Here is a 242,713-nt window from a genome sequence, read left to right as displayed (position 1 = left end):
TAACATTAGCAGCAGATTTAAAAACTCAAAACGCTCAGAAAAACTCCTCTGGTGTGCACCAGGCCTCATTTAAAAAAAATACCCACAAATACATTTTAAATTAACATTTTACCTCCCACACTATCCCATAATCACCCAAATATATTTTTTGCATTTAAAAAAACAAAAAATACAAATAAAAAAAAAAACACAAATAGTTACCATAGCGACTGAACTTTTTTAATATGTCTTTGAAGAGATTATGTTATGTTAAACTATGGACTTGTAAATAGAGACGGACGGAAAACTGAAAAAATGCACTAGGGAAGTCTTTTTAAAAGTTGCAATAACCAGGACAAATGGGCAAATAAAATGTGTGGGTTTTAATTATGGTCGCATGTATTATTTTAAGGAGCACTGGCCCTTTAGTAGTCAGTGCCAAACAGTTGCTTGCTGGTTTTTTTTTTATCTATAATATATTCCTCCTTTTCCATTTATTTCCCTGCCAGCTGCTTATCTGAAACACGATCCCCTGCTCACTTGTGTTTACAAGCAAGGCTGAGGTGACTCAGCGATTGGAGGAGAAATTAAAAAAGTAAAGGGCAGAAATGACATCAGGATTTAGCCTAAACTGTGGGCAAAAGACATGGTTCCCACCAGGAACAGAATTCTCTTCATTTACTATATAACATTCACTGAAATCAAAACGTGGACAGTACAATACATGTGTTATGTAAGTAGATCAAGTATTTATCTACTTATATATGGTTTTTTTTCCCCCTGGCATAGTATGGGTAATCCTACTGCTTTAAAACTGAGAAATAATTATTTTTTTCCATTTTTCTCTTATTTTTCTTGTTAAAATGCAGTTAGAATAAAATAATTATTAGCAACAAGTACCACCCAAGGAAAGCCTAATTGGTGGTGAAGAAAAACAAGATATAGATTGTTTTGTTGTGATAAGTAGTAATAAAGTTATAGGCAAATGAATGGAAAGGTGAAAATTGCTCTTGTTTTTAAGCGGAAAAGCCCTTGGAGGGGAAGTGGTTAATATTGTAAAAAATAAGCAATGTTATTCATTGTTATTTTCACTACAGTTCCTCTTTATGGTTAGCCATCGGTAGAGAGAGAACTCTTGAGAACAAGGCTAGGTTAGGTGATAGTAAAATGTTGTAAAAATTACCCAGAAGAATTAGCCACTGACTATCATTTTACCGATATCCCACTAGCTGCTTTTCACCGGCGCATAAATTACAGCGGCACACTTTTTTTAAATGTACACCTGTGTGTTAGAGTATACTGTTGTGTGTGTGTGTGTACTGTAGGTGGGCGATGCAGGTTCAATCAAGACAAGTGTATAGGGGCCACAAGTGCATGTTCCACCTTGAGGCCCTTTGTTCTTTAGCTATATTACCACACAAATCTGCTCACATAATTAGTACAAAGCATGATGTAATAAGAGGACCCTGCCTAGGCAAACTTGCCATATGGGAAATTGGAGAGCAGAGTTTACAACCCCTTTAACCACTTGAGGACAGCAGTGTTAAACCCCCCTAAAGACCAGGCCATTTTTCTCAAAAAGTACACTGCAGCTTTTAGGCCTCGCTGCAGGGCTGCACAACACAGCACACAAGTGATTCCCCCCTCCCCCTTTTCTCCCCACCAACAGAGCTTTCTGTTGGTGGGGCTGATTGCTCCCCCAATGTTTTTTTTTTGTTTTTTTGTTTACAAATATTTGTTTTATTTTTAAATAAAAGTGTGTATTTTTTTTATTTTTATACTGGTCCCTCCTGCCAGCCTATCCCTGTGATCCGCTGTCATAGGCTTCAGCCTATGACAGCGGATCACCCCTGCGCCAATGCAGAGGACGGCCGTGTCTGGGAAACTGATGGCGGAGCTCCACTCCGTCATTCATGCGGAGATGTGCGCGCAATCTCCTGCAATACCCACCCCAAGGAGCTTACACCAATTGAGGTTGGGCGGTTCTGGGGCTGCCTCCGCGGCCAGACCCATTGCCGTGACGCAGTTGGCAAGTGGTTAAAGAGAACCCGAGGTGGGAATTACTTTTACTATTGGGGCACAGAGGCTGGTTGTGCGCACTAAGACCAGCCTCTGTTGCCCCATCGTGTGCCTCCATGTCCCCCCTGCTCGCCGCTATACCCCCCGCATTGCTGGCTGTGTCGCCAGCTCAATGTTTACCTTGCGCTGTCAGTCAGCGCCGCTCCCCCGCCTCCTCCGCATCGGCGCCACCCGCCGCGTCACTTCCCTCCTATCAGCGGGAGGGAAGGGACACGGGCGGGTGCGCCGATGCGGAGGAGGCGGGGGAGCGGCGCTGACTGACAGCGCAAGGTAAACATTGAGCTGGCGACACGCTGCGTGTCGCCAGCAATGCGGGGGGTATAGCGGCGAGCAGGGGGGACATGGAGACACACGATGGGGCAACAGAGGCTGGTCTTAGTGCGCACAACCAGCCTCTGTGCCCCAATAGTAAAAGTAATTCCCACCTCGGGTTCTCTTTAAAACGCATTGCCCCCCTTTAATCAGTTATCAACGCGGCTGCAACTCGTCCATTCTTCTCACCACTCTGCATCCCCATCTCCCCTCTGTAAATACCTGCACTGGCTCCCTATCCAATTCAGGATACGTTTCAAGATTCTATGCCTGGCGTATAAATCCATGCACAAAACCTGCCCTACCTACATCTCGGAGAATGTTCACAGGTATACACCAGGTCCTCCAACGACCTTCGCTAACTGAACCCAGCACTGGAGTCTATTTGTGCCTCCAGTGCTGGGCTCCAGGTGACATTTTCCTACCAATAAGGGCCCTGTCCACTATGAAGTGATGCAAGTGCGGCTTCCTATCACTTCGCAACACTTCAGCTGCCAATCGTGTCAAGTCGATGGATGGGACGGCGGGCGGATGCGGCTGTGCCAGAATCTGCAGCATGCTGCAGATTCTCAGATCGCTCCACATGCAATGGAAACTGCTGGGCATTGGTTTCAGTACACCCGCGGTGCGATGCGGCTATGCAGCCACATCACACCACATGTAATGAAAACAGGCCCTAAGCATGGGAGATTTGCAGCTGGGGGACAAGCAAGGAGTCACCTGCCAGGTGTTTTTTTTTTTTTATCTTTAGTTGCCACTACTGAGGTCAGGGATATTAGGCACTAACTGGGGGGAGGGAGAAAAAAGTACCCTGCCTAATATATTTTATAGGGGAAACGCTGCCCAACATGTTTTTTTAAGGGTAGAAATGTCCATCCAATTGGTTAATCAGGACTAGTGCTGTGCTTAATGGGAACCTGAGCATATATTACATGGGCCCTAACACACACACACACCTTTATTCCTGACCCCCATCGTGGGGACCAAGAGCCAGCTAGTAGAGCACTCAGGTCTTCCCTTGGTGTCTAGTGGTACACTGTAGAGAATTCTGCAGCAGAGCAACTCACCTGTCTAGCCGGAACGTTGGTGTATTGAAAATGGGCCAAACAAAGATGAAATTCCATATGTCCATTTCCAAACTGCATACATTTGCACACACAATTTGCATAATCATGTATGAACTCGGAATGATTTGCATCTCATTGACCATCCTTAACAGGAACCCGAGGTGTGAGACCTATTGAAACTGTCACTGATAAGAAATTCCAACTATAAAACACTTTCCTAGCAGAAAATGGCTTCTCAGAGCAAAAAAGAGCTAAAAGGGGGAATTTCTTATCAGTAAGGGTCACACTGTAGTCACTTCCTGTCTGAGTCAGCCACTTACATACCTGATATTTAACTCTTTCATGAACAACAGAGTACCCTCTATATGAGGGGACTGTTAATAAAACTTAACTTTTAATAATGATTTCTAAAATTCACTGACTAACTGCTTTCATAACAAATACATACTCTGTGTAAATAACTGAGCTAGGGGTACATTATAAGTACAACAATGTGATTGCAATCGCACCCCTTCAGCTCAGCGATATCATAAAGTATATTACACAATACCCCCCACCACAAATAAACCCAACATGTTTCACTTCTAAAATGAAGCTTTTTCAAGGGAAAACATAATGTGCTAAAAGTGCAATAGTGCTAGGGTGTAAAATACAAGATAATAAAATAACAAAGAGCTAGTGAGCGTGTCCGCTCATGATAGCAGTCAAACTAGTGTTGTCCGGATCATGAACGATTCGGATCTTTGATCCGAATCTATTTTATGAGTCGATCATCCGAATCATCAAAATGAACGATTCGGATCGCAAAAGGGGCGGGGCCAGGAGCGACACGCCCCCTCTCAGCGGGCAGCGGGGTCCTGGAAGCAGAGCAGTAGAGATGGATCGCTCTGTTGGATGGGAGCCAGCCTTGCAGGGAGACAGGTAGATGAGAGAGAGGGGACATGGGTGCCACTGCCAGATATGTGTAGAGCACACATACTGGCCATAATGTGCTGCTCATTATAGGCTGGCTGTTCCGTAGTGCTGCACAGTGATCACATTGGAAACTTTTGGCTCAGCACAGCTCAGTAACTTTGCAGACAGTGTGATTGAAAGGCAAAATAATCCTCCTGCACTCGGCACTAAACGGCTGCAATTCACTTCTGGGAATGGTTTCTTTCACTGTGCGACCTTTTCTTTCAAAGTGTACAGATGAGCATATAGGTGAAATATATGTAAAGCATATGACTTCAGCATGTGGGTATTGTGTGCAAACATTTCTGCTCTCTGCTCGTCCCTCCTCCCATCTCTGTCCACTCCCTGCCCTCTGTCCATCTTCTCCCCTTCTCTGTGTGTCCACCCCCCTCCCCTTCTCCTGTCCACAGACCTGTCCTGCTGTTCATTTCACCCCCGAATGCTTCCTGTAGTAAAATGATCCGAGATTCGGATCAAAGATCCGGATCTCTTCAATGATCCGATTCGAACCATCCGGATCATTGAAAAGATCCGAACTTCCCATCTCTAAGTCAAACCAGACTGATTTTCAACCAGCCTTTTTATAGTGATCACTGGTCACATGGGGAGGGGGATGTAATCAAACAGCCCCTCCCTATTAGAAAGAGGTCTCTTAATTGGTCTAAAGCCCCATCAATCACTTCACAGCCAATCATTTTTGGTTCCATACGGTCCCATGTAAACTGATTGAACACTTTACAGTGATTACAAATTGCCATAAAGCCCATGGATCATACCTTAATCGCTGTGCTATAAAGCACTGTTCACTACACATCCATCACAGTAGTATAAGCTGATAAAATCCTATTTCCTTAGTTTGCCGAGATTCAGCGTTTCTGATTGGTCCCTGCTGCCTCTGACATCACCCAGAGTCTTCCAGCCAGTCAGAGAGAAGCATCAGGTAACTCAGAAACGCCCCCTCCCTCCTATTGACCATTTAACTCTTTCAGGCAGAGAAAGAAAAAAAAAGGAACACAGCATAGTTATTTGTGTGCTAGGCACTGTATATACACATGTCTATCTCACCATGTCACATGTCACTTCGGGTATCCTTTAATCACACACCTGAAACAAACATGCAGCTAATCGTCAGATTTGTCACAGACATCTGATCTAAATGCTTGTTCAGGGTCTATACCCCCATCCAGTAGCGTCCCTACCATAGGGCGGCAGAGGGCGCCCCGCACCGGGTGTCGGGCGCCCCAGGGGGTGTCATCAAGGCCTCCCACAGAGGCCTGTGCAGGACAGGAGGGGGAAGCAGCACGGAAAGGAGGGGTGGCGGGGAAAGCGGCGGGGAGGGGGGCCGGACCCCCCACCTCCCTCACCTGGGTCCCCTCCTTCTGGCGCTTCCCCCTCCTAATTAGTAGCAGCGGGCAGCAGCAGGCAAGAGGACTTACTCACCTCCTTCCTGCGTTCCAGGCGATGGCAAATAGCGTCATCGTCCCGTGACGCTGGTCTCCGCCTTCTCCACCGCTCACTGTGCTTCCTGATTGGCGGAAGCACAGTGAGCAATAGAGAAGTCGGAGACCAGCGTCGCGTGAGGATGACGCTATGCGCCGCCGCCATCGCCAGGAGCAGGTGAGTGAGTCTTCTTCGCCGCTCCTGCTAATTAGGAGGGGGAAGCGCCAGAAGGAGGGGACCCAGGTGAGGGAGGTGGGGGGTCCGGCCCCCCTCCCTGCCACCCCTCCTTCCAGGCCTTCCTCACACTGGGGGCAACTAAACTAGCTATACTGGGGACAATTATACTAGCTATTCTGGGGGCAATTATACTAGCTATTCTGGGGGCAACTGTACTGGCTATACTGGGGGCAACTAAACTAGCTATACTGGGGGGCAGCTATACTGGGGGCAGCTATACTAGCTATACTGGGGGCAACTAAACTAGCTATACTGGGGGCAGCTATACTAGCTATACTGGGGGCAGCTATACTAGCTATACTGGGGGCAGATATACTAGCTATACTGGGGGCAACTATACTGGGGGCAATTATACTAGCTATTCTGGGGGCAATTATACTAGCTATTCTGGGGGCAATTATACTAGCTATTCTGGGGGCAACTGTAATGGCTATACTGGGGGCAACTAAACTAGCTATACTGGGGGCAGCTATACTGGGGGGCAGCTATACTAGCTATACTGGGGGCAGCTATACTAGCTATACTGGGGGCAGCTATGCTAGCTATACTGGGGGCAGCTATACTGGGGGCAGCTATACTAGCTATACTGGGGGGCAGCTATACTAGCTATACTGGGGGCAGCTATACTGGGGACAACTATACTAGCTATACTGGGGGCAGCTATACTAGCTATACTGGGGGCAGCTATACTAGCTATACTGGGGGCAGCTATACTAGCTATACTGGGGGCAGCTATACAGGGGGTAAATATACTAGCTATACAGGGGGAAATATACTAGCTATACAGGGGCCAGCTATACTAGCTATACTGGGGGCAGCTATACAGGGGGCAAATATACTAGCTATACAGGGGGCAAATATACTAGCTATACAGGGGGCAAATCTACTAGCTATACATGGGGGCAAATATACTAGCTATACTGGGGGGCAACTATACTAGCTATACTTGGGGCAGCTATACTGGGGGCAGCTATACTAGCTATACTGGGGGCAACTAAACTAGCTATACTGGGGGCAACTAAACTAGCTATACTGGGGGCAGCTATACTAGCTATACTGGGGGCAGCTATACTAGCTATACTGGGGGCAGCTATACTAGCTATACTGGGGGCAGCTATACTAGCTATACAGGGGGCAGCTATACTAGCTATACAGGGGGCAACTATACTAGCTATACTGGAGGGCAGCTGTACGGGGGCCACTATACTAGCTACACTGGGGGCAGCAACACTACCTACATTGGGGACAGCAGCTATGCTGCCTATCCTGGGGGCAACTATACTAGCTATATTGGGGCAACTATACTACCTTCACTGGGGGCAACTAGCTACCTATACAGGGGGCAACTGCTAGCTACCTATACTGGGGGCAGTGGCAGCACCGGGGGGGGGGGGGGGTGCTTTGGGTGCTGAAGCACCCCTTAAAATTCTCCAAGCATCCACCAGCGTGGGTCACCTGGGTCCCCTCCTTCTGGCGCTTCCCCCTCCTAATTAGTAGCAGCGGGCAGCAGCGGGCAAGAGGACTTACTCACCTCCTTCCTGCGTTCCAGGCGATGGCAAATAGCGTCATCGTCCCGTGACGCTGGTCTCCGCCTTCTCCACCGCTCACTGTGCTTCCTGATTGGCGGAAGCACAGTGAGCAATAGAGAAGTCGGAGACCAGCGTCGCGTGAGGATGACGCTATGCGCCGCCGCCATCGCCAGGAGCAGGTGAGTGAGTCTTCTTCGCCGCTCCTGCTAATTAGGAGGGGGAAGCGCCAGAAGGAGGGGACCCAGGTGAGGGAGGTGGGGGGTCCGGCCCCCCTTCCTGCCACCCCTCCTTCCAGGCCTTCCTCACACTGGGGGCAACTAAACTAGCTATACTGGGGACAATTATACTAGCTATTCTGGGGGCAATTATACTAGCTATTCTGGGGGCAACTGTACTGGCTATACTGGGGGCAACTAAACTAGCTATACTGGGGGGCAGCTATAATGGGGGCAGCTATACTAGCTATACTGGGGGCAACTAAACTAGCTATACTGGGGGCAGCTATACTAGCTATACTGGGGGCAGCTATACTAGCTATACTGGGGGCAGCTATACTAGCTATACTGGGGGCAGATATACTAGCTATACTGGGGGCAGATATACTAGCTATACTGGGGGCAACTATACTGGGGGCAATTATACTAGCTATTCTGGGGGCAATTATACTAGCTATTCTGGGGGCAATTATACTAGCTATTCTGGGGGCAACTGTAATGGCTATACTGGGGGCAACTAAACTAGCTATACTGGGGGCAGCTATACTGGGGGGCAGCTATACTAGCTATACTGGGGGCAGCTATACTAGCTATACTGGGGGCAGCTATGCTAGCTATACTGGGGGCAGCTATACTGGGGGCAGCTATACTAGCTATACTGGGGGGCAGCTATACTAGCTATACTGGGGGCAGCTATACTGGGGGCAACTATACTAGCTATACTGGGGGCAGCTATACTAGCTATACTGGGGGCAGCTATACTAGCTATACTGGGGGCAGCTATACAGGGGGTAAATATACTAGCTATACAGGGGGAAATATACTAGCTATACAGGGGGCAGCTATACTAGCTATACTGGGGGCAGCTATACAGGGGGCAAATATACTAGCTATACAGGGGGCAAATATACTAGCTATACAGGGGGCAAATTAGCTATACATGGGGGCAAATATACTAGCTATACTGGGGGGCAACTATACTAGCTATACTGGGGGCAGCTATACTGGGGGCAGCTATACTAGCTATACTGGGGGCAACTAAACTAGCTATACTGGGGGCAACTAAACTAGCTATACTGGGGGCAGCTATACTAGCTATACTGGGGGCAGCTATACTAGCTATACTGGGGGCAGCTATACTAGCTATACTGGGGGCAGCTATACTAGCTATACAGGGGGCAGCTATACTAGCTATACAGGGGGCAACTATACTAGCTATACTGGAGGGCAGCTGTACGGGGGCCACTATACTAGCTACACTGGGGGCAGCAACACTACCTACATTGGGGACAGCAGCTATGCTGCCTATCCTGGGGGCAACTATACTAGCTATATTGGGGCAACTATACTACCTTCACTGGGGGCAACTAGCTACCTATACAGGGGGCAACTGCTAGCTACCTATACTGGGGGCAGTGGCAGCACCGGGGGGGGGGGGGTGCTTTGGGTGCTGAAGCACCCCTTAAAATTCTCCAAGCATCCACCAGCGTGAACTGACTTTCGGCATCTAATAGATGCCGTATCAGTTCACCGCAGCGGCAGAGCAGGGCTATAGTAAAATGTCCGAAGCCCTGCTCTGGAGACTTTGGGAGTTGCTGGCTGCAGAGGATCGTGGGAGCTGCGCACTGGACGGAGGCCGGAACAGGAGCTCTGCTGCAGGTGAGTAAATGTTGTTTTTTTTAATTTATATTAGCAGCCAGGGGTAGCGTTTATGTTCTGGCCAGGTCTGCTACACGATTGAAGTGTTTTGTGGACAGGTCTGCCACATGATTGCATGTATTTTCTGGGCAAATCTGCCGACATGATTGCATGTATTTTCTGGGCAAATCTGCCGACATGATTGCATGTATTTTCTGGGCAAATCTGCCGACATGATTGCATGTATTTTCTGGGCAAATCTGCCGACATGATTGCATGTATTTTCTGGGCAAATCTGCCGACATGATTGAACGTATTCTCTGGGCAAATCTGCCGACATGATTGCATGTATTTTCTGGGCAAATCTGCCGACATGATTGCACGTATTCTCTGGGCAAATCTGCCGACATGATTGCATGTATTTTCTGGGCAAATCTGCCGACATGACTGAACGTATTCTCTGGGCAAATCTGCACACATTACGTGTATTTTCTTCAGAAAACCTGCACAATTATGTGAATTTTCTGGGGAAAGGGTCACCAAAACTTGGGTCCACTGTCTTTGCGTTGCACTTTTAAAGGGAACCCGAGGTGAGAATAATATTGAGGCTGCCATATTTATCTCCTTTTAAGCAATACCAGTTGCCTGGCTGCCGTGCTGGTCCTCTGCCTCTAATTCTTTCAACCACAGACCCTGAACAAGCATGCTTGTTTCTGGTGTGATTCAGTTCACTACTGCAGCCAAATAGATCAGCAGGGCAACTAGTATCGTTTAAAAGGAAATAAATATGGCAGCCTCCATATCACTCTCACCCGGGTTCACGTCAAATTACAGTTAGCTCCGCCCTAATCCGATCATGGCCACGCCCATTTTTTGCCGCGGCGCGCGAAGCGCGCCGCATGTTATAGCGCCGCCCCATTTTTTGCTCCTTAACTTTTTTTTGGGGGGGGGGGGGGGGGGGGGGGTGTCTTATAATACCCAGCACCGGGTGTCAAATGCCCTATGTACGCCACTGCCCCCATCTACACCATACCATTTTTTTTGTCCGATTCGATTGATTGATTCGATGCGATTCAATCCGATCGGGATTCAATTCAATTTGCCATTGCAAAACAATGGCAAATTGAATTGAATTGAATACTGATCGGACATGTCTGATTGAATCGAATCAATGAATGAATCGAATCGCACAAAAAATTGTATAGTGTAGATGGGGCTTTAGGTTTAAAAGGACAACTGAAGAGAGAGGTATATGGAGGCTGCCAGGTTTATTTCCTTTTAAGCAATACCAGTTGCCTGGCAGCCCTGCTGATCCTCTGCCTCTAATACTATTAGCCATAGCCCCTGAACAAGCATGCAGCAGATCAGGCGTTTCAGATTTTAAAGTCAGATCTGACAAGACTAGCTGCATGCTTGTTTCTGGTGTTATTCAGATACTACTGCAGAGAAATAGACCAGCAGGGCTGCCAGGCAACTGGTATTGATTAAAAGGAAATAAATATGCCAGCCCCCGTATACCTCTTACTTCAGTTCCCCTTTAAAGTAATAGAGGCAGAGGATCAGCAGGGCAGCCAGGCAATTTGCATTATTTAAAGGGAACCTAAACTGAGAAAGATATGAATTTTACCTTTTAAAATAATACCAGTTGCCTGACTCTCATGCTGATCCTGTGTCTCTAATGCTTTCAGCCACAGCCCCTGAACAAGCATGCAGATCAGGTGCTCTGACTGAAGTCAGACTGGATTAGCTGCATGCTTGTTTCAGGTCTGTGATTTAGTCACTACTGCAGCCAAAGAGATCAGCTGGACTGACAAGCAACTGGTGCTGTTTAAAAGGAATCATCCATATCCCTCTCAGTTAAGGTTCCCTTTAACAGGAAATAAACATGTCAGCCTCCATATCCCTCTCCCTCGGGTTCTCATTAATCATTACCAGCACAGCACCATTGAAGAGCTCCTTGTACTCTAGCAACCCCCATTGCTGTGTCACTGATCACAGCCATATGTAAGCCCACAAAGCACAGCCTCCACTGACCCCAACCTAAGGGTGCATACACATGCAATATTGACTGACCAATCACTGACCAATTTTCCACCTCCATGCAGTATCAGGGACAACAGATTTTGAATTCTATGAAGAGATTGCGTAGGTAAGCTCTCTTCCTCTGAAGTGGTAAAATTGGCCAATCAATATTGGATGTGTGTACCAGGCTTAAAGAGAGTCTGAAGCGAATTAAATTCTCTCCTTTTACTATCTAGTCCTCTTTAGCAGTATGAGTAAAGATGAATCGCTACATCTGCGCGGCTGAACGATGTATTAACCCTCAAAATACAGGGGCAAAAATCCACGACTTTCCAGGTCGTGGATTTTGCTGCCCGGGGGAGGCAGAGCTTTGGGCTGTAGCTCTGCCTCCAGTCCAATCAATCTGCGCTGATCGCTGCCTCTCTGCGCCCCTCTCCGTGAAAGAAGACAGAGGGGAGGGGAGAGGCGGCGATCAGCGCAGATTGATGCAAGAAGAGGCAGAGCTACTGCCCAAAGCTCTGCCTCTACCAGGAAGAAACGGAGGATTTTGGCCCGGGTATTTCGGGGGTTAAATACATCATTCAGCCGCGATTCTTCTTTGCTCATACTGCTAAAGAGGACTAGATAGTAAAAGAAGGTAATTATGTTTTCGCTTCAGACCCTCTTTAAGGCGACGTTTCCACTGTGCCGGTATGCATCTGCGAGAACACAATCAAATCCCTCCACAGCTATGGGGATTGGCGTGATCTGCGGTTATGCAGCAGACCATCCATTTGTTCCACACATACGAATTCAGATGCAGCCTGTTGATTTCAGTAGGCTTTAAAATCGCATCTGAATTTGTGTGCGGCAAACTCAGCCTTATAGTGTTTGTTCAGGTTTTGTGCACAGTGTGATCTGCAAGGACATGAGACGCTGCATAGAAGGTAATGCCTGATGTTCCCCGCAGCTCATAGGCCAAATGCGGTAGGGGTAGGGGGGATTACAGCTGCCCAGAATCCCCCTCAGACCAGGGCCGATGCAGTGTCTGGGGACAAGCACACATTTAGACACCAGAATGTCTAAATGTCTAGGCATCCTGCAGCTCACAGCATTGCCCCCTTTCTTTCCCTGCTACAGTTGACTTTGGATGTAGCAACAGTGTGTGTACAGAGCATGGAGCAGCAGCGTGTGTGCAGAGCATGGAGCAGCAGTGCGTATACAGAACATGGAGCAGCAGTGCATGTACAGAACATGGAGCAGCAGTGTGTGTACAGAGCATGGAGCGGCAGCATGTACAGAGCATGGAGCAGCAGCGTGTGTGCAGAGCATAGAGCAGCAGCGTGTACATAGCATGGAGCAGCAGTGTGTGTACTGAGCATGGATCAGCAGTGTGTGTAGAGCATGGAGCAGCAGCGTGTGTACAGAACATGGAGCAGCAGCGTGTGTACGTGTACAGAACATGGAGCAGCAGCGTGTGTACAGAACATGGAGCAGCAGCGTGTGTACAGAACATGGAGCAGCAGCGGTTGTACAGAGCATGGAGCAGCAGCATGTGTACAGAGCATGGAGCAGCAGCGTGTGTGCAAAGCATGGAGCAGCAGCGTGAGTACAGAGCATGGAGCAGCAGCGTGTGTGCAAAGCATGGAGCAGCAGCGTGTGTACAGAACATGGAGCAGCAGCGTGTGTACAGAACATGGAGCAGCAGCGTGTGTACAGAACATGGAGCAGCAGCGTGTGTACAGAACATGGAGCAGCAGCGTGTGTACAGAACATGGAGCAGCAGCGTGTGTACAGAACATGGAGCAGCAGCGTGTGTACAGTACATGGAGCAGCAGCGTGTGTACAGAGCATGGAGCAGCAGCGTGTGTACAGAGCATGGAGCAGCAGCGTGTGTACAGAGCATGGAGCAGCAGCGTGTGTACAGAGCATGGAGCAGCAGCGTGTGTGCAGAGCATGGAGCAGCAGCGTGTGTACAGAGCATGGAGCAGCAGCGTGTGTACAGAGCTTGGAGCAGCTGCGTGTGTACAGAGCATGGAGCAGCAGCGTGTGTGAAAAGCATGGAGCAGCAGCGTGTGTACAGAACATGGAGCAGCAGCGTGTGTACAGAACATGGAGCAGCAGCGTGTGTACAGAACATGGAGCAGCAGCGTGTGTACAGAACATGGAGCAGCAGCGTGTGTACAGTGCATGGAGCAGCAGCGTGTGTACAGTGCATGGAGCAGCAGCGTGTGTACAGAGCATGGAGCAGCAGCGTGTGTACAGAGCATGGAGCAGCAGCGTGTGTACAGAGCATGGAGCAGCAGCGTGTGTACAGAGCATGGAACAGAAGCGTGTGTACAGAGCATGGAGCAGCAGCGTGTGTACAGAGCATGGAGCAGCAGCGTGTGTACAGAGCATGGAGCAGCAGCGTGTGTACAGAGCATGGAGCAGCAGTGTGAGTACAGAACATGGAGCAGCAGCATGTGTACAGAGCATGGAGCAGCAGTGTGAGTACAGAGCATGGAGCAGCAGCGTGTGTACAGAGCATGGAGCAGCAGCATGTGTACAGAGCATGGAGCAGCAGTGTGAGTACAGAGCATGGAGCAGCAGCATGTGTGCAGAGCATGGAGCAGCAGCGTGTGTACAGAGCATGGAGCAGCAGCGTGTGTACAGAGCATGGAGCAGCAGCGTGTGTACAGAGCATGGAGCAGCAGCGTGTGTACAGAGCATGGAGCAGCAGCGTGTGTACAGAGCATGGAGCAGCAGCGTGTGTACAGAGCATGGAGCAGCAGCATGAGTACAGAGCATGGAGCAGCAGCGTGTGTACAGAGCATGGAGCAGCAGCGTGTGTACAGAGCATGGAGCAGCAGCGTGTGTACAGAGCATGGAGCAGCAGCGTGTGTACAGAGCATGGGGCAGCTCTGGGGAACTTAGTGTCAGGTACAAGCACAGCCCTGTGCCCTGCTGTGTGAATGCTTTACTTTCCCCTTCATTAGCAATGTCAGCTGTCCTCATTATTATTGGTATCCAAACTGTTCCTGATGGATCCCGTTGTCGGTCGGGAAATTGCATTATGTGTACCCAGCATGATGTCCAACCATATTATTATACTGTATTGTATGTGGCTGAGGGAGACCTTTCAGAATCCCCCTCTTGAAAATCCTGGGTTTGCCCCTGCAGCTGTATAGTGTTATGGCTCTACAGTACACGTACCTGTGTGCTATTCACTGACAATAACTCTGCAGGGTCCGTGCTGCACAAGACAACAATGTCCCCATTATCCGAAACTCAGGCAACCAGTAGTCTAAATTGCATGCCTGAGGTGGCAATGGGGACAGTGTTTCTGCCATTTGCAGAGTTGTGGGCGTGGCAGAAGCAAATTACCGATCCTCCGTTAATAGTCTTCTACACCTACATGTACAGGTCTCAGCATGTCATGTGACCCGCATGGTGGTAAAATACTAAATATCTCCACTTCCACACCTCCTACACGCCTCAAATTTTTTAGGGTAGGGAGGGGACCCCCGAACTATCTCTGTGCCAAATTGCAGCCCCTGAGTCCTGCTGGTTCCAGAGATAGCTTTCTGTAATCTACCTCTGGAACCAGCGGGGCTCAGGAGTTGCAATTTGGCACAGAGGTAGTTCTGGGGGTCCTTCCTACGCTGAACATTTTGGAGTGTAGGAGGTGTGGAAGCAAAGATATTTATGGTTTTACCAACGGCAGCATACCGTAATTAACTTCCTACTGAGCATGCGTGAAAGACAATGTGGAAGGGAGCTTCCGGGCAGCACGATCAGACATAACACCGGAGAGCCGCTGGGAGCTATAGGAAGTGTAGAAGATGGCGCCCGGAGGATCGGTAAGTAGTTTCTGCTGCACTAGGGGAAGGCAGTGTTCTTCCCAGGCTGTTTTACCCAGGTGCTCCACCCGGCTAGTTTTGATGAGCACCCGGCTGTCATCGGCTTACCTCCTTCTATAAGGAGAGTTGCGCACAGAAGCAACAGCCCTGCATTCTCTCATAATGCCCCACCCAGCTACTTTTTCATGCCACCCCGGCTGGAAAAAAATTCTGGGGCGAATACTGGGGAGGTTTGTGCTATTTTTGGCCAGTTGCTCAAGCAACCAGCAGGCAACACCTCCGGCATCAGACAATCTCTGCCTGAGCCAGATATTAGGGACTTTGCTGTAAGTCAAAGATATTTTTTTTTACCCCCAATCAGGAAATAGGAAGGAAAATTCTACTTTTAACATTTCACCTGTTGGTTTGACTGGCTTTGCAAGTATAGGAAAAACCCAGAAAATGAACACAAGTTACCGTAACTCCATACAGAAAACATCTGAGGACTCTGCTACTTATGTTAGAGACTTGGTACACACCTTCAATTTTCATTGGCCAATTCTACTACTTCCATGTAGTATGAAGGCCAACTAGTTTTCAATACTATAAATAGATTGTGTAGGTAAGCTCGCATACTACACGGAAGTGGTAAAATGGGTCAGTCATTGGCCAATCAAAATTGGATGTGTGTACGCACCCTTTGTTTTTACTGCAGCAGTAATAAACCGAGACATTTTTCTCATAACAAAGATTACCGAAATTGTGACACGAGACAGATCTAGAATTTGCTCTCCAGGAACTTCAGCCGGCTACAATTAAGGGTCAGAAGCACTTTAATAAAATAATACATAAGGTTACAGTCCATATACAGCACAATAAACCCCGCCCCCCCAGCGCAGCTATTTAACATGGGAGTCGTTAAGGAAAGATACTACAGAACAGAGGAGGTCAGCTCTGGTCATTGGGCCCCAATAAGTTAGTTATTAATCTCAGTTTAGATCTATGAATAGGGATGGTCAATGAGATGCAAATAATTTTTGACGCAGGATTATGCAAATTTTACATGCAAATGTATGCAGCTTGAACATGGACCAATCAAATTTTACCTCAGCAGGATTCGATTGGTTCATTTTCAAGCTGCATATATTTGCATACAAAATATGTATATTGCTGTGTCAACTAGAAATTATTTGCATCTCTTTAACCATCGCTATCTATGAATCCTAAACATAATGCTATGAGGTCATAGAAGATACAATCTGGTCATACAATCTTTGTCCAGTCTTGCTGACGGTTATGGAACAGGAGGACCAGCAGATTGGACATAATTGTGATACATTGTTTGTATTAAGGTGCCTGTTAATGATCCAATTTCCCAAAAAACGATCCAATTTCAGAATTGATCATACCGGTTCACCAACAAACAGGGAAATTATAAGCAATGCAATCAACGTAAAAAATTGCTCCCAAATTCAGATTGGCGGAATGATTGTTTATCAGCGATCGGCGCCATTAACGCAGAGCAGGATCATCCACCAGGCAACCTAGGCAGGTGCCTGGGGCCTAGTGGGTGTCAAGGGGCCCCTACAACCACCTTCTTTGATCTCTCTTCACTTCAGCTTACCAAAGGGACCACAAGGGGGGCTACAAATCTACTACCTTCCCTAAAGCCCCCATTACATCTTAATCCATCTCTGCATAAATGGCACCCGATTTCATCACTCATACGGTCGAGCGTTCAGGAGATTGTACTGTTAATGGGCACCTTTACATACATGTGGTACAATTGGCTAAAACTGATGGCACCCAGAGCAGCGAGTTGTTGTCTTCTTTGCTGCGTTTGTCACACAGCGGGATGTGAGAGCTGCCCGATTAGAGACAGCCTATGGGAAGGCAGCGTTCAACATGTCATCTTTCTACACACAAGCCAATCCGCAGAGGCTTTGTGGAAATTCATTTCCCAATCAGCTGGTGGACAAAGCAGAAACACCTTATCCAAGTGTATAAAGACTGTCGTAACCAAGATCCTGGATAAAACATTGGATCTACATGCACAGTACCTGCTGGTCTACAAAGGGAATCTGAACCATCAGTGGACAATCTGAACATATTGCTTAGCTCACTCTTCAATCGTGTGGAAGGCCTCGTTCAGATAAGAGGCTGAACTGCATGCTTTTCAGGCCGTTCAGTGTCCCGTCTGCTGCACGAGCGCAATTCAGATGTAGTCAAATGGCAGTGTTTGTAACACTAAAGGTGGCCACACACCATACAATTTTTTAAATATCTGTTCAATTTAAGAATTGCAATCAATTTTTCTGACTGATTGTAACATTTTAAAAATATGACCAATATACCACACACCTATGTTAAAATTTTTCCTCAATTATGATAAAAATGATTGGAAACTCAGAGAAAATTGCTAGGGTGTGCATACTAATAATAAACAATCCAACACACACCATACAATCTTTAGTAGAAATTAAAGAGAAATATCTGGCATTCCGGATCGATTTAAATCGAAAAAAACGGGAAATCCGATCGGATTTTTCAGTCGAATGAAAAAAAAGCTTTCGATTTTTTCGAGAGATATGATCGTTTTTATCGAATTACTGTAAAATCGGATCATTTTATTGTATCGTGTGTGGCCACCTTTAGAGTGTCAGCGCTTGACATGCGGCAGTGTTGCGCCACGGCAGATAACCGCAAAATGCCGCGTCTGAGCATGGCCAGCGCACAGATGTGACTTCATGGGGAGGGGTTGGGCCTGTCCACCGCCACGTGCAAACAAGCACCTGGCTGGTGAATGAGAGTAGCTGACAGGCGGGGAATTCACCACCTTTACCTTTGCCTTTCTGAAGGAGGCCTTCCTATTGGCTCGAGTGTGCAAGCTCTTACAGTCATTCATTTGTCCCTAAAAACAGGAAGAATGCACCCCCACAGGAAATATATGTAAAATGGGCATTTGATTATGGAAGGACCTGTAAATCTGTTACCTTTCATATACATCCTGGGTTTTTTTTTCCCATGACTATCCAGAGCCTTCTCTTTACGAAGGTCATTATCTATTTTTTAATTTTCTAGATCACTTAAAGTGTACTTTAAAGCCAACCCTAAATTCATGCCTTGCTTTTCTGAAACCAATGTTTATTGGATTAGAGGGGTCAGTTTCCTTTATTCACGTTAAGTCATAATGAGGTTTAAGGGATCACTAAGGCGAAAAAGGTAAGCAGTTAAAATCTGACAGAACTAACAGGTTTTGGACTAGTCCATCTCCTCATGGGGAATTCTCAGAGTTTGCAAAAGTATTTCCAGAACACCAGTTTCTAAGTCTAACTGCCAAAAAATAGTGTGCAAGCAAGCATGGAAGCTGGCTGGTATCTTACTATTTGGGCAGTTAGACTTCGCAACTGCATACAGGAAATGCTTTTGAAAACAAAGAAAACCCATAGAATCCCCCATGAGGAGATGGACTAGTCCAAAACTTGTCAGATTTTAACTGCATGCTGTTTTTCGCTATAGTAGGCCTTTAAGAACTAGAGCTGACCAACACTGCAGCAGAAGGGGTTACACCTGAGCTACATCCCTCTTGCAGAAATTATCCAGGCAAACTTCTGTGCAGAGACAGCATAGGAAGCTCCTAATAGTCCAGACATGGGAGGCTCTGTGGTTGGCGTTGTGTTTGATAGATGCAATAGTCCAGGCAGTGCCAAAATCAAAGAAAAATATGGCGGCAAATGTAATATGACAATTAGGAATGCTTAAATCCATGAAAGATCACTCTGATGGCTGCTGGATCACCACCAACATGTAGTCTTTATCTGAAAATAAAGAGCAGGTGTTATTAGGTTCAGACACATCTCAGTATACGCAAATACATTACAGCGTCCCTTGTGGCTATGGTTACTTCCAGTGTGCACCAATGACAGGTGCTGTTCTGCCACTTCAGTTTTCGTGTGCCATACAGCTAATCACCATGCAGCTTCCGTCCCTGTCACATGTCTAGCAAGGACAGAAGCCGCAAGGCACTTGTACACTGCAGAGGAGTCAAGAGCACCTGTCCTGTTGCTGGAAGAGGGTAATGTATAATGCTCAGTTGCAGCTCTGCATTACATTCAGGAGCGGACTGCACCTTGCCTTGGTTAGCTAAATACTGTGACATCACCCCATGGGACAAAAGCAGGTGTACATCACTAAACCTGATTGGTGCAGATAGACAGCGAATCTAGTGATGTGTAAATAAAAGAATAGAGTCTGAAAGCACCATTTCGGAAGTTTCAATTTTGTGGTCACGTGACCAGGAGTGCTTCCTGTCACAAGACCAGGATGACTTCCTGTTACAAGAGAGCTGTATCCGTCTCTCTGCAGTTACATGAAAGTCCACCTCAAAACCTTTGGAGACAGAGCCTTCTGTCATGCTGCCCCTACACTTTGGAACTCCCTGCCACACCCAATCAGGACATCTCCATCCCTGGAAGCATTTAAGGTCAAACTGAAAAGCCACCCGTTTAATCTGGCATTTATAAACACCTGACTATTTCCTCTGTAACACAGTCCAGCCTGCAACCCTGTATTGATCTGAGACATAACTATGCTCTTTTAGTCCTGTGGGAGAAAAGCGCTTTACAATTGTTATTGTATTTATTATGAAGTTATACATTATTACTGCTGGATATGATGTTACTGGTTTGCACACTACAACCAAGCTAGAGGTGAGAGAGTCACCTCCCAAAGGTGGCTGTATCATCCAATCAGAAAGTAGTGCAAGGCCACACATTGATTGAGGAAGTAGCTATCTATTTCTAAACGAGGAGTAATTTATTTTTTTTCCATAGTGGGCTGCTTCTGATCTGTGTATAGTAATGTCACACAGAGACCAATTGGTAGTATGCCACTAATATATGGGTCATGTCAACAGCGGGCAGCACCTCCAAACCAGCTATGACAAGTGAAATGAATGACCAACTTCAGGCTCAGATCTAATTAGAACAGCTAATAGCTTAACAGTCATAGTGATCAAATGTTATTTTTTGGTGAAAAAGGCTACTGCAGATACAAAAAAATAAAATAAATCATTATATGACCAAAATCAAGAATGTACAAGTATTGTGTTTCAGTGCCAGTGGGTAGAAGAGATGCAGCTACTAAGATTACATCATCCCCGCTGTTCAGAATGCAAAGGGAAGGTACAGACTGAATTTCTCTGAGACAACTGCAGCCTACAACACAGACAGTCTGTGGAGCAGGAAGTGTCTGTCTCTGCAACTGAATGCTACACAGATGTAGGAAACATTCACGCCTGGAAGTGGGGCTTAAAATGCACACAATGCATGTGGAGGAAGCTCAGTCTTCCTGTATCAGGAGACATTTCCATTAGTCGGATTTGGGAAAATACCTTACCTGGTGCTACCATGATCTCGTTTTTTTTAGATCGCACCCGGAGGAAGGTCAGATCGTTCTGAGGGTCGATGTCCCGCACTGAACTCCTGGCTCTCATTACTAGCTGATGCATGTGGCTCGCATACTGAGCAGTCGTAGCATTATCCATGGTGCTCTTTATGGGAATTCCTAAGAGACACAAGTAGGCAATATTGTAGTAGAATGCACATCATTATAACTTGTTACTGTACCTTGCCATAAATCCAGGTCAACTTCAATTGACTACACACAACAAGCAGGGCCGGATTTGGACATTTTACCGCCCAAAGCCCACTGTCACCAACCCGCCTCCCCCTCCCAACCGCCCCATCCTATGCATCACCTGTCCTATTTGTTCCCCTGGTCCTGTGCCCTCCTGGTCCTGTGCTTCCCCCATCTCTTCTGTGCTTGGGTGGGGGTTCCACTGCATGCACCTGTGGAAGCAAGGCAGCCTGGACAGGGTTTGTGACTACTTTATACGTTTGACAGTTCATCTACCTTAGTTTGCCAGCCCACTGTCTGCCCCTTGCTTCCTGGCGCTTCAGGCCATGGCCTTTGCAGCCTTCCCTCAAATCCAGCCATGACAACAAGGATGTATACCACCTAATTGATCAGCAGTAAGTGCCTTTCATTTGCTAGTACAGCTTCCATTTCCTGGGGCACAGCACATTTGCACATCAGAAGAATTTCCTGCTCATCCTTATTGCTGTTCACTGGTCAGCTGGGCAACTCACCTTCTGAATTAACAATGATGATTCCCTGTACGCCCTTCTGGCCCTGAATCCTTTTTAACGTTTCCTCGACCTCCGCCTGCAAAAATAGAAAAAAAAAGGGAAATGCTTTTGACCACGGGTGTCATCCATCACATGAGAGCCCCAAATCAAAGATAGTTTAAACAGGCACTACAGAGACTTCTAGTAGAGTTTAGTCAATTGCTCATGATACCCTGTAACACTTTTCGGCACCAGAAATACTTCCTATATCTATATATTGCTGTATATTGGTATGGAGCCCCCCAATCCCCCCTGTGATGTCATGGCCTAGGCTATTTATCTATGTGCAATTCTCTCCCCCGGAGCATTCTGGAAGGTAAGGTTTATTTTCTACTGGCTTCAGGACTCTCAGTAAACCAACATTCTGCACAGCTGCACCTAATGTCTCCCCATGTGATAAATGTCAGAAAGTAAATCAGGGAGAGGAAAGATTTTACAATGGGCAGACACTCACTAAATAATCTATAAATGAATATTGTAAAAAAGATGGAATTTTACTAATCACTTTATTTTCACTACAGTTGCGGGACAAATTGCTTATTTTTTTTTAATTATTGTTTATTAAAATGAAAAATGTTTAAAAATAAAAATCTTGTCACTTGTGTGCTGCTCTGGATGGGACAGCAGCACTTTGTCACCTGCAATAAAAGAAAGGAGGAACTGGAGAACAGCGGCCTGTGCTCTGTACTTTCTGCCATGATCATCTTCACAGGAAACTGTAAGTTACATTTATATTGCAGCATGTCCAGGCAGGTGGATGATAGGGGTGGCAGCTCCAAACTGCTGCTTCACGTAAAACAATCACTTGCTCACAGCTTTCAGTGGTATGGTCAGGAAACGCCACACATGTATGCCAAATGCAGGTCCACCCCCTACCCACATATGACTAATCACAACAGGAGATGGGGACAGTACACATGTGCATAGGAACATGCAGATCCATCCCCTACCTACATATGACCAATCACAACAGGATATGGGGAAAGTACACATGTGCATAGGAACATGCAGATCCATCCCCTACCTACATATGACCAATCACAACAGGATATGGGGAAAGTACACACGTGCATGGGAACATGCAGATCCATCCCCTACCCACATATGACCTATCACAACAGGAGATGGGGACAGTACACACGTGCATGGGAACATGCATGCCACATGCAGATCCACCCCCTACCCACATATGACCTATCACAACAGGAGATGGGGACAGTACACACGTGCATGGGAACATGCATGCCACATGCAGATCCATCCCCTACCCACATATGACCTATCACAACAGGAGATGGGGACAGTACACACGTGCATGGGAACATGCATGCCACATGCAGATCCACCCCCTACCCACATATGACCTATCACAACAGGAGATGGGGACAGTACACACCTGCATGGGAACATGGCAGAAGATTAGGCACAAGTCTAGTCTAAAAGTGGCCATACATTGTCTTGGCAGCCGATTGACCATCCAATTCGATAATTACTATTGAACCAGATGAAAATTGGTGCCGCCAATTGCCGCCTAATCAACAATGTGATCAATTTAGGGCGGAAATTGGTTGCATGTATCGATTGGACATGCGGCAAGATGTTGGCCCATCATGGTTGATCAGGTGCGCAGTGGTAAAGGCAAGCTATATTGGGACTAGCGCCGAATGCCACACAACCCACGGGGCTGTCCCCCCTAATGTCAAATGTGCCTCCCACATTTTACCTGTCCATGGTAGAGGATATTCCTGAGCTGACAGATCAAATTACACTTGTTTAAATCAGTATTTCTAGCTAATCAGTGGAGTGGCCTAGGAGCCTGCAGGACAAACACAGTCCATATTATATATACAGGAAATAAATGATAATACAGGAGAATGCTGCTATTCACAACACTGGACAGAAGCACATCAGGGCAGGGGACCAATCACAGCTGGAGCCGGTGACGTCACTAGCAAGCATTGCCTGAATCAATTGTACAAAGGACAGTCAGGGTCTACCCGGATGAATGTAACGGCAAGCCGGATGGGTCATGTCACCGGCCTCCCTGGCCCCTGCCCGGTGTACCGGTACATCACTCACCATGTCCGCCGCCTTCCCGTCAATAAATAGCACTGCGCATGCGTAGAAAGAAGCATCACCAAGCGGCCAAGCCCTCAGCTGTCCCACCCTGAAAACAAGCGGATGACAGCGGCCAATAGCAGCTCTGCGCTCTGTGAAGGGAAACGCAGGTGTCCCCGGCGCAGGCGCCATTTTCTTGAAGACTGGAGTAGAAGTGTATACAGAACTGTGCTCAGCCATAATTGTAAGGGCTATTTTATTTATTTTGTGTAGCTGCATATTCATAACCAAACCCTGTTTTACCTCCCAAATCATCAGCAGCCTGCCTGGGACCGCTGACACAAGACAGGGTGGCTTTCTGGGTTTATGCTGCTGTAACCCTATTCTGGCCTTGCCATCTGTGTGCCTAAGGGCCCATTCACACTAGCAATTGCAAAATCCTAGCGCTTATTGCTAGCATTTTGCGCTGGTGATTTTACCTCGGTTAAATCACTGTACACTTGTGATTCCTGAGTGATCGCGATCAGCCGCGCTTTCTAAGCACTGTATCACGATTGCTACAGAATTGCAGCAAAATGTAAATGCAACACATTTTGCGATTGCCGCTAAACATGAAATACCCGCGATCTGCAGTAGTGAGATCACTGCCATCAAGTTAGTACTGTGCTATTGCTTTAAACAGTGATTCAGCGTTTAGCGGGAATCCCCACTAATCGCCCAAGTGAGAACAGGTCCTAAGGGCCCATTCACACTTGACAAAGCGTAAAATGGTAGCGCTTAGCGGAATGCTGGACAAATACGGGTTCTTGGAGAGATCGTGATTAGCGCTTCTAATAGCATGCTAATCACGATCGCTCCTGAATTGCCAAAAAATGCTTCATGCAACACGTTTGCGATTGCCGCTAATCGCGAAACACCCACGATCGTCTGTAATCGCGGCAGTGAGATCACTGCCATATATTTACAATTGCACTAGCGCTTTAAAAAGCGATAGCGCTTCGGCAATAAGTCTGTATGTGATTCAAAACTTTTTATTGTACGGTTCTGATACAGTTCTGTATAATGCCGGAAAATGAAACTTAACATTTCCAAAGCTTGCAATAAACCATGTACAGTTAGTCATTAAAGGTATTACCCAAATCACCTTTTGTTGGTTTGATGTCTGCATTTCTGCTCCTCCACTAACACCGGACCACACTTCACTTCCTGTCTCTCTTTGGGCTGGTGCAGAGCGGTTCTGAAGCGTTTTTTAACCACTTGCCGACCGCACACTGCACATTGGCAGCGGCAAAGTGGCAGCCCCAGGACCACGTAACGCACATTGGCGTTGGGTCCTGGGACTCTTCCGGGCCGGGGATCGCGCGCATTGATGCACGCGCATCCGCCGGCATTAGGCTCCGCCCACCCGCGACGACATCCCGCCAGCCATACGGAAGCGCCGGCGGGATGTTAACCCCCGATCTGCCGCATACAAAGCGTATAATACGCTTTGTATTGTATACAAAGCGTATTATACAGGCTGCCTCCTGCCCTGGTGGTCCCAGTGTCCAGGGACCACCAGGGCAGGCTGCAGCCACCCTAGTCTGCATCCAAACACACTGATCTGCCCCCCCCCCTGCCCCCTGATCGACCACAGCACCCCTCAGACCCCCCCCCCCCCCCCTGCCCACCCCCCAGACCACTGTTTGCACCCAATCAACCCCCTAATCACCCATCAATCACTCCCTGTCACTATCTGTCAGCGCTATTTTTTTTTAGTCCCTAAACTGCCCCCTGGGGACTCCTGATCACCCCCCCACCCCTCAGATTCTCCCCAGACTCCCCCCCCCCGTGTACTGTATGCATCTATCCCCCCTGATCACCTGTCAATCACCCATCAATCACCCCCTGTCACTGCCGCCCTTCAATCAGCCCCTAACCTGCCCCTTGCGGGCAATCTGATCACCCACCCACACCATTAGATCGCCTGCAGACCCGACGTCAGAACACCTCCCAAGTGCACTGTTTACATCTGTTCTCTCCTCTAAACACCCACTAATTACCCATCAATCACCCCCTATCACCACCTGTCACTGTTACCCATCAGATTATTAGACCCTAATCTGCCCCTTGCGGGCACCCAATCACCCGCCCACACGCTCAGATTGCCCTCAGACCCCCCCCTTATCAATTCGCCAGTGCATGATTTACATCTGTTCTTCCCTGTAATAACCCACTGATCACCTGTCAATCACCTATCAATCACCCCCTGTCACTGCCACCCATCAATCACCTCCTGTCACTGCCACCCATCAATCAGCCCCTAACCTGCCCCTTGCAGGCAATCTGATCACCCACCCACACCATCAGATCGCCTGCAGACCCGCCGTCAGATCACCTCCCAAGTGCATTGTTTACATCTGTTCTCTCCTCTAAACACCCACTAATTACCCATCAATCACCCCCTGTCACTGCTACCCATCAGATTAGACCCCTATCTGCCCCTAGGGCACCCAATCACCCGCCCACACCCTCAGAACGCCCACAGACCCCAGTCCTGATCACTTCGCCAGTGCATTGCTTGCATCTATTACCCCCACTAATCACACCTTGAGACACACATCAATCACCTCCTGTCACCACCTGTCACCCCCTAGCACACCTACCCATCAAATCAGGCCCTAATTTGCCCCATGTGGGCTCCTGATCACTCGGTCAAACCCTCAGATCCTCCTCAGACCCCTTCCGATCACCTCCCCAGGGCATTGATTGCATCTATTTTCCCCTCTAACCACCCCCTAAGACACCCATCAATCACCTCCTGTCACCCCCCTAGCACTCCTATCCATCAGATCAGGCCCAATACAACCTGTCATGTAAGAGGCCACCCTGCTTATGACCGGTTCCACAAAATTCGCCCCCTCATAGACCACCTGCCATCAAAATTTGCAGATGCTTATACCCCTGAACAGTCATTTTGAGACATTTGGTTTCCAGACTACTCACAGTTTTGGGCCCGTAAAATGCCAGGGCAGTATAGGAACTCCACAAGTGACCCCTTTTTAGAAAAAAGACACCCGAGGTATTCTGTTAGGTGTATGAAGCGTTCATAGAAGATTTTATTTTTGTCAAAAGTTAGCGGAAATTGATTTTTATTGTTTTATCACAAAGTTTCATTTTTCACTAACTTGTGACAAAAAATAAGATCTTCTATGAACTCACCATACACCTAACGGAATACCTTGGGGTGTCTTCTTTCTAAAATGGGGTCACTTGTGGCGTTCCTATACTGCCCTGGCATTTTAGGGGCCCTAAACCGTGAGGAGTAGTCTAGAAAACAAATGCTTCAAAATGACCTGTGAATAGGACGTTGGGCCCCTTAGCGCACCTAGGCTGCAAAAAAGTGTCACACATGTGGTATCGCCGTACTCAGAAGAAGTAGTATAATGTGTTTTGGGGTGTAATTTTACACATACCCATGCTGAGTGGGAGAAATATCTCTGTAAATGGACAATTGTGTGTAAAAAAAAAAAATCAAAAAATTGTCATTTACAGAGATATTTCTACCACCCAGCATGGGTATGTGTAAAAATACACCACAAAACACATTATACTACTTCTCCTGAGTACAGCGGTACCACATGTGTGGCACTTTTTTGCACCCTAACTGCGCTAAGGGGCCCAAAGTCCAATGAGTACCTTTAGGATTTCACAGGTCATTTTGCAACATTTGGTTTCAAGACTACTCCTCACGGTTTTGGGCCCCTAAAATGCCAGGGCAGTATAGGAACCCCACAAATGACTGCATTTTAGAAAGAAGACACCCCAAGGTATTCCGTTAGGAGTATGGTGAGTTCATAGAAGATTTTATTTTTTGTCACAAGTTAGCGGAAAATGACACTTTGTGAAAAAAAAAACAATTAAAATCAATTTCCGCTAACTTGTGACAAAAAATAAAATCTTCTATGAACTCACCATACTCCTAACGGAATACCTTGGGGTGTCTTCTTTCTAAAATGGGGTCATTTGTGGGGTTCCTATACTGCCCTGGCATTTTAGGGGCCCTAAACCGTGAGGAGTAGTCTTGAAACCAAATGTCGCAAAATGACCTGTGAAATCCTAAAGGTACTCATTGGACTTTGGGACCCTTAGCGCAGTTAGGGTGCAAAAAAGTGCCACACATGTGGTATTGCCGTACTCAGGAGAAGTAGTATAATGTATTTTGGGGTGTATTTTTACACATACCCATGCTGAGTGGGAGAAATATCTCTGTAAATGGACAATTGTGTGTAAAAAAAAATAAAAAAATTGTCATTTACAGAGATATTTCTCCCACCCAGCATGGGTATGTGTAAAAATACACCCCAAAACACATTATACTACTTCTGAGTACGGCAATACCACATGTGTGGCACTTTTTTGCAGCCTAACTGCGCTAAGGGGCCCTAAGTCCAATGAGCACCTTTAGGCTTTACAGGGGTGCTTACAATTTAGCACCCCCCAAAATGCCAGGACAGTAAACACACCCCACAAATGACCCCATTTTGGAAAGTAGACACTTCAAGGTATTCAGAGAGGAGCATAGTGAGTCTGTGGCAGATTTCATTTTTTTTTTGTCGCAAGTTAGAAGAAATGGAAACTTTTTTTTTCTTTTTTTTGTCACAAAGTGTCATTTTCCGCTAACTTGTGACAAAAAATAAAATCTTCTATGAACTCACCATGCCTCTCAGTGAATACTTTGGGATGTCTTATTTCCAAAATGGGGTCATTTGGGGGGTATTTATAACATCCTGGAATTTTAGCACCTCATGAAACATGACAGGTGGTCAGAAAAGTCAGAGATGCTTCAAAATGGGAAAATTCACTTTTGGCACCATAGTTTGTAAACGCTATAACTTTTATCCAAACCAATAAATATAGGCTGAATGGGTTTTTTTTTAATCAAAAACATCTTTGTCCACATTTTTCGTGCTGCATGTATACAGAAATTTTACTTTATTTGAAAAATGTCAGCACAAAAAGTTAAAAAAAAATCATTTTTTTGACAAAATTCATGTCTTTTTTGATGAATATAATAAAAAGTAAAAATCGCAGCTGCAATCAAATAGCACCAAAAGAAAGCTGTATTACTGACAAGAAAAGGAGGTAAAATTCATTTAGATGGTAGGTTGTATGACCGAGCAATAGACCGTTAAAGCTGAAGTGGTCTGAATTAAAATAAAAGGCTCTGGTCCTTAAAGAGACTCCGTAACAAAAATTGCATCCTGTTTTTTATCATCCTACAAGTTCCAAAAGCTATTCTAATGTGTTCTGGCTTACTGCAGCACTTTCTACTATGACAGTTTCTGTAATAAATCAATGTATCTTTCCCCTGTCAGACTTGTCGGCCTGTGTCTGGAAGGCTGCCAAGTTCTTCAGTGTTGTGGTTCTGCTATGAACTCACCCTTCCTGGCCCCTCTATACACACTGCCTGTGTGTTATTTAGATAAGAGAGAAGAGAGAAGCTGCTCTAATCAGCTGGATAAATCGTCCTCTGAGCTGGCTGGGCTTTCACATACTGAGGAATTACAAACAAGGGCAAAGCTGTTTGCAGGAAGAAAAGAGCAGCCTGAAACTTCAGTGCATGGGGGAAAGAAACACACAAATGATCTCTTGAGATTCAAAAGGAATGCTGTATACAGCCTGCTTATGTATGGATGTATTTTCTATGTGTGGACATACTGTACATCAACCTACTTCCTGTTTTGGTGGCCATTTTGTTTGTTTACAAACAAACTTTTTAAAACTGTTTTTAACCACTTTTAATGCGGCGAGGAGCGGCGAAATTGTGACAGAGGGTAATAGGAGATGTCCCCTAACGCACTGGTATGTTTACTTTTGAGCAATTTTAACAATACAGATTCTCTTTAACCATCTTAGCGGTATGGACGAGCTCAGCTCGTCCATCACCGCCGATGGCTGCCGCTCAGGCCCTGCTGGGCCGATTTTGATGAAATAAAGAGCAGCACACGCAGCCGGCACTTTGCCAGCCGCGTGTGCTGCCCGATCGCCGCCGCTCTGCGGCGATCCGCCGCGAGCAGCGGCGAAAGAGGGTCCCCCCAGCCGCCTGAGCCCTGCGCAGCCGGAACAAATAGTTCCGGCCAGCGCTAAGGGCTGGATCGGAGGCGGCGGACGTCAGGACGTCGGCTGACGTCCATGACGTCACTCCGCTCGTCGCCATGGCGACAGGAGAAGCCAAACACGGAAGGCTGCTCATTGCGGCCTTCCGTGTTAATTTTGGCCGCCGGAGGCGATCAGAAGAACGCCTCCGGAGCGCCATCTAGTGGGCTTGGCTGCATGAAATAGTTTTTTTTTTATTTACAAAAAACCCTCATGCAGCCGCCCTGGCGATCTTAATAGAACGCCAGGGTGGTTAAAGAGAGTCTGAAGCGAGAATGAATCTCGCTTCAGACCTCATAGATAGCAGGGGCATGCGTGCCCCTGCTAAACCGCCGCTATCGCGCCACTAAACGGGGGTCCCTTCACCCCCAAATCCCCCTCCGTGCAGCGCATCCTCTCTTCCGCATAGAGGCAGGGCTAACCGCCGCAGCCCTGCCTCACACGCGTCTGTCAGCGTGTATCTCCACCTCTCCCCCACCCCTCTTAGTCTTCCTTCACTGAGAGGGGCGGGGGAGAGGCGCCGATGCGCCGCTGATTGACGGCACTGAGAGGCAGGGCTGCAGCCGTTAGCCCTGCCTGAAGAGCAGCAAAATATACGACCAAATTGGTCGTTGATTTTGCAGGGGTGGGTTTGGTGGTGAAGGGACCCCGTTTAGCCGTGGTATAGCGGCGTTTTAGCAGGGCCACACATGCCCCTGCTGAATATAAGCCCTGAAGCGAGATTTATTCTCGCTTCAGTGTCTCTTTAAGGGGTTTTATGACCGCAGTCCTTAAGTGGTTAAAATGCTTGCAGGGGGGAAACCGCTTGGCTAATGAAAGTGAATGGGATGGTGCACACCACAGCGGGTCGTTTTTTTCACAAATGCAAACTCGAGGCTGCAGCATTTTTTAGATTTCTGAGGCGTTTCTGCCTCAATGTTAAAGTATAGAAAAGTGGAAAACAGCTCTGAAAAAACGCTACATCAGAGCGGTTCTCTAGGTCTTTTTGTTACAGTAGCTGTTCAGTAACAACTTTACTGCAACAATATATGACATTTGCTATACAAAAACGCTCCAAAAAACGCTAGGCATATTTATAAAACCTCTGTAAGGCCCCGTTCACACCTGAGCATTGTGCCGGCGATTCCGGCAAAATGCTCAAGCGCTAGCGCTTTTGAAAGCACTAGTGCAATAGAAACCTATGAGCCCATTCTCACTTGGGCGATTTGCGTTAATCTCCTGCGATTAACGCAAATCGCTCCCAAAAAAATTTATATCCTGCACCATTTTCAGGCGATTTTCCGGCGATCACGTTTAGTGCTACAGAAACGCTAATCGCGATCGCGGAAAATTGCCCCAAGTGTGAATCGCTAGCGTTTTGCAAGTGTGAATGGGGCCTATACATGTCTAGAATCGCTCTGAAAATCTGCTTCAAAAACCTCTAGCGTTTTGTGGATCTGCTAGAGGTTTTTGGTGTGCACTGGGCCTTTCACAGATAAGTCCCTCTGATCCATTCTCCTGAAAAATGTGTTTGATTACACTACACTTTATTCCCATCCTATAAATTGATACATTTCTTAAATTCAAATGGGAATATGATGGAAAATGAACCAGGATAGAAAGGACAAGTCTGGTTTGAATTACAAAACAACATATTTTTCTTATAAAATCTTTACGGTATGCGTGATTAGGGGTGTGCCAGGGCCGTGATTTGAGTTGTGGCAAGGGTGTGGCCTATGGGCCTATTTCCACTACACGTGGATTCTGGATGCAGAAAACTGACTCCAAAGAATGTCTATGGGAAATCTGCATCAGAAAAAACGCGTTTAGTGGAAACAGGCCCATAGGCATTCATTGGAGTCAGTTTTTCTGCATCCAGAATCTGCGTGTAGTGGAAACAGGCCCTAAGTATCTCTCTTTCTTTTCTCAAAAAAATTGGGAGGTATGCCAGAGGCTTCCCCTGTCCTTATTGATACCATCGCTGCCCAGGACACACTGACAGTTTGCGGCCTTGTGCCTCTTTGTACTGAGCCTGCATAAGTTCTGTGCCTACTCACACAGGTGTTTGTATATGGCAGGAAGCCTGGCCACGAGAACATATCCGACAAAACTACTATTGCCATTTGCCAATCCCAGATGTCTCCCAGCCCCCCCCCCCCCTTCTCCCCATATTCCCCCATGCAGAGTAGTGTGGTGAAGCATGTGAGGGAGCATTCATATTTACTTGTCACAGCGGCTGTCATTTTACACTTGGCTGGTTTGCTGTTGCGTAGTCCATGTCACATTGGCTGCCGACACTTGTGTGATGTTACCCATAAGCACCAGTAAAAGAGGGTCAGGAGGACAGTCACCTGAAGAGCAATGGCTATACTGGAAAAGGATGAAAGGGAATGGGGAGGGGGGGGGGGGGGGGTGCAGACATACTTTAAGCTCACTGGGCAGTGCTCTCTCATTGTTGTGTCTTGTAGGCTGTTTTTGTTAATATACAACTGTCACTATAACCTATTATATATTGTCTTCCATTTCTAAATGTCATACCATTGTGTATAATTATAGGAACACCACTCTCTGTATATGTACTTATAGATACATCAGTAATAATGATGGCACATTGTAATACTGCGAGGTCTAATGGGGAGCATGGCTATAATTATGCTGGGTACACACTATTTTTGCACTTTAATAGGAAATCGATCGGAAAGCAAATCGGACAAGTTGGAAATAATCGATCTGACAGTAAATCAGCCAGAAAATCTCATAGTGTGTACCCAGCATAAGGAGGGTCTGTTGGGGAATGTGGGTATACTGGGGGAAGGTCTATTAAAAGAACATGCTAATTGTGTTATTTGGGGTAAAAGCTGCGTAGATTTGTCATCTGGTGGTGGTTGAGGGGGGGGGTATAATTTATTGTTTGTTATTTTGGGGACAAGCTACCCAATAATATTTTTAATGGGGGCCACAATTTAACAAACTCCTATTTTATATAAAACTGGCCCTATGGGGCAATGGCAAGATGGCAGTTTTTCTCTTGTGATCTTATGGGCTGGCGCTGCCAACTGGAAATATCACATCTCTGCCATGTCATCTCAAAGGTCAGAAAAAGTATTGGACATACATTGCCTATAACCTACTGATAACGTGTGTATTTATCTCACACAGCTGCTGATTCACGTCCACATTTTACCCATTTATAACACAGGCAAAAGAGAAGGATCAGGCAAAATTAATTCTTACTCTAGTAGGTTGTAGGGCCAAAGTATCTATAGTGAAATTCCATCTTTGTACAGGATTAAAAAATAAATAAATCAGACTCACCCAGCAGATTGCCAGACAGACAGGTATGATTTGTGACTAGAGAACGTCTGTGCTGCTCCAGAGTCCATTTCATTTGTTGCCTATTATATCCCAGCCCTGGACAGTTGTCTGTGTGACAAGATAACCTGCTATATTCGTTTCACATAGTATGCCACCATACTGAACCCCTGATGAAGTCTTACAGGAGAAACCAGTCAGGCAGGAGGTGTTAAACTCCAGTGTTTCCAGATACCAGGCATATGTGTACTTCCCACTTGGCTTGTTTGGATTCATTCTTTCCATTTCCATGGATCATGAGTGAGTCATCTTTATTCTTATTGTAATGAACAGGGCTGTGGAGTCAGATGATTTTTGTACCGACTCCACAGCCCTGTTCTTGAGTTTGATAATTTAACCGTTTATATATAAATAGAAGATTTTTGGCGCCCACACTGCAAACTGAATTCCTGAAGACACTTCAGTGACCTGACCAAGCGGGCAGAGACTTGAGAAACAAGTTTGTCTTTAAATGTGCTTGAATAAACCTTACCTGATCTAAAGCCTTGTTTTTCTGTTTTGGTTCAATTGGAAGTGTAAGATGTCTGATGTATTTATTTAGGTCTTTATAACATATACTCAGAGATATTTATTTTTTGGGAGCTTCCAGCCCTCTTCATCTTTTATATATAAAGCATTTATATAAAGTTCTGTTACACAATATACTTAACAAGATAAATGCATGTACAGATAGGAGTGATGGTAAGGACTTGCCAGCTTCAGTGTGGCCTACAGGATTTGTAATTCATGGTTAAATCTCCCTGGGGACAAGAAATCTAATTCTCGCATTTATCTTCCTCAGTGCGCTTGAAGATATAAACTACGGTGACCAGACGTCCCGCTTTAGCCGGGACGCGTCCCGGATTCGGGGTCCCCTGTCCCAGGCTGCGCTAAGTCCCGGGAAACGTCCCGCTTTTAGCCGCGGGACTTCCCGGCCTTGGGACTCTGGCCACCGTCCATTGCATTAACTGGCCGCGGTGTCTAATAGATGCCGCGCCAGTTCATAGCCCGCAGCCCCGCTCCAGCCTGCATAGTCTTCCGGCAGGCAGAGCAGGGCTACGGGAAAATGGAGTCCGAAGCCCTGTTCTGGAGACTATTTGTGTCTCCAGTACAGGGCTTCAGGCGCAATCTTCCCGTAGCCCTGCTATTCCATTCAGCGTGGGAGATTGCAGGAAAAATATCTCCGGGGGAGCTGCGCGCCAGAGGTCGGCCGGGAGAGACTTCTGTCAGGTGAGCAAGTTCTTTTTTTTGCAGGTGAAATGTTTCCCAAATTGCATGTATTTTCTGCTGAAATGTTGCCCAAATTGCGTGTATTTCTCTGCTGAAATGTTGCCCAAATTGTGTTTGTTTTCTGCTGAAATGTTGCCCAAATTGCATGTATTTTCTGCTGAAATGTTGCCCAAATTGCGTGTATTTTCTGCTGAAATGTTGCCCAAATTGCGTGTATTTTCTGCTGAATTGTTGCCCAAATTGTGTTTATTTTCTGGTGTCTGGGGTAACTGTTGCTGCATTTATTATTTAATGGTCATAGTTGGCTATATTTGCTGCTTTGGAGTTACGGTTACACTCCGCCCATACAATGTCATGGCCACACCCATTTTTGGCGCGGCGCGCTACACGAACACTCCACCCCGTCGGACCCAGAAAAATGTGGTCACTGTATATAAACAAAAATTTTCTGGGAAAAATGTGCTATCACTTCAAATCTCAGTTTATCTGCAGAACAAAGAATGCAGTGGTGCATCCTCCCTCCCACCCTAAGGGCCCTTTTCCAGATGCAGTTAGAAGACTGTCAAACTCTCATAACTGCTTGCTGCTGCTTGGTGACTGCTCACTGAGCACACAGTTCAGCTACCTGTGGAAAAAGCCCTTACTCCTTTGTAGTGCGGTTAAGTGTCAGTCATCGCTGGCCTCATGTAATGCAGAGTGTGACATGGAACATCTTCCTTACCTGTGTAGAGCAGAGTGTGCAGTGGGGTGTCCCACCCTCACTGGTCTTGCGTAATGCAGAGCGTGCAGTGGAGTGTCCCTTCCTCAGTAACATTACATGTAGTGGGCAGTGGAGCATCCTCCCTCCATTACTCCTGTGTAGAGCAATGTTTGCAGGGGAGTGTCCCTCCCTCACTGGTCTTGTGTAATGCAGAGTGTGCAGTGGAGCATCCTCCCTCCCTTACCCCTATAATGCAGTGTGTGCAGTGGAGCATCCTCCCTCCCTTACCCCTATAATGCAGTGTGTGCAGTGGAGCATCCTCCCTCCCTTACCCCTATAATGCAGTGTGTGCAGTGGAGCATCCTCCTTCCCTTACCCCTGTGTAGAGCAGAGTGTGCAGTGGAGCATCCTCCCTGCCTTACTCCTGTGTAGAGCAGAGTGTGCAGTGGAGCATCCTCCCTCCCTTACCCCTATAATGCAGTGTGTGCAGTGAAGCATCCTCCTTCCCTTACCCCTGTGTAGAGCAGAGTGTGCAGTGGAGCATCCTCCTTCCCTTACCCCTGTGTAGAGCAGAGTGTGCAGTGGAGCATCCTCCTTCCCTTACCCTGTGTAGAGCAGAGTGTGCAGTGGAGCATCCTCCTTCCCTTACCCCTGTGTAGAGCAGAGCAGCCTCCCTCCCTTACCCGTGTAGAGCAGAGTGTGCAAAGTAGCATCCTCCCTCCCTTACCCGTGTTGAGCAGTGCGTGCATTGGAGGTTCCTCCTTCCCTTACCCTTGTGTAGAGCAGAGTGTGCAGAGTTGCATCCTCCCTCCCTTACCCCTGTGTAGAGCAGAGCGTACAGTGGAGCTCCCTCCCTCCCCCCTGTGTTGAGCAGTGTGTGCAGTGGAGCTCCCTCCCTCCTTACCCCTGTGTAGAGCAGAGTGTGCAGTGGAGTATCGCGCCCTCACTGGCCTCTATTGCATCAGGGCCCATTGGGGTTGATTCACTTACAGAAATAGTGTGCATCACCTCCTATTACTTGCGCTATTTCAACATTCCTTAAATGTAAGTGGCTGCATGCTACGCACGCTTCTGGCTGTGTAGCGCACGCAATTACCCTCAGCCACAGGAGACACTTGACAGGCAGCCTATTGGGCCAATCAAAGTGCGGGGGTCACATTCTTTAAAGTGATTGAACCCGAAGGGGTCAGGGCAGGATGAGTGGAGTGCTCGTTATTTGCAGGGAGAGCTGGCGCAAATTACTAGCGCTCGCTATGCTGCACTACCCACAGCATAGTGTGCACTCCTGTGGCTGAGAGTAATTACGTTCGCTACGCGGCTAGTAGTGCACGTAGTGTTTAGCCCATTACATTTAAGGCACACTGTTGAAATAGCACGAGTAACAGGCGGTTACTCGCGCTATTTCTGTTAGTGAATAAACCCCACTGTGTCTTTTCTTTTGTATCAGAATGTGAGCGCAACATGCAAGTCAATCACAAACAAAACAAAAAAACTGAGCAAAAAAAGATTTATTTTTATTTTATTTTTGACATTTGTATTTTATCAACAATTTTTCAGCAGATTTTTTTTCGTCGTTTGATCATACATTATTTGAAACAAGAAAAGGGGCTGCAGGGAGAAGGATCAGCTACTTAAAAATTAATCTACGGAAAGAGATCAACACCTCACCTACAAGAAGAAATCCTGCAATTAAGGGGTTAAATAAAAGTCGTCCATCTCTCCCCGCCCCACCCCTTTTTTGGGGGGGCAGACAGAAAAAAAATCCAAATATATATTTATATATGTACAAGCAATTAACGTCTTCCTATGTCAATCATAAAAATAGTGTAGGAGCCTACCCTATAGAACTAGGGAGATGTCCATATTAATTATAGCTTTGTTAAAAATATAGGGCAGAGAGCCTCTGTATCTGATATCTGCAAATCATTTACACGTTAGGTGTTCAGTATAATAACCCCCCTTCTCTGTTCAGAAGATGCGCACCTTAAAACTAAAGGGGTTGAGACCTACGACAGAGAGGAAAGAACACGGAACACAAGCCCTATGAAGTATTTACAATTAATAATCACTTTTCACAGAGTTTGGTAGAACTGGTTAGCTGTAGCTTAATTGAGAAGAATTATGGGAGATAAAAAGGGTTGAGGTAATAAAACACACAACATACAAACATGAAGAACAGCTCCACAGGTTAACGGTGAGGTTACAGATATGGAATATGGTATCGGTGAGCGGGGAAATTGGAGTGCTCTGATTGGCTCAGACATGCAATGAGTGCTTGCTCAGGATCCTTCTGTTGTTCCCGACCTCCTCCTCATGTTTAGTGGCTGTGTAAAGAAGTGCTTCTGATACTGTGGTCTAGCTAGGGATGAGTGGTGGCTTATGGGCTTGTCTCAGGTGGTTCCAAACTATGACCTGTGGCGTATGCATTGGGACAAATTTGTGCTATAAGCTAATAGGCCCCCATGTAGGAGGCAGATGTTGGGATTAGTAAACCAAAGCTTCTAATAGCAGATCTATGTAACCAGCAGCTGTGTTCATTTCTCAAAGCACAACTTCCTCCTCCTGGGTGAAAATAAAGGTCATGCCACTACATTTTCTTTTTGCAGATGACCATTTGCAACAAAAGAACTTTACTCAGCACCATTCAGTAGAATGGGTGATGGATGAAGCTATGCTATGCATACCCACCTGACAAACAGGCATTGCTGGATTGGAGTGACAGAGTCCCAGCCATTGGGCACTTTACATACACACTTCTGGTTTGCAGCTTCCTCCTGAGTCAAATGGTTGATTGAATGTACACTTCAATAGGCAGTCTATAGTCAAGGGACTAAAACAAACTATGGAGAAGCAGAGTCTGGTGGAAGAGCGCCCAATGGCCAAGACAATGACCTCTCCAGATCCAGGATCCAGTAAAGGCTGCCTGTTGGGCGAGTATGGACTCCATAACTATAATAATCTTCATACACACTGACAAATAGCACTAAGGGAAGTTCTTTAACAAAACCACTGCTGAGAAAAAAATGTGCACTTTTCTTTGTAAAAACAGGAGTAATTTCCATAAACGTGTTTCAGTATTCATTAACAGGCCATGATTTTACAACATAAGAAGTAGATATAGGTGGGCTTTCATCTGTGGTTTTTATCTAAAGTAGGTCATGAACCAAAGCATTTGAAAATGACTTTATAGATGAACCCATGTGCCCGTGTCCCATATAACCTCAGTACCAGGCATGTGCTGAACTGAAGTGGTGAGGACATAGGAGGCGCATGCAACAATACAGGCAAGAGGTGCCGGCTTCTGAACTTGCATGATTTGGTGCAATAATATCCATGTTGGAACATCCTAGTATTGTATGTGTGGATAAATGCATATTATGCACAAAATACGGTAAAGTATTGTTGCTACAGGTGCAAAGACCAAAGGGTATGTTAAAGCAAACCTATGAGGTTTGCTAAAGCACATTTTTCTTGAGATTTCCCCCATCCTCCACAGCTAGGCTGATCCAGCGATAAGACATTTGAAGCATGGTAACACTGCAACTGTGCAGTAGTACCGACCCGCTTGGGCTTCGATGGAAAAAGTGGAGCCTGATCGGGTCTGTGCTCCTTCACAGGAACAGACGTCCTGCGCATGACGCAGGTGGCTTGGCTTTTTATGCCAGAGCCTAGGTCCGTGCTATTGCACATGAACTATCGACAGGTAGTTTTTCGGACGTCTCACCACTGGAATGCACCATGGAGGATGACGGGGAAGCCTCTGGAGGATCCAAAGGCTTCCCTGCACTGAGGTGAGGAGTACCCCATAAAAAGTAACACATACGGTACCCCACAGTGACCAATCAATAACCTTTTAAGAGATGAAACCAGATTGGTTATTCTGAGCAACCACCCTTGTTTTCTCCCATTCATTGCAGCTCTTTTAGTGAACCAGTCTTCCTGTTGCAAACGTCAGAGCTGCTGCTGGCCTGTCAATACTGAACACCACTTTATGGAAATGACCGGTTTCTTATTTCTGTATCAAGGATCTGCTGACCACTGGTGCACCCTCATACTTCACTAGCTCACAGATGTAATTTGGTGCATAGAACTTGCCATAAGAGAGGCACCAGAGCACAAGAGACATCCATATAGCTGACTACTCAAAGAGATTATTCCCCTTGTACCAAGAAAGCTGGGAACCCATTTCCTGGGTGGACTGACATGAAACCACCACCTACTGGTTCCCCTGCAAAGCACTGCGATTGCTTTCATTTCATAAGGTTGTGAAATTGGAGATGAACTGCATCATTAAATTTTTGCAGATCAAATCCTTTTAGAGCTCATCTCAAGTAGATTGTGGATAAACTCACTGGAGGCAATGTTCCATACATACAGCATGCGTCACCAAGCTAAATATCTGGCCAATGAAGAGGGACAACGTCACTTACAAAGCTACATAAAAAAAGTCTACAACAGGTCCCTCAGCCCGGAACATGCCACGGCAGAACCACTATGCGCCATAGGAACTGAAAGCAGCAGCCTGGGATTTAGCTTAATGCTTATATGTACTTCTGCATATACATTTTGCCCACCTAAAAGTGCATGAAAAAAAAATGAACTGGGCCCCCTATCTAGGAGGTGTGATTAGAGATCTGGTGGCAGTGTCCTACTCCCCCCATTTGTGAGTAATGGAAACATCTCCTGTCCAACTAAATAATGCAGGAGGTAAAGTGGGGTCAAACAATGCTGGAGCATGACAGTCAGTGATTCGAGAATCCCTGCACTGATTGGCATGTGCTCCACCCCTAATCTACATCCTAGCTTCTTAAGGTAAATAAGAGATAATGCCGTTATTGCTCACAACTGCCAACATGAAGTGGGGAGACGGGGCCCTCGGTTGAACATCATACCCTACACCAGTGATCTGAAAGCCTGGCTCTCAAGCTGTTAAGGAACTACAAGTCCCACAATGCATTTGCCTTTATGAATCATGACTGTGACTGTCAGACTCCTGCAATGCATTGTGGGATTTATAGTTTCTTATCAGCTGGAGAGCCAAGTTTGCGGATCACTGACCTACACCATGCCTGGATGTGCTTCTACCATGCCTGGATGTAGCTTGTGACCTTTTGCACCTGGCTGCACTCAGCACACAGGAACGCTACTTCAATCTAGAGCAGGGGTGTCCAACTCCAGTCCTTGAGGACCATAGCCATGCCAGTGTTTAGGATAGACTGAGAAATGCAGAAAAGTGTTCTATTTCATAAATCACACCTTTCCTGATTCAGTCCAATTAATGAATTTCAGCTGTTCCAAAAATGTGTGAGGACCTCACCCCTTGAGGATTGGAGTTGGATGGCACTGATCTGGAGTATGGGCTCTGCCTCCTCGTCCTATTTTAGCACCATCTAGTGGAGCACCTACAACTCAAGAAGACACCTCAATAGACATTGGAACAGCAAATCAGAAAGCTCTGAAGCATGACGAGAGTCAAAGCCCAGTTTTTGAAGGGTGGTTGGATTTATCTGATCCCAGGACACACAGAAAAAGATCTAGGAACGATTAAAAAGTGCTTTGATTGTATTACATGGTCCCTGGTATGCACTAGATTTTATCTCAGGAAAATCTGGCTTTAACTCCCTTACCAAAACTTTGTCAGTCTTGGTGAACATGGACATGCTCTAACGACCCTTTCACAGATGGTCAGTCAATCATACACTTAAAAATAAGGGTTGTTTCATTTCATGGCCACATTACAGATCCAGCCAGGTCAGGGTGCATCATGCATGCCAAAGAATGGCCTGGAGCAGTTATATTGCAAGAGGCCTCATGTAGTTATATTGCACACGGACACTGCACAAGTCGAGTGCATGCTTTGTTATCAAGACACAAAAATCGATTATTAACGTCAAGCAGGAGTACAGAGATGATGCATAGAGGTCTAGGGCATGATACTATAGTCTGAATAAACCATTCTCAAGCACCAGCCATTTACATATGGTCCGCTGACAATCAAAAAACATGCGCATAGTCACATGGTACATTGAGGATCTAAAGAAACAAACTGGATTTCCATCTAACATTTAAAGAATCATACTATTCCTTTCTGGACTACAAGAAGAAACGAAATTGGATAGATGATCCTTAAATGCTATTGTGCAAAGTTGATACTACTAAAGAGCAAACTGATGATGCGATTGTCATTACTCTTGGTGGCCAGAAACTGGCTGATTCACCAAATCTTGGAGTGAATTACATTATAATCAGAGTGAAGAGGAAAAGTTTAATCAGCAGTTGCATAGTTCTGTAGTGCATCAAGCAGTACAAAACTAACAAGGTAGCGGTGCAAGTAAACTTTGATCAGACTGCTTCCAAGACTGAATGCTGCAGTGCTGTCAGTCGATCACTACATGATTTTTGATTGGCTAGTAGCTGATGGATTATTTAATCAAGTCGCACATGATCTGTGCTTGGCTACCATGAAAGTTCTCAAGTTGTACTAATAACCACTGTTTAGACATAATTGGTTTACCTCCACTGCCTCATAAAAATTGTGAAAGGGCTCATATATCAAGCACAGCCTGAGTATGGCCAACAGCAGTAATGAAGTGTTCGGTGAAAACTGTAGAGACGTGAATATGGAGAGTGCCCTCTTGCCAGTTGTATGGTTGTCCACGGTTTTGGCTTCAGTGGCGTATAAGCTGGCTCACCTGATTTACATACTAGTTCTGGGTCAGTAAACTGGAAAGTATTGGAGGCACCTACTCTACGCAATAGCCCATAAAGAGAAACAAAGAATGGGAATAAAGATGGCACCCTCCAAATCCTTCCTCACAGGTTCACTTTAAGAGAGAAGAGATGGTTCGGTTACACTTTAAGCGATGAGTGGAGCACTACACTTCTGTGGACACGGACAACTGTGAACTCCTGATCACCCGTGGATCTGCAGTGCTGTTCTGGGTGCTGCGTGCGGTTTTGTATTACGCCACGAGACACCTCCCCGTAGTGCATAATAAATATGGCTATATACAGCTCATTGGGCTGCAGGTGTCTTGTGGCATAACACTGCTGTGTGAATAAAGCTTCCTTGTAGGATAAAATGGATATTGCTGGAAGACTGCTAAGCATTCACACCTCAGCCACACCTACAGATGAGTGGGCGTTTCTCTTGCTGTGTTACGGTATAAGAAGTGTATGGGGGGAGATTGTGCTGGAGGAGGAGATGGAATTGGGGGAGGATGAAGCAGAGAGGGGGGCGGTGGCTCGGAGAGCTGAGACGGGGGGGGGGGGGGGGGGGGTCTGGGACGGGGATCAGCAGTGTTCGCACTTGCAGCATAGTCCCTGGAGGATATGCCGAGGGCTTCTTACTCTTGTCCGAACCCCTCTGTCTCTTCTATTGCAAACAGCAGCTTTTCCTTCAGCTGCTCAAAGCTTTTGTAAGGCGGGAGGTCCAGGCGATTAAAGCTGAAAAGAAAGAGGACAGTTAGGTTGCCATCCTATACATTACTACAGTAGCTCATTTCTTCTCAATACAGAGGTTTCCTTTCCTGGAATTCTGCTTTAAAATGTACCAGAGGTGAACCTCATGTAAAAAAACAGATACTTACCTGGGAAGATGGAAGCCTTTGGATCCAGCAGAGTCTTTCCACGTCCTGCTTGCCCCCACTGTTGCCGATGCAGACCCCCGAAAACAATCAGTCAAGAGCCTGTCAGATTTGTGAACGAGACTGCGATCCTCTTCATGCATGAGCGCGGCCATGCTGTGCGAGTAAGGCCACGCCTGCCCAGTAAGCCAGAGCCTCTTGTGCGTGAGTGGCTCCGCCCTACTGCAGAGGCGTGGCTTTACTCACGCGGGTGTAGCACAAGCGCACTCATGCATGAAGAGGAGTGCAGTCAGGATCTCCAAGAGGCTCCCGGGCAGCAGCAGTGGTCTCTAGGAGGACAGAGGAAGCCTCGAGTATCCCTCCCTCTTCTTAGGCAAGGGTCTATTTCACATTAGGTTCGCCTCGGGTTTGCTTTTAAATTGTCCTTAAACTACAGAAAGTATACCAGCATGTAACAAAGTCTCGTACAATAATTTTTCCTGTACTAACATTTTTCTTATGCCCCTGTACAATTAAAATCATTTGGCACCTCCCTCCCCCGATGTATGGTTACAGTTAGGCAACAGATGCTGCTTCAGCCTAGGAGTTCCTGGAGGTATGATTTGGAACCCTGCTCTAAAGCACACCTGAAGCGAGAGGGATATGGAGGCCGACTTACTGATTTCCTTTTAAACAATGCAGACTAGTTGGCTGTTGCGCTGATCCTCTGCCTCCAATTCCTAAACCATAAACCCCCCACAAAGCGTGCAGATCAGGTGTTTCTGACTGGATTAGTTGCAGGCTTGTCAAGTGGTTAATTCAGACACTACTAAAGAAAGATCAGCTGGACTGCCAGGCAAATGGTATCGTCTAAAAGAAAATTAATGACAGCCTCCTTATCCCTTTCACTTCAGGTGTCCTTTGTGCAACCAGGCTGCTCTCTTCCCCGATATCAATTCTTGATGAGGGGGAAAGGGATATTGAGTAGATGATCCGCCACATCCCCTCCTAAGTCATCCTCAATAGGTGGGATGGTGAGTGTCAGCTTTTATCACAACCTCTCCTAAAGTTCTCTGAACATGGGGGACAGATGGTCAGTACCAGTGGGTAACGTCATCATGTTCTTCATCTAAGAAAACGGCAGTACTTATACTTTGTTAATGCATGCCACCAAGATTAGAAGATTCAATACTGAAGCAAGCTGCAACAAATGAGTTACCGCAATTTCCGTTGTATAAGAAGCTCTGGAATACAAGACACACCTAGATTTAGAGGGCAAAAACCAGGGGAAAAAATAGATACTAAACCTGGTGTGTCCATATTCCAGGAGCGTCTTACAATGTTCTCCCTGCTTTTCCTCAGGTGGTCATCCCATTGCAGTTTGTGCTTTGTCATCATGTGTCTTCGTAAGGAAGTTGTCCCTATGCGTGTCTTGGTCTTTCCACGGCTTAATTTTCTGTGGCAGTGAGTACAGATGGCATTGCTCTCATCTGAGGCAGACACACAAAAAAATTTCCACACCGCTGAGCCCTGGGATGATGGCACTTTGGTGACTGCCGACTGAGTGTTAAGTTGGGTGCCAGAATCAGAGCAGGAGGAGGAAGATATGTCACAGTTCTGTGCGGAAGCTGAGGTGGTCTGTGTTAAATAGTCAACTACGTCCTGACAATCTTGAGGGTTGATGGCACGTGCCTTCTGAACACTGTACTTTGGTCCAGGGCGCACGAAATCACGGCCTCGAACAGACCTGCCGGGTGGCTCTGCCTCTGCCTGTTTTGTCCATATTGGGGGGGATGAAGTGAAAGGTATGCATTGACTTGACTAATACAATGTACAGTCACACAGGTGCAGTGAAAGGTATACACTGACTGCTGGTATAACAATGTGCAGTCACACAGGTGCAGTAAAAGGTATACACTGACTGCTGGTATAACAATGTGCAGTCAAACAGGTGCAGTGAAAAGGTATGCAGTGACTGCTGGTATAACAATGTGCAGTCACACAGTTGCAGTGAAAGGAATGCAGTGACAGGTATTACAATACAATGTGCAGCTGTCACACAGGTACAGTGAACAGGTATGTAGTGACTGGTATATAAAAACTGCGTGCTGTCACACAGGTGCAGTGAAAGGTATGCACGGACTGGTATTACAATACAATGTGCAGCTGTCACACAGGTACAGTGAACAGGTATGCAGTGACTGGTATATACAACTGCGTGCTGTTACACAGGTGCAGTGAAAGGTATGCACGGACTGGTATTACAGATGTGCAGCTGTCACACACACAGGTGCAGTGAAAAGGTAGGCACTGAATGTGCTGAGCCTGGCACAGTATAGCAATTCGTAAGGGCCAGCTGTGACAGACAGCGCTGTATATGCAAGTGTCAGTGGGACTCTCTCTCTCTATCTCTCTCTCTCTCTAACAAGCCTAACAAGATACTAACTAAGCTTTCCCTATCTCTGCAGCAACCTTCTTCTCCCTTCTCTTACTAACAGCAGCACACAGAGTGAGAAAATGGCTGAAGCTGCTGCCTTTTATAAGGAAGGGGGGGGGGGGGGGCTCCAGGAGGGTGTGCAGCCTAATTTGGCTGCCATGTGTCTGCTGACTGCGATGTAGAGGGTCAAAGTTTAGCCCAATGATGTAGTATAGGGGGCAGGTCAAACTCGCATAAATTTCACGTTCGAACGTGAACCCGCGATGTTCGCATGTGAACCGTTCGGGCCATCACTAATGCCACTACACTAATTACACTGGGGGGCCGACAGAGAGAGTACAAAGAGAGTACTGGGAATGCTCTATGGGATGCAGAGCCTTCCCTCTCCGCAGGTGAGAATCTAACTCATATTTTGCAGGTCGCTTCAGTATTGCTTTAAAAGGTTATCCTATCCTAAAATTGTGAATTTTAAAGATTTGGGGCCTGATCCAATTCACTTTTTCATTTAAGAGAGAATTTTCCATCTTCTGTTTAAAATAACTTTTCAGCACTCCGCAATTGAAAAAGTACCAAAAAGTACTTTCAAAATTCTTCAGAGTATCGTCTTACTTGCTGGTGGCTTAAAAGTCATTTTATTGATGAGAGGAGAAAATATCTCCCAGGAGAATATGTGAATTGGATCGGGCCCTTTGTCCACAGAGGCAGGGAAGACAAGCGGGGCCACGGACAGAAAATGTATAGTGCACTGGCCCACAGCACATGGAGGGGGGGCAACGTCATCGCTCCTCCTGATACCGCTCGCCATTACCGGCATGCATCCGATTAAAGGGGTTCTGTGGGGTGTTACAAAAAGTGTCACTTACCTGGGGCTTCTACCGGCCCCCTGCAGCTAAGTCCCATGCCGTCACTGAAGCCTCCGCTGTTCACCGCCGCTGGGACTTAATAGCTGCAGGGGGCCGGTAGAAGCCCCAGGTAAGTGAGGCTTCTTGCTTTTTGGAACACCCCACAGAACCCCGTTAAGCAAGTCGGCCCTACATCCTGCAGCATGTTCGACCAATTAATGTGATCAATTTTGGCTCAAAATAGGTCGCATTGTCAATCAGGCATGCACCTGGCAGCACCAATTTTCTTTCGGATTATAATAATCGAATCAGATGGTCTATCGGCCGCCAAGTCACCTGATGTATGGCCACCTATACAGCCCATTATGGAGAGGGACATGTGTTAGCACAGGCATACTGAAAGTCAATGGCTAGAATGTGACTGACCGGCAGCAACTGACCACATCACAGAAATTCACAGGTCATTCAGCACTTCTACAAAGCATATCATTAGTGCTTACCATGTGTGGCTCCTGGGCAACCAGTTCTCTTTGCCAACCTTCTCAATGCAGAATTTCTGAGGACCATTGCTCCCTAAACAAAGAGAATGTATTAGTATGATGGGCTTTAAACAGGAACTTTAACCAAGGATTGAACTTCATCCCAATCAGTAGCTGATACCCATTTTCCCACGATAAAGCTTTACCTCTTCTCAAATAGATAATTATTACTTGGTATTTCTATAGCACTGACATCTTCTGCAGCGCTGCACAGAGTATATTGTCTTGTCACTAACTGTCCCGCAGAGGGCTCACAATCTAATCACTACCATAGTCCTATATCTATGTATGTATTGTGTGTTGTATGTATCGTAGCTGAGGGCCAATTTAGGGGGAAGCCAATTATCTGTATGTTTTTTGGATATGAGAGGAAACCGGAGTGCCCAGAGGAAACCCTCCGTGCAGATAGTGCCCTGGCTGGAGGATGGAATTCGAACCAGCATTGCAAGGCGAGAAAGATAACCACTACGCTACCATGCTACTGATCAGTCAGGGGGGGGGGGGGGTCTGTATAGCGGATATTGTGGTGAAACCCTTCCCACATTGTGATGTCATGACCATGGTCCTGACAGTTTCCTGTCAGTGAACCTCATTGCATTTTGGGAAATAACATCTTTTTCTAACTGCCAAGCAAGCAATATCCCCCTCTGTGCATAGGACTCTCTCAGTAATGAACATTCCGTGCAGATCACCTGACAGAACTGAAGATGTCACCACCAGTGATACATTTCAGAATGTAAATCAGGGAGAGGAAAGATTTTACAATGGGCTAACACTGACTCTATAAACGCAAACATGAAATGCTAACTGAACACTAATTTTTCAGAAAGCTTCCGTCTGGATGATTTAGGGCATCGCTTTGGAAGAACATCTTTGCCAGCTCCGAGGAGGTGAAGTCTATTCCTCTTACATGGTCATTGTGGATAAGGAACACTGAATAAGATCACTAATGTTCACCAGCTACAGGAACTAAGACCCTTACATGACACCTGAAGAAAGCAGGATGTGGAAGCTACCATAAACAATGCACATTGCCTGGCTCTCCTGCTGATCCTCTGCCACTAATACTTTTAGCCACAGACGCTGAACAAGCATGCAGCAGATCAGGTGTTTGACTGGATTACCAGCATGCTTGTTTCAGGAGATTGATTCAGATACTATTAATGCATGAAGATAAGCAGGACAGCCAGGCAACTTCCATTGCTTAAAGAGAATCCGAGATGGGTTTGAAGAATGTTATCTGCATACAGAGGCTAGATCTGCCTATACAGCCCAGCCTCTGTTGCTATCCCAAGCCCCCCTAAGGTCCCCCTGCACTCTGCAATCCCTCATAAGTCAAAGCCTTGCCCTCGGGCTGTGTTTATCTCTATAGTGTCAGTCTGCTGCTCTCCCCGCCTCCTGCAGAACTCCGGTCCCCGTCTGCCTCCCTTCCCTCCCCGCTGATCACAGCACTGCTGTGATTTATGTCTGATTGCAGAGTGCAGGGGGACCTTAGGGGGGTTTGGGATAGCAACAGAGTCTGGGCTGTATAGGCAGATCCAGCCTCTGTATGCAGATAACATTCTTCAAACACACCTCGGGTTCTCTTTAACAGGAAATACATATGGCAGCCTCCATATCCCTCTCACTCACAGGTTCCCTATAAAATGATTTGTACGAGTGCTGTCCTCCGCTTTCCATCACTCATGGCTGGTGCACACCAAGCGTTTTTTTGTAGAGTTTTCAAAACCGCTGCCGCCTGTGAAAACACTTGGCTAATGTATCTCAATGGGATGGTGCACACCAGCGAAAAAACATTCATTCAAGGTAACTTAACTTACATGTGTGTATGAACCTTACAAGGAACATGAAGTGCGAGGCATATGGAAGCTGCCTTATTTATAAACAATAACAGTTTCCTGTTATCCTGCTGATCTTTCATGTATTAGTAGTGTCTGAATCACACACCTGAAACAAGCATACAGGTAATCCAGTCACACTTCAGTCAGAAACCTGATCTGCTGCATGCTTGTTCTAGGTCTATAGCTAAACGTATTAGGCAGAGGATCAGCAGGACAACCAGGTAATGTGCATTGCTTAAATGGAAATATAGAAGCCTCCATCTCCCTCTTATTTCAGGTGTCAGGAGACCTCAAGCGAGAGGTATATGGAAGCTGCCATATTTACTTCCTTTTAAACAATACCAGTTGCCTGGCTGTTCTGCTGATCCTCTGCCTCTAATACTTTTAGCCAGAGACCCTGAACAAGCATGCAGCAGATCAGGTGTTTCTGACGTTATTGTCAGATCTGACAACATTAGCTGCATGCTTGTTTCTAGTGTGATTTAGACACTGCTGCAGCCAAAGAGATCAGCAGGACTGCCAGGCAACTGTTTAAAAGGTAATAAATATGGCAGCCTCCATATTTCTGTTGCTTAATGGTTGCCTTTAAGGCCGTAGTACAGTTTTATTTTTGTGATTGGAGATGGCCTTACAAAATGAGACTAGCGGGCTGTTTTATACTACATATGATTTTGCGGCATTTGTGCAATGGCATGCAAAACACAAAAGACATCAGCAAAATATTGAAAAATCACAGGAACTCTTTTAGACTAACGCAAGGAGATTGTGATGCGATTTTGCCTGATTAAAAAATACTGCGTGTTTTCTTCTCATATTCCTAGCATCCAGCAAAAACGACAGCAACGGTCAGAGCACAACAAAGTGTGAGCAGCTCAGTCCACTGTACAGGTGTGAGCAGCTCAGTCCACTGTACAGGTGTGAGCAGCTCAGTCCACTGTACAGGTGTGAGCAGCCCAGTCCACTGTACAGGTGTGAGCAGCTCAATCCACTGTACAGGTGTGAGCAGCCCAGTCCACTGTACAGGTGTGAGCAGCTCAGTCCACTGTACAGGTGTGAGCAGCCCAGTCCCCCTGTACAGGTGTGAGCAGCTCAGCCCACTGTACAGGTGCGAGCAGCTCAATCCACTGTACAGGTGCGAGAAGCTCAGTCCACTGTACAGGTGTGAGAAGCGCAGTCCACTGTACAGGTGTGAGCAGCTCAGTCCCCCTGTACAGGTGTGAGCAGCTCAGCCCACTGTACAGGTGTAAGCAGCTCAATCCACTGTACAGGTGCGAGAAGCTCAGTCCACTGTACAGGTGTGAGAAGCGCAGTCCACTGTACAGGTGTGAGCAGCTCAATCCACTGTACAGGTGCGAGAAGCTCAGTCCACTGTACAGGTGTGAGCAGCTCAGTCCACTGTACAGGTGTGAGCAGCTCGAACCACTGTACAGGTGCGAGCAGCTCAGTCCACTGTACAGGTGTGAGCAGCTCAATCCACTGTACAGGTGCGAGAAGCTCAGTCCACTGTACAGGTGTGAGCAGCTCAGTCCACTGTACAGGTGTGAGCAGCTCAGTCCCCCTGTACAGGTGTGAGCAGCTCAGCCCACTGTACAGGTGTGAGCAGCTCAATCCACTGTACAGGTGCGAGAAGCTCAGTCCACTGTACAGGTGTGAGAAGCGCAGTCCACTGTACAGGTGTGAGCAGCTCAATCCACTGTACAGGTGCGAGAAGCTCAGTCCACTGTACAGGTGTGAGCAGCTCAGTCCACTGTACAGGTGTGAGCAGCTCAGTCCACTGTACAGGTGTGAGCAGCCCAGTCCACTGTACAGGTGTGAGCAGCTCAATCCACTGTACAGGTGCGAGCAGCTCAGTCCACTGTACAGGTGTGAGCAGCTCAATCCACTGTACAGGTGCGAGAAGCTCAGTCCACTGTACAGGTGTGAGCAGCTCAATCCACTGTACAGGTGCGAGAAGCTCAGTCCACTGTACAGGTGTGAGAAGCGCAGTCCACTGTACAGGTGTGAGAAGCGCAGTCCACTGTACAGGTGTGAGAAGCGCAGTCCACTGTACAGGTGTGAGCAGCCCAGTCCACTGTACAGGTGTGAGCAGCCCAGTCCACTGTACAGGTGTGAGCAGCCCAGTCCACTGTACAGGTGTGAGCAGCTCAATCCACTGTACAGGTGCGAGAAGCCCAGTCCACTGTACAGGTGTGAGCAGCCCAGTCCACTGTACAGGTGCGAGAAGCTCAGTCCACTGTACAGGTGTGAGCAGCTCAGTCCCCCTGTACAGGTGTGAGCAGCTCAGCCCACTGTACAGGTGTGAGCAGCTCAATCCACTGTACAGGTGCGAGAAGCTCAGTCCACTGTACAGGTGTGAGCAGCTCAGTCCACTGTACAGGTGTGAGCAGCTCAATCCACTGTACAGGTGCGAGAAGCTCAGTCCACTGTACAGGTGTGAGCAGCTCAATCCACTGTACAGGTGCGAGAAGCTCAGTCCACTGTACAGGTGTGAGCAGCTCAGTCCACTGTACAGGTGTGAGCAGCTCAATCCACTGTACAGGTGCGAGAAGCTCAGTCCACTGTACAGGTGTGAGAAGCGCAGTCCACTGTACAGGTGTGAGAAGCGCAGTCCACTGTACAGGTGTGAGCAGCCCAGTCCACTGTACAGGTGTGAGCAGCCCAGTCCACTGTACAGGTGTGAGCAGCTCAATCCACTGTACAGGTGCGAGAAGCCCAGTCCACTGTACAGGTGTGAGCAGCCCAGTCCACTGTACAGGTGCGAGAAGCTCAGTCCACTGTACAGGTGTGAGCAGCTCAGTCCCCCTGTACAGGTGTGAGCAGCTCAGCCCACTGTACAGGTGTGAGCAGCTCAATCCACTGTACAGGTGCGAGAAGCTCAGTCCACTGTACAGGTGTGAGCAGCCCAGTCCACTGTACAGGTGTGAGCAGCTCAATCCACTGTACAGGTGCGAGAAGCTCAGTCCACTGTACAGGTGTGAGAAGCGCAGTCCACTGTACAGGTGTGAGAAGCGCAGTCCACTGTACAGGTGTGAGCAGCCCAGTCCACTGTACAGGTGTGAGCAGCTCAATCCACTGTACAGGTGCGAGAAGCCCAGTCCACTGTACAGGTGTGAGCAGCCCAGTCCACTGTACAGGTGCGAGAAGCTCAGTCCACTGTACAGGTGTGAGCAGCTCAGTCCCCCTGTACAGGTGTGAGCAGCTCAGCCCACTGTACAGGTGTGAGCAGCTCAATCCACTGTACAGGTGCGAGAAGCTCAGTCCACTGTACAGGTGTGAGCAGCCCAGTCCACTGTACAGGTGTGAGCAGCTCAATCCACTGTACAGGTGTGAGAAGCTCAGTCCACTGTACAGGTGTGAGCAGCCCAGTCCACTGTACAGGTGTGAGCAGCTCAATCCACTGTACAGGTGCGAGAAGCTCAGTCCACTGTACAGGTGCGAGAAGCTCAGCCCACTGTACAGGTGCGAGAAGCTCAGTCCACTGTACAGGTGTGAGCAGCTCAGTCCCCCTGTACAGGTGTAAGCAGCTCGGTCCACTGTACAGGTGTGAGCAGCTCAGTCCACTGTACAGGTGCAAGCAGCTCAGTCCACTGTACAGGTGTGAGCAGCTCAGTCCACTGTACAGGTGTGAGCAGCCCAGTCCACTGTACAGGTGTGAGCAGCCCAGTCCACTGTACAGGTGCGAGCAGCTCAGTCCACTGTACAGGTGTGAGCAGCTCAGTCCACTGTACAGGTGTGAGCAGCTCAGTCCACTGTACAGGTGCGAGCAGCTCAGTCCACTGTACAGGTGTGAGCAGCCCAGTCCACTGTACAGGTGCGAGCAGCTCAGTCCACTGTACAGGTGTGAGCAGCTCAGTCCACTGTACAGGTGCGAGCAGCCCAGTCCACTGTACAGGTGCGAGCAGCTCAGTCCACTGTACAGGTGTGAGCAGCTCAGTCCACTGTACAGGTGTGAGCAGCCCAGTCCACTGTACAGGTGTGAGCAGCTCAATCCACTGTACAGGTGCGAGAAGCTCAGTCCACTGTACAGGTGTGAGCAGCCCAGTCCACTGTACAGGTGTGAGCAGCTCAATCCACTGTGCAGGTGCGAGAAGCTCAGTCCACTGTACAGGTGCGAGAAGCTCAGCCCACTGTACAGGTGTGAGCAGCTCAGTCCACTGTACAGGTGTGAGCAGCTCAGTCCACTGTACAGGTGTGAGCAGCTCAGTCCACTGTACAGGTGTGAGCAGCTCAGTCCCCCTGTACAGGTGTGAGCAGCCCAGTCCACTGTACAGGTGTGAGCAGCCCAGTCCACTGTACAGGTGTGAGCAGCTCAGTCCACTGTACAGGTGTGAGCAGCTTAGTCCACTGTACAGGTGTGAGCAGCTCAGTCCACTGTACAGGTGTGAGCAGCTTAGTCCCCTGTACAGGTGTAAGCAGTTTAGTCCACTGTACAGGTGTGAGCAGCTTAGTCCACTGTACAGGAATGAGCAGCTTAGTCTCCTGTACAGGTGTGGGCAGAAGTTTTTATCAACCTCAGTAGTGAATGAGCAATAATACAGCACAGTAAGCAAAGCAGAGAGGCTGAATCAATGGCCTTATATAACCCAGTCCCACAGCTAAAATCATGAACAAATATACATTAAGGTATCCAGCTACATACCCATAAGGTCTGCAAATCCTCCAACTGGTAATCGACAGGTGCCGGTAACAAACTGCAGGAGCCGCATGCGCTTCTCATTGTCAATCTCCTTCACAAACTGTAAGGAAAACAAATTGTAAGCATGGTTTAATGCAGAAGTAAAGTAATCTCAATGTACATCTGCTATAATGCTCACCCACACCTAAAGGGTAAATACTAAGACATAGTAATTTGCTTCTGAATTTATGCTGCTCTCTATCGTGCACGAGCAGCTCCAAGTTACTGCACATGCACGGCCGCGCTGATGTCAGACAAAGTACGAGGCCCCCGATAAAATCACTCGACATCTATTGTCAGCAATCTTCTGGGGGTCCATGTTAGGAGAAGGGGGGGGGGGGGGGGCTGCAGAACGCTGAGGGAAGCCTCAATAGGAACCTGAGAATTCCCCCTCTTTAGGCAAGTATTTCCCTCACAGTGCATCTCTTAAACCTGTGTGTGAGAGAAAGCTCTCAGCAGCTGCAGCTGCCTGTGTACTGTGTCTCTCTGACTGAAGTGTCTGAGGAAAACAGAGGAAATGTAACTTGTTATAAACATTTGTAATTGTGTGTGAAACCTTGCACCACAGCTTTTCATACTTTTTTTTTTGCTTTCAGAGAAAAATACTCTGTAGTCCGATATGCAAAGAGACAACACTGGCTGTGCATTGAAGAAGACATCGCTTTTGAGAATGATTTGTTCCAATAGAGCTAATTCCTACACACAATGAATTAAAGCTTTTGCCTCTGATATTGAACATGAAAAGTAGCAAAATGGTTACACAGCTACTTAGACATTATTTGTACATTGTCATTTTAGAACGCTTGGTTTAATAGTGTTCCTTTAAGTCTAAGTCTGAGTTAAGTTGAAGTCTGAATATATCTACCAAACTCAATCTGAGACAGATCAGATCATAGTCAGGGATGTAGAAAGGTAAGTAAATACGGCACATGGTTGTGTGATTGCAGTCGTACTTCGTATTTATAGCAGCTGTTTTTGTGGGTTGTCCTGTAATAAATGCAAGCCAGTCAAACTTCAAAACAACAACAACAAAATTCTCAGTAGGGGTGTTTGTATGACACTGCAATTGCACAACTGCCAATTTACTAGCCTTTCAGTAGGCCCCATTAAGTTCCGATATGACCCAGGCAAGGCTGCAATCTTTTGACAGAATTTTCCTTCCTTGTGCAATCTCACCCACTGCTGAAATATATGTCATTGTCAACGGTATAATTATCCACCCGACTGCACAGGCCCACTGTCCGGGTGTCAACCAGGACTCAGCCCTCTCCCTCACCCCCCACATCCAAACCATTACCAGGGCCTGCAATTTCCAACCCCTTCCTGCCCTTGGACACTGCTAAACTCCTCGGCCACGCCCTCATCTCCTGCCTGGACTACTGCAACACCCTCCTGTCAGGCCTCCCTCTGAACCGCATCACTCTCCTCCCACCCCACAATCTATCATGAATACAGCAGCTAGACTCCTCCTAACCACCCCAGGCACGCCCATGAGTGACTACAGGACTTCCCTAGAGCCGCCCCATTCTGTGGGACTCTCTCTCACTGCCGATCAGGCTTGCTTCCTTCTTCAGCACCTTCAAACAAGCCCTCAAAACTCACCTCTTCAAGATGGCCTAATCCATCTCACCGACTCCCAATTCAGAGGCGTCCATCTTGCTTCGGTCAATGCCTCAAAACCGCAAGTGTCCTCGGCCACCGCAATGCATGCTGGAAGATTAGTCCACTAATGTGATTACATCTCCCGGCTGGGTGATGTAATCATATAGGCAGACATAGGCCCGTGCAGGCTGTGCAGCTGCACAGGGGCCCCATGCCCTCTAGGGCCCATACTGCTGTACCACAGTCAGGGCATGATTACTCTGTAGGCTCTTCTCTGTGTATTTCTCTCTAAAACCCAGGAGGAACAGTGATATCTGCTTGCGGCCCAGTCATACACAAGTATGAAATGTGTGTTACATTAACACAGTGCCTATAGAATGTAACCTGGATTCATGTACTTTTACCGTATGTTATCTGCATTATTTGGATCCAACCATAATCTGATATGATAATGGCCACTCACATGGGGCCCCTTCATGTATTCTGCACAGGGGCCCACTGTTAGCTTTGACCACCACTGCCCGAACTCTATCTACCAAGAACCTCTTGATGCAGCTTATTTCCTGTATTATGTTGTCCACCTCCGGGTTTTCAGGAATCACTTGCGAGTTCCCATAGGAGATGCTTTTAGTAAATCAGGCCCACGAGACTCTGCTGTACTATAAATACCTCTCCTGGTTTCTCAGCACAATTTCCTCACCTGCCAAAACCAGACGATTTGTTTGCTGGTCCTTGTGTAGTGCCGGTATATGGCATTCCTCTGCCAGTCATTTAGGTCTATTTCCTGCATACCGCACAGAAGAACCTGTGGATTAAAACACATGCAAAATGTATCAGTGATTGGACAGTCCGCTTACAGAACAGGTGTACATCCAATACAAGCAGAGGGAAATTTAGGCGCCCAGTAATGCCTTTAGTAAAATATCTGTATTTAATACCGATATTTTACTACGGCCAAACCTAACCCTACTCTCACACAGAACCCTCCCCCCAATGTCTACCCCTTAACCCCCCACCCCAACAAACTACCTACGTAACCCATAACCCCTCCCTCCCACAAATTACCTAACACCTCACCCTTAATTCCCCCCCCCCCCCCCCCGCACAAACCATGTACCCAACACCAAACCTTTAAAACCCCCCACTGCCTGCCTAATGCCTAAGTCCCCCTCACAGCTACCTAAGGGCCCGTTTCCACTAGCTGTGGTGTGACGCAATGATCACATCGTATCCACAGCAAATAACCCCCCTCAAATTCTAATGTACCCCCATGGGCGCCTAAAAATATCAGCATTTGGGCGTCGTCGTGCCCGATATATAGCGGGCGCTGGCAGCCAAGCTTCCGCTCCAGCGCCCAGTTACCAATATTTTGCACTGGCGCCTATGGGGGCGCCAAATAAGTCCACTTGCCGCATGTGCCCAAATTTGCTGCTTCAACGGAACAGAAACGAGACTTGTGCCACCACCCATCCATCACCAAACCTTACCTCTAATTCTTTGGCATCGAAATACTGCAGATACTGCTGAGGGAGAATTTCATTGAAGCCCTCAAAGAAAGCCTGTGTTTGTTCCTCCACTCCTCGGGACAATCTCCATTCAGCCACCAGCCTGAAGAAAACAGGAACACAACTGTGAGGCTATGGGCTCCCCGATACATCTACACGTTAGCATCACAACTGTCAGGTGATGGGCTTTCCAACACGTCTACACGTTGGCATCACAACTGTGAGGTTATGAGCTTCCCAACACGTCTACACGTTGGCATCACAACTGTCAGGTTATGAGCTTCCCAACACGTCTACACGTTAGCATCACAACTGTGAGGTTATGGGCTCCCCAACACAGCTACACGTTACTATCACAACTGTGAGGTTATGAGCTTCCCAACACGTCTACATGTTGGCATCACAACTGTGAGGTTATGAGCTTCCCAACACGTCTACACGTTGGCATCACAACTGTGAGGTTATGGGCTCCCCAACACAGCTACACGTTGGCATCACAACTGTGAGGTTATGAGCTTCCCAACACGTCTACACGTTGGCATCACAACTGTGAGGTGATGGGCTCCCCAACACATCTACACGTTACCATCAGAGCTGGTTGTGAACAAAAAATATTCAGCACTAGTTTTTTCGCATGATCGAAAATTTGCATCCAAGTACGCAATTATGATGCAAAATCGCTATGCACAATTTCTGGAAAATGTGAAATTTTGTGCATAACCGTAATTACAGCAAAGTCCCTGTTATCCAAAACTCAGGCAACCGGAAGTCCAGTCCGGCATCAAAGCATGGTTCCCGGCGTGTCACATGACCTGATGCGGGTCACTGCGGTACACTGAGGACAATAGAAAGCTGCTGGGAGCAGCAGGATGCATAGCAAATGGCACCTGGACGATCAATGAGTAGTTCCTGCTGCTCGGGAAAGGCACATGTATTCAGGCATCAGGTAATCCCCGGATACTGGGGACTTTTCTGAAGTACTGTAATTTTGCAATTACATGAAAATGCAAAATTCAAAACATTTTTTTCAAAAACACCTTGTTGTTTTTGAGAAAATCAAAGAAAAAAAAATGTATTTTTTTAAATGACATTTTGCTGTGGTACCTTATATAAGAGTTCTGCATACACATTATAGACATTTTACAGCAGATCTGTGATTAAGCGCTGGGACCCTGTATAAGCTCACAACCACGGCCGCACTGATGGCTCGCACCTGCGCAGTACCACGGAGCCGCTCGGACTCTGCTTTGTCAGCCGATTGGCTTTATGCTTCTATGCAGAGCGTCCCAGCGCTGGGTCGGTGCTCTTGAAAAGGAAGTGGGAAGCCTCTGGGGTAACTACCGAGGTAAGTATGTAACTTTATCCCTTTTTAAAGGCACAGGTTTACTTTACAATATATAAAAAGTGTATATATTAAAAAGTACGGCAAAATGTGATTTCACATAGTTTAAAACCGTTTAATTTTTGAAATTTAGGCATAAATAAAAAATTTTTTTACGATAGCGGCATTCATAATTTCGCAAAATGACAAATGGATTACGCAAAATCAATTCAAATTCAAAATCGTAATAGCAAAATTTTTACGTAAAATTAGCTCATGACCACCATCACTATCATCACTGTGTATGTGAAGTGCTGATGTAGCTTCGGGTAAAAAGCCATTAAACACTGGAAAACGTACCTGATGTATTCCTCCTTGTTCTCCTCGGTCACCTGAATGTTGCTGCCGTTCGGTTTGAGATCTTGACTTTTTACTTCCCCGAGGATCTCCTTGTCCACAGAGAAAAACATCTCCAGGGCGCACTCCTCGATGTTGTTCTCCCTGGGTTATGCCATAATGATCATTAGTAACAAACTCTACAAAAGCCTGTTCATCCACATATCGTCCGTAGTTGAGTCAGCACCATCAATAATATTAAAGCTCTTATTAGTTTTAAATCAGCATGATGTTCCTCTGTATCAGCGGCAGCCCCACGGTTTCAGTCTATCCAACCTTTTTCAAGCCTGCACGTTTCACATCTGCAGAGCTTTAATATTATTGATGGTGCTAAAAAATATACATACCTGGGGCTTCCTTCAGCCCCCTCTGGCCTGATTGCTCCCACGCCGTCCTTTTTAGACTGCCCGTTCACCTGCAATTGGCCTCAGAAAGTCATCCGGTCTGGGGCTAACTGCATGTGCGGCCAGGCCACACGCTCCCGCAGTACTACTGCACAGGCACAGAACATGCCTGGCCAGTCTGTGCCGATTGGCCCCGACTGGAGGATTTTCCGGGGCCTGTTGCGAGCGACCAGGGAGTCAGAAGAGGACGGCGTGGGAGCTATTAGGCCAGAGGGGGCACCAGGTATATATATATATTTTTTTTTTTTTTGCTTTTGCTGTGGCCCTGTCTCAAATACACTTTAAAAGAGGAACTGTAGTGAAAACAACAATAAAATGTTTTTTTTATTACAATATTCAATTATAAATTATTTAGGCAGTGTTTGCCAATTGTAAAATCTTTCCTCTCCCTGATTTACATTGTATCCCTGATTTAAATGGTATCATCCTGATTCAAAACTTCTTGATTTACATTGTGAAATGTATCACTGGTTGCGATATCGTTAGTTCTGCCAGGTGATCTGTACAGAATGTCCGTTCACAGAGAGTTTTATTCAGAAGGAGATGCGGATTACTTGGCAGTTGGAAAAAGCCGTAATTTCCCACAATGCAACAATATTCACAGACAGCAAACTGTCAGGACCCTGGTCATGACATCACACAGGGGGAGGAGTTTCATCACAATATCAGCCACACAGACCCCCCTGATGATCTATTCGGAAAAAGGTAAAGATTTTTTTGTGGGAAAGGGGTATCAGCTACTGATTGGAATGAAGTTCAATCCATATGCACCGTAAGTGGAGTCCTGTGTTAAACATGGTAAATGTGGATAAATGATTTACTTTTGGACTGTTTTTGGTTGTTTTTTGATTGTTTTTAGTGTGCTATTATACTACTTTTAACAGATTATCCAACACTGCAACATTTAGTAACAAAAATATGTAATAAAGAAACATGAATATTTTGTACATGAAGACAACTATGTTTATTTCTCTGAAACATTGTAATGAGTTGTTTGTAAGTAGGGGACTGTCTGCATATAGTCATGTTATACTGAAGGTTTTCACAAAGGGTGAAGTTCTCATAAGAGTCCCGACCCCCTGTTGGATTTCACTGGTTCCATCCACATTCCTCACATCATTTCTATCAGTATTCCCTGCACAGGACTTTTGACCAAATCACTTACTTTATCCAGATAAGGGAATTGTAAAACTCCGGGTCCACTGATTCCAAGTCCTTCAGTATCACTGGCTTGTTCAGGATGCGTTTGTAGAATGGTAATGAGAAGCCAGTGTCTATGAATTTGCCATGGAACAAAGCCTGCAGAAGAAGAAGGTAGTGAGCAAACGGTTCAGCAACGATCACCTGCAAGAGACTATGGGCCTTAATCTAGTCACCTTGTCTTCTAGGTGATATTTTCATGTTATCAAAAAGTGCTTTTTAAAGAGAACCCAAACCGGCATCATTTAAAAAAACCTCCATATTACCTATTACCTATCTATTACCACATAGAGCTCTTTACCACCCCTCCTGCGTCCTCTGATCCTTTAGTTTTGTAAAAAAATAAATCAATAATAATCACAATGCTGCACACAGAGCTCTGTGCTTTTCCTTAGAGCACAGAGCTCAGAGAGGAGGGGAAGGGGCAGGGAGAGACAACAAGGGGTTGGGGAGGGGCGGTTCTTACGCCAGAGTGGGCGTGTTAAGCAGGAGTACCTCTCCTGCAAAGGATGACCCTTCCCCAATTAGGTTGATGACAAGCTGTCAGTGAGGGGAGTTCAGAGCTGAGAGCGGCATGTCTTGTTTGGTAGCGATCAAGCCTCTGTGCCCCATTTTATACACAGACATCTGCCTCGGGTTCACTTTAATCCCCGGGCAAGCAAGAAAATACTCAGAACGATTTTGGCAGTACTTTTTTCTATTATTTGAATTGAATTATGGCTTATTACTGCAAAAATATTACCTTTCTTACAGAATGCTATACATAAGAACGCACAGCGAAAAAATACAAAGCAGTAGTCAAGATAAAAAGCTAGTGATGCTACAAATGCCAGAACAAGAGAGAAAAACAGAAATCAATAACAAAAAAATAAAACAAAACAAAAAAACCCTCAGAACTGTAAATTTGCCATCTCTTTGTACAGTCTACCACATCTCTAACTTTTTTTTTATGTCCAAATACTTTTGAACTGCAGCTGCTACATCATCATGCTCAATGTTTTACCCGACATTTGATCTTTCAAATTGGACAGTAGGTGAAAAAAAATGGTTCTTTTCCGTTAGCCGGGTGCATCCATTAGGTGGCGATAAAACCACCAGAGTTACATCTTTCCCTACTATCCATGGCGGCTTGGAGGGGGAATAGTAATTAACTCCACCTAGTGGTTGCGCCCGGCTAACGGAATAGTACCAAAAAATCATGTCAGGTCAGATGGACCGAAGCAGAAATATTAGGCTTGGTAAAGGAAAAATTTGTAATTTGCATCATTTAGAACTGCTGCTGCAACTGCAAACTAGTGACAGGAGCATTACCCTATGGAAAAGCATTTTGTGCCACCTTCTTGATAGGTTAGTGCAAATTTTAGATCAATACGGCATAGTAGTCCATCGACTGTAGAGTTGGTGCTCGAATTCGGCATAGCGGATTCGCCACACTCGGATACTACCGAATTCCGCTGTTCAGCAATGAACAAGCAGACAAGGTCAGAAAGAGTTCACTGAAGCGCGTCATGTGACTGATACTTCCTCCTCCTTGTATGGAATGAGGAAGTATCGGAGTCACGTAAAGTGCAATGTAATACACAAGTCAGTGACCTCCTGACCCTGTCCACTTGTTCAGTGCTGAACAGAGGAAGCCAGGAGTATCCGGGTGTGGCAAATTCACTGTCGCTTTCAACACCTACACTAACCGATTGTCCAACACTGCATCAAGTTCATCATAGGAATCCACTCAGGCTTGGAACACACTAGGCAGAAACACTTGTGTGGTGGAAAAAACTAGCATTTTTGCCGTAATGAAAGTCTATGGGCGGCATGTAAAACCACATATGTGCATTTTACATTGTGCGTTTTTTTTAAAAGCACAACTTGATGCATCATTTTCAAAAATACATGTAAAAAGCACATAATGACAAAATGGAGACGCAGAGGAATGCGTTTTCTGTAAGAAAAAAAAATGTTACTGCAATTAATTCCATTGATTAGGGAAATTAATAAAAAACCAAAACCGCAGAGTGCAGTAAACAGATGGTTTCTGCTCTGCCTAGTGTGCTCCCAGCCTCAAAATCCCAGCAGGTTGGAGTCATGATGTTCATCTGTGGATGACATGCTAATATTTCACGTAGATGCAAATTTTATGCACCCATATGGACCAATACTGCATTTGACTGGCTGATTCCAAGTTGTACACATTTACATTACAACTCAAAATGAATAGCATTCTCATCTCTATAGGTCAAAAGCTCTATTCTGTTTTCAGTGTCCCTTTAGCAGTACGGCCAGGCCCACAAGACCTACGATCACTGCTGTAGGCTATTATATTACAGTGTATGCAACATTTTACTATTAGACACCAGCCTGGCTACACAGACGCTCAAATAAAGTCCAAATGTAAAAGAAAAGCCTAGATGTACCATATACTCCCTATTTACCCTCACATATGGAATATTTAATCTATATACTTCTAATGTGAACAAAACCAGGAGAGTGTACTGGCAGCAGACTCACCATGGCGATAAACCTGCCGATAAAGCGGAAGTAGCGCAAGTGATCAGGGTTAATGTAGGAGGCGGGGTTTATCTGCAGACAGTAGTTATCTTTCCCGGCGTATTCAAACAGGCAATACATGGGATTGAGAACTTCGTGGGACAGCAGGAAGAACCACTCTCTGTGTAGGAAGAGAGGCAGCCGGAGTTAGAGACACAAAATGAGACAGAAAGACAAATAGGCACACATTACAGGGAGTCTGAAGTGAAAAAGTAAAAATAAAAACCAAAACAGATACTCATCTAAGGAGAGGGAAGGCTCTGGGTCTTATAGAGCCTTCCCGCTCCTCTCCTGGTCCCGTCACTCCTGCGCTGGCTCCCCCGTTAGCAGTCTCTGACCGATGGGTCAGAGACTGCTTTCTGCTGCCGGGGGGAACTTCGTATGTCTTTGGGAGCCCAAGTGCTCCCAAAGACAGGCCACCCCCTACTGCGCACGAGCGAGCATGGTCTCTTGCACACATTCACATGCGCAGTATGCAGCTGCCCAAGTGCTCCCAAAGACTTACGAAGCTCCCCCCAGCAGCAGAGAGCAGTATTCGACCCATTGGGGAGCCAGCGCAGGATTTGCAGAACCAGGAGAAGAACAGAAAGGCTCTATTGGACTCAGAGCCTTCCCTCTCCTTCGGTATCTGTTTTTTTGTTTTTCTCACTTCAGCCTCACTTTAACTCTGTACATTACCTTGCCACGCCTCCATAATCTAATCCCTCCTCTCCAGGGATAATGATCCACAACCTTCTCCTGAGGTCTTGCGGATTAAAGCTCATTATCTATGTGGGAAAAAAAGGGAAGAAGTATATTAAAACACTTACGTAAGCCATACACTAGTCGTTTTTCTTTCGATATCTTCGAATCTTCTTGAGGACAATACAGCAAATGATGCCCGATCAATTTTCGAGCAAAATCTATTGACATAATCGATCACACTGGACGGAAGATATTGCTTAATCGGCGATGGGCAAGGGGCGGTAGCAACATTTAATTTTGGGATGAGCAACGCGTACTGTAGGCAGCTGAGCTTACACTCGCCATTTCGCTGCTGCTCTTCCAGTGTCTTCGCTCTATAGCCGCCTGTTGCTCCTCCCTTTGTCTTCTCTCCCAGGGCGCCTGTGTCGCATAACAAACACTAGAGCCCGAACACTGAAGGCCTCTAGCAGTTGCATAAGGTGCCACGGTGCTTCTAGCGCTTGTCATGTACCACAGGCACCCATAGAGAGTAGGCACAGGGAGAAGCGCCCGGTGGTTTTGAAGAGAAACCACACAATGGTGGACATGTGAGTGTGAGCTCCACTGACTACACTCTGCATGACCTGGGAAAGGGGGGAGGGGGACTGACAGGCAGTGCGTGGCTCCAGATTTTCAAGAGATTTTATGCCGATATCTGTGTACAGTGTGTGGAGGGGATTTATCAGATTATGATCTGAGAGGGATCTATCTGTTGGCCACATTGACCAGTGTATGGCCATCTTTAGATTTGGATCATACAGTATATTGGAAAACTTGGAAGACCCAGTTTAAAGCCTGCTCAGTACCAGCATTGTGTAGCATTTAAAGTACTCCTGACCCCGACCTTAGCTACGATATTTTTAATATTTTGTTAATGGTGCTGTGCGACTAGCACACAGCACCATCCTCCCACCTCCAGCGCCCCCTGTGGCCCCCTTCTGAGATCAAATACTGTCAGGGAGGAAGTTGAAGCTCTTCCTCCCCATGCCTGTCTGGAACTCCACCCCTTCCACTCGCCGCTATAGTTCCGTATTTGTTTCACTGCACAAAGTGCGCAGGGTAGCTGCGCTGTGTGCGGGCGTGTTAATTGAGGTCGGAAGGATATCCGACCTCAGTTATCACAATCCCGCACACAGCCCAGCTCCCCTGCGCACAGCAGATCAGGGGCATAGCTAAGGGTGGGCAAGAGGGAACATATGTCCCCGGGCGCAGTGATTCAGGGACGCTCAGCAGCTGCCTGCTGACACTTCCTCGCCGCCCATATTCGACGTTCTGCTCAGTCGAAGATTACGACTGAGCAGAATCGGGGCTACAGGGAGTGCTGGAGAGGGGAGGATGGTGCTGTGTGCTAGTCGCACAGCACCAGTAACAAAAACCATACTGAAAATATCAGGGTCAAAGTCAGGTTCAGGAGTACTTTAAAGGGGCACTATGACAAAAATTATAACATTTCAAATACATATGAATCCATACATATGAAATGCACATTTGTTCCAGGGTAAAATACACTGTAAAGGACTTTACTTCTGTGTAGCTGTCGCTTGCCGCAGGTGTTTTTAATCTGATCGTTCTTACCGGTTACCGAATTTTGATAGCACTCCCTGCCAAAGATGTGGGACAGCCAGCCTACTTGCTCGCACCCAATTGTGGCAGTTGTAATCAGCATCTGTCATTCAAGTAAGTGCTTTTGAAAGTAAAGAAAACCCTAAGAATTCCCTCACGAGGAGATGGACTAGTTCAAAACCTGTCAGTCAAATAAAAAACATTTAGGCCAGGGGTCCACTGAGTGCAGCATTCGCTAAAGCACAAGGGCTTTGTGTACTGATTTTAGCCACCCTTTACAGCGCGATTTCAGCAATTGCAAGCGCTGTACAAGCTACTGCCTGTGATTGTACAGCACTTGTGATTTTTGTTTATTTAAATAAAGTTTAACCGGCTCGGGACTGTCAATAGGTACAACTACGCTGCACTTGTGGCTGCCTACGCTTGATCAAATGGTCAAAGCCTGTTCACACTTAAGCATTAGAAAATTCCAGGCATGTTAGGGTTGTTGACACATGGGCATTTCAGAACGCCTCCAGTTGCTTTACCAAGCAGATTTACTGCACACATTTACACCTAAGCACCTTTCTGCCTCTTTGAAATGCTTCAGAATACTGGCAATGCTTGGCATTTTATTCAGTGCCTATGTGGGATCCGGCCAGGAGGGCGCACTCACATTAACTCACACTACATTATATAAGAGTGAAGCTGTAGCGGCGGATTAAAGCATAAGTCGTGTTTGGGCTAATATGAGCCTGCTCCTTACACAATGGCTATCATTCATAAAGCATTCCCGCATGCGGAAATGCTGAAAACAGCCAACTTTACCGAAAACATAGCAAGATCTAGGCTCTTTCCGCATGAAAAGCTGACATTACCGAGCAGAGCGATAAATCACCACCTTGTGCGGTGATTATCATAACAAATGTAACAAAATGTTAATTTATAAAGATTTACGCAAGCGGTATAAGGACGGTAAATACCGATCCCTTGGATGTGGCGATAACAATGTTATATTAATGGAGACACAGACCACCCAGGCAGCTGCAGTAGAGCGGAACACGGAGAAATGTATCAACTCGGCTGCTTCCTGCATTTCCGCAAGCCTACCGCCTGCCTACCGCCAGCCTAGTTCGGGAAATCTCTGCACTGCTTTCGCAACTGGCAACATTTTTATGAATGAGCAGCCAGAAGTCTAAAACACCGACAGCGGTGTTTTCCCACATGGATTTACTTTACCAACCACACTTTTATGAATGATAGCCAATGTCTCCAATCTACATTAGCATCACTGCTATTAAAAAGATTTCATCACAGCTATATGAGTTACACAGTGCTCATTAATGACAAACAACCACATCTATTTCAATATTCTCATTAAAGCACACCTGAACTAAAAATAAAGTAGATAATTGTATGGTGGCAGTAATCTATACAACTCTCCTGGTGACTTATGATTCCTATTTTCATTACATTGTGGCTGTGAGGTATGCACAGCAGCCATATCAGTGTGGCACAAAACCTGCTACTTTCAGCTCCTAAAAAAATTACCTGTTCTGGCCGGGGGGTGGGCCGCAGCAACGAAGTCGGAGGTTTCTGAAGAGTTATAGTAAACTTTGGAAACATGGCTGCGGCTCTACAGCCCAGGAGGGGGGAAGAGAGTCACCTGTGACCTGAAGACGTTGGATTAGGGATTTAACCTTGTGACCCCCCCCCCCCCCCCCCCAATCTGTCTTCTTTAACCTCTTGCGGATGGCAGCGAATGGGAGCTGCTGTTCCTGCAGGGCATAGATTTCATTCACTCTCGCTGCCTGGTCTGATCACTCTCACCGTTCGTGCCACTTGCTCACACGCCAGTCTCTCGTCGCTGTAGCCCGATCACTCTGCTTTCATTGACTCCTGACCCGGTGATCACAGCTCAGCTTTTGGACAAAAAAAAAAAAAAAAAAGTCTGTGGGTCCATAAGGGCACAGACTAACCAGCAAGCTCATGGTGACCCAGAACTCATTGGGGTGTGTAAGGGACTACAATGGTCCTAAAAGCCCCCTTACTAAGATGTTAAGAAAAACAAAAGTTTGCTTTCCTAAAACAGAAAGAATTTGCGATAATTCAGGTTGGAGTGAGCTTGAGATTTCTCCCAGGCACCACTGCTGAATATATGCAAATTAACCATTGTACCCTTAGAAGCTAAACACACCTCCAGAACCGCTGGAATGCAATGATGTGTCAGCTTGTAAATATGTACAGAGCCATAATAATCCAACATGCATACAGACTGTTTCAGATTGTTTGATCCTCATCAGTGCATGGCATGGATTAATTTGGCTCTATGGAGTAGGGCTTGTAAATCCGAGAGGCACAGACTAACCAGCAAGCTCATGGTGACCCAGAACTCATTGGGGTGTGTAAGGGACTACAATGGTCCTAAAAGCCCCCTTACTAAGATGTTAAGAAAAACAAAAGAGACACTCAGTCTGAAAGTGGTTGTCATGACAGGCTCTGTCATTTTTAGCTTATATTTCTTTTCGTTGGGAGCTGAGTGAACAAGATTTATCACACTGACATGCCTACTGTGCAAAATTCAGAGATCATCTTTAAACCTTTAAAGTGAAAACAAGAATATGAGACAACAGGTGAACTTTCTGCAAAGTTATGTCTAGTATTGGTGTTCGAATTCAGCATAGTCAATTCATAACACCCGATGCTTCCTCCTTCCAAACCCCTTGACCCTGTCCGCTTCCTTGGTGCTGAACTGTGGCATTTGGGAGTGTTCATGTGTGTTAAATTGGCTGCGAATTTGAGCACCATCACTATACAAGGCAGTTACAGCACTGCAGAAAGTTTTGGTGTAGTGATGACACAAACCTGCTGAAAAGAGTCTTCAAACAAGGTTTTTCTGTTAACGGTGATCTTGATGTGCTGCGGCATAAATAGTTGCTGAAAAAAAGAAATGCATTTGAATGAAACAGGTTTTCTGTGAATAACATACAACATTTATAGTATGGTATGGCAAAAATATGGCCAAATTGTACACACACTAATAGGGACCGGCTCGGCCAAGTGTAAATGTGTGAGGTTGCAGAAAGATCTGGAACACAATTTATGGTAACAGCGATGCGCAAGCCAATGTTCTCCACCTCCCCCCCCCCCCCCTCCCCAATGGAAGCAGCTCCCTCATCTACTGTGCTGTAGTCCCTCCTCCCTTCTCCATAGAAACAGTCTCCCTCCATTGTCTGAAGTTGTGGGACACATCTGTACCAGGTAACTGATATTGCTTAAAAGTAAATAAATATGGCAGCCTTCATATACCTCTCATCCATGCAATGTAGCTTGGAATTGAGCCAATCAGGTGCACTACCCGCCATTTTGGATTCACATGGCACAATTATTAGCATATCATTGGCAATCTCTATTTGGGACTTTCTAATACATAAAAAAATCTTACAGATGTTGCATGTGTCATATTTTAACCCTTAGACTGCCGCCGCCTTTAGAGGTTTCAGAATTGCCGTCACTATCTGCCTCTGATGTCCAAAAAAAGTTTTCCTCCAAAACTACTTCTGCACAAAAATATCAGGCCCCATAGATATTCCAGGCTGATCATTGTTGAACTCACATTATTAGTCAAAATTCCAGAGTAAAATGAGCCATAAACGACAATTCTCCTATGTTGCTGTCACTTACATTAAGTAGTAGAAATCTGACATTACCGACAGATTTTGAGTTAGTCCATCTCTTCATGGGGGATTCTCAGCATGGCCTTTATTCTTTATAAAGACATTCCCAGAAAATGACTATTACAAAGATGCTGGTCAGCCTGCCTGCTCACTGCACACTATTTTGGCAGTTAAATGGAGCAACTGCGATTCACTAAAAGCTTTTAAAAATAAAGAAAACCCTAAGAATCCCCTATGAGAAGATGGGCTAGTCCAAAATCTGTCGGTAATGTCATTTTTCTACTACTTACTGTAAGTGACAGCAACATAGGAGAAAAGTAATTTATGGCTCATTTTACTCTGGGAGAAATGTACTTCTTATTTGTATGTGTTTTATATTTTAAGATTTTCGCGAAAGTTCCTCTTTAATAACAATCTTAATCTGGAAAACTTGTCAACAGGCACACTTGTAACATAATGTATACCATATGTTGTTGTAACTCAGCATTTCTTCTTTGCTCTAAAAGATTATTCACTGCATAAATTCTACTACCACAAGAAAAAAAAATTGTAGAAGAACAGCATTCAAACAGTTAAACACAGCATTTGTTCTTCAGTGGAAAGCTCCTTGCATTCTGGCCGCATCCGAAGAGGAGATAACATTATCTCGTTTACATTTCTTCGATAGATACAGTGGAGTAGGGGCCACGGTTGCAGGGCCCACTTGTCCTCTCCCAACGTGCTGCGTGGGGGGGAGAGGAGGCACAGCGGCGGGCGCACAAGCAGTGACTGAGGGGGGTCATCACATACTCACAATTGTTGTGATCCGGGGACGCATGTACTACCGACTTCTTCCTATCCTGCGTTCCATCCCGTAGTAACAGCGCTGTTACTGTGAGATGGAAAGTAGGAACAGGAAGGAGTAAGTTCATGCAGCGCATGGCTCCCTGCAATGTATTTGATAACTCCCTCAACAACTGCTTGTGCGCCTGCCGATGCATCCCTATACTGGGGCAGCTAGCTCTGGCTACCTAATACTGGGGACACGTATAGCTGGCTATCTATACTAGGCGCATATATAGCTGGCTACCTATAATGGGGCACCTATTCCTGGCTAACTATACCGGGCGCACCTATTCCTGGCTACCTAAACTGGGAGCACCTATTCCTGGCTACCTAAACTGGGGGCACCTATTCCTGGCTACCTAAACTGGGGGCACCTATTCCTGGCTACCTATACTGCGGGCACCGATTCCTGGCTACCTATACTGGAGGCATCTATTCCTGGGCAACTATTCCTGGGTACCTATACTGGAGGCACCTATTCCTGTGCACCTATTCCTGGGTACCTATACTGGAGGCACCTATTCCTGGCCACCTATATACTGGGGGCACCTATTCCTGGCTACCTATACTGGAGGCATCTATTCCTGGGCACCTATTCCTGGGTACCTATACTGGAGGCACCTATTCCTGGCCACCTATATACTGGGGGCACCTATTCCTGGCTACCTATACTGGAGGCACCTATTCCTGGCTACCTAAACTGGGGGCACCTATTCCTGGCTACCTATACTGGAGGCATCTATTCCTGGGCACCTATTCCTGGCTACCTATACTGGAGGCACCTATTCCTGGCCACCTATATACTGGGGGCACTTATTCCTGGCTACCTATACTGGAGGCACCTATTCCTGGCCACCTATATACTGGGGGCACCTATTCCTGGCTACCTGTACTTGAGGCACCTATTCCTGGCCACCTATATATTGGGGGCACCTTTTCCTGGATAGACTGAGAAGACATAGAAGACAGCGCCACCATCAGCACTGAATAGCTTTGCTCTGAGTGTTTGTACTTACTTGACACCAGAAGCGGAAGTACTGCACCTTTGCCTTAAAATCTCGCACATACGCGATCTGTGGACCATTGTCACTGCATAGAAACAAGGACAAAGTGATGAGTCATGGAAACTATAACTTCCTGCCAAGAAAATCATTCCAAATTAATTGCAATTTTGGCAGTGCAGGGAACTGTGCAGAAAAGACAGTAACTTAAAAGGCATTGGGGAACACGAACATGTTCCAAAGCCAACGAAAGACGTATGAAACATTCAGGCAACAATAGTCTAATGTGTGCTCATGGCTTAAAGTGAACCAAGCACCATTTTTAGCACCCAGGGCATCTCAATAGCACATTAAATATGCAATGTCAACAATGTGGCTCATTAATGAAAAAAACAATCAATTTTACATCCTTTTTACATTTAAAAGTATAGCAGTGTGTTTCACTCTACTTCCGAGGCCTGCCTGACCGCAGAAGTTTCAGGCAAATAAGGACTGATAATTATTAGAGCAAAGAAAAGCTTTTATCAGCAGGACGTGGGTAGATAGTACATCGTGCTTCAAAGAATTTCAAGAAGTCACAGATGCCATCTTCACACCTTCCCCTGGCCAAATAATGGGCAGCTAGAAAAGGAAGGGGGGGGGGGGTACATGGCAGCTCCTATAGCTATTAGAAGCCAGGAGAAAAAAAGTGGTGCTTGGTACCTTTTAAAGTGGCTGGATAGTGTATTGCTTAAGGGCACCACCTTTGTCATGGGAGACCAGGGTTCAGAATCCTGGCTAGGATCAGTACTTATTCAGTAAGAAGTTCAAGACAAGACTCCCTAACACTGCAGGATGGCCTCCTGAGTGTGTCCCAGCGGCTGCAGCTCTTGAGCTCTTTGAGTCCAACAGGAGAAAAGCGCTATACAAATGTTAAGATTCTTATTAATACATTTTTTTTCAGATTGGAGTCTTTGATTAACAATAATTTTTTCCTTTGCCACGGTCAATGTTTGGATTTTCTGAACAATTTTGTACAAAATCTATAGGAACTTTCAATGTGAGTGACGGTTATAGTTTATTGTGTACACAGCTTAACCTCCTCAGCGATAATCATGAGTTCAGCTCGGGGTGAACAAAAACATGCCAGAAACAGTATCCCCAAGCTGAACTCTTGGTAGTCGCTGGGAGGTCTATGCAGAGCAATGCGCGCAGCGGGCGTTTTAACCAGGGCTGTGAAGTCGGTCCAAAAATCCACCGACTCCGACTCCTCAGTTTAGAATTCCACCGACTCCGACTCCACGACTCCGACTCCTCTAATTTGCATATTACAATTTTGTTGATTAAAAGTATGTAACATGAAATTCGTCTCTTAACTGCCAACGCTTAGGAATTTTACAATACAACTGAAGTGAGAAGGATATGTAGACTACTATATTTATTCCCTTTAGACTAAAACTAGTCCTTGGTAAGAGTACTTGTAAAAGGTACAACCGGAACAAAGAACATCTATCAAGTGTGGGTGCATGTAAGAATGATGTACAGGTACTCTGCAGGGGAATGAGGAGATTGTAAACAGACAACACCTCTGTGTTCAATGTGCACAGCATTCTCAGTGGATTCCCTGCAGCTCTGTGGGGAGTGCATATGTAGAGTATAGTACTACTGTGTAACAAAGTAAACCTGAGACAGATGAAATTAAAGTTTTATACATACCTGGGGCTTCCTCCAGGCGCCTTCAGGATAATCAGTCCCTCGTTGTCCTCCTCCACCACCTGGATCTTCTGCTATGAGTCCAGGTACTTGAGTCAGTCAAGCGTAGTGCGCATGCACACACTCCGCCGCCAGGAGCATACTACACCTGTGCAGCACTATTGCGCAGGTGCAGAATGTTCCTGGCTGTGGGAGTGGCATGCGGCCGGACAGCGCTGACTGGCTGAATTACCAGGACTCATAGCAGCAGAAGATCCGGGTGGTGGAGGACAGTGAGGGACTGATTAGCCTGAAGGAGGGCTGGAGGAAGCCCCAGGTATGTATAAAACTTTACTTTTCATCCGTCTCAGTTACCCTTTAATTTGTAGTCACCAAACCAAATTTAAATAACATATCAAATTATTTTATTTCATCAGCAAAGGGAGTGCATACATTTGCATAAATCATCAACAATGCAGAATTATTTCCATCTCGTTGACCATCTCTATTAGTGACATAGCTACACATCAGGCTTTATTCTTACAGCATAGATGTTATTTAGTATATATAAGAGATTCCAGTGTATACATCATATATACAGTCACAATCAGATATGTATATCTGACCTTAAAAATACGGGGACTGCTTTATTGAAGCAGCACAAGTAACTAATTTTGATTGGTTTATTTCATTTTTGTGGACTAAACACAGCTATTACTGTATATATACTGTATATATACATTATTTTTAATGACTATTATCTGAGAAATAGAACATTTTATCATATTTTCTATTTTAATTACAGTTACAAATTCATTAGGAGTCGGAGTCGGTGCATTTTTTCCCGACTCCGGGCACCCAAAATTGCCCGACTCCACGACTCCGACTCCACGACTCCACAGCCCTGGTTTTAACTCACCTCCCGGGGGATCGCAACGTTGGCCGCTATTCTTTTTCCTCTCCTCCGAGGCTCTGCTTCCCCCTGGTGAGATCGCAGTCTGTCGTCATGACAACAGCCGGCAATCTCACTATAGGGTTACAGCGCCGCCCAGAGGACAAAGGGAAAACCACAGCGTTGGATCCCAGGGAGGTGAGTGAGTGCTGGGCTGCTCCAGAAGTCCCTAGCAACATGATTTTTTTCCAGATTTTAAGATCTAAAAGCATGCAATAAATTGCACAACGTTTAGACCCTAAAATTCGGAAAGAATCATAACTACTTTCCTAAGTAGTGGAAAGCCTCTGGATGCTCCAGAGCCTTCCTAGATCCATGTGGCCGTGCTCCCGTTCCTAAGCAAGTGCTATTGTAATAGTCTGAGTAGGGTCTGCACATATACAGAGCATGAAGCTGCCCATGCATGGATTTTCCTATGTGCACAAGTGGCTTTGTGCTACTGGGCGTGTGCAAACAGTACTTATGCATGTGCAGTATGGTCGTGTTCATACACAAACAGGAGTACGGCCATGGAAACATATTTGACAAGCCCTCGTCAAATATGCTTAAAGGGAGCCAACGCTGGAACGGTGGGCCACAGAACGATCAGGAGCTTTCTTCTACTGAGGTAAGCATCTTAATTTATTTTTAATTCCTGCTTCAGGTACAATATAACCGTAACCGATCCTTCTTTAGTTTAAAAACAAATGCTCATCACTGCCACCATCTACATTAAATATATAAATCCTGAGTAGTAACTGAGGTAAGTGCAGAAGATTATCATTGCTAAAGACCATTTGTGATCATCTTGTACAAAAGTCTAGTGGCATGTCCCACCCTGAGGTCATTCAGCAATCACGATAAATCACTTGACAAACAAACGCCTTTATCTTCCTGCACCATATGACAGCCAGCAGTAGTGATGTCACGTTGTACAGGCGCTTGCAGGGAAAATTCAAAAGGACGCCGGACACAGGAAGAGGCCAGAAGTCAAGTCTATTCATTCTTAGCGGGGGCCATCTCGGTGCAGGGTGAAGCCGAAAAACTGCTCACTGCTCCTGCACAAACTCCATGCCCACACCGATTACTATTCCCCCTCCGAGTTGTAGCAACCCGGGAGGACACGTAATCCAAGCATTGGCTGTTGCCGGCTGCTGAATTACTTTTTGTTTTTACTAATTTGTGTGGCGCCCGGCTGAAACTCTGGACGCCCAAATCAGGCCTGCAATGCTGGCACCGAAACGATCCACGCAGCGCTGCACCGAAATCAGCTGGTTCACAGGAGTCACGCTAGCGTGACAGGTGAGCTTGCAAAAAGCATGACAGGCCCGCGGGGTTGGTTAGTTCACATACACTCAGTCATCGAGACATTGAGCGCCAAGCCCTTGCGTTCGAGATCTTCTAGCCAGCCCGATCGATCCTTACGATTGAGTTTGGTTGGAAATGTATTATTTATTTACAGAGGCGCTGAGCTTTTCAACAGACCTATCTGAGTTTTATGCTTCGTTTCTATTGCCTGATGAAGCGAGAAATGCCCACGAAACGCGTTGCACTTTCTGTAGTATAAAAATACATTTTTGTTGTTTTGAATATACACAACACTCGTGTGTGTGTGTGTGTGTGTGTGTCTGCTTGGAGGAGGTAAGTCCACTTCTGCCTCCTCTCATTTTAAATGTTTTAGAATATGTTATCCTTTTGGTGCCTGTTTGCTTATAAAGGAAATTTATTGTTGCGGCATCGATATCTGACAGATTTGATCATCATGAAATGCTTTGTCAACACTATGGAGACCAGAAAGTAGTACATTCAGTAACAAGGTTGACCAAGAGAAAAGAGTGTTGGTAAGACAGCCGAGCATTGCACTCCTACTTACAGTGCTGACTTCCCAGTCCGGGGATCGATGTATGTGGTGGTTCTCCTATTGTGGTCCACAAAATATGGGCTACCATCCACTGTAAATCTCATTTCCCATCCCTCTGGCAATGGCTTTTCATTTAGTTGCCTGCAGGACAAAAGGAGAAACAGTAATCAGCATATTCCACTGTCTCACAATGCTGCAATGTTCTACGTGGGAATATATATGTGTTACATTTCCAAACCAGGCAGGATATATATGCTCTCAAGGGGAACCCGAGGTGAGAGGGATATGGAGGTTGACATATTTATTTCCTTTTAAACAAGACCAATTGCCTGGCAGTTGTCTTGATCCTGTGTCTCTAATACTTTTAGCCATAGACAGTGAATGTGCATGCAGCAGATCAGGCACTCTGACTCGGCTGACTCAGGTATTACCGGATTAGTCATATGCTTGTTCCAGAGTTTTGATTTAAACACTACTTATGGTAGAGATCAACAGGGCTGCCAGGAACTGGCATCGTTTACAAGGAAGTAAATATGGCAGCCTCCATATCCCTCTCTCACCTCAGGTTCCCTTTAACCACTTCGCTTCCCTGGGTTTTACCCCATTCCTGACAATTTTGACGCTTAAGCTGTGTCAATATATATATACTGTATATTCTGGTGTATAAGACTAGTTTTTAACCTTTGAACATCATCTGAAAAGTCAGGGGTCATCTTATCCGCCGGGTGTCATTGATGCCGGGTGATACGCCCTATCCTGTTACCGCCTCTCAGATCTCGCTGTAGTGAAGCGGCGCAGGCGCACATGTGCGAGATCTGAGAGGCAGAGGAGGTAAATAGGATACAAGAGTGGGCCAGACAGGTGAAAGAGGAGTGTTTTATGGGTACAGCGCAATCTATTCTTCCATATCGCTCTGATAAACAGGTAGACAGGGAGAGCTGACCAATCCACTTAGGGAGAGTTAACCAATCCAACCAGTCAATTGCCTATATACTGTTATATACTGGGTACCACATACAGTACAGCTCCAGTATCTGTTCATACATAGCACCAGTATATGTTTTTTTTTTTTATTTGGCGTGTGTTGGAAGAGGAGTGGTCTTGTACAGTGAGTATATCCCAAACACTCTATTTTAACTGGAAAAGATGGGGTGTCGTTTTATATGGCGGAATATACGGTATTTTGTTTTTTCAGGACAACGTAGGCTTTCTCTGGGTAGTATTCTTTCCTAAATGTATTCTATTTGTAACCATTTTACAGAGGACATAAGTGCATGATTGTGCACAGAACATGCCTCTTTGTCCTCTTAAGATTTAAAAAACCTGGTTCTCTTTAAAGAGACTCTGTAACATTAAAAAACGCCCCTGGGGGGTACTCACCTCGGGTGGGGGAAGCCTCAGGATCCTAATGAGGCTTCCCACGCCGTCCTCTGTCCCACGGGGGTCTCGCTGCAGCCCTCCGAATAGCCGGCGACAGACCCGACTGTGACTTTAATATTTACCTTTGCTGGCTCCAGCGGGGGCGCTGTGGCTGCTGTCGGCTCCGAAGTAAACGGAAATACCCGATCTCAGTCGGGTCCGCTCTACTGCGCAGGCGCCGGAGACTTGCGCCTGCGCAGTAGAGCGGACCCGACGGCGATCAGGTATTTCCGCCTACTTCGGAGCCGACAGCCGTCAGAGCGCCTGCGCTGGAGCCGGGAAGGTAAATAATGACGTCACCGCTGTACGGAGGGCTGCAGCGAGACCCCCGAGGGACGGAGGACGGCGTGGGAAGCCTCATTAGGATCCTGAGGCTTCCCCCACCCGAGGTGAGTACCCCCCCAGGGGACGTTTTCACGTTACAGTTCCTCTTTAATCCATTACTAGTTGGGCATGTAGCGGACCATTATCTCTAGACTGTTCATCTGTAGGGATTGGATCTGATCGCTAGGAAGATAATTCCGTGGCCCCAATACAGTACTACAGTACAGATGCATCGCTAGGCAATGGCAGAGCAATACATCTGTACAGCATTGGGGCAATGAACTGTCACTCTAGTGATAGCATCCAATCGTTACAGGGGCTGTCCTTAGAGATGTGCACACATCTTAAGGCCAAGTACAGGTAAAACTTAGGAAAGGTCGGCAACTACTAACAGGGCATCCAGCGTTGGAATGCAGAGACCGTGAGAACGGGAAGGCTCTATAGGACTCAGAGCCTTCCGTCTCCTTAGGTATCTGGTTTTTTTTTTTAAATACGCTTTAGACTCCCTTTAAATCTCATGAGATGCCTTATCTCACTGTTTTTAGCAGATATAGTCACGGTTTACTTTTCAGGAAACCTGACTGAATTCGCAAGCTTTCCACAAGCTCCTCCTCTTAAATAAAGACTCAGTTTTTAACTCTTGCTGCACTGGAAAAAAGGGACTCCAGAGAATTTCTTACAAGGGCTGGTATTATATTTTAGGTACACTTTTTTTTTTCTTTTAATCGTTCACTTACCCCTGATTTCTTGGATCTTCCCACTGCGTTGTCCGTGTGGTGTGATTGACAAAATACACCCTGCCATTCGCATCTGTTCTCTTTTCTAGGAAAATAAAAGAAAAAAAATTATCACAAAATGAGTTTGGCGCGGCTGTAGCTGCAATGCTATAGTCTGCGGCCTGCGCAATTTGGGGTTCTGGCGATCGCTGGACCCTAAATTACTTCTCCCTCTGAGTTGGTACGACTCAGAGGGGGAATAGTATTTAACACTGTGGGGGATTTCAGCGACAGAAGGGTGAGCCGTCATTCAGCTTGCCCGACAAAATTGACCGGTGCCGAAATTAAATAAACGCGCAGAATACAAATAAATTCAGCAGAACTTACCCCATCCAACAGGCAATGGACCCAGGGGGTCATACTCCTTGCTCTGGTTTGAATAATCCTGGTTCTACCCAAAAAAATAAAAAAAAGATGTTACTTTAAGCAGCAAGGAGAGAGATGACATTACAGCAGCATTGCAGACTCTACATAGTCTTTCCTATGACTGATCGGTGGTGCTCACCCCATAGATGAAGCGCTGGTTGAACTGTTGCATCGCTCCCTGCAGCTGGTTACGTTGTAGCTGCCATTGTTCATAGTTTCGGACAGATTCAAGGGTGGGCCGCTGCCACGTGGTGGTCCGTGTGATGTGGTCCACATAGTAGATCCGCCCCAGCTGATCCACACGACGCTCCCACCTGGAGGAGAAATGGTGTTGAATTTGTTACTCATTATAGAATGCATTTAGTCCTTTCCACTCCTGTGTTGGACCATGTGCAACATTGACCTTTTCCCATTCAGTTCCAATGTCGGACATAGGCATAAGGAAAAACATGGCTGCCACTAGAGGCATGGAGGGCTCCCTGCTGCCTGCACCATTACCGGATCTAGTCTGGCATGGAGGGCTCCCTGCACCATTACTGGATCTAGTCTGGCATAGAGGGCTCCCTGCACCATTACTGGATCTAGTCTGGCATGGAGGGCTCCCTGCTGCCTGCACCATTACCGGATCTAGTCTGGCACGGCGGGCTCCCTGCACCATTACCAGATCTAGTCTGGAACGGCCGCTCCCTGCTGCCTGCACCATTACCGGATCTAGTCTGGCATGGCAGGCTCCCTGCTGCCTGCACCATTACCGGATCTAGTCTGGCACGGCGGGCTCCCTGCTGCCTGCACCATTACCGGATCTAGTCTGGCACAGCGGGCTCCCTGCACCATTACCAGATCTAGTCTGGAACGGCCGCTCCCTGCACCATTACCGGATCTAGTCTGGCACGGCGGGCTCCCTGCACCATTACTAGATCTAGTCTGGAACGGCCGCTCCCTGCTGCCTGCACCATTACCGGATCTAGTCTGGCATGGCAGGCTCCCTGCTGCCTGCACCATTACCGGATCTAGTCTGGCACGGCGGGCTCCCTGCTGCCTGCACCATTACTGGATCTAGTCTGGCATGGCGGGCTCCCTTTACCATTACCAGATCTAGTCTGGAACGGCCGCTCCCTGCTGCCTGCACTATTACCGGATCTAGTCTGGCATGGCAGGCTCCCTGCTGGCTGCACCATTACCGGATCTAGTCTGGCACGGCGGGCTCCCTGCTGCCTGCACCATTACCGGATCTAGTCTGGCACGGCGGGCTCCCTGCTGCCTGCACCATTACTGGATCAAGTCTGGCATGGAGGGCTCCCTGCTGCCTGCACCATTACCGGATCTAGTCTGGAATGACCGGCTCCCTGATGTCTGCACCAATACCGATCTAGTCTGGCACAGCGGGCTCCCTGCTGCCTGCACCATTACCGGATCTGGTCTGGCATGGAGGGCTCCCTGCTGCCTGCACCATTACTGGATCTAGTCTGACATGGAGGGCTCCCTGCTGCCTGCACCATTACTGGATCTAGTCTGACATGGAGGGCTCCCTGCTGCCTGCACCATTACCGGATCTAGTCTGGCACAGCGGGCTCCCTGCTGCCTGCACCATTACTGGATCTAGTCTGACATGGAGGGCTCCCTGCTGCCTGTACCATTACTGGATCTAGTCTGGCATGGAGGGCTCCCTGCTGCCTGTACCATTACTGGATCTAGTTTGGCATGGAGGGCTCTATGCACCATTACTGGATCTAGTCTGGCATGGAGGGCTCCCTGCACCATTACCGGATCTAGTCTGGCACGTCGGGCTTCCTGCTGCCTGCACCATTACCGGATCTAGTCTGGCACGGCGGGCTCCCTGCACCATTACCGGATCTAGTCTGGCACAGCAGGCTCCCTACTCCCTGCACCATTACCGGATCTAGTCTGGCACAGCAGGCTCCCTGCTGCCTGCACCATTACTGGATCTAGTCTGGCATGGAGGGCTCCCTGCTGCCTGTACCATTACCGGATCTAGTCTGACATGGAGGGCTCCCTGCTGCCTGCACCATTACTGGATCTAGTCTGACATGGAGGGCTCCCTGCTGCCTGTACCATTACTGGATCTGTTCTGGCATGGAGGGCTCCCTGCTGCCTGCACCATTACCGGATCTAGTCTGACATGGAGGGCTCCCTGCTGCCTGCACCATTACTGGATCTGGTCTGACATGGAGGGCTCCTGCTGCCTGTACCATTACCGGATCTAGTCTGACATGGAGGGCTCCCTGCTGCCTGCACCATTACTGGATCTAGTCTGACATGGAGGGCTCCCTGCTGCCTGTACCATTACTGGATCTGTTCTGGCATGGAGGGCTCCCTGCTGCCTGCACCATTACCGGATCTAGTCTGACATGGAGGGCTCCCTGCTGCCTGTACCATTACTGGATCTAGTCTGGCATGGAGGGCTCCTTGCTGCCTGCACCATTACTGGATCTGGTCTGGCATGGAGGGCTCCCTGCTGCCTGTACCATTACTGGATCTGGCATGGAGGGCTCCCTGCTGCCTGTACCATTACTGGATCTGGTCTGGCATGGAGGGCTCCCTGCTGCCTGCACCATTACCGGATCTGGCATGGAGGGCTCCCTGCTGCCTGCACCATTACTGGATCTAGTCTGACATGGAGGGCTCCCTGCTGCCTGCACCATTACTGGATCTAGTCTGACATGGAGGGCTCCCTGCTGCCTGCACCATTACTGGATCTAGTCTGGCATGGAGGGCTCCCTGCTGCCTGCACCATTACTGGATCTAGTCTGACATGGAGGGCTCCCTGCTGCCTGTACCATTACTGGATCTAGTCTGGCATGGAGGGCTCCCTGCTGCCTGCACCATTACTGGATCTGGTCTGACATGGAGGGCTCCCTGCTGCCTGCACCATTACTGGATCTAGTCTGGCATGGAGGGCTCCCTGCTGCCTGCACCATTACTGGATCTGGTCTGACATGGAGGGCTCCCTGCTGCCTGTACCATTACCGGATCTAGTCTGGCATGGAGGGCTCCCTGCTGCCTGTACCATTACTGGATCTGGCATGGAGGGCTGCCTGCACCACTACCAGATCTAGTCTGGCACGGCAGGCTCCCTGCTGCCTGCCCCATTACTGGATCTAGTCTGGAACTGCGCCAGGCTACTGCGCCAGAGCCCCATGCTCTGCTGCTATGCCATACTAAAATGAACATTATTTGGCCACATTTGGGCTCCCCTCTGCCTGCACCATAACCAGATCTAGTCTGGCACAGAGTCAGGCTACTCAAATCAAAGTGTTGGCTGAAGAGTGGTTTATCTGAAGCCATGCCAACATACTAAAGACCGACATCAGTCATCAGCAATCACTCAGCAGGGACGCATGGCCTTAGCTGACAGAGGAATCACTGCCCTCTGTGCATGTTCATGTGACTAAAGGGGAGTGGTTCAGACTGACTGGGATGAGCACTGTAGGTCACGGAGGAGGAGTTCTATGAACTGGTGCAGCAGCCATCTGAATTCTCTGCAAAATCGACAAATGTATGTCTGTAATGCACATAAAAGACTTTTTGTATTGTGGCTTCTGGGGGAAGTCTTAGCTCCAAGCTGGTAAGATCAAAGCACTGCTGCATAAAAAGCACCAAGACTTTTCCCATCGCCCAGGAACAGAGAAAATGATCTCATGGGTACTGCATGTACTTTAAAATAAGACAAATTTCTGTTGTACTTTCAAATAATAGATTGCCCAGCAAGCCCCTCCTAGGAGTGTGTAAGGGGATAAAAAGGACCAAAAAGCCCTGTTACTAAAATGCTATGCAACACAGAAATTTGCCTTCTTAAAGTGTACCCGAGATGATGGAGTTTTATACATACCTGGGGCTTCCTTCAGCCCCCTCTGGCCTCCCTCACCGTCCTCCTCCATGGTCCCAGTAAATTTGGCCAGACGGCGCAGGTGTAGTGCGGCCACGGGAGGTCCCGTGTCTGGCGCAGGTGTAGTGCGGCCACGGGCGGTCCCCTGTGTCTGGCGCAGGTGTAGTGCGGCCACGGGCGGTCCCCTGTGTCTGGCGCAGGTGTAGTGCGGCCACGGGCGGTCCCCTGTGTCTGGCGCAGGTGTAGTGCGGCCACGGGCGGTCCCCTGTGTCTGGCGCAGGTGTAGTGCGGCCACGGGCGGTCCCCTGTGTCTGGCGCAGGTGTAGTGCGGCCACGGGCGGTCCCCTGTGTCTGGCGCAGGTGTAGTGTGGCCACGGGCAGTCCCGTCGCACTCCCACGGCTGGGAAAGTACTTTGCAGGCACAGAATGCTCCCGGCATCAGGAGCACAGTGGGAAATGCGCGGCCGGGCCATGCATGTGCAGTAAGCCCCGGATCCTGAAGTTATCGGGAGCCATAACATAGGAACGAGGCAACGGAGGACGACAGTGACTGATCAGCCTGAAGGAGGCTGGAGGAAGCCCTTGGTATGTATAAAACTTTTGCATTCCACCATCTCAGGTTTACTTTAAAACAGAAGGTATTTCCCATTATTCAGGTTGGATTGAGTATAGGATGTCTCCCACAATGCATCACTGATGAATTTTCATCTCTTTGTAGTCAGTAGTAGTACTTTCAAGTAAGATACTTATACTTTTTTTTGTGGGTGGGGCGGTGGGGGGGGGGGAGAAGCAGACAGATTCACTTCATGTTATCAAGGTGATAAAGTTAAGAGAGTGGATGAAGACTTTGTTCCATGGCATATGTTTGACATTGGTGAATGAATGAACAGGCCCCAGTTGTATAAGGGGTAATAAATGAGCACATGAGAATAACGTCACAAGGGCATGTGGATGTCCTTGCAGGTCAGAAGACTTGGCAGGCCACTCACCCGGGTGGAAGAGGGTCTGGTCGATCCCACGTGGTTCTTTTCGCTACATGATCTACAAAATAAACCCGTCCATGCTGATCAACACGCTGTTCCCATCTGTGAGAGACCACAAACAAAGCAATAAACAAGGAGCACTACGCATACATGCCATTTCTGAATATCATTTGTATGAGCAATACATATCGTAAACCATAACTCTGAGGCCTCATTCACACTGTATGCATAGACTGCACTGTAATGTTCAGACTACATGCGCTGCACAGCATGTGTGATGCACTATCGCACTGCTGTACGCATTTTTCGGGAATGGGATCAACTATAATAATAGCAGCCTTTTTTCAGCTGCATGATGACAAATATAAAATATTTTTACATTTATTGGAGGAACCCCTCCCTTCTTTTCATATTGCCGGGACAGAATCCGGCAAAATGCTGGAGTAGATGGTGTCCAGCAAACGAGGAATTGCTCATGGCTGCCACCTGTATAACCCTAGTTATGAAAAGAGAAGGGTGAAAAGCATGCACTGAAATGCTCATAGGCTTGAAGGAGTGTTTATTTATCTTAGTATGTGTCAGAGTGGTGCAACTAAATATTTTGAATTAAAAACATTTTTGGTTTGGGTCCACTTTAAGGGCTCCGCCTCTCACATAGGAGACCAGGGTTTGAATCTCCGCTCTATTCAGTGAGCCAGTAACTATTTAGTAAGGAGTCTTAGGCAAGACTCCCTAATACTGCTACTGCCTACTGAGTGTGCCCTAATGGCTGCAGCTCTCAAATGCCCTGAGTTTGACAAAGGAAAAGCTATGTTCTTTTATTTAGCATAGAAATACATCTTTCATACCCAGGAGGAAGAGCGCCTTGGGTGACGGGTGGCGCCATCCTCTGGCTATCAGCAGCATTGAACGGAGCGATCTGTCTGGACACAGGGACAGCAGTGGATGTCGGGTCTGCTTCTGGAGGCGCAGTGCTGCCAGCTACATTTGTTGGTGCATCTAAGTTGTTTGCTAGGGCTGAAAACAGATCAGAATCATTACCAGCAAGTCCTGTTCAGCAGTCATCTATTTATTAACACACAAAATCACTTTCAACAACGCTAAGGACAATGAAAAATGAGGTGTTTTCAAAGTACACCTGAACCGAAAGGGTTATGGAGGCAGCCATATTTCCTTTTAAACAATACCAGTTGTCTGCCAGCAGTGCTGATCTCTTTGGCTGCAGTAGTTTCTGACTCGCACCCCTGAAACAAGCATACAGCGAATCCAGTTTGACTTCAGTCAGAAACACCATATCTGCATGCTTGTTCAGGCTAAAGTATGGCTAATGTATTAGAGGCAGTAGACCAGCAGGATGCTAGGCAACTTGAATTGTTTAAAAGGAAAAGGCAATAAATACATCAGCATCCATATCCGCCACAGCTAACATTTTTTTTTTGTAAGCAGGTTTCTTCGCATGCATATTCTTATTCATGTCTAGTAAAAGCCATAACAAACAGGATAAGTGTTTGTTACTACCTAGGTACAGGGGTGTCGAACTCAAATACAAAGTGGGACAATATTGTACACTGGGACCTAGTCGCGCACCAACCTCAATGTCTACTGGCCACCTTCCTCCCTTACAAAGTTCCCCTGGTGTCTAGTGGTCCTCCCTCCCCTATACAGCTGTTTTCTATAGAACCTCCCCCCTCCCATACAGTTTCCTAGTGTTTAGTGCTTTCCCCTACCTCCCCATATGGCTTCCCTGGTGTTCTAGGGCTTCACCTCCAATATAGCTTCCCTAGTGGTCTAGAGTGGGCCAAACATAATGCAAAGTGGGGAAACTACCTGAAGCCCAAATTTAGCCCGCAGGCCAGAGTTTGACATGTATGACGTAGATTTTGGCTTTATGCCCCTCCCAACAGGAAGTGTGCTTTTTCTAAGCCACACCCCCTCTAGTAGGCTGAACTCTTATTGACTAAAGAATAAGGACTATTACACTAGAACACGAATTACGTAAATCATGACTATATAGTTGTCCTACCTGGCAAGGATAGCCTTTGAGGGGTTGGTGGAGGCGGCCGAGATGGTCTTGGAGGCCTGTTGGGTTTGAAACCTCCGTTGGATAGAGATGGTGAACTGGTGCCATTGTTATCATTAGAAATTGTGCCATCAGTCATGTCCGTACTAGAAACATTAGAACACGATTAGAAGCTTTAGGCAGGAAACTCAGGTAACAGAAACACAGCATGTGATGATAAACGACCCAATCAGAGGTTACCTACAATAAAAGCTACAGAACTACATTTTCAATACTTCCATAAATTAGAGCAGCAAGGCAGAGAAGATTGAGGAAAGGGAGTTGGTCTCTGGAACATATCGAGGCGAACCACAGGTCAAAAGACAGAAACTTACCTGGGAAGAGGAAAGCCTCTGTATCCTCCAGGGCACCGCGGTAGCCTGGGACCTTCCTGATGAGCTCGAGCGAGCTCCTCTTCATGTACATGTCTGTTCCACACCAATTTGTAAGTCATGCCGGCGCAGTAGCACGGAGCAGTTTGTGCACGAGCAGCTGCGGCTTACTGCACAGGCGCAGCCCTAATCGCATGGACACAGCACAGCGTGCATGAAGAGGAGTGCAGTCGCGCCAAGCACTCTCTCTCTTTGGTGGTGGTAGGGGCCACGGTAGTCCTGAGGACATGGGAAGCCTTTGCAGGATCCAGAGGCTTCCTTCTTAAGCAATGAAGAAGGGTGGAGGCATCCAAAAATAAATATCTCTCAGAGTATGCTTTATAAAGACAAATACATGAGTTCTCTTACCTCTCCAGATGGAACAACCCAAAAGACAAGGGTTTAGATCAAATAAGGTTTATTCAAGCTGAATTAAAAAAAAAAAAAAGAGCTGTGGAGTCGGAGATGAGGAGTAAGAGTCGGAGGTTTCATAAACTGAGGCGTCAGAGTCGGATGATTTTTGTACCAAGTCCACAACCCTGGTAAATATTAGAATAAGGAGTCGGAGTCAAGGAGTTAGAGTTGGAGCTATTTTGGGTACCTGGAGTCTGAGGTTTCATAAACTGTTTTTCAGGTCAATAAAGTGCCTTAAAGGGAAGGTCCAAGCAAAATAAAAAAATGAGTTTCACTTACCTGGGGCTTCTACCAGCCCCATGCAGCCATCCTGTGCCCTCGTAGTCACTCACTGCTGCTCCAGTCCCCCGCTGGCAGCTTGCCGACCTCGGAGGTCGGCGGGCCGCATTGCGTACATTTTTACGCATTCCCGCTAGTGCAGGCACATTTACGCATTAGTGGTGCAATCCGTAAATGTGCCTGCACTAGCGGGAATGCGTAAAAATGTACGCAATGCGGCCCGCCGACCTCCGACGTCGGCAAGCTGCCAGTGGGGGGCTGAAGCAGCAGTGAGGGCACAGGATGGCTGCATAGGGCTGGTAGAAGCCCCAGGTAAGTGAAACTCATTTTTTTTATTTTGCTTGGACCTTCCCTTTAAGGAATTCAGTTTGCAGCCTGGTGCACCAAAAATAATTTTCTGTGTTGTTTCATTTGGAGAGGTACGATACCTCATGTATTTAAATCTTTATAGCATATACTCTGATAAATATTTATTTATGGGCACCCCCACCCTTCTTCATTGCCCACTACACCTCCTTTGGTGGTGTCCTTCCCACTTGTGTGGTGCCATCCACAGTTGGTGAGGACCCCAGGACGGTGACCACATGGTTCCGGCAGGACTTGGAGTACAGAGCGGGGACAGTGTTTTCCCTGTAGGTGATATAAGATGGTTGCAGGTACTGCAACCCCCCATTGTGAGTATAACTACTCTTGTAATATTCAGCTAATTTTATCCTACCATACTTCACCATTTGGCCCCTGGTCCCGTCTTTGTCACACAGGGTAGTGTGGTACCCCCACAGTGACTGACCCTAGTTCTTCCTTCTTAGGTAAGTATCTGTTTTTTGACCTGAGGTTTACCTAGTGAGGCTTGAAAGGTCAAAGTACAGGGACTGTCCTCTGAAATTACTCTGCAAACTATTTTGCTTGGCACAGTGCTTTGTATGTCCTGTTTCAATGAAGGCAACCTCTAATTACCTACACTTTATAGAGAATTTATGTGTGCATCAAACCAAGTAACACCTCTAATTATCTACATTATTATCATACGTGCAGCTTACACTGCTCAGGTTAAATTCAGGGTTACTTAAAGGGAAGGTTCAGGGAGGGGATTCAAAAAATAAAAATAAATTTCCACTTACCTGGGGCTTCCTCCAGTCCGTGGCAGGCAGGAGGTGCCCTCGCCGCCGCTCCGCAGAAGTCCCAGGAAATGGAGCGCAGAAGAGCCCGACCTGGCAGCCGGCCTGGCCAGGTCGGGTCGGGCACCGGAGACCACCGGGAGCCTGCGGAGCGGCGGCGAGGGCACCTCCTGCCTGCCACGGGCTGGAGGAAGCCCCAGGTAAGTGGAAATTTATTTTTATTTTTTGAATCCCCTCCCTGAACCTTCCCTTTAACTGCAGCCAAAGCTTCGTTATAAACTGTGTGAGGAGGGGATATAATCTCTGCCATAGGTTTTAGTACATGTTGGTGTAACCATGAAAGATTTCTCTTTGCTTCCTGTCACATGACAGATGGTCACTCAGAAGGAAGTGAGGCATAAACTGCCCAATCAGGATGCAGAAAGAATTGACAAGAGCTGCCTCTTCCTCTCTCAATCCAAAATTAAAAACACCAAATTGTAACTGAGCTCTGGAAACTTTACTGCTCAATTGTCTCCAGTTTCAGCACTTTCTAAGTCAGAACTGTATGACGGAGAGATTTATTAGTGTAGGTACAAAGAAAACCATATCCAAAATTGAGTCGCTCTTCAACACAAGCAATCTACGAAAGGAAACAAACATTCCGATTGTTCTGGACAATCGTTCCACCTGCCATCATAAATAAAAGCCCTATTCCTGGAATTTTTTTTAAATCTATATTTTTTTTTTTTTATAAATTCATGGGAAGGTCTTAGGATTCAACCCTCCAAATAGACAGTATGGGTTCTTCTGAACACTTTACCTTCAATTACATTGTCCCACATTGTCCCCAACCACTGTGGCTGAGTGACAAAGATTAAGTAAAGCTACCATCACTTAGAAAGAGGAAGCAAAATTAGCCAATGAAAAACACTGCCAATTAATTAGCTGGCTGTGAAAGAGGCGCTATCCCACATATAGACACGGAGTTGCTCCTACTTGTATTTTTGCCTGAGGAAGCGGGCGTGAGACACACGAAATGCGTTGCAGATCTTTTGTAGTAAGAAATAAATGTAATTTGTATATTACACATCGTGTCTTCTTTGGTGGGGAGGTTAGTCTAACACACACGCACACACACGCACGCACACACACGCACGCACGCGCACGCACGCACACGCACGCACACTTTTTTTTAAAGTAAGATTGGTGGTACCCCCAACATTTTGTTTCTGTTGCAGCAAATTGGCACATGGGGGAGTAGGGGTAGTGTTAAAGTTAGGCATTGAGGGGGGACAGTTAGCCTCCCTAGCTGTATGATTATTTCTAGATTTAGGGTCTAAAAGTTGTGCAATTTTTTCACAGAGAGATCTGCAGCAGCTCCTGCATATAACTCACCCAGGATACAGGGTTACCGCTCTGAGCTGCAGATTTCCGTCCAAGCCTGGATTACCGCTAAGGCGGTTAAGGTTGGGCGTGTGGGGCGCAGGTGATTAAGGTTAGGCATGCGAGCGAGGGGCAGTAGGCAAGTGTAGAGGGAGGATTCTGTGCGAGAATAGGGATCGGTTTAACTAATATTTTACTTGTGTAATTGCACTGCAAAATAGCAGAATATTGGTAAATGTACTGATATTCTACTTTTGGCTATTTCTGGGCATCCTTTTTAAATGTGTGCACTTCACTTTGCCAACAAGGCTTCCACTTCTGTGCATGTTAGAAGACTATGTAGCTCATCCCTCGTGTCTGTTACATAATATGGTGTTCCATTAAAGGACAGTGATCGATAAAAATATCTTGGTTCTGTAGAAGGCTGATGCATTCTGCTGCGGTTAATGACTTACCTCGTAGAAGTGGACTCCGTTTGTGTCCGGGAAGAGTCTGTAGAGGCTGAATGAAAAACACAAAAAATGAAGAGTGGGTTATAAAGTTTGGTGTACAGAACACAAAATAATCTGTCTGGTTTAGGAATACTGAGGCGCCAAAACAGAATAATATACACTAAAAACCGTAAAAAGAAAAAATATGGGAGGTAGTGGTGGGCTTGCCTCCCAACAGATGACACAATGGGTCTATTTTAGTATGGAACACAATTTTATTAGGAATTGCTCCTCTTTGTTGCAATGCATTTCGCAGGTCGAACCTGCTTCCTCAGGCAATAGGGAAGTAACTGTGGAGATTCTCTCAGGAAATGAGGCACCCATACACTGACAGACTATCCCCAATTACTCCATTATTGCATGAGGAAGCGGGTTCGACCCGCAAAACGCATTGCCACAAAGAGGAGGAAGTCCGAATAAAAATGATGTTCTGTACTGAAATAGACGTTCTACTGGGAGATAAGTCCACGACTACCTCCCATTTTTAAACTGTTTTCAGGGTATTTTATTTGGTTTAGGAATACAGAGGCGCCAAAACAGGTCTATTTGTTGTCCACTCTTAAGGGAGAGGTGTCACCCTATTCCTGCTACTAAAGAGTGACTTCTCCCCACCTGCATGTACAGTGGTTGCCTGAGGGGTAACCCACACTTGTGAGTATCATTTCAGCTGTCTGTGTTGTTGTTGTTGTTACCCACAATAAGCCCCTACATACTACACTACAGTGGGCTCTCGGTTGTCTCCCACCTCCCTTCCTACCTTATTTTCAAGCTATAATCTGTCTCCGCACATCAGAAGATTCTTTCCACGCTGATGATTCATGCAGGAAACTGTATAGGACAGGAAGGGGAGCAAATAGACACCAGGGAACTGTATAGGGGAGGGAGCCATTACACACCAGGGCACTTTACAAGGGAGGGAGTTGGCCACTAGGCATGGAGGTTGGCCGCAACTTGTTCCCAGTGTTTAATTTCGGCCCTCTTTGTATTTGAGTTTGGGTTAGAGGATTACATTTCACTTGTAAAGCAATTTCACAGCTGAGATTCAGAATATTACAAACACATAACTGTGACAGATTCCCTTTAAAGCACAGCTAATGCTATATAATGGTTTAAAGTGAGACATGTCAGCTTAAAATATTGAAGCGCTGTTGTGTTTATAGGCCATTGACACTCTTCATTAGTTACAGGTACAACAAAACCTTTGTGAGATTTTGTATCTGTAAAGCCACCCTACCATCTGCAGATTATCCCTCAGACAGTGCAGTGCAATTGTGGCTGAAACCGGACCAGCAAGCTCTGGCCTAGCAGCATGCGGATACAGTGGTGAATGTAATTTCTCTATTGGGATTTCTCACTGGGAAGAGTATTGCAGCTATTCGACTTCAAAACAACTGGCCAACAACTATTTGTCCCAGCGTATCAGGTATTCACCTGTTTAAAAGCTTTAGCTGGCTACCTTGGACAAAATCAACCTTTCCACTTAGCTACGTAGGAGATCTAAGGGTACCCAGAACGTCCTTTGTGCTCTAAAAGATAATCAACAGCATAATAACTTTTAACGAAAAACATTTCATTGTTACAGCTGATATAAATCCTACAGTAAATCTGCAGTGTGTCTACTTCCTGATTCATGGAAGCAGACATATTGTTAACATCCTGTGCTTTCAAATGAGCTTATCTGTCATGGCAGTCAGCTGACACGTAGAGAGATCACATAACAACCTGTGATTAGTCACTGATGAGGGTGGAATTAGATGAGCTAAACTCTCTGCATACATACAGGGTGCATTTACATCCTTCCACATTCATCTCCTAGTGCTCTTCTCTGCTACCCAGCCACACAAGAGGGGGGCCCTTTGAGGGGTCCCAGGGGTTGTTGCTGTACCCCACCTCAAACTGATGAGGTTTCCTCCAGCCAGGGAGGCAGTGTACGGTCATTCTTTTACTGCTTACATGCTCACAATGATGCACATTTGAAGCTCTTGAGAGACACATAAAATGTCAAGCAGGGTTGCATTTGGCCTGCAGGCCTTGTGTTTGACACCTGTGCATTAGGGCAATACCATCAGTTCCCCAGTGATGAGATGTAGCTAACCAGTCACAGGTTACAATTGTAAAACAAACACAAACAAAGTGTAGTGCAAACACAGATCAAGTATATGCTGTATAAACTCAAACACAAATCAACCTCGTATAGAAGTCGACTCCAATATTCAACCCTCTTAAGCACGAACATTTATTGACTCAAGTACAAGTCTACCCAGCAAAGTTAATAGCTGGACTGGGCGACCAGGGGGGGATTATCGACTGCACTGCATACAATATTGCATCCATTAACCCCTCCTGGCCCTTAAAGAGACTCTGAAGTCTCTTTTTTCCCCTTATTTTCTCATACCAGCTTGTTAAGAGTTACTGCCTAAGTGAAATCACTGCATCCTCGCGGCAGATGACAAATTTATAGCTGAGGATTAGCCCTGCAAAGCTCCCGGGCTCGCAGGGCTGTACTTCTTCAATGAGGCAGAGCTTTAGGCTGTAGCTCTGCCTCCTCCGTAGGCAATCTCTGCGGATCGCCACCTCTCCCCATCCCTCTCAGTCTTCTTTCACTGAGAGGGGTGGGGAGGAGGCGGAGACCCGCGGAGATTGATTGCGGAGAAGCAGAGCTACAGTTCAAAGCTCAGCCTCTCCAGGAAGAAAAGCCCTGCGAGTCAGGGCAGCATGATCTGCGACCTGCAAATTCGTAGAACTTTACAGGTCGCTTTCTAGGTAATAAATCAGCCACCTGCCGCAGGGATGCAGCGATTTAACTCTGGCATTAACTCTTAACAGGCTGATATGAGAAAATCAGTGAAATAGAGACTTCAGAGTCTCTTTAAGTGCAGCCAATACCTCCTCCAGGTCCCCAAGTGCAGCAATTATTTAGTACCTTTTATGCAGCCCAGCATTTCCCCCCTTGCCCCTTTCCTTGTTAATTGTTGTGGCCGGGACTGTCAGACCTGTGTTTTCTTGGCATTTCCTTTCCTCTAAGTAACACTTACCACTGGGTAAATTGCTGCAATTGGGAATGTCACTATTAGTACACACATTACTCAGTGTGCTCAGTGTTGCCCGTGACTCGTGTATAAGTCGACCCCTATACTTTTATTGAGAGAGTCAGACCTACATTTCTAGACTTCTAGTCAAGTATATACAGTACAACTTTTTTTTTTTTTTTTTAATTTGTGGTGAATGTAGGACTCATTCCTACCTGATACAAAACTGGCTTCGCCATTACTCAAGATTTCTGGATCCACCTGTAGTCCATTGAGACACACTGACAGGTCCCCCACTGTCTCCCGGTCCCCTTGCAGCTGTAAGTTTACAATCACTTCTTCCACTGAAAGCAAAAAAAGCACAAAAAGGAATTTACACAACTAAACAAACGAACTGCATGTGGCAAAATAGAACACCATTTTACTTAAATGGGCACTATGGTGAAAAATTGTAACATTTAAAATATGTGCAAACAAATACCGTATATTCCGGCGTATAAGACGACCCCCCAACTTTTCCAGTTAAAATATAGAGTTTGGAATATACTCGCCGTATAAGACCCCTACATAGAACTGGGTTTAGAATATAACTATAGAACTACATAGGGTGTAGAATAGAACTAGATAAAACTATTACTGGGTGCTGTATGATCCAGAGGGAGGGCTGTGCATATTTTCATAACTGGCAAAGCTGTCATCCCAATAGTACTTTGTGCTACATAGTAATAGTAATTGTGCTACATCTTTAAATTACCTTAAATACCAGATGGTGCAAAGATAAAATCTATATGCAGTTGGCTGATGGTGTAATGGTTAAGGGCTCTGCCTCTGACACAGGAGACCAGGGTTCGAATCTCGGCTCTGCCTGTTCAGTAAGCCAGCACTAATTCAGTAGGAGACCTTTGGCAAGTCTCCCTTACACTGCTACTGCCAATAGAGCGCGCCCTAGTGGCTGCTGCTCTTGTCTGGCGCTTTGAGTCCGCAAGGAGAAAAGCGCAATATAAATGTTATTTGCCTTGTCTTGTCTATATCCAGTAAAATCTTCCAGCAATCGCTATAGTTTTTTTCAACAGCCGCTTGCGTGAGTAGTAAATGACAAACCTAATGCTGCAGCATCAGGGGATGGATCCCACTGCAGTAAAAGCTTCCTGCAAAACATTAGCATCAAGCAAGCAGCCACTCGCGCGGCTTACACAGCAGCTTCCTGCTTCTGGGTCACCTGACTGGTGACTTGTGCGCTCAACAATGTGCTCCTCCTCCAGTAATCTCCATCGTGAGCGCACACGTCATCGATGATCCCCGAACCAGGAAGCTGCTGTGTAACCCGCGCGAGCAGCTGCTCGCTTGATGCTAATGTTTTTGCAGGAAGCTTTTACTTCAATAGGAACTTTCCCCGATGCTGCAGCATTAGGTTTGTCATTTACTATAATTTCGGGTTGAAGTAGTGACACCCGCAGCCTGACACCCCGGCGTATAAGACGACCCCCGACTTTTCAGACGATTTTAAGGGGTTAAAAAGTCGTCTTGTACGCTGGAATACACGGTAAGTATGTTTTTTCCAGCGTAAAATGAGCCATAAATGACTTTTCTCCTATGTTGCTGTCACTTACAGTAGGCAGTAGAAATCTGACAGAAGTGACAGGTTTTGGACTAGTCCATCTCTTCATAGGGCATTCTCAGCAAGGCTATTATTCTTTATAAATATATTCCCTATAAAGGATTTAAACAATGATGCTGGCCAGCTTCCCTGCTCGCGACAGTTTTTTGGCAGCTGGACAGAACAACTGCCATTCACTAAGTGCTTTTGAAAATAAATAAATCCCTGAGAATCCCCTATGAAGAGATGGTCTAGTCCAAAACCTGTCACTTCTGTTCGATTTCTACTACCTACTGTAAGTGACAGCAACATAGAGAATTTATGGCTCATTTTACTCTGGAAAAAACACACTTCTTATTTGTATATGTTTGCACATTTTAAATTTCCCACCACGATGTCCCTTTAAGTGTTCTGACAGGTGCTTTATTACTAACATCCGTTATGATGGTTGGTGAAATTTATGGATGACCGTTTTAGGAGGAATCGCTGCACAGACACGCTGCTCCCTGTTATGCAATATAGAGAGGGGAGGGAAGAAAAGAAGTGACAGATGAATGTAGCCACTGAATTAAAGCTCTTGTTTGTGATTGGTTAAATGTCAAGGTTCACCTGTACTGTCACTAGATGTTTGTACAAGACAAACTGACCATCTTTTCCTGTACGGTCACACACATGTAACCCTTTAGCAGCCAATTTATTTAGAGGCTTGCAAGTGCTCCAGGCCAATTTATATCAGCACTTTATTATTACGTATTTGTTACATTTCCCTGCTTCTAATTAGTACTGCTCTAATGTGCAATTATGGCCACTTGTCACTAGGGGGCAGCGTGAGACAATAAGAGGATTCCCGCTTTCAGTGTCTATATTTTCTGCTAGTAGAGAGAGATCAAAGTTTTCAAAAAATTTTTTAGCAAAACGAGTTCTGCTGACTGAGGTCAAAAGCAGTGGACTTATCTCAAACATATACCTCGAAGTTGCTAGTGGGTTAAAGAGAAACTGTGACCAAGAATTGAACTTAATCCCAATCAGTAGCTGATACCCCCTGTATGGCTGATATTGTGGTTAACACCCCCCCAGGAAACTTGAGGACCATGGTCCTGGCAGTTTCCGGTCTGTGAATCTCATTGCATTGTGGGAAATGGCTGTTCACAGCTATTTCCAACTGTCAAAAAAGCAAGCCACATCCCCTTCCAGTGACATCACCTGCCAGCAGTAAATATGTCACCATGTGGTAAATGTCAGAATGTAAATCAGGGCGAGGAAAGATTTTACAATGGGCATACACTGACTAAATCATTTATACATAATTATTGTAAAAATGAAGCACTTTTTTATTACATCATTTTCACTGGAGTTCCTCTTTAAGGCCCATACACATGCTTGACTAATGTTGCCCGGTGAGGATCGGGACCCGATTCCTCAGGCAGGCGACATTGTAGGCCTGACACTGTACAGATGCAGGGTTAGCGATGTGTTATGTAGTATTGCTATGCGCAGTGGAACGCAGAGAGGTAGGGCGCAAGTGACGTTATACATGTGCCAGGTGAGTGGAGAGAACAAAGCTCTCAGCCGTCTGGATCCAGTGGGCATGGTGTGTGGCTGCATACTCACGTTTCGTATTATTAGCCAGCAGGGTTTCGTGCAGGTTTAGGGAGGCGCTGCCAAGCAGGGCATCTGATTTTAGCGTCTGATGACTCCACACCCGGAAGTTTAACACGCTGAAGGGGGTGACAATGCTGCAAGCAAGAAATGAAAAATGCAGATTAAAGGAGAATTTCTGGATGGGTTTAGTAGAAGTATACCCATAATAACAACTACAAATTAGCAGTAGCAGAACTACAATTCATGGGGCCTCGCCAGTGAAACTTTGATGGTGCTCCAAATGGTAACACCCCTTCCTTTGCCTCCCCTTGGTGCTTCACGACCTGGGGTCCCATCTCACAAAGGTCGTAAAACAAGTGTGGCCATCCTGATCTTCACACCCATAACAAGTTTAGCCACAAACCTGACATCTGATCTGATGAATAGTCTCCTGTATCGGAGACAGGGGAGGTTAGTGATTGGGGCCCCAAAACAGCTCTGGGCCCCCTGCGATTGCAGGTGCTGCTCCCCTCTAGCTACGCCCCTGCAAATTAGAACCTCTATCAAATTTGTATTGCTATCTGGGCCCATGCTTCCAATTCCCTCTGTAGCTACCCTAAAGCACAGGAAGTTAAGTAAAATTTAATGTATTTACCTATACCTATTATATTAATTTAACATGGACACAGATGTGTCACTCACTTCCAGAGGCAAGCAACATCTAAGGATGCTAATTTAGTTTAGGGGACCAAGCAGGAAACCTCATTGGGATATTCTGCTAACGTTATTGGGTGGATGGCACACTCTCGAACTGCTGGGCTTCAGTAGCAGTAAACTGCACCCACACTATTCAGCCAATCACAATGATTTGTGCTGTAGAGGGTGCTGTGATTAGAGAACTGTTCTCTATGAGGCTTTCTGCTGGGTCCCCTAAACTAGACTAGCGTCAAACCAAATTACTCCTCCATGTGTCATTACTATTATATCACAAAGAAAAACTAACTACACTATCCTTCCTCCAACAATATTAATTGAGCTCTTTCTACGCCTTTACTCCACTGTCCGCTTTGATCCAGGTGACAAATGAGTGTATGCAAACCACCTGATGCTGATCGAGAGTAGTCAGGTGATTCTTCCACGTAAAAGTTTTCTAAATCGCTACAGAAGGCCACTTACACAGTGAGATGCTGCTTCCACTTGGGACTGTGAGTGTTATTCCGAGTTTCTGTTTTCTTGGACTGTCCATCCACTGCCACTTCAACATAGGGACTTGGACCAAACCAGTTCTTTTTGCTGTCTTTTAGCTTAGCCGATATGACTGCAAGAGAGAGAGAGAGAGAGATGTAGGTAAGCACAGCAGTCACAATGCAACATTGTCCGGATAAAGGTAACATAACTACTTAAAGGAAAGCTTAAAGTGTACCCGAGGCAATATGTGACACGATGAGATAAACGTGTGTATGCACAGTACAAAACATTAATAACCAGGATGTTTTGCTTGCTTTCTTTTGCTGCCTCAAAGAGTTAATTTTTAGGCCTGGGAGTGACAGCTTCTCTCTTGCTGGTACCTTGTCAGGAATATAGTAAGCCTCACCGATACGCAAATTACAGACATATAAGTATTCCTGGCAGAATACAACTTCTGAGAGCACAGGGAGAGAAAATACGTGAACTATTGACCTTTTTCTAGCTCTGGGATACTTAATAGACTACCATTGAGCAGAGGCAGCAAAACATTCAATCTAGTTTGTTTATGTTTAAATATAAAATGAAATCATGGGATACCTAAAAAAGCCATTTTTAGGAGTAGGAGCATAAATACAATTGATTATCTCTTCGTTTATTTTCACCTCTGGTTTACTTTAAGTGACATGCTGAGATAGACATGCGTATGTACAGTGCTTAGCACACAAATAACTATGCTGTGTTGCTTTTCTTCTCCCTCTGCCTGAAAGAGTTAGGGCCCGTTTCCACTAAGTGCGGACTCGCAATGCGATTAGATGCATTGAAACTGAAACCAATGCACGTCAGTGGAGTCATTTCCATTGACTGCCAATTCCCAGTTGCAGTGTGATGCAGAAAAAAATTCTGCAGCACTTTTCCATTTCCCATACAAAGATTAATAGCCGCATACAGATTTCCATGTTAACATTTGCAGAAAACAAAACGTGGAAATCTGCATACAGAAAAACATATGCAGAATGCAATATAATAGAGAAAATAGAGCCATAATATTCAGCTATGCAACTGACCGATAACAGCCATACAACACTTTCCTGGCAGAGAACTGGGCTTCTGAGAGCAGGGGATAGATAAGAAAGGTCAATAATTCATATATTTTAGCACTCTGAGAAAGGGGAAAGACTGTTTCATTGAGCTGAGAAAAAACAATAAATCTACTAAATTAAAAAAAACTACTAGGTTTTATACAGCGGCTTGCAACAGTATTCGGCTCCCTTAAAGTTTTCCACATTTTGTCATATTACTGCCACAAACATGAATCAATTTTATTGGAATTCCACATGAAAGACCAATACAAAGTGGTGTACACATGAGAAGTGGAACGAAAATCATACAGGATTTCAAACATTTTTTTTTAACAAATAAAGAACTGCAAAGTGGGGTGAGCGTAATTATTCAGCCCCCTTTGGTCTGAGTGCAGTCAATTGCCCATAGACAATGCCTGATGAGTGCTAATGAGTAAGTGGAGTGCACCTGTGTGTAATCTAATGTCAGTACAAATACAGCTGCTCTGTGAGGGCCTCAGAGGTTGTCTAAGAGAACATTGGGAGCAACAACACCATGAAGTCCAAAGAACACAGCAGACAGGTCAGGGATAAAGTTATTGAGAAAGTTAAAGCAGGCTTAGGCTACAAAAAGATTTCCAAAGCCTTTAACATCCCACGGAGCACTGTTCAAGCAATCATTCATAAATGGAAGGAGTATGGCACAACTGTAAACCTACCAAGACAAGGCCGTCCACCTAAACTCACAGGCCGAAAAAGGAGAGCGCTGATCAGAAATACAGCCAAGAGGCTCAGGGTGACTCTGGACGAGCTGCAGAGATCTACAGCTCAGGTGGGGGAATCTGTCCATAGGACAACTATTAGTCATGCACTGCACAAAGTTGGCCTTTATGGAAGAGTGGCAAGAAGAAAGCCATTGTTAACAGAAAAAGCATAAGAAGTCCCGTTTGCAGTTTGCCACAAGCCATGTGGGGGACACAGCAACCATGTGGAAGAAGATGCTCTGGTCAGATGAGACCAAAATGGGACTTTTTGACCAAAATGCAAAAACGCGATGTGTGGCGGAAAACAAATACTGCCAATCTTGGAAGAAAACTTCTTGATGTCTGTAAAAGACTTGAGACTGGGGCGGAGATTCACCTTCCAGCAGGACAACGACCCTAAACATAAAGCCATGGCAACAATGGAATGGTTTAAAAAAAAACATATCCATGTGTTATGCTGGGAATACACGATGCGTTTTTGCGTTCGTTTTTGCCGTCGTTTTCGCTTTCGTTCGATTCTACTCTCGATTCACTGCTCGATTCTCCTCTCGATTCCTTATCTTTTCTTATCAATTACATTCACTTGAATGAGGAGAATCGAAACGAAAGTAGAATCGACCAGATCCAACAGGTTGGAATTTATCTATCAAACCCATCTATCTAAAGTAAAAACTTAACGTGTATTCCCAGCATTAGAATGGCCAAGTCAAAGTCCAGATCTAATTCCAATCGAGAATTTGTGGCAAGAGCTGAAAACTACTGTTCGCAAACGCTGTCCTTCTAATCTGACTGAGCTGGAGCCGTTTTGCAAAGAAGAATGGGCACGGATTTCAGTCTCTAGATGTGCAAAGCTGGTAGAGACATACCCTAAAAGACCAGCAGCTGTAATTGCAGCAAAAGGTGGTTCAAAGTATTGACTCAGGGGGCTGAATAATTACGCACACCCCACTTTGCAGTTATTTTTAAAAAATGTTTGGAATCCTGTATGATTTTCGTTCCACTTCTCACGTGTACACCACTTTGTATTGGTCTTTCAGGTGGAATTCCAATAAAATTGATTCATGTTTGTGGCAGTAATGTGACAAAATGTGGAAGACTTCAAGGGGGCCGAATACTTTTGCAAGCCGCTGTAAATGTGAAGTATTGTCATAGAACTATCTTATTAAAGGGAACCCGAGGTGAAAGTGATATGGAGGCTGCCATATTTAATTCCTTTTAAACAAAAGCAGTTGCCTGGCAGCCCTCCTGATCTTCTGTCTTTAATACATTTAGCCATAGACACTGAACAGGTACTCTGACTCAGGTTTTACTGGATTAGCCATATGCTTGTTCCAGGGTTTTGACTCAGACACTAGACCAACAGGACTGCCAGGCAACTGGTATTGTTTACAAGGAAATAAATATGGAAGCCTCCATATCACTCACCTCAGGTTCGCTTTAACTCAAATACAGACTTACAATTTTCATAAATAAGCCCTTTAGAAATGGTACACACTTGACAAACAGGCACGCCTTATCAAAGTTAACATGACTTATCAGAGTAGCATTGTCAATTAGCAGGCATAACTTCGCTATGCTACTTTGATAAGGTGTGTTAACTGTGATAAGGCGTGCTATTTGTCTTCGTGAATCAAGCCCTATGTGCGTTTGTTGGGTTTTTCAACAGTAGCTAATGATTGGCAATGAGGAATCGCACAAAGTGTGTGAAATTATGCTACACTGCTGTACATTTTTTCCAGCATGCAAAGCTCACATTTAAAGGGGAACTTTAACTTATGAGTGAACTTCAGCCCAATCAATAGCCGTTACCCCCTTTCCCACAAACAATATGAGTGATATACTGAAACCCCTCTCACAGCATGAGGTTATTGACATGGCCATGACAGTATACTGTCTGTGAGTCTTATTGCATTGTGGAAGTTAACGGCTCTTGCCAACTGCCAAGCGAGCAGTATCTCCCTCTGTGCACATATACATGCCTGAAGTAAAGATGATGACCTTCAGGCTCACTATCAAACACAAATTAATTACACGCCGGGTATCAATTATTTCTTAACTACTTAAAGACCGCCTCACGCCAATGGGCGTGAATGTGGCGGCAGCCCCAGGACCGTCCAACGCCAATTGGTGTCAAGTCCTGAGGTTGCAGTTTCACAGGGAACGGCCGCACGCATGTGCGATCGTTCCCTGCCACTTCACGGAACGGAGTTCCGGGATTACCCTGCTAGCCATCGATCGCGGCTAGCAGGCTGCTTGTAAACGTAAGGGGGAGAAATTCCCTTTGTTTACATACGTACAGCTCTGCGGTCCGCGGCAGCACTGTACGAGATTGGCAATACCCGGCCTCTGATTGGCCGGGGATAGCCGTCCTCTCATAGGCTGATGCCTATAAGAGGCGGAACAGGACGGATCGCCATCCTGTTCCAATTCCAGTGCACGGAGGGGAGGAGGGAGGGAGAGAGAGCCTCAGAGGCTAAAAAAAAAAAAAACTGCTGCAGCGATCGGACCCCTCCGGCGGCATGTCCCTTTAGGGACAAAAAAAAGGAGGTGAGTCCGATCACTGGGCTCCTTTGCTGGGCTGTGTAGGAGGCTGAAAAGCCTGCACAGCCCAGTGCTGCAATAAACAGCCTCGTCTTTGGGGAGGTGGGGGGGAGGGTTAGCACTTTGGGCGTCAAGTGGTTAATCTGTCTTATTTCTGAACTTCTCACTTTGTCCAGGCCACTATCTTTCGGTAAAGTTCCTTGATACTTAGTGTGGACGATCCCACCGGTACATTGGTTTTAATGTGAGTGAAACGTCAATGAACAGGTGCAGTTAGCCCCGGATTTACATCACAGGAGTCTATAAGCAAAGATCTCCTGGCACCCTAGACTTCGCCCTCCATGAACCTACAAACCCCTGCTGAATCACACCGCAAGTGTGGCTGTCCCACCTGTCACTTCTCCCTTACTTCCCTTGCCCGTCATAGGTAGCTCTAACTGCCCCTTTCTATTAGGTAGCCAGATCTATCCTCAGTATTAAGTAGCTAGAGGTGAACCCAAGTATTAGATAGCTAGAGGTGCCCCCGACTGAAGGGAGATCTCATCAGTAGAATGCCGAGAGGTGGGTGAGCAACCTCTCATTTATGCTCTGCTCGGGACTCTGCAAAGGGATAGGTAGGGGACTGAGCTGCATTTCCATCATGAGGCGCCTGTAGGCACGTGCCTACAGTGCCTTGTGGTAAATCCAGCCCTGGGTGCTGTGGTAAGTAAGTGGTTTATTTATGGTAAGTGGTTTCTTTATATTATGGTTCTAGCTGAAGCATTGACTTACTTGTGACTTGAAGCTGTGATTTCATGGTGATGCCATTTACTGCTGGTTTTGGGGCACCGCCATCCATTTCCCCTTTGAAAACTTGCGTCTACAGGAAAAAAAGAGAAACCAGTTTAAAGGGACACATCACAATGGTTTTATGAGAGACTAAAGAAAACAATTCTGCTAAAATAAAATTAATGTTTTTTCTTGTGAGCTGAAGCATTATCTTGGCAGATATCAAAATACTAAAGCCACTAATGGCTGTTGGTGTCCCTTGAGGACTGTTTTGGCACGATGTCTGGGCCTGCGTTTCTACACATCTATCATCACAGTGCCCCTGCTGAAGATTTACTCTACATTTTATGGAGGAAACAATTGGAAGAGAGGGAAATCTTGTAGCAGCAGCCGCCAAACAAAGAACTGCAGCATGGAGACCTAGAGCTGGATTCCCTGGGTGATCAAATCTACGTACTGACAGTTCAATTCTCTCCAAAAACGGCCTTTACCATTACCAGAATAGGTCCGATGTCAGATATAATCACATATAGGAAAACGGCTACCACTAGGTGGGGCTGTTGCTGGATAAAAGTGGCAGTCCCATTAAGTGATGGACTTGGTCCGACACGGATCACCACCAGCCCCACCATCCGCTGCTGTGCCATGTAATAAATATTAGATTGGCACATTTGGGTTGGTCACTAGTGGCGGCATTGCCAGATCATTATAATGATTGAATCTGCCACAACGTGGCTGTCCCATCATAATTTTGATCGGTTTCTGGTTGAAATCGATTGAAACAATCCATCCAACCTGTTGTAAAGGTGAGCAAAAAAAAAAATTGGTGTCCAAAAACGCTCTAAAACCCCCTATTATATAAGTTGTAAAGATGGCATTTTAAAGGGCTTGGTCAGTATTATTATTATTATTATTTAGTATTTATATAGCACGGCATCTTACACAGCGCTGTACAGAGTATATTGTCTTGTCACTTAACTGTCCCTGGGAGGGGCTCACAATCTAATCCCTGCTATAGTCTTAGGTCTATGTATGTATTGTGCAGTGTATGTATGGTAATCTAAGGCCAATTTAGGGGGAAGCCAATGAACTTATCTGTATGTTTTTGGGATGTGGGAGGAAACCGGAGTGCCCGGAGGAAACCCACAGACACAGGGAGAACATACAAACTCCTTGCAGATGTTGACCTGGCTGGGATTCGAACCAGGACCCAGCGTTGCAAGGCTAGAGTGCTAACCACTACGCCACCGTGCTGCAACGTTTGATTTCACAACGGTCAGACCCCGGCTAGTCTCCTCATGTGTAACATGTACTCACCCCCCCCCCCCCGGTAATGTAAAGTATACCCCGAATGCTCACCTATGCACCGGTGCGTCTCCTCATCTCCGCCATGTGCCTGTACCACGTGACCCAGCGGCATGTACGTGGTAACTTGCCTGCTAACGGGTCACAGGGTACAGGGGGTAGATTCTGGACACTGGAGGAAGTGCGCCAGTGGATAAGGGAATCTGGGAGGTGGGTACACATTACATGAAGGGAGACTTGGGGGTCCAGCCAGCAGCAGCACTAGTACAGACAATTCCCAATAGATCTCATGGTGAAATCTCTGCAGTGTGAGGCCAGGTAATGGATCCCCCTCCATGGAGTCACATCTGAATGCGGCTGCAACCGACGTGACCTATCATGGTCCTCTGCTGCTCGGCAACACCACCGCGCTTCACACGCCGGGCGTTACAACCGCTGCTATTTGGGTGCATTTAAATTGCACCTGAATGGCACTCATGGGTGGCAGATGGGACGCCCGTTTCCAGTAGCCATCGCGTGCGGCAGATCTGCGGGAACGCAGACTAATTCCAGAAACCGTGCCATGCATGGCTATGGGATTCGCTGCCTCCCGTGCGAAAACTGTGGGCAATGCCGGCTGAATTGCTAGGGCAAGCGATTCGGCCGGCAGCGCCATTATTTCCTATGGCAGAGTTTCCCGAGCGATTTGCCTGCGGGGAAACTCTGTGGATTCGGCCCGGTTTCCGCGCTAGTGGAAACGGGTCCTAACCGCCCAACAAGCGCGCAGATCAGCCTCCTGGCTGAAAGAGGCCTAAGCCTACCTATAGCAGTTTGACGATTGATTCTACTGGCGGTATATGTATTAGTATGATGCCGAGGAGCTGTGCGCAGGCTAAGCCATATGATGGCTCACCCTGCTGCCGCTCAAACCCCCGGCGGCATTAAATACTATTCCCCCTTCTAGTCATCGCAACTCAAAGGGAGATGTAATTCGCGGTACGGAACCCCAAATTACCCTTACGTGCCCCGTGCACTATAGCATTGCAGCTATAGCAGCACCTTGTTTCAGTACAAAACGCTGAGTGCCGAAACAACCTGCTTCGCTATTAGCAATCCTGGGTGATCAGAGACAGCTGGGCTCACACTGCTTGCTGTGGACAGAGACATATGGTCTCAGCTTTTAGCTCCTATCGCTGCCTCAACCAGGAAATCATCTCAGCCAGTAACCTCTGCTGCTTAATTTGACATTGGCTTCAAAGGTCTTGTTTACAGTCTGTAACAATGGCTTGTGCAAAGATCAATGTGCATGTGTCCAGATCCACCGACAACTCAACTACTAGTCTCAGCTGGTTGGAAGTCATTAGTTAAGGTACCTAGTTATTACTCCCTTATCAGGCAGATTGCAGGATTTGTATCAGCTGTAACAAAGAAATGTTTTTCTTTAAAGGTTATTATGCTGCTGCGTATCTTTTAGAGCAGAGAGGAAGTTCTGAGATCAGGTCTGCTTTAAAAGATCCATGGAATAAAACATTTGTAGTACCACAATCTGTTGCTCTGTTGAGGTACTGCAGTATATGGACTTTATGGTATTGGCAAATATTAATGACTACAGCAGATACCCCCCCCCCCCCACCTTGCAGATCAAGCAGATGACTTGGAAAGCCCCTCCCAGTGCCGTTTAGGGTCTGCATACACAGAGCAAGATCATCCACAAAGCAACCTAGGCAAGTGCCTGAGGCCTAGTGGATGTTAAGGGTGCCAAATGCCAGAGTCTCTGGACCAGCTTACCATACAGGAGAGCCACATTTACTTCCTTTCCTCATTTCATTTGAATCCTTCTCTGGCCATACACACACAGTAAGCAAGACAATAAAATTAGCTTTAGATGCAAAAATATACTGCAGGTAAAAAAATTTTTTATAAATTGCACTCTTTTTAAACTAAATACTGTATTACTGAAATATTTTATCTTGATGAAAGCTGCTATTTATTGTGTTTAAATACAGGACAGGTGTTCATGTTTGAAGACCCCAAAAGCTTGCAGTTTAAGCTTTCCAACATCCTCCTCTCGCTGCTTTGCCAGACCCACTCCCCCCCTGCAGTGACCACAACAGAAAAGGGTTGGCCTGGAGCTTGGCCACACCCCTCCAGTCACCCAATTGGAAGGGGTTGTGAGTGGCACCTTGGCCAAACCCTCTCCAATCCCCAATTGAGAGGGGTGGTGGGCGAAAACCTTGGCCAAATGCCCCTTACAAAAACATAACCTAGCTTGAGAGAGGGTGACACAGAGTAGCCCAGTGCAGTCACATGACCACCGTTTCTCTAAAAACATAGGTATTTAGAGGCACTTTTCTCATCATTTACATTTAACTTGCATGACTAGGAATGGGCGGGAGACGCAGGTTTGATACTAGTGATGTCTGACTAAGCTGAGCTTTTTTGTTAAGAGTAAAGCCAGCAACCGATGTCAGGGAAAAGGACTGGGCACTACCCAACACGACACAAGGGGTGATCACTTCAATGGGTACTTAAAGGACAACTATAGTGAGAGGTATGTGAAGGCTGCCATATTTATTTTCTTTTAAACAATGCTAGTTGCCTGGCTATCAAGCTGATCCTCTGCCTCTAATAATTTTAGCCATAGACCTTGACAAGCATGCAGTTGATCAGGTGTTTCTGACATTATTGTCAGATCTGACAAGATTACCTGCATGCTTGTTTATTGGTGTGATTTAGACACTAATACAGTCAAATAGATAAAAAGGGTTGCCTGGCAAATGGTATGGTTTAAAAAGGAAATAAATATGGCAGCCTCCATATTCTTCTCACTGCAGTTGTCCTTTAAGTGCTGTAAGTTTTCAGCTTAAATGATAAATCATTACTGCATTGCAGCACGGTGATGTAGTGGTTAGCGCTCTCGCCTTGCAGCGCTAGGTCCCCATTTCAAATCCCAGCCAGGGCACTTTCTGCATGGAGTTTGTATGTTCTCTATGTGTCTGCATGGGTTTTCTCTAGACGCGCCGGTTTCCTCCCACATCCCAAAAACATACAGATATGTTAAAGTGGTCTGAAACTCAGCATTTCTACTTTGCTCTAAAAGATTCCTTACAGCTTTAAAGCCAATATCACAGAAAAAACTTGCAGCATAATATCATTGAAACAGTTAAACACAGCACTTTGTCCTGCCATGAAAAGGCTATTCAGCTTCAAATCCGCATCCAGACTGGAGATAACAGTATCTTTGTTTACATTCCAATGTAGTTACATTTGTGAAAAGACTCCTGGAGAGGCGATCAGTGCTTCAGGCACACACACATAGTTCAGAACAGCTCACTAGAAGATGTTCATATATAATACAAAGCAGCTGGAATAAAATGCAATGGCAGCTTTCAGGGCAAGATAAACGATACTTTGGAAACTTGTAATTTGTAGTCAGACAATATTACTTGTGCTCAAAAACAAATATGACAACTGTATGAGTAATAAAAAGTAGGAAAATCCAGAGTTTCAGACCACTTTAACTGACCCTAAATTGGCCCTGGAGTACGATACATACACTACACGATACATACAGACATATGACTATGGTAGGGATTAGATTGTGAGCCACTCTGAGGGACAGTTACATGAACGTACAGGGCTGCACAAGATGTTGGCACTATATAAATACTTAATATTAATCCTGTGTGCCATCTCACTCCCGATACAATTCTATGGGCCTATTCAAACTTCTGTGTTGTATTGCATGCAAGCTCTGAATTACAATCTATGTTCAGTCTCCGTTGCAGTTCACACCCTTAATGTGTGTGTTAAACCACTGTGATTTCAGACGTGTGATAATCATTTACACACTGTTCTGAAGCACTCCCAGCAAATCTATGCATTCGGGAGTACCTGTCAAAGATGGTATAATAATGCTACTGTTTACCTAGCGAACCCTAGTGGCTGCAGCTCAAGCACTTTAAGTCCGCCAGGAGAAAAGCGCAATATAAATGTTATTTGTCTTGTATAATCATGCTGAGAAACCCTGCTCTACCTACCTTCTGCAGGGGAGGCTAAGCCCAGGTGGAGAAATGCTGGGAAATGCTAAAAGTGAGAAACATGTACCCTGAAGAAAATAAACATTAACCCTGCTGCCACCTGAGCACTATGCATATTCATGGAGGGTTTGAGTCATTGGCATTTTCCCTGGCACAAAGCAAACACAACAATGTGACCTCTTGAACCAGGAATGCTCAGATTTTACACCTGAGTGTATCTCGGAAGTCACAGCTTACTAACGATCCAGAGCGTAAAACTACAAAAAAAAAACATACATATACCAAATCATAAGACACACACACACGCGCGCACACACACACACACACACACACACACACACACACACACACACACACACACACACACACACACACACACACACACACACACACACACACACACACACACACACACACACACACACACACACACACACACACACACACACACACACACACACACACACACACACACACACACACACACACACACACACACACACACACACACACACACACACGCTACTAAAATACGCAAAAGAGCCCCAGACTGAGGTAAAGGGGGGAGGGGACAAGGAGAGGAACAGACAACTTATGGAGATATGTGGATCTCCATAAGCCTTATGGCAGGTATACTTTAATTTGATTGTGCTTTAAAACATTTAGCAAAAACATCTAGGCTTCAGACTGGATTGGAGGAGAAAGGGAGCAGATGTATGTTAGGAAGGCCTTGTTCACATTATAGGCGTTTTTGGTAAAATTTTAAGCGCGGGCGAAAGCGCTTGTGCAAGGATTTTCTATGAGAGAGTTCATATCAGAGCATTTCGTTAGCGATCAGATTTGAAAAGCAATGCTTGAGCCATTTTTTAGGTGATTTGCCTCAATGGAAGGTATAGGAAAAACACGAAACGCTCACATAATTGCTTTGGCAAGCGATTGCGTGAGCGTTTAAAAAAGAAAAAAAAACACATTGTATTTTTTGTTTCCGGATTTTTTCCGGAACAAAAGACGGAAACACTGTGCAAAAGCGCTTACAAAAACGAGCGAACGCGCAGAAAATCGATGGAAACCACTCTAAAAAAAAAAACCTAAGCCCCCCATGGACGGACATGCGAGCCAAACGCAATGTGAACAAGGCCTAAGGGAGGGGATGAGAACTAACAAAATCTACAGCAGATATTCCCCAACCCCCCCCCCCCCCCCCCCAAAAAAAAAAACAAAAAAAACCCTAATATTCATAATGTGAACACACACACACAAAAAAATCGTTTACAGTATATGTATAATTGATCAAAAACGAACAGAAAAAAACCCACCAAACTTTGCAGCAGCCTAGCCAACCTTGATGCGGACTCTAACCCCCGTCCCCCCCCCCCCCCCCCCTTATGAGAATAGCTTTCCAAAACAAATTTACATTGCTGCTCGATAGCCAAAATAATTACACAAGTAAGGCACACAGGATATTGTAGAAATTGTTCTTTTCAAAGGCTAACCAAAAAAAACAAGACAAAGCAAAAACCCCATAATGCAAGCTTTCAGGGATCTAGCCCCATTTTTCAGGGCTTACGTTTCAAATGATGCTTGAAGACGTTGACTACTAGCTCCCTGAAAGTTTGCATTATAAAAATATTTTCAGTTTACCATTAAAGGTTATAATTTCTACAGCATTTTTTACCTACATACATTCTTCTTTGATATGTATATTTTTGGCATTGATGCAGTAACCCTTTCCAATCTTATATTGCAGAGTACCCATCAAGCTCATGATGAACTAGAACACCCAAGGATTCAAAGAGAAGATCTGCATATTCAGCAGTGATGCACCGTGAGGCTAGGAAACGTAAGCCTTGCGGAAAAGGCTGCATTTTTGCCGCTAATGGAAGTCTATGGGCAGCATAAAAAAGCGCATATAAAAAACACATATCTGCTATGTATGCATGCGTTTTTATTTTATTTATTCAAAAACGCATCAAAATGAAAGTCAATGGGAATGCAATGTATTGCGTTTTGGATGCGTTTTTGAAAAACAATAGTTTTGTGCTGTATTTCTGCTTCCTGTTGTCTTCCTAGTGATTTGCATAAGTCAAAATATAAAAACGCATATGCGTTTTGTATATGCAACACCGCAAATGCGTAAAAAAGCACGCAAAACGCTAGAAAACGCATATGCAAAAAAACCGCAAACGCACACAAAAAAAAACCTGCACATGACGGAAACGCAAACTAATGCTCTGTTATGTGTGCACCCAGTCTTGGACATCTCGGAGCTCACTCCAACCTGGCTTCAGCCTATCAGATGCCGGCGATCCCCGATCTCTTTTACGGGGATCGCCGATCTCTTTTACGGCGTTGCTGCGCAGCAGTGCCGTGCGACATAAACACCAGGGATTTCTTCCCCGCCTGTTTACATTTAGCCTGCGAGCCACGATCGGAGGCTCGCAGGCTGTTCACGGAGACACCCTCCGTGAACTGACATGGAAACGTTTCCATGTAAAACCACTTACGACCTGCCGACGCCTATCGGCGTTAGGCGGTCGTTAAGTGGTTTAAGAAGGCAAACTTCTGTTTTTCATACAATCTTATGTTGGACTATGTTCAACATTGGCCTTTTCCAGCACACATCCAATGTCAGACAGTTTTATATGGGAAAATGGCTGCCGGTAGAAGGCACGGCATCAGGCCCTTTAGATCAACGTGTTGGACCAACACTTTGATCACCGCCAGCCCCATCTTCCACCGCTGCACCACGCATTTTTAAGTAATAAGTGGGCAAATTAAGCGCATCACTAGCGGCACCATTGCCTGATCTCATCCGGCACGGCGTCACCCTATATGGATCAAAGCGTTTGATCTCCTCCTCTCCACGGTGCTCTGTGTAATTACGCAATTACTCTGGCGTGCCTGCAATGAGAGTGGGGCTACAGTACACGAGCTGGCATCAGCCCCACCCCTCCCCCTGATGCCAGGTTGCCTCCTCGCTTTAGGGAGAGGAGGTAGAGACCCTCCAGATGCATACATGTAAAAAGGCTTCTGGAGAAAAGTGTACAGGGTTCGCTGCTAGTAGAATGTCAGGAAGTTAGCGACATTCTACTACTGAATTCCAATAGTAAAATATTGGTAATATTTACTATTTTTTCTTATTGCTAAACCTAACTATTCTCACACAGAACTCTCCCTCCACCGATGCATAACCCTAAGAACCCCCCGGTGGTGCCTAACCCAGGCCTGGATTTAAATCACAGGAGCTTATAGGCACAGATGTACTGGCACCCTAGGTTTCACCCTCCATGAACCTACAAACCCCCGATGAACCACACCGCAAGTGTGTTAGCTGAAGAGAGATCTGATCAGTGGAATGCTGGGTGAGTAACCGCTCATTTACACTCTGCTCAGGACTCTGCATAGGAAAGGAGGGAGGGAGGCATTAGTGGAGGGATGTGTGCCGCCATTCCATCATCAGGTGCCTATAGGCACATGCCTTATGGTTAATCCGGCCCTGGCCTAACCTCAAAACCCTCCCAGGTGGTGCCTAAACCCAACTTCTCCCTGGTGGCGCCTAACCCTAAACCTCCCTTCCCTCTCTATGGTAAAATCGTTCTATTACAAGGTAAACTTTGGCACATGGAGAAGCCAGATTAGTGGTACTGATTTGAAATTGGATTCTATTGGGCGCCAGGGCTTGTGGAAATTCAAATAGCGGCATTACATGATAAAAGCTACAATTTGCAGCAAAGGTGGTAAATTTCGGCGCTCGGACGCGCCTGGTAGCAGCGGCTGGCGTGCGCCCACATTTCTTTTCTTTACCGCTAATCATGGCTTTTAGAATAGACACCTATGGCGGCAATGTTTTTTCCAAAAGAGCTCCAAACGCCCTTTTATTCCTGCTTCGCCTCCAGATCCCTGCCACTAAAACACTCACTGGATCACCCACTAGTCCCCCCCTTCCCCTGCACACTGGAAAATGCAGATGGACATGGGTGATCCAAAATACTGCATTGAAAAGTGTTAATGTATTCATTTCATGATGTTTGATTTATGGATAGTCCGGTACCACCTGCTCAGGCCTAGATACTATTAATAATTTAGCAATCTACCTGCCAACCTATGTGGCAACTGATATGCGCTCAATTCATAGAGCTTTTACAAATGTCCCCAGCTGACATAGATCATGTCACTAAGCAGCAGCATAGTCACAGCAATAGACAGACAGTAATGATGAACATAGTGTATAGACAGTGATCAGTATCGTAGGCAGGATCTGTCAGCTCAGCACTGCTAGCAGACACAGAGGTGTGTAATGTAACCATGTGACTGATGCCATTCTTAGGAAAAAAGGCAGATCATTCTAAAGGTGAGCCTGTTATCAGCCTTACTGAACCCTTTGCTTCAGATACTGGTTGGAAGGTATTTTTGTTTTTTCTACCTCCTGCGCAAGCAATGCCAATCTTTTATTACGTACAATGCTGGGACGTAAAGAGAAGTTGTTGTAATGGAATATCTTAAAGTCTTGCCTTAAAGAGACTCTGTAACTTTAAAAAGATCCCCTGGGGGGTACTCACCTTGGGTGGGAGAAGCCTCCGAATCCTAATGAGGCTTCCCACGCCATCCTGCGTCCCACGGGGGTCTCGCTGCAGCCCTCTGAACAGCCGGCGACAGGCCCGACTGTAATTTCAATATTTACCTTTGCTGGCTCCAGCGGGGGCGCTGTGGCTGCATTCGGCTCGGAAATAGACGGAAATACCCGATCTCCGTCGCGTCCGCTCTACTGCGCAGGCGCTGGAGACTTGAGACTTGCGCCTGCGCAGTAGTGCGGACCCGACAGCGATCGGGTATTTCCGCCTACTTCAGAGCCGACAGCCGTCAGAGCGCCTGCGCAGGAGCCAGGAAGGTAAATATTACGTCACGGCTGTACGGAGGGCTGCAGCGAGACCCCCGAGGGACGCAGGACGGCGTGGGAAGCCTCATTAGGATCCGGAGGCTTCCCCCACCCGAGGTGAGTACCCCCCAGGGGACGTTTTGCCGTTACAGTTCCTCTTTAATGTGCCCATACATTACTCGACTTGGCAGCTGATCGCCCATCTGATTCAATTATAACCGAATGAAAATCGGTGCTGCCCCCTTGTGTAAAATGTGCACTATACTTGTACAAAGTACTTTACCTGTCGGTGTCCATCACTGGCTCCGTCTCCACACTCTTCCTCATACACACGCCCTACATGGTTGCCGACAAATTGGCATGTGTGACGTCAGCAACCACGTAGGGCGCGTGTGAGGAGGAATATGAAGATGGAGCCAGTGGCGGACACCGACAATGTTCATGCACGGGCACCGGGAGTGGGTACATCTTCATTTGGGGTGACAGGGCCGGGGGCGGCGAGGCAGTCACTAGGCCTAAACATCTCATGCTGAAATCTACTGGTATTCAGCCTGGGGTTTATGGCAGCCACAGATCTCTCTCATCAGAGAGAGACCTGTCTCTTGGTCGATCGGCCGCCAAAATCGCTAGATGTATGGACAAGTTAGAGAGAACCGGAGGTGGGGCTGTAAATTAAAAAAGATCAATGCTACCTGATTGGGGGGAGGGGGGGGGGGTTGTTAGGACATGGCGTATCAGGTAGCCGACATCTCCGCCATGCAGTAAAATGATGCTGGAAAAACTGCAGGGAGGGCAGGGGAGTGGCAGGCAGAGACAGAAAGCCTGCAAGAACGACCCTAGTGGGTACTCTTAACGGGACCTTGTGTCCAAATGCCACGAGGTAAAGCCAACCTTTTAAAACTATAAGTGGGAGATATGTCAGCAAGAGATACAGACTGCCGCATCAACTTGTCCCGACACAGGCCTGAGAACACCTAGCATGTAAACGCTACCGTGAGGATGTTCAACCTGAAAATTCATATGAATGGCCAGGTTATGCTCATAATCAGCTATGAAGTACAAATTTCACAGATGTTGGAAAATAAAGTGTGGAAATCATCAGTTCAGAAATTCAAAAGAGGAAACGTGGTTTGGTTATTTAAAGGGAAAAATAAAAAGCATGAACACAAAATAGCAACACAAATAAGGGACAGCAACACAGTTCCTAGACACAGGAAAGAAGGAAAGCAATGCAAGTTGCATCAACTCAAAATTATCTGCATCTCATTAACCATCCCAAATTTTAAAGTGAACCCAAGGTGAAAGTGTAATGGAGGCTGCCATATTCATTTCCTTTTAAATGAAACCAATTGCCTGGCAGCCCTGCTGATCTATTTTGCTGCAGCAGTGTCTGAATTACAGCAGAAACAAGCATGCAGCTAATCTTGTCAGATCTGACAATAATGTCAGAAACACCTGATCAGTATATCACTTGTGTGCTGTGCGGCCCTGCAGTTTGGCCCTAAAGCTGCAGTGGCCAATTAATCAAAAAACAGCCTGGTCTTTAGGGGGGGTTTAGCACTGTGGTCCATCATGGCTTCAAACTGGGTGGTTGGGGAATGAGCAGGTAGCTGGAAGTTACTGCAACATTTTACTAACGTTTCTTACATTTTATGTAGAATAAGGAAATATTTAAAGAATATATTAAAACAAAAACAAAATTAAAGGGAACCTAAACTGAGAAGTATATGGATGTTTCCTTTTAAAAAATACCAGTTGCCTGGCAGTCATGCTGATGTCTTTGGCTGCAGTGGTGGCTGAATCAGACACCTGAAACAAGCATGCTGCTAATCCAGTCTGACTTCAGTCAGAGCACCTGATCTGCATGCTTGTTGAGAGGCTGTGGCTAAAAGTATTAGAGACACAGGGTCAGCAGGAGAGTCAGGGAACTGGTATTATTTTAAGAGGAAAAATCCATATCCTCAGTTTACTTTCCCTTTAAATCTGTTTCTAAACAAAGGAGTAAATGTTCTGGACCATCCACCCTTTTATCAAGTGCTCCAGCTCATTATGGAAACCATTGCGCTAATGCGTCCATAAACACGCCCTGAAAGGGTGGGCACACACTCTATTGCATCATCAAATAACAGAGGTACAGAGCAATTAAACAATAAATCAGAGGGAAGGTTTCCAGGAGTTCGAACTCTTCATTAAGGTCACTTGATTTTACCGTTCCCAGTAGCCTTTTTACTAAAGCATTTTTGCGGCGCTCACCCCTTGAAGGCGCATTTAAAGTGGTACAAGTCTGGCGTCCCCTGATGACGAGAGGGACATTTGATAAAGGAGAACAAGCCTGTAACATTACACACCTTAAAGCATTCCTGAACTCAGAACTTCCTTTCTACCCTAAGGCTACTTACACACCAGGACGTTGCGTTTAGGGGACGTTATAGGGCGCATAACGTGCCACTAACGCAACGCCTAGTGCTCTCTGATGTGGACGTCAGAGCGAGCCGCGTTGTTCAGCTCACTCTGGCGTCCGTGATGCCGTGATGCGTACTCTTGGACGCATGGGGCATCACGTGGTCCCGCCTGGCCAATCGCTGCACAAAGCGGCCGCTCCAGGAAGTAAACACTGCACGTCACACCGTGCAGTGATTATTAATTAGCCATGTGCCTGGCCGCTCTCCACTCCTCCCCAACACTACTGAGCATGTGCGCACAGTCTAACGCGGCTTAGACGCGCATAACGCAAGGCATGCAGCACTCTCAACGGATGGGCTGCGTTACAATGTAACGCAACGTGGGCACTGTGAACAGCCCATTGATTTTTCATTACTGTGCGGTGGGGCTGCGTTACAGGCTGCACTAACGTGCGCCTGTAACGTCTTAATGTGAAAGCAGCCTTAAAGTGTACCTGAGACAACAAAAGGAAAAGGTTTTATACTTATCCGGGGCTTCCTCCAGCCCCATAAGCACCGCTGAGTCCCTCGCTGTCCTTACAAGTGCCTCCATTCTCCTGCTAGTGGTCTCGGTAATATGGCTCAGTCGCACCAGCCTGTCTCTTCTGTGCATGTGCCTTAATGCGTTCCAATTCATTGATCTCCCCTCTAATGCCCCATACTCACGGGCAACATTTCTGGCCTGTCGCTAGCACACGGGAGCGTGTGCGCGACAGGCCGGCGACAGCTCATCGCCAGGTCCCTCCGCATACACACGGCGGAGTGACCTGGCAACTGACGTGAAGGAAGCTGTCGCTGAAGTTCCTCCCCCCGCCAGAAGCTCAGGGTATTCCCTGCTGGTTGCTGCCGCTAGTCCGCATACTCACGCAAACTAGCGACAGTTACGGCGGCAACTACAGCAGCGACGAGCGAAGGTTCGGGGTGCGCGCCCGTGCAACGCCTCATACTCACGGGCGACCTGTGAGTATGGGCCTTAACGCGTGTGGCGATAGACTAGTATCTACGCCTCTGGGACTTCAAATGAAGTTTCCCAGGGTGCAGCTATACTGTACAGGATGCAGTAAGTAGTTAAACTTTTCTAACTCCTTTCCACACTATTCAAAACAGAATGAAAACTTTTTGTGTATCTGGAGACCTGCCATTTACACTACAGCAAAAAAAAAAAAAAATAGTCTCGAATACATAGTGAGCTACTGTCATTCCTTTCCTTTGTGCAAGATAAGCTGAGGACTGTGGAGCTGACCTTGGCTTTGTGGGCCTATAGCATCTTTATGGCATATTTGCAGCCTGCAGAATGCTTGCTCACATTATAATACTGTACCACTAAGTACCAGCTGCATAGCTATCCATACTGTATACCACTAAATATCAGATGCACAGCTATCCTCACTTTCCCTAGTCATGACACAGCAAGATCTATTATAATAAAATCCCTTGAGTAGTTTTGCCCTGCCCTAGATTGTGTACACAGAAAACAAAAATCAGATTAATGTTGAAGTCAGGAGGGAAAAACAGAGTTTTACTACTTCCGACAGTAGAAGTAATAAAACAACAACTAATCCTTCACAGTGTGTACTGGATGACCTTTTTTGTTATATCTAAACTACTGTAACAAAATGTAACCAAACAAAGAACACACTGAACTATCAATCCATCCTTGGTTATTTTTGCAGGCATGGGCAAACTCGGCCCTCCAGCTGTTACGGAACTACAAGTCCCACAATGCATTTGCCTTTATGAGTCATCACTGTGGCTGTCAGACTCCTGCAATGCATTGTGGGACTTGTAGTTCCTTAACAGCTGGAGGGCCAAGTTTGCCCATACCTGGCTTAAAGGGTACCTCAACGGACATGTGGCACGAGATGATAAACGTGTAGGTGAAGTCCCAATCCTACGTAGAACTAGGCCAGTGGTCCTCAAACTAAGGCCCGCGGGCCGAATGCGGCCCCCTGAGGCTTTTTTACCGCTCCCCCCACGCACAAAATGTATTACTTATAAATGCGGTTAGCTAATCTTTAAATATTGATGGTTCACAAATAGAATAGGAGTGCTGGCACCACCCATCCACATGGAAGCCAGAAAGCAATAATTTGCTGGTTTCCAATCAAATTCCACATCAGGTGACACTGCAGTCCAATTGGACTTCAGGTTGTCACCTGGGTATGCTTCACTGTCTGGCCCCCAAAGACATCATCTTATGTATACTCCGGCCCCCCAGCAGTCTGAAGTATGTTGACCCGGCCCTCGACCCAAAACGTTTGATGACCTCTGAACTAGGCTGTTCCACCCCCGACTGTAAAGATTACCAATTCAGGTATGCAAATGGTAGGTTCTCTTCAATCTGAAGAACTGTGGTATAACTCTCACTGATCACCAATTACAGGCCATAAAACGATTGCAAGGCAGAAAGAAAACTTGTGTGCAGGAAATAGATCAGAAAAGGTCAACAGTTCAAGGTGGGTGCAGAAAAATATTGAGGGCCGGTTTCCACTATATGCAAATTTGTGTGGATTAGCTGCACACAAATTTGCATAGTAATGTATTTCAATAGGCTTGTTTCCACTGCATCCAGAAATTGCACGCAGAAAAAAAAATCTGGACAGCAGTGCTACATTTTTTATGGCATTTTCGCGCACGTTTTTTTCACGGTAGTGTTTTTTGCACGTCAACAGAGGCTAAAAAATAAAACTGTGCAAGCGCATGCAAATTCACATACACGTGCAAATTCGCATCCACAAAATAGCATGTGAATTCGCATGCTTTTAGTGGAAGAAGGCCATGAAAAACTGTCATTCAGCCAGGGCACTATCTGCACAGAGTTTGTATGTTCTTCCCGTGTCTATGTGGGTTTCCTTCGACACTCTGATTTCCTCCCACATCCCCAAACCATACGTATAAGTTAATTGCCTTCACCCTAAAATTGACCTTAGACTGTGAATATGACTATGGTAGAGATTAGATTGTGAGCCACTCTCAGGGACAATTAGTAACGACTGTTTATTCTGTAAGACAATACTGAAGAGGTCAGTGCTATATTCATGTGTAGTAAAATAAGGCTGTGGGGACTTTTTAGACAAGTTTCAGGTGAAGGACTACAGATAAAATGGTTTATCTCACCAGTTGATATTCCCTTCAGGTTTGCTTTTAGGAACAGACAGGAGGTCAAGAAATTATACAGTCAAACTGGGTCATACCTAAAGAAAGTACATTTTCTACACCTAGGCATATTGTAGCAAACATGATATACAAGTCTACCATAGAAAAAGTATATTTCCTGGCCATATTGTAGCAAACATGATATAAAAGCCTACGTAACATATAAACATGTTAATACAGAAAAGACCAAAAGCAAATTTCAAGCAGAAACAACAAAAAGCTTTACTTTATGCGACAGGAGGGGGCAGTGCAGAGAACAGTTACCGCTCCTGTCTGAAGGTCGCCATACACTACTCAATACTGCTGCCTGATTGGTCACCCGATTCCAGAATTGTCCCCACAACATGGCCGCCTGATCAATCTTTCGATCGATTTCTGGCCAAATGACGTGTTGGAAATTCTCTGTCACAAAGGCTGAAATAGGCGTGCGAAGGTAAAATTGTTCAATATTGTGATGATCGACAGACCCCGGTGGGTGTCCACATCCAAGTGTAAAGTGCCCCCCCCCCCCCCCTCCATGCCAATGTGCAGTGTTTTAAAGTCTCACCCGTTCGGCGGTACCGTGAGCGCCAGTACCACATGACACTGGGGCATGTGTGACATCATGTGACAAGCTACGTGGTGTCAGCACTCGAGGTCTCAAGGCACTTTACAAGGCGGGCCCAGCAGATGGGGGCAGCGGCAGCAGGATGTTCTACAATAGATTTCATGCTGAAATGTCACTGGGAAGTGTAGCAGTGGGTGGTTTCTTATGAGCCAGTACGAATCAAGTTACGGTAACTCCATTTCACGGAGACCAGCAGAGGGAGGAGGTGATTGAGGTCATGTGATCAGCTGTATGCTTAAAAGGAAGAGGCCGTGCCCTTCCCAGCTCCTCTGACTGCCTCATGTGGGTGATGATGGGATGGGTTGCAGGGCTCTTTTTCTTCAGTAAAATTGCAGTTAGGATTAGAGGAGCAAGCCAGATGCACAAACAGGTTGAAAAGACGCCCAAAGGATAATAAAATGAATTCAAATCTAGGCACTCTATTTCTGGCTCTGAACATAGCGAGGCACTTGATTTGGCCTGAGGAAGTGGGCGGAGACACACAAAACGCATTGCCATTGAAGATTATTCATTTATAAATAAATTTGTCTTCATTGAGGTAAGCCACCTCAAACCTTATTTATTTCATAGATTTTAATTAAATTTTATTTTCCTTTAGGCGCCTTTTCATCCTGTTTGTATAATGCAGATTTATTGCAGGATTTGTATCAGCTGTAACAAATAAATATCTAAAACTGGGAAGGGGGACGTTCAATACTCTGGATAGTCCAGAGACATCCTTATTCTTCTTACGCCCCCTCCACTGGGACACTTTGAAAAAATATTAGCCATTAATATTTAGTAAAGCTTGAGGCGCACTGCAAAGAGCCGCAATGGCACAAAGTACAGCCCGCACCTGCGCAGAAGCACGGAGCCGCACTGCCACAATGTACGGAAGTATGGAGCCACACTGGCACAAAGTATGGCCCGCACCTGCACAGCAGCACGGAGCCGCACTGCCACAATGTACGGAAGTATGGAGCCACACTGGCACAAAGTACAGCCCACACCTGTGCAAAAGCACAGAGCCACACTGGCACAAAGTATGGCCCGCACCTGCACAGCAGCACGGAGCCGCACTGCCACAATGTACGGAAGTATGGAGCCACACTGGCACAAAGTATGGCCCGCACCTGCACAGCAGCACGGAGCCGCACTGCCACAATGTACGGAAGTATGGAGCCACACTGGCACAAAGTATGGCCCGCACCTGTGCAGAAGCACAGAGCCACACTGGCACAATGTACGGAAGTATGGAGCCACACTGGCACAAAGTATGGCCCGCACCTGTGCAGAAGCACAGAGCCACACTGGCACAATGTACGGAAGTATGGAGCCACACTGGCACAAAGTATGGCCCGCACCTGCACAGCAGCACGGAGCCGCACTGCCACAATGTACGGAAGTATGGAGCCACACTGGCACAAAGTATGGCCCGCACCTGTGCAGAAGCACAGAGCCACACTGGCACAATGTACGGAAGTATGGAGCCACACTGGCACAAAGTATGGCCTGCACCTGTGCAGAAGCACAGAGCCACACTGGCACAATGTACGGAAGTATGGAGCCACACTGGCACAAAGTATGGCCCGCACCTGTGCAGAAGCACAGAGCCACACTGGCACAATGTACGGAAGTATGGAGCCACACTGGCACAAAGTATGGCCCGCACCTGTGCAGAAGCATGGAGCCGCACTGCCACAATGTACGGAAGTATGGAGCCACACTGGCACAAAGTATGGCCCGCACCTGTGCAGAAGCATGGAGCCGCACTGCCACAATGTACGGAAGTATGGAGCCACACTGGCACAAAGTATGGCCCGCACCTGTGCAGAAGCATGGAGCCGCACTGCCACAATGTACGGAAGTATGGAGCCACACTGGCACAAAGTATGGCCCGCACCTGTGCAGAAGCATGGAGCCGCACTGCCACAATGTACGGAAGTATGGAGCCACACTGGCACAAAGTATGGCCCGCACCTGTGCAGAAGCATGGAGCCGCACTGCCACAATGTACGGAAGTATGGAGCCACACTGGCACAAAGTATGGCCCGCACCTGTGCAGAAGCACAGAGCCACACTGGCACAATGTATGGAAGTATGGAGCCACAATGTACAGAAGTATGGAGCCACACTCGCACAAAGTGCAGCGCACACCTGCACAGAAGCAGGGAGCCACACTGGCACAATGTATGGAAGTATGGAGCCACAATGTACAGAAGCACGGAGCCACACTGGCACAATGTATGGAAGTATGGAGCCACAATGTACAGAAGCACGGAGCCACACTGGCACAATGTATGGAAGTATGGAGCCACACTCGCACAAAGTGCAGCGCACACCTGCACAGAAGCAGGGAGCCACACTGGCACAATGTATGGAAGTATGGAGCCACAATGTACAGAAGCACGGAGCCACACTGGCACAATGTATGGAAGTATGGAGCCACAATGTACAGAAGCACGGAGCCACACTGGCACAACGTACAGCCTGCACTTGCACAGAAACACAGAGCCACACTGGCACAATGTATGGAAGTATGGAGCCACAATGTACAGAAGTATGGAGCCACACTCGCACAAAGTGCAGCGCACACCTGCACAGAAGCAGGGAGCCACACTGGCACAATGTATGGAAGTATGGAGCCACAATGTACAGAAGCACGGAGCCACACTGGCACAATGTATGGAAGTATGGAGCCACAATGTACAGAAGCACGGAGCCACACTGGCACAATGTATGGAAGTATGGAGCCACACTCGCACAAAGTGCAGCGCACACCTGCACAGAAGCAGGGAGCCACACTGGCACAATGTATGGAAGTATGGAGCCACAATGTACAGAAGCACGGAGCCACACTGGCACAATGTATGGAAGTATGGAGCCACAATGTACAGAAGCACGGAGCCACACTGGCACAACGTACAGCCTGCACTTGCACAGAAACACAGAGCCACACTGGCACAAAGTTCTTTCCAGACACATTTTTAAACTGAGAAATAAAAGCTGTTCTGCTTAGTAAACTTCACTCCTCCATCCTCACAAGTGCTAACCTATTCTCAGGCTAAGCGATCAGTTACCACGGATCAACGATATTCTTAGAGAAACAAAACTTGGAATATATTCGCCGCACAAAATACTGCACCAGAGAGTAAACATTTCTCCCTTCACAAGCACTTTGACCTTTCGAACGAGAAGGTTGTCCACAGTACTGGTAAATTAAAAACAGACATTCTCACCTGGCGAGTATGCCAGCCTGCAAGCAGCTCTCGTCTGACTAGAATGCTGCTCACTGGAACATTAACGTCCGTCACGTTCCTGTGAGGCTAACAAGTTTGGTATGGGGTGTAATGTAGAAATGGATTCTGGGAGAGTGTTTACAAAACAAAAAAAGTGAATCACATGGGCAGTGCTGATGCAGGACACGTGTTGTGCACAATACTGGCCACACAGGTATAAGAGCCAAGTCACAGCGTTCTTTTAAATAAGTACCAAAAGTGTGCGACAGTGTAGGAGGGTAACTGCTGAAAGCATTCCGCGATACCAATTTATAAAGGTGCGTCACTGTATGTATATCCTATACCTTACCATTTAAACTAGTTTAAAGCAGACCTGAACTCAGAACTTCCTCTCTGATCTAAAAGATAAGCAACAGCATAATAACCTTAAAGAAAAACATTTCTTTGTTACAGCTGATCCAAATCCCAAAATAAATCTGCAGATTAGTGACAGATGAGGAGGAATCAGACAGGCTAAACTCTCTAAATACATACAGGGTGCATCTCTCTATGTTTCCCTTCAGTCCTTTGCAAAAGTTCAGGTCCACTTTAAAGATCCAAAGGTCTCCTTGCATGTTTTTCACAACTTAAAGGGAAGGTTCAGGGAAACCTGTAAAAAAATAAAAATCCCTATCCACTTACCTGGGGCTTCCTCCAGCCCGTGGCAGGCAGGAGGTGCCCTCGCCGCTGCTCCAGAGGCTTCCGGTCGTCTTCGGTGGCCGACCCGACCTGGCCAGGCCGGCTGCCAGGTCGGGCTCTTCTGCGCTCCAAGGACGGGCTCTTCTGCGTCCCACGCGGGCGCGCTGACGTCATCGGACGTCCTCCGGGCTGTAATGCGCATGCGCAGAACTACTGCGCCTGCACAGTACAGCCCGGAGGACGTCCGATGACGTCAGCGCTCCCGCGTGGGACGCAGAAGAGCCCGTCCTTGGAGCGCAGAAGAGCCCGACCTGGCAGCCGGCCTGGCCAGGTCGGGTCGGCCACCGAAGACGACCGGAAGCCTCTGGAGCGGCGGCGAGGGCACCTCCTGCCTGCCACGGGCTGGAGGAAGCCCCAGGTGTGTGGATAGGGATTTTTATTTTTTTACAGGTTTCCCTGAACCTTCCCTTTAATGACCACAGGCTTACACCCCATACTGACCAGGCCATTTTTTACAATTCAGCACACTGCAGCTTTAATAGTGTGCTGCACGGGCCATACAACTTAGCACACAAATAAATCTCCACCCCTTTTTCTGCCCACCAACAGAGCTTACTGTTGGTGGGCTCTGATCGCTGCTGCAGGTTTTTTTTTTTTTAAATTAACTTATGTATTTTTTTTTATAAAAATGTCCGAGAGCCAAATCAGTGTGATCGGCTCGATCACTTTGTGAGCTGCTCGAGGGGAAAGCTCAATGACAGAGCTGTCCCCCATACAGCGCTGCTGTAAACAAAGGCTTTTTTTTTTTTTTCATCGCAGCTGGCAGGCTGAACACTGAGCTCCGCGTCTCGGCAGGGAACGATCGTGCATGCGTATGAGCGTTCCCTGCTAATCTCTTCCCTCAGGACTCGGCGTTAGGCGGTCCTGGTGGAGCCACTCTATGGCCGCTGATCGGCGTCAGGTGGTCGCTGAGTGGTTAAAGCAAATATGTACCTAGATAAGAAAAAAAAAAAAATTCAGATACTTATAGGAATACTGTAAGGGGGGGGGTGTTGGTCGGGGGACAATGAGTTGACCTTACCCGGGGCTTCAAATGGTCCCCCGCAGACATCCTGTGCCCGCGCAGCCACTCACCGATGCTCCGGTCCCGCCTCCGGTTCACTTCTGGAATTTCAGACTTTAAAGTCTGAAAGCCACTACGCCTGCGTTGCCGTGTCCTCGATCCCGCTGATGTCACCAGGAGCATACTGTGCAGGCCCAGTATGGTCTGTGTCTGTGCAGTACGCTCCTGGTGACATCAGCGGGAGCGAGGACACTGGAACGCAGGCGCAGTGGTTTTCAGACTTTAAAGTCTGAAATTCCAGAAGTGAACCTGAGGCAGGGCTGGAGCATCGGTGAGTGGCTGCGCGGGCACAGGATGCCTGCGGGGGACCATTAGAAGCCCCAGGTAACTTTAAGGGCCCATTTCCACTATCGCGAATTCGCATGCAAATTCGCATAGCAATACAAGTGAATGGGACTGTTTCCACTTGTCAGGATTCCTTTGCGTTTTTCTGTGCAGAAAAAAATTCGCATGGCAGAGCCATCAGAATTCGCATATCGCATACCGCTATGCGAATCGCATACAATGTATTTAATAGGAAATTCGCATGAGGTTTGGGTATGTGAATTTCCAAGCGAATTCGCATGAAGATTCGCATAGACCGCATGCGAGATTCGCATCCACATGCGAATTTTTACCGCGGCGATTCGCACCGCACAAGTGGAATTGCAGCCTAACTCATTTTCCCCCGACCCCCCTACAGTATCCCTTTATCTATGCAGAGGAAATGCTTTGGATCTCATACAGCCTTCCCAGTGTCCTCGGGTCCAGCACTGTCCCCCGTTTAAATTTACCACCTCCTGGAGTCCTTGGAAACATTGGAAGCACTTGTGTCCCCGAGTTTCCGAAAACATGTGGCTCTGTACTGCGCATGTGCAAGAAGGAGTGCCAGAAGGCGTATTTGACCAGTTTTACCTGCAACATGAGCGACAGCGCTGGAACAAGGGAAGCAAGAGAGGAAGAAGGCTGTATAGGATCCTGAGCCTTCCCTCTCCATACTGTGGTAGGGGGTGTCGACACACACTAAGAAAGAAAACAGAAATGACGGGAGCCCAAATGGTGCAGTGCGTCACAAGTTCAATGGCAAATGTATAAAAAGGTTGCGGTACTCACAAAGGAAGGTTGCACAAGGGGCAACCAACCGCTGATGACAGGTGGAGACTTATAAACCTGACTCCACTCGGCTGACTACCTAGAAAAGGATCCGGTTGCACTCTTGGCAAAACAACAAAGGAACTATCAGCGGGCAGAGCCACTGGGTACCGAAGTATACCCCTCCCAAAGAAGGTGAAAAGCAAAAAAAGGGGAAGAGGCGCCCAGAAATAGATAAAACCGTGTTAAAAACAGCTAGAAGTAATAAAGGAAGAGATGGCTTACCGCAATAAATGACACACTCCTATACATATGAAGTTCAATGACGCACAGGCAACGCGTTTGGTTCCCTCTCCATAGGCAAGTGTGTAACTTTTTTCTTCGCTTCAATGCAGCCCCTAAAGTTGCCCAATAACGTACATTTTTTTATTTTTAAAAAACAGCGCAGCGATGTGTGCGGCAGAATTACGGTAAAATGTAAGCACAATCATACAATCGCTATATAGCTGGATTCACAATGGTCAGTTGCATAACACGTTATGAGGACTGAGAACCACAATGGAGGCTGGACATAGATTTTAATACAAAGCCTGCTAAAATAACGTGATCCGTTACAATGCAGTACTGTGAAAAGGCCCATAGCATTGTATGTGACTTAGCGTTATTCTTCAACACAACTGTGAACTGGCCCCAAGGGTCACTCAGGCATAGCCAGATATCACCAGCAAAGCTTGAATTTGCTTGGCATAAACGCTGAAGCTGTTAGCACAAAGACAACATGAGTGATGTAGAAGTGTGCTAATTATTAGGAAAAGCACGGCCATGAAGAGGATACCTGATCCTCCGACTTAGGCTGTGCGATGATTTATTCATGTCCCACTTCATCAGGCGAGAGCCAAATCCTGGGCAGCCACTAATGCCTAAATTAGGATGCTTGAGAGGACTCACTTAGGTGTCGCTGTCACTTTAAAGGGAACTTAAACTGAGAAGGATATGAATTTTTCCTTTTAAAACAATACCAGTTGCCTGACTTTCCTGCTGATCCTGTGTCTCTAATACTTTAAGCCACAGCCCCTGAACATGCATGCAGATTAGGTGCTCTGACTGAAGTCAGACTGGATTAGCAGCATGCTTGTTTCAGGTTGTGATTCAGCCACCACTGCAGCCACAGAGATCAGCAGGACTGCCAAGCAACTGGTATTGTTTAAAAGGAAACATCCATATCCCTCTCAGTTTAGGTTCCCTATAAAGTGGATCCGAGATAAACTTTTACTCGTTGCATGATTGTGTTCCTTTCATATAGTTTATAGGGCATTCCTCAAGCCAAATACTTTTTTTGTTTTGTTTTAATACTCTAATTCCCTATAAACTAAACAAGCCTCGCCCACAGCTTTTCACAGTGCCTTGGCATTTTCAGACAGTAGCAACAGCGCATGGGAGCTCAGTCTAGGCAGGGGGAGGGGGAGGTGTTACTAGCCATTGATTTCAGAGGCAGAGCAGAGGCGAGGAGGGAGGAGGAGAGGGGACTGAATTTACACACAGGCAACTGAATTTACACACAGGCAAGCTGTCCTCAGCCTGTGACAATGTGACAAACAGAATATGGCTGCCTTCATTCTAACACAGGAATAAATATTCATAAACTGTTGAAGCGGTTTTCAGCTAGATTTGCTGTGTAAACTATCTAAACTTTAACTAACATATATAGACAAGTTACTTGTTATAGTTAGTTTTTCATCTCGGATCCGCTTTAAGATCTGGCATGCCAGATCTTTAAAGGATACCCAAAGTGACATGTGACATGATGAGATAGACATGTGTATGTACAATGCCTAGCACACAAATAACTATGCTGTGTTCCTTTTTTTCCCTTTCTGAAATAGTTAAATATCAGGTATGTAAGTGGCTGACTCAGTCTTGACTCAGACAGGAAGTGACTACAGTGTGACCCTCACTGATAAGGAATTCCAACTATAAAACACTTTCCTAACAGAAAATGGCTTCTGAGAGCAAGAAAGATAAAAAGAGGAATTTCTTATCAGTGAGGGTCACACTGTAGTCACTTCCTGTCTGAGTCAGGACTGAGTCAGCCACTTACATACCTGATATTTAACTCTTTCAGGCAGAGAAAGAAAAAAAGGAACACAGCATAGTTATTTGTGTACTAGGCACTGTACATACACATGTCTATCTCATCATGTCACATGTCACTTCAGGTATCCTTTAAATGACTCATAAGGTGAATTTAAAAAAAAATATACATTTTTTTTTAACAATAAAGAATTAAAAAAAATATTTTTAACTTACCTGGGGCTTCTTCCAGTCCCTACAAGTCATGCGAGTCCCTCTCCGCAGCTCCCATCTCCCGCTGGAACCACGGATGTGTTGGCTTCTTGTGCACATGCACAGGAGTGTCCTGCGCTTGCACAGTATGCTCCTGGTGACGCGGGCGCAAGCACAGAAGATACCAACCCATCCGGGGGTCAGCGATCTTCACAGACTGGCAGCGGGAGGGGGGTGGGAGAATGGAGCTGCGGTGAGGGATACACATGACTTATAGGGGCTGGAAGAAGCCCCAGGTAAGTACATTTTTTTAATTCAATGCGAGTCCTTTAAAGCAGCAGGGTCAGCCATATTATGCCAGGGAAAAATGACATATGTAAGTAGATAACTGGTTGTTCTACTTACAACCTAGCTGCCTCCTCTATGTAGTGCCAGTGGATTTGCACATTGTGTACCTGCTAGGTTCAGGAGCCCTTCTCTGTGTTTTGCTCTCTTGGCTCCTTACGCTGGCTGACGCCTTGCAGAAATTGTAAATTCACTTATTTGGCCTGACGAAGGGCATATTCAGCCCGAAACGGACTAGTGTCGTTGCCAATTCAACCATTATGCCAATTCTACTAATATGGTCATTTTTTCTGACAGCCAAACAATTTGAATAAACCTTAATTGAGCCTCTGTATTCAAGTTGCACAGATCTTTCATGTTAAGTTGTGTGTTTTGCATCAATAAAGTTTTTGTACTATTTTCGAGACACTGCATTATTGCACAATTTTTTTTTGATATATTACATAAAGTCCAGTACTTAATGCAACATGTTCTACTTACATAACAGATGTATTGTACTGTCCACTTTTTTTTTTCTTCTCCTAGAGCGCTCTAGCTAGCTTGCTTTGTAAACCCGTGAGCACAGAAAGATTCGATTTCAGCCTCATGTCACACTGAACTGCCCTCAGCCAATCAGTGAGGAGCAGGAATATGGGAGGGGTGATGACAAGCTTCCTTCTCGTTGGTAATGTACCAAATAGAGCAAGGCTGACTGAGATAAGGTTTATTACAGCAGAAACATTTCTGAATATATTAAAGTGCAGGGTTCTGTATGTAAATTTATGCGGGTTGAATTTAATAGCTAGCCTGACCGATCAAAGCGCCAGCACAGCCATTTTTAAGGTAGCAAGGCTTAAACAAACTTTGTGGTGGTTGAAACTAAAGGTGGACATACACTGATAGATTTGCAGCACATTCGACCATCGGATAGATTTCTGTCAGGTCGGATCTAACAGGAATCTATCTGAGGTGTGCCACACACTAGGAACAGATTTCCAATAGATTTCAGAATTAAATGTATTGGAAATCTATTGAAAAATCAATCTAAATGCATTATTGCATCATTAGATGGGCGTAAAAACGGACTGCCATCCTTTCTAGAGAGGCCCTTCTTAAATGGGAACCCTTGGACAGTCCAATGCCCATACCGGGCCCTCCCCTGTGGAATGCCGTCACCGCACACATCGAATACCTCGCCACCAAGCGAGCACCAAACAAACGCCGCCATAGAGTAAGGAGGGCGGGGGCCCAGGTCCGACTCAAAAGGAAAGGTCTTCGCTCCCCTGTCCCTGCCATCCTTCTTGCAAATGTCTGCTCACTCCCCAACAAACTGGACGAGCTGCTCCTCCTACTCGATAGCAAGCCCCTGATCAGCAAGAACACCCCTGTTCTCTGTTTCACTGAGACCTGGCTGTGTGACAGCATCCCCGACCACTTTCTACATGTCCCGGGCTACAACCTCCTAAGAGCAGACCGAGATGCTGCCCTCTCAGGGAAAACGCGAGGGGGTGGTATCTGCCTCTACATAAACACCTCCTGGTGCTCCGACACCACCACTCTCCACAAGGCCTGCACCCCTGATGTTGAGTTACTCGCCATAAACTGCAGGCCCCGGTACTCCCCGAGGGAGTTCTCTTCCGTGGTCCTCGTTGGGGTCTACATTCCTCCCGATGCATGCTCCAGGACTGCCCTACATATACTTAGTGACGGTATCTCGCGGTGGAAATCTGCCCTCCTGGAGGCCCTGTTCATCATCTTGGGCGACTTCAACAAGGCAAACCTTCAGCACGAGATTCCCTGCTACAAGCAACACATCACCTGCCCCACCAGGAATTGTAACACCCTGGACCACTGCTACACGGTCCACATGAATGCTTACAAGGCCACCCAAGGTGCCCCCCTGGGAAACTCCGACCACAACACTATACACCTGATCCCCACCTACAGGAGGCTCCTGGAGACCTCAAAGCCCATCGTCAGAACAACTAAAAAAAATGGACTACAGAAGCCAAACTGGAGCTCCAAGCTTGCTTTGAAACCACCGACTGGACGACTCTGGAGACACCCACCCTTGATGAATGGGCCGAGAATATCACCTCCTACATTAGCTTCTGCGAAGAAGCGTGTATCCCATCCAAAACCTTCAGAGCCTACCCCAATAACAAACCCTGGTTCAACGACAAGCTTCATCGACTTCAGAAACTCAAAGAGGAAGCGCACAGGTCTGGCTCCTCAGAGGATTTCAGAGAGGCCAGGCACGCCTTGAAAAAAGAACTGCGTTCTGCAAACAGGGCCTACGCTGAAAAGCTGGGGCTCTCCCTTCAGTCAACCAACACACAGGAAGTATGGAAAGGCCTGAGAGCAGCCACGAACTTTAAACCAGTACCCCAAACGGCGAAAAAGCATCGACTGTGGCAATCCCCCCCCCCCTCGGGTGAACCCGTCGCCCTGGCTCCTGTCGCTATTCTGGAATCAGAGGTACTCCGGCACCTCCGCAAGCTCAACCCCAGCGATCCTGTGCTAATCAGCTAGCCCCTATGCTCACCCCCTTATTCAGGCAGTCACTATCGGACGGCACAGTCCCCTCCTGTTTTAAGAGGTCTACAATCGTACCAATCCCTAAAAAACCAGGCAGTACCGAGCACAATAATTTCCGACCAGTGGCCTTAACCTCCAACATCATGAAGCTCCTCGAGCGGCTGGTCCTTGCCCACCTGAAGAGGTCCACGGACGCCCTTTTAGACCCGCTTCAATTCGCATACAGGGCTAACAGATCCGTGGAGGATGCCATCAATGCCAGCGTGGCATACATCACTGAGCACCTAGACAGCTCTGCCTCCTATGCTAGGGTGTTGTTCCTAGACTTTAGCTCAGCGTTCAACACGATCTTCCCAGACATCCTTATCACCAATCTGACACAGCTCGGAGTCGACCCTACTCTCCGAACATGGATCAAAGACTTCCTGACAAACAGAACGCAACATATGAAGCTCGGCAACCACCACTCCAGCGTTCGAACCACCAATACAGGGGCTCCACAAGGCTGTGTTCTGTCACCTCTACTGTTCTCCCTCTACACCAATAACTGCATCTCATCCGCTGACTCTGTGCGAGTCATCAAATTTGCAGACGACACCACCATCATCGGCCTAATTGGAAGCAACGGGGAGCAGGAGTACCGCAGCGAAGTCGAGAGAATATGTGACTGGTGCAAAGACAACAACCTAGTCCTTAACGCAGCAAAAGACTGTTGAACTAGTTGTTGATTTCAGGAGCAACCCCCCTCCCCTCCCTCCAGTCCTCATTGGAGGTACGGAAGTCTCTACGGTGACATCTGTTCGGTTCCTTGGCACAACTCTCACAAACAACCTGAAATGGGGGCAAAACACCACCAGAATTCAGAAGAAATCCCAGCAGAGGCTGTTCTTCCTGAGCCAACTGAAGAGATTTGACATGCCCAGGGAGCTGCTGACCAGCTTCTATACCGCAACCACAGAATCCATCCTCTGCTCCTCAATCATTGTCTGGTACGCTGGTGCATCGGCCAGCGACAAACGCAAACTACAGAGAGTCATAATGGACACGGAGAAGATCATCGGATTTCCTCTTCCACCTCTTGATCTCCTCCACTCCGCTAGGATGAGGAAGAGAGCCACCATGATTTCCCGTGACCCCTCTCACCCAGGCAGCCACTACTTTAAGCTCCTCCCGCTGGGCCGTCGCTACAGGACTATACCATCCAAAACCACCAGGCGGAGGAACACCTTCTTCCCCCAAGCTGTTCGGCTACTGAACTCCAACCTCCCCCTGTCTGGCCTGCACACCAGCGTGCTCCAGCCGGGTTGGTGAGCCGGTGCACGCCGATGCCTGCCTTAACGGTCTGATACCCAAAATGGACTCGGGGCCTTTACCTGCACCTTATTACTAGTTACTAGGACTGTATTTGCACAGCAGTGAAATGGCCGATACGAGATACGAACTGATTAATGCATTTCTATTGTAAATCGGCTGATTTGAAAGAATCAATTTTTGAACGATCGATTCTATCAAATCGATCACTCTATCGATGGCTGAAATCGACGAGTGTATGGGCCCCTTAAGTTTTTTATGTCTCCTTGCAAATAACACATAAATAACAGCAAAACCAAGCATCCCAGATAACCACAGAGCTAACTGCTCTACAGCAGGGGGTAATGAGGAGGTAGAAAGTCAAAGCACACTATTGTATGCTTGATAAATCATGTGATAGGGTGTGAAACATGTGGCAATCCTTTACCTCCTCATTATCCTCACCGCTAGGACACAGAGTACTGTGGTCATCTTTGATGCTTAATGCTATTTTTATGGATGCTTAAACCGCAAGGAAAATCCCATACCAAGTGAGGGCGGTTAAGGATGCATGCACACTGATCTGTTCCTAAACAGTCTATTAAGCCATTTCTAATGCCATTGACATCAATTAGTGAAAATCTGTAAGTATAGGAGATAACTAACTTTTAGGCCCCATTCACACCTAAAAACGAAAAAAACAAAAAGTTTAGCATTTTTTTGTGCGTTTTTTTTTCCCCCATCCAAGCGCTCAACTAAGCGCTGCATTTTTGTAAAAAGCACAACTCCGTCATCAGTCTCCCAGCAGCGATGCTGCTAGGAGACTGTTAGAAGACGAAACCGCCGCCTGATAACACTGTACACCGCTGTACTGGGGACAGTGTGACACGGCTGTCCCCCTGGAGGACACAGGAGCGATCCGCTGTTGTAGGCTGAAGCCGATGACAGCCGATTGCGCTGCTTGGCTGGCGGGGGGAAGGGGGGGCTTAAAAAAAAATATATAGCAATATTTATTAATAAAATAAACAAACATTTAAAAAAAATAAACAAACATTGGGGGAACAATCACAGCCCACCAACAGAAAGCTCTTTTGGTGGGTAGAAAAAGGGGGAGGGGAATCACTTGTGTGCGAAGTTGTACGGCCCTGCAGCGAGACCTTAAAGCTGCAGTGGCCTATTTTGTAAAAAATAGCCTGGTCACTGGGGGGGTTTAAGATCAGGGTCCTCAAGTGGTTAAAGTGGTGCCTTTAAAGAACAACTGAAATGAGAGGGATACGGTGGCTGCCATATTTATTTTCCTTTAAAGGGATACTGTAGGGGGTCGGGGGGAAATGAGTTGAAGTTACCCGGGGCTTCTAATGGTCCCCTGCAGACATCCTGTGCCCGCGCAGCCACTCACCGATGCTCTGGCCCCGCCTCTGAGTCACTTCTGGAATTTCCTACTTTAAAGTCTGAAAACCACTGCGCCTGCGTTGCCGTGTCCTCGCTTCCCTTGATGTCACCAGGAGCGCACGGCGCAGGCACAGACCATACTGGGCCTGTGCAGTATGCTCCTGGTGACATCAGCGGGATTGAGGACACGGCAACACAGGCGCAGTGGTTTTCAGACTTTAAAGTCGGAAATTCCAGAAGTGACCCAGAGGCGGGGCCAGAGCATCGGTGAGTGGCTGCGCGGGCACAGGATGTCTGCGGGGGACCATTAGAAGCCCCGGGTAACTTCAACTCACTTTGCCCTGATCCCCCTACAGTGTCCCTTTAAGCAATACCAGTTGCCTGACAGCCCCACTGATTCTTTGCCTCTAAGGGCCCATTCACACTTGTAAACGCAAAACCCTAGAGTGGGTGATTTTACCTTGATTAGCGCGGTAAAAATCACTGCACAATCTCGCAATTCCCGATCAGCGGTTTTTTAAGCACTATATCGTGATCGCTTCAGAATCAATTCATGGTAAAATTCAGGGTTGTGGAGTCAGTACAAAAATAATCCGTCTCCAATTAAGACTCCTCAGTTTATGAAACCACCGACTCCAACTGACTCCAGGTACCCAAAATTTCTCCGACTCCGAATCATCGACTCCGAATCCACAGCCCTGGTAAAATGCTACATTTGCGATTATTATTTATTTATATAGCGCCAGCATCTTCGCGAATCACCCTCTAACAGCGGCAATCGCAGCAGTGAGATCTCTGCCATTAGTTTGTACTGCACTACCATTTTTAAAGAAAAAAAAAAAGCTAGCGCTTTAGCAATTAGCAGGAATTAATCGCTATTCGCCTGAGTGAGAACAAGGCCGAATACTTTTAGCCACACACCCTGAACAAGCATGCAGCAGATCAGGTGTTTCTGACATTGTCAGATCTGACAAGTAATACTACAATGCAGCTTTAAGAAACTTTAAATGAAGAGGACCTTAACTCTAACTAAATGAATGAAATTGCCTTTTCGTACAATACTGTACTTATAATTTACTTTGTCAAAATATTGCCTTAACCCAGTTTACATTATTCAAATAGGCAGTGCACTGCACTTGACAAAGAGCGGGAGACCGCTGGAAACAGTGACAGTCCGTTGTGCTTATTCACCCAGCTGCAGTGTAAACACATCTGCTTCCTAGTGTGTTCTACTGCGCTGTAGGCATCAAAGAACTATACATCACTGAGAGCTATATTTACATCCCGCTACTACATCAGATGATGGCTGTATTGAAAATCTTCATTGCTGGTCATTCTGCCTATTTGAAGTTTGAAGTCTGTAAAGTCACACAGACTGGACCGTGCATGAAGGATCTTACGCAAGTTAGGTATGCCGCTCAAGAAGTATATGCCCAATTTACATTATTAAATTCATCAGTGATGCTGGCTTTTCCACTGCTGGTAAGGTGAAACAGTATGAAATCTCCCACCCCCTCCCGTGAGCAGGAACATCACCTGATCTCCCATAGTGCTCTGGGGCAGAACCCTACGTGACATAACACAACACTGGGAGGACAGTTCTATACAGCAATATATAGTTATGAGAAGAGTTTCGATGCTGAAACCAAGATGGGTATCCTGATGGGTAAAAAGGTGTAACCTGATTTAGTACGCTCTTCCTCTTTTTTAATAATTGGACATCGCAACTTCCTGTACCATTATTTTACAAATTGATGTAGCAGTGAACTCTCACAAAGAAAAAAAAATAATGACTTTAAAGTACATCTGTAACAAAACAATACCGAATTACTAGCATAAAAGACTCTTAAGCATAGCTGAAATTCCAGAGTCAAAATACTGAGCTGTTGCCAAAATACAGGGATTTACTGATAAGGTATAAAAGTATGCTGGGCAGTCTGCTATTGTGTTTTGAGTTGCGTTCTCTACCAGTGTGTCCCAGCCCTCTGTTCTCAAGCCCAAAGCGCCCCCCCTCAACAGTGCACATAATGTGGATATCCACAGAGGAAGTTCATCAGCTTCTCTGAGAAACTCATTACTAGTGCTGTGGAGTCGGTACAAAAATCATCCGACTCAGACTCCTCCGTTTATGAAACCAACTCGGACTCCAGGTACCCAAAATTGCTCCAACTCCGAATCCAACTCCACAGCCCTGCTCATTACCCCTCCTGGGAATAAGTGTGGTTTCTTGCAAGCCATACATTGTAGGTGTGGACTTTGAGAACAGAGTTGGGGAACTCTGCTGTAGAAGGTGCCAGGATTCTGGGGAAGCTAATAGTAGAGCTGGTGTCTAGCGATCCATTGAAGGGCTGGAGGTATAGGAGAGCCTTCAGAGTGGGCAGCTTACATGCATGTTACTACTAGAAACTGACAAGTGCAGATTAGGGGACGTCACAATGCACAGTAACCTTAAGGGCCCTTTCACACTGGGGAGGTGCGGTCATTTTTCCGCACCCACCGCAGCCTAATGAAAGTCTTTGGGGTAGTTCATACTCAGTACGTTGCACCGGAAGTGCCCTAACGCGAGTGCATACCTACATTGCCGTATAGTTCCTGCAGCGATCTGCGTCGGACTGGAAGTCATGTAAGTCTATGGCGACAAAGGGGTTTTTTTTTAAATGTTGGCGGTGGCATTGTGGGCAAGTGAGTGCAAGCAAGCGTCACTTCCTGTTTGGAGGTCGGCCAGAAGGGGATTACCACATATTAATCCCCCTGTTTTTGGGCAGTGCAGCCCCTGGGCCAATCTGTAGTCTAAAAATGGCCTAAAGATGGGCATACACTTATCAATGCTTCCTGTCAACAGGCAATATACAGATATGGCGCAGCAAACGACGGCCGATTGATTTCCAATAGGAAGTAGATCAAATGATGCTCTTCCAACTCATCCATGTACCTCATTACCTACTCATAAGGAATAGAGGTAAACAAACTCTGGACATTCAACATCGCTAGTAGCAACCAGGGCTGGGGAATTGAGGAGTCGGAAGTAATTTTGCGTACCTGGAGTTGGAGTCGGTGGTTTCAATAACCTGAGGAGTCAGATGATTTTTCAACCAAATTCATAGCCTTTGTAAAAATTAGACTAAAGGGGCCCATACACTCAGCCGATTTGCGGCCGATTTCAATCGATCCGACATGCTGGAAAATCTAGGTCGATCTGATGAGATTGCTTATCAATTTGCATTGGACCTAATGGAAATCTAATGGCAAAAAAAAAAAATGCCATCAGATCGATTTTCAATAGATTTCATACGAAATCTATTGGAAATCTGTTCCTAGTAAAAAAATGTTCCTAAACACATCAGATAGATCAAAAAAATCTATCTGATGCTAATCTAACGAGTGTATGGCCACCTTAAGGAGTCAGAGCAATTTTAGGTACCCGAGTCGGTGGTTTCATAAACGGAGGAGTCGGAGGATTTTTATACAGCCTCCATAGCCCTAGTAGCAACCCCTATTGACCAAGGGGGTGGGTTTACCAATTACGGGCGTGGTGCTCTATGGTTCATAACTTTGCTGCGTGTCATGGTTTCTTGTACACCTGAAGAAGGATGGATCCCCGGAACATTGTTTATAACAAATGTTGTTTGTTTTGTTTAGAATGCCTTTTGAGTGCCTCCTTCAGTTGCATACTGGCTAGTGCAGTGGTGACCCAAAGAGGGATTGTGCCCCGGTGGACCAGGCTGTGAGACTGGGGTGACTGCTCTAGCACACTACTGCTTGCTTTTACAGTTATGACTAACGCCTGTCACTGTTCGTGAGTCAGCAAAGTCAGCTGACGGAGGAAACCAGAAAATCCGGAGTCGCAAGTGTTGCACCAACTGAGAGAGGAGAAACCAATTTCCTGCCGCCAACATTGTATGCTCTGGAGACCTCAGTGCGTCAAGCATGCCCTTTCAGTAAACCCATGCATGGAGACATTACAAGTCTAGCTTTGCACATCCATAAGGTGTCTTATCGATCTCGGGAAGGGATGATCGTTAAGATTTACAGTTTATTGGAAAGACCTAAAAATGAATACAATTTACAGCGTTTTCCATTTCAGATTTCCTCCCTTCACACAAGGTAAACATGAGAGATACAAAACAAATAATCTAAAATGAATTTCATGATGCCAGTTAACCCTTTCAGGACCGGACAGCTCTGGCCCTAGACCAGAGCCTTCCTTTCCCTATTGTGAGCGATGATTACAGCGATTGGCTCACAGTAGTCACGGGGTCAGGAGCCAATTACATTACAATGAAATTGGCTCCTGACCAAGATGGGGAAGCTCTGCTGTTACGAAGACAGCAGAAGGAATCTGTGCCGCGATGGAACAGGAGTGTGAATAGCGAGGACGGCGTGAGTGCTTGTTGCTGAATCGTTGGACTTTACGTCCTGTTAGAGCCAGGCAGCCACCAATAGGAAGTAGATTTCAACTACCTTGGTACGGAAGAGGTTGAAACTCAGCTAAGTGAAACTATGAGCCTAATTGTAAAGGAGAGGCAATCTGATAACAGACTACCACTTTACTCACCACCTTATCTCTGGTCTGCAGATGTAGTCACATTAAAGTGGACCTGAACAACTAACTCTCTAAATACCTATATTTATTTAGAGAGTTTAGCCTGTCTAATGCCTCCTCATATGTGACTACTGACAACTGTTATTTGATCTGTCTGCTGTGCCTTCGCAGAGCAGCCAATTTTAAAACACAGGATGTTAACCCTATGCTTGCTTCCATGAAAGCAGGAAGTAGACACACTGCAGATTTATATCAGCTGTAACAAAGAAATGTTTGTTGTTTAAAGGTTATTATGCTGTTGGGTATCTTTTACAGCAGAGAGGAAGTTCTGAGTTCAGGTCCACTTTAATATGGTTTGCTGAGCCACTCCTCTGTCAACATGTCCACTGTGCCCCACCCAATCTGGAAATAGGAAACAAAGGAAGGTAAGAGGTGTGGCTTCAATTTACAGGGCCGCTGTCCTGTTATATTTCACACAGATCCAATGACTACAAATGGTAGAGTGCGCCACAGAGAAGACCTTTGCCAGTTCTGACACACACACACACACACACACACACACACACACCTGGGGGCCAAGACAGCTTCGGATTACAGAAGAGGATGCAAGACTATCAGGTGCCCAGGGGAAGGGTGAAAATTACCTTTCCTTCCTGCATTTCTGTTTGTATTAATGTTTTAATGCCAACTTAAAAATGTAAAGCTCTGGACTGTACCAGGCGCACTTTAATACAAAACAAAAGGATGCTGTATGTTCCGTTTGTGAAAAGGAAACGATTTCTCATGGGTAAGGGGCTATCAGGTACTGATTGGGATGAAGTTCAATCCTTGGTTACGTTTTTTCTTTAAGCCTCCAGCAAGTAAGAAAAGTAAACAGGTAATTTGAAGTTTGCGGCCACACTACACAGGTGGCCTTGCACCTGCACAGCAGCATGGCGTCACTTGGGCTTAGCAGGAAAAGCTTAGCCCGCAGCGCACACTTTTCCACAAGCCCATGTTAAGAGGTTCAGGGGCCCCAGCGCTGGGTCAGTGGAAGGGAGAGGGATGGGGAAGCCTCTGGGTTATCCAGAGGATTCCGCCTACTGAGGTAAGTACCCATTAGGGGATTTTTTTCCACCTTCAGGTACACTTCAAACAAAAGATGAAAATCTCCTCAGAGAAAAGGCAAATTGAATAAGGGCCTTGGTTTAGTTCAAAAACCATGTTTGCCAAAGGCTCACCAAATCTGATTAGAAAAAAACAAAAAGAAAGTGAGGGTTCATTCACACTAAGGGTGTTTTTGCCATTTTTTCCAGCGCAGGCGATTTTCAAAATCACCCACAAAATGCTTGTGCAATGAATCTCTATAAGAAGGTTTATATCAGCACATTGCGTCCGCTTCGCGGTCCGCAAAGCCATGCCTGCATCACTCTTGGGGAGCTTTTTCTATAATGGAAGGTATAGGAAGAGCGCCAAACGCTCACAAAAATGCTTTATGCGGCGATTGCGTTCGCGTTTTTTGAATAAATATATTGTATTCTTTGCCAGGTCAAAGAGTTCACTTCCTGACTTGCGTCAGGGCGTGAATGACAAAACCGCTCTGGAAAAGCACTTAGAAAAGCGCTTTTACCAAAAACACAGCGCGCAGTGGAGCGCTGGGAGGGGGGGGGGGGAGCTATGCATAAAAACGCAAAACGCTTGCGTTTTCATTTTTAGGTGTGAACGAGCCCTGATAGAGGATCGGCACTCAGGGTTTATTTCATTTCAGTATACAAAATCTACAGTAGTTTGCAAAAGTATTCGGCCCCTTGAAGTTTTCCACATTTTGTCACATTACTGCCACAAACATGAATCAATTTTATTGGAATTCCACGTGAAAGACCAAGACAAAGTGGTGTACACGTGAGAAGTGGAATGAAAATCATACATGATTTCAAACATTTTTTTTTACAAATAAATAACTACAAAGTGGGGTGTGCATAATTATTCAGCCCCCTTTGGTCCAAGTGCAGTCAGTTGCCCATAGACATTGACTGATGAGTGCTAATGACTAAATAGAGTGCACCTGTGTGTAATCTAATGTCAGTACAAATACAGCTGTTCTGTGATGGCCTCAGAGGTTGTCTAAGAGAATATTGAGAGCAACAACACCATGAAGTCCAAAGAACACACCAGACAGGTCAGGGTTAAAGTTATTGAGAAATTTAAAGCAGGCTTAGGCTACAAAAAGATTTCCAAAGCCTTGAACATCCCACGGAGCACTGTTCAAGCGATCATTCAGAAATGGAAGGATTATGGCACAACTGTAAATCTACCAAGACAAGGCCGTCTACCTAAACTCACAGGCCAAACAAGGAGAGCGCTGATCAGAAATGCAGTCAAGAGGCCCATGGTGACTCTGGACGAGCTGAAGAGATCTGCAGGTCAGATGGGGGAATCTGTCCATAGGAGAACTATTAGTCGTGCACTGCACAAAGTTGGTCTTCATGGAAGAGTGGCAAGAAGAAAGCCATTGTTAACAGAAAAGCATAAGTCCCGTTTGCAGTTTGCAACAATATACGTGGGGGACACAGCAAACATGTGGAAGAAGGTGCTCTGGTTAGATGAGACCAAAATGGAACTTTTTGGCCAAAATGCAAAACACTATGTGTGGCGGAAAACAAACACTGCACATAACTCTGAACACACCATCCCCACTGTCAAATATGGTGTTTGCATCATGCTCTGGGGGTGCTTCTCTTCAGCAGGGACAAGGAAGCTGGTCAGAGTTGATGGGAAGATGGATGGAGGCAAATACAGGGCAATCTTGGAACCTTTTGGAGTCTGCAAAAGACTTGAGACTGGGGCGTAAGTTCACCTTCCAGCAGGACAACGACCCTAAACATAAAGCCAGGGCTGCAATGGAATGGTTTAAAACAAAACATATCCATGTGTTAGAATGGCCCAGCCAAAGTCCAGATCTGAATCCAATCGAGAATCTGTGGCAAGATCTGAAAACTGCTGTTCACAAACACTGTCTATTTAATCTGATCGAGCTGGAGCTGTTTTGCAAAGAATAATGGGCAAGGATTTCAGTCTCTAGATGTGATGTGCAAAGCTGGTAAAGACATACCCTAAAAGACTGGCAGCTGTTATTGCAGGAAAAGGTGGTTCTACAAAGTATTGACTCAGAGGGCTGAATAATTACGCACACCCCACTTTGCAGTTTTTTTTTTTTAAATGTTTGGAATCATGTATGATTTTCGTTCCACTTCTCACGTGTACACCACTTTGTATTGGTCTTTCACGTGGAATTCCAGTAAAATTGATTCATGTTTGTAGCAGTAATATGACAAAATGTGGAAAACTTCAAGGGGGCCGAATACTTTTGCAAACCACTGTAACTCCTTATGTAAGAATCGCTCTCTTCATATATAATGTGTGTATTTGATGGCAAACAAAAAACTTTTCCTCAAAAAAAAAAAAAAAAAAAAAAAAAAAAAAGATTGAAGCAGGAAAAAAAAAGGCAGAAAAAAAGGCAGTTACTAATGCCCAATAACTTGGTATTAAATACATATCTATACTACCTTACATGTACAGTATGGTTGCATCCAGGGCTATGGAGTTGGAGATATTTTGGGTACCTGGAGTTAGAGTCAAACTGAGGAGTGAGAGCTAGAGACGGATGATTTTTGTACCGACTCCATTACCCTGCAAGGGCTGTGGGGTCAGAGATGGAGCAATTTTGGGTACCTGGAGTTGGAGGAGTCATAAACTAAGGAGTCGGAGTTAGATGATTTTTGTACCGACTCCACAGCCCTGGTTGCATCTAAGCACCTTCACCATTTTCTGCCACAATATAACCCTGGCTGGCGCACTGGAGCCCTCCATTGCCTCCTCTGGCCCAACACTGCAAGCACACGTGTGCTCGTGATGGCAACTCATACATGATGACATCACGTATGTATGCTCATGTCCTCTTGTGATGACATCACGTATGTATGCTCATGTCCTCTTGTGATGACATCACGTATGTATGCTCATGTCCTCTTGTGATGACATCACGTATGTATGCTCATGTCCTCTTGTGATGACATCACGTATGTATGCTCATGTCCTCTTGTGATGACATCACGTATGTATGCTCATGTCCTCTTGTGATGACATCACGTATGTATGCTCATGTCCTCTTGTGATGACATCACGTATGTATGCTCATGCCCTCTTGTGATGACATCACGTATGTATGCTCATGCCCTCTTGTGATGACATCACGTATGTATGCTCATGTCCTCTTGTGATGACATCACGTATGTATGCTCATGTCCTCTTGTGATGACGCCTCACACAATGTTCTAACAGACCCTCTGTAGGGAGTTCAGCCCGGACTATGCATCAATCCAAAGGGTGGGTAAAGTTCCATTGCTAGGCTGGGAGTGTAAGCCACTCTCTTGGGACACTTCAAATTAACCACTTTTGACACTCCGGTAACTGGGAGGGCTGGGGGACCAATCACAGTTGAGAAATCTATGTCATCAGCCAAATACACTGCTTTGTCTTAGGTTTAACCTTTCACCCCTAAAACAGCAAGCTTTCCAACAACAACAAGCAAAAAGGATAAATCGAAGTAGGCAGACATATACTAATGTACTGGCAGAGAAATCAACATGTGTTTTTATCTTTTGCCAGGAATTTCTACTGCAAATAGTTATTTCAGCCACCCTGTTAATTGCCAGCTAGACCCATTATTAGGGAGGCGGCCGACCACATCACTGAGATAGTAAACGTGCTGCAAATGCACTTTCAGGCAAAGCTGCTCAAAGGCCTGAGAGAGGACCGGCACTCAGGGTTTATTTCATTTCAGTATACAAAATCTAACTCCTTATGTAAGAATCGCTCTCTTCATATAGAACGTGTGTATTTGATGGCAAACAAAAAACTTTTCCTCAAAAAAAAAAAAAAAAAAAAAAAAAAAATAATTGAAGCAGGGAAAAAAAAGGCAGTTACTAATGACCAATAACTTGGTATTAAATAAATATCTATACTACCTTACATGTACAGTATGGTTGCATCCAGGGCTGTGGAGTTGGAGACATTTTGGGTACCTGGAGTTGGGAGTCAGTAGTTTCATAAACTGAGGAGTCAGAGCTGGAGACGGATGATTTTTGTACCGACTCCATTGCCCTGCAAGACCTGCGGGGTCAGAGATGGAAACCTATTGGTCCTGGCTTACTGAACAGGAAGAGCAAAGATTCAAACCCTGGTCTCCTGTGTCAGAAGCAGAGCCCTTAACCATTACACTATCCAGCAGCTACACTCAACAGGAAGTACATTTTATTATCCCAGCTCCAAGCTGCCCTCTGAAGATGACAGTTTGTGTTGGGTGCCCATTAAGGGTACAATTGTTAGTGAACGATCATATTTTCAATAAGATCATTCAGATTGAAAAAAAATAATAAATAAAAAATACTTTATTTACCGGTAATCGATCCACACCACTAAAGAATCAAACTTGCGATCATATCTATGAAAGAATCCGCCATACAGAACGATCATTTTTTTTTTAGAAATCAGCGTGCGAAGTGCGCCCTGGCAGAAATGTGGGCGTGGGCATGACATGATGTGGGTGGAGCCAAATACTAGCGAAATACAGGTAGTCCCCAGTTAACAAATGAGGTAGGGACTGTAGGTCCGTTAACCTGAATCCATCTCTGTTCTCCCTGTACCTCTTTTCACCCCCTCTGTGTCACCTCAGTTTGCGCCTCTTTTGTTCCCCTCTGTGTCACCTCATGTACCTGTTTCATCTCTGTTCCCCTTTTATCCTCCTCTATGTCCCCTGTATCACCTCGTCTCCCTCTGTATCCTAGACAGGTATAGGTGCCCCCAGTAAAGGTATCCAGGTATAGGTGCCCCTAGTATAGGTATCCAGGTATAGGTGCCCCCAGTATAGGTAGCCAGGTACAGGTGGTGCCCCTGTAGAGATAGCAAGCTATAGGTGCCCCAGTATAGGTAGACAGGAACAGGTGGTGCCCCAGTATAGGTTAGCCAGGAGCAGGTGCAAGCAAGATAGGTAGCGAGCTATAGGTGCCCCAGTATAGATAAGCAGGTACAAGTGCAGCCAAGACTTACATAACCCCGTTCTAGCGCCGACTCCTTTCAGCGCGCTCTCCTCCTGCCACGCTCTCCTCCCCTCGCCGTGTCCTACTGCCATAGTTACTTCCGGCGGCATCTCTGACATCATGAGAGACGCCCACCGGGTAACCATGGAGAAAGGACGCAATCCGAGCGAGGCAGCAACAGGAGGGGAGAGCGGCAAGTGGATGTTGCGCTGGATTGGGTTATGTAAGTTACGGCGCCCCTTGCTGTGGACGCTGCCTGCCACTTCTTTCCAGAGAGGCAAGATTCGCCATTTTATCTATGGCCCTGGGGGACCCTAATGAGCTGATGTACCCCCAGGAGTCCATGGACGGCAGGTTGAGAACCACTGCTTTAGAGTGTTCCTGTGGGGAAAGAAGTGCCCAAGGTTGAAGGGGAGAACCTCCGGATAATCCAGGGGCTTTGCGCATCTCCCTCAAGCTCGCCATTCCAGAGCTTGGACCTCTTCGGGAAGGGCTTGTCAATGTTCACACAGTTACACTGCCGTCCGGTAAGCCCTGTTTACTGATGCAATGTACCAAATGTATATATTGATTGCTTCTGACTGATTACCTTATGTAATTAACAGCCTCTGATGAAGCAGGGTATCCCTGCGAAACAGCTGTCAGGCCATTCATGTCGGAGGGTTTGAAGAGTAAATAAAGGTGATGTTTTTAAATGTATTGACTGGTGCCCAGATCCCTCTTTACATCAGGATTGCTACAGGCCAGCAGTGCGGCTACAAACGGTCCTGGGAAGTGGGGATGGTCTGCAAGGGGATGAGGGAAGCCTCCCAACATTTATAGTTCTAAGTAGTACGTCTTCAGGTTTATCATCTGCTTTGAATAGCACAGGCTTAACGCTAATAACATTGCCTATAGTATAAAAAAAAATGTGCCAAGGGCAGGAACAAGCAGAGCCATCAGCTGATTGTGGTCCAACAGGCAGAACAAACCCAGTATTGTATGACAGAGAGTCTACATTTCCAAACAATGACAATTATTTGTATCTAGTAATAAAGAAGGTTTTGTGCATAGAAATAAAACAGACAGACACAGACAGTTAAGTGAGGACATCAATATGGACCGTAATCGGAAATGCAAATGCCTTATGGATAAATATTAACTTGACAAATACATTTCATAAAGAGCACATGTAGTACAGTAAAATCCCTTTACTATTATTTAGTATTTATATAGCACCGACATATTCCGCAGCGCTGTACAGAGTAAATAGTCTTGTCACTAACTGTCCCTTGGAGGAGTTTTACAATCTAATCCCTACCGTAGTCATATGTCTATATCGTGTAGTGTATGTATTGCAGTCTAGGGACAATTTGGGAGGAAGCCAATAAACTTATCTGTATGTTTTTGGGATGTGGGAGGAAACCAGCGTGCCCGGAGGAAACCCACGCATACATGGGGAGAACATACAAACTCCTTGCACATGCTGACCTGGATGGGATTCGAACCCACTACGTCACTGTAAGCGTCATGGGACCTGGCCAAGTCGTTTCCTATATCAGGAATTGTGGTACATATATTCATACAGGTGTATGGTTGGGACCTGGGGACTGAGTTTACTATAGCCAGAAGTTTACTATATCAGAGTTTACTATAACAAGATTTTACTGTATTGGAAATAAAAACCTAAACTCGTAGAAAATCCAAACCACACATTCATTTTCTCACTATGCTTAACCCCCTTGCCATTCCAATTATGTCAGCAAGGGGGCGGTGCAGCACTTTAAAAAAAAAAAAAAATTAAATTCATGTAGCTAGCCTAGCACTAGCTACATGATAGCCGCTGACAAGCGGCATCCCCCTACCTACTTCGATCGCTGCCGGCGATCTTTGCAAGCAGGAAATCCCGTTCAGAACGGGATTTCCTGCTCGGCTTCCCCCATCGCCATGGCGACGGGGCGGGATGACGTCATAGCCGTCGGGACGTCAGAGGGAATCCCGATCCACCCCTCAGCGCTGCCTGGCACTGTTTGGCCAGGCTGCGCAAAGGGTCTGGAGGGGGGGGGGGCGGCGCGGCGGGTAGCAAAGTGCTAGCTGCGTGCAATAAAAAAAAAAATTAAAAAAATTGTGAAAATCGGCCCAGCGGGGCCTGAGAAATCCTCCTGCGCAGGTGACCCCGAGCTGAGCTCGGGATAACCGGCAAGGAGGTTAAGGTTAGGAGCACACATAGCAGAAACGCAAGCGCTGCGTAAAACGCTGCACTTTATGCAGCAATGTTAGTCAAAGGGACGCAGAAAGAGATGTGGAGACCTGCTGCTATTTACAGTATGCGTTTTGCAAACGCTGGTTTTGTTGCGTATTATGCAGGATGGCTGCCAAAACGCACATAATGAAAGTCAATGGGAACGCAATGGTATGCGTTTTTCTTATATGTATTTTTTCACAAAAATACTTTTGTTTTATGTGGCATTTCCGCTTCCTGTTTTCTTCCTAGTGATTTGCATAAATGAATATTTAAAAACGCATACAAAACACATATGCGTTTTGTATATGCAAACCGCAAATGCATTAAAACACACGTAAAGCACATCGCAAATACACCAAAAACACAATACAAAATCGCAAAACGCACCTGCATAAAACGCAACTTTTCACGCTGTGTCATATGTGAACCCAGCCTAAAGATAAAGAGAACCGACCCAAAAAAAAAAAAAATAATAATAGTAAATTTCCTAGATACTTACCTAAGGAGAGGGAAGGCTCTGGGTCCTATAGCCCCTTCCCACTCCAGGTTTGATTCCCCAGCCACGGAAGGCTTTGGAAGCCCGAGTGCTCCCAAAGACAAACGGCTCCATTTTGCACACGCAAGAGCGCGCACAGTACTGAGGCGTCCAATTGGATGCATTGTTTCAGCTGTGTGTTGGGCGATTATTGGTATTGGAGGTTTTCCATTCACTGCCACCCTGATGCATTGCCAAACCTTTAGCCAAAGTCTGGCTAGCGAAACCGGGCAACAAAGCTAATCTATCCCCAACATGGCTGAAGAACAAAATTTGCAATCCCGTGGTCAGCTATTCCATGATCTACAGTTTTAAACCAATGCATATGAAAACAAAGCCAAAGGTCGGGAGAAACATTACATACTTGCCTAAGGAGAGAGAAGCCTCTGGGATCCTATAGAGGCTTCCCACGCTGTCCTCTAGTCCTCCCCCGCTGCCCAGGCCCTCCAGGTGATCAGGGCCACGCTCCACTTCTGGCACAAGCACAGCCACACCTGCGCAGTAGCAGCTCTGGCATACTGCGCAGACACGGCCGTACTCTAGCAGGGGCAATACAGCAGCTTGAAAAGTAGAGTGGCCCGATCAGATTACTGACAAGCCCTTGTTGGTAATATTTGCGAGCAGCAATGGAGGTGCGGAGGATGCCATGGACAGCTTCTTTAGGATCCAGAGGCTTAACTCTTCTTAGTTAAGTATGTGATTTTTAACAGGGCTGTGGAGTCGGAGTTGGAGTCGGAGAGTCGGGGCAATTTTGGGCACCCGGAGTCAGAGTCGTTGATTTCATAAACTGAGGAGTCGGACTCGGGAGTCGGATGATTTTTGTACAAAATCCACAGCCCTGTTAAGTATTAGACTAAGGAGTCGGAGTCGAGGAGTCGGAGCCATTTTGGGTACCCGAAGTCGGAGTCGTGGTTTCATAAACCGAGGAATCAGAGTCGGAAGATTTTTGTACCGAATCCACAGCCCTGATTTTTAACCTGAGCTTTGGCTCGGGTACACTTTACATCACTTTCAAGACAAGACAAATAATTTTTATTATTCTCATTTCTCCAGGCGGACTCCAGAGCTGCAGCTACTAGGCGCACTCAGTAGGCAATAGCAGTGTTAAGGAGTCTTGCCCAAGGACTCCTTACTGAATAGGTGCTGACTTACTGAATTGGAAGAGTCAAGATTTGAACCCTGGTCCCCTGTGTCATGGGCAGAGCCCTTAACCATTACACTATCCAGCCAAGCAGGAGTATTAGCCAATATAGATGGTGTGTACAACCAATTCAAGGAGTTCTGAACTACTTGATGCAGGTCAATGATATGCAGTTGACACTTGCACACTGCTTACCCCAATGCCCCCTTTGGCTCCCACCGATTGTTCACTAAAGGTGGCCATTAACAGTACAATCTCCTGGGCAATCATACGATCGGATCAGGTTACGAAAATGGTGAAGCTCGATGGCGATCCTTCTATCGATAGTTCCGTCAATCTTAATTTCAAAACTATTCTTTTAGCCTGATCAGATTGTTTGTCAGTTTCTAATCCATTGCAACAATCGGATCTGACAGTCAATCATTTTGGAAATTGGATCATTAATGAGCACCTTAAATGGAGTGTTCTTCCCAGGCTCTTTTAGCCGGGTGCTCCACCCAGCTAGTTTTTGTGACCACCTGGCTGTCACGGCTCACCTCCTCCTATGCTGTAAGCATAGTTACTCACAGAAGCACCGGCCCTGCATTCTCTCCTTTCGCCCCACTCGGCTACTTTTTCATGCCACCTGGTTGGAAAAAATTTCTGGGGAGAACACTGAAATGGATGTCTTTTCCCAATCAATCTTCAACTTATAAAAACAACTGAAAAAGGATATTATCTATCTATCTATCTATATATTTTTTTTTTAATAAATCAAACCTAACGTCTGATTAATAAAAGTAAATTATTATATACAGTGTATCTTTCTCTGCCTGTTAAGCTAGGTACACACGGATCAGCTTATTTCGGCGCACGGCTCAGAGAGACGAACGCCGAAACTGGGCGCCCCATAGCAGCAATGCTGCGCGGGGCGCGTAGCGGTAATTCGGAGCTCTGGTGGCTGCCAGACTCCGAATTACATCTCCCTCCGAGTTGCGACAACTCAGAGGGGAAATAGTATTTAACGCCACCAGGGAGTTTAGCAGCAGCGGTGAGAGCAGTTATTCGGCTCTCACCGCGCCGAACTGAGCGGCGCCGAAATGACATGCACCCAGGTGCACATGCTAGATGTCACTCGACTGAGGCAGATCATCTCGGCCACCAATCTAGCATGTATACAGGTGTCTCACAATGTTGCATAAGTTAGCAACATCTTCGTCTGAAGCTTGGTACACACCTCCAATTCTGGTTGGCCAATTTTACCATTGCCATGTAGTATGAGAGCTTACCTGCACAATCTGCTCATAGTATTGTTGGCACTCATTACATGGAGGTGATAACATTGGTCAATCAAAATTAGATGTGTGTATGCACCTTTATCAACACCTGAGCCCAATGTAACCCTCCTAAAGCCTGCTACACACTTATTGGGCAATCACGGACCACCTCCATGTAGTATATTGAATACTATGGAGACAAACCCCAGGGCCCTTTCACACCAGGGCGGTGCAGTATTTTTACCGCACCCCACTACCGTGCAATGAAAGACTATGGAGATTTTCATATTGTGACGTTACAGCGTGACACGACGGAAGTGACGTTTTCGCCACATCCCCGACGCAGGATAAAGGGTACCTGTAACAAAAAAAAAAGTTGCCTTGGCGGGTACTCACCTCGGGAGGGGGAAGCCTCAGGGTCCCAATGAGGCTTCCCCCTCCCCTGTAGCTGCAGGCAATCCAGCTCTGGCTCCCCCAAAGTGTCCTGAAATCCTCCCTCGACAAGCCTGACAAGTGCAGATTTATTTACCTTCCCGGCTCCAGCAGCTTTCCTCACGGAGATAGACAAAAATAGCCAATCTCTGTTGGGACTGCTCTACTGCGCAGGCGACTAGCGCCTGCGCAGTAGAGCGTCCCGACAGAGATCGGCTATTTCCACCTATCGCCAAGCGAAGAGCCGATACTGCGCCTGCGCTGGAGCTGGGAAGGTAAATATTTACATCCCCGCTGTTCGGGGAGCTTTATCACTGCTGCCATGGGACCGAGGACGGGGGAAGCCTCAAAAGAATCCGGAGGCTCCCCCATCCAAGGTGAGTACCTCCCAGGAGGTTTTTTTTGTTATAGGTTTTCTTTAAAGGACTTACGAGGCGAATTAAAAAAAAAAAAAAGTAAAGAACCTGAAGCAAATTTAACGTAAGTCTTTTAAAGAGACTCCGTAACAAAAATTTCATCCGGTTTTCTTCCATCCTACAAGTTCCAAAATCTATTCTAATGTGCCCTGGCTTACTGCAGCACGTTCTACTATCACCATCTCTGTAATAAATCAACTTATCTTTCTCTTGTCAGACTTGTCAGCCTGTGTCTGGAAGGCTGCCAAGTTCTTCAGTGTTGAGGTTCTGTGATGCATCTCCCCCCTCCAGGCCCCTCTCTGCACACTGTCTGTGTGTTATTTAGATTAGTGCAGCTTCTCTCTGCTCTATTATCTTTTACAAGCTGGATAAATCCTCCTCTGAGCTGGCTGGGCTTTCACATACTGAGGAATTACATACAGGCAGAGCTGTCTGCACTCTGCAGGAAGAAACAGCCTGACACTTCAGTGGGTGAGAGCTGCAGGGGGAAAGAAACACACAAATGATCTCTTGAGATTAAAAAGGAAGGCTGTATACAGCCTGCTTGTGTATGGATGTATTTTCTATGTGTGGACATACTGTACATCAATCTACTTCCTGTTTTGGTGGCCATTTTGTTTGTTTATAAACAAACTTTTTAAAACTGTTTTTAACCACTTTTAATGTGGCGGCGAGCAGCGAAATTGTGACAGAGGGTAATAGGAGATGTCCCCTAACGCACTGGTATGTTTACTTTTGTGCGATTTTAACAATACAGATTTTCTTTAAGAAATACGTTAGCACACGACTTCTACAATGGTTGCGGGGATAGCGTTGGCCCGGAAGTCATGTTAGTCTATGGGGATGCGTTAAAAAAAAAAAAAATACCGTTGTGGCATGCATGAGTAGACGGGTCTTTTAACAATACGCTTCCGCATACCTGAAGCGGGAGGTGCCAGCAAGCGCACGTCACTTCCTGCTTGGCGCAATAGCACTGTGTTCCCTGCAGGGCTGTGGAGTCGGTACAAAAATCTTCCGACTCCTCAGTTTATGAAATCACGACTCCGACTCCGGGTACCCAAAATGGCTCCGACTCCTCGACTCCTTAGTCTAATACTTAACAGGGATGTGGATTTTGTACAAAAATCAGCCGACTCCGACTCCCGACTCCTCAGTTTATGAAATCAACGACTCCAACTCTGACTGCGGGTGCCCAAAATTGCCCCAACTCCAACTCCACAGCCCTGGTTCCCTGAAGGCCTTTTTTTGATGGTGCAATGCGATGCATTGGGTGCAACACACAACATAGCTAACGCTGGTTTATGGTCTGAAATCAGACTCATATTACATGGAGGTGGTAAAATTGGTCAGCGATTGGCCAATCATAATTGAAAGTGTGTACCCAAATTTACAGAGGCGCTGGGTATTACATGGACATAGGACTTTGATTATTGCCTGATGAAGCAGGACTATACCTGTGAAACGCGTTGCAACTTTGTTTTTGGAGTATCTCAAGTTCTCGACTGTTTTGAAGTTGACAGTTCATGTGTCTGCTTCTGGGAGGTAAGTCCACCACTACCTCCGTAGCAATTTAAAACATTATTAGTATATTTTATCCTTTTGGCGCCTCTGTTTACCTCAATCGGTAACATACCCCTTCCTTTCTCCGATCTACAGCGTGCAACTTCTTAATCCTGAGTGGGGACAGATCTAATCTCCCCATCTGCATTTACAGTGGTCACCTTGACGGTAACCCTGGTTTGTGAGTATATTTCTACTTACTTCCAGAATTTCCTTTACTAGTACATACTACACTATATTGGTCTCTCAGTGTCCCTCTCTGTACCCAACTTTACCATTAATGCTGGAAGGAAGGAAGAGGTAGGACAATCTGGAAAGTGCACACACATCAGCCTGTGCTGTCTCTTGAGTAGACATCTAGTAGTGTCTGTGACATTTATTTATATGTTGCTGCTTTGAAAGTATGAAGGCCCTGCAGGTAGTATACTTGTCAGGTCATGCAGCTACAAAAACATGATTATTGATCATCTTTAGCAACAGTAACCACGTCTCTCCTGCAGTGTAATTTACTAGACTAACGCAGTGACGTATAGCATCCTCCAGCAGCAACACATGAGATGAAATCAACTGCAATCAACATAAATAGAAGGGAGAGTGGCTTGCGGGAAATACAATATGCAGTCAACACAAATGAGTTTTAATTACCAATGGTAAATGAACCTGTCTGCTTGCTGCACCAAGAGCACACAAAGCTACATACACACCTGCAGGGATCGGGACTTGATCCCTCAGACCACAGTTTGGGACTAATGCTATACAGACGTGCTGCTAGCCTCAAGAACCGAGGCTCAATGGGACACCTTCTAGTGGGCAGGGTGACTAGAACAAAGCACTCATGGTCCGGAGGTGGGGGCTATGTTTACCTCTGTACTGTCAGTCTCGGCGCTCCCCCCGCCTCCTGCATAGCTCTGGTCCCCGCCCACGTCCCTTCCATCCCTCGAGTTCCTGCAGCCGTAGCAGCAGCAGCTGCGGATGTGAGATTCACGTCCGTGTGGCTGAAATCATTAAGCTGGCAGTCAGTGGGCTGTATACTTATGAGCCTGATCCAATAATTTCCTTGACTGAAAATCGGATCTGAAGTGGAATCTGCTCATTACCTATTTCCAGAAAATAACTGGGTACTTATCCGTTAGGCGGGCGCATCCTCTAGGTGGCGACAAAACTCCACCAGAGTTGCATCTTTCTCTACTATCCATGTCGGCCTGGAGGGGGAATAGTAATTAGCGCCACCTGCCGGATGCGCCCGGCTAACGGATAAGTACCAATAACTGGATCAGACTAAAATATATACAGCCTACTACTGCCAGCGACCGATCCCAGCTCAAAATCTGTCTCTTTCCCGCCAGCGACCGATCCCAGCTCAAAATCTGTCTCTTTCCCGCCAGCGACCGATCCCAGCTCAAAATCTGTCTCTTTCCCGCCAGCGACCGATCCCAGCTCAAAATCTGTCTCTTTCCAGCCAGCGACCGATCCCAGCTCAAAATCTGTCTCTTTCCAGCCAGCGACCGATCCCAGCTCAAAATCTGTCTCTTTCCAGCCAGCGACCGATCCCAGCTCAAAATCTGTCTCTTTCCAGCCAGCGACCGATCCCAGCTCAAAATCTGTCTCTTTCCAGCCAGCGACCGATCCCAGCTCAAAATCTGTCTCTTTCCAGCCAGCGACCGATCCCAGCTCAAAATCTGTCTCTTTCCAGCCAGCGACCGATCCCAGCTCAAAATCTGTCTCTTTCCAGCCAGCGACCGATCCCAGCTCAAAATCTGTCTCTTTCCAGCCAGCGACCGATCCCAGCTCAAAATCTGTCTCTTTCCAGCCAGCGACCGATCCCAGCTCAAAATCTGTCTCTTTCCAGCCAGCGACCGATCCCAGCTCAAAATCTGTCTCTTTCCAGCCAGCGACCGATCCCAGCTCAAAATCTGTCTCTTTCCAGCCAGCGACCGATCCCAGCTCAAAATCTGTCTCTTTCCAGCCAGCGACCGATCCCAGCTCAAAATCTGTCTCTTTCCAGCCAGCGACCGATCCCAGCTCAAAATCTGTCTCTTTCCAGCCAGCGACCGATCCCAGCTCAAAATCTGTCTCTTTCCAGCCAGCGACCGATCCCAGCTCAAAATCTGTCTCTTTCCAGCCAGCGACCGATCCCAGCTCAAAATCTGTCTCTTTCCAGCCAGCGACCGATCCCAGCTCAAAATCTGTCTCTTTCCAGCCAGCAACCGATCCCAGCTCAAAATCGGTCTCTTTCGCGCCAGCGACTGATCCCAGCTCACAATCGGTCTCTTTCCCGCCAGCGAAAGATCCCAGCTACAAATTGCTCTCTTTGCCGCCATCGATCAACCCCAGCTACAAGTTGTTTTCTTTGCTGCCACTGACCGATCCCAGATCAAAATCAATCCTGTTCCTGTCAATGACCGTTCCCAGCTCAAAATTGCTCTCTTTCCTGCCAGCTACCTATACCAGCTCAAAATCAATCTCTTTCTTGATCGCAGTCAGACCAGACATGCTGAAAAATATTGATCAAAATACGGGCTATCTTTCCATATGTCCTTCTAATCGTTATTACGCAATATGATCAGAATTTAGAAAACAAAAGTGTACATACTTGTATATGCTAGCTTTTGTTCTAAATCTGATGTCAGATCTAAATACAAATTTGCTCATTGCTTGAACCAAATATGAAGTGACAATTGCATGGTGTGTACAGTACATCGCTAGTCAGTCACCCTTGCTTCCCTAGTCAGCAGCTGCACATGCTGTCACACAGCTAGATGCAGGTGTGCAGGAAATGACAGAGGGTAGTGACGAGAAGAAGCCCATAGATAAAGTGCAGTCTTCTGGTTCCGATGCCATAACTGTGCATGAAGACATTGGGTGGACCAAGGAGGGGATCCACTAGACGGATGTGAGGTGGCTGAGGAGATTACTCACCCCACCCGCGGCTGCCGCTGAAACCCGATCTCTAGAAATCCACCAGCTCAGCACAGAAATTCCTGTGAGCCTTCTGTTCCAAACACAGTCGCTCACTAATGACGAATGCCTGTGCACTTCCTAGTCCAGATCTCAGGGGGCGTGTCAGCAAACTCTGGGAGGAGGGCGGGCAGATGTACACAAACAGTGATGCAGTGGAGGAAGAGAGAACTAGTAAGGGAGGAAATGACTTCATGATCGGCTTCACCCTGAAGCACCAAAGATGGGGAAAGTCGGGAACAGTTTTCTGGTTTTTTTGCTATAAATACATTCTCGAAATTCAGGCTGTGTACAGTACAGCATACAGGTTATGTAAAACTGATATACACTGAGTGGCCAAAATATTAGAGATACTCCTTACTTGAAAGTAAACTAGTCCAGCAGTGAAGCAGAGTGACTTAATGCAGAGTTGTTTATTTAAGGAACATTCAGCTTCGGATTACTTAGCTACAACTGAAGTTAATGTCAAAATGGGTAAGACCAAAGATTTAACCACTTCGCCTCTCCCGGGACAAGTAACTACTTCCCTGCAATTTCCCATAACTTATTTCAGGGGCATCACAGTGGCGTAGGGATCACCATAGCAACGCCAGCATTGGCTATGGGGCCCACAGCTAGAGTTGCCACCCAGCCGGTATTTGGCCGGCCCAGCCGGAAAATCTTTTACAGAGCTGCTGCTGGTATTTAATTTGGTACTTTTCCGTTAGCCGGGCGCATCCACTAGGTGGCGTTAATTACCATTCCCCCTCCAGGCCACCATGGATAGTAGGGAAAGGTGTAATTCTGGTGGAGTTTTATCGCTACCTAGTAGATGCGCCCGGCTAACGGAAAAGTACCTTTAATTTTTGCCGGCAAGTCATATGCCGGAAATTCTTGTGGTGACCAGACACGAGACCTCCCAGCTTTCTTCCTAGATTGGCTTGCCTGTGGGCCACTGCCAGCCAATCAGGAGCGAGCATTGCCCTGTCCCCATGCCCATGCTGTTTTCTTCTTGCACGCAGGCTGCTGGCTGGGGAAAGAGGAGGAGAAGCTGAGTTCCTTCTGTCTGTAGGAGCAGCGTGTGTGCCTTGTCCCTGCAGGATAACTCACAGGCACAGACAGTAATGTCTTCCAGTCCCTATAGCTGTGCTTGGCTGTGTGAGTTTTAGCAGAGGAGAGTTCAGGGGAGAGCAGCCTGGCTGTGTGTGTGGACAGTAGATTCCAGCCAGCAGAGCTGAGCCAGCCCAGCAGCAGAGTACTGGGGTGAAAGTTTTATTAGTTAATGTATGGAAGCACTGAAGCAGAGAGGATCAGTAGCAGCTACACGGAGCCAGCCCAATATATCAACCTAAACTGTGAAGCTGCCCAGCCAGGTAAAGAGACAGCTAGTGTGCCACACAGGCTCACACAGACAGCTGCTCAGAGTCCATCTCAGGGCTCTTTCACACTGTGTGCTGTTGTGAGGGCTTTTGCTGATCACCAGCTATCAGCAAATTGCTTTGTATAATGTAACTCTATGGGATTAATTACATTGCAGCTCCTGCGATTTCCAGAAATCGCAAACGTGCTGCATCTGCATGTAGCTATATTGGAGCGATTGTGATTCTCAGTTGTTGAATGAAAACCACAATCAGTACAAGTGTGATGGGGATGCAAAATGTGAATGTGTTCTCTGTCAGGCCTGGGACCCACTGGGAGTGATTGCCAGGGATCTGAAAAGCCAGCCCAGCACTCAGGAGACAGACAGTAGACAGTAGACCACCTTTCGCCTCCAGAACTGACTTAATTCTACGTGGCATTGATTCAACAAGGTGTTGAAAGCATTCTTTAGAAATGTTGGCCCATATTGATAGGATAGCCTCTTCCAGTTGATGGAGATTTGTGGGATGCACATCCAGGGCACAAAGCTCCCGTTCCATCACATCCATAAGATGCTCTATTGAGTTGAGATCTGGTGACTGTGGGGGCCATTTTAGTACAGTGAACTCATTGTCATGTTCAAGAAACCAATTCGAAATGATTCGAGCTTTGTGACATGGTGCATTATCCTGCTGGAAGTAGCCATCAGAGGATGGGTACATGGTGGTCATGAAGGGATGGACATGGTTAAAAACAATGCTCAGGTAGCCCGTGGCATTTAAATGATGCCCAATTAACACTAAGGGGCCTAAAGTGTGCCAAGAAAACATCCTCCACACCATTACACCACCAGTGGTAACAAGGCATGATGGATCTATGTTCTCATTCTGTTTACGCCAAATTCTGACTTTATCGAGACTCATCAGACCAGGCAACATTTTTCCAGTCTTCAACTGTCCAATTTTGGTGAGCTCGTGCAAATTGTAGCCTCTTTTTCCTATTTGTAGTAAAGATGAGTGGTACCCAGTGAGGTCTTCTACTGTTATAGCCCATCCGCCTCAAGGTTGTGCATGTTGTGGCTTCACAAATGCTTTGCTGCATACCTTGGTTGTAACGAGTGGTTATTTCAGTCAACTTTGCTCTTCTATCAGCTTGAATCAAGACGGCCCATTCTCTGACCTCTAGCTCAACAAGGCATTTTCGCCCACAGGACTGCCGCATACTGGATGTTTTTCCCTTTTTACACCATTCTTTGCAAACCCTAGAAATGGTTGTGCGTGAAAATCCCAGTAACTTAGCAGATTGAGAAATACTCAGACCAACCATGCCACGCTCAAAATTGCTTAAATCACCTTTCTTTCCCATTCTGACATTCCGTTTGGAGTTCAGGAGATTGTCTTGACCAGGACCACACCCCTCGTATCTATCAGTATACTATTCTGTTCCTTTTAACTCATATTAAAGAGAGTCTGAAGCGAGAATAAATCTCGCTTCAGACCTCATAAATAGCAGGGGCATGTGTGCCCCTGCTAAAACGCCGCTATAGCGCGGCTTAACGGGGGTCCCTTCACCCCCAAATCCCCCTCGATACACCGGGGGAGCGCTTCCTGGTTGGGGCAGGGCTAACCGCCGCAGCCCTGCCCCACGCGCGTCTGTCAGCGCGTATCTCCGCCTCTCCCCCACCCCTCTCAGTCTTCCTTCACTGAGAGGGGCGGGGGAGAGGCGGCGATGCGCCGCTGACAGACGCGACTGGAGGCAGGGCTGCAGCCGTTAGCCCTGCCTCCAGGAAGAGACAGCCAGCGACCTTTTCACGACACACTTTTGCGGGGGGTGGGTTGGGGGTGAAGGGACCCCCGTTTAGCCGCGGGATAGCGGCGTTTTAGCAGGGGCACACGTGCCCCTGCTATTTATGAGCTCTGAAGCGAGATTTATTCTCGCTTCAGAGTCTCTTTAAGTGGTTTACTAATAGTACCCCATTCATTTGATCAGACTTAGGCACCGTTCACACTTGCGGTTGTCTGCCAAACGGACCGGATGACCTGACCGGATCCGGATCGGAACCGTACGGTTCTGATCCGGATCCGATCCGGATCCGGTCAGGTTGCATCAGGTGTTCATCAGGATGCAATCCGGATCCGTTTGGCAAAAGTTACGTAAAAAAAAATAAAATGTTGGGGTCTGGGAGGTCAGCAGAAGGGGGACCTGTGGAATCAGGCCCTCCGCTGTTTAGCACTCACCTCCACCTCCAACATGCTGCCAACATCTCCAGCTCGTGCTGCTCCACTCCAAAATGCTTGCCCATGTGTCCCCGATCCAATATCGCCGCAACAATCCTCATAGGAAGTGGGGTAGAACATCCGGATTTTTAGCCAGTGTGTTGTGCGCTATCCGGCTCTCATTGATTTGTATTGGCCGGATGGTGCAGTCCGGCTCCGCCCCGGATACGGCTGCCGGAGGAGCCGGACCAAAAAATAGCGCATGTTGGAACGGACGCCGGAGTCCGGATCCGGTCCGGCTCCGGTCCGGACGAAACGGACGCATGTGAACGGTGGCATAGACTTACATTGCTATGCCGTGCGTCCGTTTCGTCCGTTCCGCATGCGGTGCGGCTCCGGCACGGCGATTCCGGATAGCCACCGCTAATGTGAACCGGGCCTTACCTGTTACCTATTATGATTCATGTCAACATACCCCTAGGTTAGTATTAAAATATGTTTGGACATCTTCCTATATCATATCACAGCATGAACGCCTATGTCTATTATTAAAACATCCATCTAAAGGTGATTCTCAGGTTACTCAGCTTTGTGCAAGCACTCAACAGGTAATTAGCTTAGCCCCTATAGCAGTGCTTTCAACCCAACACACTATCCCTTATAACTTTTGAACACCCATTTAGGGAACCCCTGCCACCTAGTGCCTCGCTGGAGGCCACTTACTATCCAGGCAATCTAAAACATTACAAGCTGACGGAGGGTACTCCATATCATTACCAACTGAACCCCCTCACCTTCAGACTTTAATCAACAAACCTAAATCTCCCCTTTTCCTAGGTTATACAACCTAGGGGTATACCTGTTATAGCAAGTATTACCGTAACTGTATTACACTGCAACCTGTTAACTTTGTATTTAGGAGTTAATATTTCTATCTCTTGTATCTTGTGTATGATACAAAACTATTCATTTGTTAATCTGCTGTTATCCGACTGCTATCCTTGTAATATTGTCGTTAATACCCTAATAAAAATGTAAAGTTTAAAAAAAAAATTGTTAGTGTTACACCGCTAATGCCAAAAAATGTATGCGTTAATGTTCCTGCACCAGTGGGAATGCTAAGAAATGTAAGCAATGCGGCTTGCCGACCCCATGGTCGGCAAAAATTAAACTAGCTGGCGGCGGTGGACTGGAGCAGCAGTGAGTGACTACGAGGGCACAGGATGGCTGCATGGGGCTGGTGGAAGCAGTGCTGGTCGTAATGGAAAAATCTACGCTTACGGATCATTACGCGTAATTTTACGCTATTACGCATTACGCAATTACGGTTACGGCGTAGGAAATGATCTACGGTTCATCACTGTAATTGCGCGTTAACTTACGCAGTTACGCGTAAGGATACCGTAATGTAGGCGCTTACACTACGATGTTACGCGTAGTGCCGTAATACCCATTAATGCGTATTTTTTGACGCATACGGACGATGTGTACGCAATAGCCGTCAATGTGACAGCTATTGCGTACACATCATTCGTATGCATCAAAACGTGCGCTTATATACTGAAGGGCGGGAGAAGATACTATTGGTTGCTTAGGATGTTGACTGATTGGCTACTCTTAGAAAAGGGGAGTTTTTACGTTAGTAATTACGCATAAAATTACGCGTACGTTTTCGTAAAATTACGCATACCTAGCAATTACGGTAGACAGTGTAATTACGATACCACTTAACTCCTTACGCGTAAATAATTACGCATAAGACCGTAAGCTACGCGTAGCGCTTGCGCGTAAATTTACATTGAATTACGATGCGTAATTACGCTCATGCGTAATTTCGGCCCAGCACTGGGTGGAAGTCCCAGGTAAGTGAAACTCATTTTTTTTTTTTGCCTGATAATTCCTTTAAGAACTTTCATCTCTGGTACACTTTATAGCCCTATTCCGTCATACATGCGCAATAGAACTTTCAGTCCTGGAAATCAGCTATCAGCTTTTTTTTCAGAGACATACGCAGTTGCCCTATAATAGCGTGGTTATGCCCAGCCTGGAAGCAGTGGCAGAAGCTCCCAAACCCACTGCACCATTCTTCATAGGGACCGCATTACCTTTAGTATCACAGCAAGCAATAGCAGAGACAGGAGAAGGTGGTTGATGTTCCATCTCCTCCCGTCTCTGCTATTACTTACTGCGTTACTAAAAGTAATGGTGCAGTCCAAGCTTGTTCAGTCTCTGAAACAGCTGAATGTCTCTGAAACCAGCTGGTAATCAGCTGTTTCAGAGACTGAAAGTTCTATTGCGCAAGAATAACATGGCGCTAGCAGGATAATGCAATACAGCTATGTCATTGCGTTTAAAAGATGCTAACAATTTAGGGCATATGAACGCCACACCCCCTCATCTTTCTTTAATGGTTTTGTTCTCATCCCTACTTCTGCCCTGTTTTTCCTTCTCCCAGTATTTCTCTGCCTTCAGCCAATCGGATTCATAAGATGTAGGGGGGGGGGCGGCCCATAAAAAAAATTTGCTATAGGGCCCAGTCATTCCTAGCTACGCCCCTGCCGCTAGATCAATGAATGGGAACACAGTTCCCATACATAAGACACTAGCGAGGACATCTTGTGGCAAAACAGTAAAATTACATTTGCATTTTTTTTTTCAATAAACAACCTATTTTTACTTTTTAAAGGATACCACAGCCCAAAGGCTGTGGTAAAATCAAAGTTGCAATGTGGAGGGAAAGAAAGATACATACTTACCGCTTCCCTCGTTCCCTGCCGACGGGTCCCGCTCATCTGTTACAGCTCCCGGTACCGACCCGACTCTCCTGACCCTTCACCCGGACATACTGTGCTGCGCATGCGCAGTATGTCACTATACTCTTCGCTTCTGCCGTCGCATCGTGACGGCAGAAGTACGGACACTCCCCCGCCTCCTCCTCTCCCAGCGTGTGCGCTCCAATCTAAAGCTAGCGTGACATGCTGGCTGGAGTTCGCACTGGGATAATCGATGTGGAGAGAGCGGAGGGGGAGTAAGTTAAAAAAAAGACACTGCCGGCTGGAGGGAGGGAGCGAGTGAGTGGGCGGGCGAGTGGGCGGGCAGGCAGCGAGTGGGCGGCGAGCAGGCAGTGGCAGTACAGCCCAACCATTCTGTACATAGATGCAATGACATCTATGGTACAGCGAGAAAATTATCCCCACATTTATCTCTGCATATGTGCATGCATATACATGTGTGTACATGTATATATACACATGTATATACATGCACATATGCAGAGATAAATGTGGGGACAATTTTCTCGCTGTACCATAGATGTCATTGCATCTATGTACAGAATGGTTGGGCTGTACTGCCGCTGCCTGCTCGCCGCCCACTCGCTGCCTGCCCGCCCACTCGCCCGCCCACTCACTCGCTCCCTCCCTCCAGCCGGCAGTGTCTTTTTTTTAACTTACTCCCCCTCCGCTCTCTCCACATCGATTATCCCAGTGCGAACTCCAGCCAGCATGTCACGCTAGCTTTAGATTGGAGTGCACACGCTGGGAGAGGAGGAGGCGGGGGAGTGTCCGTACTTCTGCCGTCACGATGCGACGGCAGAAGCGAAGAGTATAGTGACATACTGCGCATGCGCAGCACAGTATGTCCGGGTGAAGGGTCAGGAGAGTCGGGTCGGTACCGGGAGCTGTAACAGATGAGCGGGACCCGTCGGCAGGGAACGAGGGAAGCGGTAAGTATGTATCTTTCTTTCCCTCCACATTGCAACTTTGATTTTACCACAGCCTTTGGGCTGTGGTATCCTTTAAATTAACCCCTGACCTCCCACACTCCCCAATAGTTAGCAATTATTTTTTTTTTGAATTACAAAAAAATAAAAATACAAACAAATAAATACATACATAGTTACCTTAGGGACTCAACTTTTTTAATATGTATGTCAAGAGGGTATATTACTATTACTTTATAAAATTATGGGCTTGTAATCAGGGATGGACGCAAAACTGAAAAAATGCACCTTTATTTCCAAATGAAATAATGGCGCCACACATTGTACTAGGGAAAAAATTTAAATGTTGCAATAACCTAGACAAATGGGCAAATAAAATGTGTGGATTTTAATTATGTTTTTTTTCCATTTTTTTCTTCTTTTTCCTGATAAAACACTTTTAGAATAAAATAATTTTTTGCAAAAAGTACCCCCCAAAGAAAGCCTAATTGGTGGCGAAAAAAAATAGATATAGATTGTTTTATTGTGATAAGTAGAAATAAAGTTATTTTGTATGTCAAGAGGGTGACAAGTAGAAATAAACCAGTGGTCTCCATGGCAACCGTCACAACCAATGGTCACCATAGCAGCCAGTAATCGCCATGGCAATGGTCACCATAGCAACTAGTAATCACCATGGCAACAGTCGCCATAGCAACCAGTAATCGCCATGACAACGATCACCATAGCAACCAGTAACCGTCATGGTAATGGTCGCCATAGCAACCAACGATCACCATAGCAACCAGTAACCGTCATGGTAATGGTCGCCATAGCAACCAACGATCACCATGGCAACCAATAATCACCATGGCAATGGTCGCCATAGCAACGGTAGCCATGGCAACGGTCGCCATAGCAACCAGTAATTGTATGTCAAGAGGGTGACAAGTAGAAATAAACCAATGGTCGCCATGGCAACAGTCACCATAGCAACCAGTAATCGCCATGGCAACGGTCGCCATAGCAACCAATGGTCACCATGGCAATGGTCTCCATAGCAATCAGTACTCGCTATGGCAATGGTCGTCATAGCAACCCATAATCGCTATGGCAACGGTCGGCATAGCAGGCAACGATCACCATGGCAACCAATAATCACCATGGCAACGGTCGCCATAGCAACCAATAATCGCCATGGCAATGGTCGCCATAGCATCAAATAATCGCAATGGCAACTGTCGCCATGGCAACGGTCACCATTGCAACCAGTAATCGCCATGGCAACGGTCGCTATAGCAACCAATGGTCACCATGGCAACGGTTGCCATAGCAACCAATGATCGACATGGCAATGGTCTCCATAGCAACCAGTAATCACCATGGCAATGGTCGCCATAGCAACTGGTAATTGCCATAGCACCCAATGGTCACCATATCAACCAGTAATCACCATGGCAATGGTCACCATAGCAACTAGTAATCGCCATGGCAACGGTCGCCATAGCAACCAGTAATCGTCATGGCAAGGTCTCCATAGCAACTAATAATCGCCATGGCAACGGTCGCCATAGCAACCGGTAATCACCATGGCAGCGGTTGCCGTAGCAACCAATGGTCACCATAGCAACCAATAATCGTTATGGCAATGGTCACCATGGCAACGGTCGCCATAGCAACCAACGATCACCATAGCAATGGTCGCTATAGCAACCAATTAAAACAGTATTTCTGGAGTGCGCTGCCCCTTTCCCACTGTTCAATAATACAAACAGTTCTCTTTAATGTGTCCTCCACTGTCCACCATCCGATTTCAGATGCTTCAAGGGATTCTCCCGTTATCGGCACAGTTCATATGAAAAAAGAAGAGGGGACAAAGACATAGTGCGATCCAATTAGATTAGAAACATATAGGGACCATCACCCTATGGGGTCCTGGTAGTGCAACTTCTCCTATGGGATCACCTCTTTATCCGTGACCAATGACCAACAAGTGGCACGCTCACCTTGCTGCAAGGCTGCCCAGCCCTACAGACAGCAACTGCGCTTACGAGGTTAAACCAACTTCTTTTCAACGATCAGTGGTATATCCGATCTCAAACAAAGCAACGAGACAATATCATAGTGCAATCATGTTTACACAGTGACTCCATACATCAGATCAATAGCACCTATAGATCTCCTGCTCACCCTTTCTTACTGCTGCCCACACTCACAGACAGCTGTCCACGTTTTCGGGTGCGTAGTCTCAGCCTCAATGCTAAAATCCACTTCCACAGTCTTATGACAGGATACCAGGCATGCCAGGCATATATCTATAAACTGAAAGGCTTCCAATAGTGTAAAATCCACGGTTTATTATATAAAATTTTAAGAGTTGTACTCACAAACATCAGAGTAAAAAGCGCTTGTATAGTAAAATCATTCAGAGGACGTCTCCTCCTGCTGCTGGTCGCTTCCCTTCCAGGCTCCGCCTGGAAGGGAAGCCTGGAAGGGAAGCGACCAGCAGCAGGAGGAGACGTCCTCTGAATGATTTTACTATACAAGCGCTTTTTACTCTGATGTTTGTGAGTACAACTCTTGAAATTTTATATAATAAACCGTGGATTTTACACTATTGGAAGCCTTTCAGTTTATAGATATATGCCTGGCATGCCTGGTATCCTGTCATAAGACTGTGGAAGTGGATTTTAGCATTGAGGCTGAGACTACGCACCCAAAAACGTGGACAGCTGTCTGTGAGTGTGGGCAGCAGTAAGAAAGGGTGAGCAGGAGATCTATAGGTGCTATTGATCTGATGTATGGAGTCACTGTGTAAACATGATTGCACTATGATATTGTCTCGTTGCTTTGTTTGAGATCGAATATACCACTGATCGTTGAAAAGAAGTTGGTTTAACCTCGTAAGCGCAGTTGCTGTCTGTAGGGCTGGGCAGCCTTGCAGCAAGGTGAGCGTGCCACTTGTTGGTCACTGGTCACGGATAAAGAGGTGATCCCATAGGAGAAGTTGCACTACCAGGACCCCATAGGGTGATGGTCCCTATATGTTTCTAATCTAATTGGATCGCACTATGTCTTTGTCCCCTCTTCTTTTTTCATATGAACTGTGCCGATAACGGGAGAATCCCTTGAAGCATCTGAAATCGGATGGTGGACAGTGGAGGACACATTAAAGAGAACTGTTTGTATTATTGAACAGTGGAAAAGGGGCAGCGCACTTCAGAAATACTGTTTTAATTGTTAAGGTGTACATGTGGCATCTATTTGAGTTGCAGCAAGCCGTGTTATATAGTGGGGTGGGTGTGAAGAGGGGAGAACAATTGATAAAGACTATATAGCAACCAATAATCGCCATGGCAACGGTCGCCATAGCAACCAATGATCACCATGGCAACAGTCGCCATAGCAACCAGTAATTCCTATGGCAACAGTCGCCATAGCAACCAAGATGTCGCCGTGGCAACCGTCGCCATAGCGGAATGGTCATCATGGCAACGAAAAGGGTGCCATGGCAACCAAATGGACGTCATGACAACTAAATGGTTGCCATGGCAACCTAGTGGTCATAATGCCAACTGAATGGTTGTCATGGCAACCTAGCGTTCGACATGGCAACCAAATGGTCACCATAGCAACAAATGTTGTTCAAGCAAAGGAATGGTTGCCATGGCAATCGTGTGGTCATCAAGGCAATGAAATGGTCGTCATGGCAACCAAGTAGTCATCATGGCAATGGAATGGTCACTTTGTTAACCAAATTGTCATCATGGCAACAGAATGATCGTCATAGCAAAGGAATGTCACCATGGCAACCAAATGGTCTTCATGGCAACAGAGCCCTTAACCATTACACTATCATCACTCTAAGTGATCACAATGGCAACCTAGTGGGCGCCAAAGAAATGGTTGCCATGGCACTTAGTGGTCATCATGGAAACCAAGTGGTTGCCATGACAGGAAGACTGTCACCATGGCAGCTGAGTAGTCATCATGGCAACAAAACAGTTGCAATGACAACCTAGTGGTTGCCAACATTTGGTTTCAAATTGGTTTGAGGAACATCAAAGTTTAACCTGCTTCCATGGCCAGCTCAGTCCCCTGACCTCTATCCTACTGAGCATTTGTGGGACAAAGTTGAAAAACCACTTCAAAGCTTGAAAACGCCATCATCCAATCTGACCAAACTTTAGCTGCCATTATATGTCAGCATGGGCCAACATTCCTCAGCAAAGGTATCAGCTTCTTGTTGAGCCCATGCCACAAAGAATATCAACTGTGATCAGAGCTAAAGGTGGACCAACTCGATATTAGTGTGTATTTCTAATTTTTAGGCCACTCAGTGTATTAATTTAATTTATGTGTTTTTCACTTAAAGGAAACCTGAGATGAGGAGCTATACATAGTGTATATTGCATGATAATCAGAGGCGTATCTAGAGGGGTGCAGACATGGCTCGTGCCATGGGCGCCACAGCAACATGGGCGCCATCATGCCTGCTCCTATGCTGCGCCCCATGCCTCCCTGTCACTCAGACCTCAGTTTACTTCTGTTATCTGGGGAACATTGCTACTTAATCTATGTATGTAGGGTGTACTTGGCTTAGTGTTAGAAAAGAGGACAGAGAGGAAATAAGAAGAGATATTTCCAAAACGTCAGCAATATTCCGAGCCAAGAAATATAGGCAACCAAAACCCATGTACAGTACTCGAGAAAGGATGCAGTTTTTAGAGAGGAAGGGGGCTCTGCCCGGGAGAGGGGGGCGCATTTTCAGTGTTTGCCATAGGCTCTACATTACCCAGGTACGCCCCTGATGATAATGTAAATTACCCAATCTACTCCTATTCATAGGGTTGGGGCAGGTAGCATTGCTCAAGAGTGCCTAGATATGATGGCCTACTGAAAATTTTGCTATGGGGCCTCATAATGTCTAGCTATGCAACTGATGACTGCACAGAAGAAAAGGGTCCAGTCGAGAAGCAGAGGAGTTGTGGGGTATCGGAGAAGCCTCTGGAGCGTCCATGGCAGTGTGTTACCCTGGCAATGTGTATTGTGCTAATAGGTGCTGCAATTACTGTGCACCGCCTGCGTACAGCAATTTTACCACTGCTTTGTGCATCAGGCCCCTGATTAAATTAACATGTGTAAGTACAGGTCCTTCTCAAAAAATGTGCATATTGTGATAAAGTTCATTATTTTCTGTAATGTACTGATAAACATTAGACTTTCATATATTTTAGATTTATTACACACAACTGAAGTAGTTCAAGCCTTTTGTTTTAATATTGATGATTTTGGCATACAACTCATGAAAACCCAAAATTCATATCTCAAAAAATTAGCATATCATGAAAAGGTTCTCTAAACGAGCTATTAACCTAATCATCTGAATCAACTAATTAACTCTAAACACCTGCAAAAGATTCCTGAGGCTTTTAAAAACTCCCAGCCTGGTTCATTACTCAAAACCGCAATCATGGGTAAGACTGCTGACCTGACTGCTGTCCAGAAGGCCATCATTGACACCATCAAGCAAGAGGGTAAGACACAAAGAAATTTCTGAACAAATAGGCTGTTCCCAGAGTGCTGTATCAAGGCACCTCAGTGGGAAGTCTGTGGGAAGGAAAAAGTGTGGCAGAAAACGCTGCACAACGAGAAGAGGTGACTGGACCCTGAGGAAGATTGTGGAGAAGGACCGATTCCAGACCTTGGGGGACCTGCGGAAGCAGTGGACTGAGTCTGGAGTAGAAACATCCAGAGCCACCATGTACAGGTGTGTGCAGGAAATGGGCTACAGGTGCCGCATTCCCCAGGTCAAGCCACTTTTGAACCACAAACAGAAGCGCCTGACCTGGGCTACAGAGAAGCAGTACTGGACTGTTGCTCAGTGGTCCAAAGTACTTATTCGGATGAAAGCAACTTTTGCATGTTGCATGTTTTGCATTCGGAAATCAAATTGCCAGAGTCTAGAGGAAGACTGGGGAGAGGGAAATGCCAAAATGCCTGAAGTCCAGTGTCAAGTACCCACAGTCAGTGATGGTCTGGGGTGCCATGTCAGCTGCTGGTGTTGGTCCACTGTGTTTTATGAAGGTCAGGGTCAATGCAGCTAGCCATCAGGAGATTTTGGAGCACTTCATGCTTCCATCTGCTGAAAAGCTTTATGGAGATGAAGATTTCATTTTTCAGTACGACCTGGCACCTGCTCACAGTGCCAATACCACTGGTAAATGGTTTACTGACCATGGTATTACTGTGCTCAATTGGCCTGTCAACTCTCCTGACCTGAACCCCATAGAGAATCTGTGGGATATTGTGAAGAGAAAGTTGAGAGATGCAAGACCCAACACTCTGGATAAGCTTAAGGCCGCTATCGAAGCATCCTGGGCCTCCATAACACCTGAGCAGTGCCACATGCTGATTGCCTCCATGCCACGCCGCATTGAAGCAGTCATTTCTGCAAAAGGATTCCCGACCAAGTAATGAGTGCATAACTGAACATAATTATTTGAAGGTTGACTTTTTTGTTTTAAAAACACTTTTCCCTTATTGGTTGGATGAAATATGCTAATTTTTTGAGATAAGAATTTTGGGTTTTCATGAGCTGTATGCCAAAATCATTAATATTAAAACAATAAAAGGCTTGAACTACTTCAGTTGTGTGTAATGAATCTAAAATATATGAAAGTCTAATGTTTATTAGTACATTACAGAAAATAATGAACTTTATCACGATATGCAAATTTTTTGAGAAGGACCTGTACAGTCCCAATCCTGCTCAGGACTAGGCTGTGTTCCTTTTTCTTACTATTAAGCCCCATGTACACCATACAATTTTTTCTGCGTTTCGATTCATCAATTCGATTCAATCGGACATGTCCGATTGGGGTTCGATTCGATTTGCCATTGCAAAATAATGAAACTCGCAAGACTTGGACAAGCACCATCAGCAAGAATAATAATGTTACATGTAAAGAGGCTCACTAGTATAAACAATAATCTAACCAAAGGTGTGCAGAAAGGCCAAACAAGGACATAGTACAATCAACTACAAAAACCGCACCACAAGATATGTAGGAAAATACAAAAAGCCTTTATTACTCCATGAGGATAAAACCATAAAAACAGAAGCACAATAGTATAGCCCTCAATATACAGTCTCAATAGCATAATACATACATATAAATATACATGAATCAAAAATAATAAATACACAGCTGGTAAGATGAGAGATGTGAGAGGTGAAAACAAGGCAGCTAGGGTAAGAGAAGTGTGCAAGGACACCCTGTAACCGGCATTGGTTAGCAGGGTGAAAAACAGTGTACCAGGCAAGGAGCCGTATGCTGCACCCAATGAAAAAAGTGCGCACTTGAGGTAGTGGAAAAGGGCAATGAAAAGCCCAAAGTGAAGGAGTACCAAGTAGTGTGCGTGCACAAGAGGAGCTTACCAGCGTAGGACTGGACAGGAGGGCGTCACAATTTGCCGCTTCAAGCGGCTTCTTCCAGGCAACCACAAAATGCATTCAGTCTATATCTGGAGATCTCATACACACCTTGTTTAATGGACATTCCAGGGGCAAACGCAGGATTTTTAAGGGGGGGGGGGTTCCTGAAAGGTCCAGAAGCACGTATGTCCCGAGTGCTTCCGAATACAGGTGGCTCCATACTGCCCATGCACAAAAGTGCGCTGGCGTATTACGGAGCTGCCTATCTTTGGAAGTACTCAAGGACACAAGTGTTTCTGAGGGCTTCTGGTAGCAGCAAATGTGAACGGGGTACAGCGCTGGAACAACTCCCCAAGAGAGGAACAGGAGATAGACTTAGTTTGGACAATTCAGTGGAATATGCTACATAGTTTCACATAGCGCAAGCGATACCCATATGATGCAGGGATATATGCATCTGCGGAAGATGGCGGCGCTATATAAATACTAAATAATAATATTTTGCCTCACCAGAATTGCACTTTTATTTAGCTTTCCTGTATGACAAGAAGACACAGCCAGCCAGCACTAGGGAAAGAGGGAAACAAAGGTGAATGAAGGAGGCTGGTGCACACCAAGAGGGCTTCTGAGCGTTTTTCAAATCAACAGTGATTTGAAAAGCGCTTGGCTAATGTTACCCTATGTGGGTGTTCCCACAGCAGCGTTGTGATTTTTTCAAAATCGCAGGTATACTGCATGTAGCATGTTTTTGAGCAATTCATTCAAAAATCGCTCTGAAAATCACTTCACAAAATCACACTCACAAATTGCTAGCGATTGCGATTGTCATTTTGGCGTTGCACTAGCCCAGAGAGAGGAGTGGAGAAATTGAGAATAGCCTGAGATGGAGCAGAGAACTTATCTGTATTGAAGTCCCACATCACACAGGCTACTTGCCTGTAATCGGACTCCTGTCCCTGTCAGTCTCTCACACAAGTCAGAAAGAAGCCCTCCTGGAGTCTAGGGACTGTCAAAAACTTTTCAGCTTGTTATCCACACCTTATCCACACATGCAGTCATTATAACAATGGGGAGAGACCAGACAGATGTTTGCCCACAGACCCTGAGTCCAGGCAAGCTCTGCATCATGCTGTGCATATTTACCAGCTTGCCTGCCCTCTAATTTCATCATGTCTGACACTTCTGTGCTGTGGAGAGTCCAGGACTCCATAATCAACATTCTCTCACTGCAGGCTGCATCTTGTGGGGGAAGCTCGGCTGCCTCTCTCATTCTATTAGCTGGAGGGAAGCACCAGAAGTAAGAAGGGAGGGAGAATGAGGCTGTTTATATTATGCGGGCTTCCCTGGCTGAATACACAGCTCAGTGCAAGGGGGAGGTTCCAGACACCCGGAATAGCCCCCTCAGTTCGCCAGTGCATTCATCGGCAGATCAGATCCACCAGGATGGATTAGGTCAACCATCCTTGTGGATCTGATCTGTAGATGAATGTCCATTAAACAAGGCACCTGGGTTTAGAGGGCAAAAACCATGGAAAAAATATATACTAAACCTGGTGCTTCCATAGTCCAGGAGTGTTTTGTAGATGTTCTCCCCCAATTATTGTGTCCCCTTCTGGCCCACGTGTCCCTTTCTGCTCCCTTCTGTCCCCATCTTTCCACCGCCCCCCGTGCGTCTCCCACTTCCCTGTGTATCCTCTTCTGCCCCCCTCGGTATAGGTATGAGATGCCACAGTGTGCCTCACCCAGGGCCGAGGCAGAGGCGAAAGAGGCTTCAGCCTCAGGGCACAGTGTAGGAGGGGGCGCACAACTCACTCAGCTATTATTCCCCTACTGTGTTTGAAGCAGAGAGAAATAGGAAAAGGGGATACATGGCAGTGACTGCAAGTCAAATAACTAGAGATTAAGTGTGACGGCTGGGGTGGGAGGGATGGAGGGGCACACTTTGGTGTCTCAGCTTTGGGTGCTGGAAGACCTTGTCCCGGCCCAGGTCTCACCTTATCAACAGCTCCAGCAGTGAACACAGACCTCTCTTCTTCTGCACAGCTCCCCTAGTGCCGGGCTTCTGCTGATAACATGATCAGTAGAAGCCGGCACTAGGGGAGATGTGCAGAAGAGGAGAGGTCTGTGTTCACCGCTGGAGCCGTTGATGAGGTGAGGCGCACTGCTGCTTCTCATACTTACACACGGGGAAGGGGGGGGGGGGGGCAGAGGAGGACACGGGGGAGCGGGAGACACACAGGGGCACAATACAGGGAGTCCCTGACATTGCGGCGAGTCAGAGGTTCGTATATAATATTCTTTGAAAAAAAAACGCTCGTTAAAACGTACACAAAACGCACATATCATGCGACAAAACACTTGTAAGGAATTATCTGCAATTCCCGCAGACACAAGTGTGATCACTCCCTTAGATACACAGTATGGGATCCTAAAATTTTATATGCGCATGAAGGGCTTGTTCACACTATGAGAGTGCTGTTTATTTTAGAAATCACCCCAAAAGCGCTTGAGAAATGATTCCCTATGAGAGCGCCGTTCACATGTAAGCGTTTCAATTTCATCGAAATCGCAAACGCGCTACATGTACCAGCAGTTTGGCTCAATGGAAGGTATAGGGTAATCGCAAAGAGCTTGAAAAAGCGCTTTGTATAGCCATTTCCCGAGTTCATTTCCTGACTGACGTTGAGAAGTGAAAATCTCAATCGCTGAGCAAAAGCGCTTACAAAAGCAGTTTTCTAAGCAAAAAGCGCAGGGAAAAGCGATTTGAAAAAAGCATAATAAATCGCTCAGCGCTTGTGATAGCGTTGGCGATTTTTAATGTGAACAAGGCCTTAAAGCAGAGGGAAACTCTCTGTTATAAGTTCCTGCATCATATGTTTTTTTTCCTCTTTAAACTAGTGTGTAACATGCATGTTGTGCTCCTATTCTCCTGTCTCAAAGACGCTGAAATGTAATCCAAGTCTGGCGGTTGCTGCAGCACACCCATCTCAGTTTAAAATAACCGTAATGTGACCCTGATACCAGCAGAGGCTTCACCTGTTGGCTGGTATTTTGCAATTATCTTCAAAGATAGTGGATTGATTTTTTTTGCAGAAGTACAGTGTCATTGTCATCCAGCATTTGTGCCTGGCAGGGCAAGCTAGTTGTGCTAAAGGTGAAAATGCTAGGAAGTGGCAGATCAATAGTCCAGCAAGGCAGTGCAAGCTAATGCTAGGTGCATACCTCCCAACTTTTTGAAATATGAAAGAGGGACACTAAAGCCCCGCCCCTGCCACACCCCTTATCACGCCCCTGCTACACCCCTAGTCATGCATAACAAAGATTTCATGAGAAAAATATGTTATTTTATATTTCAAACCTCACTGGTCTTTTCTCTCTGGTTAATTTTCCATTGAATTAACATTTGAAAATGAACCACATTTTAATTCAATCGTATCACTCTGATTTAAAACGTCTTGATTTTAATTCAATAAAAACACATCTTTCAATAGAAAGATAAATATACAGGGCCGAATTTCTGGCAAGGCCACATAGGCCATGGCCTAGGGCACCAGAAATTTAGGGGCGGCTCAGTGAAGGGCAGTAAAGCTATTCTATGCAGCCATCCATATCTACAAGAACAGATTTAACCTTCAAACTCCCTGTCCAGTACTTGTGTCGTCCCTGCAAGACCTGTAAGCTCTATCCTGCAGGTACACTTCAGCCTAGCTCTCATGGTGACACAATGGTTCCATCATTAATGAGATAACAAACATAACATAAAAGTTCTTAAGGAAAACATAACTTATAATCTATTCGCATATTACTAAAATAGTCATCTGTGACAACTGGCATCCAATGAGGGAAAGTAAGTAGAATTCTCATTGGGGCACACAAAGATAACAACCAAACAGACGGTATAGTTGGCATTGGGCGGTGAAAAGTACAAATCCGGCCCTGTAAATATATATTCATATATTTATCTGTACATCAGTCCTGAAACAGGGACAAATCAGGGAAAAAGAGGGACAGGGGGATTTGGTTCCCTAAGAAAGACTGTCCCTCCACAAAAGGGACAGATGGGCGCTAATGCTAAGCGTACATGATTATATAAATGGTGGATCAGGTAAACAAACTATATTTACCTGGCCTGCATCCATGCGCCAGTTGGTGTTAGACAATATTCCAATGGTAATTATGCCTGGTACCAATTGCTACTCGCCTGCCACTAGCTCTGTCTTTTTTTTGGGAGGGGGGGGGGGGGTGGCTGGTGGGGCCCATTTGGGTAATCAAAATCGATGTTTGTATGTCTGGCTTTATACATTTTTTGCCTAACTCAGGTGATAAAATTAAGGCTATAACAAATGTAAACATCACAAACAGAACTCTTTTTTTTTGAGCAGAGCATGGAATGCTTTAAAGCGATATAAAACTTGACATAATATTCAATAAAAACATGTTTTCCTACTTTTTATATGCCATACGGTTATCATATTTGCTTTTGTGCATAAATATTATAATAATCCGAAAATTTATATAGCACTTTTCTCCTGTCGGACGCAAAGCGCTCAAGAGCTGCAGCCACCGGGACGCGCTCAGGAGGCCACCCTGCAGTGTTAGGGAGTCTTGCCTTGAACTCCTTACTGAATAGGTACTGACCCTAGCCAGGATTTGAACCCTGGACTCCCATGTCAAAGGCAGAGCCCTTAACCAGTACTCTATTCAGCCACTGCTGAATAGTGTACTGGTATTATTCATTTAGAAATTATACGTTCCCAAAGTACACTTTTTTTGCTCTGAAAGTTGACTTTGCATTTTATTCATAACTGCTTTATTCATCTTCTAACTTAAAGGGAACCTTAACTGAACGGAGGGTAAAGAGTTTCACTTACCTGGGGCTATTACCAGCCCCCTGCAGCAGTCCTGTGCCCTCGGAGCCGCTCTGTAATCCTCCGGTCCCCCGCTGTCACTTAGTTTCGTTTTGACGACTCACCAGTCGGCCGGCCGCCATGCGTATTATTGGACACATTCCCTACTGCAATTAGCGCTGTTGCGGACCGCAACGCGTACAAAAATACGTGTGGAATGCGGCAACGCGTATTTATGTATGCGTTCCGGTCCGCAACAGCGCTAATTGCAGTAGGGAATGCGTCCAATAATACGCATGGCGGCCGGCCAACTGGTGAGTCGTCAAAAACGAAACTAAGTGACAGCGGGGGACCGGATGATTCCAGAGCGGCTCCGAGGGCTCAGGACTGCTGCAGGGGGCTGGTAATAGCCCCAGGTAAGTGAAACTCTTCCCCCCCCCCCCCCCCCCGTTCAGTTAAGGTTCCCTTTAAGTAGAAATGCTTTCTGATGCTTTCTGATTGTCTAACTGTCTTCAGGAGAGTTTGCAGTGTCAGAGAAGAGTTTGTTTACATTTCTCACTGGATAAAATTAAACACAAGGTAACATTATCTCTAGTTTGGATTCGACCAGCTTTCCCTGCTGGGGAGCTTCTAAGGCCTGTGTTAAACCATTTGAATGCTGTTCTGGTAAAAAAAAAAATGCTGGTTGTATATAATATGCTGTAGATAATCTATTAGAGCAAAGAAAAAAATGCTGGGTTTCATTCCGCTTTAATCTTTACTTGCTAGCAAGCTGCTCCTGTGTGGACAGATCACAGACAAATCATTCCAGCCTCCTGCCTGGGTCTCATGACTCTACAAGCAAGGGGAGGGAGAAGAGGCAGGAGGGAGAGAAACACTGTGCGTAATTCATTATCTTAGTACCTAAGCATTGTTGGAGACTAAACCTTGTATTTTACAGACAGAAAGTTTTAAATTAGGATTATTATCCCGATTCAAAAATTCCTGTGGGTAAAATAAAAGCTCTTGTTTTTTGGCTAATTTAAAAGAAAAAGTGTAAACTTGTAAGCATTCTTCAGACTCTTCCTGTTGACTGATGATGTTAGAAATGAACATAGAGACACTAAGAATTATGGTGTACATGGAGATGAGAGTGACACTAATGTAAATCTTATCACCACTTTTTGCAGAGTTCACGATATTACGGGACACTGTCTTGCAGTTTTGGCCGTTGGTGGAGGCGGATCCCCAGCTTGCCCAGATCTGCCATGCACCACCAAAATTTGTATATCGCAAGGGTAAGTCCATTAAGGATCATTTGGTGAGACCAATACCGATAAGAGACTTTGCGACGTGTGATTCGAAGGGAGTCGTTTATTGCATCAGGTGCCTCTGTGGTCTGTCCTATGTTGGCCCGACCTCGAGGGACATCAAAACTGGGCTCAATGAGCACAAAAGCAATATACGCAACCCAGACTCCTTGAAGAAAAGAGAGGAGAAAGAGGGCAAAAAGAGAGAATATCCCCTTGCAAGACATTTCATAGAGTGTGGTCACTCTGTGAGTCAATTACAGTGGCAGATGCTGGAGGTGGTCCAACACCATGAAGGCAGAGAATTTCGTAATGCCTTGCTCAGACGTGAGGCATGGTGGATGGACAGGTTGGGTACACTGTCCCCAAACGGCCTTAACAAAGATTTCAGTTTGAAGTGCTTCTTATAATTATAATTGCTTGTCCTGAGTACAGATAAGGTTAACGTTGTAAGATATAGGTGCCGGCCCCCCAATTAGTTGGTGTGGGTGTGTTTAGATTGTTTTATCTATATGAGTAGCTGTTGGTGTTCAGACTAGTGAGCACTTGAGAAAGGGCAGGGAGCCCGAAACATTGTGCTTTCTTGTTGCTGTATAACCGCTGAAAAACAAATAAAAAGTTGAAACTCACTACAGAAGGGTCGAGTCCAGATTGAATTGTATGTGTTAGAACATACAATCAAAAGGGGGTAGAGAGAGTTTTTTGCAGACATAAGTGTCATACGGATACATTATTTACAAGGGATCTTGCAAGGATTGCGAGGTACGTATGGCAAATAGACAAGACCCGTGGTTTACTTAACGCCTACATAGACTGAGGGTGACATGGAGCATTTTTTACAGACCCCATCCTGTTCACTGTACGCTTGTGGAGCCTGCAAACAGTTACCTGTGTGTTAGTGAGTGGGAGGAGGCACAGTGGTTTCCGTGGGGGAAGGGGGGGGCAACACAGCAGTGCAGAGGACACTCATGTGATTCTTATGCCTGCTGAGTCTGTGCACCCCTGCTAGTATGAGTTAAAGCAAAAGTAAACTGAAATTAAAATTAAAAAAGTCAGATGCTTACCTAAGGAGAGGAAAGGCTCTGGGTTATATTGAGCCTTCCCATTCCTCTCATGGTCCCCTCATTCCAGTAGTGTCAAACCATTCAAATCCGCCGACACGGGAGGCTTCGGGTGTCTGAATGCTCTCAAAGATGGGTGGTTCCATACTGCGCATGCGTGAGTGGGCACAAGAGCGTGGTAACACATGCACAGTACGGAGAGGCCTGTCTTCAGGAGCACTCAGGCTCCCAGAGCCCTCAGAGGATACTCAGAGTTGTATTTGACTAATAGGTCAAAAAGATCTTGCGGAACGAGAGGGCCGTGAGAGGAACGAAAATGCTCTACAGGACCCAGAGCCTCCCCTCTCCATAGGCAAGTATCTATTTTTTCATTTTAATTTCACTTCACATTAACTTTAAGCCTTGCACACACATTAAATAAATGTTGTTTCAAACTACTGGCTGAACAACAGATTTCAGCGTTCTGGACGACAATCGTAACAAATGCAGCTAAGCAACAATGATGAGTGATCGTTGATTTTGGGTATTCTGCCCATTTCAACTGTCGGCTCAATTCATACAACTATTGGGCTGATATCACGCAGTCAGCCAGTGTGTACAAGTCATTCAAACTACATTGTTACAAAGGTACAGACTAACCAGCAAGCTCATAGTGAACCAGAACTCATTGGAGTGTGTAAGGGGCTACAATGGTCCAAAAAGCCCTCTTACTATGGAAAACAACAGTTTGCTTTCTTAAAACAGAAAGTATCTGTGATAATTCAGGTTGGAGTGAGCCCTGAGATTTCTTCCAGTGCATCACTGCTGAAATATGCAAATCACCCATTGTTGTCCCTGTGAGCTAGCCACACCTCCAGATCCACTGGAATGCAATGATGTGTCAGCTTGTAATTAGTACAGAGCCATAATAATCCAACATGCATACAGACTGTTTCAGATTGATTGATTCCCATAAGTGCATGGCATGGGTTAATGTGGCTCTATGGAGTAGGACTTGAAACACCCAGAGGTACAGACTACCCAGCAAGCTCATGGTGAACCAGAACTCATTGGAGTGAGTAAGGGGCTACAATGGTCCAAAAAGCCCTCTACATTGTTCCAAAACATTTGTTCATGTCGTGTGAAGTGTCACTTTAGCTTGTGCACGCAGTTTTCAAATGACAGTCATTTAGCATGTCGCTGTGTGTGAACAACATCGTATTTTCATTTTGCGAGTTAATGTCACTCGAGTGACGTCACACATTTCTGTGCAACGACTTATCTGACGTGTACCTTTACGGAAAGCATGCGCATGTCCATCCAATATTCAATCAGTATTCATTTCAGATAGCCTTTAGATGAGACCTAGTTTTGAATAGACATTAATTTTCATTGGTTGTACTGTACTGTAATGTCTAATTCATTAAAAAGTCTCGTCATGTGTGTTTTATAGAAAACAGGAGGTAAAAATAAATGTATTGAACAGTTGTATTTAAATACAGTGACCAGACATGCCAGTTTACCAGGGACATGTTCCCAGAATTAGGGTCCCATGTCCTAGGCACAAATATGTCCTAGCCAATGTCCCTGGTTGGCCGCCAGGTGGGGCGGCGAATGTCCCAGCTGTGTTCCAGCAATATGGGGACTCCAATCTGGTACAGACATAGCTTAGGGGTCCCCTCCCTACCATCACCATTGGGTGTGTAGGAGGCGTGGCTGCGGAGATATTGTACCTCAAATATCATCAGCATAAGCTGATAGAAAATGTGGCAGTACAGGATGGTATTCCGCATGCGTGCCAGAAAAACGTAGTGATGCAGTAGTAACATGTGGCAGCACAGGAGCGTACAGCGCATGCGCGTTAGAGAACGGGATAACGTAGTAGGAAAACATGATGGGCGACATTGCAGGGGATTCTAACTTCAACACTGTACAATGAATGAATGCTTTATTTCCTGCTTTGTGACTCTTGGAGAAAACTTTCTGTCAGGAGAGGAAATTATGGGAGGTTTCACAGGAGACAAGGAATTAGGCTTTAAAGAAGCAAGTGTAAGGATTGGTGTCAGCACGCAGAGAGAATCTGATTATTGGCGATCTGCAGTACCACCAAGAATGCAGATATACGCCTGATTATCGATGATCTGCAGAATCAGCAATAATATAGATGTATTGCTAACCTCTGGACACCAGAATAGTGAGAGTGTTTGGTGTAACAGTAACAACTCTGAGTGGAGACCACCAGAGGAGCTGGCGGCCTAAGACTCCTGAGGAATTCACCCCTGACTGTGGGTGATATTCCTGTAGCCTGTGGACCCCTGGGCGAGGGACCGAGGCTGGGTTGCAGGAAGCCCTGCAGCTAATATGAAAGGTATTGCCCTGGACTGGGCTAACGTAATACAGTAATAGCACAATCCTAGTCTGGGGGGTGAGGTCCGTAGTCACAACACCCTGGAACTAGTCTGGAGCATAACATAAATGATAATACAATTCCCTAGTCTTGGGTGTGAGGTCCGTGATCATCAACACCCTGGAACTAGTCTGGAGTATAACATAAATGATAATACAATTCCCTAGTCTTGGGTGTGAGGTCCGTGATCGTCAACACCCTGGAACTAGTCTGGAATATAACACAAAGACAATACAGTTCCCTAGTCTTGGGTGTGAGGGCCTTGATCTCAACACCCTGGAACTATGCTAGAGAATACACAGAAGATACACAGTATTCCTAGTCTGGGGTGTGAGGGCCTTGATCTCAACACCCTGGAACTGGTCTAACAAATAAACAGTACAAGGTAATCTGGCTCAGTGTGAATTCCCAGATCCACTCCCCCCCCACCCCACACAAACACCGTACTTGATTCCTAACCCTCACGGCCCCCCTGCACAAACACCCTACCTGCCACCTAATCCTAACCCCCCCCCCCCCCACAAGCACCCTACTTGATGCCTAACCCTCACGCCCCCCCCCCTGCACAAACACCCTACCTGCCACCTAATCCTAACCACCCCACCCCCACAAGCACCCTACTTGATTCCTAACCCTCACGCCCCCCTGCACAAACACCCAACCTGACGCCTAATCCTAACCTCCACACACCCCCGCACAAGCACTTTACCCGACACCTAACCCTAACTCCCCCCCCCAACGCACAAGCACCCTACTTGATTCCTAACCCTCACACCCCCCTGCACAAACACCCTACCTGCCACCTGATCCTAACCTCCACCCCCCCCCCCGCACAAGCACCCTACCCGACACCTAACCCTAACTCCCCCCCCCCCCACGCACAAGCACCCTACTTGATTCCTAACCCTCACGCCCCTCTGCACAAACACCCTACCTGCCACCTAATCCTACCCCCCCCCCCCCTCACAAGCACCCTACTTGATTCCTAACCCTCACGGCCCCCGTGCACAAGCACCCTAACTGACACCTAAACCTAACTCCCCCCCACATGCAAGCACCCTGCTTGGTTCCTAACCCTAACCCTCATGGCCTCCGTGCACAAACACCCTACCTGACACCTAATCCTAACCAAACCCCCCCCCCCCCCCTCCGCACAAGTACCCTACTTAATGCCTAAGCATCACCCTCCCCCCCCCCAGCACAAGCACCCTACCTGACGCCTAATCCTAACCATCCCCCCCCCCCACACACGCACCCTACCTGACGCCTAACCCCAACTCCCCCCGTGCACAAGCACCCTAACTGACACCTAAACCTAACTCCCCCCCACATGCAAGCACCCTGCTTGGTTCCTAACCCTAACCCTCATGGCCTCCGTGCACAAACACCCTACCTGACACCTAATCCTAACCAAACCCCCCCCCCCTCCGCACAAGTACCCTACTTAATGCCTAAGCATCACCCTCCCCCCCCCCAGCACAAGCACCCTACCTGACGCCTAACCCTAACTCCCCTTCCCCATACGAAAACTCTACCTAATGCCTAAACTTGAACCCCCTTCCCATGCCTAACCTTAACCACCCCCTGCCACCAATTGCTGCCCCAGCTGCAAAAATAAAACAAAAACGTATTTATCGGGTGCTGCAGGTGCCCAAATTTCCCCTCAATACCGCTATTTTAATAAGTGCCCAAATTTCCTGCTTCCTAAATATAAACCGATCCAAGTATAGACCGACGTAAAATACAGATCAGCCAGGAGACAAGCAGCATGCCTGTACAGCACCATTACAAAGCTGCAGCTCAAAACCATCTGTGCAGACTATTCCAGGTGACAAATGTGTACCCAGCCTAATTGTCTTATTCTTTTACGGAGGTAACTTTAATAAAAAAAAAAACTTTTCTCAGCCATGCCATTTGGGCCTTATAAGGCATGCCCCTGAAAACACGGATTCTCTTCCGTCCGTCATCTGATGAAACGTCAGGAGTGAAACTGGTGTCATGTGTCTCTAGCACAGCTTCAGACGTCAGCACACCTGATTACGCCCCACACAGAGGAGTGGAGAGGTGTCCTTCCAGACTCAAACAGGAATATTCCTGCTCAAGAGATAAGCGCCACACAGGCACTGCTATGCTGCCGGTTGCATTTCTTTTAGCCAATTATGAAACAAAATCAAGGTTACATACAAGTATACACAATTTAAAGTGGACCCAAATTAAAAATACAAGATTTCAGAAATAAAATCTATTTTCTAAATTATAATAATAATAAATAGCAGCCTTTTTTCAGTTGCATGATGACAAATATAAAATATTTTACATTTATTGGAGGAACCACTGCCTTCCTTTCATTTTTCCGGGACAGAATCCGGCAATCTGGTGGAGTAGGTGGTGTCTGGCAAAGGGGGAATTGCTAATGGCTGCCACCTGTATAACCCTAGTTATGAAAAGAGAAGGGTGAAAAGTATGCACTGAAATGCTCATAGGCTTGAAGGAGTGTTTATTTATCTTTGTATGTGTCAGAGTGGTACAACTAAATATTTTGAATTAAAAAATGTTTTGGTTTGGGTCCGCTTTAAGCTCGAATACAACGTAAAACAGACCTAAATACCAAATTAAAGCTCCACTGTACACTTCCAACAAAATCGCTGCCAGTGTCTAGAACTGTGTGGTGCACAAGGGTCACAATTTTTTTCTGACTGCTCCTTTCTGCCCCTAACTGACCTGATACTACACTGCCCAACTTCTCTCCTCCTGGAATATAGTCCTGACATTGCTTATTTGCCTGCCTCCTACTGTAAACTTTGCAGTCTTCTACCCTGTTGTCATACTGTAGATAATAATGACTCTTGCCAGTCATACTGAGCCTTAACCTGCCAGTCCATCAGAGTTCCAACCAGTTGCTCAGCCCTTTGCTGCTGCCCAGCTTCCACAGCCCTCTGCTGCTGCTCAGCTTCCACAGCCCTCAGCTGCTGCCCAGCTTCCACAGCCCCCAGCTGCTGCCCAGCTTCCACAGCCCTCAGCTGCTGCCCAGCTTCCACAGACCTCAGCTGCTGCCCAGCTTCCACAGACCTCAGCTGCTGCCCAGCTTCCACAGACCTCAGCTGCTGCCCAGCTTCCACAGACCTCAGCTGCTGCCCAGCTTCCACAGACCTCAGCTGCTGCCCAGCTTCCACAGACCTTACTGCTGCTGACCAGCTTCCACAGCCCTCTGCTGCTGCCCAGCTTCCACAGCCCTCTGCTGCTGCCCAGCTTCCACAGCCCTCAACTGCTGCCCAGCTTCCACAGCCCTCTGCTGCTGCCCAGCTTTCACAGCCCTCTGCTGCTGACCAGCTTCCACAGCCGTCTGCTGCTGCCCAGCTTCCACAGCCCTCTGCTGCTGACCAGCTTCCACAGCCCTCTGCTGCTGACCAGCTTCCACAGCCCTCTGCTGCTGACCAGCTTCCACAGCCCTCTGCTGCTGACCAGCTTCCACAGCCCTCTGCTGCTGACCAGCTTCCACAGCCCTCTGCTGCTGACCAGCTTCCACAGCCCTCTGCTGCTGACCAGCTTCCACAGCCCTCTGCTGCTGACCAGCTTCCACAGCCCTCTGCTGCTGACCAGCTTCCACAGCCCTCTGCTGCTAACCAGCTTCCACAGCCCTCTGCTGCTGACCAGCTTCCACAGCCCTCTGCTGCTAACCAGCTTCCACAGCCCACAGCTGCTGCCAAGCTTCCACAGCCCTCTGCTGCTGACTCATGTCTGGGCACTTTGCGGTGGTGCGCGTACGATCGCACGCGCGGAAGCACACATTCACGATGGTCCCAAAGACAGGGGGGATTGGTGGCAGGGGACAGAAAAAAAAAAGAAAATAATGCGTGAGGACATCTTGTGGCCAAATATTAAAATTACACCTAAATACATTTGGGACTGAATTTTTTTTAATATGTGTATCAAGATGGTATATTACTGTTATGTGCTTGGAATTCGTGATGGATATAAAACTGAAAAAAATGCACCTTTATTTCCAAATAAAATATTGTGACCATACATTGTACTAGGGATATAATTAAAAAGTTGCAATAACTGGGACAAATGGGCAAATAAAATGTGTGGTTTTTATCCACAGTAGAACGTCTTATTTTAAAACTATAATGGCCGAAAACTGAGAAATAATGCATTTTTTCCATTTTTTCTTATTTGTCCTATTAAAAAGCATTTAGGATACAATAATTACCGTATTTTTCGGACTATAAGACGCTCCGGCATATAAGACGCACCTAGGTTTAGAGGACAAAAATCAGGGGAAAAAAAATATACTAAACCTGGTGCGTCCATGGTGCAGGGGCTTCTTATGGACCTTCCCTCCCCGAATTATTATGCCCCACTTTATGTCTTTCTTGTACTTCTTGTGTCCCCCTGTGTTCACCTATGTCCCTCTGTGTCCTCTGTCCCCCTTGTGTCCTCACCCCTCCTGTATCCACTGGTGTCTCCATGTCCTCTGTCCACCTGTGTCCTCTGTCCTGGTGTCCAATGCCCTGTGCTCTGTCCCCCTTCCTCTGTCCACTTGTCCACTGTTTCCTTCAGTGTTTGCTATCCCTGTGTCCCAGTGTCTGCATGTCCCCCTGTGCCCCAGTGTCTGCCTGTCTCCCTATGTCCCAGTATCTTCGTGTCTGCATGTACTCGATTTTCCCGGTGTCTGCGTGTCTAGGTCTGTGTAAACACCTACACTACTTCAGCAGCAGGCTGTCCCTGGTTTCCCAAATACATACCTGTCTTGCAGCTTTGATCATTGCGATGTACTCTGTGTCCCCAGTGTGTTTGCGTGTCCCCAGTGTGTTTGCGTGTCCCCAGTGTCACATACGAGCAGTATGTACTATGTCTGCATATCCCTCCCGATGTCTGCATTTCCCCGTGTCTGCGTGTTTGCAGTGTCTGCGTGTTTGCGATGTACTCTGTGTCCCCAGTGTGTTTGTGTGTCCCCAGCGTGTTTGCGTGTCCCCAGTGTCACATACGAGCAGTTGCCACATATTCAGCCGGCTGTCCCCGGTTTCCCAAATACATGCCTGTCTCGTAGCTTTGATCATCACACTGTCTGCCGGTATCGTTGTAGCTTGTATCAATCAGGAAGTCCTGGACATTTTTGCAGAGAAATCCACCAATCCAGCGGGAGCGCTGGCCTCAACCGCCAATCACGCTGCGCACTGCAATGCACCAATCAGGTGCTGTGATTGGCCCCAATGACGGAAAGTTGGTCCCGCCCTCAACACCATCGGGCAAGCAGTGCGCAGCGTGATTGGCGGTTGAGGCCAGCGCTCCCGCCGGATTGGTGGATTTCTCTGCAAAAATGTCCAGGACTTCCTGATTGTTACAAGCTACAGCGATACCGGCATACAGTGTGATGATCAAAGCTACGAGACAGGCATGTATTTGGGAAACCGGGGACAGCCGGCTGAATATGTGGCAACTGCTCGTATGTGACACTGGGGACACGCAAACACGCTGGGGACACGCAAACACACTGGGGACACAGAGTACATTGCAAACACGCAGACACTGCAAACACGCAGACACGGGGAAATGCAGACATCGGGAGGGATATGCAGACATAGTAGACACGGGGATAGAGTTACAGGCGCAGGTCCAAATATGTAGCATTCGGACTATAAGACGCACTGACTTTTTCCCCCCATTTTGGGGGGAGAAAAAGTGCGTCTTATAGTCCGAAAAATACGGTATTAGCAAAAAGTAAAACTCAAAGAAAGCCTAATTGGTGGTGAAAAAAAACAAGGTATAGATAATTTTGTTGTGATAAGTAGTGATAAACGTTACTGGGGAATGAAAGGGCGGAGCGCTGAAACGTGAAAATTTCTCTCGTCCATAAGGTGAAAACAACCCATGGGCTGAAATGATTAAAGGGAACCAGAGACGAAGCACCCTCATGTATTTTACCATACATATCAGTGGGAACATTAAAGAAAACACCTACCTTGCTTTCTGTTTCATTCTGCACTGCACAGCCTGCTTCTAATCAGCCCTGATAAAATCCCTGTCTGAGCATTCAGTCTGGCTTTGCATGTGTTCTCTCATGTCTTTTCAAGTCCAAGCCTGTCCCCTGCTGGCTCTGCTCATAAATTATTATAGCTGAGTCATTATAGCAAAGCCAGACTGAACGCTCAGTCGGGGATTTTATCAGGTCTGATAAGAAACAAGCTGTGCTGTGCAGAATGAAACAGAAAACATGGTAGGTGTTTTCTCTAATGTTCCCACTGATCTATATGGTAAAATATATGAGGGTGCTTCGTCTCTGGTTCACTTTAATTTGTTTTGTAAAAACTGTTGTATCAAAATGTATACAAAAATTACTTTTTAATTCGGTATTCAACATGATGGCATTACACATATAACCACACACTTCACTCTGTTCACATAATAAATCATCAGAGCTATCACAAGCGCTGAGCGATTTATTGAGAGTTTTGTTCTGCACTTTTCCCTGAGCTTAGAGCAGGGGCGCCTTAACCTACTGACCATCCAGGCAGCGGCTTGGAGCGGCTTTGATGGGGAAGGCGCAATAAATTACTGTCAGTCCAAGGGAAAATAAAAATTCCTGTCCTGAAAGACCGTTGTAAGGGACTGGAGAGAAATAGATTTCCTTCTGTTTTAAGAAGGCAAATTACACCAAGCTTTGCTTTTTTAGTAAGAGGGCATTTTGGTAACTTTTATCTCCCTATACATTCCTAGTAGCTTGGGTCACCCTGCGCTGCTTGGATACTCTGCTCTTTTCACAAATAGCATTCTGCTAAGTCAGGGATAAAGAATCATTCAGAGTTCAGATTTATAGATACTCCCTAAGAACTAGAAGAAGGTGTCTGGTTTATAACTGTTCTCTGCCCCCACCTTTCTGAGCCTGAGTGACTGACTGCCGTTTAAGGGTATGTAGAGAAAGTTTTCTACTCTCTGTTTTAAGAAGGCAATTACACCTAGCTTTGCTTTTTTAGTAGGAGGGCTTTTTGGTTCCTTTTATCCCCCTATACATTCCTAGTAGTTTGGGTCACCCTGAGCTGCTTGGTTACTCTGTTCTACTCTCACAAGTGTTTTTAGGAATGCATCTAATAAGGATTCATAGAAAGATTGGAGACAGTCCCTCACTATTCAGTGTACAGAGGTGACAGCGCCCTACCCCCAAATGTTACTGAGTCTGCAGAGCGAGCAAGACAAACAAACAAACAGTAAACTCTGCAGACAGCCTGTGTGCTCTGCTAGAAAGTAACCTGAGAGCTGGGCGAAGCTAGGGCGAGAAGAGGCGTGACCGGGTGGGCTCTGAGCTGGACTGTCCAAAGACAATAGGGTCGCCAGGTGTGAAGTAAAGGTGGAGTGTCCTGGCCTGAGGCCAGGACACTATAAGACCAGGGGGCTGGCCTTTCAGCCTCCCTTCTTGGATCGTGTGGATACAGCAAACTTCGCTGGAGCTCAGGCTGGGGTAAGTGCAGTTTTTCTTACTAGGCCTTAGCCAGAAATCCCTCCCCAGCCATCGCCCAGCATCAGGCCCACACAACAGCAGCCTTTTTCCCCAGCGGTTAGCAGCAGCCCCTGCAAGCCCCATCCATCCTGCCCATTCATCCCGGCTACCCCAGCCCGGCAAAACCCCATCCCATTCCGGGCCCAACTCACCGAGGCCTTTACAGCTGCTGCAGGCGACCGACCTGCAGTTCCTGCCTCGCATTGCATCTCCCCCAAGGAGCTTCTGGGCACACCAAGTCTTCTCTTTGTGTGCCATCCATCCATCCCACCCAGCACAGCGGCCCCCTCACAGCACTCCAGGCCCTTGCAGCACCCTCCAAGTGCCCCAGGTGGCCGCTGGCTGTCGCATCCCACCCCTCGCAACCCTCCTGCCCAGTTACCCCACCAAGCTTTCCCCCTCAGCCCACCCTCCCCAGCACCGAGCAGCTGCAGGGGCAAACAGCCATGGATGCCCCCATGCAGGAGCTCTGGGACCGGGTGCGGGCCATGCCAGGCGAGCAAGGGATGCTGTGGCTACAGGCCCAGCTCACTGACCTGGATAGGGCTCCGCACCCGGAGAACCCGAGGAGAAGGAGGCCTCCGGTCCGGTATAGTCCCGCAGGCTCCCCAGCCAGGAGCAGGAGGCGGGGGGAGGAAGGGCCCATTGATGCGGTGGTCGGCGCGGGGGGCATAGGGGCCCAGGCTGCGGCGGCGGATCGCGGGGTCCACGTGGGGCGGGCAGAGAGGAGCCGGAGTGCGGGAGACGGCCCGACCGAGGAGGCCCACCCGCCCGGACAGCAACAAACAGCGGCAGGTCCACGCCCCCTCCCTCTTCCCCCTCGAGGCCCACACCAAAATGGCCGCCACCCGGAGCCCCAGCAAGATGGCCGCCACCCGGGACTCCGGGAAAATGGCCGCCGTCCCAAACCAGCCAGCCCACGGCAAAATGGCCGCCGCCGGGACGGGGCAGGTAAGAACCCCGGGCAGCGCAGCCAGCGCAGCGGCAGACACAGCGGTGGGACCAGGGGGGACACAACCCCCGCAGCGCAGGGCTCACGCACCCCATCCCCAGCCAGCTGCCACCCCCATCAAGCGGCCACCCCCACCCATAGGCCATACACACATGGCCACCGAGGGGGGCACGGCCCAGCCCCGAGCCTCCAGACACCGGAGCAAGTGAAGGGCTCACCGCAGAGCCCCAGCATGGTGCCGGGGGATGGTGGGGGGAGGCAGGAGCAGCAGTCAGAGGGGGCCCCAGGAGATCAGAGGGTCGCAGGGCAGCGAAAGGGGGGGGGTCGCAAGGCGGGGGGAAAGGGAGCAGCGGGCAGGGGGGCCACAAGAGGCCAGGGCGGGGGTCAGGCGTCAGCTCAGAGGCCCAGCGGGCGGGAAAGGGACAGAGGACGGCAGCAGCAGCCAGAACACGCCACGGAGGTGAGTTCGGCGGAGGAGGGAGGGGAGAGCGAGGGGGACCAGGAGGAAGACCAGGGCCATTACGGGGGCCAGCAGGAGGGCGGATGGGGTTACCAGGAAGGCGCGGGGGAAGCGGGGGGGACCAGGCACAAGGCCGGGACAGCAGCAGCGCCGAAGGACGGCAGCAACAGGGCGCGCGACAGCGATATAACTGGGCAGAAGGGGTCGCCTCTTTGTTATTGCCTCCGCAGGTCGCCCATCACGGCTCCGGGGAGCACTTGGCTCAGGGGCCACATCGAAGGGATGGACCAGCGACACCCCAGGAGGCAAAAAGCCAATCAGGTGAGAACAACAAAACGACTGCCAATGAAATGTATGCTTCTACAAATGCTAGTGGTGTTTCGCAGGAGGGGGACCAGCGGTCGTTACTGCTGGAGATTCTAAAGGCCATTAGGGCAAATAATACCACCCAGCAGGTGGGGGCCTGGGGTGGGGGGGAGGAAACAAGGCCCGGAAAACAGGCAGAGGTGTGCGGCTCGGTTCCGGAGGTGGGGAACGATCAACCGCCGGCCGCTGCAACCCCAGGGGTAGCAGCGACCGAGAAGCCCGAACGGGCACCCCGTCTAGCCGATTCGGCTAAGAGCAGCACCTACATCTGTTTTGCGGGCCCCTTAGGTTTCCACGTGTCGGAGGAGACAAAGGAAAAAATTTGGAAGGGTCAGTACATTGACATTTTCACAGTGCTCCCCCTGGATAACTCTAACATAGACAAATGGGAAAGGGGCAAGGAACACCGCAAGGAGGAGGACGACATAAGGAGAATGTATAGACTAATACCCAGGACATTCCCCAACTGGTCCAGGGCGTTCCACATATTCGCCAGCATAGTGGGGGAAAAGACCACAGAACAATGCGCAGCAATGTTCTGCTACCTAGACGGCATCAGGGAGGCTTACCACAAATACGGGGGGAAGGCCTGGCTGCTATACGATGAGCAGTTTCGCCAAAGGATGGCAGTCAGGTCATCTTTGACGTGGGAGCACAGGGACATCATGCTATGGATGTCACTGAGTAGCCCCGCCAAACCAGAATACGGGGGCGGGTACAAAGGGGGACAGAACGCCCCCTTTCAAGCAGGTGCCGGCGGGGCGGATGCCTCGCTGGCCCAGCAAAGAAAGGGTCTATGCTGGAACTACAACAACGATACCTGCAAGCGGGGAACCACATGCAGGTATAAGCACGATTGCGCAGTCTGCGGGGCCAGTGGGCACCCAGGGGCAAAATGCTACAAAAGGAACAGAAACGCACAAGGGGTCAAGGCAGAGCAAGGAGCTGGAAAAGGGAGTCACGCCAGTTAAAGATGGGGCGATGGCCCCATGGCTAGACAGGTACCCCAATAGGGAACAGGCCGACCTGCTAGCATATGGTTTTCGGGAGGGGTTTAGAATACCATGCGAAACGGCCTACCCAAATGACAGGTGCAAAAAAATTTAAAATCCGCGTATCAATTCCCAGAGGTGGTGGCGCAAAAACTGGATAAGGAGCTAGCCATGGAAAGGATGGCAGGTCCTTATCAACACCCACCCATTCCCAATCTACACATATCACCCCTAGGCGTGGTCCCCAAGAAAGAGGCAGGTAAATACCGCCTTATCCACCACCTGTCGCACCCACGGGGCACATCGGTAAACGACGGGATCGACCCGGACTTAGCAGCGGTACACTACGCATCCTTTGACAGGGCAACAGCCCTGGTGAGAGGAAAAGGCCAAGGGGCTTTAATGGGCAAGGTAGATATAGAATCGGCCTTTCGCCTACTGCCGGTGCACAAGGATAGCCTGCACCTGTTGGGATGCAAGTTTGAGGGAAGATATTATGTCGACCGATGCTTGCCCATGGGTTGCTCAATATCATGCGCGTATTTCGAAGCCTTTAGCACATTCCTAGAATGGGTGGTGAAGAACGAAAGCGGTTCCAAAGGCATAGTTCATTACTTGGACGACTTCCTTTGCGTCGGCCCGGCCGGGTCGGGCGAATGCGGGCAGCTGATGCGCACGCTGGTAGACACATTTGACCTATTCGGGGTACCATTAGCAGCTGACAAAACTGAAGGACCAACGAGGCAGATCAAGTTTCTGGGGATAGAGATAGACTCGGAGGCGATGGAATTCAGACTACCTGAGGACAAGGTGAGTGACCTCAGGCTTGAAGTGGGAAAATCCCTGGCAGCCAAGAAAAGGACACTGCGAGAAATACAGTCACTACTGGGTAAACTCAACTTTGCATGCAGGGTCATGCCAATGGGCAGGATCTTCTGCAGGCGCCTAGCCTTTCTGACGAAAGGAATACAGCAGCCCCACCACTTCATCAGGCTAAAACGGGAGACAAAAGATGACTTAAGGGTCTGGGAATCGTTCCTGGCAGATTATAATGGGAGAACGCTGTGGCCCCAAGAGTGGCGCACGAACGAGGAGCTGCAGCTCTTCACCGACGCTGCGGGGTCCACAGGCTTTGGAGCTTATTTCAAAGGACGGTGGGTGAGCGGCAGGTGGCCACACCCATGGCTCCGATCACCACTGGGGAGGAACCTGGCCTTTCTAGAATTCTTCCCGCTGGTAGTAGCACTGTTGGCCTGGGGCCACGAGCTAGCCAACAGAGCAGTCCGATTTCGCACGGACAACATGGCAGTAGTCGCAGCAGTAAATAGTCTGACTTCATCATCGCCCCCAGTTGTGAGTCTCATCAGGCAGTTCGTACTAAAGTGTCTGCAGCATAACATTAGCTTCAGGGCAGTACACATCCCCGGTAAGGAGAACGGGATAGCTGACGCACTGTCTCGTTTTCAGCTGGACCGTTTTCGGAAGTTGGCCCCAGAGGCGGACGAGAGGCCCACACAGATACCACCAGGCCTATGGGACACAGTCTCGACAGACTGGCAAGTTGGGTGAGACAGTCCATCTCACCAGCCACTTGGAGGGCCTACACCAGAGTATGGAATAGGTGGGCGGACTGGGAAATCAGGCACCCAACGAGGAACCCCGAGGAGAAAAGGAGCCTTATGCTCCATTTCCTCGACAACGTATGTGCCACGGCTACGTCACCCTCCGCAGTGGACAAGGCCATGGCGGCACTGGCATTCTTATTTAAGTTGAGGGGGGAGGAAGATTTAACCAAGGTCTTCATGATTCGCCAGGTGGTCAAGGGTTTTAGACGTAGGGGTAAGGAGGAGTTGGGAGGTGATTGCCGAAGGCCCATTACGCTGGCACTACTGATCGAACTACTGAACGCACTGGAGGTACATTGCCGCAGTGCACACGAAGTTCGGCTGTTCCAACTGGCTTTTGCGCTAGCTTTCCATGGAGCTTTGAGGGTGGGGGAGCTGGTAGGCCCCAATAGAAATAGCGGGGGGGGGATACAGCGAAAGGATATTTCAGTAACCCAAGGCAGCTTATGGGTGCACATTCCCAGATCAAAAACGGACCAGAGGGCCAAAGGAGTAACCCTTAGGCTCAGGGAGATGGCCGGGAGCAGGGCTTGCCCGGTACAACTGTACATAAGTTTTATGCAGGGGCAATCTGACCGAACCGGTCCGCTCCTGCGGCACGAGGACGGAACTACGCTGTCCAGATTTCAGTTCGTAGCCCTGCTAAAACGCACACTCACAGGGATCGGGTGTGCCACGGCCGAATACGGGTCACACTCATTTCGCATTGGGGCGGCTACCGAGGCAACCAGATGGGGCCTCGGCGCCGAAATGATTAAAAAGATCGGCAGATGGGAATCGCACCGTTTCAGGTCTTACATTCGCCCGCACCTGGCGGAGCGATAAGTGTAGGGCGCGAGGAACAATCAAAAAAAAAAAAAAAAAATTTGTACTGTAGCATGTTATAATGACTATCATCCCTCACAGGCCGACGAAAATGTATAGTGTGGATAATGGGGCATTCATACTGAGCGACGAGCGGCAAAGCGAGACAGAGACCGTCGGCTCGGGCAGGTAAGCGACAACGTGGAGGTTCACTGGCTGGGCCAGGGAGGACTGACAGTCGAGAGGCTGGCCCAAAAAATTTTTTAAGTTAGTGAAAGCAAGGCGGTCCCCCGACGTGCTAATGGTCCATATAGGGGGTAACGACGTCGGGCATATGCAGCAGCATCTGCTGATGCAAGAGCTAATATCGCTATTCACACGGATGTGGTCACTCTGCCCCCATATGACCATAGTGTGGTCGGAAATCATCCCCAGGCTAACTTGGCGCCCGCGCAAGCCCGAGCAGGTCCTAAACCAGTCTCGGGCAAAAATCAATAGAGCCATTTCGAAATTTATGTTCAGGTCTGGGGGGTTAGCGGTACGTCACACGCTGCTCGAAAGGCCGGCAGGGCACCTGGAGAGGGACGGCGTGCACCTAAATGATCTGGGCAACACCATCTTCTTATATGGCCTGAGAGAGGCTCTCGAGGCAGCGCTCTGCGTATGGGCGGGCATTCGCCCTTGAGAGGGCAAGGACGAATGCTGTGGCGGGTCCTTGGCAATGCCGTAGCTTTGGACATCGAGAAAGTATTCACCACTGAGCTGGCATAACCAATGAATGGGTCGAAAGAGGATCCCATAATGAAATATCATGATAATGGATAATGCATAATGGAGTGAGGAGTGGTGGTGTAATGTGATAATGTAAGCCGAAGGCTAGTGGCCAGCACGCAAGGGCATTGTCAAGGGACCTGCAGAGCGCTCAAGCGCCCCGCCATCTGTTAATGGAAATATGATTGTTGTTGTAATATGTGTTTCTTGTCCCTCCCCCTTTTTAATCATCTTTTTATTTCAATGCTTCGCTGTCACAGCTCAACTAATGTTTAATGTTAACACTGTAATAAAGCTGTGGCCTTATAACTCCAATTGGGTGTCATAGCTTATGTTACGGTAATTATGAAGGTCAGCTCAATTAGAGCCCTACCCTGGTCAAGTAACCTGAGAGCTGGGCGAAGCTAGGGCGAGAAGAGGCGTGACCGGGTGGGCTCTGAGCTGGACTGTCCAGAGACAATAGGGTCGCCAGGTGTGAAGTAAAGGTGGAGTGTCCTGGCCTGAGGCCAGGACACTATAAGACCAGGGGGCTGGCCTTTCAGCCTCCCTTCTTGGATCGTGTGGATACAGCAAACTTCTCCCACCCACCCTCCCATTGCCGCTTGCTCGTCAGTAGCAAGTGGCAGGATGGGTGTTGGGAACACCCCATAACAATGCAAACTTGTTGTATCCCTACAGACTTCGTCACAGCCGAGGGCGGGTCCTTGGCAATGCCGTAGCTTTGGACATCGAGAAAGTATTCACCACTGAGCTGGCATAACCAATGAATGAGTCGAAAGAGGATCCCATAATGAAATATCATGATAATGGATAATGCATAATGGAGTGAGGAGTGGTGGTGTAATGTGATAATGTAAGCCGAAGGCTAGTGGCCAGCACGCAAGGGCATTGTCAAGGGACCTGCAGAGCGCTCAAGCGCCCCGCCATCTGTTAATGGAAATATGATTGTTGTTGTAATATGTGTTTCTTGTCCCTCCCCCTTTTTAATCATCTTTTTATTTCAATGCTTCGCTGTCACAGCTCAACTAATGTTTAATGTTAACACTGTAATAAAGCTGTGGCCTTATAACTCCAATTGGGTGTCATAGCTTATGTTACGGTAATTATGAAGGTCAGCTCAATTAGAGCCCTACCCTGGTCATGTCCTGCATGTCTAGATGTCAGGACGCTCTCCAGCCATGACTAGCTATGGAGCAGTACGATCATCTGATGCTCTCTCCCTCTGACTGGGACACACAGCCTGCACTTCTCCCTGAGTTCCCAAGGACAGTGTTTGAAGTGTGTAATGGACACAGTGGGGGTTGCAGGTTTTGTCTTTCATTGTGAGAGAGTGAATAGGAGGGCAGCATCTAAAGCTCAAACAATGATAATGGACATGTAAGCAATGTGTGTAATTACATCCATCACTACTTATAACTGAAGATGGCATAATAATGTATTTCCATTAATGCTGTCTGTTTGCCCTCTCTCTAATGCTATGTACCCACCTCACGATTTTTCCAACGATTTTCCCGATGTCCATTCATTTATTTTTTTTTGAGCGACAAGTAGTCATTTACACGATGTCGTGACATCCCTTAGCGTTGTGTGGTGAAATGTGACCGTCACTGAGGACCGGATCTTTAAGATCCTTGATGACACCCCGTAAAGTACTGCCGTCGCTTGACTTCTCGTTCGCGCCCGTCCTGTAATGTCATGTGACATCTCGCATACCCGCTGGCAGGAAGATGAATCGCTGGACGCTTGTCATGAGGGGACACCTCGCTGGATCCATCTTCCTGTGTTGTTGCAGTCACTGTGGTGAGTGTGGAGCTTAACTTTGCTCGCCCTCACCCTCTGCTCATGCTCCCTCTCCCACTGTCTCTCTGACCAAACAACTGCTACTTAAGGGAACAATGTGCACAACTATGTACACTAGTCTGAGCACTCTTCAGAGGAGCCAGTAGCATTTGGAACTATTATTGTGTATTTATGTAGCACTGACATCTTCAGCACTTTACAAAGTACATAGTCATGTCACTGACTGCTCACTGGAGCTTACAATTTAATCCCTACTATAGTCAAACTGTAATGTCCTACCATATTATTATTATGTATTCATATAGCACTGACATTCTGCAGCACTTTACAGAGTACATAGTCATGTCACTGACTGTCCTCAGAGTAGCTCACAATCTAATCCTACCATAGTCATAGTCTAATGTCCTACCATATTATTATTATGTATTTATATAGCATTGACATTTTCTGCAGCACATTACAGAGTACATAGTCATGTCACTGACTGTCCTCAGAGGAGCTCACAATCTAACCCTACCATAGTCATAGTCTAATGTCCTACCATATTATTATTATTTATTTATATAGCACTGACATCTCCTGCAGCACTTTACAGAGTCATGTCACTGACTGTCCTCAGAGGAGCTCACAATCTAATCCCTACCACAGTTATAGTCTAATATTTTCAATATAGGATTGTTTTGGGGTAAACCAGTTGACTTATTAGTATGTTTTTTAGGATGCAGGAAATGTCTGAAGTGTCTGAAGACAGAAACTCCATGCAGATTTTGCCCTGGCCAATGTTCAAGCCTAGGACTCAGCACTAAAATGCAGTAGTGCTACCCACTGAGCCTCTATTCTACTCATAGATATCTGCTCATCCATGTCATCAATTCCGACCCTCTACTACCCTTCCTCCCTCCATTCTACTTCTCTTCTCTTGTATCACTTACACTACAAACACACTGTGCTTATCTCCAGAATGGATTATGAATCAAACCATTAGGCCCAGTGCACACCAAAACCGCTAGCAGATCCTCAAAACGCTAGCGGTTTTTGGAGCAGATTTCAGAGCGATTCTAGGCATGTTTAGAGACATTTTCTAAACATGCTGAGCGTTTATGTGAAGCAGATTACAAATCTTGTTACAGTAAAAGCTGTTACTGAACAGCTTCTGTAGCAAAAACGCCTGGAAAACTGCTCTGATCTAGCGTTTTTTTCAGAGCGGTTAACATTTTTCCTATACTTTACATTGAGGCAGAATCGCTTCTGCAAACAGCAAATGTGCAGCAGGAGGCACGTTTGCGGTTTGCTAAAAACCTCAAACCGCTGGTGTGCATCATCCCATTGAAATACATTAGCCAAGCGTTTTCACAGACAGATGTGGTTGGCGGATCGCTGCTAAAACCGCTCGGTGTGCACTGGGCCTTAAACCACCTTACCATATCAGCCCTTCAATGTCATGATATACCCACTCCAGTCTTACCCCAACAGGTGGTAACATATCTGCATATCTCATAATGTTTGTGAAAAATTATTCTGAAAGTAAGAATGTCTTGCTTGATAATCCAATCTTGCAATGTGACTGACATTGGAACTTGTAGTGTGGGTGTTGTATTTATTTGAGGTGCATACTGGCAGCATGTGCTGTATGGCATACAATGCTGATCATCCACAAGGTAAACTTAGGCAGCTGCCTAGGGTCTAGAGAAAGTTTAGGGGCCTGGTGGTTGCTAGCCCCCACCAAATCTAACTAAATAAGCCAGGTGACCATCAGTGGAGGGCAAAGTGTTATCTTGCCCAGGGCCCCGTTTCATAGTTATCCTTCTCTGATGGCTTATATCATGTGTGAAGTGTTCTATAATGTATATGATTTTTGTTTTATTTTTATGGGGGGGGGGGGGCGCCACAGGATTTCTTGCCTGGAGTGACAAGAAGGCTAGAGGCGCCCCTGGCTTAGAGAATCGCTTTTCTAACTGCTTTTGTAGAGCATTTCGTTTTTTCACTTCCTGGCGTCATTCAGGAAGTGAACTCTTTCACAGCTGATCTGGAGGTGTGTTTAGCTTCTAAGGGCAACAATGGTTAATTTGCATATATTCAGCAGTGTTGCACTGGGAGACATCTCAAGCTCACTCCAACCTGAATTATCGCAAATTCTTTCTGTTTTAAGAAAGCAAATTTTTGCTATCCTTAGTATTTTAGTAAGGGGGCTTTTAGGACCATTGTAGCCCCTCCCTCACACACTCCAATGAGTTCTGGTTCACCATGGACTTGCTGGTTAGTCTGTACCTCTGGGTGTTCCAAGTCCTACTCCATAGAGCCAAATTAATCCATGCCATGCACTGATGAGGATCAAACAATCCGAAAACAGTCTGTATGCATGTTGGATTATTTTGGCTCTGTACAAATTAACAAGCTGACACATCATTGCATTCCAGCGGTTCTGGAGGTGTGTTAAGCTTCTGGGTTAATTTGCTTATATTCAGCAGTGATGCACTGGGAGACATCTCAAGCTCACTCCAACCTGAATTATCTCAAATTCTTTCTGTTTTAAGAAAGCAAACTTTTGTTTACCCGGAAATGAATACATACAATGTATTTATTCATGAAAGCACTGGGGAAATCGCTATACAAATCGCTTTTTCAAGCGCTTTACGATTTCCCTATACCTGCATTGCGCCAAAACGTTCAGAAAATGGTACAGGTAGCTTTTTTCGGTAAGCAGATCAGAATCAAACCGCTCAGATGTAAAAACTGAGTCAGCTGAGTCAGAGTACCTGATCTGCTGCACTGAGTCAAAACCCGAAAACAAGCATAAGGCTAATCCAGTAAAAACCAAGTCAGCTAAGTCCTGAAGATTAGCAGTACAGCCAGACAACTGGTATTGTTTAAAAGTAAATAAATATGGCAGCCTCCATATCACTCTCACCTCAGGTTCCCTTTAGCACCCCGTATTGTACAGTTTCTATGATTTAGAATAGTTGGCCTTAAAGAGACACTGAAGCGAAAAAAAATATATGATGTAATGAATTGGTTGTGTACTATGAATAATTACTAGAAGATTAGCAGCAAAGAAAATATTCTCATATTTTTATTTTCAGGTATATAGTGTTTTTTCTAACATTGCATCATTCTCTAATATGTGCAGATTACACAACACTCAGCATTCAAAATGATTCTTTCAGAGCAGTCTGTGAACTAATGACCTCTCCTCTGCCAGAGGAAAAGTAAATAGTTAACTAACAGTTGAGATAATAAAAGTCAGAAAACAGCCCTCTCCATGACTTTGAAAGTTGTAGAGATAATGGCTTTTTTTGTATAGAGATAACAACTGGAGTTTCTTAACTCTTCCTGTACTGAAAACAATTAGACTGATGTATCTGATCTTAATGTTTTATTTCTTAGCTGTACTACACATACAAATCATAATATCATAGTTTTTTTTTCGCTTCAGTGTCTCTTTAAAGTCTGTGGTGAGGTTATACCACTCATAGGATTGCGTAGGATCCATTCACACTTGCGGCCGCGGCGGACTGGAGGCACAGCGCTGAGTAATGTGAATATGACCATGGACACTATGACAGAGCATTGCGAATACACTCAGGATACATTGTGAACACACCATTGTGCAGCCATCCGGCATAGTCTGAACCCAGTCTTATTACTCACAGTCAGCTGTGGTGAGGTTCAGCAAGCCCTGGCTCTCATCCTGCTCCTGAGATTCAGCTAGCCCTGGCTTCCACCCTGCTCCTGCCGTCTGGCTGCTTGTCAGTCCGGTCTCCTATAACTTCTTGTCTGACAGCGTTCCTTCCTCTCTACTGCTGCTTCCGGGTAGCTCCCTGAGTCTGCCCTGCATGTGGTGACATCACCTTAAAGGGACAAGCACCTTATTGAGCCCTTGCTACGTTCATACTGTACAGCTTTTGAAAGCGCTCTCCCCTCCAAAACACCTCAACGCATTTCCACTGTCCTCGCCTGCCTTCCTTAAAGGGAACCTAAAGCAAGGCTTCCATATTTATTTCCCTTTAAGCAATACCAGTTACCTGGCTACCCTGTTGATCTCTTTGGCTGCAATAGTGTCTAAATTACACACCTGAAACAAGCGCAGAACAATATTATGGTTACTACTACCAGCAGTGTACAGCACATTAGGCAATTAGGTGCCCAGCAATACAGGATTAAGCCTAATATTCACTTTATAAGTAAATATGAATTAAGCTTTTAACCCCTTGGCGGTTGGATTCTTTCTGGATTTTAGGGCCAAAAGCGGTGCAATTTTTTAACATGCTTTTAGACCCTAAAACCTGGAAAAAGTCACACCGCAGAGAGATCTGCAGCAGCCCCAGCACTCACTCACCTCCCTGGGATCCAGTGCTGCAGTTCCCCCTCCATCCTCCAGGTGGCGCTGCAACCCTTTAGTGAGATTACCGACTGTGACAACAGATGGCGATCTCACCAGGGGGAAGCAGAGCCTAGGAGGAGAAGAAGAAGAATGGTGGCTGATGTCGGGATCCTTCAGGAGGTGAGTTAAAACACCCGCTGTGCGCAGTGCTCTGCATAACCAGGATATAATCAATCTACAAGAATTACATTTTTTGAACATCAAACCCTATGGAGCCACTGTTGTACCATCTACTGAAAGTCCATACAACCAAAAACACCCCCTGGCTGACCAAATGCATCAGGTATAGGATCTTTAACAGCCAATTTATAGAAATATATTGATACATTTACAAAAATATGTACCAAATACTTTTATATACAAAACACAAAACAAATATATATTAACATTGCATGACATGGAAGGAGCATTGGATACTGTGTACCCTCGATGTCTCATCACTATATATGGTAATCAAGCAGTGACAGGGAGAGGTGTCGAAGCGACTGAATATTTTTTAATTAAACTTTGACTTTTTACTTTGCACCATAATTATTTTAAGTTTGATGGGCAGTACTACCTACAGACCAACGGGACAGCATCGAGGTCGTGCTTCGCTCCGGGTTATGCAAATGTATTTATGGCCCAGTGGAATCCACCTACTATATGAATCCCATGGTCCTCCCAGTGCAAGCCTGGTCCTCTAGCAACAATTCAATTCATATCCTGCTATTCGGGGGGGAGTAATAGACCATCTTTGGATGACTTTATAATCTAAATGAGAATGACTGGAATTTAAACTTTACCTCAAATATACAGAAGAAGCATTAATTTTTTAGACTTGGAACAAACTGATGTAAATAGCTATATACTAGATCATCTACCGAGACAACAAGGGCAGTTCACAAGAGATTTAACTATGCAGCTGCCAAATGATGTGACATAGCAATTCCAGCTCACTACCCTGCCTGATGGACCTGGTGTCCCGTCTGCTGCCCTGCATGATGCCTGCCAGTCTATTACCCAACTTGATGGTCTCCAGTCTGCTGTCCAGCGTGATGGTCTCTAGTCCCCTGCCCTTCCTTGATGGTCTCCAGTCCACCACTCTGCCTGATGGTCTCTAATCCGCTGCCCAGCCTGATTGTCTCTAGTCTGCTGCCCAGTCTGATGTTCTGCAGTCGGCTGCCCATCCTGATAGTCTCCAGTCCACCACACTGCCTGATGGTTTCCAGTCCACCGCACTGCCTGATGGTCTCCAGTCCTCCTCTGCAGTCTGCTGCCCAGCCTGATGGTCTCCAGTCCACCACACTGCCTGATGGTCTCCAGTCCACCGCACTGCCTGATGGTCTCCAATCCTCCTCTGCAGTCTGCTGCCCAGCCTGATGGTTTCCACTCCACTGCCCTGCCTGATGGTCTCCTGTACGCTGCCCTACCTGATGGTCTCCAGTCTGCTGCCCAGCCTGATGGTCTCCACTCCACTGCCCAGCCTGATGGTCTCCAGTACGCTGCCCTACCTGATGGTCTCCAGTCTACTGCCCAGCCTGATGGTCTCCACTCCACTGCCCAGCCTGATGGTCTTCAGTACGCTGCCCTACCTGATGGTCTCCAGTCTACTGCCCAGCCTGACGGTCTCCACACCACTGCCCAGCCAGATGGTCTCCAGTACACTGCTGAGCCTGATGGTCTACAGTACACTGCCCTGCCTGATGATCTCCAGTCCGCTGCCCAGGCTGCTGGTTTCCAGTTTGCTACTCTACCTGATGGTCTCCGGTCCGCTCCCAGCCTTGCTGTCTGCTGCCCACCTTTCTGCCTGCTGTTTCTTGAGACATTGGCAGAGGTTTTGTAAGGACATTGTGAAGCATCCTGAGGCTGATCCCTAAGGAAAGAGGGGAGGGGTGTTTATGTTAGGAACCATGTCCTGCCACTTTCCGCCTGGACTCTGGATGCTTTGGACTTCCGTTGCCCACCAGCAGATAGCCCCAACCTGTCTGTAGACAGTTCTTGGATTACTCTGACTGGTGTGGAGTGGTGTATTGTGCTAGCTCCCTCCTGATGCGGCAGGTGTGGCTTCTCTATTTAGGAACTTAGAGCCAGAACCTTATGTTGCTTAATCTGAGTCTCTGGACATCCCTGGTCTTGTTGTGTCCCCATCCTTTGCTGATCTGTTGCCGAACCTTGAATTCTCTCCTGACCTTTATCTTTGCCTTCTATATGTATATTTGTATATATTTCCTGCATGTATATTTAGTTAGATGGGTTCTGGGGTTTGGTGTGTACACTGTATCTTGGTGTTCTTGCATGCAATTTGTATATACAGTGCTTTGCATTATTGCACTACATTTCTTGTCTCAGTCTCAGTGTTTGCTGCAAACTGTGGTCATGCCCTGGTCAGCTGTCCAGTTTCATAATAGTGCATGGGGATCTTAAGATATGGATGTGAATCACATTCAGTGGCGAAGCAATAGGTGATGCAGATGTAGCGGCCCCTGGTCCACCCACTTGGGGCCCTCCTTCATCCATATCATTAGCTTTTCATTGGTGCTATGTTGGTAATGAACACCACTGTATGTGTATTGCATAGTGGTAATCAGGGCCGGATTTACCGGGATCAGTGAATAATGGCGCACAGCGCCTATGCATAAAAATGGGGCCGCATTAAAAAGATACGCTTATCGCTATTTATCGTTAGTACTGCATAATAATGGCGCACAGGGAAAAAAGAAGAAAAACGGCACACACTAACGTTATTTATCAATAGCGGCACACACTAACGTTATTTATCAATAGTGGCACACACTAACGTTATTTATCAATAGCGCCCTACATAAGCCAAACTGCAGACGTTATTTAACTTGCAAAACGGGGAATGGATTTAATGTAACACTGTCAAGGTTAGGGTTAGGCACCACTGGGGGGGGGGTCTTAAGGTTAGGCACCACCAGGGGGGTCTTAGGGTTAGGCACCACCAGGGAGGTCTTAGGGTTAGGCACCACCAGGGGGGTCTTAGGGCTAGGCACCACCAGGGGGGTCTTAGAGTTAGGCACCAACCAGGGGGGTCTTAGGGTTAGGCACCACCAGGGGGATCTTAGGGTTAGGCACCACCAGGGGGGTCTTAGGGTTAGGCACCACGGTGGGGGGGTCTTAGGGTTAGGCACCACCAGGGGGGTCTTAGGGTTAGACAACACTAGGGGGGTCTTAGGGTTAGGCACCACCAGGGGGGTCTTAGGGTTAGGCACCACCAGGGGGGTCCTAGGGTTAGGCAACACCAGGGGGGTCTTAGGGTTAGGCACCACCAGGGGGGTCTTCGGGTTAGGCACCACCAGGGGGTGGTTAGGGTTAGGCACCACCAGGGGGTGGTTAGGGTTAGGCACCACCAGGGGGTGGTTAGGGTTAGGGATAGGTACAGAGAGGGTTCTGTGTGTTAACGGTAAATAACAATAAGGCTTTAACGTTAAATAACAATAAGGCTTTAACGCTAAATAGCGATAAGCGGCAAACGGATTAGCGGCAACACCATGCGCTATTATTCGCAGGCGCCATTTTCAGATGGCGGATTTACCATAAAGCACTGTAGGCACATTCCTACAGGCACCTGATGATGGAAAGGCTGCTCACTCCCTCCTTCCCTATGCAGAGTCCTGATAAAAGTGGAAATGAGAGGTTACTCACCCAGCTCTCTGCATTCCACTGCTGAGATCTCCCTTCAGTCTGAGGCACCTCTAGCTACTTAATATTGATGTTCCTCTGCCTAATACTTAATACTTGGAGGCACGTCTAGCTGCTTAATATTGAGGGTACCTCTGGCTACCTAATACTAAATGACATCTGTAGTTACCTGGGACGGGCAAGGGAAGTAAGGGAGAAGTGACAACTGGGCTAGCCAGCAAACTTCCGGTGCAGTTTGGTGGGGGTTCTTAGGTTCATGGAGGGTGAACTCTAGGGTGCCGGGACATCTGTGCCTATAGGCTCCTGTGAGGTAAATGTGGGCCTGGTGGCAGGGCCGGATGATTTACCATAAGGCACTGTCGGCACGTGCCTACAGGCGCCTGATTGGGCAAAGGCGGGTTTTAATCATGTCCCCTTCTAAATTTAGCCTTAGAACGCAATTGTCAATAACAGCGCCGCTTGCCCCACCCACTTGCGGCCGCCGCTACAGTGAGTGGTGGGCGGCTAGTCACACCTACAGTAAGTGTGTCCCACTCTCACCGCCCACCATATTCATACCTGCATGCAGCCAAGTAGCATCTGCGTGCATAGGCATTGGGGGAGGCGGGGCGCCTGTCATTCTCTAATGCCCGCTGGGCTTGGGACACCACTCCTGGGACAAACCACGTGTGCGGTCAGTCCAAGAAGGAGGGCATCGCTTACCAGGCAGGCAGTCTAATTAGCCTGCGCCCAGAGCCCTGAATGAGGGGCAGTGTTGCCAACTCATCCCTTTAATTACTGACACATGAATTATACAGGTGTCGTGGCTAGGTAGATGCAGGTAAGGCACTGATTATGTGTAAGTAGCCCCAGAACCTGTATAACTTAGATGTGTCAGTAATTAAAGGGATGAGTTGGCAACACTGATGAGGGAGGATCGGGGGATTGAGAGACGAGTGGAGCAGAGGTAGGCAAAAAGCTCCGGCCCGCCCCCCTCTCCTGTCCTGTACACAAAAGCAGCCAACCAGCATGTGTGTATTCAAGTGACAGGCAGGGGGGAGGGGCGAACCAGCCATGTAGGAGATAGCCCTGCCCTGTATACACTGCAGCTCCGCCTCCCTGTGTGTTTGCTATTGGGGCTTGAGGCTGTCTGTGCACGTGTGACAGGCAGTGTGTGACACAGTGACCTGGTCCCTGGAGGAGAGGGGACACACTAGCTGGACCTTACGGAAACACTGAGAAAATGGATGTAGCCAGTCTGCTGGCATTGATTGTGTGTGTGTAGTGTGAGCAGCCAGAGCGCATGGTATTAGCTGAGCAGCATCTTCCTGTGAGCTGAAAAAAAAAGGCTTACCTATAGGCTGGCAGTGGCTGATTAACTCCTCCCCGCCACCCCCCCCCCCCCCCCCCCCAATAAGCAGGATCTGTGCAGGAATGGAGGAACAGGGCCAATGGCAGCATTATGCCTTCCACTAGAATCGACCGATCACTGCCTCCCGCCAGTGGAATCTGCTCATTGCTACCAGCCTGGCACTAGAAGACCGATCAGTACCTGATCTGAGCAAACAAATCACATGCTTCTCCATGACTTGGCCATCACTACCTACTACCACCTTGCAATCACTAGAATTTACCTATCACTAAAATCTACTTATAATTACCTGTCTGTGATTAGAAACTATCACCATTTTTGTGTTATTAGTATCTGTGTTATAAGTATAAGAAATGTTATTAGTGTAAGAAAAGGGGGCGTAGCTTGGGGTGTGTGGCCTGTGCTGAGGGGCGGAGTTTCGGGCGCCAGAACTTCTGTACCTATAGGCTCCTGAGCTGTAAATCCGGCCCTACCTGGTGGTAATCCTTAACTGTTTCCTTACTCTAAATACCCTTCTCTGACACTGTTTTTTGGTAGGTTTTGAGGCTCCATTTCAATAGAATGCTTGGGGCCCCATGTAAAACTTACACCGGGACCCCAAGCTGCTTAGTTACGCCTCTGATCACATTATTATTCCTGACTCAACCCAACCCCACCCCATCTCCCAAAAATAAACAATGCAGCTCTCCCTCGTGAACTGCCACGTACAGGAGCCAGCTTCCGCGCACAAAATCCATTGCCTTGTCATAAATATTTTGTTACACTCAGCAGAAGTCAAGAGGAAAAAACTCACACTAACCAGGAAACACTGATGGAAAAACATAACCGCGAGAAGGGAAGCAGACAGTTGCGTCATGAAAAGGTAACACGGCAAACCCGTATCCACAGCACTACACACACAGACAAAAAAAATCATGGAAAAAAAAGCTCTCCTACACAAAAGTAGCAGGGTGATATTTAAAGGGACCCAAATGTTTGTACGTGAAAAAATATAACCTGAACCTTCCCTTAAGGGAGGTTCGTGATAGAGTGTTCCATTGGGGAGTGGGGTTAGGTGATATGCCTTACTGACCTATGCAAGGCTGCTCCTCTACCCCCCCTCGTCCATATAGGATTTGCCATCTTGCCCAGGGAGCAAATGCAGCTGAAAGTTTCTGGTGGTGTTGAGCGGCACTGGCCCCTGCAATGCATGCCGGGATATGTAGTCCGTCAATGTGAATACGGTGCTTGACAACAATGCCAGAGCTTCAAACTGCGGTCACACCCTGGGAAAGATGGTGAATACCATATGGATGTGGGGCTATGGGGGCACACCCCCCCCCCCCCTCCTGTAGGTAAGTCATGCCTCTCACCCCAACCCCGTCCCCCTCAACGGCATACTTTTGTTTCACGTACAGTTGCTTGGGTCTCTTGAACAAAGGTGCAAAACACAAAGCAAAATACAGAGAAAAATAGAAACCTTCAATCATATATCAAAATACAAGACTTCATAGTAACCCGATTATCAGGCAGTTTAGTCAGAATAATATCACACATCCCTTCAGAGCAGCAAGTGTTTATCAAACATTCACCAGACACTTCAGCATTAGCCAAGAACAAGGAAAAGAGAAAGAATTTCAACACAACCCCTTATTACTGTGGGCACCTATTCCTATATCTTATCATTGTTATGTATTTATATAGTGCTGACATCTTCCGCAGCCATGGCTATACAGATTATATATAGTCTTGTCACTTAACTGTCCCTCAGAGGGGCTAACAATCTAATGCCTACCATAGTCATATCTACTGTATGTCTATGTATGTATCGTAGTCTATGACCAATTTAGGGGGAAACCAATTAACTTATCTGCATGTATTTTGGGGTGTGGGAGGAAACGGAGTGCCTGGAGGAAGCATACACAGACACAGGGAGAACATACAAACTCTGTGCAAATAGGTCCTTGGCTGGGATTCGACCCGGGGGACCCAGCCATGGAAGGGGAAAGTGCTAACCAGGAGAAGGTGTGATTTGTGACTTCTGTAAACTCTTTGAAGCACAGTGTCTATCCGCCCTCCCCCCACTGATGAAAGCTTTTTGGTTTGCTCCCTGCTAATGTGCGCAATAGAATAATTACATCAATCCTTATTTGACTTAAACTTCTGTGGTCGGGCATGCCTCCCAAGTAGGCTAATCAAACCCTCTGCTACATTTTTTAAATGGAAATTAAGAGGTAAAATTAAAGTATCTTTATTATTGAGCCATATTATTGGCATGCATATTAAATGTGCTATTGAGATGCCTTGGGCTCAATTCACAAAGCGGCGGTATGGCAGTTAAGACGTCCAAACTTCAGCGCAAACGACTTTGTGCGCCAAAAACGTTGCACTGCACGTGTTACCGCTGTGCGCCGAAAACATTGCGCGATGTGACGATAACGTTGCATGCAGTGCAACGAAAACAGGCATATGGTGCCCCTTTAACTTTGCACCAGTGCGCCCGACGGTGCGACCTTTAGGGCGCACTGGTGCGACGTTAAAGGGGCACCACATGCCCCGGTATCGTCGCATCGCATGGGAGGAGCAAGCATAAGTAGTAATGAGCCCTTGTGCCCACCGCTGCCCCTATTCTCCTCCGTCGACCTCTGTTCTCTCCTAAATGTCCCCCAGAGCTACTTTCAGGTTGGCCAGGCGATGCCCGATGGCGCATCCTTGATAGTGCGCCCACAGCCAGGAGCGCTCTGCATACACGCACTACGTCAAGACTACATAAAGCACAAGCACAGAGCGCTCCCGGCAACGGGCCAGTGCCTGCACTCTACTTCCTGACCTTGCCAACTTGGAAGTAGCTTTGGGGGGGTATTTGGGCAGCGGTGTGCATGAGGACTGCCTCCTACACATGCCTGCTCAACCCAGTTTTTACAATTTACTACAGCTCGGGAAGCAATATATCCTGGGGCAGATTTAGTGAAGTGAATATCTGGTAAGTGGGAACAATTTGATACTTTTTTTATACTACAAGTAATCTTTAAGTACCTGAATCTACAAACATAAATAGAGTAGCTGGAGAAACCAGAAAGGACATCTGTGGGACATTGGAACTCTGAACTACAGGAAGGCAACAAACAGATTACAAACTATTCACACTACAACTTTTTCACAGCAACTAGTTCAAAAAACTGCAATTGTGCTTACAGCCACCAATAGTATGTAAAAAAAATGTATACAGTAGATTAAAAAACAAAACACATCCATATAATATTGATGATTTACACACCAACTGATCAAGTTACGGTATAATGAATTGGAACACAATAATAACAGGTAAAATACACCAGCCAATGTGTCAACATCAGCACAGACTATGATACCTGAATCCATTGCCAAAACAAAATAACTGACTTTGGCCTCAATTCACTAAACTTATCTCCTGTCTTTAATAACTCTTCTAGAGTTGTTACCATTGTGATAAGGCATGTAGTATTCAGGAAACATTTTACCTCGGGCAAACCTAAAGTTAACTCTTTTGTCTTTAAGTTAACTCTTTAATCCTTAAAATAACTCCAGAGTTAAAGACAGGCTGTTCATTAACTGCGTGTGAAAATAACTACAGAGGAGGTAACTTAACTACAGAGGAGGTAAATTAACTACAGAGGAGGTAAATTAACTACAGAAGAGGTAACTTAAGGAATGAAGAGATAAGATAACTCTCTTACTGTGTGGAGGTAAGTTTTCTCTTGCCTTATTATCTCCAGCATGATCTTAGTGAATTGAGGCCATTGTAATTTGCAGACAAAATGATGTATAATAAGTCATCCTATCAACACATCAGTATCACAGCTGATTTGGATGAACAGCTGATCTGGATGAACAGTGTATATAAAGGTGACCATTAATGATACCCGCCCCCTCACCCACTTTCCACGCCAGTATGGTAGCTAGATGTGCAGCAGAGGTATAGAGCTGACAGACAGGATCCCAGCGCCTGGAACCTGTAAGAGGTGAGTGTGTGAGTGCTCCTTCTAATTTTCCCCACTGCCGCTGTGCTCTTCAGGAGGGCAACGTGGGAAGGACAAGTGCTCCCTCCTCCCAGGCCTTGCTCCTCTACTTTTGTGAGACATGAAGATTCTGAAACTATACTATCTTGAAATTTTAATGATTTCACCAGATCCCCCTGTTTACAGGCAGTCAGTTCCAGGCTCTGTGGGTGCTACTGCTGCTCAAATTGCTTCATCCTGCTATTTAGATTGCAAGGAGGACAGGCACAGACTGTATCTCTTTTAGAAGAGTGCAGCCTATAGCAATGACAAGTCTATGGTGCAGGAAGGGGCCAGAGTATGAGCTCCTGACCAGGTGTTTAATGTCAATCTGACATCAGGTAATCAAGTTACATCTACACAGAAAAAAGGCTGTATCGCTGACTTAGTATCCAGATAGGGAAACATTTGTGCCTCAAGCTGGGAATCACACTGACAAATGTCAACCAGCCAGTGGGCTCTTAAAGTGGACCTCAACTCTTGCACAGGACAGAAGGAAAACATATAGAAATCCACCTTGTATCTACTTAGAGAGTTTATCCTAATTACCCCTCACCTGTGTCTAATCACAACTGTAATTTGATCCCTCAGCTGTGTCAGCTGGCTGCCACCCCAGAGACCTAATTTGTAAGCACAGGATGTTAACAATATGTCTGCTTCCATGAAAGCAGGAAGTAGACAAACTGCAGATTTATTGCAGGATTTGTATCAGCTGTAACAAAGAAATGTTTTTATTTAAAGGTTATTATGCTGTTGCTTATCTTTTAGAGCAGAGAGGAAGTTCTGAGTTCAGGTCCGCTTTAATCATGTACATTGGGTTCTGCTGAGCAGTAAAGAGGATCAATCAAATGGTAATAATCTTAGCTTGAAAGTGGCTTGGAACTAGGCCAATCAAAATAATCAGGAAGTGCATCTGATTGGCCCAATGCCAAGCTGAGTACGATTTGTTTATTAGAGCAGGAATGACGGAAACAAGAAGAGGTTTTTTTACCTCGTTCAATGAATATTTCCCTCCTAAGTGTGGCTCACTGGATGGTTCCTGCTGCTACTACATACAAGATCACTGTCCAGTCCGACAAAAGGAAGGTCCGCACCAATTCACCACGAATCCTCTTTATTGTCAGGACATGTCCTGTATTAGAACATCGAATCTCAAGCTGACATGTTTCGGACCTACTGGTCCTTAATCATAGCTGAGTTCACATGGAAACCTTTGACATATTAATACATATCCAACCAATGGCTCCACCTCCTGCCTACCTCTATGGGGGCGGTCTCACCTTGGAGGGTAGAGCCAGGGTACATATCATTTTTAAAGGTACATAAATCCTTTCTTAAAAACAATATAACAAAAATACTGTTGTACACGATAAAAAATAGAGTAAAAAAAGTGTCAAAATTGTTCTCATAACTGAGAGCAAAAAAGAGTAACGCAATAAAACAATGATACAAGCAGATAATGCATAGAAAAAGAGACACACATCATCATGAGCCAATAGAGGCATAACGGATGTCACTGTGTTGTAAGACTCACATCCCATTTAGCATTTAGGCCTCGAGGGACTCTCGTGTCCAGTTTAAATATACACATGGCTTCTCTCCTAAGTAAACACCTGTAAAGGTCCCCACCCCATTTAGATGGGAACACTCTCTCTATACCTTGGAATTGAAATCCAGTCATGTTCCCACCATGTACCTCCCTGAAATGCTTGGCAACATTGGAAACATTTGTGGTGAGCCACCCTTGCCCCAGGTAGTGCTCCGCTATCCACTGCCTTAGCGGCCTAGTAGTACATCCTACATACTGAATGGAACATGCACTACACGTGACTAGATAAATCACGTCCTTAGTTCCACAATTGATAAACTGTTTTATCGGATAACTGCGGCCGCTAACGGCAGAGACAGTGGATCTGGTTTTTGTGTGCACATGGCAATATCGACATGTGGGAATGCTACATTTAAAAGAACCTGTCAAGGAAAGCCACGTACTAGAATGTTGCGTTGATTCGAACATGCTAGGGGATAAAAGTCTGGCAAGAGTGGGTGCCCGTCGACTAGCCATTCTAACACCTTCACTAATAATTGGACATATGCCTGCATCTGCTTTAAGTATGCGTAGATACTTGGTAACAATACCTATAACCTCTTTATACTCTGACGAGAAGGTAGTCACAAATGTGGGTTTTGGAATGGTGGCCCCCCCTAGTCTAGGTGGCATGCACCAAGTCTGTTCTGAGTCGAGAGGATGCTCTCGACCTACCCCTCTTTATGGCCCATTTGGGATAGCCTCTGTCACGGAGTCTTGTTTCCACAATGTCCAATTCACTAACTAAATCCCCTTCTTCTGAGCAGTTACGCTTTGCCCTACTAAATTCTCCAACTGGAATGCCTTTTATGGTGTGGGCTGGATGGCAACTGTTTGCTCTTAATGTGGAATTTCCACTGCACGCTTTTCTATAAGTGATCGTGCTGACCTTACCATTGTGAGGGTTACCCCTTAACACAAGGTCCAGATAGTTGATGGAAACCCTATCATATTCAAATGTGAACTGAAGGTTCAATTCATTAGCATTAAAATGTTCCACCAAACACTGGACATTGCAGGGGCTTCCCTTCCACACCAATAGCAAATCATCTATGTACCTCCCGTACCACACAACATCCTCCATGAGGCCGCAACCACCCCCAAAGACATGGCTCTCCTCCCACCATCCCATATAAAGATTGGCCAGGGATGGGGAGAATTTCGCTCCCATGGAGGCACCACGTCTCTGGAGGTAGAAGCGGCCATCAAACATGAAGTAGTTGTGGGCCAGGAGGTGACAAACAGAATCCAGTATAAAGATCTGGAGGTCCAGAGAATAATTTGAATATTTCCTCAGATGAAACTCCAAAGCTTGTAAGGCAAGATTATGAGGGATACACGAGTAGAGAGATTTTACATCAGTCCCTTGTACCTATGAATACACCACATGTCAGGGGAGGACTGGGACCTTTCGGCCTGGAGGGAAAACACAACCTAGAGGCCCGTTATCATGGCAGCCCGAGCCCAAATGTCATCACACATGCGCCCTACTTGCTATATGCCAGTAGGCATTTGGGGCGCCAATGCGGAAATACAGCAAGGAAACTTGCAGGACAGCGTGACAGGTAAAGTATAAATGCACAGGCATCGGGGGTCACATAATACATTTGGAGGGAAGACATCCAGGGTTTTCTGTCATGTCTGGCTTTCGTGATTATCACATGCCATTACCGCTGTGCACCCGATCAACCACATCAGCCTGAGATTTCCCTTCATATCAGATTCCACCAATCAAATCAGTCAATTTGGCATGCTTGTGGCGGCACCGATTTCTATCCAATTCAATAGTAATTATCAAAACAGATGTATGGCCACCTTAACCACTTCGCCGCCCGGGTACAGTATATCTACGCTCCTTTGGACTTCAGTTCCCCGCCCGGAGCGTAGATATACGCACCCCCTGCCGCTACCGCCGCTGTCCGCGATCCCGCTCGCACTCCCGCGATCGTGCACGCCGCCACCCGCTCGCCCGGAGATCAATGAATGGGAAAATCCATTCCCGTTCGTTGATCTCTGCCCCCGCAATGATCGGCATGCTTCCACGAGAAGCAGCGCGATCATTGTGAAAAAACTCAGTTTCCCAGCCTCCCCTCTTGCAAGCAACCTTCCGACGCTTGCAGGACACCGGAAAAAAAAAGTAATACTACACCCCAAAAAAATGTTCACATACAAATACATTATTTTCACTATTCATTTTAACTCATTAACTCCCACACTCCCCAATTGTTACCAATATTTTTTTTTGTAATATTAAAATAAATTTAAAAAAATTACAATAAAAAAAAAAAAACTTAAATAGTTACCTTAGGGACTGAAATCTTTAAATATTTATACCAAGAGGGTGTAACACTGTTACTTTATAAATTATGGGCTTGTAATTAGGGATAGACACAAAACTGAAAAAAATGCACCTTTATTTGAAAATAAAATATTGGCGCCAAACATTGTGATAGGGACATACTTTAAATGGTGTAATAACTGGGACAAATGGGCATATAAGTTACATGGATTTTAATTACAGTAGCATGCATTATTTAAAACGATAATGGCGGAAAACTGAAAAATAATGTTTTTTTTTCCAAATGTTTTCCTATTTTCCCATTAAAACACATTTAGAATAAAATAATTCTTGGCATAGTGTCCCACCTAAAGAAAGCCTAATTGGTGGTGAAAAAAACAAGATATAGTTCATTTTATTGTGATAAGTAATGATAAAGTTATAGGCGAATGAATGTAAGGAGCGCTGAAAGGAGAAAATTGCTCGGATGCTGAAGGGGTAAAACCTCTCAGTTGTGAAGTGGTTAATTCCCCAAGGCTCACACCCCCTCCCCCACACACACACACTTATGTCCAAAGAGGGACTGTCCCTTCAACAGAGGGATAGTTGGGAGCTATGCTGGTGAGAGAGCAGACAGAGTTTTTTTTCTACGACCCTGCAGGCAGGCCTCTGCTCTGCATCTTGCTGTGTACATTTACCAGCTTACCCACCCTCTAATTGCTCTGTAATTGTACATTTATTTCCCTCAGCCAGCCTAGTGTTTCACATTGCCTTATACAAAAACCTGAATGCAGCAGGCCCTGCGCCAGCCCTAAATCGTTAAATGAGAGGCAGCCCAGGGGGAAATCTTCTCCCTTGCCAGTCCTCCCCTGCCACATGTAGAAATGGGAACAAAATAACAGCAATAGAATATTGGTAATTTTACCAATATTCTATTATTTACTATAGTAGAATATCGGTCATTTTACCTATATTTTACTATGTCCTAACCTATCCTCACACAGAACCCTTCCTCTTAACGCCTAACACTAACCTCCCTCCCCCCCCCCCCTACGCCTAACCCCAATCCATCCCAACACCCAATCCTTAAGCTTCCCCCCACACACCTAACCCTTAAGACCCCCCACACACCTATCCACTAGGACCGCCCCCCCCCCCCACACACACACACCACTACACCTAATCCTTAACACCCCCCCCCCCCCCCACGCCTGTCCATTAAAGGACAACTGAAGCAAGAGGGATATGGAAGCTGCCATATTTATGCCACACACACACACACACACACACACACACACACACACACACACACACACACACACACACACACACACACACACACCTAACTCTTAAGGCCATTTATTGGTTTGCTTAAAAGAAAAGAGTAAAGAAAAGACAGAACTGATAATAGAACTGATGTGACAGGACTGGTGTGACTGGACTGGTATGACTGGACTGGTGACAGGACTGACCGCCAGTTCCAAGTCTTGTACCACCCAATACCTCCCTTGTAAATTCCTGATAAATAGCCATGATGATGTCTTGCTTCTGAACCAAATTATCCACACTTTATCCTATGGCTTTATAATAAACAAAGATGGAATAAGATGAAATGGGGCCCAAGACAAGGTAGTAGCTGTGACCAGGGCCGGTTCAAGTAACAATGGAGCCCTAGGGCAAGATTAGCCTGGGGGCCCCCCAACAGACACCACCCCGACCAAAAAGCGTCATCAGAGGCCCTTTGTTGCAGCCAAATTTTCCTCCTGGGCCCCTGAGCTGGCTGCTGACCCTCCCCCAATCGTCCCCCAACTTAACAGAATCTGCAGTGTCCCTGGGGAGCAACAGTTCAGATGGGGAGGGACAATTCGGGGGCCCCTACAGGCTCTGGGGCCCTGGGGCAACTGCCTATTTTTTTCCTATGGTAGCTCCAGCCCTGGCTGTGGCTCCCCTTAGGAGTCAGAGAAGGTGGCAAGTGGGCCCTTGAGACACAATGGACCCCAGGCACCTGCCTAAGAAGCCTTGTGGACAATCCAGCTCTGATCAAAAACGAGGTAAAATCTAAATCCACTCAAAAGAACCTGTAATACTGTATACTACAGAAGAGCGATTAGATACTAATTTACCTGCTAATGTAATGGATACTGTATGGGGCCAGTGAAGTGCACTTCCTTCCAACTTAAATCTAATTCCAGCTGTGTATAATTTGTATAAATGTCCATAGTAGTAAAACAAATTTCTGTGCTGTGTTAGTCAAACATGTAGGTAGAAAAAAACTAAGTTTTGTAAAAGTAATACCTTTTAATGGCTAACTGATAAAGTTAAATGATGCAATCTTTCTGGGATCTAGTCCCTTCTTCAGTGTTTTACTTCAGCTAACATCTGGAAATATGCCTGAACCTTAAAGTGAACCAAAGACAAAGCACCATCATGTATTTTACCATATATATCAGTGGGAACATTAGAGAAAACCCCTACCCTGCTCTCTGTTTCATTCTTCACTGTTCAGCCTGCCTAATACCAGCCCTGATAAAATCCCAGACTGAGCATTCAGTCTGGCTTTGCTAAGGAATCATTATAGCTGAGTCTGTCTTCTTTGATGTCTTTTCAAGCCCAAGCCTGCCCCCTTCTGGCTCTGCTATAATAACTCAGCTATAATGATTCCTGAGCAGAGCCATATTGAATGCTCAGTCTGGGATTTTATCAGGGCTGATAACAGGCAGGCTGAGCAGTGAAGAAACAGTGCAGGGTAGGTGTTTTCTCTAATGTTCCCACTTGATATATATGGTAAAATCCATGCGGGTGCTTTATCTCTGGTTCACTTTAACCCTAAATTGAAAAAAAGGCTGCATGGCGACTTGCCGACTCCGAGTTGGCAAAAACTAAACTAGCTGGAGGCGGGGGACCAGAGGAGCCGTGAGTGACTGCGAGGGCACAGGATGGTTGCAGGGGGCTGGTTTTTATTTTAGGGCTAAGGTTCCCTTTAAAGCAAACCCAAGAGGAGAGTAATATAGAGGCTGCCATATGTGTTTCCTTTTAAACAATACCAGTTGCCTGGTAGCCCTGCTGATCTATTTGGCTGCAGTAGTGTCTGAATCAGACCATAAACAAGCATGCAGCTAATCATGCCAGACCGGTCGATATTGTCAGAAACATCTGATCTGCTGCATGCCTGTTCAGGGTCTATGGCTGAAAGTATTAGAGGCAGAGGATCAGCAGGACAGCTAGCACATCTCCTCATGGGGGATTCTCTGGGTTTTCTTTGTTTTTAACAGCATTTCCTGAACAGCGGTTGCAAATTCTAACTGAAAAAATAATGTTCAAGTGAGTAGAGAGGCTGGCTGGTATCTTACTATTTTGGCAGTTAAACTGCTGTTCAGGAAATGTTGTTGAAAGCAAAGAAAACCCAGAGAGTCCCCCATGAGGAGATGCACTGGCCCAAAACCTGTCGGTTCTGTCAGATTTGAATTGCCTACTTTTTTTTCGCGATAGTGGTCCTTTAAGGATAGGCACTACCAGAGAAGGTTTCTGTGTGAGAGTAGGAAAAGGTTAGATCATAAAATATTGGTAAATATTACTAATAATTTACTATTTGAATGAAGTAGTAAAAATCAGTACGTTTACCGATATTCCACTACCGCTATCCTGCGCACTTCTAAACAGGTGCCCTTTTCACATGTAGGACCCCAGAATTCATAAACGCAGAAGGACCATCATTGTCCTTTTTGTCCTCAACTCTGTAGGATGCCCACTCTATCCAGCTTTAAGAAGAGTTATTGTTGCATTTTCCAACATGTTTCTTTCCTTCACCTCCTTGTTTTTATCCAGCTGAGGTTCTCAGGCTGCTAGAGGGGTAACTTTTATTAGTATTGGTGATTGCTGGCAAGAATTGATAGCCCCATCCCTGCCTTCCTTGCTGTCTCTTACCTTTCTCCCTCCCTGTATTCCCTTCTATTTCAGGTGCCTGAGCTGGTCTGCCTGCTAGCAGCGTCCTCCATCTTGGCTGACCTGCTGGGAGGTTCCTGGCTCTCCTGCACGTGCTCAGTGTTCTCTTTGGGGCAGGAGCTGCAGCAGCCATCTTGGGTTTGGGCAGATGTAACTACTGAGCATGGTAGTACAGGAAGGTTTGAATCAGGATGATACAATTTATTAGCTAACTTAAAAGAAAAGAACAATGAAAAGACAGGACTGACTGACTGCCTGACTGACTGGACTAGCATGACTGAACTGGTATGACAGGTTTGGAGACAGGAGTGGTATGACTGGCTAGGTGGGACTGGAATGGCAGGACTGATGTGACAGGACTGACTGACAGGTCTGGCGTGACCAGCATGACTGAACTGGTATGACAGGATAGATGACAGGACTGATGACAGGACAGAAGTGACAGGACTGACAGGTCTGGCTTGACTGGACTAGTACAAAAGGACTGATGAGAGGACTGATGTGACAGGGCCGATGACAGAACTGATGACAGGACTAATGTGACAGAATCGATGACAGAACTAATTACAGGACTGACGTTACAGGACTGATGGCAGGACTGACATGACAGAACTGGTGACAGGACCAATGACAGGACTGATGACAGGACTGACATGACAGGACCGATGACAGAACTGATGACAGGACTGATGTGGCAGGACCGATGACAAGGCTGATGTGAAAGGACTGATGACAGGACTGATGACAGAACTGATGACAGAACTAGGGTGACTGGACTGGTATGAACAGACTGGAGACAGGAGTGGTATGACTGGCATGGCGGGACTGGTATGACAGGACCGATGACAGGACTGATGTGACAGGAAGGATGACAGGACTGAAGTGACAGGACTGACTTACAGGTCTGACTTGACTGGACTTGTATGAAAGGACCGATGCCGGGATTGATATGACAGGATAGATGACAGAACTGATGACAGGACTGACGTGACAGGACCAATGACAGAACTGATGACAGGACTGACGTGACAGCACTGATGACAGAACTGATGACAGGACCGATGACAGAACTGATGACAGAACTGACGTGACAGGACTGATGACAGAACTGACGTGACAGGACTGACATGACAGGACCGATGACAGAACTGATGACAGGACTGACGTAACAGGACCGAATTACGCACACCCCACTTTGCAGTTATTTGTAAAAAATGTTTGGAATCATGTATGATTTTCGTTCCACGTGGAATTCCAATAAAATTGATTCATGTTTGTGGCAGTAATGTGACAAAATGTGGAAAACTTCAAGGGGGCCGAATACTTTTGCAAGCCACTGTATGTATCAAGGATACAGCACCAATTTAAAACAGTCAACTGTGTTAGTGTTTGACACTCTAAATGTGTCATATACATAACATATTTCTGGGGTGGATCACCATCAGTCAATGAAGATTGTACATATATGTGCACGTGTCTCAAAGAGGGAACGATATCTCCTCTCTTGACCATATAGCTAGTACATGCACAGTAGAATCTGGTGAACCACCCCAGAAATATGTTATGTATATGACACATTTAGAGTGTCAAACACTAACACAGTTGACTGTTTTAAATTGGTGCTGTACCCTTGATACATATGTAGTTTAATAGAACTAATAAAAGTTAGGTTTTAGCGCGCTAGGGGCCTAACCCTGTCTAGGGAACACGTATTGTATTACAAATCCCCCGAGTGCTTTATCAAGTATTTGTAACCGTAAAACCCCCCTGGTGGTGCCTATACCTAAGACCCCCTTGTTGTTGCCTAACCCTAAATCCCCCCTGGTGGTGCCTAACCCTAAGACTCCCCTGGTAGTGCCTAACCCTAAGACCCCCCCTGGTGGTGCCTAACCCTAAAACCCCCTAGTGGTGCTTAACCCTAAGACCCCCCTGGTGGTGCTTAACCCTAAGACCCTCCTGGTGGTGCTTAACCTTAAGGCCTCATTCACACTATGTCCGCTTCTGTCCATTTTTTATCAGCACTTCAATGTTAGATTGATACGTGTTGCTGAAAACGACAGGACAGAATTGCACTAGTGTGAATGAAGCCAACTCCCCTGGTGGTGCCTAACCCTAAGACCCCTGTAGTGGTGCCTAACCCTAAGACTCTCCTGGTTGTGCCTAACCCTAGACCCCCCGTGGTGGTGCCTAACCCTAAAATCCCTGTGGTCGTGCCTAACCCTAGGACTCCCCTAGTGGTGCCTAACCCTATGACCCCCCCCCTCCTGGTGGTGCTTAACCCTAAGACCCCTGTGGTGGTGCCTAACCCTAAAAATACACCTAATTTGCTCCAAATAACATGAATATAGAAAAAGCTATATATTTCTAACAGTATAAAAAGCCTTACAATAACGTATGCGTTAAAAATCTTAAAATAGCGGTAATATATAAAAATAAAAAAAATAAAAAAAGCTATATATTTGTAACAGAAGAAATAGCCTAACAATAATGTACGCATTTAAAAAAAAAATCTTAAAATAACGTTAATATAAAAAAAAATATTACCGATATATTTGTAAGTTAATAAGCTTCAAAATGATAATTTACACATTGAACTCCTAAAAATGAATTTTGAAACGCTAAAATAAGTTAAACCCGGTTGGGTACCGGTAGAGGGAGGGTTAAGGGTTAGGCATCGGTAGAGAGAGGGTTAAGGGTTAGGTATCGGTAGAGGGAGGGTTAAGGCTTAGGTATCGGAAGAATGGGGGTTGAGGGTTAGGCATCGGTAGAGGGAGGGTTAAGGGTTAGGTATTGGTAGAGTGAGGGTTAAGGGTTAGACATTGGTAAAGTGAGGGTTAAGGGTTAGGCATCGGTAGAGGAAGGGTTAAGGGTTAGTTATCAGTAAAGTAAGGGTTAAGCATCGGTAGAGGAAGGGTTAAGTGTTATTAAGTATAGAGTGAGGGTTAAGGGTTAGGTATCAGTAGAGGGAGGGTTGAGGATTAGGCATCGGTAGGGTGAGGGTTAAGGGTTAGGCATTGTTAGAGGAAGGGTTAAGTATCGGTAGAGTGACGGTTAAGGGTTAGGTATCAGTAGAGGGAGGGTTGAGGATTAGGCATCGGTAGGGTGAGGGTTAAGGGTTAGGCATCGGTAGAGGAAGGGTTGAGGGTTAGGTATCGAGGGAGGGTTAAAGGGGTTCTGTGGATTTTATTAAAAACAAAAACTGACACGTACCTGGGGCTTCTACCAGCCCCCTGCAGCTGTCCTGTCCTGCGCCGTCTTCTACGTTCCTCCGTTCCCTGCCGCCGGTCACAGTCCAATTATTTGTCTAGCTAGACGAATACAACTGTACCTGCGTGGCCGTGTGCATCCTGGCTCCCGCTCGCGTCTCCGGGAGCTTACTGCGCAGGCGCAGTTGTATTCGTCTAGTTAGACGAATAATTGGACGGTGTCAGTTTTTGTTTTTAAAAATATTTACAGAACCCCTTTAAGGGTTAGGTATCATTAGAGGGAGGGTTCTATGTGCGAGTAGGTTTGGTTAGGTCATAGTAAAATATTGGTAAAGTTTACTGATATTTTACTATTGGAATTCAGTAGTAGAATATCGGTAATTATACAGATATTCTATTAGCAGCAATCCCCCGCACCCTTTTTCCCAGGTCCCTATAGCACATATACGCCCATCAGGGACCATTCTAACAATTTATCATTATCTTACATATATTATTTTCTTTTTCTAGATGCTACGCTTCTGAGATCTGCGCCTTTCAGTTTCTGCATTCCAAAGGCTACGTCCACAGGTAAGCCACCCCTCTCCCACACACATCACCCCCTACATGTTCACAAGACCCCCTCCTCAGTGTACAGCAGTCGCCAGGTAAAGGGAACTGGTGTACACCTGTAATTATTATTTTTTTTAAACGAAACCTCTCCATAAGCGCGGTTTGGAATAGAGTTTCCCGTTGCATGAGCTGAGTGTCATTATTTAGCTACAGAGTGCTGCTCCTCTGGCCTACTGTCCATATGGGCTAAGTTGAATATTAAGTGAAACATTTGTTCAATTCAACCAACTTTTTGCCATATATGATCTTTTATTAACAAAATTGTGGCAATCTCAAACACATATGTGTGGCACCTCAAACGATTTCCTCAGAACGTTCAATCAAATGAAAAATTGGATCAGTTTTAGCAAACCAGAAACAAATGTAATGTGTGCGGCCACCTTTAGACTAGAGAAGGAACATAAGACAATGGTTCCGATCCAATTCACCTTTTCTCATAAGTTTTCACATCTTATAAATAAAATGCCTTTGAAGCCACCAGCGATCAAGAAAATGCTCCGGATCATTTTGACACAACGTTGTCATCTACTTTTGGTACTTGTTTTCAATTGCAGAGTGCTGTAAAGTCTTAAACAGAAAATCTCCTAGGACATACATGTCAAACTCCGGTCCGCGGGCCAAATCTGGCCCTAAGGGCCATTACATTTGGCCCCCAAGTGAGTTCCCCACTTTGCATTATGTTTGTCCCACCCACAGCTATATTGGAGGTGAAGCCTTAGAACACCAGGAAAGCCATATGGGGGAGGTAGGGGGAAAGCACTGAACACTAGAGAACTGTATGGGGAGGGTGGGGGCCACTAGACACCAGGGAAATGTATAAGGGAGGGAAGGAGGACCACTAGACACCGGGGAACTGTAGAGGGGTTAGCAGAGGAGCCATTAGACATCAGGGAACTTTATAAGGGAGGAAGGTTGCCAGTAGACATTGAGGTTGGCCCTCGACTAGGTTCCAGTGTTCAATTCCGGCCCACTTTGTTCTTGCGTTTGACACCCCTGTCCTAGGAGAAAACTTGTAGTGAAAGGGAATTGGATCAGGCCCAATGACCGAACATGGTTGGGATTAGATTGTGAGTTCCTCTGAGGGACAGTCAGTGTCATGACTACATATACACCATGTAAAAGTGCTGCGGAAGATGTCAGTGCTATATAAAGCAACAACACTAATAATAATAATAATAATAATAAAAATCCCAATCTCTGCTACAGGTCCTGGATTAGAGTCTAGGCTGACCTGTGCCAATCATTATGCTACATTGACATCTTGTGGACACACAGCTAACTGCACCCAAATGCTACTAAATCTTTTAAGAAAAGACCCTTGCAGTAAAACATTCCATAATATCTATTAATTAGTGGCGTAGCTAAGAAGTTGTGGGTCCCGGTGCAAGTTTTACATTGGGATCCCCTAAGCACGCCATACATAACAATTGATATGGCGCCCAAAACCTGCCAGTGGCACCTACAGTGTCACAGGTGCAAGAAGGGGATGGGGAACAGTTTGTTAATGATTACCAGTCACAATTCAAAGCATATATAGAATTGATTATTACCACTACCAGCACAGGACCAATAAAGAGCTAATACTGTGGTTATGGTTGGGCCTCTTGGTGCCCCTCTGGCCCAAGGGCCCCGATGCGGTCGCAACGTCTGCACCCCTTATTGCTACGCCACTGCTATTAACAATGTAACTTGAAGTAAGACAAATATGGAGGCTGCCCTATTTATTTCCTTTTAAACAATGCACTTTGCCTGGTTGTCCTGTTGTTACTCTGTCTCTAATACTTTTAGCCATAGACCCTGAACAAGCATGCAGAGCAAGTGTTTCTGACAAAATTCTGACAAGGTTAGCGCCATGCTTGTTTCAAGTGTGTGATTCAGACACTACTGCAGCCAAAAAGATCAATAGGAAAACTGGTATTGGCTAAAAAGAAATGAATATGGCTGGCTCCATATCCCTCTCAATTCAGATTTACTTTAAAGAATACCAGAGCCAAAAGGCTTTGGTAAAAAGTGGGTAACTCTATGGCAACTCTATGTTTAGTTTTTTGGGGTTTTTTTAGGTGTGCTTTAAGCATTTAAATAAAAATTGAGACAAGTAAAAGCAAAACATTTATACTTACCTGGGGCTTCCTCCAGCCCCCCTCAGGCCGTGGGCATCCCCACCATCTCCCCGGGCCACTCAGATCGTCCGCTGGCCGTCCCTTTAAACTTGTCCATTGGGACAGCCAGCGCACAATTGGAGCCGAGGTAAATATAAATGTTTCGCTTTTCAGATACATGTTAAGCACTATAGCAGCGATCAGGAACCTTTTTGGCTGAGAGAGCCATTAACGCCACATATTTGAAAATGTAATTCTGTGAGAGCCATACAATATGTTTCAAACTGGGACAATGCGCAGCAGAGGGCTCACGTCCCTGTTGCCATGGTGATGTGTATACAGTTGATCCGCCGGGCAGCGGAAGTGTCAGACACGTCTTCAGCTTCTCTTGGTCTTGGGTTTCAGAAACATCGGCAATTTCCCAGACAGGATAAATACCGACTAACAGCTTGTACAATTAGCTAGCTGACTTGGGGGTTGATTCACTTTGTAGGATGAGATCACCACACTTTTGCCCAATAGGCTGCCTGTCAAGTGATAGGCAGCCTATTGTAACGATCGGTGAAACACAGAGAGAATCTGATTATTGGTGATCTGCAGTATCACCAAAAATACAGATATATACCTGATTATTGATGATCTGCAGAATCATCGATAATACAGATATATCACTAACCTCTGGACACCTGAGTGATACGAGTGTTTGGTGCAACAGTATTACTTTGAGAAAAGCCCCTGGAGAGCAGGTACAAAGGCAGTAAGGAATACTGCACTAGAGAACCAGGACCTTCCAGTAGCCCGAGAATCTCACGGGGGGAGGAGTCAGGCTGGGAGTAGGAAGGACCAGAGAGTGAGTGACACCAATGGGTGGATGTCACTGACTGATCTGGGAGCTATCTCTAAACTGGGGAGATAGCTCTCGAGGTCGGGCAAGCCAGGTCGGCAACACACAGTCAGATAAAGTACAAAGACAGGAGGCTGATTCGGTAATCCTAAAGCAAGCAGGGTTTGGCAACAGAGTATCAGTTTAACGAAGTACCAAATCAGTGATCAGAAGATTGGTCAGGAAAGCAGAAGGTTATAACAGATAATATACAATGCCTAGTCTTGGGTGTGAGCTCCGTGATCATCAACACCCTGGAACTAGTCTGACATATAACAGGATGGTAACACAAATCCCTAGACTTGGGTGTGAGTTCCGTGATCATCAACACCCTGGAACTAGTCTGACATATAACAGGATGGTAACACAAATCTTTAGTCTTGGGTGTGAGTTCCGTGATCATCAACACCCTGGAACTAGTCTGACATATAACAGGATTGTAACACAAATCCCTAGTCTTGGGTGTGAGCTCCGTGATCATCAACACCCTGGAACTAGTCTGAAGTATAACAGAACTGTACTATTTTCTTGCTTGGTGGTGGTTTAAAAGGCATTTTATGACAAGTTGTGAAAATATCACTTAAGGTGGCCATACACCAGGGCCGGCCCGCTCATGAGGCGGGGTGAAACTTTTGCCTCAGGCGGCACATTTCTAGGGGCGGCATCCGCCCGTCGGTGGGTGCGGGGAGCAGGCCGCCGAGCTGGAGGGGTAGCGGGCAGGATGGGGGTATTGGGCCTAGCGGCGGGGAGGGGGGTCGGACCCCCCCTCCCTCGCCTGGGTCCCCCGTCCTCCGCTCCCCTCCAGCCTAAATAGATCAGAAGCGCTACTCGTAAGAGGCAGTGGGCGGGGAGGACTCACCTCTTCCTCGATTCAGCGTGCGCTCCACTGACGTCACTTCCTGCAACGCCGCCCACTGTATTGTAAGTGGACGGCGTTGCAGGAAGTGACGTCAGTGGAGCGTACGCTGGATCGAGTGAGAAAGAGGTGAGTCCTCCCCGCCCACTGCCTCTTACAAGTAGCGCTTCTGATCTATTTAAGGCTGGAGGGGAGCGGAGGACGGGGGACCCAGGCGAGGGAGGGGGGGGGGTCCGACCCCCCTCCCCGCCGCTAGGCCCAATACCCCTCTCCTGCCCGCTACCCCTCCAGCTCGGCGGCGGAGGCGGCAGCAATAATTTTTTCAAAATTTGCCTCAGGCGGCAAAAAGTCTAGGGCCGGCCCTGCCATACACTGGTCGATTTGCCATCAGATTCGACCAACAGATAGATCCCTCTCTGATCGAATCTGATCAGAGAGGGATCGTATGGTCACCTTTACTGCAAACAGATTGTGAACCGATTTCAGCATGAAACCAGTCACAATCTGTGGTGGTGGTGCTGCCGCCACCGCTCCCCCCCCCCCCCGCGCCGCATACATCACCTTCTCCGCCGGCGCGAGTCCCGCTGTCACTGCTGTCTTCTCCGCTCTTGTCCGGTCTGGTCTCCGGCATGCTTCACTTCTTCCTGCCCGGCAGGAAGTTTAAACAGTAGAGGGCGCTCTACTGTTAAAACTTCCTGCCGGGCAGGAAGACGTGAAGCATGCCGGAGACCAGACCAGACCAGAGTGGAGAAGACAGCAGTGACAGCTGGTCTCGCGCCAGCGAAGCAGGTAATGTATACCCGCTGCATTGCGTCGGTCGTCGGGGATTCGAACACCGCTATCGACACACTCCCGACCCGACGGCGACCGAGAAAAATCTTCCGCACGGATGGGTCGACGGAAATCGATTGTTCTGTCAGCAATGTGCGCGGCGATTTCACAGCCGTTTCGATCACTGTGATCGAAACGGCTGTATATCGGCGGGAAAATCGTTAGGTGTATGGTCCCCTTTAGGAGAAAACTCAGGTAAAAAGTGATATGGCCCCTGGTGAGAAAAAAAGGCCATTTGCTTTGAATTGAAGCCATGACACCTGGGTTAAAAATATTATTTTCTGCAATTTTTAAGGCCTCTGTCCACTCTCGGTTTTTTTATTCAACTGACACATTTCTCCTCCTTTCTGTAGTCAAGTTAGTGTAGTTTAAAAGTCTACTATCACAAAAAAAAAGGAAAAAAGAATGTAACATTTAAAATACATACATATAAGAAGTACACATAAATTACTTTTTTCCTATGTTGCTGTCACTTACAGTGGGCAGTAAATATCTGAGAGATTTGACTTTTAGCTAGTCCATCTTCTTATGGAAAATTCTCTGGGTATTCTTCATTTTCAAACATGCTCCCTGGTCGGTAGTGCACAGTCCAGCTGCCAAAATAGTGAAAAAACAGATAGGGCAGCTGGCTGGTATCTTTTTATAAATATTTTCCCAGGAATGTTTTTGTAAAAAATAAAGGAAATACTGAGAATACCCCATGAGGAGATGGACAAGTTAGATTTTTATTGCCTACTGTAAGTGACAGCAACACAGGAAAACGGTAATTTACAATGCATTTTACTCTGGGACAAATGTATATCTTATATAAATGAAATTTAGACTTTAACTTTTTTTGCAATAATGGTCCTTTAAGTGTTACAAAAATGGTGTTTTGATCAGCAGTCTGAGCTCGTTACGTTCATGTGTGGCTGCCAGTTATACTTGAAAAGCAAACTAAAGGCTTATTTAGCTGAGAGCTATGAATAGAGGAAGAATTAGCTAGAAGCACTAAACTCAGGCAGTCCAACAAGTAATGCTACTGAGGTTCCTCCAGCCATTCGGGAGCTGCAGACTGGAAAAACAATATCATTATGTATGCTTAAAAGGTCTATTATTATAACAGTAATACACTTGTAGTGTACAAGAACACTTATATTTACTGGCATGTAGCAAGTATAGAAGTATATCTACTGGCATCCAGTGGCATGTGTTCTCTAGTATAAAGGGAACCTGAAGTGAGGAAAACCACTTAACGAGTAACTGAGCCGAAGCTCGTGCTCAAAATTAGATACCATTAAGAGAGGAAAGCCTCAGGATATTATTGAGGCTTCCCTCAGTTGTCGGAAACCCCCATTGCTGAGCTCGGCCCCCCTCCACATCGTTGCTGCACGGCTCCTCTTCCTCATTCATGGCTGCGCATAAGAGACTCAAGCGCGACTGTGCATGTGCCGTATCACGGAGCCCGTGGCTCGGTGCTACTGCGCATGGGCGGGCTCGAGGGTCTACTGTGCGCCCATGCTTCAGGAAGAGGAGCCACACGGCCACGATAGGATTAGCGACAATGCCTTGCCTTAGCAACGGGGAACAGCAGATCACCGAGGGAAGCCTCTCTTCATGGTAAGTATCTGATTTTGTCCCCGAGCTTCGGCTGGGGTGCACTTTAAGGTTTGATGCATGCCTAGTAGAGGGAATGCTCTGGATACCATAGAGCCTTACTGATCCTTTGTCCATCCGTCATTCCTGCAACATCCTCAGTTGAAGTCATGTGACTTGCTAGGTTTTCAGTAATTCTCAGGCAGCCTTTGGAACTACTCCCATCCCCAAGAAGTTCTGAAAACAAGCCCATCAGTACTGTGCAGGTGCTGAGTCCAGGCTTGTGCATGCGCCGTACGGATGCACTCACCTTTGGAACTACTCAGGGATGCAAGACGTTCCGGAGGCTGCCTGAGGAGTGCTGAAGACCTAGCAGGACAAATAACTTTAAACAGGCACTGCACTGGAACAACGGGATGAACCAAGGACTGGGAAGGCTCTATAGTATCTAGAGCCTTCTCTCTACTTAGGTATCTATCATATTATGGCTTTTATCATTGGATTCAGTGCCCCCCAGCAGAAGTTCTGTTTTTAATTGTTTTTATCATTGCATGATTTAATAAAATTGATTCTTGATTAATAATGGTTGTGGTTCATTGGCCTTCTTTGTTGTTTATGAGAGCATGAGAGAAGGGCGCAGGGGAGGCCAGCGAAGCTAAAGGGTCACACACTTTACGGGGGCACTGAAGAAGCCTCAGGTATGGCCACCTTGTATATTTTTTTATATCAAGTGTGCTTTAGGTGACAAGTGTCAGCCAATGTGTGTGTTTACACACCATAAAGCCAACGTGGAGTGCATTGGAATGTTTTTGAGAAGTGGGATGACACTGAAGTGCCTGGAGGAAACCCACGCAGACATAGAGAAAACATACAAACTTCATTCAAATAGCATTCTGGCCATGACTCAAGACTAGGACTAGTGCTGCAAAGAAAGAATGTGAGCCACTAAGGCACCGTACCACTACTGGAGTGCCTGGGGGAAACCGACGCAGACATGGAGAAAACATACACGCTTCATGCAAATAGAGTCCTGGCCATGACTCAAGACTAGGATTACACTTCAAATTACTCATTTACATGAACTCAAAATGGAAACTGGGTTTTTTGAGACAAAATAGATGTTGACTCTTGCGGCAGCCCATCCCTGGTGTTAGCCTTCATCCATCCCAAGTAATCCTTTTATTTCTGCTTCCTGTACCTTCTGCTTCCCCCTCATACGCTTGGAATGCAACGCTGTCCTTTGAAATACGGTGCTGAATCTACATCTGCTTTGAACTCCTTGCTTAAAATAATAAATAAAATGGCCTTTGGCAGCTCTGCTACAGATCTGCAGGGGAAAGAGAAAAAATTATTTTAAAAAATCCCCAAAAATCCAAAAAATAAACAGAAAGTATTCTGCTGGAGATAGACTTATTTTTGTAGTTTCTCTTGGAAGGAAAGTGGGAAATGATTACACAAGAGGGAGTGTTCAGCTGTTTGGATTTCATTGGATCTGTTGGTAGAACATCACGGGTTATTCCAGGCAAAGCTGTGTCAAAGTTCTTTCTCCGGGGGTTTGCGATTTCGGCATGCGTGTCAAATATGCTGATGTTATTACAGGGCTCAAGGGCTTCAGTGGAAGCTCCACTTGTCTAGTCATGTTTCCAAACTATTTATCCGGTAGGTCTTACGCGAGTCCCTCTCCCAGATCCTTCTCAGTGTGAAACTGTCATTTAAAAGCAAGAGCCTAAAATCAGGGGTGTCTATAGAAAATAATGTCATGTGAAACAGTTTACGTACCATCTCAAAAGAGGGAAATGGAGAGAAACCAATTAAAAAATTAGATGTTTGTAGGAGTTGTTTGGGAAAAAGCATGAAACCTAGGAAGAAAAAAAATACTTTCCAGATAAAATGCCAGTGCCATGGAAGTGCCTGGCCTGAATTTACCTTGCTGGCTATGCTCACAATCCCTATGTGATCCCCCTCCTATGATTCCCCCTCCAAGTTGAAGTAATTCGGGGTCCGGTGTAAAGCTGGAACCCCGAATTAGCCTTAGCTCCCCAGCACTATAGCATCACTGCTTTGGCAGCGCCAAGCCTCGGCACTCGGCACTGACCGCTGAAACCACCTGCTTCGCTTTTCCACCTATGTGATACAATGAAAGGTGAGTGACTGGCGGCTACTTTTCCACTTCCTACGCTTGCAACTCTGCATTGCTGCCCAAGTCCGTAGCCTCCCACCACAATGCCAAGGTGCACAGAGATCAGGGTGGCCGCAGAACGGGTCTGGCGGCACAGCACTGCTGCACAGGCGGCTGGAAGGAGAGTACCATGGTTCGGGTGGCCGATTGGCTTGCACAATCTCCCTACACTGAATCATTTGCAAGGTTGCTGCCCCCAGCTTAGCCTGTTGCCCACCCGCCCTTGTTCCTGTGGCGCCCTAGGCCACAGTCTAGGTGGCCTTGACATAAATCAAGCCCTGTACCTGGGGAAGTCATGTGACCACAGTGCAGTCAAACAAATGGAAATAAAAGCATCTTGTAGCTTTTAAAAATCATCTCACTAGTTTATAGATTCAAAAGGCTTGCGGGGGTCTCTGGCTGCCAGCGGAGGTCACTGGCTGCCGTACACACGCCTGATTGTTATCGGCCACCTCAGCCGACTTAAAGGAAGAATCAATCAAATAATACTGCCCCGTGATATACTTACCCGGGGCTTCCTCCAGTTCCTTGCAGCTGACAGGTCCCACGCAGCATTTCCGCTCGCAGCAAAACCAGCCTGGGGGTCCCCGCCAGTGCAGAGGCCGACCTCCTGTACTGCGCATGCACTGCTGTCAATCAAGTCCATCATTGTCCACAGTGTTCTGTGCAGGCACAGTAGTTCAGCGCCTAAGCAGTTACCCGCGGACAACGTGGGCTTGATTGACGGAAGCGCTCATGCAGGCATGCTAGAGAAAAACTTGAGGTTTCCCTCTGCACCGGTGGGGACCCCCTGGGCCGGCGGCTGCAAACGGAGATGCTGCATGGGACCTGTCGGCTGCAAGGGACTGGAGGAAGTCCCGGGTAAGTATATCATAGGGCAGCATTATTTGAATGATGTTTCCGGCGTGTGTACGAGGCTTTAGAGGCAGAGGATTAGCAGGACAGCCAGGCAATGTTTAAAGCACACCTGAACTGAGAGGAATATGGAGGCTGGCATATTTATTTAATGAAAGCCAATTCTACTTGCCACAATGACCTCAGGCCTGCATAACCTGGACACTCCTTTTAAGTACACATCTTGTTATGCTGAGGCGCAGCTTACTGGCATACCTCCCAACTTTTTGAGATAAGAAAGAGGGACACTTTAAGACACACCTCTGCCACACCTCTAACCACGCCCCCACCACACCCCTCATCATGCATTTCACAGAGCATTCATAAGCAAAAGATGGCCTGGTCCTTTTTATCATAATTAGTTTTTCTTCACATTAACATTTACAAATAAGAAATATATAACATTAGATGTAACACAAGAAAAATGTACACAATGACAATCATGCCAATTTGGTGAAAAAAACAATTTTGGAAAATTGGTCACTTATTGAAGCAGACCCTCTTTTGTCTAAGGTATTCTCCTCTCCTCCATCGTTTGTTAATTTTAAAGGAAAAAGTTTTACGAGACAAACTGATATTAAAAATCACATTGTTCAGCAGAGGACTTTCCTGCCAAAAAAGATGAGAACTTTTTCCTGTTTAAATTGCCAAAACTGCTCCAGCATCATAAAAGGCGACCACATTAGATATCCCACCAGGGGCTATAAAATTAATATTAATGGTCAATTTCTTGTGTTATTTTCTTGTCTTATCTATTTTTTGAAATGCCCCTGTGGGATGGGCTATGTGTGCCAAACTTCCCGAGAGGTGAGACTGAGAGTGAGAATCAACGAACATCGGAGTAACATCCGGTTCAAATAGAAAATACCATGATGATCCTAATAGGAAACTTGATTCTCCCATAGGGAAACATTTCTATGATTGTAATCATATGGTGGGTGAACTACGCTGGTGCGTTCTTGAAAAAGTCGTTATTGCAGAAGGAATGGACGGAGAGATATCATTGTTGAGACGAGAACATAGATGGATCAATAAGCTAAGTACTTTAGCACCTAATGGACTGAATGATGAATTCAATTTAAAATGCTTTTTATAAACATTTATGAACATTTATTGGATGAAGTGTATTGCCCCTTTAAAACATTTTGGCCAAGTGTTCTTTAAGTATGTGCCCACCCCTTTGGGCATGTTTTTTATCCATGGTGTGTTATATATTTGTGAGTATTGACTTTGTGCTGTAACACTTGATAAAGGCCCATCGGCCGAAACGTTGTGTTGTTTTATCACTATGATGCAATAAAAACAGTGCTATAACTGCATTTATCCAGATAGAGATCCAGTCGCTTTTTCTTTTACCCTTGCTAATTGCTATACTGTGCCAGGCCCAGCACATTCAGTGTATACCTTTCACTGGCACTGGACCTGTGTGTTACAGCTGCACATTGTATTGTGTAATACCAGTCCATGCATACCTGTAACTGCACCTGTGACCGCACATTGTATTATATACCAGCAGTCAGTGCATCCATTTTCACTGCACCTGCGTGATTGCACATTGTTCTACCAGCACTCACTGCATACCTTTTACTGCACCTGTGTGACAGCTGCACATTGTTATACCAGCAGTCACTGCCTACCTTTTACTGCACCTGTGTGACAGCTGCACATTGTTATACCAGCAGTCACTGCATACCTTTTACTGCACCTGTGTGACAGCTGCACATTGTTATACCAGCAGTCACTGCCTACCTTTTACTGCACCTGTGTGACTACACATTGTTCTACCAGCAGTCACTGCATACATTTTACTGCACCTGTGTGACTGCACATTGTTCTGCCAGCAGTCACTGCATACCCTTTACTGCACCTGTCTGTGTGACTGCACATTTTTCTACCAGCAGTCACTGCATACCTTTTACTGCACCTGTGTGACTGCACATTGTTATACCAGTTATACCATTGTTATACACATTGTTATACCAGTCCATGCATACCTGTTAACTGCACCTGTGACCGCATATTGTATTATATACCAGCAGTCAGTGCATCCATTTTCACTGCACCTGCGTGACTGCACATTGTTCTATCAGCAGTCACTGCATACCTTTTACTGCACCTGTGTGACTGCACATTGTTCTACCAGCAGTCACTGCATACCTTTTACTGCACCTGTCTGTGTGACTGCACATTGTTCTATCAGCAGTCACTGCATACCTTTTACTGCACCTGCGTGACTGCACATTGTTATACCAGTTATACCATTGGTATACCAGTCCGTGCATACCTAACTGCACCTGTGACCGCACATTGTATTATATACCAGCAGTCAGTGCATCTATTTTCACTGCACTTGCGTGACACATTGTTCTACCAGCAGTCACTGAAACCTTTTACTGCACATGTGTGACTGCATATTGTATTAGTCAAGTCAGTGCATACCTTTCACTTCATCCCCCCCCAATATGGACAAAACAACAGGCAGAGGCAGGCCACCTGGCAGGTCTGTTCGAGGTCATGCTGAAGTGATTTCGTGCGGCCCTGGACCAAAGTACAGTGCTTAGAAGGCACGTGCCATCAACTTTCAAGATTGTCAGGACGTACTTGACTATTTAACACAGAAAATCTCATTTTCCACAGCCACCACCGCTACTACAAGCACCACATCCGCTGCATTTGACACTTCGCAGGAATTATTTGGTGGGGAATTAACTGATTCACAGCCATTATTGTTACAACAAGATGGAGGCGCTAAGCAAGTTACATCACCTCATATGTCTGAGTTAGGCATCACTATGGATGTAGGGTGTGAGGAGGAGGATGAAGTACCTGCTGTCTATGCAGTTTTGGAGCTGTCTGATACAAGCGAAGCCGTGGAGGATGATTATGATGATGATTATGATGATACTGTCATGGATGTCACGTGGGTTCCCAATAGAGGAGATGAACAGGGGGACAGTTCAGAGGGGGAGTCAGAGAGGAGTAGGAGGAGACGAGTTCCTGAAAGAAGCAGGGAAGCTTGTCATCAGAAACAGCTGGTGGCAGTGTCCGGCGGCATGTATCGCCACCTATGGACAGCCAGCCAACATGCCCTTCAACATCAGCTGCTGACGCCACCACAAAAGTGCCAACATCCCAGGGCTCAGCGGTGTGGACATTTTTTTTGTGTGTCTGCCTCAGATGAGAGCAATGCCATCTGTACTCTTTGAGCCAAAAATTGAGCCATGGAAATACCAAGACCCGCGTAAGGACAACTGCCTTACACAGGCACATGACGAAAAAGCACAAACTGCAATGGGAAGACCACCTGAGGAAAAGGAGCACACAAAAGCAAAGCCACCCTCCTTCTCCTTTTCCTCCTTCAAGTGCATCATCTTCAGCCGCTTTATCCCTTGCACCTTCACAGCCACTCTCCTCCACTCCGCCTCTCACCTTGAGCGGTTTCTGCTCCTCTGCCCACAGCAGCAGCCAGGTGTCCGTGAAGGAAATCTTTGAGCGGAAGAAGCCAATGTCTGCCAGTCACCCCCTTGCCCAGCATTTGACAGCTGGCTTGGCGGAACTGTTATCTCGCCAGCTGTTACCATACCGGCTGGTGGACTCTGAAGCCTTCTGAAAATTAGTGGCGATTAGGACACCGCAGTGGAAGATACCAGGCTGCAATGACTTTTCTCAAAAGGCGATATCCAGACTGTACCAAGATGTAGAAAGGCAAGTGGTGTAATCTCTGGCACACAGCGTTGGGTCAAGGGTCCATCTGACCACGGATGCCTGGTCTGCCAAGCACGGTCAGGGCAGGTACATTACTTATACGGGACATTGGGTCAACCTGGTGATCGCTGGCAAGCAGGGAATGCGTAGCTGTGCAGTGGACCTAGTTGTGACACCTCCACGGCTTGCAGGCAGGCCTGCTACCACCTCCACTCCTTCTCCTCCTGCTACATCCTCTTCGCTGTCGTCGTCCTCCTCCTCGGCTGAGTGGCAGTGCTACTCTACTGGTGCTGCAATCTCCTCTCCAACTACACACCCCCAGCTCCCCAGGGACTATGCTGCATGCCAGGTACAACGTGTCACGCCATCTTGGACATGTCTTACCTCAAAGCCGAGAGTCACACTGGAGCAGCTCTCCTGGCTGCACTGAACAAACAGGTGGATCAGTGGCTGACCCTGCACCAACTGGAGATCGGCAACGTGGTGTGTGACAACGGCAGCAATCTCATTTCGGCTATGAGTTTGGGAAAGTTGACACATGTACCCTGCATGGCACATGTGCTCAATCTTATAACCCAAAGATTTGTGTCTAAGTACCCAGGCTTACAGGAGGTCTGAAGCAGTCCAGGAAGGTGTGTGGGCATTTCAGACGGTCCTACACGGCCATGGCGCGCTTGCCCGATATTCAGCGGAGAAACAACTTGCCGGTGAGGCGCTTGATTTGCGATAGCCCGACTCGATGGAATTCAACACTCCTCATGTTTGCTACAACAGGAGAAAGCCGTCAAACAGTATCTGTACAACTACAGTGAAAGGACATGCTCTGGGGAGCTGGGGATGTTATGGCCCGAAGTACTGGACACTCAAGCATAATGCCTACAGTGTCATGCGTCCATTTGAGGAGGTGACAAACCTGGTGAGTCGCAGTGAAGGAAGCATCAGCGACTTGATCCCATATGCTTTCTTCCTGGACCGTGCCATGCGTAGAGTGGTGGATCAAGCTGTAGAGGAGTGTGACCAGGAACAGGAGGAGGAAGAGTTTTTGGAAACATCACCTGTGGCATCATCAACATCTGCGGCATCACAGAGGAGGAGGGAGGAGGAGTCGTCTGGGGAAGAGGAGTCAGATGAGGAAGGTTTTTGTTTTTTTTGAGGAGGTGAAAGAACAACCACAGCAGGCATCGCAGGGGGCTTGTGCTGCTCACCTTTCCCGTGGTATTGTTCGTGGCTGGGGGAAGGAGGAGAATTTACCTGACATCACTAAGGAAGAGCAAGACGAGATGGCTAGTACGGCGGCATCCGAATTTGTGCAGATGGCATCTTTCATCATGCTGTCCAGCCTGTTGAGGGACCACCATATAAAAAAACTCAAAGGGAATGACCTGTACTGGGTGGCAACACTACTAGACCCTCGATATAAGCACAAAGTGGTAGAGATGTTACCAAATACCCACAAGGCTGAAAGGATGCAGCACTTGAAACACCATTCGGCAAGTATGCTTTACAGTGCGTTTAGGGGTGATGTCACAGCACAAAGGAATAAAGGTGCCACTGCCAGTAATCTTCCTCCTCCTCCCATGTTCACGAAGGCAAGGACAGGATGCTCTAGCGATCTCATGGTGATGTCAGACATGTGGACATTCTTTAGTCCAACGCCTCGCCTTAGCCATTCCGGATCCACCCTCCACTAACGCCTCAATCGGCAGGTAGCCGACCACCTGGCCTTAAGTGTGGATGTAGATACTATGAGCAGCGATGAACCCCTGGACTATTGAGTGTGCAGGCTTGACCTGTGGTCAGAGCTGTCACAATTTGCCATCCAACTTCAGGCTTTCCCTGCCTCAAGCGTCATGTCAGAAAGGACCTTCAGAGCAGCTGGAGGCATTGTCAGTGAGAAGAGAAGTCGCCTAGGTCACAAAAGTGTTCAGTGCCTCACCATTTATCAAAATTAATGAGTCATGGATCCCGGAGGGCTACAGCCTGCCCGAAGACTAAGTCAGTCCCCACACACAGCATCTCTGCCTGCACGCCGTGTGATTGCCTGCCCCATGGCTAAGTCTCTCCCCACACAGAATCTCTGCCTGCAGGCCGCCTGACTGTCTTCTTCGCCACCACCAACAGGGTCCAGGACTCCAGGTGGATTCCTGAATTTTTAAGGCCGCTGCAATAATTTTTCTGTGTACATGCCTGCCTAATTTTTCTGGCTGCACTGCGGCTGCAACAACAAAACAAAAGGCATGTTCATGTGTCAATTCCCCTTTGTGATCATTTCCTTGGCACGGTGAAGGGGCTTGCGTATCACAGTGAAGCAATGACCAGCTAAATGAGTGTGTTGGGGTTGGGGGGCTCACCTGACCCAAGAAGATAATAAAGTTGTTGCTTTATTGTGGACAGACCAAATTCGATCAGCTGGACACTCAGTCACTGTTGTTCTGTCATTAAGCTACCTCAGCCCGACCATATGGGCTTGAAAACCGCCATCGCCTGCACTCTTGCCATGGTGCGCACCAGTCCAGAATGGTCGTCACTACACAAACAGCTGTTTTCGGTGCGCTACACAGTGAGTTTAGTCTGTCATTGTGAAGCAGTACACTAATTACACTACCTGATTGATGTATACACGTGCAATATGTTTTGAAGCACTTAAGGCGTCCAATTTAGTAAAGCAATGTGATTTCTGTCCTTAAACCCTGCTGTGCGTCAAATCCGTATTTTTCCCCGGGACTTTTGGTGGGTATCCCACTCCGCCATGCCCCCCTACAGGTGTTAGACCCCTTGCGAAGATGTGGAGTCCGTTTGGGTAAATATTCATGGTGGAAATAAAGGTTGTCAGTTGCTTATTGGGGTATGCTACAGGCCACCACATATTCATGAAGCTGCAGAACTGCAATTACTACAGCAGATTGAAAAAGCTGCAAGTAAAAATGAGGTCATAGTTATGGGTGACTTCAACTTTCCAGACATAGACTGGGGTATTGAGGCTACCCATTCTGGTAAAAGCAGCAGATTTCTGGCATCACTACAGGACAGTTACCTGACTCAAATGATAACGGAACCAACTAGGGAGAATGCGTTACTGGATTTGATCCTTTCAAATAGACCAGATAGTGTATCAAATGTGCAGGTTGAAGAACATTTGGGAAGTGGGCAGCACGGTGGCGTAGTGGTTAGCTCTCTCGCCTTGCAGCGCTGGGTCCCTGGATCGAATCCCAGCCAGGGCACTATCTGCAAAGAGTTTGTATGTTCTCTCCGTGTCTGCGTGGGTTTCCTCCGGGCACTCCGGTTTCCTCCCACATTCCAAAAACATACAGATAAGTTAATTGGCTCCCTCTAAAATTGGCCCTAGACTACAGTACTTACACTACATAATATAGACATATGGCAATGGTAGGGATTAGATTGTGAGCTCCTTTGAGGGACAGTTAGTGACAAGATATATATATACACTGTACAGCGCTGCGTAATATGTTGGCGCTATATAAATACTAAATAATAATAAAAAAAATAATAATAAAATAGTGATCACAACCTGATAACATTTGATCTGGTGACTAATAGGCCGCGGAGCAGCGGGACTACTAAATCTATGAAATTTAGAAAAGCAAACCTCAATCAACTCAGGCAGGCACTAAGTTTGGTGAACTGGGATAATGTACTACAAGGGGAGGACACTGAAGGGAAATGGCAAGCTTTTAAACTTATTCTTAATCAATATTGTAGTATGTATATCCCATATGGAAACAAAATGTCTAGGAATAAAAAAAGGCCTCTATGGATGAATAGAAAGGTTAGAGATAAAATGAAGGGGAAAAAGAATGCCTATAAGGTCCTAAAACAGGAGGGGACCGAGGCTCCACTAGGCAATTATAAGGAGTGCATTAAAAGTTGTAAAAAAGAAATTAGGCTGGCAAAGATTGAAGCTGAAAATCAAATCGCTAGGGATATCAAATCTAACCCAAAGAAGTTTTACAAATACATCAACTCTAAAAAAATAAAGGTTGACTGTATTGGACTCCTAAAGGATGAGGGTGGGAACTCAATGGTGGATGACCAAGGTAAGGCAGAGTTATTAAATGCTTTCTTTGCTTCTGTCTTCACAAGGGAAACATCACTGTTGCAAATTACAGATGCAGAAGAGTCTCAATCGTCCAATTGTAATAGTAAATACTTAACGCAGGAAGAAGTGAAGGCAAGACTAAATAAATTAAAAATAGACAAGGCACCTGGCCCGGATGGCATGCATCCTCGGGTCCTAAGGGAATTAAGTTCAGTTAGGGCCCGTTTCCACTAGGGCGGAAACCGCTGCGATTCCGCAAAGTTTCCCCGCACATGAATCGCACAGGGAAACTCTGCCATAGGGGAGTATGGCGCCGCCGGCGGAATCGCTTGCTGTAGTGATCCGGCCGGAACCCCCTGCAGAATACGCAGCCGAGGCTGCGAATCTCATAGCCGTGCATGGCACGGCTCATGGGATTCCCATGCGATCCCGCCCACCCGTTCAGTGCCGGCGTGCGCCTCGCAGATGCACGCCACACTAGTGGAAACGAGCCCTTATAGGCAAACCCCTTTATCTTATCTTTTGTGACTCTCTTTCAACTGGCATAATCCCAGTGGATTGGCGTACAGCCCACATTTTCCCATTATTTAAGAAGGGCAAAAAATCAGATCCAGGAAATTATAGACCTGTAAGCTTAACATCAGTTGTATGCAAGCTATTTGAAGGGTTACTAAGAGATACTATACATGACATCATAGTAAAAAATAATATTATTTCTCAGCATCAGCATGGGTTTACTAAAGACAGGTCCTGTTTACTAACTCAGCTTTTATGAGCTTGCTTAGCTTTTATGAGGTAGCGAACGCTAATGTGGATATTGGGAATGCTGTAGATGGGATATACTTGGACTTTGCTAAGGCCTTCGACACTGTTCCCGTCAAAAGTCTGGTGCAAAAGTTGAGGATGCAAGGACTGGGGAAGAGTCTGTGTGCATGGATAGGGAACTGGCTACTGGACAGAAAACAAAGAGCTGTGGTCAATGGATCATACTCAAAATGGGTGACTGTTAGCAGTGGGGTCCCACAGAGGTCTGTACTGAGTCCAGTGCTCTTCAATTTATTTATGAATGACCTAGTAGATGCAGGAGAAAGCAATGCTGCTATTTTTGCAGATGATACAAAATTGTGCAGAATCATCATGTAACGATTGCGGAATTATTTCCGTGGTCAGCACACAGGACGCGCGCTGACACTGCGGAAATCCTCCACAAGCGTGTAATTTGACAGAACCCAGCTATGGTGCTATGCACCTGTAGAGGGAAATTCCTACCGGCAGATGGAGCTGTGGAGTGCAGACGAACACAGCCTCTGTACTGCCACAGATGCCAGATGGGAATTGTACGAGTTGAAGCAATGCAGGGTAAGATAGCCCTTAAAGAGAGAGAGCACAGAGACAGACTGTATGTGTGTCCACCAATCTAGTCGCCACCCAGCAACGATGAACACACAACAACGGAAACGAAGTGGGAACGCAATCGCAAGAGTGGCGATTGCCAATAGTGACACAAGACCGAATTAGACCGAGCACAAGAGTAGCAAGAAAGACATAGCAAATAACAACGATCAGAACATCAAGGAAAATAACAAACGCTAGCTAAACGCGGATACCACACTCATTCGCAACAGCGTACGCGTTTAAGACACGATCAGCGCGCGTTAGGCGCCCAGTGATAAGCGTGCCACCCTAACTAGCCAATGTAACACAAACACGAAATAGAGAACGTGATCGCTTGCTAAACGGTTAACTCACCGAGCCTACAGCAAGCGTTCGTACCAGACAAGACAGACAGAAGGAGTAACCAGTAGCAACCGCAGCTCTGGCCTACACTCCCAGACAGAATACAGAAGGAACCACCGCCAGTACCACTAAGGCGAATGCGATCCAAAAAGAAAGACAGATGGGGCTACCAGTAGCAACCGCTGCTCTGGCTTGCACCCCTAGATATCTCAAGATTTTATTTTATGTATAAACATTTACAAAGTAGATTTAATGTTTTATAGTCTCTGCTCAATTGCTGTGTCTCAAGAGTCCCGGGGGCCATATGCAATTCAATTTTTCTCCTTAAGCTGCCCATACACCTAACGATTTTGCCGCCGATATACAGCAGATTCGATCACTGTGATCGAATCTTCTGCGAAATCGTTGCGCAAACGCTGACAGAACGATCGATTTCCATCCGAAATCAATCGTTCCCATCGATATCCGTCCGTGCGGAAGATTTCCCTCGATCGCCGGCGGGTTGGGAGTGCGTCGATAGCGATGACCGACACTAGCGGCAATACATTACCTGCTCCGGCCGGCGCGACTCACCCTCTGTCCCCGCAGCTTCTTCTCCGCGCTGGACCGGCTGCTGCTTCATTGAACTTCCTGTCCCGGCAGGAAGTTTAAACAGTAGAGCACCCTCTACTGTTTAAACTTCCCCCGGACAGGAAGTTCAGTGAACACAACCCAGCCGGAAAGGAGACCAGCGCGGAGAAGAAGCTGCGGGGACAGAGGGTTAGTCGCGCCGGCCGGAGCAGGTAATGTATGCGGGCGGATGGGGAGCGGCGGCAGCAGCACCACCACAGATTGTGAACGGTTTAAGGCTGAAATCGATTCACAATCTGTTTGCAGTAAAGGTGGCCATACGATCCCTCTCTGATCAGATTCGATCAGGGGGGATCTATCTATTGGTCGAATCTGATGGCAAATCGACCAGTGTATGGCCACCTTAAGACAGCTGATCATGGGGATTGGCTGGCGGGGGGGAGGGAGGGAGGGGGAGTATACAAATTAAAAAAAAAAAAATACATATTTTTCTTAAAAAATACACACATAAATATTTATAAAAAAACAAAACAAACACTGGGGGAGCAATCAGACCCCACCAACAGAGAGCTCTGTTGGTGGGGAGAAAAAGGGGTGGTCCTCAAGTGGTTAAACCATTAGAAAGCAAGAAAATACGCATAATTATTTTGATAGTACTTTTTCACAAACTTTTCATGACTTTTCAATTGTAAAATGCTTAAAAGTTATTTTAAAGAGAATATGAAAATTATCTCCTAGGAGAAAACTGAGGAGAAAAAGTTAACTGAATATGGGCCCCAGAGTGAAACTACATGAACTATTAACCTTTTTATCTTTGCCTCTCACCGTAAAAAGCCCAGGTATGGGCTTAGGAAAGTGTTTTATAGATGTGATTTGTTATCAGTGAGAGGATTGGATCCTGACTGGAGAAAAGCTGTCAGTTCCATAGCTAATTATACACTTTCAGGCAGGGGAAAAAGAAAAGGAGCACAGCATAAATGTCTGTATGCTTGCCACTGTATATGCACATGTCTATTTCATCATGTCACATGTCATCTCTGGTACACTTTAAGAGCACCTCCATCTTAGGGCCTCATGAAAGTCTTGCTATGGGGCCCCATGATATCTTGGTACGCTACTGGAGGGAACCACGTTATTGTTATGGTGCATGTGGCAAAAAATGTAGATTGTCTGGCTGTCCTGCTGAGCCTCTGTCTCTAATACTCTTCTAACACTCTTAGCCATAGACCCTGAACAAGCATATGCAGATCAGGCAAATCAGTTCACTTTGGCACGCGGCGTTGGGCACAGCCATAGCACTAGTGCGAGTAAGAGTAATTCAGGGATCCGACGATCACCAGACTACAACTGACAGGGAATAGTATTCAACGCCGCCGGGGAGTTTAGCGGCAGCAGGGAGAGTCGTCATTCATCTAACTGCCTAGTGCCGGGATAATATGTACTCCAGATCAGGTGTTTATGCCTGAAGTCTGACTGGATTAGCCACAGTCTTTTTTCAGGTGTGTGATTCAAACACCTAAGAACTACAAAGAGATCAACAATACTGCAAGGAGAACTGGTATTGTTTAACCTCCTGAGCGTTACGCACGCCGGAGGGTTTGCAGCTGACAGTCCCCCAGTATAATTTTAAGTGATCGCATAGCTGTAATCGCTTCAGCTAGCACTAGGCTAGCTAGTAGTGGTGGCCGGCATCCCCCTGATTACTTCTGATCCCCCCGATCACCTCTAAATACATTACCCAGCCTGGATCCAGCGATCGACGCAGCCTCCCCGGACAGCTCCGCTCTTCTCTATAGGGAGGAACGAACAATCATGACGTCATGCGCAGACCCGATCCTCCCCATAGAGAGGACCGCAGATGTGCAGGGAGGCCGCGCCGATCGCTGGATCCAGGGGGGGTAATGTATTTAGCGGCGATAAAAAGTAATCGGGGGATGCCGGCCACCACTGCTAGCTAGCCTAGTGCTAGCTGAAGCTATTACAGCTATGCGATCACTTAAAATTATACTGGGGGACTCCTGGGGACAGCCGGCGGTATGCCCGACACAGTGTCGGGCATACCGCTAAGGAGGTTAAAGGGAAAAAATATGGAAGCTTCCATATTCCTTTCACTTCAGGTGTCCTTTAACGGGGTGCTGCTGCCATCATTTTAATTGCTTCCTCATATGGGGCAAAGACACAATTGCACCAGAAATGCAGCCTGCGCTATGTTAGTGCTTTGGTGAAAATAGAATTGTGAAAAAAGAACACAATGTCCTTCTGCATGCACTCTGAAAATCAAATCTAAATGCATGCAGTGGGAATGAGGCTTTATACTCTCCCACATCCATGGTAAAGGTCCACCAGTCAGATTATCTGGCCTGAGTTTCAGGGCCTTCTGGAGGCTGGATGCTGTGTCCTCACGGTGGTCTGACCTCCCTTGGTGCCGTCTTGGAGGAAGCGTGGTATATTCTGCTTGGAACTGGACCAATGTAGATGATGATTTTGATTGGTCTAATACCAAGCTAGATACATTTTCATAGAAATGAAATGTGCATGAACTTTGTGACCTATAGACCATCTCTACTACTCACCTTCCTCAACGGTTGTTATATATGGGAGGAGGCGAGCCTACAGCTGCTACCCACTCTCCCTATCTAAGTGAATCTGGGAACGTGGAACAAGTAACTGTTGGGAAGGGGCATGACTGTCATGTCAGCCAGTCTTGCTCTACTGCTGGTCTTTGGAGGGAGTGTTGCCCAGCATAGCCGGCCTTTGACCTGAGCGACCGGAGAGGTCGCTCAGGGCGCTGCTTTCAAGGGGGCACCTATAGATGGCTACCTATACTGAGGCCACCTACACCTGACTTCCTATACTGAGGGCACCTATAGCTGGCTACCTATACTGAGAGCATCTACACCTGACTTCCTATACTGGGGGCACCTATAGCTGGCTACCTATACTGAGGGAGGGCACCTACTCCTGGCTACATATGAGGGGAGACCTTCACCTGACTTCCTATACTGAGGGCACCTATAGCTGGCTACCTATACTGAGGAAGGGCACCTACTCCTGCATACACATACTTAGGGCACCAACACATGGCTACCTATACTGGAGGCACCTACGCCTGGCTACCTATGGGGAGAGACCTTCACTAGACTTCCTATACTGGGGGCAACTATGCTTGGTTACCTATATCGAGGGTACCTACACATGATATCCTATACTGGGGGCACCTATACTTGGCTAGATACCTATACTGAGTCTGATGGCGTTTTACTTTGGGGGGGCGCAATGCGGCTATAATGCGTGATGAAAATTGTCGGTGCTGCGCTATCATTTTTGAAATTGGGGAGGGGTGGCTAACTGTGCGTGAGCACTTGCGAAGAGGATGAAGGGGAGGGGGCACATAAATCTGGTTTCGCTCAGGGCGCTGGGAAACCTAAGGCCGGTGTTGTGTCTGATTACGCTGCCTGTTAATTTGTGCTGCCCGGCCCCGCATGTGCAGTAGGAGACTATAATGCAGCCACAGTTCCTAATTAATTATGCTGCTGGTGATAAAATACTAAATATCTCCACTTCCTCACATCCTACACTCCCCAAATTTTCAGGGTTGGGAGGGACCCCTCAAACTACCACTATGCCAAATTGCAGCCCCCAAGCCCCACTGGTTCCCGAGATAGGTTTCTCTAATCTATCTCCTGAACCAGCGGGGCTCGGGGGCTGCAATTTGGCATATAGGTCGTTCAAGGGATCCTCTCCCTACCCTGAACATTTGAGGAGTGTAGGATGTGTGGAAGCAGAGATATTTATTACTTTACCATCAGCAGCATAATTAACTTCAAACTGAGCATGCGTGCTACTCAGTATGGAAGGGAGCTTCCGGGCAGCGCAATCAGACATTCTTTTTCATCCTAGCTCTTTTTCTTTTTTTCATTCTTCTCCTTCTAGGCGTGTGGTTCCAGTGGCACCAGAATAGGGTGGTCATTGCGAATTATATATAACACAGGATGTATGATATGGTAATATATTAAGGAATTTCTATAGGATATATATTTCAGTCCTAGTTCACCTGAGGAATCCCGATATAACCACCTCACCAAGTCCCACTGGATTTAGACTTTAGCTTTGCCATAACACTACATAGTCCTCACCCTTAAACTGTTTCTGCCTCCCTTCCCACCCCCCACCTTCCACCCCCCATACCACATGTACCGTATATTAATTATGTTGTTTACCTAGGGCAGCTAGAAATGCTGTATTAAATGCATCTCTTTTTTGTACTTTTACTTTTCTAATAATTTAATAAAAAATATTTGATGTATTATGCCTTTAAAAACATGATCTGAAGCAGCTGAAGGGATTAATATCAGGCTTTGCAGTAGTGCTGCTACTGCTTTGCTTGCATCATCCTGTTGTTTAGACCGCGAATGGGCGGGACACTGACTGTACATTCTGAGAAGGCTGTAACCTAAGCCAACAGAAGTCTGAGGCACAGGAAGTGGCTGGTGGTCCTGATCTAATAAGTTCAGAATTATTTATTTGATATAAAGGAGACATTAAGGTTCTTATGTACAGATAAAAACAAAATCACTGCATGCTAGCACAGATTAGGAAAAATGTATTTTATTTAGCATGTGAGATTGGGTATGTGCACTATACACGTGAGCAGGAGACACAGCGTTGCTTGTTTGCATCCTTTGGTCTTGCCTTTGGCGCTATATCCGGTGAGACTGATAATGAGGTTTGTTGTTATTCAGTTTGGCCTGGCTATCTGTATCCGTAAAACTCTGCACTGTATCAGCAGTGACACACCGGCCTATTAGAAGCAGATGGAAAACACGTAATAGACCAACACATGTCTACTGTATCCTTATCTTTACCAGCGCTTTCTCATATTACATTTGATGTACTGTTTTAAGTAGATTATTGGACCTATTTCCTGTGATATAGGTCTAATAGCAGTTTTCACAAGTAACTGGCCAAGAGTACTCTTCTAAAACCAATGATTCCTAACGTAACCGCCACTGAAAGGTTTACTTATTAACTGATGAGACAAGGACAGAGTTGATAACTTACTAGTACTCTGCACAGCCAACACTTCACAGAAAGATATGCATACAGCACCCACATTTCCTCTTAAGTGGATACAAACTGGTGAGCACTAGACATAGAGAAAAGCCAGAGGCCTTTGAGGGAGCTACATGCCGGGTCTGGATAAAACAAGGCTCCAGAGAGACTTAAAGGGAACCTAAACTGAGAGGGATATGGATGTTTCCTTTTAAACAATACCAGTTTCCTGGCAGTCCTGCTGATCCATATGGCCTCAGTAGTGTTTGAATCACACACCTAAAACAAGCATGCAGCAATCCAGTCTGAATTCCGTCAGAGCACCTTATCTGCATGCTTGTTGAGGGTCTGTGGCTAAAAGTACAGAGACACAGGATCAGCAGTAGAGTCGGGCAACTTGTATTATTTTAAAAGGAAAAATCCATATCCTTCTCAGTTTAGGTTCCCTTTAAGGGGCCCATACACTCAGCCGATTAGCGGCCGATCGATGCTGGAAAATCTTGGTCGATCTGAAGACATTGCTTATCAATATGCATTGGACCTAATGGAAATTTGATGGCAAAAAAATGCCATCAGATCGATTTTCAATAGATTCATAGGAAATCTGTTCCTAGTAAAAAATGTTCCTTAATGCCGGGCATACACGGGTCGACACTGCCTTATCAATCGAGCCGCTGATGCCTCGATCAATAATATCCGACAGGTCCGATCACTGCATGGATCAATTAGAGCAGAGGATAAGGAAGCGCCAACGGGGACGAGCGGGAATCGATCTGGGTAGCTGCGGGGACGCGGCGGGAGTCGATCCGGCGGCTAATCAACCCGCCGGATCTAACCGTGTATGCTCAGCATAACACATTAGATAGATCAGAAAATCTATCTGATGATCTATCTGCTGCTAATCTAACGAGTGTATGGCCACCTTTAAGGTACCCATAGATCTAGAGATGATGGGCAGATTTGACCAAGAGACACTTTCTCTGATTGAATCTGATTAGAGAGAGATCTGCTGGCTGCCCATACACCGCAGGCCAATTCCCAATCAATTTCAGCATGAAATCTCTTGGGAACCGGCTGTATCCGCTGCTGCCCCCAGTGGATAAATGCGCGCATTTATACATTACCTCTCCTATGTCACCGGTCGCGTGGTGCCCATCCGTCTTCTGAATCCCGCTCCTCCATTTCCACTATATACATGCCACCTCAGTATAGCATGTGGCGGGTTTGTGACATCACACATGCGCCACACGCTAATCACCGGTGGCATGTATAGTGCAAGTGGAGGAGCAGGATTCTAAAGACCAATGGGCACTGCGCGATGGCTGACATAGGACAGGTAATGTATAAATGCACACACAGGGGCACATTTATACACTAGAGGGAATAGCGCGGGGGGTTTTGTCGCATTTGTCGCTCGTCCCGATATTGCACCCCATTACGGTTGCACACCGGCAGCCCAACATCTTGCAGCATGTCCAATGGATACATGCGACCAAATTCGGCTCGAAATTGGTCGCATTGTCAATCGGACAGGCCCTTGGCAGCAACAATATTAATCCAATTTGATGATAGTTGTCAAATCGGATGGTTGATCGGCCGCCAAATCAAGTAGTGTATGGCCACCTTTATTATTAGTACAATGTGCAGCTGGGCATTATAACTTTACACCATTAAGGTGGCCACTAATGATCCAATCTTTTTCATCCAATCTTACCATTTCTATGTAATATAAGGTAATTGCCTGAAGTATTCATTCAGTATATTCACTCAGTTTACCCTTATACTACATAGATTTGGTAAGATTGGATGAAAAATATTGGATCATTAGTGGCCACGATTAGGCATCTATTTGTTTTGGATGTTTCACCAAGAGGTATGCAAACATAGTTTTGGG

At 46.6% G+C, this 242,713-nt stretch overlaps 2 protein-coding genes across 4 annotated transcripts; both read right to left on the bottom strand.

Annotated features, from left to right (window-relative positions):
- Positions 1–16,087: 16,087 nt before the first annotated feature.
- Positions 16,088–23,636, bottom strand: DYNLRB1 (dynein light chain roadblock-type 1). Its single transcript, XM_068262395.1, has 4 exons — positions 23,540–23,636; positions 21,422–21,497; positions 20,670–20,837; positions 16,088–19,090 (listed from the first exon to the last, which is right to left on the bottom strand). The coding sequence occupies exons 1-4, from the start codon at positions 23,540–23,542 to the stop codon at positions 19,047–19,049; spliced, it is 291 nt and encodes a 96-aa protein (XP_068118496.1). The 5' UTR covers positions 23,543–23,636; the 3' UTR covers positions 16,088–19,046.
- A 12,772-nt stretch (positions 23,637–36,408) lies between these two features.
- ITCH (itchy E3 ubiquitin protein ligase) lies at positions 36,409–212,629 on the bottom strand. Of its 3 annotated transcripts, none has more exons than XM_068262394.1 (24): positions 212,546–212,629; positions 100,360–100,447; positions 95,214–95,355; positions 94,068–94,192; positions 91,075–91,203; positions 87,795–87,840; positions 83,757–83,899; positions 82,582–82,750; positions 81,740–81,835; positions 77,043–77,217; positions 76,865–76,928; positions 76,499–76,583; positions 74,031–74,159; positions 69,571–69,643; positions 66,918–66,989; positions 62,466–62,554; positions 61,749–61,908; positions 59,209–59,342; positions 57,604–57,744; positions 55,905–56,025; positions 55,118–55,222; positions 52,780–52,876; positions 46,261–46,333; positions 36,409–42,362 (listed from the first exon to the last, which is right to left on the bottom strand). In XM_068262394.1, exons 2-24 carry the CDS (start codon positions 100,424–100,426, stop codon positions 42,263–42,265), a joined length of 2,535 nt encoding a protein of 844 aa, XP_068118495.1. In that variant the 5' UTR covers positions 100,427–100,447; positions 212,546–212,629; the 3' UTR covers positions 36,409–42,262. The 3 variants fall into 3 exon arrangements, with proteins under 3 accessions (XP_068118495.1, XP_068118493.1, XP_068118494.1); XM_068262392.1 differs by lacking the exon at positions 212,546–212,629 and adding an exon at positions 195,011–195,149; XM_068262393.1 differs by lacking the exon at positions 212,546–212,629 and adding an exon at positions 151,781–151,891.
- Between the last annotated feature and the right edge of the window lie 30,084 nt (positions 212,630–242,713).

The sequence above is a fragment of the Hyperolius riggenbachi genome, chromosome 12 (genome assembly GCF_040937935.1).
Source record: "Hyperolius riggenbachi isolate aHypRig1 chromosome 12, aHypRig1.pri, whole genome shotgun sequence".
NCBI classification, from domain to species: domain Eukaryota; kingdom Metazoa; phylum Chordata; class Amphibia; order Anura; family Hyperoliidae; genus Hyperolius; species Hyperolius riggenbachi.
This window is presented reverse-complemented; position numbering and strand designations above follow the sequence as displayed.

What these genes read in the sequence shown, in the direction of transcription:
- DYNLRB1 (XM_068262395.1), bottom strand. An exon ending in CATCATTGTTAATTCAGAAG is followed by an intron (nt 20,838 to 21,421) that starts GTGAGTTGCCCA and finishes TGTGTCTCTTAG; the next exon opens with GAATTCCCATAAAGAGCACC. An exon ending in CGAGATCATGGTAGCACCAG is followed by an intron (nt 19,091 to 20,669) that starts GTAAGGTATTTT and finishes CTTTATTTTCAG; the next exon opens with ATAAAGACTACATGTTGGTG.
- ITCH (XM_068262394.1), bottom strand. Translation starts at nt 100,426, where the DNA reads ATGGATGGCGGTGCCCCAAAACCAGCAGTAAATGGCATCACCATGAAA. An exon ending in TGGAAGCAGCATCTCACTGT is followed by an intron (nt 94,193 to 95,213) that starts GTAAGTGGCCTT and finishes TCTTGCTTGCAG; the next exon opens with CATTGTCACCCCCTTCAGCG. An exon ending in CGAAGCCAGTTTTGTATCAG is followed by an intron (nt 87,841 to 91,074) that starts GTAGGAATGAGT and finishes TTTTTCATTCAG; the next exon opens with CCTCTACAGACTCTTCCCGG.